This window comes from Sceloporus occidentalis, unplaced genomic scaffold (genome assembly GCF_023333645.1).
Source record: "Sceloporus occidentalis isolate IW3139 unplaced genomic scaffold, rSceOcc1.0.p SCAF_9, whole genome shotgun sequence".
Classification (NCBI taxonomy): domain Eukaryota; kingdom Metazoa; phylum Chordata; class Lepidosauria; order Squamata; family Phrynosomatidae; genus Sceloporus; species Sceloporus occidentalis.
In genome coordinates, this window is record NW_028316989.1 from 49471987 (window position 1) to 49729249 (window position 257263).

General features: G+C 56.8%; 29 protein-coding genes across 57 annotated transcripts in view; 14 read left to right on the forward strand and 15 right to left on the reverse strand.

Moving 5' to 3' along the window:
- Nucleotides 1–1539: 1539 nt before the first annotated feature.
- LOC149307530 (arpin-like) lies at nt 1540–5248 on the reverse strand. The gene is made up of 6 exons (XM_089539408.1): nt 5075–5248; nt 3915–3990; nt 3528–3660; nt 2503–2703; nt 2222–2385; nt 1540–2032 (listed from the first exon to the last, which is right to left on the reverse strand). The coding sequence occupies exons 1-6, from the start codon at nt 5173–5175 to the stop codon at nt 2024–2026; spliced, it is 684 nt and encodes a 227-aa protein (XP_089395534.1). The 5' UTR covers nt 5176–5248; the 3' UTR covers nt 1540–2023.
- Nucleotides 5249–5511: 263 nt separating this feature from the next.
- On the forward strand, nt 5512–25489 carry LOC149307531 (zinc finger protein 710-like). Of its 4 annotated transcripts, XM_089539404.1 has the most exons (6): nt 5512–5593; nt 6768–6918; nt 21621–23117; nt 23622–23813; nt 24114–24288; nt 24507–25489. In XM_089539404.1, the coding sequence occupies exons 3-6, from the start codon at nt 21651–21653 to the stop codon at nt 24677–24679; spliced, it is 2007 nt and encodes a 668-aa protein (XP_089395530.1). In that variant the 5' UTR covers nt 5512–5593; nt 6768–6918; nt 21621–21650; the 3' UTR covers nt 24680–25489. The 4 variants fall into 4 exon arrangements, with proteins under 4 accessions (XP_089395530.1, XP_089395529.1, XP_089395532.1 ...); XM_089539403.1 differs by lacking the exon at nt 5512–5593 and having other exon boundaries at nt 6585–6918; XM_089539406.1 differs by lacking the exon at nt 5512–5593 and having other exon boundaries at nt 6585–6918; nt 24114–24301; nt 24507–24629.
- A 94-nt stretch (nt 25490–25583) lies between these two features.
- LOC149307532 (isocitrate dehydrogenase [NADP], mitochondrial) lies at nt 25584–30992 on the reverse strand. Its single transcript, XM_089539407.1, has 11 exons — nt 30850–30992; nt 30328–30419; nt 29647–29812; nt 29267–29427; nt 28494–28637; nt 28145–28281; nt 27577–27728; nt 26783–26895; nt 26554–26651; nt 26243–26335; nt 25584–26021 (listed from the first exon to the last, which is right to left on the reverse strand). Exons 1-11 carry the CDS (start codon nt 30947–30949, stop codon nt 25934–25936), a joined length of 1344 nt encoding a protein of 447 aa, XP_089395533.1. The 5' UTR covers nt 30950–30992; the 3' UTR covers nt 25584–25933.
- Nucleotides 30993–33371: 2379 nt separating this feature from the next.
- On the forward strand, nt 33372–51612 carry LOC149307533 (semaphorin-4B-like). Of its 2 annotated transcripts, none has more exons than XM_089539402.1 (14): nt 33372–36134; nt 41932–42092; nt 42736–42798; nt 43093–43191; nt 43762–43873; nt 44090–44206; nt 45060–45235; nt 46285–46463; nt 46587–46737; nt 46977–47187; nt 48751–48866; nt 49309–49475; nt 49590–49669; nt 50069–51612. In XM_089539402.1, exons 2-14 carry the CDS (start codon nt 41994–41996, stop codon nt 50842–50844), a joined length of 2346 nt encoding a protein of 781 aa, XP_089395528.1. In that variant the 5' UTR covers nt 33372–36134; nt 41932–41993; the 3' UTR covers nt 50845–51612. The 2 variants fall into 2 exon arrangements, with proteins under 2 accessions (XP_089395528.1, XP_089395527.1); XM_089539401.1 differs by lacking the exon at nt 33372–36134 and adding an exon at nt 38879–39132.
- Nucleotides 51613–52231: 619 nt separating this feature from the next.
- On the reverse strand, nt 52232–55445 carry CIB1 (calcium and integrin binding 1). Its single transcript, XM_089539430.1, has 7 exons — nt 55346–55445; nt 55220–55254; nt 55022–55124; nt 54636–54789; nt 53527–53645; nt 53339–53427; nt 52232–52899 (listed from the first exon to the last, which is right to left on the reverse strand). Exons 1-7 carry the CDS (start codon nt 55394–55396, stop codon nt 52878–52880), a joined length of 573 nt encoding a protein of 190 aa, XP_089395556.1. The 5' UTR covers nt 55397–55445; the 3' UTR covers nt 52232–52877.
- Nucleotides 55446–55594: 149 nt separating this feature from the next.
- GDPGP1 (GDP-D-glucose phosphorylase 1) lies at nt 55595–56982 on the forward strand. Its single transcript, XM_089539424.1, has one exon. The coding sequence runs from the start codon at nt 55813–55815 to the stop codon at nt 56971–56973; it is 1161 nt and encodes a 386-aa protein (XP_089395550.1). The 5' UTR covers nt 55595–55812; the 3' UTR covers nt 56974–56982.
- A 678-nt stretch (nt 56983–57660) lies between these two features.
- On the forward strand, nt 57661–67051 carry LOC149307536 (tubulin polyglutamylase TTLL13-like). Its single transcript, XM_089539417.1, has 15 exons — nt 57661–57758; nt 58557–58892; nt 59208–59248; nt 59424–59542; nt 60148–60278; nt 60530–60686; nt 60862–61005; nt 61333–61418; nt 62160–62385; nt 63368–63552; nt 64071–64259; nt 64414–64603; nt 64965–65153; nt 65768–66131; nt 66375–67051. Exons 2-15 carry the CDS (start codon nt 58570–58572, stop codon nt 66614–66616), a joined length of 2586 nt encoding a protein of 861 aa, XP_089395543.1. The 5' UTR covers nt 57661–57758; nt 58557–58569; the 3' UTR covers nt 66617–67051.
- A 565-nt stretch (nt 67052–67616) lies between these two features.
- Nucleotides 67617–68673, forward strand: LOC149307537 (neugrin-like). The gene is made up of 3 exons (XM_089539431.1): nt 67617–67874; nt 67986–68090; nt 68191–68673. The coding sequence occupies exons 1-3, from the start codon at nt 67732–67734 to the stop codon at nt 68432–68434; spliced, it is 492 nt and encodes a 163-aa protein (XP_089395557.1). The 5' UTR covers nt 67617–67731; the 3' UTR covers nt 68435–68673.
- Nucleotides 68674–68753: 80 nt separating this feature from the next.
- HDDC3 (HD domain containing 3) lies at nt 68754–70762 on the forward strand. The gene is made up of 4 exons (XM_089539428.1): nt 68754–69105; nt 69206–69261; nt 69359–69599; nt 70090–70762. The coding sequence occupies exons 1-4, from the start codon at nt 68949–68951 to the stop codon at nt 70218–70220; spliced, it is 585 nt and encodes a 194-aa protein (XP_089395554.1). The 5' UTR covers nt 68754–68948; the 3' UTR covers nt 70221–70762.
- Nucleotides 70763–72737: 1975 nt separating this feature from the next.
- Nucleotides 72738–80719, forward strand: VPS33B (VPS33B late endosome and lysosome associated). 2 transcript variants are annotated; one of them, XM_089539422.1, is made up of 23 exons: nt 72738–72890; nt 72981–73061; nt 73189–73250; nt 73425–73474; nt 74103–74170; nt 74476–74521; nt 74720–74814; nt 75231–75335; nt 75501–75597; nt 76302–76379; nt 76515–76588; nt 76769–76855; nt 76951–77041; nt 77514–77588; nt 78126–78190; nt 78280–78334; nt 78438–78484; nt 78704–78836; nt 78960–79033; nt 79128–79229; nt 79346–79421; nt 79953–80063; nt 80308–80716. In XM_089539422.1, exons 1-23 carry the CDS (start codon nt 72795–72797, stop codon nt 80385–80387), a joined length of 1848 nt encoding a protein of 615 aa, XP_089395548.1. In that variant the 5' UTR covers nt 72738–72794; the 3' UTR covers nt 80388–80716. The 2 variants fall into 2 exon arrangements, with proteins under 2 accessions (XP_089395548.1, XP_089395549.1); XM_089539423.1 differs by lacking the exon at nt 79346–79421 and having other exon boundaries at nt 80308–80719.
- A 526-nt stretch (nt 80720–81245) lies between these two features.
- LOC149307540 (protein regulator of cytokinesis 1-like) lies at nt 81246–87572 on the forward strand. Of its 3 annotated transcripts, none has more exons than XM_089539419.1 (14): nt 81252–81419; nt 81534–81666; nt 81762–81884; nt 81970–82206; nt 82292–82462; nt 82553–82702; nt 82887–83034; nt 83115–83251; nt 83362–83457; nt 83598–83744; nt 84393–84503; nt 84764–84865; nt 86183–86362; nt 86596–86683. In XM_089539419.1, the coding sequence occupies exons 1-14, from the start codon at nt 81367–81369 to the stop codon at nt 86671–86673; spliced, it is 1866 nt and encodes a 621-aa protein (XP_089395545.1). In that variant the 5' UTR covers nt 81252–81366; the 3' UTR covers nt 86674–86683. The 3 variants fall into 3 exon arrangements, with proteins under 3 accessions (XP_089395544.1, XP_089395545.1, XP_089395547.1); XM_089539421.1 differs by having other exon boundaries at nt 81254–81419; nt 86183–86285; XM_089539418.1 differs by having other exon boundaries at nt 81246–81419; nt 86183–87572.
- On the reverse strand, nt 84245–90330 carry LOC149307541 (RCC1 domain-containing protein 1-like). Of its 3 annotated transcripts, none has more exons than XM_089539425.1 (8): nt 90041–90327; nt 89718–89945; nt 89031–89190; nt 88814–88935; nt 88640–88735; nt 88407–88547; nt 87994–88023; nt 84245–87899 (listed from the first exon to the last, which is right to left on the reverse strand). In XM_089539425.1, exons 1-8 carry the CDS (start codon nt 90237–90239, stop codon nt 87724–87726), a joined length of 1152 nt encoding a protein of 383 aa, XP_089395551.1. In that variant the 5' UTR covers nt 90240–90327; the 3' UTR covers nt 84245–87723. The 3 variants fall into 3 exon arrangements, with proteins under 3 accessions (XP_089395551.1, XP_089395553.1, XP_089395552.1); XM_089539426.1 differs by having other exon boundaries at nt 87769–87912; nt 90041–90330; XM_089539427.1 differs by lacking the exon at nt 88407–88547 and having other exon boundaries at nt 90041–90330.
- A 252-nt stretch (nt 90331–90582) lies between these two features.
- On the reverse strand, nt 90583–98870 carry LOC149307542 (protein unc-45 homolog A-like). 2 transcript variants are annotated; one of them, XM_089539416.1, is made up of 19 exons: nt 98646–98870; nt 98510–98546; nt 98253–98428; nt 98036–98128; nt 97459–97626; nt 97143–97314; nt 96614–96784; nt 96347–96518; nt 95732–96029; nt 95488–95582; nt 94911–95052; nt 94056–94196; nt 93590–93717; nt 93140–93206; nt 92935–93048; nt 92615–92730; nt 92398–92515; nt 92154–92309; nt 90583–91727 (listed from the first exon to the last, which is right to left on the reverse strand). In XM_089539416.1, the coding sequence occupies exons 1-19, from the start codon at nt 98850–98852 to the stop codon at nt 91464–91466; spliced, it is 2835 nt and encodes a 944-aa protein (XP_089395542.1). In that variant the 5' UTR covers nt 98853–98870; the 3' UTR covers nt 90583–91463. The 2 variants fall into 2 exon arrangements, with proteins under 2 accessions (XP_089395542.1, XP_089395541.1); XM_089539415.1 differs by having other exon boundaries at nt 95732–96032.
- Nucleotides 98871–98901: 31 nt separating this feature from the next.
- Nucleotides 98902–100032, reverse strand: LOC149307543 (uncharacterized). Its single transcript, XM_089539350.1, has 3 exons — nt 99284–100032; nt 98972–99186; nt 98902–98933 (listed from the first exon to the last, which is right to left on the reverse strand). Exons 1-3 carry the CDS (start codon nt 100030–100032, stop codon nt 98902–98904), a joined length of 996 nt encoding a protein of 331 aa, XP_089395476.1.
- Nucleotides 100033–102432: 2400 nt separating this feature from the next.
- Nucleotides 102433–112945, reverse strand: LOC149307544 (alpha-mannosidase 2x-like). Of its 5 annotated transcripts, none has more exons than XM_089539413.1 (23): nt 112778–112945; nt 112375–112630; nt 112287–112298; nt 111997–112185; nt 111431–111602; nt 110845–110972; nt 110404–110577; nt 110030–110216; nt 109571–109748; nt 109007–109209; nt 108716–108898; nt 108483–108597; nt 108197–108264; nt 107164–107329; nt 106464–106700; nt 106223–106345; nt 106005–106119; nt 105761–105894; nt 105512–105653; nt 105215–105348; nt 103638–103832; nt 103272–103382; nt 102433–103172 (listed from the first exon to the last, which is right to left on the reverse strand). In XM_089539413.1, the coding sequence occupies exons 1-23, from the start codon at nt 112907–112909 to the stop codon at nt 103017–103019; spliced, it is 3510 nt and encodes a 1169-aa protein (XP_089395539.1). In that variant the 5' UTR covers nt 112910–112945; the 3' UTR covers nt 102433–103016. The 5 variants fall into 5 exon arrangements, with proteins under 5 accessions (XP_089395539.1, XP_089395538.1, XP_089395540.1 ...); XM_089539412.1 differs by lacking the exon at nt 112287–112298 and adding an exon at nt 104054–104131 and having other exon boundaries at nt 111997–112178; nt 112371–112630; XM_089539414.1 differs by lacking the exon at nt 112287–112298 and adding an exon at nt 112253–112270 and having other exon boundaries at nt 111997–112141; nt 112352–112630.
- Nucleotides 112946–113813: 868 nt separating this feature from the next.
- Nucleotides 113814–124415, reverse strand: LOC149307545 (tyrosine-protein kinase Fes/Fps-like). Its single transcript, XM_089539432.1, has 18 exons — nt 124177–124415; nt 123183–123356; nt 122747–122843; nt 121967–122150; nt 121744–121881; nt 121478–121603; nt 120666–120788; nt 119913–120105; nt 119392–119475; nt 118960–119169; nt 118454–118576; nt 118271–118324; nt 117665–117783; nt 117230–117324; nt 115793–115916; nt 115342–115499; nt 114937–115059; nt 113814–114249 (listed from the first exon to the last, which is right to left on the reverse strand). The coding sequence occupies exons 1-18, from the start codon at nt 124387–124389 to the stop codon at nt 114101–114103; spliced, it is 2487 nt and encodes an 828-aa protein (XP_089395558.1). The 5' UTR covers nt 124390–124415; the 3' UTR covers nt 113814–114100.
- Nucleotides 124416–125771: 1356 nt separating this feature from the next.
- FURIN (furin, paired basic amino acid cleaving enzyme) lies at nt 125772–138150 on the reverse strand. The gene is made up of 16 exons (XM_089539433.1): nt 137965–138150; nt 136644–136935; nt 134987–135085; nt 134175–134270; nt 131794–131922; nt 131377–131453; nt 130995–131083; nt 130699–130871; nt 130361–130573; nt 129340–129440; nt 128993–129096; nt 128734–128851; nt 128396–128575; nt 128147–128271; nt 127857–127973; nt 125772–127451 (listed from the first exon to the last, which is right to left on the reverse strand). The coding sequence occupies exons 2-16, from the start codon at nt 136815–136817 to the stop codon at nt 126901–126903; spliced, it is 2346 nt and encodes a 781-aa protein (XP_089395559.1). The 5' UTR covers nt 136818–136935; nt 137965–138150; the 3' UTR covers nt 125772–126900.
- Nucleotides 138151–143147: 4997 nt separating this feature from the next.
- On the forward strand, nt 143148–146779 carry MFAP1 (microfibril associated protein 1). Its single transcript, XM_089539434.1, has 9 exons — nt 143148–143378; nt 143475–143694; nt 143796–143925; nt 144380–144571; nt 144780–144884; nt 144978–145138; nt 145590–145749; nt 146050–146139; nt 146312–146779. Exons 1-9 carry the CDS (start codon nt 143216–143218, stop codon nt 146492–146494), a joined length of 1404 nt encoding a protein of 467 aa, XP_089395560.1. The 5' UTR covers nt 143148–143215; the 3' UTR covers nt 146495–146779.
- A 557-nt stretch (nt 146780–147336) lies between these two features.
- Nucleotides 147337–148541, reverse strand: LOC149307548 (huntingtin-interacting protein K-like). The gene is made up of 4 exons (XM_089539440.1): nt 148310–148541; nt 147934–147989; nt 147651–147702; nt 147337–147543 (listed from the first exon to the last, which is right to left on the reverse strand). The coding sequence occupies exons 1-4, from the start codon at nt 148502–148504 to the stop codon at nt 147448–147450; spliced, it is 399 nt and encodes a 132-aa protein (XP_089395566.1). The 5' UTR covers nt 148505–148541; the 3' UTR covers nt 147337–147447.
- A 927-nt stretch (nt 148542–149468) lies between these two features.
- Nucleotides 149469–157516, forward strand: SERINC4 (serine incorporator 4). Of its 4 annotated transcripts, none has more exons than XM_089539435.1 (13): nt 149469–149770; nt 149905–150124; nt 152820–152987; nt 153474–153652; nt 153809–153888; nt 154281–154374; nt 154538–154749; nt 154947–155042; nt 155137–155263; nt 155775–155847; nt 155972–156023; nt 156297–156450; nt 156583–157516. In XM_089539435.1, the coding sequence occupies exons 1-13, from the start codon at nt 149616–149618 to the stop codon at nt 156800–156802; spliced, it is 1830 nt and encodes a 609-aa protein (XP_089395561.1). In that variant the 5' UTR covers nt 149469–149615; the 3' UTR covers nt 156803–157516. The 4 variants fall into 4 exon arrangements, with proteins under 4 accessions (XP_089395561.1, XP_089395564.1, XP_089395562.1 ...); XM_089539438.1 differs by having other exon boundaries at nt 149676–149735; XM_089539436.1 differs by lacking the exons at nt 149469–149770; nt 149905–150124 and adding an exon at nt 150217–151468.
- A 1396-nt stretch (nt 157517–158912) lies between these two features.
- LOC149307550 (peptidyl-prolyl cis-trans isomerase FKBP8-like) lies at nt 158913–162307 on the reverse strand. Its single transcript, XM_089539351.1, has 8 exons — nt 161944–162307; nt 161682–161851; nt 161112–161200; nt 160735–160955; nt 160225–160397; nt 159809–159886; nt 159474–159596; nt 158913–159249 (listed from the first exon to the last, which is right to left on the reverse strand). Exons 1-8 carry the CDS (start codon nt 162305–162307, stop codon nt 159211–159213), a joined length of 1257 nt encoding a protein of 418 aa, XP_089395477.1. The 3' UTR covers nt 158913–159210.
- Nucleotides 162308–166412: 4105 nt separating this feature from the next.
- PDIA3 (protein disulfide isomerase family A member 3) lies at nt 166413–173780 on the reverse strand. Its single transcript, XM_089539441.1, has 13 exons — nt 173502–173780; nt 172929–173007; nt 172559–172676; nt 172294–172398; nt 171040–171169; nt 170303–170419; nt 170072–170197; nt 169041–169223; nt 168827–168935; nt 168147–168275; nt 167512–167591; nt 167171–167228; nt 166413–166842 (listed from the first exon to the last, which is right to left on the reverse strand). The coding sequence occupies exons 1-13, from the start codon at nt 173657–173659 to the stop codon at nt 166723–166725; spliced, it is 1512 nt and encodes a 503-aa protein (XP_089395567.1). The 5' UTR covers nt 173660–173780; the 3' UTR covers nt 166413–166722.
- Nucleotides 173781–175788: 2008 nt separating this feature from the next.
- On the reverse strand, nt 175789–177121 carry LOC149307552 (zinc transporter ZIP1-like). Its single transcript, XM_089538667.1, has 3 exons — nt 176995–177121; nt 176732–176874; nt 175789–176526 (listed from the first exon to the last, which is right to left on the reverse strand). The coding sequence occupies exons 1-3, from the start codon at nt 177119–177121 to the stop codon at nt 175864–175866; spliced, it is 933 nt and encodes a 310-aa protein (XP_089394793.1). The 3' UTR covers nt 175789–175863.
- A 2732-nt stretch (nt 177122–179853) lies between these two features.
- On the forward strand, nt 179854–191521 carry LOC149307553 (stereocilin-like). Its single transcript, XM_089539352.1, has 15 exons — nt 179854–180016; nt 180127–180151; nt 180502–181705; nt 181942–182004; nt 182240–182338; nt 186694–186860; nt 187269–187455; nt 187705–187820; nt 189250–189355; nt 189659–189832; nt 189992–190009; nt 190706–190876; nt 190992–191135; nt 191223–191281; nt 191440–191521. Exons 1-15 carry the CDS (start codon nt 179854–179856, stop codon nt 191519–191521), a joined length of 2778 nt encoding a protein of 925 aa, XP_089395478.1.
- Nucleotides 191522–192854: 1333 nt separating this feature from the next.
- LOC149307554 (stereocilin-like) lies at nt 192855–195704 on the forward strand. The gene is made up of 8 exons (XM_089539353.1): nt 192855–193088; nt 193233–193419; nt 193542–193711; nt 193897–194052; nt 194232–194374; nt 194655–194803; nt 194948–195045; nt 195258–195704. The coding sequence occupies exons 1-8, from the start codon at nt 192855–192857 to the stop codon at nt 195702–195704; spliced, it is 1584 nt and encodes a 527-aa protein (XP_089395479.1).
- A 194-nt stretch (nt 195705–195898) lies between these two features.
- Nucleotides 195899–201816, reverse strand: LOC149307555 (creatine kinase U-type, mitochondrial). The gene is made up of 9 exons (XM_089539448.1): nt 201419–201816; nt 199886–200084; nt 199686–199781; nt 198014–198235; nt 197483–197568; nt 196949–197072; nt 196599–196733; nt 196274–196399; nt 195899–196121 (listed from the first exon to the last, which is right to left on the reverse strand). The coding sequence occupies exons 1-9, from the start codon at nt 201625–201627 to the stop codon at nt 196005–196007; spliced, it is 1314 nt and encodes a 437-aa protein (XP_089395574.1). The 5' UTR covers nt 201628–201816; the 3' UTR covers nt 195899–196004.
- A 1797-nt stretch (nt 201817–203613) lies between these two features.
- Nucleotides 203614–222132, forward strand: LOC149307556 (inositol hexakisphosphate and diphosphoinositol-pentakisphosphate kinase 1-like). 6 transcript variants are annotated; one of them, XM_089539442.1, is made up of 29 exons: nt 203614–203977; nt 204229–204424; nt 204942–205032; nt 205601–205686; nt 206246–206400; nt 206772–206873; nt 206967–207128; nt 207558–207679; nt 207926–208027; nt 208590–208676; nt 208997–209072; nt 209349–209461; nt 209776–209861; nt 210486–210614; nt 211674–211795; nt 212029–212211; nt 212827–212968; nt 213461–213684; nt 213847–213974; nt 214994–215108; nt 215939–216046; nt 216138–216254; nt 217006–217173; nt 217382–217469; nt 218052–218174; nt 219437–219499; nt 219764–219901; nt 220596–220721; nt 220956–222132. In XM_089539442.1, the coding sequence occupies exons 1-29, from the start codon at nt 203804–203806 to the stop codon at nt 221432–221434; spliced, it is 4005 nt and encodes a 1334-aa protein (XP_089395568.1). In that variant the 5' UTR covers nt 203614–203803; the 3' UTR covers nt 221435–222132. The 6 variants fall into 6 exon arrangements, with proteins under 6 accessions (XP_089395568.1, XP_089395569.1, XP_089395572.1 ...); XM_089539443.1 differs by having other exon boundaries at nt 203616–203977; nt 207561–207679; XM_089539446.1 differs by lacking the exon at nt 203614–203977 and having other exon boundaries at nt 204334–204424; nt 206227–206400.
- A 1651-nt stretch (nt 222133–223783) lies between these two features.
- Nucleotides 223784–248647, reverse strand: MAP1A (microtubule associated protein 1A). Of its 3 annotated transcripts, XM_089539449.1 has the most exons (7): nt 248540–248647; nt 247210–247311; nt 236629–236711; nt 235728–235868; nt 227295–235182; nt 226292–226527; nt 223784–225892 (listed from the first exon to the last, which is right to left on the reverse strand). In XM_089539449.1, exons 1-7 carry the CDS (start codon nt 248634–248636, stop codon nt 225737–225739), a joined length of 8703 nt encoding a protein of 2900 aa, XP_089395575.1. In that variant the 5' UTR covers nt 248637–248647; the 3' UTR covers nt 223784–225736. The 3 variants fall into 3 exon arrangements, with proteins under 3 accessions (XP_089395575.1, XP_089395578.1, XP_089395576.1); XM_089539452.1 differs by lacking the exons at nt 247210–247311; nt 248540–248647 and adding an exon at nt 244716–244854; XM_089539450.1 differs by lacking the exons at nt 247210–247311; nt 248540–248647 and adding an exon at nt 244189–244334.
- A 329-nt stretch (nt 248648–248976) lies between these two features.
- Nucleotides 248977–257263, forward strand: part of TP53BP1 (tumor protein p53 binding protein 1) — a 14720-nt gene continuing 6433 nt past the window's right edge. For 4 of the 5 annotated variants that reach the window (XM_089539453.1, XM_089539455.1, XM_089539457.1 and 1 more), the window contains exons 1-14: nt 248977–249106; nt 249306–249373; nt 249470–249643; nt 249946–249985; nt 250664–250842; nt 251026–251113; nt 251706–251797; nt 252013–252125; nt 252669–253698; nt 254038–254142; nt 254719–254949; nt 255221–255272; nt 255847–255939; nt 257255–257263. The exon at nt 257255–257263 is cut by the window's right edge and continues 469 nt beyond it. In XM_089539453.1, the coding sequence (XP_089395579.1) occupies nt 249003–249106; nt 249306–249373; nt 249470–249643; nt 249946–249985; nt 250664–250842; nt 251026–251113; nt 251706–251797; nt 252013–252125; nt 252669–253698; nt 254038–254142; nt 254719–254949; nt 255221–255272; nt 255847–255939; nt 257255–257263 (2378 nt within the window). In that variant the 5' untranslated portion in view covers nt 248977–249002. The remainder of the gene's footprint in view (nt 249107–249305; nt 249374–249469; nt 249644–249945; nt 249986–250663; nt 250843–251025; nt 251114–251705; nt 251798–252012; nt 252126–252668; nt 253699–254037; nt 254143–254718; nt 254950–255220; nt 255273–255846; nt 255940–257254) is intronic. The other variant, XM_089539454.1, reaches the window with a different exon arrangement.

Sequence of the window (257263 nt, forward strand, 5' to 3'; positions counted from 1 at the left end):
TATAGAAAATGTTAGCCAAAGGGCTCCAATGCAGACTGAGGGCCCACACCAGTTCCTGCAAACCAAACTTCTCTCCATCACCAGTTATTTGCCCTCAAGGTGCAATTGACTGCAAACAGTATTTCAGTTGGGCAAAACGCAGCTTGCGGTTTGTCATTTCAAAGTGAGAGGGATGACTCAAGGAAGGTGTAGTCTGGCCCTAAAACAAGCTTTTGCAAGAGCAGAGCTTTCTTTTCTAGGACAAAAGCATCTGGCAGGGCGGTTCAAAACCCTCATAAGCAAATTCAAATATGCCTTGTAAGACCTCTGCTGCTAGATGAGCCTAGCCTTTTCTTTTGTAAGCTGAGATGTAAGAGGCCGACCTGAGCTGCCAAATGTGCTCAGTTCTAAAACATTTTGCAGCATGTGACACTACAGCTCAAAACTGACAGAAACAACTATGCTCTCAATGGATCCTCTGCTCTTCAGCCTTTGTGATGGCACATGTGGGTTGCCTGGCAGGGTTGCTTGTTTTGCTGTCTAATACACACTTGGGAATATGTTATCAATACACACATTTTGACCCTCTGGTGAATAAGTTTTCAGGTTAGTGAAAAGATGCAAAGCCAGCATGAGTGCTCATCTTTTCCACTTGTTTGAGGGCTTTTGCTCATGGTCCTGGCATGAAGGCAGAGGCCTCTCCTCCTCCTCCTGGCAGTCCGCCCTGCCTCTCCAGCTGCCCAGACTGGGGCTGCCAGGGAAACCCCCTGCCGGAAAAGAGGAGAAGGAGGGTGGCCTGCAGCACAGCCAGGGGGAAAGAAGGGATTCTCCCTGCTTTCACAACCAGGCCTCTCTCTTTGCTCTAAAGATCTTCCCCTCATTCAAGAAACAGCACTCTGAGGGCTCCCATTCCTGGCATAGCACCAGACCAGTCCCAGCAGTGGTGGTGAACCACTCCATCCCCAGGCATTTGCTTCCAAATCCAACCACAATCAAACTGAAGGCCCAGGACTGGCTGAGAGTTGCCAGAATTGTATGCACAAAGCACCAGCAGAGAAGGGGGGAACGCAGGGCAGACCCCTCATGCCTGTTCCTCTTCCTCGATGCTGTGCCATCCTACTGAGAATTACTGTGGAGAGACACAAGCACCAGGTGAGCAGAGATCCTGATAGCAGTTGAGGCAGAGCATCTAATAGGACTCCTGCCCATTTGCTCTTGAGGCTGCACACAAATACATTCACAGGGAGGGAGGAATGAGGGGGCTGCCCTCTATCCTATTTGCACCCCACTTAACTAGCACTGCTTGAGCCGGCACACTCAGGCACAATGCTGGGCACACTGCTGTCAGAGAAAACCCATCCTTGGCTCTTCCCTCCTGCCCCGCCAACCACCAACCTTGCAAAAGAACTGCCTGTCTCTCGAACATACTGCAACTCCACAGGCTTGCTTCTTGGTCAGGGGCGCCACCATAAGGCAAAGCCAGGAGACACCATCATTTTTTAAAAGTGGTTTTCTCAAAGCCTGTGGACAAAATGCAGGAAGGAGGAGAAGCCACTAGAAATACCTCTCCACCCTCCCACCCATAATTAATTCTAAGGCTTGAGTTCGAAACCTGCCAGCAAAGCCTGGACTTATCAGTACAAACTGCCCCTGAGAATGTGCCCTTAGCTGGCTGAGCAGATTGTTTGTCCTGGGCTCAGGAGAGTCGTCTTTGGTGAGGGAGGAAAAGACAGACGTGAAAAACACTGGGAAAATGGTAAGGTGTTTATTTGTTTAAGTACAGATATCATGGCACTGGGCACAGATAATTCCTCCATAGGCCAGAGAAGCACAGCCGTAGACACTCACTCAGCATGTTTAAGTACAGATATCATGGCACTGGGCACAGATAATTCCTCCATAGGCCAGAGAAGCACAGCCGTAGACAATCACTCAGCATGTTAGGAGATGCAGCAAAGAGAAAAGGCATCCCAAGGGAGACAAATCCAGAGAGAAGCCCAAGTTGTTCAGTGGCTGTGGCGCAGCATCCTTGTGGAAGGCTCACTCAGTCCTCCTGGAGGGGGAAAAAGGGGCCAGTTACTCCACAGATGGCCTCCCACCTTGGGCTCTGGGAACAGGCCCTGAACACACAAGAACACGTGTATGTCTCCATTGCCTGCCTCATCCAGCCCCAAGCACTCTGGATCAGGGACAGCCCAGCCCCCACCAGAGGCCAGGCACTCAGCTTATGGGGCCCACATACCCACTCATCCCCATTGGCACCATCCCCATCCTCTCGTGGTGCGTCAAAGGGCTCCCTGCGATCCTTGCAAGCCAAGATGCTCTCCGTCCAGGATGCCCCAGCCTGCCGGTCACCAGAGAAGTTGCACTTGGTCAGAGTCCCTGCTTCCAGCTTGGCCAGTGAGACTAGAAGGGCAAAAGGAAGCATTTTAAGCCAGTGTGGGATGGGTGAGGATCCCATCAGTCGACCAAAAACAGCCAGTTGGGGGCAGAAGCAGGGCCAGCTCTGCCTGGAGCACTCACAGACAAAGGGTCCATCTCCCAGGGTCCTGAGACGGACAGTTGTCCCTGCTTCCAGCTCCAGCATCTCACTCTCAGGCAGCCAGAAGGCCACAGTCTGGGAAGGAGCATAAGGCCGGGTCATCTTCTCCAGCTCTGGCACAGCCGCCAAGCATTCCAGCTCCTCCAGGGACAGCCGGTCAGTGGGCCCCTTGGCTTCCACTCCTGCCAACCACCGCCACCAAAGAGGCAGAGGGAGAAATGAATTGGAGTGGGAGCAATGAGCACAATGTTCGCGCACGCACACACCAACAGAGATGCACTCCCAACTTTCCTGCAAGACACCAGCAGGGAACTCTGAACCAAGGACTATGGAGCATCTACCAATTGCCTCCCACATTTCAGGATCGAGCCACAATGTCTGCTAGGAAAGTAAATAGGAAAATGGCAATTATGGGGCACGTGAGGGGGCAACTTTGAGGGTTGAATTATACCTCCTCTTTCTCTGGAGTGACTAATGCTTTTTTCCTGTTCCCTTCTTAGAATCTGAGAATTGCCAGAAGAATTGCAGCTTGCAGGAGATGTGCGCTCTCTGTCCTCACACACCTTGCCACCTACTTTATTGGGCTGCAGTACAGACTACTAAGATAAAGCAGACAATGGCTGCATCCACATCACAGCAATAACCCAGTTTGAGATGGTTTTAACTGCCCTGGCTTAGTGTGATGGAACTCTTGGAATGTGAGTTTGTTGTGGCCCCAGGGGAAGGGCAGTTAAAGCGGTCTTAAACTGGGTTATTGCTGCAGTGTGGATGCTGCCAAAGTGCTCTGAACACACTAGTGGATGCTTACAAATGCTCTTGGTGGTTACAGAGCCTCAAAAAAGGGGCGGTGGTGGAGGTCACGCTCATCCTCAAGAAGGCCAGCCCCTAAGTTGAGGTACCCCAGTGGGATCCCCAAGACACAGGGCAACTCCCTGTCCCTGTTTGGGGGCACAGGATTGGCACCAGGCCAAGGAGAGTCTGATGGGGGACAGAGAATAAGACTCACGGTAGGAGGCCGGGAGGAAGCCTGTGCTCACTTTCTGGGTTTCACTGAAGTTGGGCTCCACCTCATTCCCTTTGGGGTCAAACCTGCGGCGGTGGATCGTCCGTGGCTTGACATACAGCACAAAGTAACGTTCCTGGAGGAGGAAAGCGAGGAAGGAAACCTACTCACTCTCAGAGGCACCAAAGAGGCTGAAGAGGGTGCAAGATGCCACCTCCCATTGCGCAAGTAACTCTGCTGGGAACACGCATGTGGATGTAAAGCACCTGAGGATCCTGCCGTCCACCCGCCCCTCCTGTTGCCCCCTGCCCTTGTGACCCTGGAGGAGGGAGGGAGAGGCCAGCCCTCACCTGCCCTGAGCCCTGGAGTCCTTCTTTTGGGGAATCTCACCTTCCTGCCGGAGGCATCCCAGATGAAGTGCCGGGAGACGTCCAGGAGCTCTCCCTCCACAATCACGCCATTCCCCCTGCAGAGGGGAAAAGCCAGAGACAGGGATGGGGTCACCACAGGGACTGGGCATTCCTGCACGGCAGAAGGAGGGGCTTTGAGGCTGATGGCCCTTCCTGGGGACCCTTCCAACGCTAGGATTTGATGACGCTGTGAAAACTGATGTGGAAATAGATTGGCCAGCCTTGAAAGTGCTGTATCCACACTGGAGAAATAAGCTGGTTTAACTATTTCTGGCTCAAGGCTATGGAATTCTGGGAGTTGGAGTATGCTGTGGGGCCCAGAGTGGAGCTCTGCTTTGGGCTGACAATAGATAGCCTTGAGCCAGGATGCTGAAAAGAGGTGCCAAGCCGGGTTCTCTCTCTAGTGTGGCTGCAGCCCTGAGCGAATGTCCTCTGCCCAAAGGCCTGTTTCTCCTGGCTCTGGACCAGTGACCAGTCCCTGCTGGACAAATGGCCTTCGCTTGACCTCTGACTCTGCTCCCTCCTTTTATTTCCCAGGAGAGAGAAAACTCCAGGCACCTGGAGCCCAGTCCTCAGAAAGAAATGGGAATGACTCTCAGAGACCCCAAGAAGGGCCCTGGTCCAGCCAACCCCTTGATTCTTCCATGCAGGAACTCTCAGCCAAAGCCTCTGCTTAAAGGCCTGCAAGGAGGGAGACTCCGCAGCCCCTGCTGCTGGGTGCCTCTGCTTCAGGCAGCCCTGCTGCCAGGGGTTTCCTCGCCATGGCCGTCCTCTGAGCCCAGGGGGTCTACAAGGCCAAACCGGGGCCCGAACCTTGGCCTCCAGAGCCAGCATGGCCCAGGGCTCCAAGCCCTGCCTTGCAGAACAGCAGCCGGGGCCATCGCGTGACCTTCCCTCGGGGCCATGCCATGGCATTTCGTGAGAGACGGAGGGCATGCCACAGAAAGCAGTCTCAGTCTGCATTGATTCTGCGCTGGGATCCCGGGGCTTTCCTTTCATTTCGGGAGGCATTTAGCCTTCTCCTTTGGGGCCTCCAGCGGACTACAGCTCCCAGGATTCCCAAGCGCTGAGGCAGGGCTGCCAAGGCGGGTCCTCACTCTGCACTCTGCACATGCTCAGAGGCCCCCCAGGCGCGCGCACCGCTGCCAGGCTCCCGGTTCCCAGCGCCCTCCTTCCAGGCGCTCGGTGTGGACCTCCGCCTTGGTCCGCCTCAGGCAGCGCGGGTCGTAGAGGCGGCTCATGGCGGCCTGTGCCTGCTTCCTGCTGCCCACTACTGCGCCTGCGCAACAGCTCCCAGTCTGTGTGAGAGAACTAAGGCACTGGCTCCGACCCTCACAGAACTTCGGCCTAGTGCGCAGGCGCAGTAGTGGGCAGGAAGCGCTGAGGGAGCCGCCGAGGAGGCGGGGAGGGGAGGGGAGAGAGCGGCGATTGGCTGGCGCAGAGCCGCCACTCCGCCCGGCGCCGTCGCTGGTTGGCTGAGCCGCTCTGAGAGAGGCCACGCCCAGCTCTTCGTGCCTGAGAGGAAAAAAGGCGGGAGGGCGCAGGACGCTTATTGGCACATGTAGGCGTATGCAAATGAGCCTCCCTCGCGGGGGCGTGTCCTCCTCCTCCTCCTCCTCCACGACGCCCCTGCGAGGGAGGCCGCGGCCTTCTCCTCCTGTCAGAATTATCACTCTTCTTCTTCGTATTATTAATAATTGTTGTTGCTGTTGTTGTTGTTATTATTATTATTATTATTATTATTATAAGAGGTTGAGGTAATGCTTTTTGGGCTGCAGGGCCCACTCAGCTGGGGGATTCTGGGAGCTGCAGCACAAGGAACCGACGCCCAGCGGCTGCTGTGGTTTTGAGGCATTCTGGGAGCTGTAAAAAGTAACTTCTCCCAGATAAATAACCCAGTTTGACACCGCTTTAACTCTTTTCTGGCTCAAAGGCTATGGAATTCTGGGAGTTGGAGTTTGTTGTGGGCCTGGAGCAGAGCAGAGCTCCGCTGTGGGCCCCACAACAAACTCCAACTCCCAGAATTCCATAGCCTTTGAGCCAGGATGCTGAAAAGCCGTACCAAACTGGGTTATTTAAAATCTTTGTTGTTGTTCCTCAATTAAAAGTTTTAAGTGAGTCTTCTTCAGTATACTGATATACCTGTGTATATATATGTGTGTGTGTGTGTGTGTGTATATATATATATATATATGACTATAAGTCGACCTGAGGGCAGGTTTTGGGGCCAGAATTATGGATTTTGATACAACCCTCGGATAAGTCGAGGGTAAAACCTAGGGACCTGCAGCGAAGGATGAAGCAAAGGAAAGCAATGCCAGAGAACCTACAAAATGATGGCAGGCATCATGGCTTTGCGAAGGCCAAGGCTTTCATGGCTGGCATCCCTCGGTTTGGGTGGGGTTTTTGGGGGGTTCTGTGGCCCTGTTCTAGAAGAGCTCATTCCTGGCGTTTTGCCAGCATCAAAGTCTGCAGATGCCAGATGCCACAGACGCTGGCGAAACGTCAGGAAGAAGCTCTGCTAGAACATGGCCACAGAACCCCCCCAAAACCCCACCCAAACCTATGGATGCCGGCCATGAAAGCCTTGGCCTTCACAAAGTGTCATGGTTTTGGCTCACCCCAAAGACTGGATGGAAGAGAGAGCAGCACTGATTGCACTCAGCTGGCCTAGGAGGGGTGTGGTGCCAGTCTTTCGGCTCACGTTTCTAGGCTTATCCATGGGGATACCCAGCAACTGTTCCAAAAAACAAATCTTGGCTTGGGTTGTATCTATCTTGGGACAAATCAGTGGGGATCTTGTTCTCAGTGTTTCCTTCCCTTCTCTGTGCAGAGGCCATCGGAAGCACAGCACCTTCTTTGCACCTCTCCAGCCGGGTCTCTTGGAGGGATCGAGGCTGGTGGCCTTCCGGGGAAGAGACGGCACATCCAGCAACCGGCCAAAGGGCTCCGCCTGAGCGCTCAGGAGTGGACGTCCAGAGACAGTAAGTAAACCACACAGGGACATAAAATGCTTCAGGCTCCCCTGGGCCTTGCTTCGTTCTGGTTTGCAGCTGTGCAGGAAAGTTCTCAAAGGGGTTCTGGTAGGTGGAAGGCTCACTTAGGGCCAGGACACACTGCAGAAATAATCCAGTTTCAGGCTGCTTTAACTGACCTGGCTCAATGCTAGAGAATCCTGGGGGTTGTAGTTTATTGTGGCGCCAGAGCTCTCTGACAGAGAAGGCTAAACGTCTCACAAAACTACAGTTCCCAGGATTCCCTAGCATTGAGGCAGGGCAGTTAAAGCAGTCTCAAACCAGATTATTTCTGCACTGTGTTTTTGACCTTAAAAACATTTCACCGTAGCTATTAGAAAAGTCAGTTTGGGAGTTAGAAAGTTCTGGAAACACAAAAGAGGACTCAGGGATGCTGGAGATGGGAAAGGCCTGGAAATGCTAAAGGAAGCATAATGCCGCAATGTTTGTGGTGCAAGTGCCCTCCCAATCCAAGAACTACTTAATTCCCTCTTCTGTTATTACAGACACTTTGCTAACATCCTCCCAAACCAGGGCTTGGACTCCAGGGGCAGCACTGGAACCCACTCATTGAATCTTCAGTGACAGCCCCCCTAGCATTGCTTTTAGAGGCTGCGCTCAGGACAATGCATTGGTTGTTTATTAAGGTGGTGGTGGTGGTTGGCATGTGTTTTTCTGGCCTGTCACTCTGCTAGGGCCTTAGAGACTAAAACTGACAAGATCTGAGGGTGGGGCTTAGAGAAGGCACTAAGCTTTCCCCCATTTTTCCCCTTATTGGAGTGGCAATAAAGTCCCTTTCCAGGATTATTCTGACCAACATCAGTTTAACCCCCCCCCATCCCATTGCCCTGGCAGAGCCCAACACAAAACCATATTATGATACCAGACTCAAAAGTGGCATGTGTGTCATAGGTGACTGCCCATCTCCCTGTGTCCACTTTTGGCCACAGCAGAGGCCTCTTTCCCTCTCCTCTGCAGTTGCCCTGAGGCAGCTTCACTGGTGAAATAAGGCAAGGAAGGATAACCAACACAGTAGAAGCCAGTACCAAGATCATTGGGGATTGTGACAGTCGTAACCCTAAGCCAAAGCTAACATGATGAGAGGGTCCTCAGAGAGAAATGGGGAGTCTTGCATTTAGGGTACAAAAAGCACTAATGCAGCATGGGCCTGGCTTGGCAGAAAGGCAAGTGAAAAGGACTAAAGGGTCTTAGGAGGTTGTGGTCTTAATGAGCTGGGAGTGTCTGGACCTGTGAGGAATGGCTGAGAGGCTGCTTGGGGATGTTCAACCTGGAGAAGAATGAGGCGTGATGGCAGCTTTCAGGTATGGGAATTCCTCTGACCAAGTCTTTTTATTCTTGACAGCCCTCCTTTTCTTCCTTGCTTCTGTCTAGCTAGGAGGGTTTTTTAGCAGCATTGGCATCAGGGGGATGGTTAAGGAAGGCTGGAAGGAGACAGACTTTTATCAGGTTGCCTTAAAAAAATGCAGTAAAGCTTCAATTGACCATCAGCCGCTTCATCATGGCACACTCGGGAGGGCTGTGATGTTGGCTTCCCAGTGGAAGAAGGATGCAAGCCTGTATGGGTGCAAGCGGTTTGCTAAATTATGAGTGGGAAAAGAAGAGGCTTATTCCACATTTCATAGTCAGGCTTGGACATGTCCAATGGCAGCAGGTTCAGCCAGAGCAGGAGAGCTCTATGTGATGAGGGACACTGCCTGCCCTGGCCTAGATGAGCCTGGGTCTGCTCCACAGTGGCCCGCCATGTGGGCCCCCTTGAGCCAGGAGGAGGCTGCCGGTCAGAGCTGGCCTGGCCTGACCATTGCTCTTCTTGCCCTCTGCATGTCCAGGAGGCAGCGGCATTGAGGCCCGGCTTGATTCACTTGAGAGCTTGGTTCACTCTCCATTCAAGGCAGAGCAAGGAGGGTGAGGGGGGCAAGCAGTTCTTGGGTTTTTTACAGGGAATGGGGGAAGGAGCATGCAAAGAAAACTTGGCCAGGGCTGGAGAGAGAGAGGAAGCAAGGGAACAAAAGCAAGATAAAAGCGCTTGCCACTGCCATTCTCCCTCCTCTGCGCCTGCTTTCCTTCCTTCCTTCCTTCCTTCCTTCCTTCCTTCCTTCCTTCCTCCCTCCCCCCCTCCCTTCCTTCCTTTCTTTCTCTCTCTCTCCCCCTTTTCTCAGAGCTGAGTTAGGAGGGGCTGTTTTGCATCCCTTCACGTCAGCCCTGCCTCATTCCCTTCTTCCTTCCTGCTAGAGAGAGAAAAAAGAGAAAGGGAACTGCGAAGGGGGGGGGGGGGTGGAGAGAGAGAAAGAAAGAAAGAGAAGGAGAGGGAGAGAGAGAGAGAGAAGCAGCCAGCGAAGAGCAGCAGCGGCTGGATGGGCAGCAGGAGCAGAACCCAGACCACCAGCAGCAGCAGCAGCCTTGGGAGGAGAGGAGGAGAGAGCCGACCCGGCTCTGACTGCCTGCCCACTTGCATGCTTCCTCCTCCTCCTCTGGCGAAGTAGGGTTGCCCGCCCCCGTTGCCAAGCCTCCTTCCTCGGGACTCCCAGGGTGAGTTCGCCTGCGCCCCAGCCGGCTGAGCTTGGTGGAACTGAACCAAGCCCCTCCGTGCACCTCTGCCCCGCTACTTCTTGAGCGAGAGAAGGGTGCTGGGGTCAGGGCCAGAGAAGAGGGGTTGCAAGAAGCCCCCAAGATCTTGCCCGGGTGGTGGGCTACTTGCCTCTCCACTGGCACTGCCTCTCCTCCATCCCAGCTCCTGTTGCCAGGGGGAGAAAGGGAGTGAGAGAAAAGAGTGATGGCGTCTGCAGAAGAAGGGGAAGAGAGAAGGAAAGAGGGAGGGGGGAGGGAAGGGAGAGAGAAGGAGGGAAGGGAGGAAGGAAGGAAGAAGGCAGGCAGGGAGGGAGGTGCACATAGCCTGACTCCTGCTGCAGCTCTGTCTTGCAGCACGTGAGAGCGCACACTCGAGGACACTGTTCCTGCCTTGCTGCCTCAGCTTTTGGGCTGCAACTTTCCCTTCCACCCTCCTATCTGCTTGCCTGTCTTGGTGTGCAAAGTTTGGCTTTGGCAGGGGATAAGGCAAGGAGGGAACATGGTATGGAACTGACCCCCATTGGACTGGCTGCTTGGAGTCATCTGGTGGGTTACCTGTTGCTGCCTCTCTCCGCGACTGTGCTCTCACACTGCCCTGGCCAAGCAATGTGCCTGGTGGGTTTGGTTTCCCTCCTGCTTTTCCTCCTCCTCCTCACCCTCACCATCACGGCTGTAATGAACTTTTCTTATAGCAATTATTGGCCAGAGGGGATTGGGATGGAAGGGAGGGAGGGCAGGCAGGCAGACAGGCAGGCAAGCTAGTCTCTTGCAGCCTGATCCAGGACTTGTTGGTTGATGGGAGAGTAAGCCCTGAAAAGCCCAGCATGCTGGTGCTTCTTGCAAGGATGCCACTGATATCTGTGGCACCAGCCTTGCAGAGACCCACAGCGCTGGTGTGTTGCTGCCCTCTTTCAGCTATCTCTGGCAATGTGGAGCTCTTCTCTCTATCACTGAAGGAGCTGGGAAAGCCTGGTTGGGCCACTTTGGACAGAGCACTTTGCTCTTTGGAACATCAAAAGCTGATGCCCGCTTCTCCAGTGTTATCAAAAATGTAACCCTTTTTGTTGTTTTGGTTGGTTTGCTTTCCATCCTTTCTCACTTAATGTCAACAGAAGAAAAGAAATAATGGGAAGAGAGGAAAAGCCTAGGAGAAACTGGGCTCGTTAGCTGAGTTGTGGCATCTTGGCTGCCTGGTGTTGCTCCCTCCTGCTGTCTTGATGTCTGAGGCCTCATTCCATCTTGGCTTACTTTCTAGGTCTTGAAATGCTTTGACTTATTGCCCCCAGGATCTGCTCTTGCAGAGTGGGTTGGTCTCTACTATTACTATACATCTTGGCTATCTTCCCTTCCTGCCCATTGTCCACCTTCCCCCCCCCCCCCCACCTGCCCAAAGTACCTGGAAAAAGGTAGCCCTCATCTGTACCCAGGGAGGCCGATTTGCAAAAAGTAACAGATGATGGAGATTTTGCGGGGTAACCTGTCCAGTGATAATGGCATTTAAAAATCTGGTGTGGTAGACAATGGAGGCTTCTTAAAGAAAGACATCAGTTGTTCATGTGCCTTCCTTGGCTGAAGTGGTGGGTTTTCCTCTGTTGTATTTGACTGAGTGGACACTGCAAATTCATCTTCCCGTGAATGTTGTTGCACATAAGCCTTCGACTTCACGTTGTTGCACTTAATTGTCAAGTGTGCACTGAGAGTGATGATCCTCTGGTCTGCCCCAGATGGATCACAGCAAACAGATGAGGCAGGGAGGACTGCTTGTTCACCTTGACCAAAGGTATAACTCTGCTCTGTCTGGCAATAGATCAGACAGAGATGCACCTTTGAATCAACCTGGCTTTCAAGTTCCCATCTGCTCTTTGGAATAGCATCTGTAACTCTTTAAGCTCCATTTATGCAGCCGTAAAAAGGCTGTCTGAGGAAGATGGAGCATCCTCCTTGGCACAGTTTGAGAGGAAAAATCTGACAAGGGTGGGTGTCTTATTACAGGTGAGAAGTGCCTCCCCCCCCCCCCGAAAAGATTAGTTCTACTAGATAAAGATGGTCCGCTAAGACCAGAATTCCTATTTGCTACAGATGATTTATCAGCTGTTGTGTTTATTTTGATAATATTGGTGATAGTATATAGTCTTTTATCTCAATAATCCTTTGCTCCATAACCAAGGTGAGGCTGAAGGGACATGACAGGTGTCACCCTCAAGAGGCCACTCAGGTGGGGTCTGCCTGTGTGAAATAATCTGCTCTTGCATAGATCGGCAACAGGCTGAAAAGTGACATCCTTAGGAGATGCACCCACAGTGGCAAAAAGTAGTGCACGGTTCACCCAAAAGCATACACTCACAAGCAACTTTTCCTCTTCTTTCCTCTAAAGTACACCCTCCTTCTGTAGAGCCTTATAACTGAAGAGTGTTTGCAATGTTTTTGCATATGGGAAAGAACAGAGGATATTGCAAATTCACCGGAGACTTGAAATGTTTTATCTTTGCCTCTAAGGGCTGCAAACTATCTTGGCTTAAGAAATGACTTGAAGGCATGCAACAATAACAATAACCAGGTTAATCAGAAAGAGGGGCAAGGGGATGTTTAGGCTCCAGGCACTAGAATGGATTGACATGGGAGGAGGGGATCGGAGGTGACACTTGAAGGTCCAAGAGGAGGGAAGCTGCCAAGTAGCAAGAAATATAGAAGCAGTATGGAGAGGTGTGTGTTCTTGCTTGCCTAAAACAGTATGGCTGTTGGGCAGCTATGGGAGCCTGAGAGAAAGGATATGTTTAGAAGGGAGCTCCCAATCAAAAACATTGAGAAACTGCCTGCTGGAGAAGGGAAAGATGGCATTCAGTTGTAAAGTGGGTCCACAAAGAGTAGACCTGGTTTCCTCCAGCTTTTCTCTTGTAGCAAAACAGTGGGTAAAAGAGATGGTTGGTGGTTATAGAGATGGCATGCGGTGGTCCCAGTTTAGAGAAAGGGGTTGCTTTACTGAAAGGCTTAAGAAGAATGCCTTACCTTAATATCCTTATGCCGAGTTCGCTCAAGGGGGTATTACACTTTTTGTTAATCTTTGAAGCATTTGTACCCTTAGGTCCATGCTTTGGACAAAGGTGAAAACTTTATTAACTAGCATGTGAGACTTGTAGCAGAAATTATCTGGGATTTAATAATAATAATAATAATAATAATAATAATAATAATACAAGTTAAATCTCTAATAACTAGAAAACAGTGTCATAGGTTGCTTTCCCGGTAAATGATCTAGAGTTCTTTCTGTCCATCTGAGCATGGAAGTGGAGCAGCAGCAACAGCCGCTGCTCTTCCGTTCCTTGTGACCCTCCCCAGGTGATCCAAGGCAGGAACAGAGCAGGAAGGAAGGAGGGCTGGAATTACAGAAGGAAGAGGGTTGGCTTGTTCTAATTTTATCTTTCCTGTTTCGGTCTGCCTGTAACATCATTAGGGGGAGGGGGTGCACATAGACACATACACACAGGTGTGTGTGTGTGTACTGCTCAGCATGTGTTCTCTAATATTTGGAAGTATTGCTGTATATACTCATGTATAAGTCTAGAAATTTAGGTTAAAAATTGACCCCCAAAAAACTGAGTCAACTTATCCACGGGTCAATGTAAGTACTGTACTTTAAATCACACACACACACATACACACACACACACACACATACACACCAGCTCCTGGTGAAAGACAAGAGTTTAATCTGCCTTGGAAGTACTGACACCCTTCTACTCTCTCATCCATCCAGCCTTTAGTATGAGCACAAATAGTTATGCCTGATGGAATTTTGTAAGTTTGTTGGCATTGTTTTCCTTTGCTTTTTCATTTACATCCTTCATTTACATCCTTCATGCCCCTAAGTTTTACCGCTGACTTATCTATGGATCATATCAAAATCCATAATTTTGGCCCCAAAATCTGCCCTCGACTTATACATGAGGTCAGCTGGTATATACGGTATTTGTCTCTTTACAGATACATTTCCTGTCCCTTTTTATTAGGTATAATTGCCTTTCTGTGGCATAGCCATTACATCTTTTTGCCCTGGGAATATTTGCAGCCATTTTCTTTTAGAGTTTCCTCTAAGGAAGTGTGAAGAGTTCCTCTCTGTGTGTCTGTGTGTGTACCCTGTCCCCATTCCTTGGCAATGTCTGGAGTCAATGTGGAGGGTAGTGGGATCATTCCTCTCCCAGGATCCAGTGTGCCAGCTATTCTATGGTTCCTTTTAAAACTCAGTTATGTAGTTAAGCATAAGAATTGAGATGGCCAGGTGTCCCAACAAAAATCCCCTGTTGTTCAGGCTATGAGAATGAACATTAAAATGACAAATAGGATATGGTATAAACACCTGTAAAGAGATGCATATTGGGATGGACGGACAGGCACACACAAAAGCCAAGTTTCACATTTATAGTAATGGGATTCTAAGCTGGCAGCAACTGGCCAAGAAAGGGAACATAGGGGTATAGCAGAGTTGGATGAAAATGTTGTCAACACAATGTGTGACAGTTGTTTTGAAAAAGGCTGATTCTGTGCTGGGCATAAATTGAAAAGGAACTGAAAGTAAAACCGTAACTGTCATATATGCTTCCCTTTTACAATCCCATATTGCTGCCACATCATGAACACTCTGGTGCCTGAAGAAGGAGGCTGCAGGGCTGGAAAAAGGGAAGAGGATGACCAATATGATCGAAGGGCTGGAGCAACTTCCCTGTGAGCAAAGATTACAGACAGCGTTTGGGCTAGTGAAAGGAGATGCTGTGGAAGTGAATAAAATTATGCATGGTGTGAAGAAAGTGAATAGGGAATTCTCTCTCTCACACACACACACATGCACGCGTGTATATAATATTAGAATCCAGGATCGTAAACTGAAAATGACTGATGGAGGTAGGTGGGCAGATAAAAAGGACTTCTTCACACAGCAGATTGTGTGGAACTCACTTCACAAGGTGTAATGATGGAGAGATTAGAAGGAGATTGGACCAGTTCATCAAGGATAGGTCGTCATAAGTACCCCTTCAGTACTGTAGAGAGTGTGCCTCTGGATGTCCATGGCTGGGAACATAAGCAGGAGGATGTGGCAGCCCAACTCCTGGGTTTCTCAGAGGCAACAAGCTGGACAGTGTAGGAACAGAATGCTGGACTCTGTGGGCCTTATTTGTTGGTCACTTGCATTTCGGGGTTCTTTGTGTGGAACAGGGAAGTGATAGTTGCCTTACCTCTCTATTCCTGGAAGCCTCCCATGGCAGGTGGGTGCTAGATGCTTTGCACTGGGTGTGTGCAAAACCCTTTGGCCATGCCATCAGGGGGAGAGGCCACTGGATGCTGAGAACTGTTGACCTCTACCTTAAACGACATAGTAGGTGTCTTTTAACGAATGTCAGAGATGGATTGTTCTGCCCAGATACGCAGCTAGTGTTATGGCTGCTCCCATTGTCCCAGCCCCTGTTATTCCAGGAGTCCTATTTGCCTATCCATTGAAATATTCCCTGAAAAAAGCCAAGTTGACTGCAGAAGGGAGTCCAAAGTGAGGATGTAGTCTCTGCTTCTAACAGACTGTGGACCCAGTGTTGCTTTTCAGTGTTCATGGACATGATCCCAGAGCATCCCATGTGGCTCCATGAAAAGAAGGGCCCCAGTCTGTGCAGAAGCTGCTGGAGTGGAGGAAGGCTTTGCTGCCTTTGTTGACAAAGAGCAGCCATTGACAGCTGTGCTTAGAGGTCCTGGAGAGACCTCATTTTCTCTCTAGTACAAGGAGCATCTCAGTTGTAGTGAGAGAAGAGGTTGCCACAAAATAGCTGAGGAACACTGTACATGCTGGAAATTATGTTGGGTAAATTTACATGATGCTGTTTAACCCAACGAATGGTTTTTGATTTCATTTTAAAATAGGAAAAGAATCTTTGGTTGATGATTGCTCTGCAAGTGTTGCCCCACTTTGACTTACAATAGCCACTGTTGATGTGAAGTCGAAAGCTTTCATGGCCGGCATCCATAGGTTTTTGTGGGGTTTTCGGGCTATGTGGCCGTGTTCTAGAAGAGTTTATTCCTGATGTTTCGCCAGCATCTGTGGCTGGCATCTTCGCTGGTTAAACATCAGGAATAAACTCTTCTAGAACATGGCCACATAGCCTGAAAACCCCACAAAAATGCCACTGTTTATATTTTTTCTGGCCCCTTCGACCACATTCTGACACTGCTGCCCCTACGCTGCCTGAGGCGCTGGTGCTGGGTGTCTCATAAGCTGTTTCCCTTGAAGGAGAGCCCTCCAGCATTGACCATAACCAAAGAACCAACACTCTGCATCCATGATACTAAGCCCAAAGTGTTGGGGAGCGGTCCCAAAGGATTTGAGCTGCTCTGAATGCTTGAGGGTTTGTTAAACTTTTGTTGTTGTTCACAATGTGAGCCCTTTGAGGGGTGGGCAGAGGGCCTTCTGTCCCCTTCTCCTCCTCCTCCACCCCAAAACATAGATGCACCTGCTGCACCATATTCTGTGGGTTGGGGATCCAGCAGGAAGTTGGCAGCTCTCTCGCTCTGTGCTCCTGGGATGGATGTGGCTCACATCATTCTTGGGGTGCTTACTTTTACCTTCCAGCAGTTGCCCAACCATTTGTAAAGAGAAAGTGTTTTCTTTCAATCTGTAGGATGTTTTGTTTGTTAAATCAGAAGCTTCCCTCTTAGAACATGTTTGTTTTCTGTTGGAGGTCTGTGTGATTTTTATTTAGACAGAGGTTTGTTGAAAGTGGCTCCACCAGCTTTGGTCAGATTCATTTTCCACTAGGTTGAGAATTAACTCTCCTTCTTGCCCTCGCTCCTTTCTTCCTCCTCCACTAGAAGAAAGAGGGAGAATATAAAAAAGAAAAAGGGGGTTTTGGTGGGGGTTTTAAAAAATAAAAAGCCGTTGTGGCCATGATTGGCACAGTCTGTGAATCAGGGGTCATTTTGTGTAGCTGTTTCCTTTCAAGCGTTCTCTCTGTCTCTCTTTTCTCCCTTCCGCGCACATTCTATTCAGGCTAGAAGCCATTCTCTCCTTTCAAAGCCTTCCTGCCTTTCTCTCTCTCTTCCCCCCTCCTTTATTCTTCATCTCTTTTCATTCTGTTTCTCTCCACCCCCTTGAGGCTCTTTTTTCCCTTTCCTTCTTCCTCTATTCGGTTCCCTTTTTTGTTGCCTCTTCTTAAATAGTGTTTCTATTTTCAGAGAGGACAGGGAACATGTAGGAAGAGAAGTCATTTCAGCAAGGAGGAACTTGAAAGTCTTTCTCCATTCGCTTCAGCAGAAGTAGTTGTCTTTTTTCTAGCAAGAGAACAGGGGAGTTTTTTGAGGGGGTCCTTGTAGGACAGCAGCTCTGATGTCTTCTTGTTCTTGTTCCTGGGATGCCCACAGACAGCACCATCCATTTGCCCCCTCCTCAAGGCTACTGACCAGGCTCATTTCTGGAAAGACCCCTTTGCTTTGTTGCCTCTGTCTGCACTATGGCTTCAGTTGGAGCAGTTGCTCTATGCCTGGAGAGCAGCTCCCATTAAAGTACTGTGCTGCCTTCAGGATGGATCAGTTTTTCCTGGGGTTCCCAAGAATTTCAAGGGAGAATGGGGGTAACTTCAGCAGGGAGCTCAGGGGCTGTAGGTACTGGGCATCTAAGCAGTCTCTCTTTCAAGCAGGGAATGTTTCCATGCAAACCTTCAGTAAATGCCACACCAATGTCATTCTCACTGCCCTTTGCAATAATAGAATTTCTCTTATTATGGTGATAACATATCGCTTTGGGCAGAGAGTTAGGAGCTTGCATTTCTAATGAAGGAGGGTCTGGCTTGCAGAAGGCAGGTCAGGTGAGTGGTCAGTTGTGCACTGGGCCCTGGCTGCTCTCCTGGTCCCACCGACCTCTCCCCAAGGGTAGCATCGAGCAACCTAAATGCTTGTTCTTCTGGTGGCTGAACTTGGGCACACCTTCGAGGAGGTGCATAGTTCCTCTTCAGAAGTCCATGTCAGTGATGTCTAATAGCAAAAACATTGGCACAGAGAGCTTCACCTGTAGCCAGGTGGGATAGGAATACATCCCACATGGGAATACATGCTTTTATCCCCTTTTGTGTGCATACACACCCATCAGCCACACTTGTTTGGTGTATTCCTAATTTGCCTCCCTGTTAGGGGAAAGAGGAGTGGGAAAAGAGAAAGAGCGCATGCTGGACAAGAAGCACATAGACAGGGCTTGTTGAGTAGGCATGGGTTTTCCACTTTTCAGACAACCCTTGACAATTGCCTACAGTGCTTCAACATGGGACTTACAAGTGGTAGCAGGAGTGGGCAGCTCTGTTACTTGATGCTGGAGGGGCAGCGGTGGAAATGGAAGCACCTGGCTAACTGGTGGCATCATTAGCAGCAGTACTGAGGGGCATCTTTTGGCGATGTGCATCCTTGTTGCTAGGAAGTCACCTGCCGTAGAGATGCAAGTGTTAAATGAACCTGGCCTGTAGGAGGGGAAGATGGTCAACTTTGGAGGAGGAGAGAACTCTATCGGAAGGGAGGCACCTTTCCCCCATCCCATTTAGCTTATGAGACAGTGGGCTGTCGGCACATGTGTGTGTGAGAGGCAGCATAGGTGGCAGGCCCTGAGATTTCACTTGGAGCCAGTTGGGAAAGGCTGCCTGCGTGGAGAATGGCCTGGACCCTTCTAGGCATTTTGGCCCCCCATTCTGGCTGCTACGAAGGCTGGGGGTTTAAGAGGACTCTGCTGTTCTGGCACAGAAGGGCATCCCTAACTCTGATTCACCTGCAAATAGTGATAGGACCTTAGAGGAGATGAAAGGAGGAAAGCAGGAAGGGAGATAAAGATGGGTGGGTGGGGGGCGCTGGAATACAGAAGGAGATCAGGAGATTGATGAAAGAGAAAAGGGAGAGATAAGAGAGGCAGCAGGACCAAACCACCAGGCTGAGAGGAGCGTTGCTAGGGAAACGGAAAGAATGAGGGAGCCAGCCAGAGAAGGAGAGAAGAAGCAAGACTGAGAAATAGAGGGAATGAAAAGGAGGGAGGGAAGGAGGGCAGAGAGACTAGGGGGAGGAAAGGAAAGGCTGAGGGGATGTTCCCCCACAGTAGCTGTGGCCATTCTCCTGGGTAGGCTCCCAGGTGGGGCCCTGGCTCCGTGGGGCTGCTTGGATGGGGCCAGGGTGTTTGGAATACCTGCCTCCTATTGGGGGGACAGGGGGAGGTCCTGGCCCTTTCTTTCAGCTTGGTTTTATGCCCTACCTAACTGTAGCTGCATTTGGTGGGATGTTTTCAGGCCCCGCAGCCCTGGTTCCCCTGCCGGCCTTTGTAGGGTGTGAATGGGAGCAGAGGCCAAAGGAGGCAAGGCTGTTCTCTCCTGCACAGGCAAGAAGGCACCCTTTGCCCTCCCCTCTGCACCAGCTTGGGCATAGAAATGGGTCAAGCACCAGACCTGGCTGCAACTTCTGCTTTTGCCTGGGCGGCCTGGTGGGGCAGAGTCCTGCGCTCCTCCTCTCAGCCTCCAGCACCAGCAGCTACCTCCTTCCTTCTTTCTCCTTCCTCCTTCCCCCCTTCCATTCCCTTCCCCTCCCCACCTCTTTCCTGCCTCTCCCCCTCCTCTTTGTCTTGGCTGCTGCTGCTCCCTCCCCCACCTTGCACTGCTTCTGCTTACCTCCCTTTATCCTCTTCCCCCTCTTTCCTTTTCTTTCTTTCTTTCCCTCCCTCCCTCCCTCCCTCCCTCCCTGACATCCCTCTTGTTGGCACCCACTGTCCTCACCCTGAGCAACTAGGACTCTGTCTTCAGCTCTGGCTCATGGCTTCCTAAAGGGTCAGAAGTAGGAAATTCTGACTTGGTTCTTCTGCTCTGAACCCAAGTAGCCCCCTCCCCTCTCTCTCTCTCTCTCTCTCTCTATCTATCTATCTATCTATCTATCTATCTATCTATCTATCTGTTTCATGTCAGGACTATTGGCCTGGCTGTTTCATGTCAGGACTATTGGCCTGGCTCTCCTGGGAGAGGGAAAGGGGCAGGGGCTGCCTCTGGGTATAAGGTGGGCAGGGGTGAGGAGGGGAGGACTTGGTTGGCAAGCAAGGGCTCTGGGGCAGACACAGCTTCTGTAGGGCATGGCTGTCTGGTTCCTGCCTGGCAATGGATGGAGGCCACTGGCCTTCGGGGTCTCTCTAGTGCTTCTCTCTGGTGTAGATACCAGTGTCCCAGCTTTATTTGGTGCCCCCACTCCTCTCATCTGTCTTGTCACCATCTCCACAAGAAAGGGAGAAGCTTTGTTCCTTTGAGGAGGAGTGGAATCTCACCTGGACAGGGGGCCTCCCCACAGCACCACTGTTTCTCTGTTACAAAGGGGCTCTACGTCAGGGCCATTTTCAGAACAGACATATCCCCAGCACTCTCACCCACAAAACCTCAGTGTCAGCCAGACAAGGTAGAGAAAGTTTGCCTCGTGCCTCTTATGCCCCTGACTTAAATTCAGAGTCCAAAAATGGAGGAAAGGGGGCTCTGCTCTCCCCAGTCTTTCTCACAAGCACCTCTCAAGGGAGAAATCTGGCATGTGCAAAACAGCCCACTTTGTGTACCACCTGCTTTTTGTTCCCTATCAATGGGAAGGAGCTTGGGTCCCATTCCGTGCTCCTTGTTGGATGGGGGGAATCCCTCCCCTGAACCAGGTTGGTTGTTAATAGCTGTTCTAGAAAGGAATTCCCTTCAGGAAAGAAGCAGTCTGTGCTGCTCCCTTGAGAGAGTTCATCTTCCTTGGTTGGCTTTCACACACGTTCCCTGTACTCCTTTCGTTCTCTTTCCTTTCACCTCCAGGATTATTCTGGCCATTTTCTGATCCTCTGCTTCAGTTGCCGATTTGGGGACATGTGACATATTTTTGCATAACTTTCTTCACTTTCATATGGCCTGTCCTCCAGTTTTAAGCTCGTCACACACTGCTAGGTCTACCTTAGTCCTTCGACTTCCCAGTAGAATTGCTCGCCCTGCTTGAAAGCTGCCAATATGTACCCTCTAGTTTTATAATAAACCATATTTCATTAATCCTAATGAGTGGCTCCAGTCTGTATGTGTTACTCCTCCATCTGAAAGAAGCCAGTATCATGGCAACTGTTGGTTTTCAGCTCCAGCCCGTGGCTCTCGCTTTAAACCCCTTGCTATATGTTATCTTGGCCTGTGTGTGCTCTTAGGCCCAGTGGCAATGCTGCACAGAGGCCTTGGCCATCTAGGTGGATGTCCCTGCCATTCTCTGCTCCTGGCCTCAGAGGAGCATCACCTCTTTCACCAAATCTGTGACTGTCAGGCAGGAGCCCTTTTTTCTGTTCCCAGGTAGGAAGTCTTCTGTGTTGTAGGAATGTTGTTTCCCCTTGAGCTGTGGGAGATCCTCCAAACTGAAGATCCTTTTGATCAGGCTGTATGAAAGTACAGGCAGGTTTATCCTGAATAATTCTGCTTTTGTCATGCATGTGAAGTGGTTCAAATCTATGAAGAACACTGATGTCCTGAACTCGCATGCTCCCATGCCTCAGTCTGTCTTAAACACAAACACATACACACCTCAATAGCCACTTCTGAGATTGCACCACATGAGAATGCTCCCATGCATTCAGTTCTGCGGTACTTTTCAAGGACCAAAGTCTCTCTTTAGAACTACACTGAAGCCTCTTTTTCAAATCCTGGTCACTCTAGGGTCCAAAAGACACTGCAAAAATAATCCAGTTTCTGCTTTAACTGCCCTGGCTCAGTTCTAGGGAATCCTAAGGATTGTAGTATATTGTAGCACCAGAGCTCTCTGACGGTAAAGGCTAAATGTTTCACAAAACTACAGTTCCCAGAATTCTCTGGCATTGATCCAGAGCAGTTCAAGTGGTCTCAAATTGGATTATTTCTGCAGTGTGTTTTGGACCTTGGACTGCTTGATGAGATAGAACTCCCTCTTTCTCTTTCTCTTTCCCTTTTTCTCTCACCGCAGCTTTGGTGCTTGCCTATTGGGGATAGTGCAGGTCTTTCAGCTCTCTTGGCTCAAGGCCCCTGCGTGAGAAAAGGAATAATGGCTTCTCTTTCTCTGTCCCTTCCTTGCAGACATTGACACTGCACTTGATGGTGTGAGGCATGGATCGTTTTGCCAGCTCTGGGACACAGACAGAGGCAGTGGTGGTGCTCTCTCTGGCCCAAGCGGCAGTCCTGGGCTTGGTCTCAGAAAATGAGTTCTTTGGGGCCACAGTCAGTCCTGGAGGCTTCTTCTCAAACTTTGCAAGCAAACTTGACAACAAAGCAGCAACAGCAGCAGCTCCACTGAAGCAGCAGCCAGAGAGCAGCCATCCTCTGGAAAATGGAAGCCATGGCCAGGCAGGGACCCCTGAGGAAGAGGAGGGGCTAGAGGCGGAGGCTTCCTTTGGGAGACATGCCCGGAGGAGGAAGCGGCCCCCTGTGAGGCTGGTGCCAAAGGTAAAGCACGAGAAAGGAGAAGCTGAGCAGGAAGAGGAGGGCAGGTACGAGATGTGCGTTCCAAGCGAAGACCATGAAGAACAACTGGATGCCCAGCCCGCAGGCCCAGAGGCACCGGCCTGTGAGCAGATGGTCCAGACCAGCGCCACCAAGATGATTGACCTCAGTACCTTCAGCAGGAAGCCCCGGCGCCTCCGGCACCTGCGGAGGCTCGGGCCAGAAGAGCTATCCTTGGCTGGGTATGAGGAGAGGCTCCCCAGCCCCCAGCAGGCCAGCCGGAACAATGTACAGCTGGATAGGATGGAGGAACCCCCCTTCCCCAGGGACTGTGGCTTCCAGGCTCTTCGTCTGCCGCCCCCGCCCCCTACTCTGAGCCAAGTGGAGCACCAGGTGGCAGGCTCTCACCCACAGCAGGGCAAGCGCGAGGTGGGCTTCATGTGGCAGGAGCCCCTGGACTTCGAGGCTGAGAACCACGGTGAGCAGAGTAAGAAGATGCAACTGGACCGCCTGGATATTAATGTGCAGATTGATGACTCGTACCTGGTGGAGAAGCGGTGGCAGTGCCGCCTCTGCGAGAAGTCCTACACCTCCAAGTACAACCTGGTGACGCACATTCTGGGCCACAATGGCATCAAGCCCCACTCGTGCCCCCACTGCGGGAAGCTCTTTAAACAGCCCAGCCACCTGCAGACCCACCTCCTCACCCACCAGGGCACACGGCCCCACAAGTGCCAGGTGTGCCACAAAGCCTTCACCCAGACCAGCCATCTCAAGCGCCACATGCTCCTCCATTCGGACATCAAGCCTTACAGCTGCCGCTTCTGCGGCCGTGGCTTCGCCTACCCCAGCGAGCTCAAGGCCCATGAGGGGAAGCATGAGAGTGGCCGCTGCCATGTCTGCGTGGAATGTGGCCTGGACTTCTCCACACTTACCCAGCTCAAGCGCCACCTGGGCACCCACCAGGGGCCCACGCTCTACCCATGCCCAGAGTGCAGCAAGTCGTTCCACTACCGCAGCCAGCTCCAGAACCACCTGCTCAAGCACCAGAACGTGCGCCCCTTCGTCTGCACCGAGTGCGGGATGGAGTTCAGCCAGATCCACCACCTCAAGCAGCATGCCCTGACCCACAAGGTAGGCCCCACTGGGACACAGGGGGTTCAGCCCACCCGTGGGGCCCTGTGGTGGCAGGCAACCTCCCCACCTCCAGCAGTGTTTGTGAACATGCCAAAAGGGGGGCTGTGTGTTTGTGTGGACCCTGTGACCTACAGCCCAAGTGGGGTGGGTGAGCCTTCAGAGGTCCTTGGACTGAACCCCACATCTGCCCTCCAGCCTGTATAGCCAGGTGTGAGAGATGGTGGGAGTTGCAGTCCACTCACCTCTGCCTTTGCCCAAGGACTACCTCCTTGTGGGCTCACTGATGTTTCCAGAAGTGCCACTCTTCCCCGTCACTAGGCAGCCTGGCCTCTGCCTATTCCTTTGGGCCATGAGTGACCAATGGCTTTTCAAGGGAGGTGCCAGGCAGGCAGGCATGATGCTTCTCTTTCCAATACTCTGAAGCGCCCCAATGCTCCAGAGGTGGAATTGCCAAGGACATTCAGGGACTGACCTCCACTGTTCACCTGCTGCTCCTTTCAGGGTGTGAAAGAGTTCAAGTGTGAAGTTTGTGGGCGGGAGTTTACACTGCAGGCAAACATGAAGCGGCACATGCTGATCCACACCAGCGTCCGCCCCTACCAGTGCCACATCTGCTTCAAGACCTTTGTGCAGAAGCAGACACTGAAGACCCACATGATTGTCCACTCACCAGTCAAGCCCTTCAAGTGCAAGGTACAGCTGGGCAGGTGATGCTGGGTGGGCAGGGGCTGCAGGTAGCCCCCGGGAACTGGCATGGCAGGGGGAGCAAAGGGGTCAAAAGATGGGGTCTGGGGCATGTTTGGATATGTTGTACTGAGGCCCTGCGTTATCCATCCCCTGAAGTCTCCCTTGATTGTTCCAGCTACATAGGCTGGTGCAGAGCCCGAGAGTGGCTTTGTCAAGGCTCGAGCAGAGCTGGGACCAGAGCAACTGCCACCCTTGGCAGATTTAAGCAGGCCAGTCTGTCCGCTGACCAGCCTCCTTCCCTCCCAGGTGTGTGGGAAGTCCTTCAACCGCATGTACAACCTGCTGGGCCACATGCATCTCCACGCGGGCAGCAAGCCCTTCAAATGCCCTTATTGTTCCAGCAAGTTCAACCTGAAGGGCAACCTCAGTAGGCACATGAAGGTCAAGCATGGTGTGATGGACATCAACTTGGACAGCCAAGGTAGGCAGCCAAGGTAGGCGGGAGAAAGATGCAAGTCTGACCCCCATCCAGGAGCCTTCAGGAAAGGCCTGCGGCCTCCTCTTGCCCAAAGGCGAGACGGCAGCGCCCTCTGCAGGCCGCCTGGAGCCTTGTTGAGGGATTGGGGTGCTGGGGCTGAAAACTCCTGGCTTTTATTACCAAGCGGCTGGCTGCTCAGTTTCTCCTATCTTGTCCCCTAGATCCCATGCTGGAACTGGCAGGCAGTGATCATGCAGAGCTGGACGGACAGCAGGAGATGGAGGACTATGAGGAGGACAATTCGTACAACTACAGGGTGGTGGGTAGTGCCACGGATGCCTCTGCCTTGGCAGAGCAAGCCATGAAGGAAATGGCCTATTACAACATGTTGTAGCGAGAAGGAGGAAAAAAAGACAGGTATCTTCCCTGCCCTTCCACAAAGGTCTAGTGTGGCAGAAGAAACCAAGAGCAGTCCTTGAGCTTCAGAAGGTGCGGCTTGAATGGGTTGCTCTGGCCCGTTTAGCCCTGCGAGACACCTGTGGAAGTTTCGTCCCATCACTGCCTCTCTCAGCTCCACTCCACTGGGCTGGTCCCACTTTCCCCACCAGCCTTGAAGGGCCAGAAGCTCCCCTTGCCTTACTCTACCTCCTGCAGAACCTGGCAAAGGAGACAGTGGTGACAACTGACCAGGAGCAACCTCTCCAGAGCAGGAGTCCTCAGGGCGGCTCTGCCACTGGTCCTGGGCTGTCCTTATTGCAGGGTCTGACTGGAGCAGCTCCTGACACAAGCTACCTCTGCCCTTTACCAAAAGAAGAAAGGTCCAGGGCAGGGGCGGCTGTGGAACCACAGCAGGGAAGGGCAAAGCATGCCCTTCCAGGTGTTGCTGGACTGCCCCTCCCATCATCCCTCGCCACCATCAGGGCAAAGTTGGGTCCAACAACATCAGGAGGGCCACCGCTGTGCCCAGACCTGCCCTAGAGAGCCCCTTGCCAACCTTCCTGGCAGAGAGGTAGAGAGCAGCCCTGTTAAATTATTCTGTGACTTCTTTCACAAAGTGGATTGTACCACTTGTGCATAGATCTACTGTGTTTATTTTCATGTTCTGACGATGTTCAGCAATAAATAAATATCCTTTGACAGAAGAAGGACCGCTTGGCTGGTTGCTCCTGGAGCAAAAGGACAGGGCGGATTGAGGAGGTGGAAGGCATCCTGATGCCAGCTGGGCTCTTTTTCTCTGGGAATTAGAGCTGCTCCGCTTAGAACCAGCTGCTGCCACACCAGTCACAGAGCAGGCAGGGTGTGGAAGCTACATTTTAATTGTCATATTTGGCACCATAAGGCTCAAACCACAGTACACAAATTACAGCACAAAACCACTTCTGCTGCCCAGCATGGCACCGCTGCCACCTAGTCCTGGGCTTCTCCCCACCCAGCCTTAGCAGCAGCAGGTGTACTGTGTCTTGGGCCGCCATGTGCCAGCGAAAAGGGTTTTAAAAAAAGACAACCATTAGAAAAACAGCTTGCAAAAAGTCATTTTCCTGGCTCAAGGTGTGACCAGCCAGCACTTGTTCTGTCTGAATGAGGTAAGCTGCCTTTGTGCGGTGCCTCCCCAGGCTAGCCCATCTGCCCACCTGAGGCCTCCCCACCCTTACTGCTTGCCCAGTGCTTTGTCCAGATTGTTCTTGATGGCATCCAGGAAGTCAGTTGTGTTCACAAAGTGCTCATTCAGTTTCACACTGGAAACAAACAAAACAAGGAGAAATCATCTTGTGAAGGATGTTGGGCCAGTGAAGTGTGGAGGGGGACTGCATTCAAGTCCCCTGTGATTGGTGGCAACTGCGGGGCAATGCTCTAAACCCCAGCGCAGGCACCTCTCCTGGCCGCTGCAGAAAAAGGGGCTGTTTCCTCCACCCCATCCCACCATGGCCAGAGGAGGTGTCCCCAGAGGGAGGCTTACTTGCTCAGTCCGTGGATGCAGCCGGCCAGGTCCTTTGTCATCGTCCCACTTTCTACTGTCTCCACACAGACCTTCTCCAGGGTTTGAGCAAACCTGGAATGGGAGAGGAGTGGAGATAGAAGGCCTGGGATCTAGCCACCCCATACTTCTTTGTAGTGCCACTAGCTACCTCAGCCCTGTCCTTGGCATCCTGAGGAATTGCACACCCTCACCCGGTACAGAAAGCCCCAGATGCCCTCACTGCCCCCCAAATCCTTGCCCCTCGGCAGCAATGCTGGATGGATTCCTGCTCTACCAGACCCCTTCCTTACTTGATGAGTTCTTGGTTGCTGTCCAGTTTGCCTCGGTGCTCCAGGCCTCGTGTCCAGGCAAAGATGCTGGCAATGGGGTTGGTGCTGGTCGGCCGGCCCTGCAGGGAAGGCAAGGACAGAGAAGGCCAATGAGCAAGCCAGCTAGGCCTCCTGTCAGAAGCAGCAGCTCTTGGTGCAATCAGCAGAAGGAGGGAGGGAGTGTATGCACCCACAGCCCAAGCTCGCCCACCTTCTGGTGCTCCCGGTAGTGGCGAGTGACAGTGCCGTGGGCAGCCTCGGCTTCAATGGTCTTCCCATCCGGGCAGACAAGGACGGAAGTCATGAGGCCCAATGAACCAAACCCTGGAAGCAAAACAAATCCGCTCTAGAAAGCCCCTGCCAGTCCATCCTGCCTGTGGAACACATAGTTGGCCAAGCACACCCAAAAAGAGAGGGGAGCCTCCCTTGGATGGACGGACAGACAAGCATACATGGCTGGTTGACCCCATCCCATACTAGTAATGGCTCCCTTGTTTAATCCCCCTCAAAGTCTCTAGTCTATATCTTCCCCAGGAGGACAGCAAAATGGATCTCCTCTCACCGCCCATCTGCAACCCATTTAGCAGAACTGCCATAGCTGCCCAGGATGAGGAGTTTGTCCCTGTTGTGGCACAGCAAAGGGGATACTGCCCAGGAGAGGCTAGAAGGGCAGTCGGGGGCACAGAGAGGTTTCTGGCTTTGCTTCCTGCAGTCCCTTTATCTGAACATCACTGCTGTTAGTTTCTTAAAAGGTTTCCAGTGGAAACTGGAAAGCCTGAGCACATGTGTTAAAGTACCAAGGAGTCTTGGAAAGACCCTAAGATGTCGGCTGGTACAGGTCAGCGGAGGACATGCTTCTGAGCCCACTGGGCCAGTGGGAGCCTGAGTGGGCTTCTTGTTTGAGAGGCCCTGGCCTCTTATGGGCCCTGAGGTCGCACATAGCTCCTGCTACAGGCCAAGGTGGGCTGGGTTCCTCCTAAAGCCCCAACAACAACAACATGGTACCTTGGGCCAGGATGTCGGACTGGACATCTCCATCGTAGTTCTTGCAGGCCCAGACAAAGCCTCCTGCCGATTTCAACACCTGTGCCACCATGTCATCAATGAGGCGATGCTCGTACCAAATCTTGAGTTTGTCAAAATCAGTCTTGTAATGCCTGGCAGGAGAGGGCATAGCAGGGGATGACCGACAGACAAATGTAAAATTCCTTGTTTAGACCACGAAAACAAAACGCGCAATTATAGGAGGGGAGATACTTGGCTCAGCATCAGTACCAGTGAAAAGGGCCTTGGGATTACAGTTGTTCATAAGTTGGACATGAGCCAAAGTGATGCTGTAGTGTAGATGCCAAGGGCCACCCAACTCTATGATTGTGAGTTTGTTATTCTATGAGAGGCAGGCCAAGGGCAGGAGGCCCAGAATCCATGCCTGGCAATGGCAACCATCTCAAAGAACTCCCACCCGATGGAGAGACTGAAAAACTGTTTGAAGGGGGAGAGAGGCAGAGCGATGGATTATGTGGTTAAATCTCAGCTAACCACCCTCCTCCCACCATCCCACCCCGTGGCTCACTTTTCAAAGATCTCCTGAAAGATATCCTTGAAGCGCCCATCGTAGGCCTTGAGGATGGTGTTTTTAGTGCTCAGGTAGAGGGGCCACTTCTTCTGGATGGCATACTGGAAGCAGCTATGGGCAAAGCCTGAGATGGACTGCAAGAGGCAGGAAGACATGGGGGTTTGGGCACTCAGTGGAAAGGAGAGGGAAAGAGGAGAGGGCCCTGAGTAGTGAGCATGGTGGCCAGAGGTCCTCAAACACCCCCTCCCCACCCAGCGCTGAGGACACAGCATTCATCTAAGCAGGACAGCAGCAAAGACCCCCTTCAGGGCAGGACCCCTAGCACCGCCAAAGGCCGAGCCCTCACCTCGTCTGTGTTGTACATGCCCATGCCGACCCCTCCGCTGGGAAAGTTGTAGACTTCCCACTCCTTGACTCCGCTGCCATCCTTGGGAGTGAAAACCATCTTGAACGTCCCAGACTTGTCCACAACGAAATCGGTAGCTTTGTACTGAAAAGCAAATCCCAAAGGTTCTCAGACCCTGCCAGCACCTCAGTGCCCCAAGCACCTACCCCTAATTTGCCCCACGCTTGTGTTCCTGGCATTCCTTCCCACTGCCTCCCTGGCTGCCAGCCAGCCAGCCAGCCACCCCACTTTGTCATTTCCTCACAGCTAGCATCTATAACTTGGTTCACTGGCTCCATCCTCCATTTGGATCCAGCTTCCCAAAACTTGGTATCTGGCCCTTGAGATTTGTCACCAGCTCAGAGGTTGCTCAAAGCTCCTTCATTGTTCTGAAGGAGCCACTTTTTGGCCCTTCTTGCACAGTTCCTCACTTCACATGTTGCTCACGGTCTTGCTTGCAACTGGCAGGTCCTACAAACCTTGGGCTGTTGTGTTCTGAGCAAAGTGTGCAAAGCTCCCCAGAGTTAGTATGAAAGAAGCAAACACACCAATGTTCTGGGAGATGTGGAGAGGAGCAGACCCCTCACTTAAGGTCCAATCCCATGGGCATCTTGCGGCCAAAGTGGCCATCCTCTGCTGACCCACCAATTCTGAGTGGCTTGCAACTGTGTGCCTGCTCCTCTGCTCCCTGCAATGCTGCCAGGAGACCCACCTTGGCCTTGCTTTGGACTCACCTGATCTCCGTGGGCATGCCTGCCAATGGTGATGGGTTTTGTCCACCCAGGGACCAAGCGAGGAATGTTCTTGCAGAGGATTGGCTCTCGGAAGACTGTCCCGCCCAGGATGTTCCTGATGGTGCCATTGGGGCTCTTCCACATCTTCTTCAGCTTGAATTCTAGGGGAGAGGAACATCATAGATAAGAAGGAAGCCCTTCTGTTGCTCCGGATGCAGCCCCTCTGGTGAGCTCCCAGGAATGAAAGCAGGGGCCTTCCTTCCAGAAACAGGGAATCTGCCTGTCCGTCCCTCTGGCCATTGAGCATCTTGCCTTGGGAAGGACTGTGACCTTTGGGGCCCAGAAAGATCCCCCCGAGCCCTGAAGCCCTCCCTGCCTACCTTCCACTCTGGCCTCATCCGGGGTGATGGTGGCACACTTGACGGCCACACTGTACTTCTGGGTGGCCAGGGCTGAGTCAATGGTGACCTGGTCATCTGTCTGGTCCCGGTGGGGCAGCCCCAAGTCAAAGTACTTCAGCTGGACATCTGCGTTGGGCAGAATGAGCTGCAGGCAGAGGAGAGGGGTCCACAGGAGAGGAAACGTGTGGGAATGCCAGCGAGGAGAAGAGACGCGTGCGCCCCCTCCGCCTGGCAACCCTGTGCCAATGCCCCCCACGGAGCCACACTCCCAGCTACCTCTTCCCCATTTCGCTCTAAATGGGTGAAAGAGAGGCATATTGGTTTGTGTTGTCAAAAGAAATTCCTCTCTCTTGTCCTCTGCCTGGTCCCTCTCTCTCTGGGTCTCTCAGGGGTTACATTTGGGGTACTCCTCCTGGCCATGGTGGTTCCCCATAGGGAAGGTCCATCTCTGCGCACGCGCGATGTCTCCCTGCTGGGCCTTCCTTGGGCACTGCCACCCAGGCCAACCTCAAGACCCAAAGCCTTTCTTGATAGGAGCCTCAGGCTGCCTGCCTTCCCAAAGTGCCACAGAGTAGTCCTAGGCCAGGGCCATGCCAGCCCTTTGCTCCTGGCCCTGCCTTGCCCTCTTCCTGGCAGCCCCTGAGCCTTGGGCCAAGGTACCTTCTCCTTGATGAAGGCCCAGATGATGCGGGTCATCTCGTCGCCATCCATCTCCACCACCGGGTTGGCCACCTTGATCCTGCGGTCGGCATCTGGGGAGAAGGGCCGAGGGTGAAGGAAGGCCTCCTGGCTGGACCCCGTGGGGCTGAGGGCCGGTGCCAGGCTGCCCTGGGCGCCAGGGGCCTTGCTCTGCCTGCCTCCGGCCTGGGCTGGGGCCTAGTCCCTCCTTCCCTTTGGCCGCGGCTGGCCAGGAGCCAAAGCTCGGCCAAGGGACAAGGTCACCCCCAGCCAGAGGACGCCAGCGGCAGGCCGGCCCTCCTCGCCCTCCGGCTGCCAGAGAGGGCTGGGCTCTCCGGGGCCTCCTCCAGGCCCCCTCCCAGGCCCCTCCGGCTGCCCTTCTGCGGGGAAGGGTCCCCGAGGAGAGAGAGCCAGGCAGGCTAAAGAGAGCGGCCTGGTTCCCGGGGGCTGCTTCTCCCGGGGAGAAGGAAGGAAGGAAGGGAGGAAGGAAGGCCGGCTGCTCACAGTGTCTCCGCGGAGGAGAGAGCCCCGAGGAGGCGGCGGCGGCGAAGGCGGCGGGGAGGCGGCCCAGGGCCCCGGGGGAGCCGAGGTAGCGGAGGGCCATGGCCGACGACCGACGAGGAGCAGCCGGGAAAGCAGCAGCAGCAGCGGCGGCGGCGGCAGCCGAGGGAGGGAAAGGCGGCGCCGGAGGGTGTCGTCGTCAGGCGCAGGGTCCGCCCCTGGTCGGCCTGGGCGGGAGCCCCTTCCTCCTCCTCCTCCTCGGCTCCTGCCTTGGCTTCTTGGCTCTGGGCGCCTGGGGCGAGGCAGCCCCTGGGCGCGGCCTCCTGCTCCTGCTCCTGCTCCCAGCTGGGAGCCCCAGAAGGAGGCAGGCCCCAGGGCCCCCCAGGGAGAAGGGCTCCTGGGGCAGGCCCTCCCGGCCGGTCACTCTCTGATCTCCTTTGGAAGGAAGGCTCCAGGGGCCCAGAGGGCCTTCCTTCAGAGGAGCAGCAAAGCAAGACAAGTCCCAATCAGCCGAAAGCGCCAGAGGCCCAGAGGCCCAGTCCAGCCCCGCTCGGGAGCTCCAGGGCTGCCGCTCTTGACCGGGACAAGGAAACCACAAAGCCCAGGATGCCAGAAGGCGGCACCAAGGACAGAGGGCCAAACCTGGGCCCAGGGCCATCATCATCAGCATCATCATCATCATCATCATCATGATTAAGCTTTCTTTCTAAAGCGCTGTCCATAGAGCCTTTGTAACGGGAGGCTCCCCTTCCCTGAGGCTTACAATCTCGAAAGACCGGAGGCAGAAGGAGAAGCCAGTGGCGGAGGGCAAGGGCCTCTCTACTAGCAGAATACATAGAAAGTCCATGGCAATACAGCACATGATGCATCAAAGAGCAAGTGACCATTAGGCATGCTCTTGGCCTGGCCCCCAAAAGGAGAAGCCAGGCCAGCCTGGAATCCCAAGGGCCCCATGGCTTCCTGGGGGGACATTCCTTGGGGAACCCAGGCAAAGGCCTGCTTAGGGCCCTGTTTGGGGCCACCAAGGAAGCCAAAGCACCCCTGCAGAGAACGGACCCCTGGAGCCCTTTCATATGGCCAAGGCCCCACAGCAGCCCTCTGTGAACAGCTTGCCATTGACCCATTGAAATGGCTCCCATCCGCTGGGACTCGGACGCAGTTGATACAGATCCTGTGGATGCCACTTTGGCCCCTGCCTGTCTCTCCAGTGGAGCCCTTTCCGTTTGTCCAGCCTGAGGATCTGGACAGGACCCTTGGAGGGGTCAGGGCCCCCAAGTGCGTCCCCCCCGTCCCTCCTGGGTGACCAAAAGTGACCGGCCCAGTGGGAAGAGAGAGCCATCGGAGTTCCTTTGCGCCCAAAGGAGGCCATTGTTAAAGGATTGCCAAAAAAGTCCTCTCCGAGTCCAGCCTTCCTTTTTGGGGCAAGGGACTGGCAGCCTCTCGGCTCCAGGGATTCCTGGAGGAGACGGACCATCCAGATCCATTGCAAGCTGCCTTCCTTCAGGCCTGGCTTTGGTCACCTTGGTGGACGGCGGAAGCCAGGACCTGGACAGGGGGAGTGCATCCCTCTATGGCAGGCCCTTCTGCCATCCGTTGCCCTGGCAAGGCCGGTTGGTGGGACGCGGGGAAGAGGGCCTTTTCGGTGGCTGACCCTCGGCTGTGGGGCTCCCTGCCCCTTCCTGGCCATCCTTCTGCCGGCCGGGCTTTTAAAACAACATTGCGAAGGCATGGCACGGCGTTGTGTGGTTTTAAGTATTTTTCACATTTTAATCTTTTTTCTTTTAAAAAGCAACTTGCTTTAATACAGTATTGCGCTAATTTAATTCTAGTTTGGTATTCTTTTAATTGGACTGTTTTTTTAACGTGAGCCATCCTGAGTCCCAGTTTTGGTAAAAGGGCGGGATATAAATGTGTTGTTGTTGTTGTTGTTGTCGTTGTTGTCGTCGTCGTTGTTCTGTGGGACCTCTGAGTGGCTCTTGATGCCGTGGGCCGCCTCTCTGGGACGGGGCTTGGATTCTGCCTGGAGGCGTCCGTCCGGCTGCAGAGTCATCCCTGCCTGGGCTTTGAGCCTTGACCCGTTGACCTATGGTCTCTGGCTTGGGTCCGAGGGACGTCTTGGGGGCTGCTCTCGCATTACTTGGGATAATCTCTTTGGCGTCAGGGGTTGCGCAAGAGACCTGCCTCTTGTTCAATGGCCAGGTACACAGAAAGAGGGCAAATGATGTTTTGCAGGGTTAGGCTGAAAGTCTCACAAGGCAGACAGAAGGTCTTATGACCAGATGGCATAGATGTAAGCATAGATGGAAAGACAGTCATCTGGCCTCAGTAACAAGTTTTCTTGTTGTTGTTGTTGTTGTGAGCCTTCAAGTCCTTTCAGGGGGTTTCTCTGCAAGATTGCCTTTGCTTTCCTCTGAGGCTGAGAGAGTGGGACTTGCCCAAGGTGTCACCCAGTGAGTTTCCATGGCTGAGCAGGGATTCGAACCCAGGTCTCCCAGGTTTGTCCTTGCATTCCTGTGAGGCTGAGAGAGTGTGCTTGCCCAAGGTTTAGTCTACCACTTTTGTTATTTTTGAGTAATTGATTCTGGTTCCCTCCATCAACATCTAACTCCAGCCAAATATCAGAGAGACTAAAGGTCAATTCATTCCCTGCTGCCATTAGCTTCTCCCGGTAAAGCTGCATCCTGGCCCTGTCTTTGAACTGCTTTCCTCCTCCTCCTCCTCATGCTCCAGCAGCGATGGTCTTCTCTTTTGGGGTTTAAAGTGAAGGTGTTAAAGCCTGCGAAGGGTGGGTTCTTTTGGTTTTCTCTGTTTTGCCTGGATACCTACGGCTGTCTCCCAGAGAGAAAACCTCCCGGGGAGGAAAAGAGCCCTTTGCCCATCAGGAAAAGTGGGGGGACAGAAGAGAAGCTGGGGCCTGGGTCAAGGGGGGGGTCAGTCTGGACCGGCCATCTTCTGTGGACGTTCCCTTTGTCCTACATCTGGGCAGAACGGTCCTCCTGGGGCTCACCTTGACCACACAACAGAGGAAGGGGGGCCTTCTTGTTGAGCAAAGCTCACTGTCTCCAGCACCATGGGTTTTTAAACTGGTTCTGATCCCTTTCTTCAGAGGTTCTAGCTATCTGTCCAGTTCTTTCTCTCTCCGCAGGTCATATGCTGCCCAGTTGACCTTCTGCCTGGACAGGTGCCCCTGCTGGGTGCCCCCTGACCACTAGAGGGCCCTGCCTCCTAGCCTTCCCAGGGCTGAGGGCCACTCTCCCTTTGAGCTGGATTATGAGACATCGGCATTATTTCTATGAGGCCCAGTTGGCATGTAAGGACTTTCATGACCTGTAAATGGACAAAGCTCTGCTGGAGGTTACCATCTGCACCATTCCTGTGGAAGAAGGCAAAGGAGGGAGGGATGCCAAGGAAGGGCCTGAGCTCACAGAAATACTGAGAGCTCAGCTGCTGGCTCCATGTCGGTGGGATGGTGAGTCCACTCCAGGTTTTGGACTACAATTTAAAGTTGTTATCCAAGGGGCTGAATGCAGTTCAGGGCCTTGAACAGATTTCTGTAACGTTTGGACTAAAAGTCCTAAAGCAGTGATGCCCAAACCCTGGCCCTCCCAGAATCCCAAACCATTGGCCAAGGTAGCTGAGGCTTCTGGGAGCTGAAGTCCAAAACAACTGGAGGGCCAGGGTTTGGACATTGCTGCCCTAAAGGAGTCATACTGTAGTCCCACTGACAAGGAGGCCAACAATAACAACAGCAAAGAACCCAGTTTGCTAATCAAAACACCAAACGCTTTGCTGAAATACAAATAAATGACATCCGCAGCGTTCCTACATCTAGTGACCCAATAATAATAATAATAATAATAATAATAATAATAATAATAGATATAAGGTGAGTTTGACAGGATTTGCTGGCTCCTCCTAACTGTCATCTTGATACCCCCAAAGAGACTCCTGTATACTTTGTCCTGATGTTTTTCCTGGAATTGATGTTCTCTAGCTCTTCTTATTTTGGAAGAGAAGGACCATGTTTGCCCTTCTCCAGTCCTCTGATGCCTTCCTTGTCTGCCAAGATTTCTTTCTCAGGGATGATGGCAAGTGGTTCAGGGTACGTCAGCGAGTCCTTTCCATGCGCTGGGATGTCATTCATCTCCTCCTGGAAATGTGAACTCATTTAGGTTAATTAAGCAATTCCTGACTATCTCTTGTCAATCTTGAATTGCCGTCTGGATTCCTTGCCAAGCCTTTTAGTTGTGATCTGTTAGCATTTTGCCATCCTTGCTGAACAGACTTCGCACCATTCCCTTCCTCTTTCTCTGCCTTCAAAGATATCTGAAAACTCATTTTTGTTGCCTCCTGCTTCCCTAACTTTAGTGCTTCTCACATTGTTCACGATGTCTAGGCATCTGTCCTCTTCATTCCTTTCATTCCTTGTGGGTGCTCCTTTTTTGCTTTTCTCTTCCTCCTCCATCATGCTCTTTGTACAAGTTTCCCATGTTTCTTCTTCCGAGGGATTGTTTGTGTTTCTAGCGGCTCCTTCTTCACGAAATCCAAGCCATGCTGGGCTGCTTGCAGACTTGCCATAGGATTAAGCCCTGAGCTTGATTAAATCAGCTTTCCCATAATCCTGGGTATCCATTTGATTGTACTCCTCTTTGTCTTGTCCAATAGTTGTGAACGGTAGCAGCACAACGGTCACTTCACCATAAACTAGCAGCTGTTTTGATTCCAGGGACCAACTCCTCCTTGTTGGTTAGGATCAAGTCAAAGCCTAGCAGCCCCTTCCTTCCTTCCTCTACCTTTTGAAAGAGGAAATTGTCTGCAGGTGCATCAGACATTCCTTGGAAAGCTGAGGGTAAGTGGTCAGTCTGATGGAGACCAGAGACGGAGGGGAAGAAGAACTTGGATTCCGAGTGACTGAGCGGAATATAAAGGAATATCATTATTATTATTATTATTATTAGCTTCATCCTATCCAGCCGGCCGCATTGCAGCCCTTCTCCCCATCATGGCCTTGTGAGATTTCATTTCATAACTAGAAGAACAACTGTTGCACATGAAACACATGGGATTCTCTGAACACTTTGGGCACAGTGGCAGCAGAAAGCAAAAAAGGGCACATGATGTGGCTCTGCCTGTGTTTGCTGCTTCCGGCTAAAAGGACTGAGCTGAAAGCAAAACGGCTTTGGAAACGCTGCTCCTCCAAAGTTAACCACGTTTTAGTATTGAAAGGAGGAGGGAGGAGGAAAAGAGAAGGAAGAGGAGGAGCCTTGTGCCAGATCTATGACCAACAGGTTTGTTTTAGTGAGAGTTTCTGTGGACAATCCTTATTTTATACATCAAATATACAAGTTATTTTATATGTTGGTGAAACGGTATCCTTCCTGAGGAAGCCTTGAAGGGGGCATCGCCTGCTTTGCCAGCAATGGCTGGGGCTGCCCCCCCCTTTCCCAGCAACTGGAGAGTAAGGAGGCCCTTCCTGCTGCTCTGGCCAGGGCTCCCTCTTTCTTTTCCTGGCCAGAGGTCCAGGCCTGGCTCCCTCCTTCCCTCCTGGATGCAAAGCACTGACCCACAGCAGCCCTTCTCAGCAGCCACAAAGGCTAGTTGCCATGGCAGAGGAAGGGGCTGCTGCAAAGGGAGAAGAAGATGGAGGGCAGGGAGGAAGAGCCCCTTCCTCCACCTTTCTCTTCTGCTCCCTGGCGCCTGCAAAGGGGGGAGCCAGCCCCAAGAGTCTCCCCAGAGAGGGTTTGGAGGCTCCCAGCAGTGAGAGCCATTGGGGAGCATTGCCGCTGGGGGGAAGAGATGCTGAGAAAGAGAGAGGCTTCTGGCAAAGGGCAGCTCCCAATGTGGGTCCTCAGGACCCCTGTGGTCATCATGGCATGGGGCATCGCCTCAGGGTGGGCAATGGTGGCAACGGTGAGGCTGAAGGACTCCTGCCCCCCCATCACTAGTCCTGGAGGAATAGTGGGGCAGTAGAGGAGTGGGTGCCATTCCTTGGCTCATGGAGGTCCCATGCGCCTGTGTGTCCCACAGGCTTCTGTGACCTCTCCAGAAGTGCTCTCCAGAGCCCTGGGCATTGCCAGGAAGGGCCTCCAGGAATTGCCAGCAGCAATGAAGCCACTTTCTGTTGCTGACAGAGGAGCCGATATACGCTCCCACCAGAAGTGGGTGGATGTGATTATTTACTATGGCATGTCTAACCAGAGTAGCCTTTGCAACACACGGCCGAGGAGGAGGAGGAGGAGGAGGGATGGCTTCCGCTCACAGGGACATCCAGCTAAACTGAGAACAACCACAGCGCCATCTTGGCAAAATGGAGGCCTGTGACCCCCAACATTGACCTTTTCCCTTTCTCTTTCTCCTGCTTGATTTTTAAGCACCTATGTCTCATGAAGAAACCAGTGGAGCTTCCAAAGCTTGCAACGTGTGTTTTGGGCCTTTTGCTTTTCCCAGCCAAGGGATCACTCTATTTTTGTGGCTTCTGTTCTGGATGCTATTGTCCTTTGCTGAAAACAGACGCAGTTGTCCAAGAGGAGACTGGAGCCATGTGTCCAAAGGAGGGGAACCAAAATGGTGAAGGGTCTGGAAACCATGAAGCCCTATGAGAAGAGACTTAGGGAACTGCTGGGGATGTTCAGCCTGGAGAAGAGAAGGTTAAGAGGGGATATGAGGAGAGTCCTGTTTGAATACTTGAAGGGAGGCCATATTCAGGAGGGAGCAAGCTTGTTTTCTGCTGCTCCAGAGAATAGGACCCAATGGAGCAATGGATGCAAGCTCCAGGAAAAGAGATTCCAGCTTAACATTCGGAGGAACCTCCTGAGAGTCAGGGCTGTTTGACAGAGGAAGATGCTGCCTTGGAGCCTCCTTCTTTGGAGGCCTCTAAGCAGAGGCTGGATGGCCATCTGTCAATGGGGTGCTTTGAGAGTTCCTGCACGGCAGAATGGGGCTGGGCTGGGCGGCCCTTATGGTCTCTTCCAACTCTAGGATTCTGGATGTTCTTGTTCTTTGCTGAAAACCGATGCCGTTGTCCAAGAGAAGAGGCCCAAGCTCAGCCTCTGCAGGACAGCTAGGAAGCCTCAGGCCCCCCGCAACTTAGGCCCCCTTGGCTCACCCTCCGCAGCCACATTTGAGGTGGAAGAAGAAGCCCAAAGAGGAGAAAGCCGCCTCCACATTTTGGGCGGAGGAGGTGGCTGTGCCGTTTGGGGCAAGTTCTGGGTGTTGCAGCTGAAGAGGCTCCGCAGAGTCCTCCCAACCGGCTCTGAGCCTGTGGAGGCCTGTCCAGACTTGCCAAAGGGATGCTCTGCTTCTGCTCTTGCTCTCAGCCTCCCAGTCAGCCCTGGCTTGGCAGCCCTAAAAGGGGCACCTCTCATGGGGAGGAGGCTTTCTCCAGAGGAGGCGTGCCAGCCTGGCCTTCCTCTGAGGCTGAGAGAGTGTGGCCGGCCAAGCGCCCTCAATGGGTTGCCATGCCTCAACCCAAGGCTCAGGCTGTGGGCTTGGATTATGGTCTGGTTTCAGTTTGCTCTGCTCTGCTCCAACTCCTTTCAGCTGCACCTGAGATTTTGTAACATGGAGCAGGAGGCCAATGTTGGCAGAGGTCTCTTTCTGGGATACAAAGGGGAGCAACTGGGGGGGCAAGGCCTCTTCGGAGGAGGGCTCTGGGGAGAAGAAGGGGGCCCTAAAGGCTGGCTGGTCTTGGGACCTAAGCAGGGTCGGCCCTGGTCAGCCCTTGGATGGGAGACCGCCCATGAACCCCGTAGGCTTTGTTTCAGAGGAAGGAGAAGCGGGCAAAGGAAGCGCACGAAGGAAAGGCCTGGGGAGGCCCCTCGGTGCTCAGATGGAGAGCGGGAGAATAGCATTGGGGTCCCTGCTGCTGCCCCCGAAAGGCCCCCAAAGAGGGAGGGAGGGAGGGAGGGAGGAGGAGGGCCCCGGGAGACCTCCCTCCTCCTCCTCCTCCTCCTCCTCCTCCTCCTCCTCCTCCTCCCTCCGGCAGGTCAGAACCTGTCGCTCCCCATCGAGCAGGAAAGAAAGAAAGAAAGAAAGAAAGAGGAGGAGGAGGAGGAGGAGGCTGGGCGCCCCGCCCGCCCCGTCGAGAGAAGCGGGAGGAGGGAGGCAGGGAGGCAGGCGAGAAGGAGGGAGGCAGCCATCCCTGCCCCGCTTCCAATCCCCGCCGGCTGCCTTCTTCCTTCCCTGCGGCGGCCATGGCTCCGGCGGCGCTGCTGCTGCTGCTGCTGGTGCTGCTGCTGGAGGGAGCCTGGCGGGGGGCGGCCCTGCCCCGGATCAGCCTCCCCTTCGGTGGGTCCCCTCCCTTCCCCCGGGAACCACAGAGCCGCCGGGGGAAGGGTCCCTCTTGGGGGGTGGGTGGCTGGGGGCTGCCCCTTGGCCCCTTCTCCCCCAAAGGGAGGGTACCCTCGCCCCTGGACCCAGCCCCCTGGGCCTCCCTTCTTCGCCCTGGAAGCAAGAGGCAGGCGCCCCCCGTCCCCCCCTCTCTCTCTGGGCAGAGGCTCCTCCTTTCCCTCCTCTCCCTCCAGGCTCCGGGGGCCAGGGACCCTCCCCAGCCCCTGCCCCTGCCCCTGCCCTGGGGCTGCCTTTCTCCTGGGGCCGGGGGTCTCGTGCCCCCCCCCAAGGAGGCTGTCCAGGGCTCCGGCAGCAATGGAGGGGGGCAGGAATTGCCCAGAGCAGGGAGAAGGGGGCCCTTTGCCCCCCGCGTCGTGCCCCATCGCTGCCAGCAGTCCTTAGGGGCTTCCGTGCCCCCCCCCCCCTGCATTGCCTGTGGGTCCCTTGTCCTGGAGGAGCTTGGAGGGGCCCAGGGCAGAGGTCCAGGGCCTTCGGGGGAGGCACTCCAGAAACAGAGAGAGAGAGGGGGGGGGGGGTCTTCCCCAGAGCCTCCGCTTCCCTGGGGCTCCCCAAAGACATCGCTGCTGAGCTCCAAGAGACAGGACCCACTTGGCAGGACTCAGGGGGCGCCAGGGGACCCCAGAGAGCCAGGCTGCGTCCCAGAAACTGGGCAGAGCCAAGCAAGAAGGCTCCCAGCAAGGCAGCCACTCCTCGGCTCTTGCTCCATGTTTCCAAGGGACCCGACTTGAAGGCTGTCCCAAGAAAGTTTGCAGACAGTTCCAGGGAGGGTCCAGAGTTCTTTGGGTCTCTTCTCTGCCCTCTTTATTCCTGCTCCCCACCCACAACAATGGCATGACTTGCCTTGTTGAGAAGGGGCCCCAGCTGAGCCCCCAGCAAAGCAAACCCTGAGCCTCTCCTATGCTCTTTACTATTAAGAAGAGATCATGTTTACACTGGTGTGGCATGAGGGGTGGGTGGCTCTGGCTCATGCAGCAGTCCTATAATATGGAGGCCACCTGGGCTCCCAGGAGAGGAAGGCCCTTCGGGAGATTTCTGGGCTCCCACAAGACCTCAGGCCTTGCAGGCTTCCTTCATCCTGAAGCTAAGGATCTTGCTGCTCTCTCCACCGGTTTTGTCAGGGTGCCCCAAGTGTTTGGGTTGAGGATTCATCCATTTGCAAAAATTCTTCCCAGTCCTAAAAGAAAGCAACTGGAGGAGAATCAGGTTTCTTCCCTGGAAGCTTTGCGCAGAGTTGCAAGGAGACGGCCATCGCCCGCAGTGGTTAAAGTTGCCTGGCATCCATGTGGTTCTTGGATCCATGCGCAGAGCTGAGGGAGCCGTGGGGTGGCCACAGAGAGGGTCCGAATGGGACCCTGTGGAGGAGGCCGATCTCTGTCCTCTTTGCAGAGCCAGGGAGGGCCTCTCTGCTTGAAGCAGGCCCAGCCATTGGAAACTACCAGAGCAGGAGCAGAGTCCTCGGTGTATGTGTGCGCGCGCACACACATGCCAGTCCCAGCATGCCAGAGCCTTGCTGGAGCAGCAGCAACAACAACAGCAGCACTGGCGGCCTGGAACCAGTCCAGTGGCTGTGATCAGGCACAGGCTTGTCCTGAACAAACAGAACAGGCTCCATGGGAGAACAGGATCAGGCGAGGGGGGAGGTCATCCGGGGTCATTGGGGACGGGCCGCCCAACCCACCACTGTGCCAGCTCCCAAACTCCCAGCAAGTGCCTCTGTGCCAGTGGTGCCACTCTGCTGGGCACATGGGCAAAGGGGTGGGAGCACTGGGGCGAAAAGCTGCCCTGGGTGCCAAGCGGAAGGACACTGCAGCCAAGCCCCTCGTCCAGAGTCTGTTGTGGACACTGCCTGGGGTTCCTTTACCCTCCTCTTCCTCCACCAGAGCTTTTCCCCAGGGCATTAGCTGTGAAAATGGGAGTGTGTGCCCTAGGATTAGCCCAAGAACTAGCCATGGGCCACCTGGAGTAGGGCCACCTCTGACTCCCAGGTTTCCTTCCTTGGTCTCCTGCCAGCAATGTTTGAGTCACCTGGGCACTGAAGGGGCATGGCCTCCTTCTGCGTCAGGCATGGCTCATTTCCTGTGAGCAAGACCAAGAGGGATCAGATTTCCTGGCACAGAGGCATTCCTGGGGCTGCCCCTGAGCCATGTGTGCCCACCTTTTCTTCCTTTACAATGGGGTGGGGTGTTGGGTGAGGGTCTGGGGTCAGGTGTGGTGGCAAGAAGCCCCATTTTAGCACTGGGGAGGCCTTGGGATAGTTTCTTTGCCACTGTGTGCCTTCAAGGCAGCTCCATTGTAGGAAGACCCTCTGCTAAGTTTTCCTTGGCCACATTTATTATTCAGAGAAGGCTCGCCATTGGCATCATCAAAGGCTGAGAGACTGTGATCTGGCCAATGTCTTTCCATGGCTGAGCTGGAATTCGAGCCCTGCTAGCCTGGAGACCATCTCTCAAAAACTATGATGATGTACTTGCTAGGCTAAGGCGCACAGGGAAATGCGTAGGCAGTTTGCAATCTTAAGACAGGAATGGCCCATGCATACCTAATATTTGGAGAAAATATATTTCATGGAATGAGCCTATTTCTGCTCAGGGTTGAAGGGACTGTCCTCTCAGGATGCTTCTGTGAAAGTTCCTGGCCAGCGTTTGCCACCTCCTGACCTAGCCATAGATGGGCCCCAGCACCTGAGATTTCAGAGGGTCCCCTTGGCATTCATGGACCATTTTCTTTGCTCCCCAGACTCCCCGCAGAGACTCCTGAGCCGCTTTGAAGCACCTAGAATCACCAACTACACAACTTTGATGCTGAGTCCGGACGGACGGGTCTTGTATGCGGGCACCCGAGAGACCCTCCTGGCCCTAAACACCAGCGCTTTCTCCCCTGGACCCCAGCACCGGAGGGTAAGTGCAGGGTCCCAAGGGCTCCAGAAGCACCCTGAAAGCATTGAGGAAAAGGGCCCTGCCAGCAAGGCCTGTCCAGCACCCATTCCTGGTCCCTGTGCTGCCTAGAACCAGTTTGGGCAGCAATTTGGGTGGGTGGGTAGGAGGGCAGGTGGGCAGTCCTGTTGCCAGAGAAAATAGCGGCGGCAGCAGCAGTAGGCAGGGAGCTGGTAGGCGGCTGGTGGGTGGCCCATATCTCTTGCCATCTCCTTGTGCAACCAGAGCATCTGGTTTCACACCTGGGAACTGTGGGCTGGGCCATGGCCTGAGGGGAATGGCTGGGACAGACTGGCCAGCAACGGTGGGGCTCTCATTGGCCCAACAGAAGCTGGGCAGTGAAAATATTCAGCTCACGGAGGAAGGGGCTTTTGCCCTTGCTAGGGATGGTAGGAGCTTACAGATCAGTGGGTGGCATTTGTGGTGCCCATGCAGCCCCACAGAGAGCCCAAGATGAGGCAGACCTCCTCCTGGGATGGGACAGGGGGCTCGGGGGGATGATAGGAGGGCCCGGCTGGGCCTGTCTGGCATTTGGGACTCCTAGGGAGTGGCTTCAATGTGGCAAGCAAGGGGATGCCCCCTGAGCATCTCCCCTTGTGTCCTGCAGCTGTCATGGGGGGCCGAGGAGGAGAAGAAACGGCAGTGTGTCTTCAAGGGCAAAGACCCCCAGGTGAGTGCCAGCCCCCCTCACTTTCCCACTGCCCCCATACAAAATAAGCGGTGCTCTCAATCCAGTGCCGGGAGGGTCCATCAACCCCTTGGATTGGGCTGTGGCCCCCAAGGGCAGCCCTTCTCTTCTGCCTCCCCCCCCCCCCGACTGGAGGGTTCCAAAGTGTCTTCCAGAGCACAATTGCAGAGGCAGGGACATACCAAGGGTTCGGGGAGGAGGTGGCCAGTCAGCACCCCATACGCAAGCCCCACCATTGTTGTCTCCTCCTCTTCCTCTCCGCCATTTGCCTTGCAGAGAGACTGCCACAATTACATCAAGATCCTCTTGCAGCTGAACGAGACTCACCTGTACACCTGTGGCACCAGCGCCTTCAGTCCCACCTGCACTTACATTGTGAGGAGCTCCTGGGGACATGGGGGGGGGGGGGTCTCTTGAAGTTGCTCTCACATTTGGCAAGCATTTCTGCATCCTTCGCTGGAGTCTCGCTGCATCTGTGGGGAAGGTGCTTCCACAGCCTCCCTGGACAGCTCAGTCCAGTGCTGAGGAAGTGCCTCTCTCAGGATCGCCCCACAGCCGATGCCTTTCCAGAGGAAGCCTTGAGCCACTGTTGGGGGCAGCAGACCCAAAACGAGTCTGGAAGGTGCCACAGCCTTTTGTCAGCAGCAGTGTGAATGCAGGCTGGGGCTCCCGGGAGGAGATTCCTACCTGGGTCTCTGCTGAGAGACCTTTTGCTAGGCACTGGGCTCCAGCGCAGGACACGGACTGGAAAAGGAGGGGAGGGGAGAGGTGACCAAGGGAGGTGGGATGTTCTGTGCTCAGTCTCAATAAGGGTGACCTTCCAGTTTTATAAATATAGAGGGGAGGCTCTGAGTGCGCGCAGAGTGTATCTTTCTCAACCCATTCGTAGCGGGTTCCTCCTCCTCCTTCCAGGTAAGTTCCTCATTCTCTCCATCTTCCTTGCAGAAAATTCCAGACTTTAGCTTGATCCGAGAGGCATCTGGGAAGCTGCTGCTGGAGGATGGGAAGGGGCGCTGCCCCTTTGATCCGGAGTACAAATCCACTGCCATCATGGTTGGTAAGGATCTCCCTGGTCAAGGTGGCAGTTGGAGGGGCAGCCGGCAGGGGAACTGGGGGCAGAAAGGAGAGAGGTTGGCCTCAGCTGGCCCTCTTCCACTTTGCCTTGAAATGTGGGAGGAAAGTGGGCCCCTCTGTGCCCCATTATTTTTGGAGTGACAGTCATTGCTGCCTGGGCAGTGCCAGGCCAGCCTCCCTGAGTGCCGCTTTCTCGCAGAAGGTGAACTCTACACAGGGACTGTCAGCAACTTTCAAGGCAATGAGCCCACCATCCTCCGAAGCCATGGTAGCCGCCCGGCCATCAAGACGGAAAACTCTCTCAACTGGCTGCAAGGTGTGTGGCATTGGCATTGGGGCTGCCGGTCATGGAGGGGCTGCCTGCAATGGGGAAGATGCCAGGGTCTGGGGGGCTGTCCAAAGAAAAGAGCCTGGCCAGGCTATTGGGGGCTCAGGTGGGGGCAGCACTGGCAATGCCCTGCTTCCTTAGCCTTCGCCACAAGGCCAAAAGATGTTTTGTCCCACAGCTGTGAGGTTTGGCAGGAAATGGTGGCCTGGCCTGGGGGGATAGGGCTCCACATTTGTGGAACTTTAAACCACTTGGGATTCAACAGGCTCCATCTTCAAAAGAACTTGGAGAAATATACTTTTTCGAGTTGCAACATGCAGGATTGAGATTCTGGGAACTGTAGTCCAAAAAACTAACCTTTGCCAGCCCTGACTTTTACTGTCCTTCCTGGGTCCATTGAGAAAGGATTTGTTTCCTTTTGTTCCCTGCTCATGGTTCAAAGGACTTTGAACTAGTGCCCTGAGCCAACGTGGCCCTTTTTGGCTCCCTGGTGTCTGGGCTGCTCTGTTGGCACACAGCAGCCTCCCAGTGGAGCCAAAAAGGGGGTAAGGCCCTGCTCTGCCGCTTGCATCATGGCTCAGAACATGAGATTTCAGGGCAAAGAGGGACTTGACCTAGCCCTTTCCATGGTCTGGGGACCACATAGGTTTATAGGAGCAAGAAAACTGGAAAAACACCTGGGCTGTTCTTATGCCTCTTCCCTTGGCATCATAACTGAGCAGAGCTGGATGGGAGGCTCCAGCCTTGATCCAGGGTGGGATCTTTTTTCCCTGCTTTTGTGGCAGGGAGGGAGGGAGGCTGATGGGTTCCCACCTTCTGATTTTACTGTCGTCCTTTGCAGACCCCTTCTTTGTGGGTTCTGCCTATCTGCGAGAGGGTCTCCCGCCCAGCAACGCCCAGAGGGAGGAAGACAGCAGCGACGACAACGACAAGATCTATTTCTTCTTCAGTGAGAGCGGCAAGGAGTTTGACTTCTTTGACGACACCATTGTGTCACGCATCGCACGCGTCTGCAAGGTGTTGTGTTTTTGGGTGCATGGTGTTTCAACAGCTGTTTGGCGTTTGTGTGTGATCAGGGCCCCCTTTCTACTCAGCATCACCTTCTTGGGGTTGCAGCCTCCTGTCTTTTCTGCATCTCAAGGGCTATTATTGTCCTCTTTGTGGCTATCCCCAGCCTAAGGATTCAGGGTCCCTCGTCTTCCCCAATATTTCAAAATCCCATGACTTATCAGCATTTAGGCAGCAGAAGAGGAGGGCTCAACCCTGGGATCCCCCACAACCCTCTTCTTTCCACCAGATCAACCCAGTTTTGCTGCCATGCTTTCTGGGCAGTTCAGTTGTGGGAATCAAAGGTCCATGTCCCACTTCCAAATTTCTGGGTCCATTCAGATCAGACGTTCCCAAGTGAGCCTTTGACATCAGCACAGAAAGCAATAACACAATCCCTTCACAAACCAACTCAATCCCTGCAGCTTTCTTAATGAGGAAAGAGCAGCTTAATTAAGAAAAAGGGAAAGGCCTTGTAGTGGCTGCTGTTGTGAAACCTGTGGGAGTGAGAAACCCATCAGGTCAGTTACGGATCACCCACAGAGCTGCCAGTCGGTCCAGATCTACCTGTTTAAGGTGGGAAAGAAACTGAGGCTTCTCCTTCCCCATGTGCACCTTCTTCTGAGCTCCTTCGTTCCCTCCCATCCTCTCCTGCCATTCCTGGCAAGCCTCATGTCGCTTTGCATTGGCCACAGAAATCTGGCTTTCAACTAGGGTCAGGGTTGGCTTTGAAGATGAGAAACTAGTGGTGGATGTTGATGGTGGAGAGGATGCCCCATGAGGCCCTTCCAATGGGGTCTGAAAATCCTACCAAACAGGATTGGAGCAGCAGTTGGGTTGAAGGAATAGGTTCTTATTCCCCCCTCCTCAAAGCCCTGAGGCACCTGCCCTTTGATCTCTGCTCTCTCACCAGAAATTGAGGGTTCAGGTTTTAGCAATGAGGAAAGGCGCATCAGACATGCTCTGGCGATGTGGACTGCCACTCAGTGACCCTCTCTGCCCCTTCTTCCTCTTTTCAGGGCGACTTGGGGGGAGAGCGGGTCCTGCAGCGGCGGTGGACAACCTTCCTGAAGGCCCCCTTGCTCTGCTCGCACCCGGAGGATGGCTTCCCTTTCAACATGCTCCAGGACATGTTTGTCTTGACCCCGGGCCAGGACTGGAGAGAGACTGTCTTCTATGGGGTTTTCACCTCCCAGTGGTGAGCATCCAGGGGACTGGCAAGTAAAGCATTTGTGGGCACTCGGTGGGCAGACTCATGATGGCGAGTCCTACCATATCCTCTGGCTTATGCGAACACCAACCGCTTTCATCTCCCTACCAGGGACAGGAAGGGTGCTGGGGGTGCGGCCGTCTGTGCCTTCTCCATGCTGGACGTGAAGGAAGCCTTCAATGGTCTCTACAAGGAGGTCAACCGGGAGACGCAGCAGTGGTATACAGACACCCGCCCTGTGCCAGAGCCCCGGCCTGGAGCAGTACGTACCCCTTACATGGGCACCCAGCCCCTGTGCCTGGGGTCAGGCAGGTCCTCACTGCTTTGGGATGAAACCTAGAGGGTCCGTCTGTCCTGCCTCTGTTTTTGCAGGGCAGGCAGCAGGTCGGGTGAGCTGGTAAGAAGCCTTTCCAGAGGTCCTGGCAAGCAGAGTGGCCTGCTGGGCCGAAGGCTGCTGGCCGGACTCTCTCCAAGTGGCCCTTTCCTTTGGCTTTTCCCCAGTGCATCAGCAGCCAGACGCGCCAGATGAAGATTGCCTCCTCCCTCCAGATGCCTGACCGGGTGCTCAACTACCTCAAGGACCACTTCCTGATGGACAGCGCTGTCCGGAGCCAGCCTCTCCTCCTGCAGGGACGCTCCCGCTACCGGCAGCTCTCTGTGCAGCGGGTCCAGGGTCTGCACCAGGCCTATGACGTCTTGTTTTTGGGCACAGGTAGGTTGGCACCGGGGTGCAGGAGCCTGGCACTTGGATGGTGTACTGGCCAGATGCAAACCCACTCCTAGACAGGCTAGCAGAAGAATTTGGGGGAGGTCTTGTCTTTTCCCCATTCCCAGTTTTGCATGCTCAGGTCTACTATTGAGAAGTTGCTCCAGGCTAATAAGAGTTGGATACTAGAGGTATACATGTGCACAAACACACACTGCACACATGCTGTTTGTGGCTAGCTTTTGGTCTTTGCAATACACAAGTAAGTGTAATTTTTAGGCAGCTGACCATATAAATAATAGAAATAAAAACACAGAATATTGTGGGGGGGTGGGGGTGGTAGTAGAATATAATGAAACAAACAATACAGGAAGAAAATACTGACAATAAAAATAACATTTGATATCCCCTAAATAACCTTAAAACAAAGAAGCATTTAGCTGGGGACCTGTGAGATTTAGCGTTATTCTGACATGTTGTGTTTTGTGATAAAAATCATTTCTTCTATCCAGACAAATAGACAATAAAATATTGGTTCAACGTGGAACAAATTTTAAAATAGAATGATTAATACATTCCTTAATGCTCTGATAAAAAGGTGAAAACAATTCTGAGAGAGACTACATCCAGCATTACTGAAAACCTTTGCAAACCTGCTCTTCAGATGTTTTGAAGGCAGCCAGTTAAAGAGAAAAGGCCTTTTTGTGTCCAGGAATGGGAAGGAACAGGCAGAGGCAGGCAGTAGAAACCAAGTCCCTGCAAATCTTGTCCTCTTCTTCTTTGTTTGACTAGAGAGCTAGGGCAAAATGTACATCTCGGGAGGAAAAAAAGCAACGGCATTTGTCTATTTAAGTGCCTGTTCTTCCATGAAAACACAAAGGAGCTGAGCAGTGCCTGCCAGCAAAGGCCTTGGAATGAATGGCAGGAGTTCAGATCTGGAGCCAGGAGAGAAGAATAAATGTCCCGGACATACCGATTAGCCCTGGGATTTAGGGCAGTGCCAGCCACACACACAGGGCAATGGCAGGGACGGTTCCTGGGCTGGGGGTGGGGGGTGGGGGGAGAGGCCTGGATACTTGCCAGATAAAAGCAAAGGCCCAGCTGGGCTTGGAAACACAGGCGTGGAGGCACAGCTTTTTGTCTAAGAAACCTGCAATGCTCCTGGGAGAAACCAGACACCTTTTGTTTACAACAAAAGTGCCAAAGATTTTGGGCCAGAGCATTGCTTGGCTGTAGCCATCCGTGACCTTCCCTGAGTTTTCCCGGTGAGAGACCCACGAGAGCAGGTTCCAGACGAGAGACTGGGAAGCTCCTACCTTCTCAGGGAGACAGACTGGAGACCAGTCCAGGAACTGGTGGGAGGATTCCTTGCTGGTCAGGCTGTTGGTGTCCAGGGGGTTCCAGGCCACCTCCCCGGACCTACAGACCCTGTTTCCTTTTGGCGGGCAAAGAGGGACGGCGGCTGTGCCGTTTTATGCACAGGGAGCAGGAAAGGGCTACCTGGCAGTTTCAAGGTGAGAGGGAAATGTCCTTAGTCTGAATCACTGGATGCCCACTTCTGCTTTTCAGATGATGGCCAGCTCCACAAGGCTGTGGTCACAGGAGAGAAGGTGCATCTGATTGAAGAGATCCAGCTGTTCCCTCCTGGGCAGCCCATCCTTGAGCTGCTGCTTGACCCCATCCAGGCAAGGCAGAAGGGCATCATGGGAAACTCCTACTCCCAGCATCCAGCCATTCATCCTGGTGGGGAGTCCTTGGCAGCAGACCCCAAGGCTCTGAGCTAAATGACCCTCTGTGGAGAGCCTTGGGTGGTCTGTGGGCACCTGGTCCCTCCATGTCCAGTCTTCACTTCCAGTCTCTGCTCCTTCCCTGAATCCTCAACATAGTCATGGCTCCCTCCTGACTTAACAAGAGGCTGGGAGGACCCTTTGTATCACTGAGCCAGAAGCATTTTAGGCTGAGACCCAACTGGGGCTGGCAGCTGTGCTGAGCCGGTGGTTCTCAGGGCTTGGGAGCACGAGGGCACCTTCTGGCTGGTGGCTGTGGAGATGGAGTGGCCAATCAGGGGACCTTAGCATTCCTCTCAAGGGATAATGAGCCACATGCTGCCTCTTCTGTCCCTCCCAGGGCCTTCTCTATGCTGCCTCCTATGACGCCTTGGTGCAGGTCCCTCTTGCCAACTGCAGCCTGCACCAGACCTGTGGGGAGTGCATCTTGGCTCAGGACCCCTACTGCGCTTGGAGTGGACATGCCTGCCAGCCCCCCATCCTGAACCGCCAGCAGCTCCATGGAGTGTAAGTGCTCCTCCCTTTGGGCAGGGGAAAGTAGGGAAGACACCTTCCCTTTGCATCCCTCCCCGTTTCTGCCCCCTTGGTCTTCACTCTGATGGCCCATCCATCTTCCAACAGGTCTTGGGCCCAGGATATTGAAAATGCAGATGCCGTGGGGCTCTGTCCAGTGAGCACCATGCAGTTTGCCAACTCAGGAGGTGAGTGCTGTGGGAGACGCAGGTCATTTGGGTGCCCAATGCTTTATGTTCCCTACAGAAGCTCCTGGATGTTTCTGTCTGATGCCAAAGGACTGTGTCCAGCCAGGTGTGTTGAGCACAGATTGCACATTGGGCATTGTACAGGGTTGTACTTCTGGATGGTGCATGTGCATACGCTGGCTTGTTTGGCTATGCAGCGTTGGCATTCACTAACAAGGCAGCATTATGGCACCACCACAAACACCCCAACCACAAAGTCACACTCCACATGCTCTCTCCTCAAGGCATCTGGGTGCTAGACAATTTTAGCAGTGGTTCCCAGGCTCAGGGTGGGGGATTCCTGTCCATCCTTCATTTGGTCCCCAGCCTGACCTCTTCCTCTGTTGCCTTTCCTTGCAGCGGAGGAATCCCCGTGCCAGCGGGTGGTGCTGCGCCCCAATGCCGTGAAGCCCCTGCCCTGCCCGCCGCTCTCCAATCTGGCCTCCTGGAAGTGGGAGAAGGACGGGGCCCCCCTCAATGCCTCCTCCCTGGTGCTCCCAGACGGAGGGCTGGTGCTAGTGGGGGGGCCAGGCCAAGCGGGGCGCTACGAGTGCTGGTCCTGGGAGGGGGGCTTCCGGAAGCGGACAGCCAGCTACTGCGTGGAGGTGGAGCCAGCCCTAGGCCCCAGGCTCATGCCCCCTCTCCGCAGCCCCCCGGAGACTGTCAGCACTTCCAGGAGCACCTCAGCGGAGGCGACCGGGGACATCTCTGCGCTGCTGGAGGACAAAACCTACTGGACTGAGTTCCTGGTGATGTGTGCCCTCTTCGGCATAACTGTCACACTGCTCACCCTCTTTGGGCTGCACCGGCACCATGACGCCATAAAAGCCTTCCTCAAGCAGGGCACCTGCACCCATGCCAAGGCGCCCCGGAAGGCTGGGGCGCCCCCAGAGAGCCTGCCCCTCAATAGCGCCAATGCGCCCAGCAGCCTGCCAGAACACAAGGGCTACCAGGCGCTCAACGACAGCCACGTGGCCAACACTCCTGCACATGTTGGGCCAGGCCACCTGGACGTGGCCTTCCTGGAGTCCAGCCGGCGCCCACTGAGCATCCATGGCAGCTTCGTGGAAGTGTCAGCTGCCTCCCAGCGACCCCGTGTGCGCCTGGGCTCCGAGATCCGGGACTCAGTGGTATGAGGCTGGCATTGCCCACAGTAACAACGGACTAGACAGACATATCTTGCTGTGCTGAGCCTTCCACAGAACCAGGCCTAGGGCCACATTAGGAACTGGCTCTTGGCATGAGAATTAAACAGTGCTGGGCCATAGGGCTGCTGGGACCTTTTGGGGTGGCCAGCCCTGTGTGATAGAGGGCACCGTAGAGCTTCCAAGAGGAAGAGAAACCTCCAGCCTTTGCCACTGTGCCCACTTGAGAAGGTGGCACCATGGAATGAGACGCACACCTCAGCTGACTTTGAGGGTCCTAAACCTGCAGAGAGCCAGTGGGGCAGGGGAGCATGTGAGGTCTGGGCAGGGGCACTCCTTTGCCAAATCTGTGGGACCTGTGCCCCCTTTCCCTTGGCTGGTCCAACAAACATGGCTCCACCATGCTTTCCCTCAAGAACTGCTTCCTCTGCCAAGTACATGGATGGCGTGGATGGGAGGCCACCATTTGGGCGTCTGGGGTGCAGGGAGGGGGACCGGCTTGCATGGGTGTCTAAGGATAAAGGCAGGCATTTCAGTGCTCAGGTTGTGTGCATGGCCCAGGGACATCCAAGCTAGTGGGGCGCATGACTGTTCTGCCAGGACCAAATGCCAAAGGAGGAAGCCCTTCCAAGGTCTGGCCCGACTTCACCAGCACTGAGCGCCCCCTTGCCCTTGCCCCACATCCGGCAGCACTCCTGCACAAGAGGTGGCTGAGTTTATTTGTGTGGATTTTTACATAAATTTGACCTGTTTCCTGTGGTTTCCTTCTGCTCCTGTGCTGATTCAGGGCTCCCTTCTTCCTTCCAAGGCCCCAGTCCAGATCCGTGACACTCCTCTAGTTGGAAGAGATGCTGGGATGTTCAGTAGCGAACTCGCCCTGCAGCCTCCGACGGTCCTTCCCTGCTTTCCTCTGTGCTGATCTACAAAAAAGGTGCTTGGAGGACATTCTCCATGGGGCTGCTGAAAACAGGGGGCTGGAATTAGCCTGGCAGAGTGGCGAGGGGCTATGCTCAGTTTGTGGCTAATTCTCCTCTCTGCTGTGGTTCCATGGAGCAGCCTCTGTTGTGGCCAGCCCTGCTGCAACCAGGGAGAAGGAGGCACTCTCCCGGAGGCCAAAATGGCATGAGCCGCCCAGCCTGCCTCAGGTGTGGTAACAAGGGTTTGCCTGCGTTTGAGGAAGTGCCACCTGCTGACCCTGGGTTGGGGAGGCGTGGATGCTGCCTTTCCTTTGCCTCGGGCAATGGAAACAGCTCAGACCAGCCCTGCTCCTTATCACAAGAGGACAAACACATGCATGCACTGTCTTCGCTCCATTGCCAGCAGTTGGGCCAGGCAAGGCAGTGTTGTTCCACAGAGAGAAGCACAACACAACAGTGGGCAATGTCCAGCTTCTGAACTTTATTAGGACAGATGTAGAAAGTGTAGGCAAGATTGTGTAAAAAGAAATTTCACGATTAAGGCATTAAGAAGTAGCAGCAGCACAGACACCACAGCCCAGTCACCCCTGTTTATTCCTGCCCAGCCACAGAAGTAGCCCAGGCTCCTGCAGATCTGCAAAGGCAGAGTTGCCTCCTGCAAAAGTACAGACCCACTTGACGCTTCCCCTGGCTGGCTCCCAGAGCGGCAGGGAAAAAGCCCATCTTGCAATTCAGCTTCCCACAGCAAAGGACTAAAGTGCTCAGACCAATCCCCAATTTCGGGGGGGGGGGGGCAAGGGGCAGCTAATCTGCTGTGAAGGTAGAGGAAGTTTAAAATTATAGCCCCCCCCCCCAGCATCCCTTGCTTCTCTCCTTCTTCACAGTATCGGGGTGGAAAGAACATTGAAGGCCACAGTATAAGATCCTGGCTGTGCAGAGCTTGGCTGGCACAGGCTGCCCAATGCCCAGGCTCATGCTGGGCACGCATAACACTGGTTCTCCTCAAGGTAACGCTAGTTATTAATGCTGTCTAGAAAGACAGAAGTTGGTCATCTGGCCGGGGTGCCACAGCATCTTCCAGGAGGCAGTGGTGGTTGTGGTGAAGAATCAGAGTACAATTTTGAAGGAACTGGAGGTGAGAAGAGCAGAAGACATACCAGTGGGTTCAAATGATAAAGAGATTTTATCTGAACATCAGGAAGAACAATTTGGCTATAAGAGCTGTTCAGCACATGAACTGACTGCTTCAGAGGGTGGTGGACTCTCCCAATTTGGATGTCTTTTAAAAAAGCATAGATGGCCATCTTTTGGAGTGCTGCAGTTGTGTCTTCCTGCATGACACTAAAGGACTGGACTAGGTGGCCCTTAGGGCCCCTTCCAGCTCTAAGATTCAATGTTTCTAAGAACAGTATTGGAAAATGTTAGCAAGAGCTGTAGTGGGGTGTGTGTCAATGCTGGAAGGGACCCTTTAAGAACATGCCCTGCTCAAATGACATACCCAAAATGGGAGAGCAATCAATCAGCTACATCCAACCCAGGGTGAAACCTAGAAAAGGGCCCAGGTGTACCTAGTGAAGTCTGGGGACCTGGAAATGATGTGCTGGAACTCAGAGATGTTGATGGTCCCGTCTTTGTCTATGTCGGACTCCTCTAAGATCTGTGGGAAATGACAAGGTCTCAGAAGGGGAAAGAACCGGGGCCATGCTTCCGAGCCCCAGGGCCAACGTGAGGGGATTCCCGCTCTGCCCGCACTCACGTTCTGGATGAGCTGCTCCATTTCCATGGGGCTCAGGCGACTGTCCTCTCCTTCCCCCGTCAGGCAGTTGACCAGGTGCTCCAAATCCTTCTTGTCTAGAGTCCCGTCATCATCAAAATCTGTGGAGAGCGGCAGGAAGGGAACCCACCATTAATGGGGAGGAGGCGCAAGGGGGCCAACAGTGCAATGGGGTCTCAGCTGCAGTCGAGGGGCAGAAGCAATGCAAGCTCCAGGAAAAGAGATTCCAGCTCAACACTAGGAGGAACATCCTGACAGTAAGGGCTGTTCAACAGTGGAACAAACAGCCTTGGAGTGTGGTGGAGTCTCCTTCCTCAGAGGTCTTTAAACAGAGGCTGGATGGCCAACTATCAATAGGGATGCTTTGACTGAGATTTCCTGCATGGCAGAAGAATGGGGTTGGACTGGATCAGGGCCCTTGTGGTCTCTTCCAACTCTACCATTCTATGATTCCTTCATGTCTGTACTGTCACACACCTTTCCCCATCGCTAGGTCCTGGGTGGGTTTGGGGTCTTTTTGAAAGGTGCTATACGTTTCCCTGCTCTTCCCAGTGGAGGTGGGGAACAGAGCACTTGTTGTCTGGAAGGAAGCAAGGTGGGTCTTCTCTGGTTAATGTTCACCTGCACAAGGAGCTCAAGGTGCAAAGGTGAGGAGTGCGCAAGGCCGGTCCTCCTCTTAAGCCTACTTTCAGTTTCATCCAGCAGACAAACACAGAGAGAGTTTCCTCCACTTGCTTACCTGCATATACTCCACTAGAAGTCGAACTCATGGATAAGTCAAGGGCGGGTTTTATGGACTTTGATGTGACCCATGGATAAGTCGAGGGTAAAACCCAGGGCCATGCACCAAAGGATCTAAAGCAGGGGCGAGGAACCTACGTCCCTCCAGGTTCTGACAAACTACCATTGCCATCATGCCTCACCACCAGCCAAAATGAAGGAAGCTTTAGCCAGGTCCATGAGGGCCTCCTTGCAGCCTCTCTCCTTACGGCGATGCTGCTTGTCAAAAGCCTTACCGAAATAAGCTAAACCACATCCAGGGCCCTCCCTTGATCCACCAAGCCTTAGCCAGAGCCTCAGCCAGGACTCACCAAAGATGCGGAAGGCGTAGTGCGCCTTGACCTCCAGCGTCGCCGCGTCACTGAAGGCGCTCAGCATGTCCAGGAAATCCTCGAAGGACATGGCGCCCTCGCCGTCCTCCGCGGTGGAGAAGACGCGGCAGATCCGGTGCCGGAAGGGGTTGGCCTGCGGGAGAGAAAGGGGTCGGTCCAAACGGCCCCACGGCTGACCCCTGACCCCCCCCCCCCCGGGGCAGAGAGAGGCAGGGGCCGCTTCTAAGGCCAGGGAGCCCTGAGTTGGGGTCCTCTGCAGGAACGCCCTGGGCCCCTCAGCAAACTACACCTCCCGGGGCTCCAAGTCCAAGTGGCGGGGCCCAAGGGAGGGTCCTGGCCGGGGGCAGGAGGAAGAGGAGGCCTACCCTGAGCTCCGGCAGCGCCAGCACCTTGCTCTTGGGCACCCGGCTGGCGAAGGCCTGCTCCCGCTCCTCCCGGGGGAGCAGCTCGCAGAAGCGACGGTGGGCCCTGGAAAGAAGGAAGGAAGGCAGTGAGCGGGGGCCCATCTGCCTGCCTGCTTCCCTGGGAAGGGGCTGCTCTGCCTGCGCTGGGGCTCTACTCACAGCAGGATCTCCTGCTTGGTCAGGAAGGTCAGCTCCTGCGGGAAAAGGGAGGAAGGGGAAGAAGGGTCAGTGCCCCATCGCCATTGCCTTGGCCCCAGGCCCCGCCTGGCCAGCCGCCTGCCTTGCCTGGTACTCGCCCAGAAGGTCCCGCGGGAGCCGGCTGCCCGAGGCCCCCATGGCCACCTCCAGCCACAGGGACACTTCCGCTCGCCCTGCTACGTCATCGCCGGCGCCAGGCAACCGCTCCCCTGGCAACGCAGCCCCGCCCCTTAAAGGACCAGAGGAGGAAGAGCAGGAGCAGGGAGGGGCCAGGCAGCCAGGCTTCCCTCCTGCTCTGAGCAGGAACTGGCATCGGCATCAACTGTCCTGAGCCTCCGTGACCCCCGGGCTTCGTGGCTGAGAATTCAGAGGCGAGGAGGGGAGCCTCAGCCAAGAGGGCCACTTGGCCCCCAAGACTCCCAGAGAAGCCCCCAGGGAAGCGTGCAGGCAGGGGCCATGGAAGGGCAGGAGCCATCCGAGCTGCTGCTGCCCAAGTGACCCCTTGCCAGCAGGTGAGGACCTCTGACCACCTCTTCCTCTTCCAGGGCTCCATCATGGCTGCAGGGGGGCTGACCCCCACCCTCCAGGAGCCAGAGGGACCCCCATCGCCCCAAGAAGGGCCAGGGCCGCCCGCCACAGAGGACTTTGCCTACCAGGTGGAGGACCTGGTGCTCCCGGGGGTGGAGTGGCCCTCCGTCCGCAATGGGCTCCTCCGCAGTCCGGCCGGCTGGGGCCCGTCCCCCTTTGACCGCCTCCTGCAGCGGAGCTGGAGGGACCGGCTGGAGCGGGGGCTCTTCCGGTACCCCCTTCGGGAACTGCGGACCCGGGTCCTGGCGGGGCCCGTGGGATTTGTGGCCCAGCTGAACGTGGAGCGGGGGCTGGAGAGGAGGGCCCCCCAGGAGATCCAGAGCGTCCGGCAGAGCTTCGACCCCCAGCAGTTCAACTTCACCAAGATCCGGCAGGAGGAGGTGCTCTTCTGCCTGGCCAGGGGCTGCCGCCCGGGGGCCCCGGGTCGCAGGGTCCTGGTGGTGATCAACGTCAGCCCCCTGGAGTTTGGGCACGTGCTCCTCCTCCCCGATCCCGCCTTGGCGTTGCCCCAGATCCTCACCCCGGAGGCCCTGCGCTTCGGCCTGGAGGCTGTCCTGCTCAGCGCCCATCCTGGCTTCCGCGTGGGCTTCAACAGCCTCGGGGCTTTTGCCTCCGTCAACCATTTGCACCTGCATGGCTACTACCTGAACTGGGAGCTGCTGGTCGAATCTGCCCCTTGCAAGCCACTGCTGCCTGAATCCGGCCTCTTCCTGCTGCAGGACAACTTCCCGGCCCCCGGCTTCCTGTTCTACAGCAAAGAGGGCCGGCAGGTAGAGCGCCTGGCGGGCCAAGTTGCCCGGGTCACCGACTACCTGGTGAAGAAGGAGGTTGCCCACAACCTGTTTGTCACCCGCGGCGCTGCTCCCGAGGGACCCATTCACGCTCGAGCCAGGCCAGGGATCCGGGTCGTCGTCTGGCCGAGAAGAGCCTGCTTCGGAGCCAAAGACAAGTCTGCATTTAACGTGGCGCTCTGCGAACTGGCAGGGCACCTGCCCATCAAAACCGCCCAGGACTTTGAGGGCCTGACAGAGGCCTCAGCCATCCAGACAGTCCAGAGGCATCTCCTCTCAGGCGCTGAGTTTGCCCAGCTCCAGACTGAGCTGGTGGCTCTCCTCAGGGAGCAGTAGCTGCGGAGCCTGCCTTGCGCGAGTCCCCATCATGTCTCTCTGCTGCCGCTCCCTTTGAAAGGAGCATTGGGTTAGGACTCTGGAGACCACGCAAACCCACCGAGCCCCACTCCCTCAGCTTCAGAGGAGGGCAATGGCAAACCCTCTCTGGAGACGCTTGCCAAGAAGCCCCCCAATAGGTTCTCCTTAGGGCCACCATAAGTTGCGAGTGATCGGATCACACTCAGACACAAAAAGGAGGAGGAAGGGCTGGTCAATCAAGCACAGATTGAGCTGGATCCTGGCCGGCTGCTCCTTCTCTGAGGAGGGGAGCGAGGCCTGAGAAGCAGCAGAGCAGGGCCAGGGTTGGAGGGCCAGCCTTGGACTAGGGATCTGGAGAGCAGGGTTCGAATCCGCTGCCATAGTTTGAGTCTCTGTGTGTTGGGTTTTTATTTCAACTTTTCAAAGGTATCAATAAACATTAATTGATTGGAAAGCGCGCTCCCTTTGCTGAGCCAGTCGCACTCTCTGGCCAAGAAACGGGAGCATTTCCAAGATCAACTTCCGCCGACGTCACTTCCGCTCCCCGCCCGGAAGGAGCCACTTCAGCTGGAAAGGCCCGCCGCGTCACAAGGGCTGGTCGCGCGCCGATGACGCGTTCGACGTGCGCGCGGGCGGAAGGCGTGGCTCCGTCCGTTGGGTGATGCCCTCGAGGGGCGGGGCCTCCGTCGTCGGCATGGTGACGGCGTCGGGCCCGGCGCGGGAGGCCGAGGAGGCCCAGGCGGCGCGGGGAAGCCTCGGGCCCGGTGAGCCAGGGGCGCGCGGCGCGGGGGGTTCTGGGAGCACCTGGCTGAGGGCCACTCCCTTCCCTTCCCTGGCCTCACAGCCATGAAACCCACTGGGGCTGCGTCCACATTGGAGAAATAACCCGGTTTGGCACCGCTTTAACTCTTTTCTGTCTCAAGGCTATGGAATTCTGGGAGCTGGAGTATGCTGTGAGATCCAGAGCTCCAACTCCCAGAATTCCATAGCCTTGAGCCAGACAAAGCGGTGGCAAACCGGGTTATTTCTCCAGTGTGGACGCAGCCCCAGCGGCCTTGTGCCAGTCACACTCTCTCAGCCTCAGGGGAAGGCGATAGCAAGCTTCCTCTGAACAAACGCCATGACAGGAAGAGTCCACATGGCCGCCCAGTCCAACCCCATTCTGCCATGCAGGAACTCCCAATCCAGGCATCAAGTCAGAAGGCACACAGCGACCAGAAGCATCTCCCGTGAGGTGGGAAGAGGTGGCTGGTGTGCCAAGGGGAAGGGGTCCCGCCAGCCTCAGGACGGGCCCATCATCCCTGGTCACTGCAGCCCCATGGCCCTTTGGGCAGATGCTGCCTCCTCACAGGGAGCACAGGTGGCTCAGGAGGCTGAAGAACACAGAGCACACGAAAACCCATCAGTGATGCCTTCATCAGGCAACTGAAATGCGCAATATACCTGTGCATTTGAAGAAGCTTTATGAAGCTCCATGGGCTTCTTCAGATGACCCTAGTTACTTAGCACGGTTTTGTTGGTCTGTGGCTGACCCCTTCTTTCTTCCCTTTGCTCTTCGCAAGAGCGCCTGAGAGGATGAAGATCAACGGAGACGCAAGCAGTGAGTCTGAGAACGAGACAGACGAAGACGAAGATGACGAGGAGGAGGAGGAGGAAGGAGGGGCTCTGTCGGATGAGTCTGCAAACATGTGCCTTAAGAATCTAGAGGCAGAAAAGAAAGCATCTCAGCAGAACAACTCTCAGGGCAAGGCAGAGGCCCTGGGCCAAAGACACAAAGGCCAGGGGCAAGCGGGCGCAAAGGGTGGCCAGCCAGAGCGCCTCCTGATAGATCTGGAGGAACAAACGGCAGAAGAGTGCGAGACGGAAGAGACAAGGCGGAACAAGAAGAAGAAACACAGGTGTGTCACCTTTCCAAGCTTTGGCCACAGCGCCCACATTGAGAGGTGCCTTTCCATGTGGGCATGCAAAAGCATGCTTCACCCGTCAGGATCCACTCTGACCAAACGCTTGGCCACTGACCCCGCTGGGCTGAGGGACTCAGGGAAGTGACCTCCCCAAAACCCAAGACTCTGCCCTTCCCCCCATCCCACCCCCGCCATTGATCTGGTCCCAAGACCACTCAGGTCTCTTGGTTGGCCCCATTTTCCACCCAGGAGCCTCCACCTTCTGGGCACAGGTACCTCTCCTCAACCTTTCTTTCATCTTGATTGCAGGCTGCTCTCTATCAACCTGGCCAGCTGCAAATATGAGAGTGGTAAGTTAGGGTTGCTCCCAGGGCCTTCCTCCTGTAGCTGGAGAACATAGGCCAGGGCCTGGGGGCCAGGGGAGGTTCTGGGGTGCTCCTGGTCCCTCTGGGAGAATATCTGTGTCCACTGGCCATATTGGAGCTCCTCTGAGACCCATCCATGGGCCTCCTTCTTTTGCTGCAGTCAGGCGTGCTGCTCGGCGGTGTGGCCTCAAAGAAGTTGGGGAGGAGGAGGAGTGGACAGTTTACTGGACCGATTGCTCAGTCTCCCTGGAGCGTGTCATGGAAATGAAAAGGTTTCAGGTACCTCCAGTGGAAGTGGGGAGAGGGAGCTGAAGCTGGGGAGAAAGGCAGGATGACACCAGGCAATTTCTGGAAGCCAGCAAAATTCCACAGTTCCCTCCTCTGGTTTTTCTGTGAAGGCACTCAGCAGCACTTTGCCACTTCAAACAATTCCTACATTTCAGTGACAACTGTCCCTTTTTATAAGGAGAGTCCCCCGAGGCTGTAAGAGCCGTGTGCTGTAATGGTTTGATTCTGGAGACCAAGGTTCAGTTCCCCGCTTAGCCATGGGAGCCAACTGGGTGACCTTGGGCAAGTCACAGTCTCTCAGCCTCAGAGGAAGGCAGTGGTGGCAAAACCCCTCTGAAGAAATATTGCCAAAAAAGCCAAGTGTTCACCTCAAGGTAATCATAAGTCAGAAACAGTTTAAAGGAAACTACTGGCACTGATCAGAGGCAGTGCTGGTAAGCCAGCTCTAGCGTTGCCCTCTGCCAAGTAGCACTGCCTCCAGATGTCTGCTGCTTTGCACTGATCCAGGGATCACAGGGCTCAGGCTAGCTGTTCTTGCCTCTGGATGAATACTTTCAACAACACAGACATCTCATCTTGCTCTTCCATTTTCCCAGAAAATCAACCATTTCCCAGGCATGGCGGAGATCTGCCGCAAGGACCTGCTTGCCCGCAACCTCAACCGCATGCTCAAGCTCTTCCCCAAGGAGTACAGCATCTTCCCCCGCACCTGGTGCTTGCCGGCAGAGTGAGTGCGGGGAGCAGCTTTGGAGCCCTGGTGGGGTACCCTGAAAGCAGACAACTGGCCCCTCTTCAGGGAATTGGCCCAGGCAGTGGTGATGGGTGGGACAGACCATGGACTCCTGACATTGGCCAGGGACTCCTCTTTCCACTAATTTCAGATCAGTTGCCATGAAGAAGAGACACTGGGCAACAGAGGGTGAGGGGAGAGGGCATGTGGCGCATTTGCCCACCGACCACTCTCCACTCCCTGCACAGCTATGGGGATTTCCAAGCCTATGGGCGCATGCGGAAAAACAGAACGTACATCTGCAAGCCAGACAGCGGCTGCCAAGGACGAGGCATCTTCATTACACGCAATCCGAAGGAGATCAAGCATGGCGAGCACATGATCTGTCAGCAGTACATCGCCAAGGTAGGACTGGTAAAGATGAAGGACGAGGGAAACCTCCCCTTGTTCCATCTTAATCTCCAACTGCAGCAATGTCTTGAGCTGATGAAAGCTCAGCCTGAGCTGTGAAGGTTCAGGGCCAAACTCCTGAGCCAGCCACCCCTTGCATGGCTGGCTCACTCTGCCCATGTTCTTGCAGCCCTTCCTCATTGACGGCTTTAAGTTCGATATGCGCATCTATGTTCTGGTCACTTCCTGCGACCCACTGAGGATCTTTATCTATGAGGAGGGGCTGGCCCGCTTTGCGACCATGAGGTACATCGAGCCCAGCAGCAGCAACCTGGTAAAGAAGGGACGTTTGCCAGGAACTGGTATATGCTTTATAGGATAATACTCTCCTCCTAGTTGCCTGACGGGACTTCTGGGAATCTTGCTGCCAGGTGGGCAGAGTGCCTGTGTTTTGCCTGTGAACAGTCAGCTCAGGTTCCCTCCTGGACACTGCAAACCTGGGGCTGGGAAAGGCTTGGACTTGAGAGATACTGGCTCAGGGTCCTCAGGGTCCTTGCATATTCAAGCATCCTCTTGAATATTCACAGTGCAGCTGAGAGGGAGGGAGGGAGGGAGGGATTCGCTGGGTCGGTGGGAAGTGACCCTGCTTTCTCTCACCCAGGAAGACATCTGCATGCACCTGACCAACTATGCCATCAATAAGCACAATGAGAACTTTGTGCGTGATGACAACACAGGAAGCAAGAGGTATTTTCACCAACCCACCCTGCCCCAGAGCAGAGCTCTGCCTTCTGCATGGGGGCATCTGCAGTCACTTAACAGGGGTTCTGGGACACAGGCTTGGCCACTGGCTGGCTAAGGCAAGGACTTGGCCAGGATCACTGAATCACCCAGTAAAATGAGCTTGTTTTTTACGTATGTGCTCCCTTTGAATGATTGAAAGCCTTGTGAAGGAACATCTTGGACACATGCAGGGTTGCTCTTGGAGGGAGTAAGAGCAGCACTCAGTGGCAGAGTGTAGGTTTCATGTGCAGAAGGTCCCTCCCAGTATCCCCTCAGCTAAAGAGAGAGATGGACAATAAGACCAGGGACTCAGCTTCCTCTCTCTTTCTCTTTGCACATCGATCATGTCACGCTACTTTGTGTCTGAAGGAGTGGGGGACTTTGAGGGGGACTGAGTCTTTCCCTGAGGGCTGAGCAAACCGAGGTCCTACTGGTGTTGTTTGGCCTGCAACTCCCAGCATTCCTCACTATTGGTTTTGCCAGCTGGGGTGATGGGAATTGGAATCCTATGGAGAGTACAATTTGGAAATTGCTGCTTGAATCCCAAGGGTTCCTGCTTGAAATGGAACCCCCGTTGTGGAATGGGCCGTGTTGGCTCTCCTGCTTTCCACCAGGCTCATGGGGGAAGGCTGTCCTTTGCCCTTTCTTCAAGGCCTTGCCATCACCCCAGCCAACCCTCCTCTTCTCCCTTGTCTGGCCCAACAGGAAACTGTCCACCCTGAATGCCTGGATGCGGGAGCACAGCTATGATACTGCAGAGCTGTGGCGGGACATTGAGGACATCATCATCAAGACCCTCATTGCTGCTCACCCAGTGCTGAAGCATAACTATCGCACCTGCTTCCCCAACCATATCTCTGGCTGTGCCTGCTTTGAGATCCTGGGATTTGACATCCTTCTCGACAGGAAGCTCAAACCTTGGCTCTTGGAGGCAAGTGGGATTGCTCAGTCTCTTTCTTCCTTCCTTCCTTCTGTGCTCTGTCTGAAGCGGGATCCCCACTAGCAGCCACCGAGGAAGAAGCAGGTTCCAGAAGATGCACCATCAGACATCCCATCAGGCATTGCTTCCCTTCTGGACCCTGGGACTTTTCCCCAGACTCCCCATCTTGCCTTTAGCGTGGGGCTGAGCATAGTGTGTTCCCAAATAATGTTTTTGTAGAACTTGATCTTTAAAAAATAATAATTAAAATGTGAATTGTCTCTTTTAGAAGCTCCCTGGAGTGACTACTGAATTTTTAGATAGGTTATAGAACCAGCCTACATTCTAGCATCCTAGAACCAGTTGGACCTTTGTTGATTTCTACTTTGGTTCAGGGCATTTTCGGCAGTCCATTCAACCCTGGAGGGTCCTGGGGCAGACTTGCTGCAGTTGTTCTCTCCTTTAGTAAAAACACCCTGGTCCATGTCTTTGAATCTGGGAAGAAGCAGGAATGGTCCCTTCAAGGATTTTGGAAGTCAAGGATAGGACAGGATGAGCTGGAAGGCTATCTGTTTTCCTGCAAGCAGTCACTTTATACTGGCTCGGGATACTAGCCAATCTTAGTCAGTATGGTCAACCCAGATGGTTTGCAGATTTCAATACCCCCCACAACCACCAACACCACCCTTCTCTCTTTTTGTCACTTGCTAAGATCCCAAACACACATTTTGTGAGTTTGGCCACTTAAAAGCCTGTGGGAAAGACATACCTCCCCCCGGCTTGGGGCACCCACTTTGAGTCTAACTATTCAGTGTCTCATTTCTACTACCGAGTTGTTAGTCTTACTGTATTTTTAAAAACAATGTTCAACTCAGACCAGATTTCATTTAGTCTCCTACAGGTGAAGAAGCCTTCTGCTCAAAGGGTCACCAAGAAGCATTCCTTCCCTTTGCAGGAAGGTCCCTGCTGGACTGAGGTGTCCTTGTCCCCTCAGGTCAACCACTCCCCGAGCTTCACCACGGACTCCCGGCTGGACCGTGAAGTGAAGGATGCCCTGCTGTGTGACGCCATCAATCTCATCAACCTACGTGCCTGTGACAAAAAGAAGGTGCTGGAGGAAGACAAGAGGCGGGTGAAGGAGCGCCTTCTCCAGACCCACCAGACCCCTCGGGAGACCAGGTACCCCCAGGACACTGGGAAGGAGAGGGGGCACTTGGTCAGGAACTGCAGCCACTGGCAAGTGCCCCAGTCTCTTGGGTTCAGCATGTCTGTGGCCCCAGGAAGCGCCTCACTGAGCCTTGGGGCTGCCTTCTGCTGCTGGAAACTTTATCCTTCAGGGGCCCCCTCCCCTGACCCAAGGTCTCAACTTCTCCCTTATTGCATTAGTGGCATTTTTCCTCTCCATGCACCACAAGAGAGAAGAGACAGTGAGCAGAAAATAAGTCTTCCCCTAAACCTTCTTTTCCCCTCTGGCAGGGTTAAATGGCATGTGTGTGGCATGAGGCCAGGTTGCACAGACTTTTGGCTTACTGCACCAAATCCGTTTGAGGTGCTGTAATGGAGGGCAGCGGCTGTCCCCAGGAAAATCAGAAGAGGTGTGGGTGGGGCTGTGCCCCCAGATCTCCCTCTCCATCCCCATCAGAGCCTTTGGGATTTCCTCCCTGCTGGTTCCTCACTGGACCTCTCTTGCTTTGCAGGCGGGAGCAGATGGAGAGCAGCCAGGCCGCCTGGCTGGTGCAAGCAGAGAAGTATGAGAACAGCCACCTGGGTGGCTACCGGCGCATCTTCCCCTCCCACGATACTGAAAAGTACGCATCCTTCTTCAAGCACAGCGGATCCCTCTTCCAAGAGACGGTTGCCTCCAAGGCCAGGGAAGAGTGTGCCAGGTACCAACTCTAGAAGCGAGAGGGCCAGGCAAACTGCTTTCTCACCACAGAGGGTGGGTCCCCTCATCGCTTCCCTGTCTTCATGCCCTTCTGGGTCTGGGGAGCCCTGGGACACCTCTTCCAGGCACAGCAACTCCTCCTCTTCCTCTGCCAGGCAGCAGCTGGAGGAGATCCGCCAAAAGCAGGAGCAGCGGGAGAACACAGCTGGGAAGAAGAAGAAGGAGGTGAAGGAGAATCTGCAGGGAGAATCAGCTGGGGAGAAGGCCCAGGAGAAGGGCAAGGCAAAGCCCACCCTCACCCGCATCACATACAGCCACAGCAGGACCTGGAGCCCAAAAGTGCCGGTGCGTTCTTACCCTCCTGTACCCCCACCCCTCTCCAGTTGGGCTTTGGGGCCCAGCACCACCCTAAGCCACCTTTGCTTCTGCCCTAAAAGACACTTCTGTTGATTGAAACCTAAGGGCTACTTCCTACAGTTCTTCAGTTACCTCATCTGGCCCCTGCAGCATGTGCTTGTCTGCCCTGGTTTCGAGGGGGGGGTGTCTTGGGAGAGCCTAGGACCACCTTCCTCTGCCAGGAACAGGCTGAAGGTCTCTGTGAACGTGAAATGGGGCCGGGAGGCAGAGCCCACTCTTGAGGGTTGGAAGACGCTCCTCTCCCAGCACTTGACCTCCATCCCACTTCTCTCCCATCCCTCCCCATCAGGTGTCTTCCTTCACATATGACAGCATGACCCCTCAGGACATTGTGGAAGAAGAAGAGGTAGAGAGGGTCAAAGCCCTTCTGAGACGGGAGACACTCATCCGAGGGCTGGGCATCGTGGACCAGCTGAGCCGCCTGCTGCCAAAGTCCACAGAGATCCAGAGGACCCACATCAACATCTCCGAAAGCCAGGTGGGGTATAGAATCATAGAATCGTAGAGTTGGAAGAGACCACAGGGGCCATCCAATCCAACCCCATTCTGCCATGCAGGAAATCTAAATCAAAGCATCCCCATTGAAAGATGGCCCTCCAGCCTCTGTTTAAAGACCTCTTAGGAAGGAGGCTCCACTGCACTCCGAGGGAAGAGTGTGCTCCGCTGTCGAACAGCCCTTACTGTCAAAAGGTTCCTCCTAATGTTGAGGTGGAGAGTATTTGCAGGTCAAATCCCACCATGGCTGCTTCTCCCTCTCAAGCAGTAATCTGGGTGCCTAACGCTCCAGGGCCAATAGTGGAACATGAACACTGTTTAGGGAACACAGCCCTCTCCTTGGTTGGGGGACACCCCCCTTTTAGGTGAAGAACCCTGGAACACACACTTTGCAGAGCCTGGGAAATGGGCCCAGGGAGCCCATGGGCTCTTGCTGTGAGAGGGTTGTGTGTGTGTTGTGTGTTCCAGGGAGAGCAGCCAGGGAGTCCTTGCAGAGAGGCAATGGCTGGAGGGCAGGTGGACCTCTCGGAGCCCGTCTGCCAGGGTAGTTTGGGGGGGAGCCTTTTCCTGCCCTCAACCTGCTGTTTTCTCCTCAAGCCCCAACTCATCCAGGACATCTTGAATAGCCGAGGATCCCAGAATGTGATGACCCTCGTCCCCGTCCCTCTCCTAGGGAGCTCCATCTCTGAACTTGGGCAACAGGCCACACCGCAACCCTCCACACGCATCCACTTGCTGGGCAACCAAGGCTTCATCCCCACCATCTTGGGCGCCCTGTCGGGCCTGGGCACCTCCCACGAGGACACGGTTGTGCTGCCGTTCAAGCCACATCTTCACATGCAGCCCCCCAGGAACATGAGCTGGCTGGGCACTGCCATGGTGAGCCAGCCCTACACAGTAGCTCAGATGCTGAAGGCCAGAGGGCGGCGATTTGGCAGCGCCAAGAACAAGATGGATGCCAGTGAGTATATGGCAGTTGAGAGTTGGGTAAGGTGGGCTGCTCTCTGGCCTGGGCACCCTGATGGTCAGAGCGGGGTCTGGGGAGGGGAGAGTCCTGGCAAGGTTGCTCAGCCCTGGAGGGGCACAGACAGAAGCCAGCCCCCTCCCCTTGCCTGCCACGACCAGAGATTCTCCGCAGGCTCCAGCGTCCACTGCAGGAGCTTGGGCCCTGCTATCCTCATGGCCTCCTCTTCTTCTCTTCCAGGCAGTCCTGTCAACAGGAGGCCCCTGTACATGAGCTCTGGCTCCTTGAGTTGCCTCTCTCGTGTCGGGAAGGCATCCGGCAGCATGTGTGGCAGCTTCCCCTTCCCCTCTGCGCCCGGCCCCCTCACCCGTAGTGAGGTGCATGGACTGGCCATCAACTCTGCGTCAGCCCCCCTCATCCGCCGCGTCAGCCCCCACCGCTCCAGCAATATGGCCACACTCCACCTCCACCAGCCCAGGTAGCACCCTCGCTCCCCCCCAGAGTTGGCTGCGGGGAGAGTTGATGAGGTGCCATCCTTGCCAATGCTTCCTTGGCCTTTTCCCACCCCAGGGAAGGGACTTGCTTTGGGTTCTCAGCGGCTCTGAAAGCCAGACGAAGGAGGGGGGAGATGGGGAAGGAGTTGAGGGGGGCTCCTTCCTTGTGCCAAGAGGGGCCACGAGTCCCTGCTCTGCTGCTGCCATGGCTCTAGGCCCCATGGCCCATCTCCCCCTTTTGGGCATGAGCTCATCTCCTGCCAGGCAGCAGCCAGCACCCATTTGCCTGTGCCCACTGTCCCTCTGCCCTTTCTGTGTGCCAACGTCCCTGCCATGGATGCTCCTTATCCTGCCAGAGGAGGACCACAGGTGGGGAAGGGGCTTCTTTTGTAGTCAACTTTCTATTAAAGCTTTATACCACTATTCACCCCGAAGTCTGCCTCTCCCTCAGATTCCCAGGGACAGGCGGTGGGCTTTTCTGTGGACGGAGGAAGGGCCCAGAGGCCTTGTGTTTCCTGCGCTGGCCTTTGGCCGTGGTCCTCAGACGGGAGGGAGGCTGGTGAGATGGAAGTGCTCTTCCCTGGAGGCTGGTAGGAAGGCTCCTCTTTGGCCCGGAGGACTCGCAGGAGCCCAGTGGGGGCCCCTGACCACCCAGTTTAAAACTGACCGGCAAAAGTCCAGAGAAGCCCCCCGCGTGGAAGCGGATGTGAACCCTTCAGGCCTGGCCTGGCGAGAGAAAGCCCCTTCCTGGCCTTAACGAGGGCGAGGGGCTAAAGGGCTTCCCAGGGCCACGTTGCCCAGCCCCAGCCAGCAAACCCAGGCCTTGTTTTCCACCAACAGAACTGGTTTTAAAGGCAGGGTGCCAGGAAACAAAGGTCTGGGCAGAGTTTGGGGAGGGAGGGAGGGAAGGCAGGCAGGAGGGGCTGCAAAGGGCACTTCCAGCCCCGGAAGACCCAGCAGCCTCCAGCCTCGGCGGGGATCCTTGGGTGGCCGCTTCCAGGCTGTAATTCAGGAGTCGTCATCCTGAGCCAGGACCCCACTCGCCTTGCCTGGCCCTCCGTCCGGGGCCTCCCGCCAGACTGACAGGGGCGCTGGGCCTGTGAATGCCTGGAGGAGGAAGAGGCGGGACCGGAAGTGCGGCCTCCTGGGAGATGTGGTCTCCGGGCGCCTGGCGGTGGCCGGTGCTACGGAAAGCCGGGGCCCGGTTGGCGTCCGGAGGGTCCCCGCGGGAGCCGGACCCGGAGAGGTAGGCAGGCCGGCCGGCCTTGCGGAGCGGAGGGGAGGGGAAGGGCGAGGGGCCCGGCCTGCCCTGAGGGCCTCTCTCTCTCTCTCTCTCTCTCCGTGTGTCTCGGTGCAGGGCGCTGCGGAGCCGGAGGCGCCTCCAGAAGGCGATGGAAGCGGAGTGCGGGGCTCCCCTGCAGCGGCCTCGGACCCTGAGCCGCCAAGCCATGGAGCAGATGCGGTAAGAAGGCCGAGGAGGAGGAGGAGGAGGTCGGGTGGGTCGGCGGAGGCTGCTGGGAATGCGCTCCTTCTCTCTCTCTCTCTCTCTCTCTGTCTCTCAGGTTCCTGGGCCGGGAAGGGCCCTCCGCGGAAGAGTGGCCGCTGTGGCGCCTGGCCCGGGGCTTCGGCGTCTCCCGCCAGGACGCCCTCCGCGTCCTCCGCAGCCGCTTCGTGCCTTCCCCGGAGAGGGCCGCCAAGCAGGACGCCAGCGCCGCACGGGCCCAGCCCCCCAGGCGCCTCGGATTCAGCGGAGGAAGAGGCACGGCCCTCCCTGCGGCCTCGGACTCTGGCTCCTCGCAGAACTAGATCCGCTGCGGAAACACACGGGAGGAACAACCCGGTTTGGCACCGCTTTAAGGCTTTCCTGGCTCAAGGCTCTGGGACTCTGGAGCTGGAGTTTGCTGTGGAAGGAAGGCCCCGCAACAGACTCCAACTCCCACTCTTAAAGCGGTGCCAAACCGGGTTATCTCTCCAGTGCGGATGCAGCCGCAGACAAAACAGTATGAAGGCATTGTAGAATAAAGGATGCTCTTCCGAGGCCTTAATCGTGACGTCACTGCTTTTCTCTGCCGAGGCTTTTTGGGTCTTAAACCGAGGGATACTTATTTAAGCTCAAAGAGAGCCTCCGAGCAGAACGGAAAAGGGGACTCGCATTTCGCTTCCCAGCGCGTCTCTCTGCTCTTTTCCCAGCTCTGTGGCCCTTGCGCATGCGCGGCGACAAGACGCTGCTTAAGAAAGGGGCGGGGGCGGGACTTCCTGTCCCTCGGCGGAAGCGAGTACCCGGAAGCAGCGCGAGTGCAATGCTGTAGAGAAGGCGAGGATGGCCGGGGCGCGGGGGGGCCTTTCTTCCTCGGCCGAGAGCGCTGCGGCGGAGGCGGCGCGGCTGGTGCTGGACGCCGCCGACTTCTCGGCCCGGAAGCACTCGGCCCAGCGGCGGAAGGACCCGGAGGGCACCCCTTACATCAATCACCCCATCGGTGAGCCTCTGGGCGCGTGCAGAGTGCCCTCCCTCCTTCCCCCGCTGGCTGGCTTCTCCCTTCTGTCACTGAAGCCCTGCCTCTGTCTCCCTCCCTCCAGGAGTGGCCCAGATCCTGGTCCAGGAAGGCGGCATCACGGACCTGGCGGTGCTGCAGGTGAGAAATGGAGGGCCCTCGCAGCCCTAAGCGGCCCCTGAGCTGGAGCCTGGGAGGGAGCTGGCTTGCCGACGGCTCTCTCCCTCCCTCCCTCCAGGCGGCTCTGCTGCACGACACGGTGGAGGACACAGCGACCACCTTCGCGGAGATCGAGGGCCGCTTTGGGCCGGAGGTCAGGCGCATCGTGGAGGAAGTGACCGACGACAAGGACTTGCCAAGGACGGAGCGCAAGCGCCTGCAGGTCGAATGCGCCGCCGGCAGCAGCCGGGCCGCCAAGCTGGTCAAGCTGGCCGACAAGCTCTACAACCTGCGGGACCTGAACCGCTGCACCCCCCAAGGTCCGGACGCGGCAGGGTCCCTGGCACACATTTCCCCCTGACAGGGGCAGGAAACTGGAAGCAGAGGCTGCAGCCACACTGGGGAAATAGCCCAGTTTGGCACCGCTTTAACTCTTTCTGGCTCAAGGCTATGGAATTCTGGGAGTTGGAGTTTAGAGCTCCGCTCTGGACCCCACAACTTACTCCAACTCCCAGAATTCCATAGTCTTGAGCCAGAAAGAGTTAAAGCGGTGCCAGACTGGGTTATTTCTCCAGTGTGGATGCAGCCTGAGAAGGGAGATCTTGGGGTCAGTTTAGCCAGTGGCCAGCTGCACAATAAGGACTCCGTCCCTTAGATGGTTGCTAACAGAGCTGGGCTTAGCATCTTGCCCTCTTTCTTTTTGGCGAGGCCAAGTAGCACCTATAGGACGCCTGGCATAAAACCGTGGCTGCCATGTTTTTGTGTGTGTGTCCTTGTCACTCCCTGACTTCAAAGTCTCTCTTTGCATAGGTTGGTCTGAACAGCGAGTGCAGGATTACTTCCTTTGGGCCTCAGAGGTGGTGAAGGGCTTGCAGGGGACAAATCCAGCGCTGGAGGAGAAGCTGCGGCTGCTCTTCAGAGAACGTGGGATATATGAGTGATGCTGCGGAGCGCCAGCCCTGCTAATTTACAAGGACCATCCAGATGAAGGAGCAGAGATGAAGAGAACTGGCCCATGGCTCTTCAGTTTTCCCACTGTTCAGCGCCCTCCTCCATCTCAACCCCTCCCCATGGTTCCCCTTGTTTGAATTGGCATGAAGACTGTTCTGCTTGATTGCCAAAAGAAGGTCGCCTTGGCTGAAGATGTTTCCATGTTTTGCAAGCGCAGAGCTGAGAGTGTGCAAGAGGAGAGCCTGCAACGTGTCCCTCGCTCTTTCCCCCGAGGCGAGTGTTGTGGCGGAGGGCGCTCTATCTAACACCAATGCTTTGCTGACTCTTCCCCTTCCTGACCTCTGCGATAGCGCATACTCCCAGAGAATGGCCACAGACATTTCTTCTGCTGCTGAGAAGGGGAACAGGACTTTCCTCAGCTCAAAAACCACATCTGCAGTAGAGGGTTCTTGGGGATTTGTATGGGGGATAAGGTTATGAAAACAGCCTGTAATGAGAGTGGACCTTAATAAAAGCTCTGAGTGGTATGTGACTGGCTGTGCTGGCCATTGTGCTTCCCGCTCTCACTTAGGCCAAGGCCCAGTGGCTTAGCAAGGCCCCTCCAGCTACCTTTTCAGGTCAGAATACAGTCCACCCTCCCCATCTGTGCGGGATCTGTTCCAGACACCCACACCAATTCATATGGAGAAAACCGCTTATGCTGAAGTCCCATTAGCCGTTATGGTGGTGCGCATGCCATTTATTTATCTTATCCCCCCGCTCTCCTCCCCGGAGGGACCCAAGCGATTCCCAGATAAAACCTATAAAATTCTTTAAAAATCCAAACAATACAAACTGTATATAAAGTCACACACAGTATACACAAGTTAAAAAACAGACTAGGCCCTATGGACCACATATGCTCAAAGCAGCGCATGCCAAGTCCATGTAAGGCAAGGGCGGACTGTATTTTATTTCTTCAGGCCAGACAAACAGCTGTCCAGTTGCTTCCTTCATGCCTCCTTATGAGAACAACTGCAGATACGAAAGGGGGGGAAAGCACCCTGTTTGCAGCAGGAGAGGTGCCCAGACAGGGCTGTCCTCTGAGGGATGGTCAGATGCAGCTGGTCTTGAGCCCTTGTGGGTTCCTTCCCCTCCAGGATAGAAATTGAGGAGTTCTTTATTTGGAGCAAAGGACCTCTTTCTTGACATGGTTTGGGAATATATAAAGATGGCTGAAGGTTTGCATGTAGGGTTGCCATGTCCCCCTTTCCCCCGGGACTTGCACGGTTTTGGGGCTTCGGGAATGTCCCTGCCCGGTTTTCAAGAGAAGTCCTGGGAGCTGGTCATCTGGAGCCCGTCTCTGTCCGTCTGTCGCTCATTGGCCAGGCTCCTCTGAAGAAGAAGGTGCAGCAGGGAAGTAGAGAGAAAGAGAGAGAGGCCAGCCTTCCTCCGCAGGATGCAGTCCGCTTCCCCTTCGACTGCCCCAAGTTCTTCTTCATCCCCTTCTTCTAGATGAAGGGAAGGAGGCTGAGCAGAGGCAGAGTGTGCGTGTTTTATAACTTTGTTGTTGTGTTGTATACACACACACACACACAAGAGCCAGCGAGAGTCCTCAGACTACAATTCCCATCACCCCCAACCAACCCACATGCCCATGGCCCTGGAGGGCTCAAGGATTCTGGGAATTTCCAGAAAGGGGCTTGAGGGGCCACAGGCGCAGATAGGCTGCAGGGAGACCTCCCCCAACCTCTGCATGGTCTGGGGATGATGGGAAGTGTCCTCCAACCCCCCCCCCCCATGCTGTGCCTTGTGAGGATGATGGGAAGTTAAATGCCCAAATGTGTGTCGTGTGTGTTTTGGAATGGGGGGGGGGGGCGTTTGGCCAGAAGCACATTTCTGCCATTTGTCTAGGAATAATGCTAAAATGTCCTCCATTTTGAGCATGCCTAAGAAACATGCGTTTACATTAATGCTTTTTTTAATTCATTAATTTTTTTTAGTTGTTCACATGTCTTCCGTTTAAAAAATTATCCTACATTTGTCCTACATTTTTAACATTTGTCCCGGTTAGGAGGTTGACAGTTATGGCAACCCTATTCGCATGCGCCGTGCAGGGGTTCATCCGTCTGGTCCCCTACCCTGTTGTGTAAAGCGGGACACTTTTGATCCCTTGGGTTTCTCTGGCTGCATCCACACTGGAGAAATAACGTGGTTTGATGCCGCCTGGCTCAAGGCTATGGAATTCTGGGAGTTGGAGTTTGTTGTGGGCCAAACTCCAACTCCCAGAATTCCATAGCCTTGAGCCAGGGAGGCAGTTAAAGCGGTGCCAAACTGGGCTATTTCTCTGTTTCTGATTTCCGGGGACCCACTTCCGGGTTCTGCCTAGAGCGGCCCCCATTGAGTACGCCGCCCTTCAAGGCCCGGCCGGAAACAGGCGCGCTCCGTCGGCAGAGCAGCAGCGCTCCACTTCCGGGTGTTCCGGGGAAGGTGCTCCGCCGTCTCCCTCTGCCTCCGCCGCTCTTGGTTCCGGGCAGGAAGGGGCCCGGCGGCGCCTCTCTTCCTCGGTCCCTCCGTCGGTCGCCATGTCCTCCCCGGGGCACCGCGACGCGCCGGAGCTGCCGGATTTCGGCCTCCTGAAGCGCCTGGCCCGGGACCAGCTGGTCTATCTGCTGGAGCAGGTGCGAGGAGGGCCGAGGGAGGCAGGGGTGGCGGCAGGGGCCTTCTTGGCTGGGGCCCTGACCGGCTTCCCCTCCCTTTCTCCTGGGCAGCTCCCCGGGAAGAAGGACCTGTTCATCGAGGCCGACCTGATGAGCCCCCTCGACCGCATCGCCAACGTCTCCATCCTCAAGGTGCCCCAGGCCCCCTTCAGGCAGAGGCTCCAGCTGGAAGTGGCCCCGGGAGGAAGAGGAAGAGGAAGAGGGAGGCCCCAGCTAAGGCCCCTGGGCTGACCCTGTCCCCTCTCCTTCCTCTGCGCAGCAACACGAAGTGGACAAGCTCTACAAGGTGGAGAGCAAGCCGGCCCACAGCAGCAGCGACCAGTGAGTCCGTGGCGCCCCTTGGGGTTAAACCCTGGCCGCCCTGCAAGGAGCATGGGCTTCCCAGGCCACAGAGACAACCCGGGGGCTTGGTAGGGTCCAGCATTGGAGCCTGCCCTGGGATGGGACCATCGCTTTCCTCATCGCCGCTTACTGTCTCTGCTTCCTTCCCGAAAGGCTGTGCTTTTTGCTCCGGCCACGAATCAGGAACGTGAAATATGTGGCAGGTGAGCTGGTGGCCAAGGAGAGGACCCGCTTTATTTGGTGCGCCTGAAAAGCTGGTGCCTGGCCATACTGGGTGGGTGGGGGGCACATGCCTCTGCCCAGGAGCGCAGCCCCAGCTGCCAGGGCCCAGAGGGAGGGGAAGCACAGTCCATCTGGCTGCCATCAGGCGGCTGTGCCCTTGGCTTCCTGGGAAGAACCTCAGGGCTAGGGCTGGAGGGTTGGGATCAGCCAGGCCCCACACTTTAGCCAACGGAAGAGGTCCTGCAGCAAGCTCACTGCTCCCTCTCTGCCACAAAGAGCACTTTGCTACTACTGACAGTTGCAAGAGGATTGCAAAGTAGAAAGAAGCACTCTGCTTTGGGAACAGGATCAAGAATTGCTGGGTTTGTGTGTGAGTCTGCGCACATTGAGAAAGAGATCACCGTTGTTGTTGTCTTAGTTCTTGGAGCTCTGCCACAAGACTCCTTGAGAATAATTAGACTAGAAAGAGAAGTGTACATCTTCAAATTAAATAGCAAGCATTTCATTTGAGGTCCACACAACCATGTTTTTGAGCTGCCTAGAAAGGGGGCTGGGGCCAGGCAGGGGACATCTGGGCTCAGCTGCTCTCTGACCAGAGTCTTTCTCCAGACATAGTCAATGCTGACAAGGCTGCTGGTCGGACTCGCAAGTACAAGATCATCTTCAGCCCTCAGAAGGTAAGTATCCAGAAGAAGACATTGGGACCCTGCTTTCCGCTCTTCCCTCATCCAAGAGGAGCTTAGCAATTGTATGCTCCCATCCAGCAGTGATGCCCATTTGTCGGACCCTTTTGTCTTGGGGCACATCCTATTTCAGATGTTGTGGTTGTCCCCATTGCTGTCATGTCTTGAGCTGGTCAGAATTTCTTTGTCCTGTTCATGCTGGTTGTAGCCTGGTGTGAAGGTCTAGGGAAGTGAGGAAGGGCTGGGAGTTAGGAGAGCCCCAACTACAGAGAGCTGACTGACTCTCCCTTTCCTTGCAGTTCTATACCTGTGAGATGGTGCTGGAGGACGAGGGAATCTATGGAGGTGAGGGTTTGGGGGGTTGTGGGGATAAAGGGTGTTATTTTTCCAGGCAAGGCCTTGTTCTTCATGCCCAAAAGCCCCTGGGCAATTGCTTTGCTCATGATGAACATCTGGTGGGGGGGGGGGGCAACAGAGACGGCAGGAGGATGGGATGATGTCAAAGACAAGACAGGCTTGTTTTCTCTTGGGATTTTCACCCAGATGTGACCTGGGATGAGTGGAACTTCTACCTTCTCCCTCTGGATGATGACATCCTCAGCATGGAATTGCCCGAATTCTTCCGTGACTACTTCCTGGTCAGTATGAAGCTGCACGATGCCTCTTCATTCACCAGCCAGCTTAGGAGCCTACATGACAACTGTGGGGCTTGGATGAATTGCACTGGCAGCTTTTAGTTGCCCCAGTTCCTCAGTCTGGATTGTCTTTGTCCTCATAGTTTTGTTGACATGCAGCAAAATGAAAGTGTTAGGGCTTGGCCATGCCAGCCTGCAAGACTTGAACAATACTTCCTTCAGCACACAGCTTTGGAGGGTGGTCAATCTGGCCCATGCCAGAAGCTCCCAGTTTCATTTTTGTCATGGAAGAGGGTTGGTAGTTGCTTCCCAGCTTCTTCCCAAGATGAAGGCTGAGGCCCTCGTGATGACAGCAACCATGTACTGCTAACCTCCCGTGTGAGTTACACCTTCTTGTTGTTGTTGTTTCACTTGCACAGGAAGGGGATCAGCGCTGGATCAGCACTGTGGCGCAGGCGTTGCAGCTGCTGGGCTCCCTCTTCGGCCCCTTCACTAGGACCTACGGAATTGGCCGGTGTGCCAAGGTGTGGTGAGGTCTTTTACAGCACCGAGAAAGCCTCTTGAGGGAATGGGGGTGGTCCACAGGGGGACAAATGAGGGAGTCAACCTGGGGAGATGCTCTGGGACACTCTGTTTCTGTGTTGGAGAGCAGTGGGATGGGTGAGCAAACCGGTCTCCTGTCCTCCCAGATGGCCCATGAACTCTTGCGTGAGATAGTGGAAGAGAGCGAGGTGGACAACATGGGTCGGAAGCCAGAGATGGGCTCCATTTTCCTCATGGACAGAGGTAGGGACCCTTGGGGGGGGGAGCTGCATTGACTTGGAGGGTGGGTCGTGCAGATGAGATCCATCCTGTCTCTCTCCCCTCATTTCCTTGCAAGTGCCTGCTCCCAAACACTTTTTTTTTTTGGGGGGGGAATCAACGGGGCGAGGAAACTAAACTAATAATAATAATAATAATAATAATAATAATAACAGGTTTTATTTATATACCGCCCAATCACTGGGAATCCGAGCGGTTTACAATAGAGGGGATAACAGACAGTTATACTAGAAGTATTTCTGTGTCAGTTTAGCCTCCTAGTTCTCTGTGTGGGACATTGCCTGCAGGAATCCCAGCAGAACCACAAAGACAGTTTAGATGGGAGGAGCAAGAGCAGAATGGGCAGACGGGGCGAGTGATGAGCCCAAAGGAAACACTTGGGCTCTGGCTGAGACAGGGTCCCTCACGCTCTGAGTTGTTGCGTTGGCAAGCTGCTGTACCTCTCCAAAGTCTTTGGGCCCAGGAGGGTCTTTCCCGCTTTGGCCTGGAGAGGCTGCTGGGAAGTGGGCAGGGGCTTTGTGCAGGTGCTGTGGACTGAGCTCCAGACCCTCCCTTGGCAGAGTAGGGGAGACCGCCCAAGCCAATGAGCGCCTATGGCTATGGCTCTTCAGCACCCAGCTGTGGGGTGGCTTGTGGCAGGCCTCACTCAACTCCCACCTCCTTTTCAGATGTGGATTACGTTACAGCCCTTTGCTCTCAGGTGGTATACGAGGGCTTGGTGGACGATACCTTCCGCATCAAGTGCGGTGAGTCCTCCTTCCCTGGCTGTGAGGCCTTGGTGGTGCCTGCCCCCTGCCTCAGAAGGGCTCCCTTCCCCACACGGTTGCCCCTGAGCAGTCCTTAGTCTTTGGGACAAATCTCCTGCTGCACCCTTTCTGCAGGAAGTGTGGACTTTGGCCCAGAGGTCACCTCCTCTGACCGGAGCATCAAGGTTCTGCTGAATGCCCAGGACAAGGTAAACCTGGACCCCTTTGGGTCTCGACAGTTTGGTCAGCAAAGGGAGGGCTCTTAAGTGTGGAGGGGGGGCATCCTGAATTTGTGGCGGCAGCAGCTGCTTCTGCTTCCTCATGAACCAAAGGATGGCCTGGCTCCAGCTAGCTATCCTGTGCCTCCCTTTCCTGGCCTTTCCCTACAGGTGTTTAACCAGATCCGGAACGAGCACTTTTCCAGCGTCTTTGGCTTCCTGAGTCAGAAGGCCCGTAACCTGCAGGCCCAGTATGATGTGAGTGGGATTGGTCAGAGGAGAGCAGTGGGGACAGGGCCCGGGGGAGCCCCAGGTCACTCAGCCTGCAAACACACCTTCTCTTGTTTTTCCAGCGACGGCGTGGGATGGACATAAAGCAGATGAAGGACTTTGTCTCCCAGGAGCTGAAAGGCTTGAAGCAAGAGCACCGCCTGCTCAGCCTCCGTAGGTCCCTTTTAAACTATGTCCTGGTTTGTGCAAGAGGGGTGTGTGTGTGTGTGAAGGTGGAGAAATGGGGCACTGTTGTTTCTAGCCTTCAGAAGCTTCACTAACTTCTTTGCACTAATTCATGGTACATGTAGTGAGTGGGCTTGGAAAGAGAAATGCGTGTCTGTGGTTGTGAATGAGGAGGGGGTTGTGTGGATCTCCTGTGATGTGAATGGGAATTAGCCCTGGCCCTTGCTGGCATCCAACAAAGGATGCTTTGTGGGTACCCACAAAGGAATGTGATCCTCAGAGAGACAGACACCAGCCCCTTCTCCTCTCTCCACCTTATTTTCCTTCAGGGGAAACACCAGCCCCTTTACCCTCTCCCAAACCTGCTTCCTAGTTGGTCTTTGGGGGACAGGGGTGGAATTGGGCCCAGGTCCCACCCCTGCTGCAGTCTCCCTTCAGAAGCCTTTGTTGTGTCCTCCAGATATTGGGGCCTGCGAGTCCATCATGAAGAAGAAAACCAGGCAGGATTTCCAGGAACTCCTGAAGACTGAGCATGGTGTGTGTAACAGAGACAGCTGCCTCCTTGCCTCCTCTTGCTCCTTGAGCTCATGCCTTGTCTGGTGCCTGATTCCTCCATATGTGTCCCTGGCCCTGGGGAAGAAAGCAGGCAGAGAAGCCCTGGGGGAGAAATCAGGAAGCCACCACCAACTCTTTTGGGGCTGCTTGAAAATCCTGCTGCCGCTTGCACTTTGAAATCCCAACACACATCATCGTTTTCCCCCAGATGTTTTCATGAGGCTTTTTCCTGAAAGGTCTTGCTTTGCTTGCTCTACCTAAGAAATGTTGGCCCGTGGCACAGGGGAAGCTTCCTTGGTTGTGAGCAGCTTTACACTGACACAGCCAGAGATCGTAAGGGGCTGGCAGGATCTGAGGGCAGTGGCTGCCTCTTCTTTGGCAGGCAGGGAGAATGGCCCTGCAGCTTGCTAATCCACTCTTGAGGTAGGGCTGCCCCACCTTTCAGGTCCAGGCACTGGTGCCTCCTGAAGCTAAGGCAGGCTCTGGTTGCCATCATGGTTTCCCGCTTGCCCTGCAGCGCTCCTGGAGGGTTTCGACATTCGAGAGAGCATCAGCTTCATTGAAGAGCACATTGACCGGCAGGTGAGGGAGAGGTTGGCCTGGGGGCTGTGTTGGCTGGCAGAGGGGGGGCTCATATTATCTGCTGATGTGTTTCTTTCTTATTGCGACAGGTCTCCCCCATTGAGAGTCTGCGGATGCTGTGCCTCTTGTCGATCACGGAGAATGGTGGGTGTGCCCTGCTTCCAGGAGGGAGAGAGGGGGAGAGCAGGGCTTTTTTTGAGGGGGCTACCCCTGTGCTACTGATCCTTCCTCTTTCTGGCCTCTCTAGGGCTACCCCCCAAGGACTACCGCTCCCTGAAAACCCAGTATCTGCAGGTGAGGAATGACGCCAGCCCCCTCTGACCCATGGTGATGAGTGTGGCTCTTGTGCACCTGCTCTGGACAACCCCCTTTCTCTAGGGTCCCTGGGAGCTGTGCAGTCCTCCCCCCTGCAAGGGCCACTTTCTCACATCTCACAGTGTATTCCTAAGCCCAGTCTCTCTTGAGGTGCTTCTGCCTTGACACACAGTCTGTTGCCACAATCTCCCCCTTCAGAGTTATGGACCAGAACACCTGCTGACCTTCCACAACCTGAGGCAGCTGGGCCTCCTGACTGAGCAGGTGCCGGGGGAGACCTTGACGGCCGTGGAGAACAAAGTCAGCAAGCTGGTGACGGACCGAGCTGCAGGTAGCCGGGGGTGGCTCTCACACGTCTCTGGGTCGGAGGCGGGGTGTTCCTTGCACCTGGGAAGGTACCTGAGCACCTCCCAATTGGCTCTCCTTTTTCTCTTCCTCCCTCCCCCCCAACCAGGGAAGCTCTCAGATGCCTTCAGTTCCATCGCCAGGAAGAGCCATTTCAGGGCCATAAGCAAGAAGCTGGGCCTGGTGAGACCTTCAGAGGATGCCGGGGCAGGGGAGGGGGCTGGGAGAATAGCAGGCGTCCTGGACTGACTCCTCTGTTCTCTGCCACCCGCACCAGATTCCGCGTGTGGATGGGGAGTACGACCTGAAAGTGCCCCGGGACATGGCCTATGTCTTCAGTGGAGCTTACATCCCTCTGAGCTGCAAGATCATTGAGCAGGTGCCCCAGAGCGCTCAGGCCTTCCCTTGGCCTTCCCTTGGCCCTGGCCAGGCAGACCCCTGGCTTGCCCCAAAGGCTGCTGGCACCCCACCCTGACCGCCCTCTGCCTTGCGCAGGTGCTGGAGCGCAAAAGCTGGCTGGGCCTGGAGGAGGCAGTGAGGCTCCTCGGGGGAAATGAATTTATGGTCCCAAGTAAGTGGGCAAGAGGAGCGGGAGGGGGGGAGTGGGAGGCCCAGTGGGTTCCAGTTGCTCCCCTCAAAACTAGCCAAGGCTCCTCTCGCCTCACGGAGGTTTCACCCGCCTGCCCTGGTTGAGAGGGAGAAGAGCACAGGGGTGGCGCAGGGGGACCCCCAGAGTCAGAGACGAGCAGCGCACAGCCACTGTGAAGGCAGCCTATGAGGCGCACTCCAGGCTTTGCTGTCTGTGAAAATACTTGCCTCTTACTTTCTTGCTTTTCAAAAGTTTATGAGCAGAGAATGATGAGGAAATCACAATAAAACATTTGAACCATGAAAGCCATCAGAGCGACAGGATCAGATAAAGGTCTGCCCAGCTGCTTCGTGATGCTGTGGCCTTACTGGCCCCCTTCCAGTTTAAGCTAGCAAAAGGCAGGGTTCCTTAGCAGTGGCAATGCCTGCCCCAGTCCTGCCCCTTCCTTTTGCCCCTCGGATGGCAAGTGTTAACGTTCCAGACTGAGAAACCCCAACCGCCTTCTCCTTGCAGCTGGAGAGGAGAATCCTGCCTGGGACTCCCAGCGGGTCATTCTGGTTGTCTTCCTGGGGGGCTGCACCTTCTCCGAAATCTCAGCTCTTCGCTTCCTTGGCAGAGAAAGAGGTACCAAAGCGCTTCCGGAGGGGAGGGTTGATGCCCAGCTGGCCTGGCTGGTGATGCCGCAGCAGGTGTCCCTGGGAGCAGAGGCCTTCCTGGGGCTTGGGCCAGGGCTTCTGCTGGCCATTCCTTTCCTGAGGGGCATTGCTTCAGGCCCAGCCACCAGCTGAGGTTCAGAGGCCCTTCCTAGTGCAGCCTGCCTCTTCTGCCTGGCCCTTGCCATCCCCTCACGCCCTTCTCCTTCTCCTAGGGCTCAGATTCGTGTTCCTGACCACGGCCGTCACCAACAGCGTCCGGCTGCTGGAGTCCATGATGGAGGCAAAGGCATGACACGCTCCGAGGATGGGACGGGCGCTGTGTGTGCTCTGCCTCCCCAGGAGCATCACCCCGCCTTCCCTGGCCCTGTCCTTCTCCCAGCAAGGAAGGGTGGCCCGCTGTCCTCCTGGGCACTTGGCTCCAGCTGGACCAGGCTGCGCTTGGGGGCACCCTAACCCTAACCCTGGGGCTGAGGGCCTGGGGCTTGCCTCCCTCTTGCGTAGCCCTGGCTGGGCTTTCACGCCGGATTCATCAGCCTGTCTGTCTCTCTGTCTGTCTGTCTGCCTGTCTCTCTGAGGCAAGTTGGATCCCACCAATCTTGTAATAAAAGTTTTTCCCAGCCCACTGAGCTGTGTGTCCTGGAGCCCCTTCTTCCCTCCTTGCAGGGGAGGCTTGGGATGTGGGGAATGGCTGCTGTTGGGATGGAAGACCCTGACTCCTCTTCCTCCTTGGCAGCGGCAGCAGGAGAGCCTCCTCCTCCTGCGCCCAGACTCACAGTGACCCCTGGGGACAGGGTTTGGGGGGGCAGGATTTGTGCCTTCCTCCGAGGCTGAGAGAGCGTGACTTGCCCAAGGTCTCCCAGCGGGGATTTCATCGCTCCCTCCTTTGCCCTGGGAAAGCAGGGACGTCTCTCGCTATTGGGCCCCTTGGGAACCCTGGCAGGACACTCCCAGAGGGCTTTATGTACAGTTTAAAGGCTGCGAGTTCGAGTGCTGCGCTGTCAGGCCCAGCAGGGAGGAGAGAGCTCCCGGCCCCGCCCCCTCCCGCCGCAGGCTCCACCCACAGTCAGGGGCGGGGCGGCACCAGCAGCGGCCTCCTCTGATTGGCCGGCGCCTGGCCCTTTCGCTCAGCGCGGGGCGTGGCTTCCTCTTGCAAGTCAGGGGAGCCAATCAGGGGGCGGCGCGGAGCGTTTGAATCTGGGGCGGAGCCAGCGGCAAACGGTTTCCTGAGAGAGAGCGAGAGGGAAGCAGGCAGCGAGAGCAGCGTCGTTCGGATGGAGAGCGAAGGAGCCCGGCCCAGGCCTCGCCCGGGAGCCATGCGGAAGAGGTTTGGGCTGGGACTAGGGCAAGGGAAGGGGAGGGAGGCGGCGGCGGCGGAGGGCCCCCTCGGTCCCCCGGCCCTTCTCCCGCTGAGGCGCCTCTCTCCCTTCCTTCCTTCCAGCGAGGCCTTGGCGAACGAGTCGGTGGCCTGCCTGACCCTGGCGCTGGGGCACCTCCGCGACATCTGGGAGGAGATCGGCATCCCCGAGGACCAGCGCCTCCAGCGCACAGACGTCGTCCGGAAGCACGTCAAGGTCCGGAGGGACGGAGGGGGCTCCTTTGGGAAGGAAGGCCCGGCGGGAGGGGGTCCCCCGTCAGCCCCTATAGCTTGGCCTTGTCTCCCTTCCAGGGCCTGCTGGACCTGATGGTGGCCGAGGAGGAGCGCCTGAGGGAGCGGCTCCTGCAGAGCATCGCCCTCTGCCGCAAGGAGCTGGCCTCTCTCTGCAGGGAGCTCCAGCTGCCCGCCTTCCAGGTCAGGAGCGCGGGAGGAGGAGGAGGAGGAGGAGGAGGAGGGAGGCCAGGGCCCTTCACCCCTGACCCCTGCCTTCCTTCCTCAGGAGGACGAGGGGGCCACCATCCTGCAGCTGGAGAAGGACCTGCGCACCCGCGTGGAAGTCATGCTGAAGCAGAAGCGCGAGCGCAAGCAGGAGCTCAAGGCGCTGCAGGAGCGCGACCAGGACCTCTGCGAAATCCTCTGCGCAGAACCCTTTGACGCCGGTGACGCGGAGGCTGTCCCCAGCCTGGCCCAGCTGGACGCCTTCCGCCGCCACCTGGCTGCCCTGGCGGCTGAAAAGGTCGGTCTGCCCCCTGCGGTGCCCTGGGGCGGTGGGGGGGCGGTGGCCGCAGGGCGGCTAAAACCTTGCCTTGCTTTGCCCCCAGGAGCGCCGCAGGACAGAGTTCCTGGAGACGAAGCGTCAGATCGTGCGCCGCATGGAGGAGCTGGAGCAGAGCCCCGAGAGCAGCTTTGAGCAGGACGTCGTGTGCGAGGACGAGGAGGCCTTCTGTCTCTCCCTGGAGAACATCGCGGCCCTCAAGGCCCTGCTGCAACAGGTGGGCTGGCGGAAGGGACGCAAGGCAAGGCTGGCCTGCTCCTGCTGGCCCTGGGCCCCGGTGCTGAGGCTGCTCTTCTGTGTCTTTTAGCTAGAGATCAGGAAGGCCCAAAAGGAAGCGCTCTGCGAGGAACTGCGCTCCAGGATCCTGGCGCTCTGGGACCGCCTGAAGATCCCCACGGAGGAAAGGGACACCTTTGCCCCTTACTTGGTGGGCTCCGGATCCAAGATCATGAACGCCGTAAGCAAAGTGGGACGATTCCCTTCCTCTGGCTGCTTCCAATCTCCGGATGGTCCAAGTCCCCCCTCTCTCCCTCCTGCCCCTATTCCTTGACCCACGGAGGGGGAGCAATGGGGAGGGCCTAGGCTGGAAGGCCTGCCATCCCCTGACCTGGGACCCATCCTCCTCCTGTGCCCATTGATAGCTGCAGCTGGAGGTGGATCGCCTGGAGCAGCTGAAGATCCACAACCTCCGGAACGTGGTGGAGACCATCCGGGTGGAGCTAGCCAGCTACTGGGACAAGTGCTTCTACAGCGAGGAGCAGAGGCACGGCTTCAGTCCCTATTACCAGGGTGAGTGACTCTCCCAGACTGGGATGCGGACGGACCTGGTTGTAACAGTTCTGTTTGTGAACCCGTTTCCTCCTTCCCAGATGACTTCACCGAAGAGCTGCTGCAACAGCATGATGACGAAGTTATGCGGCTGAAGCGTTATTACGAGGTCCACCAGGAAATGTTTGAAGGCATCCACAAGTGGGAAGAGAACTGGCACCTCTTTCAGGAGCTTGAGGTACTTGTGAGCCCAGTGGGGAATGCTGGAGCTGGGCATGTCCGCACCAGTGAGAAGATCTGGGCATCAACTTCCCCAGAGCCCTCTCTGACCCCCTTTCCCCTCCTCAGAGAAAGGCCATGGATCCGAGCCGCTTCACCAACCGCGGGGGCAACCTTCTGAAAGAAGAGAAGCTGCGGGTGAAGCTCCAGAAGACCCTTCCTAAGGCATGTGGTGCTCCAGCCCCGGCGGGTCCCTCCCTGCCAGATGCGACTGGGAGGTGGGTGTGGAAGCCAGTCTGTGAGCCCCTGAGGAGGCAGCCTGACTAATTGTGGCACACATGCTCTTTCCCTCTTGCGTGTTGCAGCTTGAAGAGGAGCTCCAGGGCCGGGTGGAGCGCTGGGAGCAGGAGCACGGGGCACCCTTCTTGGTGAATGGGCAGCCCTTCCTAGAGTACGTGGCTGAGCAGTGGCGCCTCCACCACCTGGAGAAGGAGAAGGAGCGCCAGGAGCGTGTGAGTGGGACCCTCAAGCTCATGCAAGGGGAGCAGCTCCTGCAAACCAGCTCATGGCACCTGGGCACATGCCAGGGGCATTTGCTTGGTCCATGCAGGGAGTGGACAGGTGCCTTCTGTTCCTCATCCACAGCTGGAACTGCTTGCCCAAGGGCTCACTGTAGGCTGCTGGCCATGATGGGAGTGGGATCACCGGGCTCTTGCTAGTGGCGTTTGGGGCCCTCTTTGTGTACCTGGTTTGACAATGGGGAGACATCTTGAGTTCTGTTCAGAATCAGAAGCACGAACAGCTGCAAAGTGGAAAACATGCCTTTGGGGCTACTGTGAGCTGAGCTGAGCTGCCCTTTTGCCTTGGGTGGCACCTGTGCCCTCTCCTTTTGGTCTGCTGTGAGGGATCCCAAGAGGAAGGCTGCTTCCTTCCCCATTCCAAGTGCAATGCCACCCTCTTATTTCTCTTTCCAGCCCAAGTGTGCCGCATGTAGAAGCTTTATAATAAGAAATAATAAAATTTTTATCTTTATCCTGCTTTTTGCCAAGCAACCAAAGCTACGTACAACAGACTAAAATACATTCATATATATATATATATATATACACAGTTCCCCCCCTTAAAAGCGTCAGCCCTTAAGTTGTCTCTCTCTCTTTCAGCAACTCAAAAAATCACGCCAGATAGAGGAAGAGATGATGTATGGCAGCAGCCCCCGGACCCCCAACAAGCGGCGTGTATTGGCCTTCACCACACCGGGCAAAATGCGGAAGGTGAGCATAAGAGGTGTGGCCTGCCTAACCCCAAGTCAGAAGCATTCTGGGTGCCTCCAGCTGCTCTGCAGATGTGCCTACCCTTCTGAGACAGATGTCACACCTGGAGGCAGTCTCCCAAAAACTGAAATAAAAGGACCAGGGAAGGGTCTGGGGAGCATAAGCAAAGAACCACTGTCTCCTGTGCTGGAGTGCAAGAGGAAACCCTGTTGCCCCGAGTGGGATCCCTGGCAGGCATAACCTGTGGCTTTTTCTTTCAGCTGAACACCACAGCTTGCACACCCAACAGCACCATGCGCTCAGCCCTGGGAGGATCAGTCTTCAGTGCCCCAGGATCTCATCCCCCTCTTTCTGGAAGGAAGGTAAGCAACAGAAAAAAGTATCCTGCCGTTCTGTACAAAGGCAGCAGCACTTACTCAAGAACACCTGAGATTCACACAAGTGCAACAGTAAAGAGCATGTGTCTGTGTGTGTAGGAAACTCTAAAGGTTGGAGGCCAAAACCAAGCCGAATGAAGGCTGAACATGCTCAATGACTGAGATGGAGATGTGGAAAACTTAGGAAGTAGATATCTGCACTGGTCAGGGCTACCCTAGATGACCCCTGGACCTCTTTCCAGACGTGTGACTTGTAGGGGTCTCTGTTTGTACATGGTTTTAGGAGCCCTAGCAACATGAGAAGCAAATAAGTATTTTAATACATAAATGAGCATTCTCTGCCCCTGTCCTGACAGGCCGTGGTACAAAGAGAATCTCTCAGGCGTGTCCTGCTATGTAATCCAGTCTAGTTTACAAGACCTCTGCAGTATTATGCAAAAATATTAGGTCCTTCCTGCAGATTACGCTGAAGCTTTGCTGTTGCTTTTGTCCACTAATGGTTTTATCCGTTATCTATATTGCTTTTGTCTCAAAAGTGCAGGCTGGACTAAGATAAAGGTACAACCGCCTGGCAGCACAGTTTTGTATTCACGTTGCAGTCAAATTTCCCCTTGCGCACAGTCACATTTGTGGCTCCAGCCTGTTTGGAGTGGCTTAGAAGTCCCAAAGGAAGAAATAGGCATCATCTGGAGTCCTGCATAGAGTGCTTCATTTTAAGAAGGATATAGACAAGTTGGAGCTGGTTCAGAAACGGGCAACAGGGATGATGAGAGAAATGGAGAACAAAACCTATGAAGATAGGTTGAGGAACTGGGCATGTTCAGCCTGAAACTGAGGGGTGGCATGACAACACTCTTTAAATACCTCCAGGGCTGCCACAGATAGAAGGGGGAAGGCTTAGAATCATAGAAGGGCCATCCATTCCAACCCCATTCTGCCATGCAGGACCTCTCAATCAAACCATACCCAACAGATGGCCATCCAGCCTCTGTTTCTCTGCTGCACCAGATAATAGGATCAGGTCTATTGGTATGACATTACAGGAGAGTAGATTTCAGCTGAAGACCTTCTTGACCATAAGAATGGTCCAGCAATGGAACCAAATGCCTAGAGAGGTGGTGGGGCCTCCTTTGCTGGACATTCTCCAAAAGAGGCTGAGATGCTCTGGCTGGAGATGCAGCATGGAGAAGCAGGGGGCTGGACTCCCAGGCCCAGTTCCACTTTAATCTCCTGTCAGTTGTGGCACAGCCGCATGCCCTCTTCCTCACCCACCATGTGCCACTCCTCCCTCTGTCCTTGCAGCCGGCCCGCACTCCAAGCCAGACAGCCAGCAAGCCCTCTCGCCACGGACGCCTGGAGCACAACAAGGAGAACATCTCCCAGCTCAACGGAACTGCTCTGAGCGGTGGGTGCTTCCCCACAGCCCCTCTCCAGCGCACCAGCAGAATTAATTCTGTTGCCAGCACCTATTCAGAGTTTGCGGTAATTCCCCTCTTCTCTGCACATGCCTATCCCTCTCCTTCTGCAGCCGCTGCTCTAGGGCTGGGGTCAGAGAGCAGTACCTGCACGACAGGGGACCCCTTTCTGACCCACCCCATGGCAATAGTGCAAGAGGCCTCCATGCTCTGGCCTAGGCAGCGCACAGCCCCAAGCAGGGGAAGGCTGCTGCCTTGTCCAGCTCCAACACCCCAGGGTTTTTCCTCCTTTTTCCACAGCGCGAACTTTCAAAGGCTTCCAAGTCTGAGCTGGGCTCTTGCATCCTCAACTCAACGGCTTCGAACCTCCAGGGCTGAAAGGGAGCACCATGTGGGCAGCCTCGGCTCCCCTGCCCACCTGCTGCTTGGCCCTTTTTGCCCCAGAGGCAGGGCAGAGGTTCAACACTGCCTGCCTGCCCCCTTCCAACTGCTGCTGCTTGGCGGTGGGGCTGGGGCCACTTTTAACTGTTGCTTTTGATGGAATGAAATGACTTTTTGCAAGAATTATATTTTAAAGAAAATTAAAATGGGACAGCCTACTCCTCTGCATAGCAAGCTATCTTCTAAAGGGTGCCAGCAACAGGCATTTTGGGGGAGCATGCAGGTGTCCCTCAGTCCCACTGGCAAAATGCTGGTGGAGAGAGCTTATTGCTTCTGCAGAAGAGATTCTGTGCTTGGGTGGGAGGAGGCCAGCAAAGCCATAGCAAGCAGGATGGAGTTCAAAGTCCTCCATGGCCCTGCTGGGACCCACCTGAAGCCAAAAGAGTGGAGAGGCGAGTGCGACTTTGCCCTCTTGTCCCCCCAGCTGAGCTGGGCTTTGTCGCCCTTGCCTTCAATGCCTCTGCCCACACTCCAGTCCTGCCTGCTTTTGCATAAGGATGGAAGGTGAGGGGGCTTCTGCCATCCAGACTCCATGGTCATAGCTACATTTGCACCTTGGTTTCACTACAAGACTGTTATTTATTTTGCAAGTATACGTTTCTCTTTTGTTTATCCGCTGTTGATCTAGCTACTGAAATGTCTGCTGTATATACTTTTAATTTGGGCCTTTGGCCACCGCCTCTGCATGTCCTGCTGCCCTGACAGTTTGACTGTCTCCTGGCCAAAGAAATGGCCACCCAGCGCCCTTTTGGCTTGCCTCGTTCAGTTTAGCTCTTCGTTAAAATATGCTAAGGTGACTATTATTATTAATCAAAATAAAAATATATTACGATTTCTGTACTTGTGTTGCGTCGCCTGTGCACCAAGACCTGTCTTCTGTAAGAACCTCGGAAGTGTGCAGCTAGGAAAAGTTTGTGTGGATCCCGTTCTTCCTGGGCTTGACCTCCAGTGTCCCTTGAACCCAGCGGCCTTCTGGCTGGGTGCTGCTCAGGCCTCCGGTCGGTCCAGGCTCGGGTCTGTTGTCCTCCTATCAGCCTGGACATAGGTGGCCCACGGCCCGCAGGTGACGTCGACCACACAAAGGTCCCAGTCTGCAAAGCAGCCAACTTTCCTGGGCCGGTCTGAGCTAGCTGTATCGCCGTGGCCCAGCTGGCCGTATTGACCTACAGAGAAGAGCTGCTCTTAGGCCTCCGAAGGACTGTTCCCTGGCTGCTCTCTGAAGGAAGGCAGGCAGGATGGTGCCTCTTTCTTACTTACCCCAGCCCCAGGTGTAGAGATCCCCGGTGCCTGGAAGGGAAGGGGAGAGGTGAGGCTGTACCCCTCCAGCTGCAAACAAGCATGGCTGCCCCCCGAAGAGCTGGCTGTCTCAACGGGTAGTGATGGGTTTCTGGTCTGGGTAACAAATCCCAGGCAGACTGGCCACAGCATCCAGAACTACAGACAGCCCATACTGGAAGCCTCTGGGCTGCAGAGTTTAAACACTTCCACCCAATGAAGACTGCCTGCCTCCCAAGAGGTCTGCTCCTTCTCCCAAAGAGGAAGAAACCTTGCATTTGGCCTGGACTCAGTTGCCAATGATCCCCACCAGATGCACCACAAAAGCCCAGTGGAGCAGGACTTGGTGACATGCTTTCCTGGCTGAGGGCCTGGGGCGACCTGGGGCCACTTACGGGTCAAGGCGGCCGTGTGCCTGGATCCACAGCTGACCTTGAGGACTTCTGCTTCATCTGGTAGGTCCAGCAGAGCCGGAAAGGCCTGGATCGAGACGAAGGTGGCGTCCAGGGGGTCCGGTGGCCCCTTCTCAGCACCCCCTAGAAAAGACACGGTTCCCCTTGTCCTTTGGCTAGAGGAAGCGCCAGGTGTGTGTGTGTTTGGGGGGGCATGTGTGGGGCCTCTTCCTTACCTGCACCATCCTGGTCCTCCGCCTTGGCCAGGGCCTTGGAGGGCAGGGCCAGCTGTCCAGCCTCATTCCAGCCCCAGAGATAGAGGTCCCCTGCGTCTGGAGGGGAGAGGAGAGGGGTCAGAGGGGCAAAGGGGGCCCTGGAAGACCCCTGGTTCAGCCCCACGGGAGGCTTACCTGTCAGGGCTGCCGAGTGCCACCCTCCTGCGGCCACTGCTTCCACCGGCAGCCCCTGCAAGGCCTCCACGGGCTCCGGCTCAGACAGGCTCTCCAGGCCCCCGTGGCCCAGCTGACCGTGCCTGAGAAGGAGGGAAGGAAGGAAAAGGAGGAAAGGGAGGTAAAGGAAGGAAGGAAGGGCCCAGGGCCAAGGATGGAGGCCTGGCTTGGGACTCACCTTCCACCTCCCCAGGAGAAGAGGCCCCCTCCGTCGGCCAGGAGGAGCAGGGCGTGTTCCAGGCCCAGGGCCAGCCTTTCCGCCCGGAGGAAGGAGCCCTGCAGCGGCCAGAAGAAGGGCGGGCGAGGCGCCACGAAGCCTCCGGGGAACAGAGGCAGCCCTGCGGAGGAGAACATTGTGTCCAGTTCCGGGCAAAACAATTCAAGAAGGACATTGAGAAACTGGAGCCATGTGTCCAAAGGAGGGCAACCAAAATGGCGAAGGGCCTGGAAACCATGAAGCCCTATGAGGAAGGACTCAGGGAATTGCTGGGGATGTTTAGCCTGGAGAAGAGAAGGTTAAGAGGGGATATGAGGAGAGTCCTGTTTGAATACTTGAAGGGAGGCCATATTCAGGAGGGAGCAAGCTTGTTTTCTGCTGCTCCAGAGAATAGGACCCAATGGAGCAATGGATGCAAGCTCCAGGAAAAGAGGTTCCAGCTCAACATTAGGAGGAACCTCCTGACAGAAAGGGCTTTTCGACAGAGGAACACTCTCCTTCCTCAATGGAGATTTTGGTGGAGTCTCCTTCCTTGGAGGTCTTTAAACAGAGGCTGGATGGCCATCTCTCAATGGGGCGGCTTTGATGGAGAGTTCCTGCATGTCAGAAGGAGGGGGTTGGACTGGATCGGGGCCCTTCCCCGCCTACCTCGGGCGATGGCTGCGGGGTCCTGGGCCTCCCTCCGCCAGAGGGGCTCCTCGGCCAGGGAGAGGCCTCCTTCCCCGGGAGCCAGCGGCCAGGCCTCCAGGGCGTCCTCCCGCAGCAGCAGCAGGTGGCTCTCGGAGGGCAGCGCCCCGCGGGCCTCTCCCGGGAGCCTCCTCCGCCGCCGCCCCGCGCCGCCTCCGCGGAGCTCCACCCAGGAAGACGAGCCCGGACCTGCGAGGAAGGAAGGAAGGAAGGCGGGAGGCAGGGCAGCATGGAAGGAAGGCCATGGAAGCCTGGGAGGGAGGCGGCAGGGAAGGCAGGCTCACCGGCGTCGAGGAGCAGCGCCAGGAAGCTCCAGCTGGGCCGCACCGCCAGCACCCGGCCCTGGGCCTCTCCCTCTCCCTCTTCGGGCAGCAGCCGCTCCGGGCCCAGCGCCACCGACGGAAGCCCCGACGCCGCCTCCAGCAGGAAGCCCCAGCGGAACCAGCCCCCGCCCCCGCCCCCGCCCCGCCCGGGGCCCGCCATCCTCCTCGCCCCCGAGGAAGGCAGGAAGGAAGGAAGGCAGGAAGGAAGGCCCTCCTCCTCGGCCTGTGACCCGGGGAGGAGGAGGAGCAGGAGGAGGAGGCGGCCTCTCTCCGGCCCCCAAAGGAAGGCCGAGGGGCCCAGGCCCAGCCTCCCTCCGAGGGCTCAAGGAAGGCGAAGGCGGCAGGCCCCTCCAGGACTGGGGCGCGGAGCGGGGCGGCAGGGGCTCCCCACCGGCCTCCATCCTCTGCCTCCCTGGATCAGGAGGGGCCCCCGGCCAGAGGCCTAGCCCCGAGCCCCAAATGCAGAGCCTCCCCCCCCCCAGATCAAAACAGGCAGAGCCACCTCATGCGAAGAGAGAAAGGAGAGCGCCTCTTTATTTGTGCCCAAGGACAGCATTTTGGGGGAGCGGGGCCTCCGAGTTCCAGACAAAGCTGACCAAGGCCTCAATGTCCTTTGCGTTGCATAGTGCCTTCGCCTGTGAGAGAGTGCGCTTTGCATCTGGAGTGCCTTCGCCCAAGGCCGAGCGCACTTGTCTGTCTTCTGGGCGGCCCCAAGGCAGCACTCGACTCCCCAACAGTTCTGCACCCAAAGGAACAGGCACTTGGTTTCTGCTGCCCCGCGCGGCTCCCTCCCTCACAGCGTCAGAGGAGAACCATGAGCTCAATCCCTTTCCCAAAAACCCTTCTTCTTCTTCTTCTTCTTCTAGACACCTTTCCCACTCAGACTATTTCCTATGTAAACCAGCATCATCCTGGAGGCCTGATCTGCCGCAGGGAATGCTGAACAGCAGGGGTTTTACCATGGAATGCAAGGAGCAGGAAATGAGGCAGAAAGAGGGGCAGCAAAGGGGTGCCCCTCTACAGAAAGGCCAGAGTGCGAGCATGAAGGGGGAGAAGGCTGCCATGCGCCACAGCAGCAGCCAGCAGCAGCAAAGGGCCGTGCCAGCAGCACAGGGGCCCTCCCAGACCCTTCCCCACCTCGGTGTGCCCAAAGAGTGCCGCCCTGGGGCTGCCGCACGCAGCACCCACCACGCAAGCCTCGTGTGAACAGAAAACAGTGGTCCCTGGCAGAATACAATGCTGGGGGTGGTCCCCTACCGGCCCACCCATGTTCCCAGCTGCCAAGTGTGCAAAAAGCCCCAATGACCTCCCCCCGTCCCAGTGCCGCCCAAGAGCAGCAGCACTGCCACCACATGCCCAAGCAAGACTGGAAGCAGGCAGGTTCTCATTCCCCAGTGTCCACTCCTGGCTTGATCAAGCCATAACCCACAGCCTGTGCCAGGCACTCCTTGGCCACCTCAGCCACCTGGGGCTTCTCCTTCACACCAGCGAGGACAGACAGGATCTCCAGCGTCTCCGTCTCCATCAGCTTTGCCGCCAGCTCCTTGTCAGCTGCCACCATGTTCCTCACTACCACTACGCCACGATGCTGGAGGGAGGTGTTGGGGCTGAGCAGGAGGGCCTGCAGGATCTCCAGCCAAGCTTTTGTCTGGGGAAGAGAATGGAGATGGGCAGAGGATGGCCAGTCAGTCTCTGCCCCTGCACAAGAGTACACCAGGCCCAAGGCAGCAGCCTTAAACAAACTAACCGTACGCTTTCTTTGTGCAGACAGCAGCTGGAGAGAAGGGGGTTTGCTTCCCTGAGAGAGAATGCAGGCCAGGTGGGGTGACACAGAAAGGGGAGTAGGTAATGAGAAGGCTGCCAGTGGCTACTTATCATAATACAGCATGACAAGGATGGTTGTCCATTCCCTGGCAAACACAGGGTCAAGGGCACCCATCCAGTCCTGAGCCAGGAAGGTCTGAGGCCCTTTGTATCTAGGCCCAGCTGACCTTAGGGGAGAAGGCAGGGCAGGTGGTATGGCAAAGAGCTCCCCCATGCTACAGACAACTGTGTCTGGGAAAAGACCACTCACCACTAGAGGAATGCGGGTGCAGATCTGGGGTAGCAGCGACGTTAAGACAGCCAGCGTCCCCGAAGCAGCCTGCCGGAGCCGATCCTCCTCCTCTCCACTGTAGAGAACCAGCAGCTTAAGCCGGTCGCTGCCTTCAGCCAGGAACAGTTCAGCCACCTGGACGGCAGATAGGCCTGAGTGAAGGGGTGAAGCCATGCCTTCTTGATGCCCCCACCTCTCCATACACATCACCTCCAGCACTCACCTCTGGGCTCAGGGCCAAGTTGCACATGCACTCAGTAGCTGCCAGGCGTATCATCTCATGCTCCTCAAACATGTAGCCCTCAATCATGGGCATGGCCTTCTCCTTTGCAATCTTCTGCCTGCAACCAAGGCAGACTTCCAGCAGTGACCCCAAGCCCCACAGCAACCTCACCCCACCCAGGTGACACAGCAGGGCCCCCTTTCAGCCATAGCCTTACCTGAGCCGCTCACTGGTCCCAGCCAGGTTGGTGAGTGCCATCAGACCTTCAAAATTCTGCAGGCCAGTGCGGTTCAGGTGCAAGAGGCTCACCAGGGGCCTGACCACCTCATACACCTGCAGAATGAAAGCGCCAGATGAAAGCTACTGCAAAGGTGACCCTGCTCCTCTAGGGACTCTCAGGACCACATCCACCCACCCATCCAGTCTGGTGCCTGGATGCTGAGCCAGTTTCTTTCAAGGAAACACCCTCCTACACACAGTGCACTCTCTGCAACGTCACCCCCCTCCACAGGAGGCATGCCACTCATCCACACTGACCCGTTCGCCTGGGAAGGCCATATCTGGGGCAGTGGTGATGGTGATCTTGGCCAAAGCCTGGGCCGCCTTGGTCTGCCCAGCTTCGGTGCCCTCCAGGGCCAAGGGGATAAGAGCCTAGACATCATGGAGAAAGCAAGAGAGTTAGCAAGGCAGCACTGGCACGGAAGGGGTGCTAGCAAAAGGAGCAATGGGGTCTGATGCTCACCTTGCCCCCTCCAGCCGCTACTATGGCACCTCTATCCTCTGGATCTTCCACAACAGCCAGGAAAACCCTAAGAGAGCAAGCATAATGAAGCCCCTCATTCCCCCAAAGGCTGGCAGATGGAAATCCAGTTCCATGGCACTCATAGATATCATGCTCTGGGTCCAGGACAACTAGAGCATCAATGCCCCTTGTAGCTGCCCCAGGCCACCCAACAATTCCTCCCGGCAAGTTGGAAAGCAGGAGGTGACTAAGGTGGTTAAAAGGGCATGGAAAACAAGCCCTATGGTTTGACTGTGGAGTGGATTCCCTTGCTCATTCCTTTTAAAATAGGGACAGTTGAAAATGCCTCAGGGATACGTTAGTCCTATACCTCCTTGATCAGGTGCAGGACTAGATGCCCCTGGCGTCCCTTCCAGCTCCATAATTCCAAGGGAGCGAAACCCTTCTCACCTGGAGATCAGCTCCCGGCAGGCTGGGCTCAAGGCTGGGCTCTCCTTCTTCACCATGCAAGTGAGTGCTGACACCACGCCAGCACTCAGCAGCTTTTTCACACGCCGGCGCACAAACTCTGGCTTGTCCTATGCAAAGAGAGGGACCAGGGATGAGGAGAAACCTAGGAGGTACCTTCTCCCCTTGTTCCAGGTTTCATTATCCATCACCAGCACTCACCACAAGATCTCAGGCTCCAGGGACACGTCCACAGGCACACACATACACAAAGAAAGACAACCCCCTCCTAGAGCCCAGCCCTTGAAGGAGCCTTGTTCTGACCAAAGCCTCAGCAGCCCAGGACCCATGAAGAGAGTCAGTAAAGAGGCACCGGGGAGGCAGCTGGTTGTGGCAAAGAAGAGACAAGCCTGGCCTCCCACATGCAACCTGCTTTGCACCCTCCTGCATGCTCCCTCAGCTCTCTCACCTTTGGGTGCTTCTCAGGGATGTGCTGCTTAGCATACTTTGCCAGCTCCACCATTTGGGGGTCCGGCTCCTCATGGTCGTAGCTGTTGGTACAGTTCACCAGCGTGGAGGCCACAGCAAACAGGGAGCTCTGGTTTTCTGACTGGGGTAAGGCAAAAATGGGGTGGGGAAGAGAGAGGGAAGTGGATCAGATTCATTACTTTGTTACACCTAGGAAGCATCATGCTCATCTCTTGTAATCTCAAGACTAGACTACTGTCATATTCTATGTGGATTAGCCCTTGAGCACCATTCAGAAACGATACATGTGTGCACACTGCTGACAGACACAGGGATTGCTTGGAGAGCAAGAATTGCTCAGCAATTGCTCTTCTTGTGGGTTTACAAGAGAAGATTTTGAGTCCAGAGGCCCACCATTTGGCAGCTTTGGTCTCCCTTCCTATCTATTCTCATTCCTGGGCTGTACCTGTTTGGATTGCAAGCTGAGACTAAAATGTTTCTCCCAGAGGTGGGGGGAAAAGAGTCTTTGCACAAAGCAAGAACAGTTCTGAGAAGCTAAATACTCTATTACCACCCCACTAATGCAACCAGGGCAGGAAGGGACCTCTCTCCTGCAACAGCGGATCTCTCTCAGGGCATGTTGTCTGGTGAATGGGGACAAGTTGAGTAACTTCAACATCTGTTGAGTGTTGTGTCACATCTCTGTGTCCACATAAAAGATCCATCATTTCACAGCAGAGAGCTGTTCCCAGCCATGTTATGGGGCGGGGGGAGAGAGGGTGCAGAAACCAAGAACGCAAGCAAGAGCTGCCTCTGGGCCCATGTGGCGGAGCAGCCAGCCTGACTCAAGACTCACCCTGGTCAGCTGGAAGAGAGCCTGCAGTGCTGCCTTGTCCTCCAGAAGCTCTTCCTTGACGTCAGCATCCAAGCTGAGGAAGGCCAGGCCTTCTGCTGCCCAGTGCCGTGTGCCAACATCCATGGTCTCATTGCACAGCCACCTGGAAACCGGGCAGGGAACGGCCAAAATACCATCAGCCTCAACCCCCACCACAGGCCCACTTCATTCTCGAGCAGGTATCTCTCCCTCCCCCCCCAACGTCTCATGAGCAGCAGCTACAGAAAAACCCACAGGGAAGGGAAGATGTTATAGGCTGGGCCTTTACCACCAGACCTATAGATGTTGGCATTCTTGTTGATATCACAGTTAAAACATCAACACCTATCCAGTCTCCCATCCATATCTGCCCCCAAAATCAGATGACCATTCCCACTCCAACATATCAGGACACATGTCATACTTGTTGCCCAGTCAGGTCCCAGGAGCCCTCAGGATGCTTCAAGGAGAGGGCTTTAAGAAACTAAAGGCAGCCTGAAGAAGGAAGCCAGGCCCCCACAGCTCATGCTCCATCACAACCTGGGCGACACACACTCACTTGCGGCACTGGTGGGCCAGCTTCAGGGTTGAGCCCTCAGCAAACTGCTTCATGCTGAAGTCCGAGCCTCCCGCCGATCCCAGCTTGCAGAGGCCCTGCAAACAGAGAGTGTGACAGGCACACAGCAGCAGGAGCCGATCACCCCATGGGTGGCTTCCCATTTTTTCCAAGGCTTTTGTCAGGGAACCCAAGGAAGATCCAGAGCAAGCCCTCCTCCCTTCTTCCCTCCCTCCTTCCTTCTCACCACCAAGGCGCGAATCCGGATGCTGTCACGCTGGCTGTGCTTGTAGATTTCCTTCAGGAGTGTAACCCCATTGGCAGTGATGAAGGTGGCGCGCTTGGCCTTGTCTGCTGCATAGATCAGGGCCTCCACAGCCACCAACTGGTCGGCCTCTTGTGAGGAAGCACACAAGGCCAGGATGCCCTCCATAATGCCACTCAGCTCCAGCACCCGATTCCCAGCCTCAGCCGGGCCTTGCAGGAGGCAGGACACTGTCTGGATGGCCCGGAGCTTCCCTGGCACCCCAGGGTCTTGGAACCAGCTTCTGGAAGGGAAAGGGGAGCAGCAGAACCTGCCTCAGAAGTAGCCACTCAAGGTCTGGAAAACCCCAGCAATTTGAGGGTCATCACACCAGCCCCTGTCTCCGATTATGGGCAGAGTATTGCTAAGACCATTATTCAGGAACGGATGGCTGAAAGCTGCTGTCTGGCCTCTACAGCTTAAAGGGCACCAGTGAAGTCACCATGCTGTTGCCTCTGCCCTGGCGCCCTCCCATTTCTCCAGCAGCACCCAGCCTCTTGTGAACGAGGCAGAATTGGGTCCCACAGTTCATGCCCCACTTCCTTCTCCCAGACCCACCTGACGTAATCCTCGCAGAGCCGGTGGAAGTTCTCCCGCTCCCCATCACACTTCAGATCTCCATAGAGCTTGCTCAGAAGGACAGCGGCACTCATGTGAGTGTTCTCTGTCACAGGCAGGCTCCCAGGACTGTGACTGACCGTGCCCCCAACCTCCAGGATTTCTTTGAGTCCTGCAATGACAAACATGCTCACTGGGAGGTTCAGGAGAAAGGACCCCAGACAGGGAAGGGACAAGGAGACCCCCCCCTCAATATGATGTGCCTACCCTGGTCAATGACCCAGAGGGTCAGGCAGTTGTTGGGGTCCTGCAGTGATTTCCGGGGTACCTTGTTGATCAGCAGGTTGAGGATGCTGTCCCGGCCATAGGCAGAGATACCATCCCGGGTCAGTGCCTCCAGAAGTTGCTGGAGCAGCAATTTCACTTCTTTGCTTGTATCTGTAAAAGCAACAGCAGAGAAAGATGTCAGTGCAAGAATCTCCCTGTCACTGGAAGGGGACTGCGGCCACAACAACTTTATAACACAAGACAATCACCAAAGGAGATACTTGGTAATGATCAGAACAAAGAAAGCAAAAAATCTGAAAAGCCCTGTTATCTTTGCTGGACAAGAAACAAGGCAAGGTGGCAGACGCAACTGATACAAAGAGGTTTTTTAATAGACAAGAAATCTGGATATTTATTTATCTATTATGGTATTTACACCCCCCTCTTCAGTCCTAAAGGCTAGACAAAACGTCACCCACAACATGCAGAGCAAACCTGTCACTATGAAAGCGGATGGCCAGACCCTCACCTGGCACCAAGGCGTTGTCCTTCTTGCCAAGACCCTCCTTCTGCAGCCCCTCCTTCAGTGCCTCGAACACGACCTGCAGCAGGTTGTAGGCAGCCAGCGAGACCTGCTCAGCCTCCATCTCCAGGACGGCAAAGAGGCGGTGAGGCCCCAGCTCAGACAGGATGGCCACAGTCTGCAAGAAGTTCAGCTTGCGGTTTGCGAAGACCCTTGGACCCTTTACGGAGGCGCTCTGCTAATTTGATGCAACCTGAAAACTGTTAAGTATGCCTCCTATGCCTTCAGCCAAATCGAAACACCTTGCCCTGTCGACACTTACCCGGGAACGATGCCCGTGGCAAAGGCCGGTGAGGGTCCGGAGGGCCGCCAGCACCATGTCCAACCGGCCCGTGTCCAAGAGTTGCAGCAACAGGCGCACGCCATCGCTCTGGAAAATCTTCTCAGCCCCAGGCTCCTCGCGAGCCAAAACAATCAGATTCTGAGCTGCCTGTTCAGGAGAAGAAGGGCTGCTCAGCCTGGCAAGTGGCTCTAAGTCAAGCGCTTCCACTCTGGAGAGAGTTTCCCCACCAGACTTCACCCAAAGGAGAGGGCAGAGAGCGGCATGCCTCCCACAACCATGGTCCAACTCTCATACCTCTGTAATTGAATGCAACCATCTTCCCATCCACACAAAGAGGCGGAGGAGGAGAGCGGTGCCGCTCCTGTCATGCAGCGCATCACGCTTGTGTGCAACCAGCCACCCGCCCAAAGCAGACTGGGCTGTGGCTGCACAGCTGACGAAAACGCAAGCTAAAGCATTTGCGCAATGCGCCCAATCCCATGAGCCGCCCACTAAAAGGGCTGCCAGTCTCACAGGTTTGTACAGGCGCAGCAGAGCCCCTCGCGCCCCAAATCACCTTTTGCTTCTTGTCCAGATCTTTCTCTTCGCTGTCAAGCAACAGCTTGAACATCTCTTCCACTTTGGAGTCGGTGCAAGACATGGTCCTCATCTGAGCGGAAGAAGCGCTTGGTGAGAGGCCAAGGCCCTCCGCGCCGGGAGAGAGCGCCCCTTGGCTCCATCTGCCAGGGGACCCCGGTGGCCCTGGCAGGGGAGGGCCCCTTGCCGCTGCCTACCTTCTCCTGGACGCTGCTGCCAAGGCTGCGCAGAGCCTCCTGGAAGGCCTTGTTCTTGGGCTCCAGGGCCAGGCAGCGCTGGAGGTCGGAGGCGGCCTGGTCGAGGCGGCCCAGCTTCTGGAGGGCCTGGCTGCGGCGGAAGAGGCTCTTGAGGTCGCGCCCGTCGGCCCTGAGGGCTGCGGGGAGGAAGGGAGCGGCGTCAGGGAAGGGCGCGAGAGAAGCCCCCCCACCCCCTCCGGGGCTTACCTTCTGCTTACCTTCGGAGGCGTCCTCTTCTGCCCGGACGTAGTCCTCCTGCCGGGGGAGACAGAGACAGAGGGAGGCGGTGAGGCTGGGGGCCCCGGGGGAGAGGGGAGAGGGGAGAGGGGAGGGTGCCCTGGGCCCCGGCCTCACCAGCTTCAGGTGGCAGGCGGCGCGGTTGCGGAGGAGGAGGGCGCGCTCTTCGCCGCCTCCCTCGCCGCCCTTCGGGGCCCGGAGGAGGGCGCGGGAGTAGGCGGCCAGGGCCTCCTCGTAGCGCCCCGCCTGGAAGAGCGCGTTCCCCTCCCGGCGCAGATCCGGCAGCGGAGCCCCGGAGACGCCCTTCGCCTCCGACTCCGCCATGGCGCCCGCCCACAACACTTCCGGCTTCCGGCGTCGCGCGGCGATGACGTCAGGGCCGGCACCGGAAGCCCCGCCCCCTACCTTCCGGCGCCGTGGGCGGATCGGCGCCCTCCCGAGGCTGGAAGCGGCCTCTTCCTCCTCTTCGGCGTCCCGGCTTCGTCCTGGCTCCGGGCTCCGGGCGAGGCAGCAGGGGAAGGAGCAGGGCGCCCTCCTCCTCCTCCTCCTTCTCCGGTGGCAGAAGTGCGCCCCGTCGAGGGCCAGCAGGGCCAGCAGCAGGCAGCCGAAGAGCCCCACCGCCAGCACCGGGGCGGAAGGAGGGGCAGGGAACAGCCGCCTAGGAAGCAAGCGAGCGAGCGAGGGAGGGAGTCCCGGGAAAGGCCGCTCCGGAGGCGCCCCGGCCCCTTGCCCCGCGCGGCCCCGCCCCGACTCACCGGAGGGTCCCCGATCGGTTGGCGGCGCCCTCTCCCTCCTCCTCCTCCTGGTCCTCGTCCTCGGGGTCCGGTCGCGGGCAGCAGTCCTTGAGTCCTCCTTCCGAGGAGGCCCTTCCTGGGCGGCAGCAGAAGGCGTGGTCCGGGGGGTCCGTGAGGCGCGGGCAGAAGAAGCCCGGATGGGGGCGCCCCTCGGGACCCAGGTAGCCCTCGCACAGGCCCCGGCTCTGGGCCCCCGCTGCCCCGGGAGAGAAAGGAAGAAGGAGGCCCCTGACCCTCGGGCTCCTCGGAAAGAGAGGGGCCCCTCGGTCATTGTGGGGCAGCAGCCCCCCAGGAGCAGGGCCACAGGGAGAGCTGCTGCGAGGGAAAGGGCCCATGTGCCCATGGCCTTCTGGACAGCCAGGACACTCTGACAGCCTGCGCACAGAGAGGGGCAGTGGATGCACCCCATGGATGCCCATTGGCACATCTGCCAGGACCACTGGCAGCCCGTACCACCGAGGGCCTCGGTTGCCCCCTTTGGACCCACGCTGGGGGAGAGCTCCATGTTGGAGGAAGGGGGCAAAGGGGTGCCAAGGGCCCCGTACCTGTCCAGAGGAAGGCCAGCGGCAGGAGGGCGAAGGAAAGCCTTGGCGGCGGTGGCGGCACCATCTTCCCAGCAGAGAGGCAGCGCTGTCTGGGGAAGGCAGTGCAGAAACCACACGGACCGACCTCCAGCTGCCCAGCTCTCCCGCCTCCATCCCAAGGACCATCAGGCGCCTCCCCAAAGCCATTAGGCCTTGCCGGTGGTGCTGCTGATGCCGGGGCTGCACTTAGCGCTCCTCTCCACGGGGACCTTGCCAGGCTGGGGGCCAGGAAGCCAAGGATCCATTACGGAAGGGAGGCAGCTAATGCAGGAGCAGGAGGCAGCGGCAGCAGCCCAAACCAGGCCTGGCACACGAAGCATTGCAGCAGCAAACCACAGCGGGGGCGGGGGCAGGTCCTCCACTTCCAGTCTCTTCTGCACTTCTGGAAGGAACCCACTGCCCCCCCAACCTGCCAAAGCTTCTGAAAGGCCAGCACAAGCCTTATCCGGTGGAAAACTCAAGCACCATCTGGCTAGGCATTGTTGAGTGGCAGCCCTTGGCTGTGATGGGAACTGCAGTCCAACATCTGGAGGGGGCCACGCCATCCCAGCATCTAGCCTAGGGCCTGGCAGCCCCTTCCGGGAGGCTTGGCCTCTCAGCCCCAGAGGAAAAGGCAGGATCCCAGAGCAGCAGCACATTCTGCAAGACGAAAAGGGAGAGCCATGAAAGAAGAAGCACTTTTCTTCCTCTGCTCTTCTTGAGTTCTTCTCTGCGATCATTAAAAAGATGCCACAAGACTCTTGGCAGCTGCTTTTGTCACAACAAGATGTGGCTCTGACTCTCATTCTCTTGTTTAGGTTTCCCTGGATCTGGGGCAGGGAAAGTCTGGCAGACTATGCCTGCTACAAGCCTTGGGCCTGAGGGGTGTCTCCCCCCAGGTTCAGGAAGGAGCCTCCTGCCTGCCTTTCCACAACACAGGTGAACACCACCTGTCCCGCAGTTGTGGCTCTGGAGCGGAGAGACTGCCATGGAGCAACCCAGAGAGTCGGGAGCATAGCTGCGGCATAGACAGCTCTGACCTGGGTGCTGGCGTCACTGGGCACTGGTCTTCTTTTTGGCAGGACATGCCAGAACTGGGCCTGGGACCCAGATGCTTAGGGTGTCTGGATGCAGACCATTGTGCCCAAGCCTCTGTCGTGCCCCATGGAGCTCCCAGTGCCCAGTTTTCCAGAGGTGACTTTCCAGTATTGCTGGGAGCTGGCGGCTTCTCCAAGAGAAGTTAAGCACTAGTCCTGTCACATCCCCCCCCCCCCCCCGTTTCCTAGAAGCTGCCTTGATCCTATGAGAAGAGGCAGGATATAAATAAAAATTTATTATTATTATGATTGTTATTATTATTAGAGTGTTTGCTGACTGGGCAACAGGAGATGAACTCTGTCCCTGACCTGGCTTGCCTGCGGTGGCCACAAGCCACTGGCCCTCATGAGGGGGCAACATAACATGCCTTCCTCTCCCTCCGCCGCCTCCTGCTGCCCAGGACCATTGTGGCTGCAGTCCCTTCTGGGAGTAGCCATAAGCCCCAACCCAGGAATCGCCAGAGCCTCCAATGCTTGTCTTGTCTGCAAGTTCTTGCTTATGTGCCAAGGAGGCTGCTGGCAGCCAGGATGCATCCTAGCAAAAGAAGCAGCTCCGTGGGATAAGGAATGGTCCCCCAGTCTGGCACCATGCACCCTGACTGCCCCCATGGGAACCTGAGGCACCCCAGGGCCTTCATTTGGCAGTGGTGGTCTCTATGGCAGCCCTGGGTCCTAGAGGCAGGTGGTGCCCAAAAGGCCCCATTAGGCGCTTCTGTTTGTAAGATGAGTGGTGTGCGGAACTCTTGCGTTTCCTCCAGTTACATACATACAGGTGCATGAGGTTTTTATGTTAGATGAGTGCAATGATCCCAAAGGTTAGCGGCTGTGGAGGGGGAGGAGAGGATGCAGAGGCCCACGTTGGGCAGGGTTTAGTCTCAGCTTCTGTTTGCCCAGGACAGGCATGTGACGCATCACATTCAACCCACCTGGGCTTCCTCATAGCAACATTGCTGCAGCCTCCTGGTTCTGTGCTTCCCTTGGAACCGAAAATCCTGAAACGGGGCAGAAGAGCCCAACCCTTCAGTGAAATAGCACATGGCTGAGAATCCCACTGCTGTCATCCATCCACTGCTTTACCATGTCCCCCAAACTCAGAATTGAGGTCAAGCTTCCAGCTGAGGCAGCCCTGACTCCATGTGCAGGAAGACGCGGCTGCCAGGCAAAGTAGTCCTGATCACTCCCCTGGTACCCTCCTGGACTGAACGGCGAGGCTCCTTAACCACCTCCGTGTTGGGCTAAATAAACTGGAGGATCCTGGATAGGTTGCGGGGAGGGGCTAGTGCTGCTGCTCAGCTTGTGGCTCAAGACGTAAAACGGCACTGAAAGGGACCTGACAGTTATCTAGTCCAAGTCCCATTTGCAGGAAACCAGTGCTCCTGAAAAGTGCCATGGAACCTCTGCTTAAAGCCCTCCACATCTTTGGGAATCTACATGGCTTTGGCTTCTCCAGTCGAGTTTAGAAGAATACCACTCTCTCGCCGCAATTCAGCAAGACGCAAAGGACAACTCCAGAGCCAAATGCTTTTCAAATGTTTTCTCAAAGCTTCTTCCTAGCTCTAGGAAGCTCACACACTTCATTACCTTCCAGTGTTTGCTACATCATCAAGTCTGCCATCCCTCAGTGGGCAGCCGAGGGGAGAACATCCAGCCTCCCTCCCTGAGAGTGGGCAGGGCAGGGGCTGAGGCTGGGCTGGGCTTTCTCCAGTGTGCCCCTGCCGCCCCCAACACTCCTCCGGTCGCACATCACCCTGAGCAGCTGGGATCACAATGCCCAGGCCTTTGTGTCCAAGGACTTCACATGTTGGCAGCAATGCGGCGGCTGCCACTGGGTTTTGCCACAGCATCTTTGAGAAAAAATAAATAAAAACACAGCAGTTTGGCCTTTGCAGCGCCCTGGCTGTGCTCCCCAACCTTCAAGGCAACACTTGGCAGGCCCTGAGGCAGGGAGCGGAAGAAAGATGCATCCACAGCCAGACCCTTCTGCTATACCTGGCTGGCCGTTATCTCCAGTTTGACTCAGTCTGGCCAGGGGTGCTACCCGAGGCGAAGGCGGAAGGTGGCAATTTCCATGGGATCTAAGTGGACAACAGTGCTGTTGAGCGGCGAAGGGGCCAGTGGATACATCAGTGTCAAGGAGTAGGGCTGCAAGGAGGCCACTTCCAGGCCTTGGAACAGCCCCCCCAGGGCCACCTGAGGGGCGAAAAGGTCTTGGTTAGGAGGGCAGAGGCAGCACCTAAGCCAGACAAGGAGGCCCAGACCCACCCCACCCACCTATTTCCCCTGACCCACCATGCCCTGGGTGGTGGTGCAGTTGAAGCCCAGGTTCCTGGCCTCCAGGCCGCAGTCAAAGCCCTTCCGGTGCAGGATCAGAGCCATCTCAGTGGAGGGCAAGGAGTCATCCTGGGAAAATACAGTCAGGCATCAGCATGGCAAGCTGAGAACCAGCCAGACTGGAGGAGGGAAGTGGGGAGGCCTCCATATGGTGGAGCACATGGGAGTCCCCCAAACGCCTCCTGTTCGGATGAGCTCTTTGCTTAAAAAGGCGCCACAAGAGTCCCTCTGCTTACCTCTGCCTCCACCCTTTCTGTAACTGAATGAAACTAAGATTGGTCTCTCTCTCTCAGTGATGGGTTGGGGGGCGCACCCAGAGCTCACCTCTCCTTGCAGGCTGCGCAGGTTGAGGAGGTGGAAGTCGCAGGGGAGGGTGGCTGTCAAAGGCACAAAGGACCGCAGGGCCGGAGGTAAGGGCTTCTCCGGGGCGAGCGGCATGGCCAGCACCTCAGTGTTCAGTTGCATGGAGCTCATGTGGCTCAGCAGTGATGGGAAGCTGACTGGCTGGCCATCCAGGACCTGTGGCCACAAGAACTGGTGGGTGAGCACGCAAGGACAGGGCACCATCCCTGGGGCAGGGCTGCTGGAGAAGGTTGCTCGCAGGTGCAACTCCCACTCGACCCCACAAAATCTCTATGCTATGGCCACTGAGCTATGAGCTGGGCTAACACACACGTGCACACACAGGGCTGCCGGCTACGTCACCACCAGCGAGCGCACAACACAGGGCTGGGTTTTACCTCTGGGCCGCCGGCCTTGCTGCCGGGGAAGACCAAGTCTCTAAGCACGGAAGCCAGTTTGGAAAAGAGGCTGGAGCGCTGGGGAGGGGGTGACGAGAACAGCAGCCGCGTTATCAGGGCAAAATGGTTACCCAGCCCTTGCGAGAGGAAGGCTGGGCCAGGTGGGTGGTGGGTGTGCTCCCCCAGGGCATCCCACTTGTTCGCATCTCCCACTTTGACCTTGTTTATCACTCCCTCAGAATGGATCCCAGGGCATTTCTGCTTTCAGAGAGGGGCACTGAGCTGCCCTGTCCTCAGTTTTCCTAAGGAATCCTGGCCTGTAAATTAGGACGAATTTCTGCCCCCAGGCCCCTCAGTGGGTTGCTTGGATAGCTACAGATGGCAAGGAAAAAGCACCATCCCCTGGAAGCCCACTTCTGGCTTTGAAAGCCACATATTTTGGGAGGTTAAATAGTGCAGGCGGGGCTCCCACATATTTAAAGGGGGAATACTGACTCCAGCAGGAGCAGATCAGGCAGCCAAGGGCTGCAACACAACCCCAAAGGTTGCGCTTTGCCCAGCCTTGGATTACATAGGTATTTGGCACTTACCCTTCTCACACTCAACATATAAAGAGTGAAGCTGTTTTGGGTTTTGTCTCCAATATACTTGAACAGGCAGAAAAGCAGCTGGAATTAGCTGCCTGGGGATTGGGGCCAAGAAACAGGTAGGAGGGGGAGGGAGAGGCCACCTTGCAGACTCATCACAGGTGAATAACTAATGGGAAGGTGCATAACAAATGGCAGCCCTGAGCACCTCGGGGCTTTCCTCAGCAAGGGATGCCCAGTGATGGCCAAGTCTTTCCATCACCCGCCGGAGGCAGCCCCACTTTGGGATCAGTGTGCAGGCAATGGCTTCCCTCCCAGGAAGAGCAACATGGGCTAGACTCACCGCAAGGTTGTTTGTGGCAGGAGGAGCTGCCAGACATCACCTGCAGCAAGTGGATTGCGAGCAGAACCCATGTCTTGTTCCCTGCAGGGCCTTCCCATAAAACTCTGGCATGGGTCCCTCGCCCCTGACACCCATGCACTTGTGCAAAGGCTAAAAACCCCAAGGCAAGGGGCAATTGAGGGAGAGAGAGAGGGGAGGAGATCCCAACAGCCCCCAGCCTGCACTCGGCACCTTGTTGGCTTGGCTGTGTCGCTCCAGGAGCAGACGGAAACGGTTGCAGGTCCGCTTGTTGTCTTTCAGCCCTTGTCCGAGGCCCCGGTTGTCGTCCTGCATGAGGCGCCGGTCGAGGATCACCTCCAGCTGGCCTGCAAATCAGGAGAAGGGAGGAAAAGTGGGGAGTCAGGGAACCCCCCAACACAGGCCTCTCTCGCACAGCTGCGAATCAGCCAAGGAAGCGCCTTTTTTCCCCAGGGGGCAGCTCAAGCATCTGGGGCTGAGCTCTGTTTGCCCCACACACCCTCCGCTCACCATTATTGAGGCTGGAGACACCCAGGGCCTGGGCTGTGTGTAAGGTCAGGCGAGTCTGCATGTCCTGGATGTAGGCCATAACTGGCATGGGGTAGAAGTTGGCCTGGAGGGGCAGCTTCTTCAGGTACTGCCGAGGCTGGATCTGCCAGGAAAGAGGATGGGAAGGAAGTCTCCCGGGGTGTGCGCACGCATGGCAACCACTCCAGCCACACCACTGTCTTGCCTCTCATCCATCTTCCTCCCAAATACCTGGAAGCCATTGAGGTCAGTGAAAAACGTCCCCTGGCTCTCAATGTCTGTACTGAACCGCAATGCCAGCTCCTTGTTGACGTGGTCTCGGATGTCCACCAGGCAAGAGATCTCCAAGGAGAGCCCATCCACCCCTGCGAATGAAGGCAGCATTGAGGGCAGCAAGAAAGGGCCCACCGCTACCGCTACTCCCCACAACCCAAAGAGCAGCAAATCCACCCATGCTGACCCCGCAAGCCCTCACCTGGCACATTGTAGAGGCGAACTAGTTCCTGGACATGCTGGTAGTACACAGCCACCTCTGAGAAGAATGGTCCCTCGGACACTCGAATCAGGGGAGGGTCCTTGGGGACATAAGGCTGCCAGGAAGAGGCAGGTAAGAGGACAGAGGGAGCAAAGGGGCCATCTTTGGGGGCCCAGATTGCCCCATCCCACCCACCCCCAGGTCAGCCCCATCCAGACCTTGGCTTCTCCGTCAGGCAGGAAGAGGTAGGCGCCACTTTTGTCCTTGGTGCTCCTGGTCCCATAGATGAGGAACTGGCTGGTCAGCCTCCGCTCCTCTTCACCTCCAGGTTGTGCCACACTCTGGCCAAGGAACAAGTGGAGCCTCCGTGAGCCCCATCGCCTCCGCCTTCCTCCTCCTCCTCTGCCGCCTCCCCCCAAGTTCCCTGTGGGGCTCCCAGGCCCCAGCCCAGCTGGTCACCTTGAGTGCTCCACTGGGCCCCGAGAAACAAGCCCTCATGTGCTGGTTCTCCAGGCAGAAGTCATCCGGGGCTGCAGGGATGACTTTCACCGGGAAGGCCTCGTACTTGCGCACGGGAAGATCGCGGCCGTTCAGGAAGAGGCGCATGGAGGACTTGAACGTGTTGTGGCTGTCATAGGACTTGATCAGCTGCAGGACGGTGAGGCCCAGCGCTGGAAGCCGAAGGATGACAGAGACCTGGTGGCAAGAGCACAGGGTGGGAGAGGGAAATTGCCATCCTTCCCTGACACACCACACAGGCATCAGGTACCCCCATACGTCTGGGGAATGTGGTACTGTGTAGGTATGCACAGACACATGGGGCTTCTCAAAGGAAGTAGACTACACTACCCTCCAGGAGCGAAGGAGCAGCTGGGTTCATCCCCACCCAGCCCAGAGAAAGACAGAGTACTCATCTCATCAGAAAGGTTCTGTCACGAATCTTAGTCCAGGGGTGAATGCTGCCTATGTGTCCCCAAAATAATATTTTGAAACAGTGGTGCAGTGGGGGGTGTAGCCCTTGGTGTCATGGAAGGCCATTGCAGCCCCACAGCCCTGGCACTGGCTCACTGTTGCACTACTCATTTGGGGCTCTGAGTCAGCTTCACCCTTCCACCAGCTCCATGCTCTCCCTCCACAGCTGACCAGGCCCCCAAACTACCTGGAAGATGTCGGGGGCCATGTCCGTGGCAGAATTCCACTGAGCGCTGAGCTGGACAGCCAGGGGCTGACCCTCCTCATTCAGGACCCGGACGCGCGGCGTGTTCACCAGGAGGGACACCACGCTCAGGCGCTCTTGTTCCAAGGAGTTGAACACGACCACAAACCTGTATGGATGGGCAGGGAGACTGGTCAGCTCCATCCCATCAAGAGACAGGAAAGCCCAGAATTATTAAACATACATACACATAAAAATGGGGGGGGGGGGTTTCCCCATGGATGAACTTGGAAATCATAGCAACGAAACATTTTTTCTTTAAGGCAGACATGAGACAGAATGAGTGAATTGCTTTTTAAGACAAAGTTTCACTCACACCCCTGTACCCAAGTCAGACTCACAGAATTAGAGACGGGTAATTGCTGTGCAAATGCTGGAATGGCCTTCTCAGTCCCAAATATAAGGGCCCTAAATAGCCTCAAGGCACCAGATTCCATCTGATCTTGGGAGCCAAGCAATGTCAGCCACAGTTAGTACTTAGATGGGAGATCACCAGGGACTACCAGGTGTTACAGGCTATATTTCAGAGGCTGGAACTGGCAAAACTACTACTACTACTACTATTATTATTATGCTTTATTTATATAGTGCTTAGATTTACACAGCGCTGTACATACAAACAATAAAATAGATAAAGTAAACCTCTCTCTCTCTTCAAAACGTAAGGCTCTGTAGTTTTAAAAGCTACCTAAGTTATGAATCATGCATTTCTTGTTTCTAAAACAGTAAAATATATATATATATATATATAGACTTGCTCTGGAAGTATTTTATCCAAAACCTGACTCTCCCAGTCTACCACCAACAAAAAGAAACCAAAAGATTTCACAGTTTCGGGGAGTTCTGTGTCCCAAACCCGACTCTAGCCCTGGCTCTTTGTGGCCATGTTCCTCCCAGGCAACCAACCACGCGCCGCCAGTTTTTGGACTCACGGCTCTGGCAGCATCCCCTGCCCCCCGAGTCCACCCACACCCACCTTGGGGCAGCCTCCAGCTTGATCACAGTTTTCTCCGGCAGGGAGTCCTGATTGAGACGCGTCTCGTCCTGCAAGGGAGAATCAGGGCACACCCAGGGTGCCCCAAAGCCCTGTGAAGGAGACACTGGCCCAACCCGCCCAAGGGCCACTTGGGCCTCCCTCCTGGGACACAGCCCTCGCCACGTGCAGCACAGCTACTGACACTGGCCCACTGCCCCACATCCTGCCCCAATCTTTTCCCGTGGGATTCGCCTCAGGTGCAGAGAAAGTGGGCACTGCCACTCACTGCACTGAGGAAGGGCTCTGCCAGGCCATAGTGGTAGGTCTCCTTATCTGCCAGGACCAGGTAATGGGCAGCATTGATGATCACACGCTTGACATTCATCAGGGAGTGGAGCAGCCTGCAGACATGTTTTATGGAGCATGGGGGGGGAAAGGGGGAGACCCATGAGCCACAGGAGCCCCTGGAGGCCTTTGTTGCCCTGCTTTCCCCTTCAAGCCATAAATTATGGCACTTACCTGACACCGTAGTCCACAACTACAGCCTCCTTGGCTGTGCCAGTGATAGCATCATGGTGCTGGAAGAGGCCCAGGTTTCGCCGGGCGTCCGTAAGCAGGGCATAGTCTGAGAGTGGATATTTGCTGTCCATCCCAGCATGGCGAGCATGACTCACAGCCAAGCTGTACAAGATCTCAGCGCCACTGGGGTGAAAAGGACTAATTTAACAGGGGCCTCCCCTCAACATGGGCCCTGCCCTGCCCTGATCACCATTCCAGACCTCCCCTCCAAACACTCCAGGGCCTGCTCACCGGAGATGGGCCTCCAGCACACGGCCCATGCTCTTGTAGAAGGGCCGGGAGGTGTAGTAGCCGGTCCAGTAGTGGTCCTCTCGGTCTGCGTAGGAGAAGAAATCCCCGCTGACCACTGGAAAGCCAGGTGGCTGCATGCCTGGGACGATGCCCGTCTCTTTGTACAGGGCATCAAAATAATCCGAGAGCGTCCCAAACTGAGCCTGCAGGAGAGCAAGATGCAAGGCATTCTGGGCTACAGAAGGAATTGCCATGCCAAAAGGATGACCAACTGTCTGAGACACCCCTGGGCTCCAGGGAGGGGCTATGTGCCCATACAGTGCCCTACAATGAAGAAAAGAGGGGCTGCTCCATGGAACAGGGATAGGCACCCTAAAGCCCTCCAGATCTTTTGAATTCCCATTGGCTGCAGGCAAGGAATTCTGGGTGCTGGTCCAGTGTACCTGGAGGGCACCAGGCAACCCAGCTTTGAATGCAACAGAGCCAACTTTTGCTTCCCCAGGGGCAGGTGGCACCAGTCAAGCGCCCCCTCCATCTCCTTTACCCCCCTGGCAGTGGGGGTACCTGCACATGGAGGTCAGGATGGGCATTGAAGAAGTCAAAGAGACGCTGGTAGTTGAGGAACTGGGCGTCCCACTCCTGGGGCTTGTCGTAGCGGAAGTCGTCTCCCAGTGGCACCAGCAGCACCTTGCTCCGATAGAGCTTAGACTTCTTCCGGTACTGGTCCAGCAGGAGCTGGGCCCTGGTGAGAGTGGGAGGATGGTGGGATCAGCATCCTTGCCAACATAGCTCCAAAGGGGGCTCTTTGCCAGCACCCCAGTGTCATTGCCAGAAACATGGGGGCCCCACAGGTACATGTGAGGGGGCAGGTGTGCCAGGGCAGAGTGCCCAGAGCCAGGGAAGCAGGAGATCGGTTGGTGCTGGGGAAGGAGGCAATCCAGGGGGATGGGCTGCAGGAAATAAGGGGTGCCCCCTTCCTCTCTTCCCTGACCCCACCAGGAGTGGGTGCCAGAGGTGACTCACCGCTCAGCCACATTGGCGCTGGTGATGGCTTTGGGTGGCACTTTCCAGGGGCAGTTGATACGCCCCCCTGGCAGGCGCTTGAAGTCAAACTGGCAGCAGATCTTGGGGTCAGGACCACAAGTGTGTGGCACATCGTAGCTGTAGAAGGGCATCATGTGGCAAAGGATGTCTGTGCTGGAGTCTGGATCTGAGGAGGCCCAAAACAGAGATGTGAGAATCTCGGTTTGGGCCGGGGGGAGCTGTAAGGAGTCTGGGGCTTCTTGGGTTGGGGGATAACTTATTGCCCTCTGAGAGGACGCTAGGAGACCATTTGCAGAGCAAGCGGCCACCTGCCATCTTCCCAAAGGGGCCAGAGAACACAGAGTAAGCCTCACCCCAGCTTTGCCTCCACATGAACTCCAGATTCTTGGTAGCTGCAAAGTGCTTCTTGATGGCGTAGTGGACCCGCTGGATGAGCATACTGGTCAGGTTGGCACGGCGCAGGATGTATGGCATGGTGGCGCTGTGGCCAAAGGGATCTACGGCCCAACCAGACCGTGGCATCACCCCTGGAGAACAAGGAGCAGAGGAGGCCTTGGAAGGGAGGGAGGGAGGGAGGGACGAACCTGGGCTCTCCTGGTTTACTCACGATTAAAAAAAAAGCTCTGTGAAACTGAAAAGCCAAATTCCAATTGCCCCGAAGGTTCAATAGAAGCTATACCTCAGCTTCTCTCCTGTCCTTTGGAGCCAATGTAGGCTCAGAATGCGCCTCTGTTGCTCCCACCTGCCCACAGACCTCAATGGAGCATGCGCAGCACATGTGGAGGCTTGCTCACCAATATTCTTCTCCAGCCACTGGTGTCCTTCGATGAGCTGGTCGATCATGGCAAAGTAGTGGGAGTTGGCTTCGTCCGGCATCACCCAGCCTCCGGTCGCCATCTCCAGCTGCCCATTGCCCACAAGCCTGTGGGGGAGGAGGGCAAGTCAGAGTCAGGAGTGCCTGGGAGACATCCACTGCCATTAGTCAGTATTTTGATGCCTTTTTAAAATAAATAAAGACATAAAATTCTCCAGGAACCCATAAAGGATACATTTGGTTAAAACGTCATGATAAAACAACAACAACAACAACAACAACAACAACAGAGCATGCACATCTTCATTTTAAAAGTCCTAAGGCACAAATGTCAAAGATGGTGATCCTGCAGCTAGAAACCGGATCCAGCGAGGAGGAGGACGGAAGCCACTCTCCCCTGCCTTCCTCAGGAAGAGGGCCTTTTCACGGCTGGCACGTTAAAGCAGGAAGGACTGGATGTGCCAACGCAGGAGACCCATATGGGCAGAGGTGCTGCTCCTCTGAAAACAGTCTCCCCCCAAATTTCAATGGACAATGCCCCCCACTGCGTGCCCCCCAGCCTCTACCTGCGGACGGCAGCCCGTTTCTGGGCACTGATGTTGTCCCACCATTTGGAGAAGAAGGAGACCTCGGACCAAATGAAGCGCCGCCGCGGGTCCTCCTGCAGCTTGGTCACCATGCTGTTCAAGATGTGCTGCGTCTGGTCGAAGTAATACTTGTCAAAGGTCTTGATCCAGCCTTGGTGGGGCAGGAAAGAAGAGCATCACTACGGACCCCCAATGGCACCTCAGGTGGTCTCCCCACTGCCCTCCCGTTAGCTCCTGGCGGCGGAGGAGGAGTCTCTTGGGCCAGCGGCTCCAGCCAGCCACTCCGGGGTTACGGGCAGCTGGCTGAGGAAGGCCTTCCTGAGGGAGTCTGTGTCTGCAGAAGGATTGGGCTTGGCCAGGGCCCCCTGGCCTTTGCCCTTCAGCGGCCTCCTCAGCACATGTGCAGGGGACCGTTCCCAGGGGGGCCGGGGCTCCGGGTGTGAGGTTTCGGAGGCTGAAGGCAGCGGGTGAGGCCAGGGCTGTGGCTGGTGGTGGTGCCAGGAGAGGCCTCCCGGCCAGGGCAGCTAGCCTGGCCCAAGGCCTACCTGGGTCGTTGTGGGAGTGGGGCACCACGAAGACCCGCAGGCTGCCCTCGTCCCACTCGTGGGGTTCGTAGCTGATGTCGAAGCCCTGCTTCCAGACCCCGCCGTCCTGGTTGTCGAAGGGCAGCGAGGCGGAGACGGCCATCATCTGCGGAAGGAGGCCAGGGCTAGCCAGGGAGGGTCCCCACCGCCCTCTCCCCCCGCCCCTCTCCCGAGCCTCAGGCCCAAGGGCTGGGGCCACGCTCCCCGGGCGGCTGACCTGCAGGGCCGCCTGATGCTGGTGCTGGTGCTGCTGGGCCCGGGGCCTGCTGCTGCTGCTGCTGCTGCTGCTGCTGCTGCTGCTGGCGGTGCTGGTGGCGGTGCTGCTGCGGAGGGCGAAGCGGCAGTCCTGGGGGGCCAGGGCCAGGAAGGTGGGGCGGCCCTCGGGGGGCAGGAGCCAGGAGCCGTTGGGGAGGCGGAGGGGCAGGGCCGGGCCGGGGAGCCCCGAGCGGCCCTCCCGGGGCCCCCCCTGGGCCTGGGCCTCGGCGTTGGCGGTGAGCTCCAGCACCGAGTCCTTGATGTGGCTGATGATCTCGTGGTTCTCCTCCAGGAGCTGCTCCAGCTGCTCGATGCGGTTCTGCAGCACCGAGATCTGGCTCTGGAGAGGAAGCGGGAGAGAGGGGGGCTTCAGCGGCCGGGGCCGGCCCTTGCTCGCTCGCCTGACTGCCTGCCCCGGCGGCCGGAGGGAGGGAGGAGGGGCCCCGCTGCTGCTGCTTCTGCTACCGCTGCTGCTGCTGCTACTGACCCGGGGGAAGCTGGCGGCGCCGGGGCTCCTGGCCGGATCGGGCTGGACGCGGTCGAGCATCAGGTAGAGCGAGAAGACGGCCACGCAGAAGATGGCCGCCCCGCACACCGTCACCTGCTTCTTCAGCTTCATCCCGGAGCCCGAGCCAAGGGCCTGCAGCTGCGGGAGAGGGAGAGGGAGCCGGAGCCTCCCAGGGAAGAGCTGGAGCGGCGGCGGCGTCAGGGGCCCCGGGGAGGGGAGCCGGGGGCCGGCCGGAGCCCAAGGCAGGCAGGCAGGCAGGCAGGCAGGCAGGCAGGCAGGCAGGCGGAGCTCCTCCTCGGGCCGAGGGAGGGAGGGAGGGAGGGGTGGAGCGGGGCCTTCTTCTGGGCAGGGCTCAGCCCCAAGGAGGCCTTCCCGATCCCGAGCCAGGCCCCGGAGGCCCAGCCGAGCGTCCGAGGCAGCCCTGCCAGGGAGAGCCGGAGCAGGAAGAGGAGGAGGAGGAGGAAGAGAGAGGCCCCGCCGGCCGCGGATCCGGAGATGCTGATGGCGAACCTGAACGGAAGGGAGGCGGCCTGGAAAGACCGGGCGGAGGGCTCCAAGGGCCCCCCAGCCCCAGGAAGGAGCCCTCCCTCTGCGTCCCCTGCAAGGGCGGCGGCGGGGCCCGGGGCCTCCCTTCTCCCTCCTCCGGGGCCCTTCAGGGGCGCCTGGGCGGCGTGTCTCTACCCGGAGGGACTGGGGGGGGGGGTCTGGGCTCTGCTCCGGGGAAAGGCCCGCTGCTCTGGGGGCCTTCTTTGGGCCTCTGGGGAGGAGGGAGGGAGGGAGGGCTGCCCTTGCTGCCTTCAGGCTTCTTGCTGCAGATGCTGCTTGGGATCCTGTTATTGGTCATTACTTTTCTTTTGCCTGCCATCCTTCTTCTTCCATTCTACAGTTAGAATCACCGGGTAAACAGGACCTAGGCGTTTTCGGGGGGCCCTGTGCCCACCTTCCAGAAGGGCTTCTTGCTGACCTTTGGCCAGCAGCCTCTGGGGCTGGCATCTTCAGAGACAGATGCTGGCGAAACGTCAGGAAGAGACTCTTCTGGAAGGTGGCCACAGAGCCCCCAGAAACCCCCCCAGAAACCTAGGATGCAGGCCAGGAAAGCCTCCGACTCCAGTGTTTAGAAGGTAAATGAAACCGTTTAATTGCGATGCCAGGGAGGAAGGGCAGAAGAAGAGACTGTGCGTTGCCTAAGGATGCCCCACAAAGCAGGTGGGTCTCCCAATAGGATTCGCGTGGGGCTCCTTGAAAGTCTTTCCATGGAGTCTGTCCCCAAAAGAGCCCCTCTTCTCCCAGGCGCTGGGCCTGTCACCACCGCTGCTGCCTGGTCTGGAGGGCCACCAGCTCTTGGAGGATGGCACTGAAGGTGGGACGGCTCCGTGGCTCGTATTCCCAGCAGCGCAGCATGAGCTGGTAGACCTCCTGCGGACACTGGTCTGGCGCGCTCAGCCGGAGCCCTTTGGGCCAAAGGAGAAGAGACAGACAGTGGTCAGCCAAAGAATCGAGGGGCAAGAGGGTGCCTCCGGCCTAAATCCAGGGAGAGGAGGTGTGCTTGGCTGCCTGGCACATTTCTAGACAGCGGGTCCTCAGATAAGAGCACATGTCAGAGACAAATCTTAGCACAGGGAGGGAATTGGGCAGCCTCTCCCAGATGTTCTTGGACTCCAACTGTGGGAGCCAAAGGCTGAGGGCACCGCCGCCACCAGGAAAGGCCTCCCTCCAGGCTGCTCTGGAGCCCTCCTCATGCCACCTGGAAGAGCCTCCAGAGAGCATGAATGGCCTGGTCCAGGGGCCAAAGGGCCATTGCCTTTGTCTGGCCTCCTGAGGCAGTGGTCCAACTGCCCTTGCCTCCAGGCGCCTCCTTCTCTGGGGCGATGGAGGGTCTCTGTCAGGGGCCAGAGTTACCAAGGGCCAGGGCACCCCAGCCTCCCTTCAAAGTGCCTTGGATCCCATTTGGGAGATAGAAATGTACTAAATAAATCAATATCTTACATTGGAAGCCACGTTGGCTCCCATGGAGAGAGAAGGCAGAGTATGGATTAATGAAATGAAGAAACAAGCGGGATTTGTCTCATGGGAGCCAGGGGCGGAGAAGGGGCCCTTCCTCCCCCGGAGACCCCTCTGGCCCTCCCACAGGGGCTCACCTCTCTCCACAGCCTCACGGGTTTGTTGGTTGCTCATGTTGGGGTACGGCGTGGCCCCAAGACTGAAGGCTTCCCAGAGCAGGATCCCAAAGCTCCAGACGTCACTTTGGGAGGAGTACCGTCCTGAGGGGGAAAAGAGGGCCGTGAGCGACCCAGGCCCACCCCCAGCTCATGCCCCAAGGAGCCCAAGGCTGTATGGAGGGATGGGGGCCTCTCTGACTGCCATGGCCTCCTGAACCTCCCAACCTCCTGAACCTCCCAATGCCCTTGGACTTCAGCTCCCATCAGTCCTCTAGCCACTGTAGCTGAGGCTGAAAAGGCGTCCTGGGAGATGCAGTCCAACAACATCCAGAAGGCCACATGGGTCCGTTCCCAGCCAAGAGCCACACCCAGAGCCATTGGTACCATAAGTGAGTGCCTCTGGAGCTGTCCACTTCACGGGGATCTGCTTCATGCCGCCGGTGGAGGCATACACGCCATCTTCCTGCTCCCGCGACATCCCAAAGTCACTGATCTTCAGCATGTACTTCTCTGTCACCAGGCAGTTCCGGGCTGCCAGGTCGCTGAGGGCAGGAGACCAAGAAGACCCACAACTGGTGAACACCTGGCACTGAAACCCCCTCCACAAGCTCTCCTTTCTTCACATGACATGGTTGCCATGGGCCAACTGTTGCTGAGGGTTTGCCCCCAGCTGGCCAGAGGCAAAGAAAACTGGGTGCCCAGATGGGTGGGTGGCTGTTGGTGCTGCCTTTTCTCCATGGGACAAGCATGGCCAAAGTAGCCAGCTGGCAAGAGAGCCCCCCTGATGGTGAGAGGTCCCAGTAGGTGACCCAAGGAAGGTTGCCTGGGCACTCACCGGTGGATGCAGCGCTTCCCTGCCAGGTACTCCATCCCTGCAGCTGCGTCCTCCATCATCCTCAGCAGGCCCTGGGAAGTGAGGTGAGCCCCCTCGTTCCGCAGAAGGCTCAAGAAGTCCCCCCCTGTGGATGCAAGGGAGGCGGGAGAGAGGTCTGGAGCCCAGTCTGGGAAGGGTGCCTGAAAGTGGTGGCATCACCCTTGGGGGCACCAGGAGCCAGGGAAGGCCCTAGCAAGCAACCAAGGCAGCATGCACGAAATCCCAAATGCATAGAGTGTTGGGATATAGCAACTTCGCATGCTGAGACCTACTAGAAAAGCATGTCTATGGTATTTGATTGCTTACTAACAACCCCTCCTCATTTCCTGTTTACCCATGAGCACCTAACCTTTTGTTCCCAAGAAGGAGAAGAGGATGAGTCGCCATTACCACTTAACTAACTAATCTGCTTGCCTGTGTCCGGAGCTGATGAAAGGATGCTGAGGCAGCATCCTTCCTGAGATGCATGCAAACTACCTTTCTACCTCCTTTTTTTCTTGCAACACAATTTTGTAAGTAAGTAAACTTATTTCTTTTCTCACTTTTAACCAAGTGACTGTGTTTTTATTGGGGACATGTGGCTGGGAGAGGAGTGGAGCTAGTCAGTTTTCCTGCTTGCCTTATATTCCGCTGTGTGAACTCTGCTAGTAAGATTAAACAATCTTGCTTACTTTCCTGAGTTTCTAACGATCATCAAGAAAGAAGTACATTTCCCAGCATAGAGCAGCAATACCTTTATCGTACCAACCAGAAGGCGCAAGATCCATCACACTTGCTTTTGCAGGAGCCCACTGCCTTCTTCATCAGGCAAAGAGGGCACATGGAGGGGAAGAGGTTTGAAAGGGGATGAGATGAAGGCTGTGCCTTCTGGAGCACCCCAGAGGGTAGTTTGGGTCTTGTTTGGTGTTCACCATGGCCATCCCGGCACTTCCTAACAGCCTTCCAGTGTTTGTGGGGGGTGAGTAAAGGAGGAACTCTGTGCTGGCCTCTTGCCAGAGCAAAAGTGAGGACAAGACAGATAGCAAGGCAACATGAGATGCAATATTGTGAAAACATAACGGACATCCTGTCTGATCAAAAGCAATGTCAGCCCTGGTTAAAATGTGGATGGAAGACCTCCAAAGCACACTAGGCTCTGTAGGCGCTATTTCAGAGGAAGGAACTGGCAAAACCACCTCTGAGGATTCCTGGCCTAAGAAAAACCTGTGAAATCCATGGAGTCACCTCCAGTCAACAGGTGACTTGAAGGAACACACACAACTGTTAAGGGCCAAACCTTGTCGCTTCTCTCCAGAACAAGGACCACTCCTGGCCCCCAGTTGCCCACCTGCAACTTCCCACTAGCAAGCCATGCGCCTCCTGTTCTCAGCAGAAGGGGGTCGGGGGGGCTTGGCTCACCCTGAACGAGCTCCATGACGATGTAAATGGGGTGCTTCTGGGTGCAGATGCCAATCAAGCGGACAATGTTCGGGTGGCTGTACTGCTTGAGGATCCTGCAAAGGGAGGAAGAGCGGGCGCTGGAGGAGGGCAGCTGGTGCAAAAGAGGCCAGGGACTGACCCAGGGAAGTGGTGGTGGTGAGGGGGAAGCCTCTGTGTCTGCATAGCAATGGGAGAGCTGTTTTTGGGGTCTCCAAAGAGCTGTCCTTTTGGGGCTGGGAATCCATAGGAAAGGATGAGGCGTGTGCCAGCTGACTCCCATTCCCTGTGGCACTCTGGTGCCTCAGCTGCTCCTGGAGGTTACTGAGGCCTGTCTTTCAAATGGGAGTGAGACCACTTGCCCCCCCTCCGCCAACTGTGCCACCTTAGCTAGTGGTGGGGTGTCTCCTTGCCCACCTGGCCTCCTGCAGGAACTTGGCTTTGAGCTCCAGAGGGAGAGTTTCGCGGCAGGATTTCACGGCCACTGGGGTGTTGTCGTAACGTAAGCGGCCACTGAACACCTCTCCAAAGTTGCCCTGGAGAAGGAAGAAGATAGCCAAGGGCACTGCCTGCTCTCCACCTCCCCATCCCCCAGAAGAAGGGTGACCACAAACAGGGCCTACCCCATCACTTCCTGAGAGCAACTGGACAGCTGCCACTTTGCCGCACACCTGGAGGCATCTGGGAACCTCCAGGAAAAGAGTGGCACAGAGGGTGGCTAGCCAAGGGACATGCCACTTGCCTAGGATAGGGCTCTCAGAAGGAGACAGAGGGCATCTGCCCCCTCTTTGGGATGGTAGCTGTGGAGCGCCAGCCTTCCTTCTACCAGCAGACAGAATCTGACACCTGCCCTGCCTGTCCTACTTGGACTGCCCCCTTTTACCAGCTGGACCACCTTGGGTGAGGCCTGCACAGCACAGCTGCACCACACATGGGCCGTGTCACACCTCCAGTGTGGGTCCCCTAGAAGCACTGACCCACCAGGACAAGCCCTTCCTGGCATCCTCACCAGGAGTCACTCACCTGCCCTATGCGCTCTCCAAGCAGCACATCCTCATGATCCAGCACCCATTTGTCCTGGAGGGAGAGTGGCCAGTCAATCAGTCGGTCAGTCAGTGTGTCTTGGGTCAGGACACCAGGCCATCTGACCCTCCCTCTAGCAGCCCAGAACCAGGAAGCAAGGTAGGATTGGGCCCAGAGCGGTACCTTAACAACGGGCGTGCCCAGGACGATGCCACTCTTCTTGGTGATGGGCTGCTTGGTCTTCAGGAAGTGGTCAATCAGCAGAGGGATGCTGGGGAAAGCGTTCCCTTCCAGGCGGTACATGTTCTGCAGTGGGGATCCCGCCAGAGGCGTCAAGAGGTGGGCGCTGCAAACAAACCTTTTGCTTCCCTTCCAAATGCCTAAATCCAGACCAGCGCTCGCAGAACTTGCAGTGCTCACAATGGCTGTGAGACACTGGGACTTGTAGTCCAAGAAAGGGAGTTTCACAAATGCTGACAGCCCCACTTGAGGGCCACTGACGGGAAGCCACAGGGGCAGTTTCAGGGACCTCAGGGAAAGGAGGGCATGGCAGGAGGCCTGGTGGCCACCTCCATGCCAAGCAGGCTGGAGAGATGCAGCAGTTGAGGGGCTGCTTGAGGGGTCCTCAGCTTCTCCCCCCACCCTCTCGCCCCCTGGCTTTTGCTGCCCCCTCAGGAGTGGTCACTCACATCAGCTGCCTGGAGGATGAAGTGCTTGGGCTGCCCGTCCCAAAGCACGGAGAGGACAAACTCCTGCTTGCCTTGGCTCTCTCGCACCAAGAAGTCCCCACTGGCCCTCAGGAGGTTCTGGACCTCTGCCCGGGGGATGGCACCATGGTACCAGGCTTGCTGGCTCAGGGGCTTCTGCGCCTCAGGCAGGATGGGCAAGGGAGGTGGCAGCTGAGAAGAGAGAAAGGGCCCTTCAGGCTACCAACCCAGCTGGCAAGCCCCACTCACCCCATGGCCATTGGGGGCCTGTCAGGAAGGGGGAAGACGCCTCTCAGCACCCCCTGCTCCTTCCAGTTGCTCCTCCAGCATGTACTGGGAGGAAGAGAAATGCAGGGGGGAGTTTACTGGGCATTGCCTGATCAAATGGGGATGAAGGTGGGGGAGTTCACATACCAAGAGCCGTGGGCGGAAGATACCCGCAAAGTGGTGCTTCAGGACCTCCAAGGCCGGCAACCGCCCCCCCTCACGTCCGGCCTCCTGACAGAGATGGAAGGGGCCGAATGAAAGAGAGCAGCAGCCACAGCAGCCCCCAGACATCTGGGGGGGGGGGGGGACACAGGGAGCTATAGGCCTGAGGGTTTGGACCCAATGCACTTCCCCAAGCTCCCTCCTCCATAGGAAGCCAGCCCTTGGGAGACCACCTAGACCCATATTGCACCACAGTTTCTTTCTGGCAGGCTGCTCTTCACCTGGAAACCTCTGGCATGACCAGGGGCATCAATAGTAGGGTGTGGGGGTGAACCCACCGGGTGACACCCTCAAAGGGGGCATTCATATGATGCTGGACAAGTGAGAAATAGTGTCACCTCCCTTTCTCACTTGCTTAGCAGCCACAGGAGACCCTGAACAGGCTGTTTCCTCTGCCCTCTGCCCAGCCCCTTGGTCCGTGCCCTCCATGCCCCTCGCCCACCCACCTCTGGAGGAGAGGAAGGGGGTTGGCTTTCATCTTGTAGGGCCGGAGCAGGCGGGGGGTCTCTCTCTCCCAGTGCATCCAGCTTCTGCCTCAGTAAGTCCCTCTGGGCCTGCAGCCTGGCTTGGGTGCCCTGCGCCAGCTGGTGGAGGTGCTGGGCTTCGTGGAGGGCCTGGCGCCTGTCCAGCAGGAGGAACCTGTGGGGAGACAGTGGAGCAGCCATGCCATGCAGAGGAGGCCCCAGGGTGGCAAGGTGCCCTGCCAGGCCACAGCCATCTCCAAAGGCTCCCCAGCCTACAGCTCCCTAGAAGCTCCATGGCTGCTTTTTTGGAGGATTCTGGGCAATTCAGAAAAAGAGTAACTTCCCCAAGATCATCCCATCCTGGGTAATTGAGATGATGCAGCTGCTGAATGCGGACAGACAATCGGATTAGCAACGTAGCACAAAGGATTGCTTAAGAAAGGCTACGCCAGGAGTGCAAGAGTCTCAAAGCGCCTTCTGCTCTGGTGGCCTGCAGCCTCTTTGGATTGCCCCCCGCACAATTCAGCCATGGGGGAGGGACTCCCTTTTGTATGAAGGGGACCTCTTTTATGCAACCCACTTGCTGTGGAGGAGTTTGGAGAGGAGGAAAGGCAAACGGTCAGCTCCCCACACTCCAGGGTCCTCCTCACCTCTCACTTTTGGGAAGGGAAGCCACCCCACCCCACAGTTGATGCATTCACATCCCTCTCTCCCAGCCTCAGCCCACAGCCTCACCGCTCCTCCTGGCTTCCCGATGCCTCTTCACTCTGAATTTCAGCCCTCAGGGCCTGGGCACGCTGGTGGTGGGCACGGGCGCACTCTGTGGCACTAGCCAGCTCTTCTTCCAGGGAAGTCAGGCTGCCAGATAGAGACGGAAAGCGAGCCAGTGAGAGCCAGACCTTCTCACAGACGCAGATGGGCCGGGAAGAGTTAAACCAGGGGCCATGCTCAACATGATTGTTGAAAAGGCGCTCCTTCAAGGAACTAAGATACGAGTATCATAGCATGTGATTTTCATAACCTCCACATTTTGCATTTAGCATGTTCAGTCAATTTTGTGATTGGTCATTGAAAGGCAAACTTGGGCTTAATTTGAAGTTGATTGCTGGGGAAATCCTCTTGTGGAAAGGGAAGCATGTTTACTCACAGGGCATCTACACTCCCCTTAGGATGTAGCTTGATCCAGTGGGATCCCTGAAAGTTGCAAATGGCCTCCACATCTCAGCTCTACCCTTCTGTTGCCTAGGCTTCCAGCAACACAGACCCCAAGGGAGAAGACACCGTGGCCCCATGGCAGGTGGGCTGAGTCAGCCCCACTTCCACCTCTTCTCCTCCACCCAAAGCCCTTGATGGATTCTGTAGGTTTGGGAATATGGATCATCCCTGGTGGACTCCCCCTGACAATCTCTTCATCCGGAAGGATCTTAGCATAGGCAGTGTGCTTCTCCACTCGGCACAGCACTGATGGCAGAAGCAAACCTGGCTCCCTTGAGGTGGGATGAGGTGAGCCCCCCATACGGCCCCTTCCCCTGCCCCCATCTCCCCACCTGTGCTGCATGCTCTCCAGGGTCAGTTCGTTCAGCTGCAACTCCCCAGCTCCCAGGCCTTCCGCCTCAGTCTCCTCCAGCAGACTCTCATCAAAGCTCACCATAACCGGGAATTCGCTCCCACACCTGAAGAGAGCAAGAAGGGCCTAGAGCTCCATGGAGAAAAGGGGCTGCCGAGTGGGGTGCAGGTTACAGTTGGCCTCCCTAATGCCCTTCCAGACCCCAGGGAGAGACAGCAAAGGGGAAAAGGCCAGCCAGGGGAGTACCTGCAAGGTGGGAGGAATCCTTGGTATTCAATGGCCGGCTGGATGCGGTCGATGGCCCGGCCCATGGCTTGGTGCACAGTCACCATCTCCTCTTGCACCAGGCTGGTGATGCTGGCATACTCCTGCAAGGTCACCTTTCTGTTGGGAGAGAAAAGGAAGGTTGAGGGGGCTCCATCTGTGCTCCCAGGGGAGGCAGGCACCCCCGGCTCCAGCTGCTCCTTACGTGAGGTGGGCCATCTCCTGGTGCAGGGCATGCAAGGACTGGAGCATTTCTGGCAGGGTCTGCTGGTAGTAGGTGAAATGCTGCACCTCTGCCGCCTTCAGGGCCAGAACGTACTGGTTGTGGAGGGAGTAGAGCTTCCACAGGCTCCGGACATACCTGTCTTTGGCCTTCTCACGGTCCTTCTCTGATGGGAAAGCAACACAAGCCAAGGACGAGGGTAGGGAAAACCACATCGCTTGCAATCCTTTTGGGCAAACGGATGCTGCAGCACAGCACTGTGCAGCATCTCAGGTTGCCTGAGGCAGCAGAAGTCCCGGAGTGGCCCTTTTTTGGCCACGGGGGCTATGAGGGCTCTTTCCCTACAGGACGAATGGGAGTAAAGATGGCCCAGTGCAGCTAAGTGGGAAGTGAGTCTCAGGTGAGCAAGAAAACAAAATCCTAAAGTTCCATTTCAACATGAAGGGCAATGAGCAAGAAAGGTTACTCTACAGTGCGCTGCAATTAAAGCCGCTCAATTTAAAAAGACATCATCCCAGGTTGAGGCTGTTGGGGAAAAGGCAAACTGCATTGCTGGGGTCACCGAGAAAGGATTCAGGGCTGCCAGCCAGCACTGTATGCAGTCTTAATGCAGGGCTGAAGTGCAATTGCGTCTGGAGTACTCACCCTCACCACTCCTCAAAGGGGCCATTGTGGAGCAGGAGGAGTTGCGTTTATTTAGAAAGTGCTGCAAGGAGCAAACAAAATGATCCAAACACAACCTCATCCAAAAGACAGACCCACCTTTGCTGGCCTCCTGGTATTTGCGCCTGGCCTGGACGCTCTCCCGCACCTGGGTGCGATATTGGGCCCTCAGGCGCTCGGGCTCCTGCTGAGTGGCCTAGGAAGAAAAGAGCAGCCCTTTTGAAGTATGGCATGCCAGCATTGGGAGACTGACCAGCCTGGGCCACTGGCACAAGGGTTAGGGTTAGGTAAGGACAAGGCACCTCATTGGAGCCAGGCCCCAGAGGGGCAGGAGTGGCCTCCCCACCCTCTCCCATCCTGCCCCATTTCTCTGCCCGCAGCCTTCTCAGCCCCAAATGTGGCAGACTGTGGATCCCAAAATCCCTAGTCACTAGCAATGAGGCCCCAAACACCTGGAGGACCAAAGACAGAGCTACAGAGCTGGGGAGACCCTGCCCTGCCATAAGAGCAGGAGCAGGGAGACCAAGGGCTGTACCCGGGTGAAATCCTGGCTCATTTGCTGCCACTGTTCGCTGTAGGTTCGGCGCAGCTGTTGCTTGTTCTGGATGAGGAGGCTCAGTCTGTGGAGGGGCCCAGCGAGCACAGCCTCCGCGTGGCGCTGCAGGGTTTGGCTCAGGGCCTCCGTCAGAGTCACCAGCGACCACCAACACTGCAAGGAGAAAGTGGAGGGTGGGGGAGAGAATAGGTCTGGAGAGAAAGCAGGGGGCAAGGCACTGACTGGCAGCAGCCTCTAGGGATTGGTGCAATGGGCAGCCACAGGGGTAAGAGGGATGGAGGACAAATCCTATGAAGAGAAGCTGAAGGAGATGGGCATGTTCAGTCTGGTGAAGAGAAGGCTGAGGGGTGACACAGATGCAATCTTTAAGTATCTCAAGGGCTGTCCCAGAATAGAAGGGACATGTTTGTTCTCTACCAGGTCTAATAATCTGAGATTACAGGAGAGCAGATTTCAACTGAACATTAGAAGCAGTGGGGCCAACTGCCTAAAGTGGTGGTGGAATCTCCTCCAAACATCTTCAGAAAGACTGCTTCTGGAGATGCTCCAGTATTGGAGATTCTGCATTGAGGAGGAGGTTGGACTCCATGAACCACAAGGCTCCTTCCAGCTCTAGGATGCCATGAGTCTGTAACAGGCAACATCAGCAGGCATTGTCAAGTAAACAGTTAACAAACAACACTAGCTGAAACTTCCTCTTCTACACAACCACTGAAAATAGAGGATCCCTCTCCAGTTTTAACTCTTGTTGTGGGGTGTCTGTTTTTGAAGGAACCCCTGGCTCTCAGAAGTACTTTCCCAGGGAAAGTGGACCGGGGGGAACTGGGGGCAGCAGCTTACTGGGAGAGCGGAGACCAGCAGCAGGCAACTCTATGCCAGAGGAAAGACGTGAAGTGCAGGCCCAGGCTGAGATCCTGAAAGAGGCTAGGCTGCCTCCTTACTAGGGCTTCCAAGTGGACCCACCGGCACCTACCTGGCCGACCTGGCTGCTACCCAGCATCCCACCGCTCTCCTGCTTCCCAGCCAGGCTGTGCATCTGGTGGAGAAGAGCTGCATACTCCCGGTCACTCTTGGCCCGCTGTCCCATCCACTTGCGCAGCCCCTCCAGGAGACGTAGCTCAGCTTCTTGCAGCTGCAGGAGGGCTGCGTGACCCTCAGGGCAGCCCAGCTGCAGCCCAAAGCCCATGGCAGCAAAGGCTCCCACCACAGAAGAGCGTGATCCCTTCCCTAAGGGGAGTCAAGGAAAGTGGGCTCAGGGCAATGCCAGCCCACCCACCCTGGGCAGACCCTTTTCCCAGCAGGCCCAGGCAGGGAGAAGAGGCTGCCTTTCCAGACCCCACCTCACTCTGGCCACTCCTAGGCCCTCTCCTGCTTTAGACACCACCATCTCTTGCGCTTCTTCCTCACTTCCCCCTCTGTGTTTCACAGTCTCCAGCGGCTGCAACAGCTGCTGCCCCTGCAAGGCTGAAGCAGTTCCCTAACGCTTCAGCCAGGAATCAGCCCCCCAACCTAAGAAGTGGGCTCAAGCATGAGATGGCGCGTTTTGGGGGTCATCAAGGGCCTCAGCAGTTGGGTGGTCTGCTCACTGCTTCTGTGCCCACTGCTGCTCCCGCCAGATCTACCTGGCAGAAAAGGTGTGCAACAAAGAGTGGCCTCAGCACCCATCTTGCTCTGGGCATAGCGGCACGTAGCCAGATTCCCTCTCACTGCCCTAGAAAGAGGGATCCCAGACCTGGCTGGCTGTGGGGCCACCTTCTTCCCTCCCCACAGGCTTCCTGCTGAGAGGCTTCGTTCAGCACGCTGGGTGGTGGGCTCCACCTGCTCACCCCAGAGACAGACGGACACTCCTTCTCCTGTCCCCTGCTACCTCCTTGCATAGGCCAACCTTGCTGCCCGCTTTCTGGGTGCTTCCTGAGGCTGTGTTGGTTGTCTCTGTGTGGCCTGAGTTCTAAAGAGGAACAGGAAACCCTCCCGCATTGCAAGATTCCCCTTCCTGCACTTGGTGTTGCTGCTACTCCTGAAAGTTGCAGGGAGAGGCAGGGAGGATGCCCAGGAGGAGAAAAGGCCTCTTCAAGAGCAGAAGCGCCTGAAGCCTCTGCACCCACACTAACCTCCAGGTTGGCTTCTGGGAGACCAAGGCCCACCACAGCATACCCTCAATGGTCCCTGTCTGGATGGTTTGGGGCAGGAGACCTGAAAGACTGCTGCTGCCACTTCCTCTGGCATGAACCTGTGTTCATGCCAGAGGAAATGGCAGCCCCACCGTCTGACAATGCACCCCTCCATAGGGGCCCGGTGCCAGGGAAGCAGCAGCTGTGCCCATTACGGGATTCTCCTTGCCCCTGCCAAGAGTAGAGACTGTCACTTCCTTTATTTAGATTTACATGGGCTGTTAAAACCAAAAGGTGTTGCAGAAGTAACATATGAAGTTGCCTTTCCATCACAATTCTCCAGTGACCAATCTAGTGGCTACTGGTCAGGCCAAAGAAAGAGGGCAAAGCGGAAGTGTGCCTGTGTGCCCATGTGTGGACCCCCCCTGGCCCCACCTAAAAGCTCTATCCAGAACACACGGCAAGAGGAAGCACGTTTTGCATAGTTCCAACATTTAATAAACTTTAATCTCTCTAGCGTTATATCCACATCCATTAAATTAAAAAACACTGGCCACAGGAATTGGCTCCTTGTTTAAATTACAATAATTTGTGCACCAAAAAGTTATCATAGAAAAGAGTCCCGAACAGACCACTCTGCCCCAACTGCACCGCCTCCCTCCCTCCGGCAGCCCCCCAACCGGCCAGGGACTAGGGCTACGGAGGAAAGGGCACCTGGCGGGCTGAGGCAGGGCGGGCAGCCAGGACCAGCGTCCGATTGTCATCCGAGAGGAAGGGGGGCAAGAAGGCACATGAGGAAAGGTGGAAGCTCCAGTGACTTTGGGCAGACTCAGGGAGGCGCGAGCGAGTGGCCAGTCGTCAGCCTGTCCCTTGTCACCCTCGGCCGGGGCAGCAACGTTGGAGGAGGGCTGTAGCAGCAGCAGCAAGAGGCACCCCAGCCCCCCTGCCAACCCCCTGCACAGTTGTGCCCAAGGGGCCCCATGCTCCCCATCTTTCCTCCCAAGCCCACTGGAAGAGGAGTCCAGCTCACTTGCCCTGACAAGGGGCAGCGGGGTTTGAGGGGAGGAGGCATGTCTGGACCAAGGGCATCTGTGGCAAGGGGGAGGCTGGGGGCATTGGAACCAGCCTGAGAGGGAAGAGACCTCAGGCAGTTGCTGCAGGTAGGTGGGTGGCTGGCCGGCCGGCTGGGCAAGTGAGGTTGGCACAGTCCCCCAGGTGTGGGGGGGGAGCATGCCCTTTGTCAAGTGGCAAAGGGACCGTAGAAGGGAGGAGGGTCTTATTCTGCCCCCAGCTCTGCAAAGCTGCTGCCCTCACCCCAAGCAGGGAGGGAGAAGGGATCTCCCAGATGACCCTCCAGCCCCCATCACTACCACCAGCAGTGGGGCAAACTGGCTCAGTGTAGAAAAATCACTTTGGTGAGTTTAAACAAGAGCAAGGGAGGGAGAGAGCCACTCCTTCCCCAGCAACAAGCCCAAGGCCTCTTCTCGCCCACCTGACTGGCCTGGCCCAGAAAGGGGCAAAGGGTCCCAGGGCAGAGGCTCCAGCGGCCCAGTTCCTTCCCTGTTGTGCCAGGGGCCTCTGACTCATCAAAGGGCACTTTGGTCTCTGATGAAGGCAGTCCGCTCTCCACCGCCCTCCTCCTCTTCCTCCTCCAGTCCCTCCGGCCAGGCATCCGAAGGCAGCCCCTTGTAGGCGATGATGCCACCGTTCTCCAGCGAGTAGACCTTGACACCACGCAGGCGCAGGCCAGAGCGCAGCTGCAGCACCAGGAAGACCGTGACGAAGACCAGGACGATGAAGAAGCAGCTGAGGCTGGCCACCAGGACGGGCAGGCTGGAGGGCCTGCTGGCAGGGGCTACGCCGTCCCCCAGTGCTGGGGAGGCCCGGCTGCTCTGGGTCTGGTGGGAGCAGGTCTGCTCCTGGCTGTTGTAGTGGGCATGTGCCAGGCAGGAGAGACACTGGGCAGCCCCCGGCCCCAGGCAAGTAGCACAGGAGGGGTGGCAGGGCACACAGAGAAGTGGGCTCAGGTGGGGGTCCAGGCTGTTCTCCAGAGGGACAGGGGAAGGGCCCGGGGCAAAGCCAGGTGGACAGGTCTTGAGGCAGCTCTTTTGGTGGAGGTAGAAGCCCTCTTCACACACTGCCAGGAGGAGAGACAGAAGGAGGATCAAGCCTCTGCCCACCACCAGTAGGACACGAGGGGGACTGGGGACCAGAGAAAAGGAGCAAGAGGGGCAGCCCCAGTCCTGGTCATTTGCTGGTGAAGGAATGGATCTAGAACCAAAGTGGGCAACACATGCTTCTTCTCCGCATGCTGCTGGACTGCAACTCCAATCAGCCGATGGATGCAGCAGCACCCAGATGCCAGAGAGAAGCCCCCATGCACCCTGACCTCCTTCACCAACAGGGACCCCCCCCCCAGCTCTCTGGAGAAAGAGGTGGCAGCTGGAGGCCAGCAGGAAAAGAGGACCTTTGTGCCAAACAGAGGCCACCACATCTAAGACCAAGCGGCCGGTGCTGTTTCCCCCTCCCCGCCAAAACTCACCCACACAGGCCTGGCTGGTAGCAAGCGTCTTGCAACCGCTACTCTCAAACTGGTTGGAGAGGCCAGGAGGATCTGTGGCCGTCCCATACAGGACCAGTGTGAACTTGGTGAGCGTTCCTGCAAGCCAAAGGGTGAAGTGAAATTATTAGAGCACCGTCCCCACCCCCCTTACAGCCTTCCCTCCCCCTCTCCATAGCTGCTCAAGAAGAAACCCCCGGCATCTTCCATAAGGCACTGAGAGCCCCGAGCTGAATGGCGGGGGGGGGGGGATGACACACACGCCACATTACCATAATTATTGGCTTCGCTGGTGTTCTCTATTTCCAGCACCCATTCTCCTGCGGGGGCCTCATCCCATGAGTGGGTGGTCATGAAAGCCCAGTCGTTGAAGCCGTCAGCAGAGTAGTCATGGGGCCTGGGGAGTAGACAGAGAGCAATGTGGACCAAGGCATGGTAAGGGCCAAAGGGTCCCTATGGAGTGGGGCGAGGGGAGTGGGAGTACCAAGGAGGAGGAAAAGGAACAACAGCAGCAGCCTTACCTGGCAGCCAGCAGGGTGGACCGGGTGCCCATGGGGCTCACAAGGTGGATGGCCAGGTCTCCTCGGCGGTTGTAGGAGAGGGTCAGGCGGGCCTGGACATGTTCCAACTGACCAATGTAGCTGGCCTTTCCCTGGCAGGCATCCACCTTCTGGCGCACCTCCAGCCGCTTCCCAATGTCTCTGGTGGGGGAGGACAAGGGGTTTTCAAGAGCAAAGAGGGGGGAGCCATCTCCTTCCACTCCCCAAGAGGAGACCCCCCCTTCCCACCTCCTGACCAAGCAGGCCTAGACCCTCCCCAGCCCTGCCCACATCCCTCCCTTGCCCCACTATGGGCACACCTTGGCTCTGTGAGGATGTCAACGATGCACTTCCGTTGAGGCCCCACTGAGGTCCAGTTCTTGGCTAGCGCCACCATGGCTCCGGCATCCAGGAGTCCATAGCCATAGGAGTGGCTGACTACAAGGAGGCAAGGAGGACAGACCTGTGTGCACATGTGGGCTTTTGCACACTCTCCAACCCCACCTTCTCTTGCATCTGTGTAGATGCACACAGGTGTCCTTGTTTCCACAGCACCAGCCACTTGGCCACAGTGTTTACCTTTTCGCCCCACCCCATTGGTGGCCCAGTCATTGGTGTTCAGGTGGGCTGGCTTGGAAGTACGCACCACCAGGTGCTGCATGTCACGCCAGGTCAAGTTCTTGCTGCAGAGAAGGATCAGAGAAGGAGGTCATTAAACAGAGGCTGGATGGCCACCTGTTGGGGATGCTTTGATTGAGAGTTCCTGCATAGCAGGGGGTTGGACTGGATGGCTCTTCTAGTCTCTTCCAACTCTACGATTCTATGATTCTATCAGCTGGGTCATCACTGAGGGCAGCCTTCTCCCTCCCTCCCTCTCACAGGGATGGATCTAGCCCCACAAGCCGCTCCCCATCCTCCCCACTTACTTGGCCTCCAGAGCAAGGGCAATGATGCCAGCAGCTAGCGGGGCAGAAGCCGAGGTACCCGTGTGTGATTCGGTGCACTTCTGTCGCAGGTCAGTGGTCACCTGTGGGGGAGAGGGAAAAGCCCAGCATGAATGATCGCAATGCCAGGGTACCCATTCCCTGGAGACCTAGCTTCCCTACCATTCTGAAAGCCTGGTTCTTGACTCCCGTTGGCTCTGGGAAGGGAACCCAGGCCGGGAGGAGCAGGGTGCTTCCACTATCATTTTTCACTCAGCCCTCCCCAAGACGCCCCACAGGACACGCCTGGGCTCCCTGTTCCTAATCCACACAGGAGTGACCACAGCCATTCTTCTGTGGTGTGCAGATGGTATACTGCCATAAGGGAGCATAATTCACTTGTAAAGACACATGTCACCACAACTGATGGAGTGTAGGGTTTCTCTTGATGGCCAACACAGCTGAGCCCCCATTCCAAATTTTGTAGTGAATGAGATGCAGCTGGGGCTGGAAAAGCCCCAACACTCTGGTGCCAACATCTCAGCAAATCCCAAAGGAAGAGCCCCCACTCGAATGTCATCCTTGCCCATCCTTTGCTTCCTCAATATTCATCTCCTCCCTCGCTCCACTTCCCACACTGTAGGACTGGCCATGTTCCCCAGGCCCCACAGTCTCTGACCTGACCATCATTCTCTCTGGCCTCTTGCTATCATTCCACCTGCCGCCCCACCTGGCCTGCGCTCTCTCTGGGTCTTTTCCTATCACCCAAACAACCTCCCCTGCTACCGGTTGCTTCATTCCATGGGACCAGCCCCATAAGAGTAGTCCCTCCCTATTCAACAATCCCCATCTCTCTCTTGGCGGCTTCACCTGTCTGGAGGGAGACAGAGTTCTTTGAATGTAGGGTGCGCTGCTGAGGGGCTTTCCTTGAGGTTCAAGGGGCAAGAGTACTTGCCAGGTTCCACTGTGGCAACTCTAACACAGATGGACAGGTAGACGAATGGATCTAGAGGGGGGCACTCACAATCTGCTTCTCGTTCTGGCTGCCGCTGCTGTAGGTAGTGGCCAGGGTCGAGGAGCAGGCCTCGCTGTACCAGGGCACGTTGCCGTACTGGGTGGTACTGCTGATGGAGAGGGTGTAGATGCTGTTGGTGTAGCCGTCACAGTTGCAGCTGTCATGCTCCCGGCCACCATTCCCCGAGGCCCAAACAAAGATGGAGCCCAGGCCGTTGCGCCCCTGCATGAGGGAGAAGGGTCTGGTCAGGCAGGCCGGGGAGAGGGGTGACCATAAGGGGCCAGCAAGCACGTCTCACCACACACATGGCCTGCTTCTCTGCCCACAGTCCCGCCCGGTTTACTTGCCTGGCTGACGCCCCGGTAAAAGGCCTCTTCAGCCAGGCGGGCTGGGCCGTCCACCGTCTTCCCGTCATCTTCGGGGCCCCAGCTGGCACTGTATATGTGGATGTGGTTGGGGTTGAGCCCCAAGGACCGGGCCTCCACGGCGTCCGTCACTTCTCCGTCCAGCATGCGGACACCTAGGGCGAAAGACCGCAGTTGCTTTGGCCAGCTGAAGCGCAAGGAGCCCCAGCACCCGCTGCTCCAGACAGGCCAAGCAGAGGCTGGACAGAGCTGCCTCCTCCACCGGTGGGCCAATCTACCTCCGATCTTGGCATTGTATGCTACGCCCACGCCACAGATGCCATTGTTTGCCACGGCGGCTACCTCCCCTGCACACCGAGTGCCATGCCTGAAACAGAGGAGGGGAGGGTCATCTGAGTGGGCCTCAGGTGGAGTGGAGAACCTCCTGGGTTGCCCACCCCAAGCATCTCCCCTGCCTCCCCACCCAGCTGGATTTCCAGCAAGGGCTGGGCTGCTGACAAAGTGGCACAGACCTATGGGGCCGAGGGAGAATTTGGGATTTCAGCACACTGCCAGAGGCTGAGAATGTCCCCCAGATGCACATACACACATGTGCCAAGGTGCAGTTCAAAGTTTTGGTACCTCCACAGCCCCTCACCACCCTTGCTACAAGTCTCCCACCTGTTATCATTCATTTGGGTGTAGCGTGGCTGAGGGTCGGAGTCCTGGTCATTTACGTCATAGCTGGCAGCCGGATCCTGGAAGAACAGCGGAGTCCAATCTCTCTCCCTCCTCAACCCACCCAGAAATTGTCCTGCCCCAAGTTTTTGAGGAGTGCCAGGAGGAAAAGGCAGAGCCAAAGCCTCCTGCTCCAATGATCTGGGGCCTCCACTTGATTTCTACCAGGACAGACAGCACAAATCTGTGCCACTGAGGCCCCCTTGTGCCCTCCTTTGGGTTCCCTGCTCAGGGCTCTTGTTCTGGACAGATGCCCTCAGTGTGGGGCAAACAGGACCAAGGGGCAAGAGGGGGGCTATCCTGGGCTTGAAGGAAGTGGCTAGGCAGAGGGTGCCCTGCCTCATCTTCCCTCCAACTCACATAATTGGCTTCTAGGTCTGGGTGGTTCTTCTCAATGCCATCATCCAAGATGGAGACCACAATGCCGCGGCCGGTGTAACCCTGTTGCCAGGCTTCCTGCACGTTCAGGTCTCTCTGGTTGCCGTTCGACTGGAGGGGAGAGAGGGGGCAAGGGAGCCTCATTGGTGAATGAATTTCAGCTGAATGGGGATTGCTGGGAGGGCTGTGAAACTGACAACTCATCTCCCCACTTTCAAGGAAGGCTGGGATAAAGACTCTGAAAATGTAAGCACCAAGTAGGAATTGTGCCAAAGAAATAACACACAAACATACAAATAGACGTGCAAGAAATCCTGGTACTGAAGACCAAATTGGCAAAAGGACCCAGATGGTGCCCAAAGAAAGCCAAATTAAAGCTCTTAAACTTGGGGCAAAGAGATATTTGAGTCTTGAGGAAGAGTAGAACCATATCTTCCATTGTGAAAAGTTTATTTAAAAATCCACAGTTTTCAGTGATCAAGAAAAAAAGTTTGCATAAGGTCAACCATGTTTGCAAAGAGTAACACACTTAAGGTTTGACAGGTACATTTTATCAGCTCAAAGATATAAGCCCACATTTTCCTCATCTAGTCTGAAAGGTGTGTTTAAGCCCCCCCCCCTCTCAAAGTATGTGTTAACTTTTTAGGAACGTTTAGTAAAACTGAGATAATTGAGAGTGTGAGCCCAGACTCATGGCGAGGCAATTAGAATTAACCGTGAGGTAATCTCTGCCCAGAAATGATATAAATAGGATTGGAATCTCAAAGGGAAGGGAGCTTCCGCAGCAGGTAGAGGCTTGCCAGCCCTGGGTACCTGTCAGGTAAGCAGCCCATCCTCAGGGCTGGATGAGGCTTCTACGGTTTAGACAGAAAGTGCTCAGACAGTCTTGGTTTTTGCTAATTCAGCAACATTTTAAAATTCTTAACCATGCTCTTTATAAAACCAAAAAGATTTCCACCTTATATGGCAGTTTTTTCATATACTGTAACATTTTAAGAAAAGTATTTCTAGCAAAAAAACCCATATGGATCAAACTTCTTTCTTCCACCTGAGTCCTGTTAGTACAAACCACATGTAGAACCTACTGAAACACAATCCCTGGGGGTCCTAAGAGGCAATGTGGTGTAGTGGTTTGAGTGCTTGGACTAGGGCACCAGGAGGCCAGGATGCTGAATCCCACTCAGCCATGGAAGCCCACTGGATAACCTTGGGCAAGTCACTCTCTCTCAGTCTCAGAGGAAGGCCATGGTGGCAAACCTCCAATGAATACATCTTGCCAAGAAAACTCCATGATAGGGTCACCACACTCAGTAGGAAATGACTTGGAGGCATACAACAACTGAGAGTCAGCACATAAAGGGTATAGAAATGGCTCGCCCCCAGCATGGGCACTCCAGCTTGGCAGCACCCAGTCCAAGCCCAACCCAGAGCAAGGAGGAGCTCTCTTCAACTGCACAGCCATTGCCGAATCTGCCTGCCAGGACACCATCAGCTCACCCAGAGGGCTGGAGGAGGAGGAGCCATGCCATGCCATGCGCCCCCTAACCAGGGCACAGAGGCCAAGCCAGCTGCAGCCACAGTTTGGGGAATGCTACACCACCAGTTCCACTAGATCACACTCCACATATACATCTGGGGAGAACTATCTGAAGGTTAGCCCTCTTGGCCCACCCTCAGACCCACAGTTCCGGCGCCTTGCCCTGCCTTGGTTTCCTCAGCTCACCCTCATGCCACGTAACCAGAGCAGCACCCTGTACTTTCTTTCATCTTGAAGAACTCTTAAGTGTTCATCTGAAAGTCTGCCAATATACCTGCTGCTGGGACAGCTTGTAACACTTTTGAGATAGTTCAGAAGCAGGCAGTATTTTGTTTTTTCCCCCTTAGAATGGCCTATATCAGCGACAATGATCCCGAAATGTAACAGCTTTGGGCTTTCTGCTCACTCCAAGTAACATACACACACACTGGCCCCTCCTTAGGGTAGGGCCAACAGGGAGGCACTGGACTGGCCACCCACCAAACCAGTCTGTTTGGAGGCAGGCGGTCTCCTTTTCCAGGGCAGCAGCTTCTGCCTGCCTGAGCAAGGCAGCAGCAAGGCTCTGCTCACCAGCTCACCCTAATCCCCATGGCAGGAGTGATTAATATTGCTGGAATGGATCAGCCACTCGCAGTCACATCAGGGCACCCGCCCGGCCCTTGCTCTCTCACTCTGCTTTCTATGTGGGCGGAATGCTACCCGCCCACCAGGCAAGGACTAAGTGTGCGGGGGCCTCATCTCTGGTGCAAGGCAGAGCCCGTTATCCTCCTCCTCCTCATGTGGGGCCTTCCATGTGAGATATAGCCCCCCCACTGCCCCCCCTTACCAGGTACCACTGCTGTGGGAACTTGGGGTCTGTTGGTTCCAGGAAGGTGTCCCGTTTGCTCCGGCGCTTGGCCACCTGCTGCTCCAGCCAATGCACCTGAGGAGGAGGAGGAGGAGGGAGACACAGAACATACAGATTGGCTGCCAGACATCCTCAGGGACAGGGGGCCAAATGCACAGGGGCCCCAGAACCCTAGCAAAGATGATACCACCTCAGAGCAGCCCTGCAGAGCCAAGCCAGGGACACCCATATCAGGTGCTGCCAGGGCCTAGAGGAGTGCACATAGAATCCCCACTGCATCCCATCTCCCGCCTGCCCCATTGGTGTGTTTTCTTGAGTTGACATCCCACCTCCCACCCCAGGCTGGAGCCCTTGGCAGCTCATGACAAGATGAAGCAGACCACAGCCAAAACACACACCACACACTGATAGCATTAAAATGCAGCCAGGTGAAACTACACTGATGCTCCTGCTGGAAGAAGGACTTGTAACTGGATGAGGTTCCTCCCCGCAGCCGCTACTGGAATTGGGCACCCGGGGTGGGCCAGCCAGACCCTGATGGAGGCCCACGCCGGGTATTTCCACTCCCTTTAACTGGGGCATTCTGGCCAGGGACACGGTCTAAGCATCAGGCAAAGCATGGAGGGAGCAGCCTGAGATGCCCAACTCAAGTTGGACATGGGAAGCCCCACCCCAGGCAGATATGGCCCAGGAATACCACTCCCAAAGTGCCACCTTATGCACCCCTCAGTCCACAGGGAGGTTTTGGGCTTTCCCTATGTGCCCACCCCACCCCTCTCCCATGGACTCACCTGTGGCTCTCTGGCCAATGAGCTGTACCAGGACCGGTGGGGGGAGAGGGAGCGTTTAGCCACAGCCCGGTGAGAGAAGTGGTAGTAGTCTCCAATGATCTAAGAGATGGGGGGGGGGAGGAGAGGGGGGGAGACATGGAAACCCGCCCAACAACCCCCAGACTGAGTCCAGAAGATCTCCCCACCCACCCCCAAACCTGCAGTCCCCTGAAGGCCAGCTGCAGCCACAGCCCAGATCCAGTGTGCAGGGGATCCATGCCACCAGAGCCAGACTCCCTGGCAAATCTACCAGCTGGCCCCTCTTCCCCCCCCCCCCCCGTTTCCCTCCCCATCCAGCTGCAGGTCTTGGCACAGATGCTAAGGAGATTCTGATGTAAATCCTTAATCTTCAAACAAAACCCCAAAAGAAGCCAAATGAGAAGAGGAGGAGGAGGCCCTTAAGTGACCTTGGGGCAGCCCAAGACCTGAGCTGCCAACAACAACAACGATGACAACAACAACGGTGGAGAAGGAAGAGGAGAAGCACAGCAGCCTCAGTTCAGCAGGCCCAGAAAGGCCTTCCTCACCCTCCACGCTGACAATGAAGGGTGTGTTGGTGCGATTGTGTCCATGCCCACGACACCCACACTCCAGACAGAATTCCCTTGGGCCAAGGGACAGAAATGTGGCATTCTCTTGGAAGAATATCTATGAAAAATCTGTGGGGCTGTGGTGATTCTAGGGTCCCCCCATAAACTGACAGATGACTTCACAGCATACAATATTTGTGGGGTATGGGAAGGGGCAATGGGCTTCTTGCTTTCTCCCTCTCTTTCCATCAGATCCGCTTTGGCAGGGCTGTGGGGCAGGGGTGCCCTTTTCAGTGGGGAAAGCCCACAGGAAATCTGTGGGATGTGAGAGCAAGTGCCCCACAACTGCCCAAGAGCACAAAGCCAAACCAGTCTGATGCCAACAAGTTAGAGTTTCTGTCTAAGGCTTAATACATTTCAAGTAACTGGAAGGATTGTACCTTTGGGATGGTAAATAGTAATGGCATCTAAATGGACCTGGGGGTTATTTTTCTTTTTTTACTACGGTGACAGAACAAATTCAGTACTATTTCTCAAAACAAAACTAAGCTGATGAAGAGGAGGGCTTCCGGAGCTACTCTAGTTAACACTCAAAAATGTAATGGAAATTCCAAAAATCAAAAGTGAACCTTCCTGCCCTGGAAATGCCCCAGGCAGAAAGAGCCCCTTTTAATGGGGGCATCCCTCTGGGGATCTCCTCCCAAGCCAAGTGGCCACCAATCCTGCATCAACACATGGCCCACAACCTGCCACTGCCAAGAGCTCACTGGCCTCAAAAAGATATCTGCCCCCACCCCTAAAAAAGCACATCCTGGAGTCCTGGGAACAGACTTGGTCTGGCTAAGTGGGACCCTCGGCTAGAACCAAACCCAAGCCCGGCCTGGCAGCATCAACTGCAGCTGGTGGCAGGAAGAACAGGGGCCTCTGGGTCCCATTGCCAGCCTGGCCTGCTGCCTCCCATGCTGAAGGAGACGGGGGACCCAAGGGCCCCCACAGGCAGGTCTCTCTTTCTCTTCCAATGGGACTCATGGGCAACACCCCCCCCTGGCATGCCCCTTACCCTCCCCTGCCAGGCAGGCACCACTCACCGGCCCCAGGTTGAGAAAGCCGTGCTTCCTGGCCACCCGCTCAGCCTCCTGGGGCCCAGCCGGGACCCGCACGGCCCAGGTGTTGGTGTAGACGTGGTGGTGGCCGAGGACCTCTCTGCCCAGGGCGGCCATCAGGGTGCACCACCAAAGCAGCCGGGGGGGCTGCAGATCCATGAAAAAAGCCAGGGGGCAGCACCTTAAAGGAGGCGCCCGCTCTGCCCAGACCGGCCCCAGACAGTCCGAGGGAGCATGGGGAAGGGGAGGGCCGGGGACGGAAGATCTTGCGCAGCACCTGAGGACAAGAGGGGAGAGGGTCAGGCCACGGACAGGGTCCTCTCACGCAGACACAGCTACCCCAGAGCCCAAGGGCGCTCGGCTGGGCAAGGAGAAAGGTGCCCGCCCTGCCCTACAGTCCATGGGAAAGGGACCCGGGAGCCTTAGCCGTTCGGCCACAAGAGTGAACGTGATCCTAGGCTGCCTCAACAGGAGTGCAGTGTCCGGCTGCAGCTCCTCCCGCGGCCATTCCCAGGTCGCCCTTGCCCTTTGCTCCCTTGCCCTCCGCTGCCAGCCTCTTTGGCCCAGAAGGAAGCCTGCTGGACAGCCAGCCAGGCCAAGCGCTTGCCCTCCGCCTCCAGCACCAAGCCCCCTGGGCCCTGCCTGCCTGCCAAGAAGGCAGCATCCAGAGCAGGCCCACGGCAAGGCTAGGCCCTTTGGGCCCCAGCCCTTGGCCTCAGCCCTCCAGCCGCCACAGGCCCCCAAGGCCCGCCGGCTGGGCCTGCTCCGTCCCGGGGCTGCAAGGGGCCCAGCGCCTTTTCACGCTCGCAGGCCAATCAAGAGGCTCCAAGGCGAGCCAAGCGGCCCTCTCCTCCCAGGCCAGAGCCCACTTCCAGGGCGAGGCTCCCCTGGGTCTCCCTCGGGCGCCGGAGCTGACTGCCCGGCCTTCCTCTGCCTGCTCTGGGGCCCAAGGAGAGGCAGGGGCTGCTCCAGCGACCTCTCCCGCTTCTGAGGGCCTCCTGGAGCCCCTGCCGGGCGGAAGGGGCAACGGAGGACGTGCCTGGTCGGAGCCCCGGCGGGGAGAAGGGAGGGAGGGAGGGAGGGTGGCCTTTTCCCGGGCGGCAGGAAGCGGCAGGGCGGGCGGGCGGGCAGCCTCCCTCCAGGGGGAGCCCGGCGGCGGGGCTCTCGAGGCCCTGGAGGCCCCAGCGGGGGTCCCTTCCGCTGCCAAGGGCGCCCGACGGGGACGGAGGCAGGGAGGGAAGGGCCTGAGCACCGACAGAGCCGCCTGCCTGCCTGCCTGCCTTGCCTCGCTTCCCCCGAGGCTCACCGGGCTTCCCCTTCTCCCTTCTCGAGGGGCTGGCTCCCTTTAAGGCCTCCTTCGTCTTCGCCGTCGCCGCCGCGGGAGAGGCGTCATCCCTGCCGGGGGCGGCGGCGGCGGCGGCGGCGGCGGCAAAGGCAAACGGGGCGGACCGAGAGGACGGGCCTCTCCCTCCGGCTCTGGCTCTGGCTCTGGCTCTTCGGGACGCAGAGGGCGCAGGCGCCTCCCGATGACGTCACGGCGCCTGCGTCGGCTGTGGGCGGGGCCTCGGGAGACCAGGAAGAAGCGGGGGAGGCCTGGCTGCGCCCCGCGGAGCCCCTGAGTTGCCTGGCTCCGAGGGAGAGGGCCTTTGCCCGCGAGAGAAGGCCCTCCGGAGGCACTCTCCCGCACAGACCCCTCAGGCCTCCCTCGAGGGCTTGACCTTCCGCCTCGAGAGAGGGGCCCAGGCGCTGCCCCTGGGGCTCCTGCCTCCAGCCAAGGCCCGCGCCCCTCGCCCCGTTGCAAGGCTCCGCATGCGCTCCCTGGCAAAGGCGGGAAGCCTGTCCCCAAAGTGGGCTCCGACATCCTGGGTTGACTTACACGGATCAAGGCAGTAATATGCGGCCCTAAATAAGCGACCCTTGAAGGAGCTGGTGATCCGGGCGTGGTTCCCCTTCAGCTCTTTCTCTGGAGAGAAGGGTGAGGTTCTGGCCCAGAGCCTCCCCTCCGCTCCCCAGGAGGCTGGCTTGCAGGCCAGTGGGGCAGCCAGGCCAGGGCTCTAGGGCCTGCCAGGGACTCGGAAGCCCAGCCTTCGATGTCAGTCAGGAAACCATCAGCCATAAGTCAGTTCCATAGGAAAACCAGGGCTGGGTCACGCTTTGCTCTTCCTGCTTCAAGGTGGTTTGTGGGGGAAGAGAGCTTCAGCTTCCCAGACTTCCCTCCTGCTGCCAAGGCCCCCGAAAGGCAAGCATCCCCCCAAAGACACACACGAACACCCAGGGGCAGCGCTCCCCTGGGGGCCCTGCGCAGTCCCACCGGCAGGGGCCCTGTGGCTCTCCCCACGCAGGCCCTTTGCGCACTCAAAGTGCCGCAGGAGCACCTGGGGATTCCTGGGTCGGCCACAGATTTCTAGGTCAGACCAGGCTGACAGAGAGAAGATGACATTCTGAGAAATGAGGCCACAGTTTTGACCACATCCGGGAAATGGCCCTGTGCTGCATTGCGTCGCACCCTTGAGCATCAATCCTCTGCCTTCGCCTGCGCTTGGGCTACTGTAACACACTCTTATGTGGGGCTGCCTTTGGAAACTTCAGTCGTAGGGAGCATATCACTCCTCTGTTGAAACAACTCCACTGGCTACTGGTTTGCGTCTGGGCACAATTCAAAGTGCTGGTCACGACCTATAAAGCCCTACACAGCTTAGGTCTCTCCCCATATGACCCTGCAAGCGTGCTAAGATCTATGGGGGAAGGCTTTCTCTCAGCCCTGCCACCATCCCAGGCGCACTTGGGGAGGACGCGAAAGACAGGGCCTTCTCGGTGGCTGCTCCCAACCTCTTCTAGGCCCTTCCATGGCTGGCCCCTTCCTTCCTTTCCTTTTGTCGGCAGGTGAAGACATATTTATTCAACAGACTTTTAGCATCTCATCATTTCAGGGAGACTTGAATACGGAGTGTCTTTCTTCAGGGGTTTAGAGACTGTGACTTGCCCAGTGGGTTTCCATGGCCAAGCGGAGATTTGAACTCTGGTCTTGAGTCCTAGTCCCATGCTCCAGCCATTGCACCACACTGACTCTGGGTCCAGTGGGATCTTCTGAGACAGCTCCTCTCCAGCTCATGGGCCTGCCTTGCTAATCTTGTTGACTTTTCCCCCAGGGCAGGGCATGACATGCCTGCAGACAATGTGTCCACCTCTGGGCCATTGTCTCCACTATCATTATGACTCCTCAGCCAACAGACTTCAAGGAGGGATGTTCTCAGTCTTCTTATCAGTACAGCTCTGCCTCCCTCCCTGTCCAGGCTCCTCACCAACATCTGAGCATGTGCTCAAGGTAGCGCTGCTCTCCTTCCCTCTTGTCAGCAAGCATCAAACTGTTTCAACTGACCTTTCTTGTTCTTTCTGTAAACTTTCAGCGAGCAAACATCAAAGCTGATAAGCTGATCCATGTTCTTTTCAGTTGCAAGCTCTGATCCAGCTCTTTGTAGCCTTTACTTCACAGATGCCTAAAGGCCACCAGGGACTAGAAATTGAAACTCAAGCTCCTTCTTGATCTGGAGCCTGTGCACTCCTCACCCAGGACTCCTAAGTCTGGGGTCTCCTTAACAGCCTTCTGGTGAGACTCAGCTGCCTTCACTCCTTCCTAGCCTCTCTGGCAACACTGGTGCTAATGCTGCTGGCACATAGAATCATAGAGTTGGAAGAGACCGCAAGGGCCCTGATCCAGTCCAACCCCATTCTGCCATGCAGGAAATCTAAACCAAAGCATCTCCATTGACAGATGGCCATCCAGCCTCTGTTTAAAGACCTCTAAGGAAGGAGACTCTACTCTAGGCACCTCTAGGAACCAGCTGCAAAGGCTTTTTCCCCTTCCCATCTGCCGCTCCCCTTCTGCTGGGGCTCCAAGGAACCTCCACCTGAGGCACCGGCTAAGTCTGAGTCCCCTGCCACTCTTCAACCCTGACTGGGGATGGCCAGCAGCGGGCAAACCCCTCAATGCACAGGCAAAAGCGAGACTCTTGTTTACATATCAGCCTCTCCTGGCTGCTGCTGACCTGTGAGGATGGGAGGACAGCAATACTGGGGCCACGGTTGGGTCTCTCCTACTGCTGGCGTGTGTGCCCTGGACAGACATGTGAGAGACAAAAAAGAGCTGGAAGGTTCTCAAGGCCTTGCCACAGCAAGGCCCTTATGCCATGGATGGTACCCTGAGAGATCTAGGGTGGGTGCAGTGTGGCCACGTGGAGATGGAGCATGAAGCAGGCCTCTGTGCTGTGCTCTGTGCTGCTTCAGGAAAAGTCTGGCAGGGCTTTGGGGAAGGGGATCAGGCACAAGCTGAGCTGCTTCTTGCAGGCAGCCGCTAGCTGGAACCCACACCTGTTGAGCATCAGTCTGCAGAGAGGAGTGCGGTGGGCACAAAAGCCTCTGGCCTATCACAATGGTCCTTCCAGGACTGGGTAGCATATGGCTGATGGGAGCACCCAGATGTAGCAGTGGCATCCCATGCACAGATGATGGTGATGATGATAATAAAAACAATAACTTTATTTATATTTTCCTGCCTCTCCCAAGATGGATCGAGGCAGGATTACAAACCAATAAAATACACACAGAACACGTCAGTAAGTGCAATGACAATAATTATTCCATTAAAAGCTAACAGGAATTATATCATGGTCCAGGTGTCCTCTGTCCCGTGGGGAGAGAACAGCACATGGAACCCCTCAAAGTCCTTGGGTTTACGGGGGGCTTCTTAGAGGGGGAGAGAAAGAGGAGCGCTCATGGGCCAAAGTCCTCTCCCATCCAAGGAAACAAATAAGTTCTACCTTTATTGGCACCAATGTTCCCAAAGCAGCCGGGTTCAACAGAAGGAGAGACAGTGCTTTCTAAGAAGCCCCCTTTCCTGCTCCAGCTGCCAGACCCACCTGGAAGGATGGAGGGAGAGCCTGCAGCCAGCCTTCCCCAGGTGGCCACTCTGGCCCATGCCAAGCCCCCTGGGCACCTGGGGAACCCAATGGGGCATTGCACTTGGCACTGGGCAGGGGAGTGCTCAGGATGCCACATGACAGGCTGTGCGCTGCCAACGCCCCCCTCCCCCCCCCGCCAAGGACAAGCGCAGATCAGCACCCTCAATGCAAACAGCCAAGGACAACAGCACCTGCCCCTGCCCTGGCAATGTGCGTTGCAACAACAACAACCAGTGTTGAAGTTGGCTCCTCTCAGCCAGTTCCTTGTTTGCATAAAACTTGAGAGATTAGCTGAACAAGGGCCCAAAGTTCCATGCCTCACTAAGCTTTGAACTTTTCCATATCAAAAGCTAAACAAGAACCCCTTCCAGTCAGTTTTGCACAATGCGCCACCAACTTCTCATCTGGTGAAAGGAAACACACCAACAACGGAAGGACCGAGGCAGAGATGAGAGGAGTGTGTGTGTGTTTGTGTTGAGCGTATTCCTTCTCCCTCTGGAGCTCAGTGGGTCAGACTGGGCTGGCTCTGCGGCCCAAGGGGTCCTGTCCCTTTAGGGCCTGGTCTTCACTGGACTGCTGCCGGTGTCCGGCGAGTTCCCAAGCGGTGGCTCTGGCGACCCAATAAAAGCTGCTTGTCCTTTTGAGAGAGAGAGAGCTTTCCCCATACAGCTCTTAGATGCTCTTTGAGGAGAGGAGGAGGCCCTTAGGGGTCCTGCTTACTCAGGGCTTTCCTATCCCTCTCCAGACCTTAACATGCTGCTGGCCATGAAATGCATAGGTGTCGCTGGTGATATTCTGTGGTGGTGGTGGTGGTGGTGCCTCATACACACAAACCCTTGTCCTGTAAGTTTTCAAGCACCAGGCAGCAATGCGCCGGCCCTGGCGGCAGCGGCAGCCTTCCGCATTCCCCCGTCTGAGGTCCGGGAGAATGGCCTGAGTGTTGGGCTGGGCCCTTGGGAGTGGGTTCAAGTCTCTACTGGGTCACAGAGACCCAGAGGGAGACCTTGCGCAAGTCACTCTCTCTCAGCCTCAGGAGGCAGCCTTGGCGGCGAAGCTCCTTCCGTCTTGTCAAGGAAGCCCTACGGGAGGCTGGCCATTAACTGGGAGTGGACCTGAAGGTGCGGTGCAGAGGGCTGGGCGCCAGGAGAGCAGCCACGAGGCCCAAGGCGCGCTCTCTCAGCCTCAGAGGAGGCCATGGAAGGAGGAGTCCTGGCAAGAAAGGCCTAGGAGAGGCAGCGCGGCCTAGTGCTCTGGGAGAGCGAGGCTCAAGCCAAGCCAGGGCCCTCCTGCTCCTGCTCCACCTTAGGCAGGCCTTCCTGAGAGCGAGAGGAGAGGCGTCCGACGGAGGGAGGAAGGCCGGGGCTCCCTTCAGACTCCTGCTGGCCCTGAGACTAGGGCTGCCTGCAGCAGGGCTGGGGCCTCCGCGCCGACAGAGGGCGCTGTGCGGGGCGCTCTAGCCCACTCCGCTCGCTCGCTCGCTCGCTCACCACTTCCGCCCGCGGCGCTCCTGCGGCCTCTTGTTTGCCGCCGCGCCTTCCGCTTCTGGGTTATCCGAGGGAGAAGCAGCCGTCGTTGTCGTCGTCCATCCGCATCGCCATCATGTCGGGCTCCGGAGGCGGCGGCGGCGGCGGAGGAGGCGGCGGAGGAGGCGGCGGCGCCGTCGCCCTCAGCAGCAGCCTCAGCAGCAGCAGCAGCAGCGCCCTGATGAAGCAGCCGCCCATCCAGTCCACGGCGGGGGCCGTCCCCGTCCGCAACGAGAAAGGTGAGGGGCCTCCGAGGGTCCCAGGGGGCGAAGCGGGGGCCCGAGGGAGAGGCCCCGGCGGGCGCTGACCCTCTCCTCCTCCTCCTCCTCCTCCAGGGGAGATCTCCATGGAGAAGGTGAAGGTGAAGCGCTACGTCTCGGGGAAGCGCCCGGACTACGCGCCGATGGAGTCCTCGGAGGAGGAGGAGGAGGAGTTCCAGTTCATCAAGAAGGCCAAGGAGCAGGAGCTGGAGCCCGAGGAGCAGGAGGAGGACCTGGCCAGCGACCCCCGCCTCCGGCGCCTCCAGAACCGCATCTCTGAGGACGTGGAGGAGAGGTCAGCCGGGCAGAGGGGCAGGCGGAGGGACGGGGGGGCTGGAGGGGTGCCCCCTGGGCAAGAGCACCCTAAGGATCACGGCGGGGGTCTCTGCCTTCCAGGCTGGCAAGGCACCGCAAGATCGTGGAGCCCGAGGTGATGGGGGAGAGCGACTCCGAAGCGGAGGGAGAGGCCTGGCGCATGGAGAGAGAGGACTCCAGCGAGGAGGAGGAGGAGGAGGTGGACGACGAGGTACGGGGCAGAGCCCCCTTCCCTTGAGGGACGCAGGCAAGAGGGGAAAGAAGCGGGGCGCCTGGAAGTATGGGGGCCTGGAGGCTTCCCAGGTCGGGCATTTGGCCAGCCTTGGGGCAGAGGAGCCACGACTGAGGGCCCTGCGTCTGGGGCCAGCCATCGCAGGAGGTTCCTTGTGGTCGGTGGGGCCATTGGTTCCTCTGCCATCGCAGCATGAGTTCCCATCGCCTAGGCAGGGTCTCTCACACCATCCCTGCCCTACCTATGTCTGCCAGCAGCTGAACCAGGGCCTTCAGCAAGGAACGCTGTGGCTGTGCTGGCTAATAAGCAGAAGCTGTCCGCTTGCTGTCTGGCCGCTCAGGCCTCCTAGAGAATGGCTTTATGTTTTTGCCGCAGGCATTTCTGCTTGATGCAGCCATAGGAATGGTTTTGTACATTTCTTTTTTCTCCATAGGAAATTGAGCGCCGCCGCAGCATGATGCGCCAGCGGGCTCAGGAACGCAAAAACGAGGAAATGGAAGTCATGGAAGTGGAAGACGAGGGTCGTTCTGGGGAGGAGTCTGAGTCAGAGTCTGAATACGAGGAGTACACAGACAGCGAGGATGAAACCGAACCCCGTCTCAAGCCAGTCTTCATCCGCAAGCAAGTGCTGTCGCTGATAGGCAGAGGGGGGGGGAGTGGGGAGTGGGCTGAAGAGCCAGGGGCAAGTGGTGTTTGGAGGCACCGTTTCTGTGTCCATTGGGCTTGGGCTTCCTACTTAGGAGTGGGTCCCTCCAGGGGCAGTGCCAGAACCTTTTTGGAGAAGACCACGTTTGGAGTGTTCATAACTCTCCATAAATGTCTCCTGCAGGAAGGACAGGGTCACAGTTCAGGAGCGAGAGGCAGAAGCCGTGAAGCAGAAGGAGCTGGAGCAGGAGGCCAGGCGGCTGGCTGAGGAGAGGCGCAAGTACACGCTTAAGGTACTGAGAAAGACGTGTGTGCGTGTGCACATGCTGGAGCATGAAGAAGGAGGCTGCATATTGGGAGACTTACTGTCTGTTAATTTGTTACAGATTGTAGAAGAAGAAACCAAGAAAGAGCTGGAGGAGAACCGGCGCTCTTTGGCCGCCCTTGATGCTCTAGACACCGACGATGAAAACGATGAGGAGGAGTATGAGGCTTGGAAAGTACGGGAGTTGAAACGCATCAAACGGGACCGTGAGGAGCGTGAAGCGTAAGTAAACCCAGGCCTGACACATATCTGGAGGCTACTGTCCCCTGGCTGCTCCAGTCAAAGGCAGGAGGGAGGTTATGGGGGCTGAGGTGAGGAGCTGGTCCTTTTGTAGCAGATCTTTTTCCTGTTCTCTGGGGTTGAGTAAGAAGAGAGAGTCGGGGTAGGTGCAGCAGGGAAGCAACAATCTAGGCTGCTTTATTTGTACATCTGCACACGCATACACTCTTCTCCCCAAAGATCATTCTTCTAGTACTCTCCTAGCATCCACAAGCTCAGTGGCAAATGAGGCAGGCTAGCCAAACTGAAATCCTTATGTGGCTCCCGCTGCACTGATTTCAGTGTGCTGTTCATATCCGCTCTGCTGAAAAGGACAGATGACTTATCCTGTCCAGAATGTGATGTTATGGGTGGAGAATGGAGGCCTCCAACTGAAATGGGTTGTTTCTTGCAGGCTGGAGAAGGAGAAAGCCGAGATCGAGCGAGTGAGGAATCTGACTGAGGAGGAGCGGCGTGCTGAACTCCGCGCCAATGGCAAGGTCATCACAAACAAGGCCGTGAAGGGCAAATACAAATTCCTGCAGAAGTACTACCACCGGGGAGCCTTCTTCATGGTGAGTAACTGCCTGGGAATCTGCATGCCCTCAAAGCCTTTTCTGCCTGCATCTCTGTGGGCCAGATCCAAGCTCAGGGTGAGGGCATCTCCTGCCACCCCCCTCACCCCACACTGCAACACTCATGCACCTTCCCCAAAGTGCACCAAAGCCACCATAAAGGCTAACAAACCTGTTAGTGTCCTGACTGTCAGTCTTCCCTGTGGTGTGGGTAGCCCTCACTTCTCAGGCAGGCTCTGTGGACGGAAAGGCTCCGACCATCGGGTCTGTTTACCCTCTGCTCTGCTCTCCCCTTTGCAGGATGAAGACGAAGATGTGTACAAGAGGGACTTCAGTGCCCCAACTCTGGAAGACCACTTCAACAAGACAATCTTGCCTAAAGTCATGCAGGTATGTTGGAAGGCGGCCTACTGTTGAGGTGCACTGTGAGTTGCCAGATTTGGTGCTGTAGATAGCTTTGTTTCTCCACATGCGGACAGGTGTACTCTCACCCTGAATTGACTAGAGGGCAAGAAACAACATGGCAGAGTGGCCCTTAGGTGATGCTCTTTTCTTTCTCCAGGTCAAGAACTTTGGGCGCTCTGGGCGAACTAAGTACACGCATTTGGTAGACCAGGATACAACTTCTTTTGACTCTGCCTGGGGCCAGGAAAGTGCGCAGAATACCAAGTTCTTCAAGCAGAAAGCAGCTGGTGTGCGGGACGTCTTTGAGAGGCCCTCTGCCAAGAAGCGGAAGGTGACCTGAGTGGAAGCATAGCACTATCTGCTGAGGTAAAACTTGTAGCAGTTTGCCATTACTGTGGCCTAGGACTGCCGAGGTGGACCCCACTTATTCCCCGTCTTGCTTGTCACCTTACTCCTGTTTGTACTCTTTGAAATACCTCCCTTGTAATATAACTTCCTGTGTATTATACCATTTCCCCCCTCTGGCAACCACAAGGATTCCCTCTTTTTATAGAAGCACCGCTAAGGGTAGGGTGGCATGGAAGAAAATTAAAATTCCGTCTGTATTAAAGGTATTTCTTACCAAGGTACTGCTGTGGTACTTGAGACTGGGAAGTGTTCTCAACCAGAACTGGAGTAAACCCATTGAATGAGGGTCCCTGGGGAGGCAGGAGAGACAAATGTTTCTCTTCCCTCACGAAGCCACACCTTCCTTACTTGGGAAGAGAAGTTAGTGGAATCTGACAGTCCCTCCTTCAGAGGACATACTGTTTACACAGGGCCTGCCTGCTGGAGGGAGCAGTCAGTCAGCTAAGGACACTGGTCTTTGCTCTAAGGAGCTGTTTCAGCAGTCATGGAGACATGCTTTGGAAGCAGCTTGACAGCCTCCTGAAAAGGGTAAGCAACCAGCCAGAGGTTTGGCCTTTTGTGCTTCACAGAGCTGTATAAATGAGAAAGCGTTGCCTGAAAGTTCAGAACCTTACACTGGTTTAGGCAGCAGGATCCAGTCTCTGTGATGCCACAGAACACAAAACACTTCACTAGCAAAACATGCAATGGGTGCAGAACTGGTCATGTTTCATAAAAGGGAAGACTGAAGAAAATCTGGTTCAGTCAATCGTATGAACCCCACAAACAGCAACATGAAGGACAGCATCTTTATTGCAGTAGCTTCAAGAACATCATGCCTGCTTTGTCCATGCAAAGGAGCCCCTGAGATTGCTTCCTTCTCCTTCTCCGCAGAGGGACATCCTCTCAGTTGGTGAGGGTGATGAGCGCTTCCACCACGTTCCCCATGTGTTCCCGCAGACTGCGCTCTGCTGCCGCCCTGGAAATCTCCATCTCATTCATCTGTATGGGAAAGACAGCAAGGGGAACCAATGCTTACCCAACAGGGACTGCATGGAAAGCAGCGGGTGAGAGCCACCCAAGTGGAGCCATGGCTCTGCTGTACTCACAATCAGTTCCAAGTCCTCCTTCTTGATAGTGACTTTAGCCAGCTCTTTCTCTCTAAAATTGAAGGGAGAAGAGAGGGTTTGAGAAGCCTTGTTGCGCCTCAATGACGGCGGCAGGATGTTTCCAGGCCCTGCGTCAGACCATTTCCCAAAACACAAGAACCTATGTAAGGTCTTTAGTTTAAAGCACAGGAAAGCAACTGAGTTAACAAAGAGCTCTCTTGTTCCTTGGAAGTGGCACTCCAAGGCGACCCACTCCTTCAGTTGCGGAGCCTGGCATGCTCACCGTTCCTGCTTGGCCTTCTGCTCCCGGGACCTCCGGTCTCCTATCACCGACATGGCCTGGCAGAGAAAGGGAGGGGGTTAAACACGGATGGCAGAGGCTGCAGGCGGCCGGACCCTCAGGGCGCTTGCCCACCTCAGAGAGCCCTATGGAAAGCCAGGCCGGTGGGAGACCCTCCGAGGGTTCACAGACGGCAGGGCTGCATCCACTCCGGACAAATAACCCGGTTTGGCACCGCTTTAACTGCCCTGGCTCAAGGCTATGGCATTCTGGGAGTTGGAGTTTGTTGTGGGGTCCTCCAGAATGCCATAGCCTTGAGCCAGGATGGCTACTGCGCACATGCTCCGCCAAGGAAGGCAGGCAGGCAGGGCCGGCTCACCGTCTCCAGGTTGGAGCTCTGGATCTCCTTCTCCTCGGCGTAGTCCGTCACGCGCTCCAGGTCGGCGGCGCCGCTGTCGTGCTTCCGGGGCTTCTCGGCCGCCCGCCCGCCGCCTCCTCCGCCGCCATCCCCGCCGCCCGCCGAACCGTTCGGCTCCGCTTCCAGCTCCAGCTCCACGTCTCCCTCCGCCGCCATCGCGCCGGCACCGACTGCCGCCAGCTTCCGGTATCACTTTCGCTTCCGGTGGCGCATGCGCAGCAGGGGAGCAGCTAGACGCGTGGCTAGAGCGGCGCCCCCTGGCGGCCAGGAGGCGCAGAGTCCCGGGGTCAAGGCACATGATCTGGGAGCCTGGGTTTCCTCCTACTCAGCCCCAAGGGCCCTGGAAGGAAGGGGCTGAGTGGCCCTGGCGCAAGGAGCCCCTCAATCAGTGGCAGATCTGGCCTGGCCTTGCCTGGCCTGGCAGGGCCCCTCTGAGGGAAAGGGATGCACCGCATACAACAGCCCTGCCAGGTGGGCCACTGAGGCCCTGGCCCTCCTTCAGCCAGATCCCCGCCTGAGAGTCGACTGTCCTGGCCTCCAGGGCCCAGGCTCCCAGCTGCAGGGAGCAACTGCCTCCTCGCCCCAAAACAACCCCCGAAAAAGGCCTTGGAGGGCGGCTAGGGCCCCTTGTGGCCTGCCTTGAGTCCCGCCTGCAGGCCCTGGGATCCAGGGAGAGGGGCAATGGCCAGGAGGGACTGGGATGCCACTTGGGTCATCTCCAGCCCTTTGACTCGGCTCCAGGGCAGAAGAAGGAGGAGAGGCCTCAGCTGTTTGGGGTCAGGGCTGCCCCAAATCTCTTGGGGGGTCTTTGGCTGGAGCAGATCTGGAGTGGAGGAAAAGGATGACCTGGAGGAGAGGGTCAGAGGCGGGAGGGATAAGGGTCCAAAGAGGCTTTGGGGTGGACCCCTGGACCAAGGAGCCACCGTGGCCCACGGAAAGGTCAGGCGGCTAAGGCAGGAAGCCAGTGGAGGAGGGCTGTGATGTGGAGCAGGCAGGGCCCTTTGGCAGGTCAATGAGAAGAATGCAGGCGGATGTGGGCCTGGGCAGAGATGTAGGTCAGGACAGTATCTTGTCAGAGGTCAAGGGTCAAGACAGAGTTCTAAGGGCAAACACCCCCCGCCTCCCCTGCTCTGGCCTTTCCAGTCCTCCCTGAGGGGAGACATCCATCAAAAGTCCCAAAACAATCAGCCCAGTGAGTCTGGAGCAGCCAAGGTAAAGGTGCAAAGGCACAGGGTCCTTTCCCAAGCCAGGCCCTGCCTTGCCCTCCATGTCTTCTTTTGCACCTGTTGGTTCCCCAGGTGGCTGTGGGCACAGGAGGCACTGGTCCCTTTTAGACGCCCAAGTTCCACCTGGCCCAGAGGAAGGGCTCAAGGTCTATTTCTGCTGGGTAAGAAGGTTAGCAAGGCGGATTTGGCCCCAGAGGTATTGGACAGAAGGGCTCCTTCTGGGGGGGGCATCCCCTGGCCATGCTGCTGTGGCCAATCGGGATCAAAGGTGGAGGGGGGGCTGCTTGTCCCTGGCCAATCCTGGCCTCTTGGCTAATTGGCTTTCTCTAGGCACCAACTTTGGTGGCAGCCGCAGACGCCAGGCCGGAGCAGAGAGATGGTCTCAGCGCTGGGTGGGCAGGCGCCTCCGGGTCCCTGGGATGGGTCGCGGCTGCTGAGCCCCGTGGGGCGGATGAGTGGGGGCCTGGCGCCTCAGCCCCAGCCGCTCTCTTGGGGAGCTGGGCGCCTCCCAGACTCAGCAGGGATGCTGCCGGTCTCCTGCAAAGCCCAGGTGAGCAGCAGCAGCAGGGGTGGGCAGGCTTGGCCTAGGCTGGACTCTGGCCAAGGCCCTGCCTGAAAGGCCTCCCCTCCCTGCGCAGAGTGGAGAGGAGAGCCCAGGTTGGGTGGGGTGATTGCCCAGGTGCCAGTGGCATCCCTTGGGCCAGCTATCCTGGAAAGAGGCTCTCCTGTAGCCCAGGTTGGGCCAGGATTGTTCAGCGGGGGGGGGGGGGGGAGTTTAGGAAGTCACCCTCCCTCCCTCGCAGCCACCCACCTCTCTTTCCACTTGTTGCCCCCCAACTGCTGGGGGACTCATCTCTCTGGGCATTGGGTTGGAATGGGACTTTCCACTGAGCCATGCCTTGGCATCTCAGGGCCAAGAGGGCAGTGGCCTGGCGGATCTTTGCCAAAGGACAATTTCGGGTCCTGAGTGCTGCCTTCCTGGCTCAGACTGGGCCAAGGAGGCCTTTCCCTACAATTGGTTGGCTGTCCTGCTGACTACCAAGCGCCATATGAGCAGAGGGCACGCATGGATCTCCCAGGAAGAAGAATCAGTGCCATAAGCAGCTCTTCAGAGGGACGCTGCAAAGCCCCTGGGGCTTTCCAAAGGCCGAGTAGAGGCTGCCCAGAGAGTCCCTGCAGGAGGGACTGTGGAGGAGGACTGGGTGGTGATGGGAAGAGAAAGGTTTGTGCAGGTCATCTGGGGTTGTGTGGCCTACGCTTGCTCCCAGACCCCAGGGCAGTGCTCCGCCACAGACTGCCTGTTGTGCCTCAGTTGATTTTCAAGTAGTCTTTTGATACCTTGGAGACTTGCTCAGAAGGACCCAGTTGCTGGATTCTCTTCCAGTGTAGATATTTGGGCAAATACATGCAAACACCGCTGCTGACATTGGTGCTGCTTGGTTGCTTCTTTGACCCTGTCTGGTCAAGAGGTTTGGATTTCCAGGCATCATCACCCACTTCTGATCTTCTCAATCCTTAGGCAGCTCTTTCAGCAAAGTGGTCTTACTGGGAAGGGAAGGTGGGTGGGTTGGGGTGAGTCTCACCCCATTGGGACCGTTGACATCGCTTTCCCTGCTGCCCCCCTTTGCCCAAAACTAGCACCCCAGCAGAGGGCATTCTCACTCCTTGGGCTAGCAAGGCTCTTGGGATACAATCCCCATTATCCTGACCTTAGATGGGAGTTACAGTACAGCCTGATCTGGGGCCCCTGCTTGAGACAGGCCACCTCTACCTCCAGAGCCAGAGTTATCTCCTGCCTTCCCTCCAAAGAGCTGAAGGCCCCCTTCAATCTTCACAACAGGCCTGCGCGGGAGACTACCGCTCGGCACAGGAGCCATTAACCCAGCTTTCCCAGGTGCCTCTCGGATCCAAGGGAGGGGGCTGAGAGGGGGTTGTGTGTTTGTGTGTGTGAGGTGCGTGCCTGAGTCAATTAGCAGGGAGGCTAATCCTCTTCTAGAATCTTGCTGGCCAGATGGACTGGGCACCTGGGAGTAATCCTGGCCGGTTGGCTGGGCGGTCAATGTGGGGGTGGCCAGGAGGCCTTGCCTGCAGCCTCTCTCTGGGTGGATTCTGCTTTGGAGTGGCTGAGCCCAGAAGGATGGGGATGTTACAGAAAGGCAGAAGGGAGGACAGACCAGACCCCAGAAGGTGGTGGGGCTGGAAAAGAGAGCTCCCCCAGGCAGCAGCTGTGGCTATCCAGAGAACAGAGGGGGGCGCATTGCCAGCAAGAGGATGGTCAGCCTGCCAGTTGAGTAGGACTGGCTTGAGCCTAGGGCTTGGCACCTTGGGCAGTGGCCATGAAGTTCAGAGTAGAGCACTGAGTGGACATGGGAGCTACTAGCCGCCCCTGCCAGGTAGGCCCCCTGCGTCCTGCTCCTGGCTCTGGGCTGCTCAGCCCCACTGGATGGGCCAAGAGGAGACCCTCTGCACATGCATCCCTCTGCTAACAAAGCCTCTAACCAAGAAGCTGCATTTTACAAGGTGTTTTTATGCTCTCCCAGACCTCTTTTTCTTCTTGTCCTCTGTCTTGCTGGAGGTTTTGAGCAGCATTGTCACACAGAGGACGGTGAGGGAGGGCTGGAAGAACATAACTTTCAGTGCTTGGTTGCAGCAGAACATCTGCAGTAAACAATGCAAAAAAGTTTGACTTGGGAGAGAATGGGATTGTTTTTAGTCTGACCAATCTGAGCGTGGTTGTATCTGCTGGCCTGCAATAGGGAAGGTAAACAGCTGCTGCCTCAATAGTCCCTTAATTGAGCACATGTGAACAGCACCGCAGACACAACAGCTTGCTTGTAAAAGGGTAGCTGTTTTGGTTTGACCACTAAAATGGAAATACTGAGGAGTGTGGTGGCTGGTGAAAGAGAAATCATAATCCCTGGATGCATTTTCAAAGACGCCTCCAAGTGGTCTCTAGATGGTTCAAAATGTTTTTGTTCACATTAAGGAAGGCCTGCCTGACCTGGCTGTTTCATTTCACATGAGTATGTTGATGGTACTGAATGCAAAGTTTGCTGAAATCTGTTGGGCTGCTCTTACTCTTTTTTTGTTTGTGGTGTAGGAAACCTTTCCTATTCCTATGTCCCTATTTCTCTCTCCAAATCTTCTGTTAAAGATGAAGTCATGTCCCAGGACGCTCTGGCTTTGTTAAGTGGGTTTTGCCTGTAACCTGCCCCTCTCCTCCTCTCCTGTCTCCGACTGCCCAGATCTGCTGCTGCTGCGGCCCGGCTCCCTGTGGGCTCTGCTGCCCGGCTTGCCCCAGCATCAGGGTCTCCACAGGCACCCGTCTCCTCTACATGCTCTTTCACATCTTGGCCTGCACCAGCTGCTGCTTCATGCTCTCCCACACGGTGGCTGAAGCCATCAAGGAGAATGTGAGTGAAGAAGGAAAGCCCTCTGCCCAAGTCAGGGGGCGGGCGGTGGGGCGGGGGGCTGTGCTGGACCCCAGCTGCCTCTGCAGGGAGACCCCACCTGCTTTGGCCCAGAAGCCGTTGAGCAGCCCATGAATGCAAGCAGGTAGAAACCCAGGTAGAAGGTCCCCTGCTCTGTGTTGGGGCAGAGAGGAGCCTTCAAGTCAGGCCCAGGGTTGATCCCTGGCTCAGGGCAGTGGGGCAGCTCTGGTCAGTGTGGTCCGGTCTCTACTCACAGAGATGCAGACTAAGGAAGACACCACAAGGGCAACACAGTCTCACCCCATTCTGCCATCCAGATGGCCCCAGACCCTTCTTTTCTTAAATGGGCAGCTAGAGCCAGCAAGGGCAAAGTGGTGGAGTGAAAAAGGGAAGGAGCAAATGTTTCTCCAGTTGCTGTTGCTGCTCATGCGCTGGGTGTGTGCGTGCCCTCTTCCCTCTGCTCCCCAGGTGCCTTTTTATGCAGTGCTGTGTGAACACCTCCCAGGGGGCTCTGACTGTGACATCCTGGTGGGCTACTCAGCCGTCTACCGGGTCTGCTTCGGCACTGCCTGCTTCTATCTGGCCCAGGCCCTCTGCCTCCTCAACATCAAGTCCAGCAACACCTTCCGGGCCCTTCTGCACAACGGGTGAGAAGGCAGGAAGAGCCCCAGCCCAGTCTGGGTGAGGATGTCCCCCCAGCCCCCCACTTGCACATGGGGGCAGGGAGGTTATGGGCTCCAGTCTTGTCACTTCTATGGCCTCAAAGTGGGTGGTTGGGGTGCCATGGGGCTGGTCTCTTGCAGGTTCTGGTTCCTGAAGTTCCTCATCCTGGTTGGACTGTGTTCAGCTGCCTTTTTCATCCCAGACCAGCGCTTCATCCAAGGTGAAAAGCCCTTCCTGGCCCCTTCCCATTTCCAGCAGAAGCACATGATGTGTCATGTTGGGGCGGGGGGGGGGGGGGGAGAGAGATCCCTTTTCCTAAAAAGGGCTGTGGAGATGACCCATGTGAAGAGGCAGCAGGAGGGCCAGAGGTAGAGTGCCCAAGGGGTTTCAGTACTGCAAGGCTGCCATGCCCAGGGCACAATTCCTGGGAGAGGTTTGAGGAGAGCAAGATGGGAAGGAAGAGCACCCATGGGCTGGGCTGGGCTGGACAGAGCAGGGCAGGGGCTCCCACCCCTTGGAGCAGCTTCTGTGTCCCACCAGATGCAGGGAAAGGAAATCCCACAGGGCTGCCCCCTGCCTCTTGCCTGACCTCGCTCTGCTCTCCTCTGGCAGCCTGGCACTTGGTTGGCGTCTGTGGAGGGTTTGCCTTCATTTTGGTGCAGCTGGTGCTGATCACAGCATTTGCCCACACTTGGAACAAGAACTGGTGAGCCTTCCTTCCTGCAGCCTAAAGTGTCAGAGGATGGGTGGGGCCCCCTCCCGGACCCTGAAAGGCTTGCTCCCTCTGGGAGAGTCCCAAAGCGTGTGTCGTGGGGAGGCCTTATCATCGCTCTGCAGACGGGCCAGTCCTGATGCTCCTTCCCCCACAGGCTCACCGGTGCCTCCCAGGACAAGCGCTGGTACCTGGCTGTGTTCTTTGCTACGCTGGGCTTCTACACCGTGGCCTCCACAGCCTACACCTTCCTGTACAAGTTCTACACTCATCCGGGCGGCTGCTTCCTCAACAAGGGGCTGCTGGCCTTCAACGGCGGCCTCTGCCTCCTCATGTCCTTCACCTCCATCACCCCCTGCGTCCGCCTCCGTGAGTGGGTGGGCACAAGCGTAGGCTGGGGGCTGGCGGTGGTGGTCTCCTGGCCAGGCTCAGTCTGCAGCCTGCCATGAGCAAAACCTAGGGCTGCATTTCCAAGCGGTGTGGGGCTGGAGCCGGGACAGAGCAAAGGGCTTCCTCATGGCACTGGCCCTGACCACCCCCTCACCTTCTACTTGCTCCTCCTGCAGGACAGCCACGCTCTAGCCCCTTGCAGGCCTCCATCATCTGCTGCTATGTCATGTACCTGACTTTCTCAGCCCTCTCTAGCCGGCCACCAGAAAAAGGTGAGTGGGTTGCTGTCATCCAGCTGGCTTGGGGCCTCTCCAGGATGCTCGCTGTGGGCCCTGCTCCATGACCAGCCCCCTCTTTCTCCCCCAGTGCAGTACAAGGGCCAGAACCTCACCATCTGCTTCCCCAGCGTGAGCAATGATGGGATGCAGACTGAAGACACAACAGTGGCTGTCCTGGGGGCTGCTGTCATGTATGCCTGCGTCCTCTTTGCCTGGTGGGTATCAGCCCCTGGAAGGAGGTGGCCTGGCTCTTGATCCCACTTGGGAATGTGGGGAGGAGCACATGGAGGAGCATGCATGCCTCCCTTGACACCTCTCACCTCCCTGTAAGCAGAGGAGCTCTGAGAAGGGCCACAGATGGGGTCCCCTCCACCTCACTGGGTGCATCATGGGTTTGCCTCTGCAGCTGCCTCTTTCTGCTGCCTCGCTCTGCCCACCCTTCTTGGGGTTCCACACTGAGCTGTTCTGGAAGGAGGATCCTCCTCTCCCTCTGGACCTCCCCCCCCCCAAGAATGAGAGGCCCTCCTTGTAGGACAGCAGCTGGACCATGTAGTGACTCAGCTTTGGCCTCCATGGGGCTGGAGGGATGAGGTTTGGGGGGATACTTCTACATAGAGGGGTGGATCTTGTCTGGTAGAAGCATGGCATCCCCTGGCCACTAGCAGCCAGTCTTCGGTGGCCCCGCAGCAGAGGGTGCCTTCAGCTTTGCCCTTTTCCCTGCCCTAGCAACGAAGCCTCCCTGCTTGCTGGGATGTTTGGGCCCCTGTGGATGATCAAGGTCTACAGTTTTGAATTTAAGGTGAGTCAGAGATGGAGTGGTCTGGAGCACATGCTGGGCCTGGGTGGGCTTTGGCCTTTCAAACTGGGGGGGGGGGGGGGCAGAGGTAACTCACTAGGTGACTTTGGGCTCTCCCTCCCCACAGAATCCTTCCTGCTGCTTCTGTTGCCCAGAGAAGATGGAGGAGGAGCTGGCAGGTGAGTAGGGTAGCTGAGGGAGGCCATTCTTCTCCTACCTCACTGTGGGCCCCTTGTAGCCTGAACCATGGCAGCATTGTGGGGCTGTCTGAGGAAGGGGCTCTCTGAAGCCTTTCTCCACATGCTAAAATGAAGGAAAGCCCAAGAGGTGCATCTGCCCACAGTGTAGCATCCTATAAAAGCCAGAGTCCTAGCTGGGCCTGGCATTGCCCACCCTCCTGCCCACCCACCTCCCCTCTGTGACTGAGCCCCCCTCTTCTTTACCTGGAACAGGGCAGAGGTATAACCAGGAGGCTGTGTCCCCCCCTGTGGGGCAGAGGATCGTCCACAATGAGCATGACCAGGTGGTCTACAGCTACTCCACCTTCCACTTTGTCTTCTTCCTGGCCTCGCTCTACGTCATGATGACCCTCACCAACTGGTTCAGGTAGGAGAGGAGTGGCTCAGACCCCCTGGGGGGCACATTGTGCCAGTCCTACAGCAGCAGCCCCTGTCCTAAGGAACGCAGAGGCTGCCCAAAGCATTGCCATATGATCCACCCACCCCACTCTCTTTGCAGCTATGAGAACGCTGAGCTGGAGACCACCTTCACACACGGCAGCTGGTCCACCTTCTGGGTTAAAGTGGCTTCTAGCTGGGCTTGTGTCTTCCTCTACTTCTGTCTCCTTCTGGGGCCCCTCTGCCTCCCGAACTCACGCCAGCAGCAGGGAAGCCAGCCCTTCCTGCGCGTTATACGACGGAAACGGCGTGCCCTTCACCGTGTTGGCGTCGCAACGTAGTCTCGGCTCACAAGCTCCATCACTTTCACTTGCCTTAGGCCTAGCTGCCTGCTGAGGTTGTTGAGGGCCGTCTCCAAGGAAGGAGGGAGTGCAGGATCAGGGCCTGACCCCAAGAGGTCCTGCCGAGGGACCGGTGTCGCCTATGGGCACTGGTCTTGCAATGGATGCCAGTCCTGGTCACAGTGTGCCCTGCATCTGCCTTGATAATTCATCAGGGAACGGAGAGGTTGGATGCAGGTTGGTGAGAAGGAGATGCCAGGTGTTCTCCTAATACGCCCTTCCCCAGCACCACTGCTGTGTGCTACAAGGCCCCCCAAAATGGGGGACGGGAGCAGAGCTGGGCTGGGCTGCCATTTCCAGGGCAGCATGGGCTGCGCCCTCCCCCCCCAGGAAAGTGCAAGGAGTGGGTCCCCAGCTGCAGTGGCGAGCTGGACTAGATGATCCCAGAGACCCTTTCCAGCTCCATGAATCTTTGGTCACAGCCTAACCCCAAGTGGAACCAGTGGTGGGCTTAAGGGCCATGGCAAAGAGGGGTGGCTACATAGGGGAAGGAGGTTGGCACTGTCTGGCCACCTGATTGCAGGAGAAAGGAGGTGGAACTTTGTCTGGTGGGGGCCCATGGGAGGAGGAGAAGCCAATGTGTGGGGGGAAGACCGCAAAGGGGACTGGTGGCCATCAAAGTCACGGTGCTTCTGCTAATAAAATCTTGCTCCACTACAAGGCTCCCTGGCTGTGTATATGGCTCCCCCTGAGAGCCCTGGCTTGGGCTTTGGGTTATGGGTGTGTAGACACATCCTCCATGGCAGGGAGGAATTGCTGAAGGAGGAGGACTTTGGGGATGGCAGGGGTCGGTTGGTTCAGGGTGCCTGCTGCTATCTTAGTGCTCCAGGTCTTTAGGGCAGTCTCCCTCCACTGATCCCTGAAGGACCAGGTTTTGTATAATACCCTGACTCATTTTGGAGGGTGATTAGGGTGTTTTAAGAACGCCTGGCCCTTCCTTCCCAGCCCTACTCAGTCCCTGGAGCCAACCTTTGCTGAGCGCTGTGGGGAAGCCTCACCAGCTCCCTCTCCTGCCATGGCTTCATTCCTGGGTTCAGGGCCCAGGGGGACCTCCTGCCGCACATCCTGAGCAGATCCCTCTGGCCAGGCAGAAGACAAGGCTAGCCACTGAATGGCTTTCCATGCCCAGGCTAAGGTGGTGAGGATTTCCCATCAGCGGGTGTGGAACTTGGCTGCATTTGGCTCAGGAGCTCAGAATGTGGCTGCTTCACCTGATTTCCTCCACTTTCCTCATCCAGGTCTCCCAGTGAGTGTATCTGGGCAGAAAAGTCTGTGAACGGTGTCACGAGGCATTGACTATTGCAGGGTGGGGGCTGGACTAGCTGGCCCTTGGGGGACCCTCCAACCCTAGCATTCTATTTCTATGTGAGTGATGCCCTTCAGCACCCCAAGAGAAACCAGACATTGGCTGTTGCTCGCTCCTGTCATCACAGAGCCTTCCCTCTCAGAGTTCGTCTGCTGCTTCTTTACATTGCAGCTCTGTGCCAGTTCCAGCTGGTTCCCACTTTGCAGCCAGGAGAAGACCATGGGATGCAGAAGGGCCTCCATGTGGGTGTCCCTTCCCTCCCCTGCCACTGCCAGGAAGGTGAGCGGGGCTCACTGTTCTCTCTCCCTGGCACCATTCAGATGTCAGGACCAGGATGCTGCCTTCCTCCCAGGAAGACTCCCCAGTGCATTATTTGGCAAAGGTTAACAAATATATACCATACTGTATGTAACCCCCCTCCACTGGCCAGAGATGCAGCCATGCCCTGGAGCAGCTATGCCACTGGCCTGTGGGCTCCCAGCAGAAAGAAGGGGGGAAAGGTCGGGATAAATAACCAAGGCAAATCACCACACTGCTTTTGGGCACCATCATCATTGTTATTGCTATTATGATGATGTTGAGGAAACATTTAGCGGTCCCTGAGATCTGCCCAGATTAGCCCGGGCTGCAGAGCCAGTTCTGTGTGTCCTTCCAAGTGCAAAGGTGGAGGTGTGGGGAGCCTGCTTCTACTGGAGGGCCCCGTGGACTCACCCCAGACGCTCTCCTCCACTCTCCAGGCTGAACAGGAAGAGGCCCAGGATGCTTTGGCTGCAGAGGGACACCCTTTCCTGGGCTTTGCTGACGAACTGAGCATCCTTGGCTTGGAAGAAAAATTGTCCACTTCAGAATGAGTAACAGCCCAGAATGGAGTCAGTCATGCCTAAAAAAGGTGCCCACGGTGGTTGGGCAACTCCTCCTCGGCCTTGGGAAAGGAAGGGCCCACCAGTCCTTCTGACTTTGGAAGCTGGGCTCCACCGAAGGGGGGCAGAGAGTCCCTGGTGGGCCCTTTGCTCAGCAGTGGTGGGCTTCGCCTCAGGAGCTCCTAGATCGTCCAGCTTGCCTGTGGGGCAGGGACCTCTGGCTGCAGAGGGGAGAGCAAGAGAGAAAGCAAGTGGGCTGCACAGCCACCCAAAGGCCCATCTGGGCCATGCCCACAACATTGGCAGCAGCATGGAATTGGGACCCCCACATCCAGGCACAGATGGGTGAGGGGACAGCCCAGCAGAATGAGGAAGCGGCTGGGCTGAGGGAGGGAGGAAGCTATGCCATGGGGCCACCCCCCACCCCTTTGCCCAGTTGACCGACCTGAGGGCTGTGAACCTCAGGAGCAGTTGGGGGGTCCTTTTGGAGAGCCTGTCTGGGGCTAGTGGGGGACTCCTTCTGTCCTCTTTGCCTCCTGGTCAGCTTAGAGAGCTCCACGTGGATGGCCTGGAAGTCAGCCAAAGGGGAGACCTGTTAGCCCTCCTGGCACATCTTGTTCTGACTGTGGGTAGTGGCAGCTGCTCCCTCTGGGCACAGTTCTTCCATTCTATGAACATGGTGCCCCAAAAGGAAGCGTGCCAGTCACAGGGGTGCTGCCAGGGAGAGGGGGGCTGGGAAGGGGGCGGCTCTGTCTCGCTCTGCTATTGCTGCCGCCTCACCTTTGTGGTTGGCGCCAGGTGAAGGGCTCGCTTCAGAATAGCCATGGCGACCTGATCCTCTCCCTGCTCAGACAGCAGCTGCAGGGCAGAGAGGGTGGTTACAGGGGAAGGTATACCCTGGCTTGCTCCATCTCCTCTGTCTGTTCTTCCCCATTTTTCCTTTCCTGCTCCTTCTCCTGTTTCTCCTCCAGTCTTCAGGATTTGCACGCATGCCCCCCCCCCCCGCCCTGCATGTGCCCAGCCCTAGCTCTGACTACAAGGAAAGCATGTCTTTCTATCCAGGCTCAGTCTGACTGATATTAAGGGATGGAGTGATGATCCCTGAGGGTCTTCCATCTCAGCTGACCCGGCATCCCACCCACGGCGGTGGTCAACCCCTCTGGGCAGAGTCCTGCCACCTCCCATCCCAGCCCTACCTTGCCTTTCCTGAAGAGTGCCTTGACGTTGTCTGGGTCCAGCTGCAGCACCTGGTTGCAGGACGCCAGGGCCTCCTCTGGCCACTGCAGTTTCAGTTGGGTGGCAGCACAGTTATTGAGGCACTTGATCTGAAGGTCTTGCTGCTCTTCTTCCTCCTCCGGACTCAGGCAGCCTGTGGGGTGAAGAGGCCTCACTTCCAGGCAGCCCCCAGCCTCACTTTCAGGGGCCAAGAGGCCTCAGGATATGTTGAGGAGGGGCTGGCAGGGCTTTGGCAACTGAGCTGGATGCCCCTCCTTTACCAGGAAGGGTGCCAACCCACAATGCCCTCCTATGGGCCCAGATTTGGGGGCACTGCTCTACATCTAGACAGGCTGGGATCCAGTGCACTCCCTTGCTCACTGGATTCATTTTAGCCACTGCCAAAACTTGCTCAGGTGGGCCTCCTTCACTGGGCATATCCCTCCTCCACAACATGGCACCACTCACACCCAGGGCCCAGCATGGCTCACCTTTTCCTGCTGGCAACAGCAGCAGGTGCAGAACTTGCTGGTAGCAGTGCAGAGCCCGCTGGTAGTCCTCCCGTTCAAAGTGGAAGTTGCCCCACTCCCGCTTATGATTGCCCAGGCTGAGGCGCTCCAGGGCTGGCAAGAGTGTGGGGTCAGGGCCGTCCTGCACCTGCAGCACCGTCACCTCATAGAGCAAAATGGCATTCATGGGGATGTCAGGCTCCCTGAAGAGTCAGCCAGGAGGAGGAGGAGGAGGAGGAGGAGAAAGGTGGGAAGAAGAGAAAGAAAGGCTTATTCCATCATCCCCAGCCCTGTTGTCCTAGCTTTTGCCCTCCCAGCCCCAGTGCCAGCCCAGGACTGGAGGACCCTGAAGGCCTTACCTGCCCAGGCGACCGTAGGCACAGGACGGGCCGGCCAGGAAGAGGGCTACTTCTCCCAGTTGCATGGAGGGAACACCAAGCTCCAAGGCCTGTGATGGTGGTGGTGATGGGGAGCAGAAAGTGGTCATGGGTGCAGCCCCAAGGGACCCCCGCTCACTCTGCGCTCACACCCCACACCAAAGGCCACACAAATATTTTGGTACAAGGCTGCTCCAGAGAGGCCACCTCTGATCTGCGCTGGCTTCCAGAGTGGAGCTCAAACACAAAGATGGAGGCTTCTGTGGGGAGGAAAGGCTGGGCAAGAGGCATGGGTGAAAGTGGGGGGCTTCAGTGCACCCACTTGTGGTCTCCTGACAATGCCATGGGCACAAGTTGCTTGGCCAGGGAAAATGCAGTTCTTTGGTGCAAAAACAGCAACAGAGGACTCCCTCACACAGGAAAAGGGGACCCCACATGAATCTGAGAAGGAATTTCGGATCCCCAGAGACCTGCCAGCCACTACCTCCCCCCCAAACAAAGGCCCCACAGCCTCACCCACTCACCTGCCCCACCGTTCTCCCCACAACTTACCTGAATGGCCTCCCCTTGGCCCAGGACAAAGGTCAGCTTGGGGTCCTTCTCCACCAGGCTCCAGTCCTCCAAGACTCCGAGCAGCTTCACGGTCACTGCCTGGCCTGGCTGCGGCCTGATGCCCTCTCCATGCCCGCCTCTCACTAGGCACTTCCGCAGGCACTTTCCCTCTGGAGGGCAAAGGGGGAGGCCCAGTGAAGCCATGCTCGGGAGGGGGCACAGAAGAGCCCCCTGGTTCCCCCTTCTCCAACTGTCCACTCACCACCAAGGTCCTCCCAGCCATCGGTGGCCAAGAGCTCCTGGAAGCCTCCTTGGCCGGCCGGCCCCAGCAAGCACTCCAGCCGTTGGTAGAAGGCCTTCTCCTCCTGCCGGGGGGGAGGCACTGGGATGGCCGTGTGGGGCAGCTGGAACTGGACCTTCCTGGGCAGGCTGCCCCTGGCCTCCTGGACCCGTGGTGGCCCCTCGCCAGCCTCTCCTGCTTCTGCTGGGCCTGGCAGCATCTCCAGCCTCAGTGAGCACCTGGGGGACTGGTCCTCTTCCATCTCTCCCAGTAGTGACCATCGGGGGCCCTTAGCGGCTTGCGTTTGGGGCCAGGCAGGCCAAGCTGTCAGCAGCGGAGGAAGCATGCTGGCGGGGAGCGGCTGCTAATGCAATTATGGCCTCAGCCTTATGGGCGATTAGAGTAAGTCCTCCCTACGCCCCAGCTGCTCTCACACTCGCCTCCAAGCCTCTGGCAGGCAGACAGTGCCTCCACTCCAGCCCTACTGTTTCCAGCAAGGACCCTTGGGAGCTCCCAGTCCAGGCCTAGGGCTCTGGACATGCTTTTAAGAGATTCAGGCCTTACTGCAAGAGGGAGGTTGCAAGCCCCCCCCCCATGGATGTCCTTCCCTCCTGCTTGAAAAAGTGGCAGCAGGGGCTCCCCAAGAACAGGCCAGCATGGTCCAGAGGCTCTTGCCCTTCCTGTGGCTCCTAAGAGTCTGATCTCAAGGAGGATGAAGAGGGCCTGGCCCCAGCTCCAGCCTGGCTTGCAGAAGCAACGCACTCAAAGGAGCCTCTGCTGGCCCTCGCCCTGGAAGAGCCCCATGTCTGCTTTGTGGGGGGACACAAGTGTGGTATGCTGCCCTCGTAAGCAGGGGCAGAACTGAGATATTGAGTCCTACTTCGGCCACCCCAAGTGTATGCAAACTGTGGGTTAAATCCTGAACCCATGTAGAAAAATAATTATCTTTGGCCAAAGTGGTTCCTTCCCCTCCAGAACAGAACATTTGGAGTTCTGTATTTGGAGCAAGGAACCTCTTTATTGACATGATTGAGAGTTCCTGAATGGCAGAAGGGGGTTGGACTGGATGGCCCTTGGAGTCTCTTCTAACGCTAGGATTCTATGATTCCGGGATTTATAAGGTTGCATGGCTAAAGATTCACGTTGGCATTGCAGGGGTTCTCAGGACTTCTTTAGGTCTGTGTGTCTATTAAGTGTTTGTTCTTAACCATCTACAGTTGAGCATTCTGCAGTTTCCCTTTGTCAGCCCATGTTATTCAAACAAATACAATGAATACATCTGCATATTAAATACTTGCTGGCATACGGTTTATGTTGCAAAAAGAGAGACTTTTATACTGGGAACTGCAGCGGCTGCAATGCATCTCTGCCAGTGACAGTGTCCAAGGTTGATTCCTGGCACTCGGGCCTTTGCAATGTGGCTGTGCTTTGGTTCACTTTAGTAGTTTCAGGTTTGGAAGCAGAGCAAAGCAAGTTTGGGGTCTTGGGAGAGCCTGGTCTGCCTAAACCAACCTCAGAGGAACCTGGTCTGAATCTCTGAAACTGCGCTGTTCAAGTGCAGAGGTTAATGCTTCTCTTAGGGGCAAGTTTTCACTTGGGCTTACTTGCGATTGGGGTGGCTCTCTGGCTTCTGCATTGGTCTGGTGGGCTTCCCAGAGGCACCCATCTGGCCCACAGAAGGGTGGGCATAGGAGCCTTGGGTATGGCCTTGGCCCTTCCCTTTTAATAGGAGATGCGTGAGAGGGGAGCTTGGCATGTACAGCACTGTGTAAATTTACAGCACTTTGTAAATAAAGGTTGATAATAATGACACGCACACAAAGACACACATCCCTGGGGGCAGGAAGGGCCCTCTCTTGCCAATAGCCCAGGAAGGGCTTAACTTGTCAGGGCTCTTATGGAGGAATGCTGCTGCTTCTCCTTCCTTCTTTCTGCCACAGATTAGGGCCTAATGCCCTGGGCCCTAATAGGCTTAGTGTGGGGAGGCACATGGCCAGTTGACCTGGGCTGGCATGGGGAGGGCAGGCGGAGATGGGGCTTCAAGGGCAGAGTTACCACCCTTTGCTCCAAAGTGGCCACAGCAGAGACAGAGAAGGTCATGGGGGGCAGGCAAACCCCTTTTGGAAAAGGAGAGCTGCTGATCCTGCAGCCCTCCCAGGGAGGCTTCCAGACATAAGGGCTTTGGAGAGCCCTCCTGGCCAATGGAGGCTGGACAGAGCAGCATGTTGTTGGACTAGGCCTCTGGGAGACAAGCGTTCAAATTTTGTTCACTCACGCAAACCCACCAGGCAGGCCCCACTCTCTCGGCCTCCTCAGAGGGAGGCAGTGGCAAACCGCCGTGGAATAAATATCGTCAAGAAAACCTCACCATACATCTGAGTTGACTTGAAGGACTTTGGGGGACTAGGGCTTGAATCCGCACTCAGCCTTGGAAACCTCCTGGGCAAGGCACACTCTCTCGTATCACCTCTGAAAACCTCTTGCCAGGAAAGCCTCGTCACAGGTTCACCTTAGGATCTCCGTAAGTCATCAACAAGGCACACAAGAGCAAAACAGTTAGAATCATAGGGTCTTAGAGTGGGAAAAGACCAAGGGGTCCATCTAGGAATACAAGCCTAAACAACTTTGGAAAGAGGCTCATTCAACCTCTGCTTAAAGACCTCCAAAGATGGAGCGTTTGCCACCATCCAAGGCAATGTATTCCACAAGTTTCTACAGTAAAAAATGTTCTTCCTAATGTGTTGGTGGAATCTCTTTTCTCATAACTGAACTATTTAGGGACCATCTAATAGAACAGCCTGCTCCAATGACTCCTTCCTCACTCTCCCTTTGCCAAACTGACTAGCGGAATTACCAAGAGATCTGCTGAGCAAGATCATCTTGTGGAGATCTTCGTAAGATGGTCAAGCCTTCCCTCGCCCTAGATATGCACCAGGAAGGGAACGTGGTGCCTGCTTGAATGGCGGCGGCAGAGGAAAAAGATATTCCTATTCAATAATTTGCCACTGAACTACTCAAGTTCAAGGATGCAGTGATGCCAGCAAAGAAAGTCTGGCTTGTTTTAAAGCAGACCTATACTTCCCAGAAGATGCTTTGTGACGTAGAACAAGATGTGCCCTCCATACACCTTATTTGAGGAAAGAACATTCTTCTGATGCTGGAGCAACCTTTCAGCAGTGGAGCCCTTGGTGCACGGAAGGGGTTTCAATGTGTCCTCCCTTCCTGCGGACCTCTCCATCCACAAGGCGACCCATTATGGCCTGACAGGCACAAAGAGGCAGCCAAGCATTCTTTCTTCTTCCTCAGTGGGGGATCTTGTATGTGTAATGGTGATTCTCCCACCCACTCCCACATTTCAATACTGTCATTGGCTTCTAAAGTTGTTGTTGTATCTTGGAGGTGTACACCTTCTTTCATATTTCTAAATGAAAATAAAATCCAAAAATATCCGAAAGCTGTGAAAGCCAGTTTCTGCCTCCTTCTCACTTAGGCTGCCCTGCATCTCCTGCAGGACATCTTCAGACTGAGCAACAAGGAGGAAGCCCCTGCCGCATTTATTCTCTGCAGCTGCATGTGTGTGCATGCATGAACATGTGGTGGTAGTTTCTCTGTGTTGTGACATTTGCCCCAAGTCCTCCTGCACTTGCAGGTATGTCCAGAGACAAAGGCCCCTGCCTCCTGTCTGGCTCATGTGGGAGGACAGCCCTGATCCTCCCACTCCAGGCGACAGTCAGGATGGAACTCACCTTGTGTGCCATGGTGCAAGGGCACTGCGCACCATGTCTGCCTGAGATGAGAAGGGCTGAGGGTGCGCAGGGAGGGAACAGTTCTCTCGTCCATTATCTAGAGCTCATCTGATGAGCTGAGAAAACCCACATCTCTCAAATGGATCCAAACCATTTTTGCTCCTTTTATCCTCACTTTCCCAAGGAAAGCAGCCAAGGATCCTCTTGCTTACTCTGCAGTGCCCCCCCCCCCACCTTTCAGGACGGAAAAACAGTACCTGCCCAGTGGGTCCCATTAGAAACCAGCACTTTTGGAAGGGCAACTGTGAGGCCTCCCTCCTGCAAGGGCCATAGTCAAGCCCCAGGAATCAAGATTCCAGCTTGAAGCAGAGGGAGGGCCACCGCACAGATGCCACAGCAGAGGCCTCGACCCTGGTACAAGCAGTGCAATGTACTGTTTCCGCAACCCTCCCCATCTCTGGCTCCCAAATCCCACCCCCCAAGCTGACCCTAGGCCAACTGGGGTGATGAATCCCCTCTCCCTGGAACAGAGCTGGAGAAAATGCAAGGGACTGGACAGAGCAGCAACATTTAACACCACCGCAAGGCCACAACTGCCTCCTTCCACAGAACCTCCACAGCTAGAGGATGGGGTTGTCCTCTGAGGGATGTGTGCGCACACAGATGGGTGTGTGAGACTGTTCCCCATCACCACACAAGAGCAAGTGGGGGCCTAAGGGGCAATTTATTGATTCACTCCTCAAAATGTACAAAAAATTAGAAAACAAGCCCTCCCACCCACAAACATTAACCAGTCCAGGGCACCCACAGCAAGTGCAGCTAAGAGGCGTGGAGGCCAAAACTTGAGCAGCGGTGGCAGCGGCATTGGCACCTATGGCTCTCCTGCGCCCACCTCCCAGCTGCTGCTTTGCTTTCCAAGGACGGAAGAGGCTGCGCGCAAGGGCCCCAGCCTCCGCGCTCAGTGGCCGCTGGGCTCCGCTGCGGACAAGGTGGTCACCATAGCAAGGCCCCCAGCTCACAGGTCTTCCTTGGGTGCCTTCTTCTTCTTCTTCGGCTTCTCATCCTCTTGCAGGATGGGCGGATAGGTGGCCTCCCGCTTCAAGTAACTGACAAAGTCACTCACCTCACGGCCCCCCTGCCAAGGCAAGAGAGGGGCTCACACATACCCCTAACCAGGCTTCCAGAACACAACAGCTACCCTCCCCTGCCTTTGCCCTTCCAACTGGTGAAACCCTTACCACAGTTTAGGCTAATAAGGGGGAGAGTGATCCCACCACACTAGAGTCTACCACTCAGCAAGTGAGGCCCTCTGGGACCACACCGCCCAGCAGCCAGCATAACCAACAATGAGGGAAGCTGGGAGTTGCCACCCAGCTGCAGACCCAGAGGCTTACATTCCCCATTAGACAAAGAGGCACCTTGTAATCCAGCTTTAGCAAACCAAGACGAGCACAAAGACTCACCTCATATTTCTTTGGATTCTGCTTGCTACCCGCAGGAGCAAAATAAATAGTGGGGAACCTAATGAAAAAGACAGATGTGTCAGCCAGATACATTCGTTTGGCACAGAGGCTGATCCTTTATTCCACAGGAAGACAGGAGGGCCCCTGTTCATGGGGCTGAGGAGCAGTTCTTCAAGGTGAAAGCGTACAAGCAGAGAACCTAAAAGTCAGTCCCCAGAAACTCATATAAATCCCAACACAACCCCTCCCCAGAGCCATAGACACACAGACAGGGTTCTACTGGTGATGGCTATTGAGAGATGGCAGGCCAGCAGCCAAGGGGCAGCTGGGCCTTGTCTTACCCTCGGACTTCATAGGGAGAAGGCACATCATTGGCTGTGGCATCCATCTTGGCTATGATGATGTTAGGGTCTTGACTGAGCTGTTGAGAGACAAACCAGTCAACAGTTACCCTGGGCAACAACATGAAATCACTGTCATCATCGTCGTTGTCGTCGTCATCATCATCATCATCATCCCACCCTTCTCCCAAGACTGGGATTCAAGGCAGCTTACAACATTAAAAAACAAGACAATTAAAAACATACAAAAATAGTACATTAAAACAAAATTAAGTTACTACAATAATTAAAACGAATTACATGTTAAAATACCAAACACTTTAAAAAACAACACAGCACCCCAGGCTGTTCTTTAAAAGCTTTGTTTTGAATGCCTGTTTGAAGAGGAAGGTCTTCACCTGTCGGCGGAGGGCCACCAAGGAAGGGGCCATTCTGATCTCCCTTGACAGGGAGTTCCAAAGTGAAAGGCGTTTCAAGTGCCCATGGTGCCACTCCATACCCAGGAAGGAGCACGCCTTCCGACAGGCAGCCTCACTGCAGGCAAGAGCTGTTCTGCCCACTTGCTCCCATCTTCACCAGCCAAACTCTGCTAAGTACCTTCCTCCAGGATCCAGACAACCCCTGACCAGGCCTACCTTCTCCCCCAGTTCCTTGTACTTGGGTTCCAGGTTCTTGCAGTGTCCACACCAAGGTGCATAGAACTCCACAAGGACGTCCTTGTCTTCTGCATTGACAATTTCATCAAAGTTCTCAGCTACAACCACCTGGAAAGAGAACACACAGGCTAAAAAAACCAAAACAAACAGTCAGGACCAAGGGCTGTCTGTCATCTAGAAAGAAGTGGGAATTGTGTGGCTGCTGGGAGATGAAGTCCAATAATCCTTGGACTTCAGCTCCTAGCAACTGTAAGGCGACTAGCAAGAAACATTAGGAGTTGCAGTTCAGCGACACCATCACCACCAATTATAATCATGGCTATCACTTTTCCACATGGCACTTTTCTGCATGTCCGTCCTCTCCTTAAGATCTGCACACAGGTGTTGCTGTAGATCTCTCTATTCTTATTGACTTGCCAAGCAATACCATTCCATGTCATGCTTTAGATGCCTATTTCTTGTAAGCCTGGCCACGAATGTTTTACATGCCACACATAACACCTGACACTAGACTAATCATAACAGCAGGATGCTCAGCAGGAACAAGGGAATAATATCTGATTGAGGGTTTTTGAATGTTACACCTCGCCCTGCCTAGAGGTCCTGCCTAGCTGTGGGCCCTCATTTTGGGAAAGGCCTAAGAAGGGGGAATCTCTTACCTTCACGGGCCCCTCGTTGTTCTCTGGGATGGGCTCAGATTTCAGGTATCTTTTCAGGTTCCCATCAAAATAATCCTGAAGAAATCTTTCCAAGGCTTTCCCATCACGGCTACACACAGAACAAGAGAACACTTTTAACCAGAGCGTTCCTGCAACCCGGCTGATGTGCCCCACTGCTGAACTCAGGGGGGGAAGGCGAGCACAGGGCACTTACGAAAACTCCTCTTGCATGACATATTTCTGCCCTTTGGCAGTCCTGATGGCAACAACAGGGACATCACCAGTGGAGCCATCCAAGCCAAACTCGGAGAGCTCATGGCCAAAGGTCTTCCGACTAGCAACGGCAAAGCTGAGTTTGTGTCCAGCATCCAGGAAACTCCGTGCCACCTTCATCACTCTGCAGAAAACAACACCATCAGATAACCCAAGCAAGTATGCCAGGAAGCCAGTGACATTCCCTCTCAGCTGAAGGGGTCATCTTCCCAAGTAAACTAAGTCCCCCAGGCTGGAAATTCAGCCACCCTCAATGTTAGGGAACTCAGGGTCATGAACTCAAAACACTCAAGAGCTAGCACTTTATGGGAGCCATGGCAACCTCAATGTACCACTAAGGGGCCAAACAGCTCCTGGAATGAAAACACATAGGACAGCGTGAAGTCAAAGGCTTTCATGGTCAGCATCCATAGTCTTTTGTGGGTTTTTCGGGCTACGTCAGGAATAAACTCTTCTAGAACATGGCCACATAGCCCGAAACACCCACAAAAACCTTGGATAGCATTCGACACTGCCACCAACAATCAGGAAGACAGGGCTGGGTAGCAACACCCCTCCCTCTCATGTCAAGCAACGGCTGGAGAATCCCAGGAGGAGGCATCCACTCTGGGAAAAGGAGGCAGGCTAGTTCATGTTGGACCAAATGCTACTGGACTCTGACTCTAGGATTAGGCAGCTCAGACACTAACTGGGAACCCCAAAAACAGCGGTCTTGGGGAGATCTCGCCTTTCTACAGACGATTTTTAATCTGCTACTTGAAATTTTATTATAAATAACTTTTAGTGTTTCACACTGTTTTAATCACACTTCCCAAATAATATCGTTGTTCTATTCAAAACACTTTCACAATCTAATTGTTTTAAATTACTGTATGGTGCCCTGAATAGAAGCCCAATAAATAACCACCACAACAAATATGTTTCCTCCACTTGTTTCATGCCTTATGTTCTGGGCACCAAAAAGTAACCCACCTGTTGCGCCAGTAGTTTGAACCTTTGGGATTCTTTTCATAGTCCACGTCATAATAAGCCACCAGGAGGTCCTTCCCTTGGATCAGCTCCTTGTTGTCTTCAGTCATATGGGGGCAGAGACCAAATCTAAAGGACAAAAGGAGGGCCATTTCTGGCATGCAGACCCCACCTCACAGGAGCTTGCATGTGAATAAGTTTATGGGAGAGAAAGGAGACAGCTGCAGCACTCACATGTTCTCCTGAAGGAACTTCTTGATCTTGCCAGTGGTAATCTTGTCTTCTGTGTATCGCACCGAGTTGTCCTCAAATTTGTTTGCCAGATGTAGGGGGCGGAATAGGAAGATCCCCCTGGAAAAAGTGTGCCATGGCAGCTGAGAAGGGGGCAAGGCAAGGCATCCACTCCACCCTGACTTCCAAGGCTGTGGCATGCCTTTAAGTCACAACCCAAAGGCAAGCTCAGTGTCTCCTTCCATGTCACCTTCCCCTCCTATAAGCCAGCAGGTGTCTTAGTAGCTTAACTAATTCTCTCAGGAGAAGCTGACAGTCAGCAGGTGCCTCAAGCTCTGACTTGCCCGCTCCCTTCAGGCAGCCAAATAAATAAGACAAAGCCAGTTCCCAAAAGATTTGACAGCTGGCATTGAGCTTGCCCACACTGATCTTGTTACCTATCCTCTTGCAAAGCCAGCTGCCAACATTAAGTCCTGGAAGTTCTGGGGAGTCCTTGACTGCAAGTGGCCCAAACATGGCTAAAGCTCAAGCCCTGAAGTCTAAGCTAACAACATCAGCATATTCCTCTTTTCAATGGAGATTAGTGTGAGTGTTGTCACGTTTGCTTTGTGAGGAAAGATTTTGTCACACAGGCAGGAGAAATGGTCACAAAACCACAGAAGATTTGGTGGCGGTGGGGGGAACAATATCCAGAAAAGAGGCTGTGAAGCATAAATGTTTCTGTCATGCTGGACACTTACTCGCCATCTGGCTCATACTGCTTGATTAGCTCTTCGTCACTGGTGTGTCCAAAGCGGTAATGGTCCCTCAGGTTGCTTGCAGCTTTCATGAACTCTGAGTGAGCCTCACCAAAGAGCTCCTTAAAGAAGCCTGCAAAACATCACAGCAGAATGGGGTTGGACTGGATGCCCTTGCGGTTTCTTCCAAATCTATGATTCTACGAGAGAAAACTGGGGCCAAATGACAAAGGAGCAGGAGATGCCACCAGCTATTACAGCTAGGCTCACAGAAGAGTTCTAGCTTCCATGGCCAGGAAGCCACTGCCAAGAAACGCACTTGTCTCCAAACCTACCAAAGAATGCACCCAGAAACTTCTGAGTTCCAGAATGTGAGCTGGCTTAAATACACCAACTGGTGCAGTGTCAGACCAAGTTAACGTATGATGATGAGAGCCCACCAAGGACCACCACTGGAAAACTCTCAGGGAGGACTACAAATGAACCCTGACTTAACCCTGGGAGAGTCATGGCCGCTAGTTAGAAGCTGACAAGACTGGGAGAGTTGGACCTCTGGCAATCAGGCTCAAGGAAGGAAGCCTCCTCCTACAACGGAGCGTGTCCCAAGGAGGGCAACTAAAATGGTGAAAGGTCTGGAAACCATGAAGCCCTATCAGGAACGACTCAGGAAGCTGGGGATATTTAGCCCGGAGAAGGTTAAGAAGTGATATGAGAGTCCTGTTTAAATACTTGAAGGGATGTCATATAGAGGAGGGAACAAATTTGTTTTCTGCTGCTCCAGAGAATAGGACCCAATGGAGCAATGGATGCAAGCTCCAGGAATAGATTCTACCTCAACGTTAGGAGGAACATCTTGAGAGTAAGGGCTGTTCAACAGAGGAACACACTCCTCCATCAGAGTGCAATGGAGTCTCCTTCCTTAGAGGTCTTTAAGCAGAGGCTAGGTGGCCATCTGTCAATGGGGATGCTTTGATTTAGATTTCCTGCATGGCAGAATGGGGCTGGACTGGATCAGGGCCCTTGTGGTCTCTTCCAACTCTACGATGCATGAATGGCCAGGAGTCGCCAGAGAAGCCCATGTCCACCGTGCTGATCATTCGCTTCAGCAAGCTGCATCAGGCCAAAGCACCTCAGGCTGGAAGAGGATCACAGCTGCCTTGCACAGCCATGCGTACCACTGGGCCACAGCGCTCAGCGCCAGAAGACAAGGCCAGCTGGGGCCTCTTTGTAGGGAGAGATCTCCTGCCTGCGACTTACCCACAACGGCAGCATCCTTCTCGCTGATGAACTTCTCAAAGGTGTCGGAGCGCAGAGCAACCGAGGCCGGACCAGCCTGCTTCTTGAGGTGGCTCACAATTCCATCTGGGGAGAAAGAAGTTGCCGGATTAGAGCCAGAGCTGATGCAAAGCCCATCTGCCTTTGGGCTCCCTCCCTCCTTGTCCAAGGGCCCTGCGCATCCAGCGTCCTTTCAGATGGCACCCCACTGCAGCCGGCTCCAGCTCTCAAGCCCAGGCAGCCTCACCCGCCGTCCGCGGCCCGTCGTACGTCCCGGACTCCTCCCCGTTCCTGAAGATCTTGAGGGTCGGGTAGCCGCTCACGCCGTACTTGTTGCAAGTGTTGGAATTTGCGGTGCAGTCCACCTGGGAAAAGACGCAGAGGAGCCTTCACCAGACAAGTGCCGGAAGCGCTTGGTTTCAGCAACAAGCCTCAGGTGTGACAGAGCGTCCCACCGCAGACGCACAACGCCTCCGATGCTGGCTTCAATGCGCATGAATACACCTCTCCCCCCCCCCCCCCGGCTACGTAGTTCCACAGACAGAGCCCCTTCCAGCCGCCTCCCCTGCCAGGGACTCAGGGGACCCGCTGGCTCCGGGGCACAGGGCCAGACCCACCTTCACAAGCGGGACGATGCCCTTCAGCCGGGTGGCAGCCGACTCGTACTCGGGGGCCAGGCGCTTGCAGTGGCCGCACCTGCGGGAGAAACCGGGCATCTGTGGCTCCTGCTCCAAGCGCCCTTCGGGGACTAAGCAGGGCCCAGACTGGTTAAGGCCTGGGTGGGAGGCCAAGCCACAGAGAGGGCCGTTCTGAGGCAAGAGCGGGCGGACGGACGGAGGGAGGAGGGCTTGGCCCAGGGCGCCTCCCGGCCCAGATGGAGGACTGCTGCTCTCTCGCCCAAAGGCCCCGCCCCCTGAGCCTCGCTGGCCAATCCCGGCCGCCGCCCCTCCGCCAAGCAGCCACTCAGGGGCAGCCACGGCAACGAGGCCCCGCCCAGCCAGCCGCCCCGATGCATGGCGGGAGCTGGAGTCCCGAAGGGCGCTCTCTTCCCCCGGGGCGCTTCCGAGGCCCCTCCGACCCAGGAGAGCGGCAGAGGCCCTGAGAGAGAGAGAAGGAGAGAGCGGCGCCTCTCCCTGCCTGCCTCCCTCAGCGGCCCCGAGGCTCCCTCGCCCGCCGGCCCTCTCACCCACCACGGGGCGTAGAACTCGACGAGGGCGACGCTGCGGTCGGCCAGGCCGCTGTCGAAGTCGTCGTCGCTGAGCTCGAGGACGTCGGAGGCGCGGCCCAGTCGAGGCGCCAACCCCACCAGGAGCAGGAGCAGCAGCTGGAGCGGCAGAGAAGCCTCCATGGGACCCCGAGGAAGGAGGAGAGCGAGGCCGAGCAGTGGAGGACCAGGCGGCGGCGGCGGCGGCTCCTCTAGGTTTCTCTCGCGGCGGCCGCAGCGGGAAGTTAAGAGCGCCCGGAAGTCCCGCCTCCTCCGGGAGAGAGGCCGGATCTGTAGTGTGGCAGACACTCATTGGCTGGCGCCCAGAGCTTCCCGGCCAATAGGGCAACCGCGCCGAGGGCAAAGGGCGGAGGGGCGGGGCTGGCATGTCGCCATGGCGACGTCTCGAGGGCGGTGGCGGCGAGAGGGACTCTGGGAGTTGTAGGCATTGGCTTCATTAAAACGCGGAACTCTGAGCAAAGGAATGGTTTAGAGCGGTGTTTTTCCAGCAACGGCTGGAATTAAGGAGGAAACGCCCCGCCAGCCGCCTTTGCGTCGCGTCCTGAGCAGCTCATGGCCCTGGGTGCGAGTCCTACCTCCTCCTCTTGCTGCTCCGAGGGAAATAACCCGGTTTGGCAGCGCTTTAACTGCCCTGGCTCAAAGGCTATGGAATTCTGGGAGTTGGAGTTTGTGGTGGGCCCAAACCCCAACCCCAGAATTCCATAGCCTTTGAGCCAGGGTCTGCTCTGGACCCCCCACAACAACAGAATCGCATAGCCTTGAGCCAGGGCAGTCAAAGCGCTGCCAAACCGGGTTATTTCTCCAGTGTGGATGCAGCCTTAGAAGAGTCCATTGACAGGCAGGGCATGTGCTGGTCCGCGTTGACCAGGGCCCTCCTCCTCCTGGTATGGGCCGGGCGTTGCTGGACTGCAGCTCCCAGCATCCCCCCCCACTGGCCGGGCCGGGCTCCTGGGGCGCCCTCGGGGCCACTTCTGTGAACTTTGGCTGCCCAGTCTCCCTCTGAGCATCACCTTCCCTGCTCTGCGCCCAAAGAGAGCCAAACTGCCTGGGCCTTCCTTCCCTCTGAAGGCAGGCTCTGTGGCAGCCATCCTCATGGGAACACACAGCCCCTAAAAACCTGCCACGTTGAGCTTCCCTCTGGCCAAGAAATAGGGGTGCGTGAGAGTCCTGCCAGAGAAAATTCCCAGCACAGAGCTGCCAACCCACTGCACCCGCCTTTGTTTGCCAGCCTTGCCAGGCCTCCTGCTTCCCGGCCCGCGGAGCCCGCGGCATGGAGGCCGAGAACAAGCACAAAAGGGGCCTCTTTGCCGCCGTTCTGCCAGCCCTTGGGCCATTTGCCCTGGCAGCACTCCAATGCGGAAGGGGCAACCTGCTGTAGAGGAGGCCCTGGCCCCCTCTGAGGGCTCCTTGAGACCAAAGCAACAGCAAGTACGTTCCTATACCGCTTATACTGAACTAGCACTCCCTACGCGGTTTACAATGCGCCAGCCAATCAGAGAACCTTCTGTGCACCTCCACTTCTCTAATATTCCTTTGAAAAGGGATTAATAGTAAATGAAGCTGCCCTTGCAAATATCCTCCAACAACTCAGGGGTCCCAGGAAGAGATCTCAGTGGTAGAGGAGCTGCATTGCGCATCAAGAGATCCAAACCCAGGAAGGAAGACAGAGGGGCCCTAGAGCTGCTAGGGCATCAGGCTCACATGTGATGGCGGTAGCTGGGTGCTTTAAAGCCATTTCCGACTCATGGCGACCCTTTTATGGGCTTACCATGGCAAGACTTGTTGCAAGGGGGGTTGCCTTTGCTTTAGTCTTAATGTAGGAATTGCCCAAGGACTTGCCCAAGGTCACCTGGGGAACTTCCATGGCTGAGCAAAGGGGATTTGAACCCTGCTCTCCAGAGTCCTAGTCCAATGCTCAGACCAAGAGACCATGCTGGCTCCTGTATCCCTGCCCTTCTCACCAGGAGGGGTCACTGGGCCCAGGCAAGGAGCGGCTTTTGCAAGGCAACCCGCCCCAGGCCCCTTGGCTGACTGGACAGTGGTTGGACGAACTTCTGTGTGGATTCGGATAGAGGGAAGAAAAGTCAAGGCTCCTTATCCCCTGACCAAGGTCCAAGGGAGGCCTCTTGTCTGCACCACATGACCAAGCGGTGGAAGAGCAAATGAGAGCCAGAAAAGAAGGGAAACAAATCAAAAGGACCAGTGCCAAACCACTGTAACAAAGTCAGATTTTTAATAAAAACATCCATAGGCGCAGGGGACCAGCCCACCCTCCCCAAGCCAGGCAAGCCCTGTCCCGGCTCATAATCTCCAAGGCCCAGGCGCCCTCAGCCCAGGAAGCGCAGGGCGGTCATCCCCGAGAAGCCCAGCAGCACCGCCAGGACCCTGGGCAGGCGGCTGCCGGGGGCGGGAGAGCTCAGCTCGTGGGGCAGAATCTCCAGGAAGGTGATGTACATGAAGGTCCCGGCGGCCACTCCTTCCAGCGCGCTCCGGACCGTGTCACTGCCACCGCTGCCGCCGCCTTCGGAGGATGTGTGGGTCACCAGGATGCCCAGCCCCAGGCCCAGCGGGGACATGAGCGCAAAAGTGGCCAGGGAGAGCAAGAGCCAGCGCAGGGGCAGGCGGCTCTGGAGCAGCAGGAGGGCCAGGCTGACCGCAATGACCGCCTTGTGGAGCAGGATGGCCACCGCCAGCTGCAGGACCTTGGCCTGCGTCTCCTGCAGTCCGACCGCCAGCCCCTCAAAGACCGAGTGGAAGGAGAGCGAGAGGGTCAGCATCAGGGCCCGGAAGGCAGGGGCCGAGGAGGAGGAGGCTTGGGCCCCTGGCCCCAGGACGGCCGCCTCCTCCGGGTGCTGCCCTTCGGGGCTGGGCAGCAGGGGCAGGGAGGCCTCGCCGCTCCGTTGGGCGCTGCAGTCCAAGACGACGTGCTCCAGGACCAGGACCAGCAGGAAGCCCAGCGCCAGGACCAGCTCCGGCACCGGGAAGTCCAGCTGTGGGGCAGCAAAGGGGGACCAGTCAGAGAAGACCCCCCTCCCTGCAGCTCATGCCCCCTCCCAAGACAACCAGAGGCCCCGGGGGAAAGGCCAGAAGGGAAGGGTGCTCGTTCTGGTCTCGGAGGAGGCAGCCGGGCTCCAGCCTGGCCGAGTCACGGGCCGCTGGGCGAGGGGCCACAAGGCGAAGGGAAGGGAAGGCTACCGAGAGGCTCCTCCGCTGCATCTCCTCGCGCAGGTCGGCCAGCGAGTCCGGGACGATGTCCAGCAGGCAGGCGGCCAGGAAGACGCCTCCGGCCGCGCAGCTCAAGATGTTCTGTCCGCCGCCGCCGCCGCCGCGAGAGAGGCCTGAGGGGAGGAGGCAAAGGCAGAGAGGAAGAAGCGAGCGAGGGAGGGAGGGAGGGAGGAGGGCCCCCTCCGGCCGCCCCGACCCTTCCCTTCCCTCGGGGTCCCCGGGAGATCACTCACCGGCGGCGGAGGCGAGGTCGGCGGCCCCGCGGAGGCGGAGGAGGGCGGCCGGGAGGAGGCCGCAGAGGAGCGGCAGGAAGGCCAGCGCCGCCAGGCAGCCCAGCTTGACCGCCAGCAGGGAGCCCATGGCGGGGGCGGGGGCGGGGGCGGGGGCCAGGGAGGGAAGGCAGGAAGCAGAGCCCCCCGGAGCCCCCGGCGGACATTTAAACCTTCGCGCCACGTGACCGTCCGGCCGCGCCCGGCCTCCCATTGGTCAGCTGGGCTGGGGGCGGTCCCAGCCGCAGGGAGGGAGGGGCTGGGGGCGGGGTCCGAAAGAGAGCAGCCCCTCCTCCTTGCTGCCTTCTGCTGGGGAAGGGGCCCCTGGGGGCGGGGCTAAGAGAGAGAGAGACCCCGCCCGCTGCCGCCTCCTGTCCCTGGGTCCCCCTGAGGCTGAGAGAGCGTGACTGGACCCTTGGGCTTCATGGCTGAGCAGGGGACTCCGGAGCCAAGCCCTGCTGTGGCTCTGCCCCCCTCCTCCTCCCCTGCAGCCCCAGCCCCACTGCCAGCATTGGCAGGCAGGCCCTGCCAGGAGACTCCTTGCCCCTGGTGGCAGAAGGGCCCTCCTCCCTCTTGGGGAGGCAGCCTGGGCCTGGAGCTGCGGAGGAGGAGGAGGGGGCTCTGCCGGGGGCCGGGGCCTTGGCTGGCCGGTCGCTCAGGAGGCTGCTCCATCGGCCATCTTCCACACAAAGCCTGGCCATTGGTCCTTCTCAAAGCAGGCAGTGCTCGACTGGATGGCCCTCGGGGCTCCTCCGACTCTGTGGCTGCGGAGCTGCTCAGACTGATGGGGCGAAACTCGCAGGGCGCTCATGAGAGCAAGCAGAGAAGACGACCAAGTGCCCCGCGTTCCTTGGGGGCCTCCTGGCATCCCAGGGACTGAGGCCTTCCTCTGCCATCCGGGGGGGGGGGGGGCGTTCTTTCTTCTCCTCTGACCCGGGGGGGGGGCTGAGGGAGATCTGCCCTGCTGCGGAGGGTCCAACTGCGGCTTCACTAAGCAACGCTGCAGGGGAAGGGAGAGGCAGACGAGGCTCGGAGGTCATCTGAGTGGAGGCAGTGGGGCTCCCGCTGAGACTGGCCTCCTGGGCAGAAGGGGCCCCTCGGGGTCAGACGACAAGGACAGGTCCTTGCCCTCCCCCTTTTCCTGGGAGAGCATCATGGTCTGAGGCTCCTCCTCACCTGAACGCTGCTGGAAGGAGGGAAGGCGAAAGCGTAGCCCCCAAGGCTGGCCCTGCAGCCCGTCTCCCCAGAGAGAACCATGTTTATGGCCAAACACCCCGAGAGAGTTTCCCATCATGGAAGCCCCCAGGACCCAGGGCCTGCCTTTCCAACAGCCGCAAGTGCCTCTCCCTCCAACTGTTTCATGTACAGGTAAAACCCCTCAGGCTGCTTCTCCTTTTGGCAAAGGACTGGGCCGCTGCCGCAGCCACCCTCCCCCCCCCCCGAGCAGAGGCAGAGGAAACAGGGCTGCTTTAGGGCAGTCTTCCTCCGTCTGCCACCTTCTGGGGCTCCACTGCTCACTTGGCCCCCAAAGGAAGCAGGAGGGGCCCAGTGGCCGAGCTGGAGGGCCTGCCCTGCCTGGATGTAACTAATGCTCCGTCTGCAGAAATGGATCAGATAGGCAGGGCCTGAGAGGGCTCCAGTTTCAGGCGCACAGAGCCTGCCTGCCTCCCTCCCTCCCTCCTCCAGGCCTGGGTTGTTCTCCTGCCCATGGAAGCCATGCCACGATGGGCCCCCTCCTCTGTGGCCTCTGGGGGCTGCTCCTGTTGGCAGAGCCAAGGGGTCTGGGGGCAGGTAAGACAGGGGCTGGGGGCAGGCCGGGAAGGTCAGGTGAGCAGAAGGCTTGGCACTGCTCCTGCCAGGCAGGCAGGAATGGGCCCCGCCGCGGCCCCTCCAAGCAGTTCCTCTTCCTTCGGAGGCTCCGATGACCAGGCTTCTCCCGATCACGAGCCAAAGTTCCATGGCTTTGTGGAAGTGAGTCACGCCTGGCTAGTGCTCCGCGGCATAAAGATCTTCTTTCCAGGACCTTCTCCTCTTCCGTCCTGGGCCCCAGCAAGCAGGCAGTCTCCCCCAGTGTCTGTGTGAATCTGTGTGGGTCTGTGGCATCTCAGGGAGCCCTCCCAGTCAGTTGGCTCTGCTGATGTTGGTCTGACCCTCTTCCTCCCTGCAGGGCCTGCCGCTGATCGTGCCCAGACCCAGTTGCAGCACCTGGCCCCACGGCAGCAGGCACCAGGTGGGCATCTGGGCACCCCAGCATCCTGCCCTGGCTCCATTTGGGCACAGTGCAGCGGGGGCAGTACCACCCCCAGCCCTGCTAGGCCTGAGCCACTCTGGGCCCCATCAGAGGGATGAGAGCTGGCCTCCTCCACAACGTTTCTTAGTCCCTGCAGGGACAGGGGACCACGGTGGGACCAAGGCTGGAGAGCCCATCCTGGGAGGAGAGCCTCCAGCTGCTGCTGCTGCCATCAAAGCTGCTGTGGCCTCAGCTCATGGAGGGCTTCCTCCCACCAGCCCCACACCTCTCCCTCTCCCCCCAGGGACTGGCGTGGCTTCAATTTGCCCAGGAGCTGTCGGCCCTCCTTGGCACAGACCAGGCACCTGTGGGCTTACTCAGGAGACAGGAGTGGGAGCTTCTCCACAACCTGATGGAAGCCCTGGCCCAGGCCCTTCTCTCTGGGTTGCTGGGCCCACGGGAGGCCTCCTTCCTCCCACTGAAACCAAAAGGGTGCCGGTCGGCCACTGTTTGTCCAAAATGCTCTCAGTGGCTTTCCAGGAGCCCTCCACAGGCAACCAGGGCCTCCTGAAGTGAGGGGCTGGACCCAAATCATGTGGAGGAGCCAAGGCACTTGTGGCAGAGCTGTGGGGCCGCAGGGGGGCCCTGCGCTCCTCACTGGCTTCCGAAGGAAGGTTTTGCTTGCAACAGGCCTCCTGGTGGCCTCCAAGTCCCTTGGTATTCCCCATACTGACCCGAATGGGATCTTCCCCATAGGTGGGTCCAGGACAAATGGCTGCAGACCTTCCTGTGGGGGTGGTGATGTGGTGATGCCCCAAAATGAAGAAGGGGGCACAGAGCTAACTCCCTGCTCCTTTTCCCACCAGGAAGCCTGCAGCAGCTGATCCTCTGGTAAGTGGCAGGAGATAGCCACAAGCCAAGAGCCTGTGTCTGTCTCTGTGTATGTTTGTGTGCCTGTGTTGACTGCAGTGGTTTCCCCCAACTCCTGGGTGCCCAGAGGGGCAGACGGCACAAGCCATCTTGGTTCTGCCTCCTCATCCACATGGCAAAGGTCAGTGGGTGGCAAGTGCCCAGAGAGTCATCCTTCAGCATGGTGTGATGTGGCATTGGGAGTACTAGGTTGGGATGGATCCATCAGGGTCCAGTGGGCAGCAGGACCAGCTTCCATTTTGCACGTTATCTGGCCAAGGGAACTCTTGAACCATGACATCGCCAACTATGGTCTTTTCTGCTGGTCGCAGGGGCATCAAGCACAACATCAGCTGGAGCTTTGGCATGCTGGGCATTGCCAGCACCAGGGCCTTCCCACAATGGCTTCTTCCTGTGCCTGGCTGCCCAAGCCCTGATGGGGGACCAGCGCCCAGAAGACATGAGAGAACTTCGAGAGCCACCCAGGGGCCCTCCCTGGACCGGCGCTCTCCAGCTGAGGTCCTCCTGGAGGCAGCCTGCAATGGGAGCGCCCCTCCTTTGCCAGGGGTCTCCAACTTCACCCTCTATCTCTACTGCCACCTCTTCAACAGCTCAAAGGAGCCCGGCCAGTCCCCTCTGGACCTGGAAGCCATGTGCTCAGACGCTGCCTGGTACCTTTCTTCCATGGAGGGGGACTCAGTCTGGGCACAGGCCTGCAAGGAGACCTTTCCTCTCCATTTCAACAAGACTGCCAGTGGCCATGCCCCTCTGCTCTGGTATTGCTTTCTGGAGAAGGGAGAGGGGGAGGAGGAGTGGTGGACCTTCTGGACCCAGAACCTCTCGAGCAGGCCTGGCCAGGGGGAGTTCCTCAAGGACCTGAGGCAGTGGCTGTCTGTCCTCTGCCACCACCCTGGGCCAAATGCCACAGTCCACCAGAGCAGCCATTGGTGTGATCCTTCTTCCACGGGGATCCCGCAAGCCCCCTGCCATGCCAGCTTCCTGGGCAAGCGTAGAGGAGGCCACAGGTGCAGGTTCTGGGCACTAGTGTGTATCTGTGGGTCCCTCATGGAGGGCCTGCAAGGGATCCACCCGTGGGTGAAGCTTCATTGCCTGGCCAAGGAGGAGGAAGGAAGGGCCTGCTGTTGCTGCTTCTGGTGGATGCCAGGGATGCCACCTGTTCCGACCTGGCTCTGTCAGCACGCTTCATCCTTCTTGGTGAGGCAGCTGTCCCAGCTTGTCTGGTGCCCAGACCTCCCACCCTCCTCCTCCTCCTCCTCCTCCTGCCCCCAGTGGGTCCCCAGTGCCGCTGGCTTCCTGCTGTGGCTGCTGGACTTCCTGCTTGCCTTGCCAGCCCTGGAGGAGGTGGGCCAGGGGGTCAGGCAGCCGCTCGGGCAGGACCTACTGCTGGCAGGCCTCCTGGGCAATTATTCCTCCTGGGCCTCTTTCCAAGCCCACGTTGCCCTGCAGGACGTGAGCTGGTTCCTTCGGGAAGGACAGGATGCTGCTGCCAAGGATGAGCTGCTGCAGTGTTTCAGTGTGAGTTGCTGGGATTGCACAGGAGGTGGCAGGTGGGCGAGGGGGGCACCTCACAGAGAATGAAGGATGAGGTGGGCCACCTCCTCCATCTGCTCCCTTTTGCAGCAAGGGAAAGGGCAAAGAGGCTGGGAGGACCAGTTAGGTGACTCCTGGGCAGATTTGGCCAAGTCCCCCCTCCCCAGTAGCCATTCTGTTTGGGACCCCTGACTGGTTCTCCCTGTGCTCCCCTCCTACAGCCTCTGATCTGGGATCTGCTACAGAGTGGAGAGAAGGCCACGGCCCTGGGGTTCTTCATGCAGGTAAACTCTTTCTCGGCCTGCGGGCCTGTCCTCAGATCCTTCATCGCTTTCCCCCTTCCTTGGATCCAATGCAGAGCTAAATACCTGCTGTGGCCAGGCATAGTCCCCCTTCTGCTCCTTCCCAGCTGAGGTGCCATGGCTCCACGAGGAGCTCCCCACTTTCCCCTCTAGCTGCGATTGTGCGAGGGGGTGGGTGGGCCTCCATCCTCATGTTAGCCCCCCTTGCTGCTTGCAGTTGCCCCCAAGGGTGGTCCAGACATTGCTGCAGTCAGCTGAAAGTGAGGCTGCCCAGTGGTTTCTGGCTCTCTTGCACCACTCCTGGCCTCAGTTACAGGTGGGTTAGGAAATGGCAAGAATGCAGTAGGTATCATTGATCTGGATTTCACCAAAGCATTTGATAAAGTCCCCTATCAATATTTTTATCATGACGATGTGCCAGAGAGGATCCTTATTAAGTTTGCGATACAAAGCTGGGAGAGGTGGCTAACGCATTGGGAGATAGGGAAAGACTTCCAAAGGACCTTGATAAATTAGAAAATTGGCCTAAAATAAATGTAATGAAATGTCTCAATGCAGACAAATGCAAAATTAAACTTTTAGGCCACAAAAACCAAATGCACAGGTATAGGTTGGGGGATACTTGGCTCAGTAGTACTGCATGTATTAAAAGAACTGGCAAAAGTAATATCGGAGCCATTGGCAATCATATTTGAAAACTCCTGGAGAACAGGAGAGATCCCAGCAGACTGGCGAAGGGCAAACGTTGTCCCCATCTTCAAAAAGGGGGAAAAAGAGGATCCCAACAATTATCGTCCAGTTAGTCTGAGATCAATCCCAGGAAAGATTCTGGAGCAGATCATTAAAAAGAGAGTCTGTGAACATCTAGAAGGCAATGCCATAATCACAAAAAGTCAACATGGGTTTCAGAGAAAGAAGTCATGCCAGACAAATCTAATCTCTTTCTTTGATAAAATTACCAGCTTGGTAGATGAAGGGAATGCTGTGGATGTAGTAGATCTTGATTTCAATAAGGCCTTTGACAAGGTTTCCCATGGCATTCTTGCAAACAAGCTTGTAAAATGTGGGCTAGACAAGGCAACTGTTACATGGATCTGTAATTGGTTGACCGGCCGAACCCAAAGGGTGCTCAACAATGGCTCCTTTTCATCCTGGAGAGAAGTGACCAGTGGGGTGTCCAGTGGGGCTCTGTCCTGGGCCCAGTGCTATTCAACATCTTTATCAATGACCTGGATGACAGAATTGGGAACATACTTATCAAATTTGCAGATGACACCAAATGAGGAGGAATAGCTAATACCCCAGAGGACAGGATCAAGATTCAAAATGACCTGAATAGACTAGAAAGCTGGGCCAAAGCTAACAAAATGAAATTCAACACGGAGAAATGTAAGGTATTGCACTTAGGGCGGAAAAATAAAATGCACAGATATAGGATTATGGGGGACACCTGGCTGAATGAAACTACGTGTGAAAGGGATCTAGGAGTCCAAGTGGACCACAAGTTGAACATGAGTCAACAGTGTGATGCGGCAGCTAAAAAGGCCAATGCTATTTTAGGCTGCATCAATAGAAGTATAGTGTCTAGATCAAGAGAAGTAATAGTGCCACTGTATTCTGCTCTGGTCAGGCCCCACCTAGAATATTGTGTCCAGTTCTGGGCACCACAATTCAGAAAGGACATTGAGAAACTGGAGCCCTGTGTCCAAAGGAGGGCGACAAAAATGGTGAAGGGTCTGGAGACCATGCCCTATGAGGAACGACTGAGGGAACTGCTGGGGATGTTTAGCCTGGAGAAAAGAAGGTTAAGAGGTGATATGATAGCCCTGTTTAAATATTTGAAAGGATGTCATATTGAGGAGGGAGCAAGCTTGTTTTCTGCTGCTCCAGAGAACAGGACCCAGAACTATGGATGCAAGCTCCAGGAAAAGAGATTCCAGCTCAACATTAGGAAGAACTTCCTGACAGTGAGGGGGCTGTTCGACAGTGGAATGCACTCCCTCGGAGGGTGATAGAGTCTCCTTCCTTGGAGGTCTTTAAACAGAGGCTGGATGGCCATCTGTCAGGGATGCTTTGATTTGGATTTCCTGCATGGCAGAATGGGGTTGGACTGGATGGCCCTAGTGGTCTCTTCCAACTCTACGATTCTATGATTCTATGTGAAAAGGATCTTGAGATTATTGTTGATCATAAGCTGAACATGGTGCAGCAGTGTGATGCAGCAGCAAAGAAGGCAAATGCTGCTCTTTCCTGCAGTAACAGCACCATAGAAATAGTCCCACTATATTCTGCACTAGTCAGGCTTCATCTGTGTTCAGTTCTGAACACTTCATGATAAAAAGGATACAGAAAAGTTGGAGGAGGTTCAGAGAAGGGCAACATGGGTGATAAGAGGTATGGAGAACAAAACATATGAGGGAAGGTTGAGGAGCTGGGCATTTTCAGTTTGGTGACATGATTGCAGACTTTAAATACCTCAAGGGCCGTCACAGAGAGGAGGGGGCAGGCTTGTTTTCTGCTGCCTCAAAGGGTAGAACTAGGTCTAAAGGTTTTAGATTACAGGAGGATAGATTTCAGCTGAACGTTAGAAGGAACGTTTTGAGGGTGAGAACAGTTCGGAGATGGAACCAACTGCTTAGAGAGGTGGAGGCCTCCTTCTCAGGACATCTTCCAAAAGTGGCTGGACAGCTCCCTGCTTCTGGGATGCTCTAGCTGGAGGTCCTGCATGGAGCAGGGGATGGAACCACTGGCCCTTAAAGCCCCTTCCAGCTCTAGGATGCTAGGTAGGGAGGAGGGAGAGAGGTGGGTCTAGGTGCCCAAGGGCTGCAGAGTTTTCTTAGCAGGGCTTCTGTGCTTTAAACAGCTGCCCTGGTAAAACCTCAACTGAATGTAGCCTTTGGAGAGACTCGCATTGTATGAATGTATGTCTCTGTCTGGCCAAGAAGGTCACCTTGTACATGACGCATCTTACCCTGATCCTTCTAATAATAATAATAATAATAACAACAAAGATTTATTTATAGCCCGCCCAATCACGAAGAATCTGGGCGGGTTACAACAATAAAATACATCAATGACAATAGAGTTAAAAATCAAACCCTAGACCTACCGCCCCCCCTCAAAGGGCTGCTGGTGGCCACTCTGGCTGGCCAGGCCCAGGAGACAGCACCTGAAGGGGGCAGAGGAGTGGGACAGGCAGCGCTCTGAGGCCTATAGTGCCCTGGGGGCATTTCTGCCATAGAGCTTCCCAGAGCCAGAGACCGCTTAGCAGGAAGAGAGCCTTTCCAGGAGGCGGTGAGGTGAAGAAAGATTCGGCCATGCGCAGATTCCTCCCTCTGGACTAACTCAGGCAGATTATACTGTTCCCCGTGCTATTTAACATTCTGTCCCCCATGCTATTTAACATTTACATGAAGCTGCTGGGAGAGATCATCCGGAGACACGGGGCGCGGTGTTATCAGTACGCTGATGACACCCAAATAGTTTTCTCTGTGTCTCCGACTGATGCAGTGACCAGGGATGGCATCTCTCCTCTAGATGCTTGTCTGGACTTGGTAATGGGCAGGATGAGGGTAAACAGACTCAGCTTGAATCCAGAGAAAACGGAAGTGCTTGTGATAGGTTCCCCCGGTCCGGGATTGGAGGTTTGTCCACCTGTCCTGAACGGGGTCACGCTCTCCTTGAAGGACTCTGTTCACAGTCTGGGGGTGCTCCTGGACTCGTCGCTCCACTTCACATCTCAGGTGGATGCGACGGTCAGGAGCACCTGTTTTCAACTTCAGTTGATACGCCAGCTACGACCCTTCCTGGGCCGGAGGGACCTTGAAATGGTGGTACATGCTCTGGTAACCTCTCGTTTGGATTTCTGTAATGCGCTCTACATGGGGCAACCCTTGTACCATTCCCGGAAGCTACAGTTGGTTCAAAACATGGCAGCTAGAGTGGTCACTGGATCTTCCAGGACCACCCATATAACACCAGTATTAAAAGATCTCCGTTGGCTGCCCATTCGCTTCCGAGCGCAATACAAGGTGTTGGTTATTACCTATAAAGCCCTAAATGGCTTGGGCCCAGGGTACTTGGAGAACCGCCTCTCCCCATATAATCCGCCCCGCACACTCAGATCGGCTGGGAAGCATTTGTTGACTGTCCCAGATTCTAAATACGCCACAACATCGCGTAGAGCCTATTCCATCTCGGCTCCTTTGCTCTGGAACGCGCTTCCCTGTGAGCTCCACTCGGCCACCTCCCTTGACCGGTTCAGGAAGGAACTAAAAACCTTCCTGTTCCAAAAAGCTTTCCTCTAATTCCTTTCCTTTGTAGCCTCCTTCCTCCCCCCCACTGTTATTATTTTTGTTGTTGAACATCCTATGCTAGCTGGATATTGTTATATTGTGATATTGTGAATTGTACTGTGATTTTAATGTATATTTGCTGTTTATCGTGTTTTATCCTGTAACTGATATTGTTGTAACCTGCCTTGATCTACGGAAAGGCGGGCTATAAATAAATATTTTATTATTTATTTATTTATACTAGCCCTGCAGTGTCGCTGACTTGCTCCAGCTCTCCAGTGGGGTTTTTGTCTCCTGTTTTGGGGCCCGCTCCTTAGACTGGGCATCAGTGGGAAACCCCTGTTCATCGGCTGCCTTCCCTCTTCCTCTTCTGCAGGTGTCTCCCTGGGAGGACCCAGTGCTCCGGCTGCTGATTGTGCAGCTCTTGAGCACGCTTCCAAGGCTGAGTCCCCAGCTCGCCCTCCAGCTCTCCCACTTTGTTCCTGCCATGACCGTGCCAGACATCCTGCACTTGCCGCCTGCCCTGCTGGCCAACAACAGTGTGTGAGTGACCAGCCAGGCTGGACTAGACTGGCCATGCCAATAACATGCTTCGCCTCCTCTGACCGCCTCCTCAGAACTTTGGTCCTGGGCCTCAGGTTGACCCTGGCCTGGTTCTGAAACCCATATCTAGCTTTGGCCTATCCCTGGGGCCTTCAGGAAAGAGAGCTTCTGTACACATGCAGAGTGCCCTACTTCCCTCCCCAGAGGGCCCCTTTGTCTTTTCTTTTCCCACCTGAGGTGCTTCTGGGGCCACCTTAGCTGGGCCTCCTAGGGATCTTGGGTGAGGGAGCCTTACACTCCCCAAGGGTCCATAGGGACCACTGGGCACCTACCTCATGGTCTTCTGCAGGTGGGCAAGGGGAGCTGGCATTGCTGATGGTTGCCTTCTGTTTCCTGCCCCTCTCCCAGGCTGGCCATAATCAGCAGCCAGAGCGCAAGAATGACGCCAGCACAGAAGCGGGCCCTTGTGCGGCGGCTCCTGCAGACCAGGCAGCTGGGGGACATTCCTTCCTGGCCCCCTGAGTTCCTGCACACCGTCGGGCCTCTCCTCCCTCACCTGCCCCTCCATCACTTCCTTCAGCTCACACCTCAGCAGGTGCGTTGGGCTATGGGAACTCTGGGGAAGGGGAGGCATAGGTGCCCCTGGCCCTGGAGAGAGCCCCCTTTGCCGTGTCCTGCTCTGCAGTCTTCTAGGAGAGAGCTGGGGCCCAGATACAGGCTCTCCAAGGACAGAGGGCCAAGGCCCATGCAAGGGGCCAGGGCTGTCCCAGGCTGCCTCTCCTTGCCTGCCTTCTGCCAAGGGAGGTGCCCACAGAGAGAGACCCCATCCTTCTGCTCTTTCCAGATCCAAGCACTGGCGTATGGCTGGCAGGAAGTAGACCTGGGTGTGGTCCAGGGGCGTCACGTGGCTCGCGGTGTGGCCATTGGGAGCCACAGGAGCACAGAGGAACTGGTGCACAGGTGAGGCTGCAAGGGAGGTGATCGGGTGGTGGGGAGAGACAGGGTTGCCACGGTTGTGGCACATTCCCTTAGCAGCTGCCACAGCAGGTGTTCAGAGGCAGAGACAAAACCTGAAGACCCCCAAGGCAATCTATCTCCCTCACACCTGCCTCCTTTATCGAAGTATAGGAGGGGAGATGTGTTTTTCGTGCACCTTGATGTTCCAAAGAAAAGGAGCCCAAGGCTACTCTAGTTGCAGCTTGGTGGCCTTGGTCATGAGGCCAGTTGTGCTGCCTTAGAGTTATTTCTCCAAAGTTACTACTGCTTGGTAGAGGTGCTCTGTGAGCCCTGGAGCAGTTCCTGGGGGCTGGGGGCTTGTAGCAATTGCAAAGTTGTATCAAAGCTGTGGGTGCTTCCCGGTGGAAATGTTGATGTGCCCTCTCTGTGCAGTTTTATGAGGTGCCCATTGCAAGGCAGCAGTGGCCCTGCGGTGTTTCCCCACCTCTCTCCTTTCTCTTTGCACAAAGGAGGGCTTTGGGAGGCAAAGAGTTGCAGGGCAGGGCCCTCGTCCTGAAGGCGGATGGAGAGGGGCGTCCCTGTGGCCCAGCCTCTCTGACCTTGCACTTCTCAGGAGGAGCCAGTGTGCGCACTGCACCTCTGAAAGGCCTTCTCTCCTTCCCCCACCAGCCTCTTACCCTTAATGACTATAATTGCTGTTGGGAATGAGGTTTCCTCAGCCCAGGCACTTCAATTAGCCATTTAATTAGTGCCTGATATTGGAAACCGTTTAGCCGGCGGCCTGCTAAGGGCTTCTTCTTCGATGGGATGGAACTGGGCTGCCATCATTGATCATTGCTCCTCTTCCCCCACATATTTTAACCACCTCCTCAACCAGGCTGTAGAGGTCGGCTCCTTGGCCCTTGGAGGAGCTGAGGACAATCAAACAGCAGAGTCAAAAGTCAGAGTGCAGTCAGGCCAGGCTCTGCAAATGCAACCCAACACAGGCAGAAATCAACGTCTGTAATCTCCCTCGGTGGTAGCAGTGGCAGTGGCAGTGGCAGGAAAGACAGGGTCTTTCAGTGTTGCGTCCGCACAGCACCATCCAGCCTAGGGTTTGTAGGGGTGGGGGCTGCAGTGAAGAGTCCTCTTGGTGTTGGCTCTGGACTGGAAGGACTGGGAACCTCAAGCCCTCCCAGGTTTGCAGACAAAGCCACTTGCCTCTGCTGCCCCTGAGAGGCTGTGATGTCTACAGGATGTGATTTAGATGGAGCTGGAGGAGCATCTGGCCCTGTTGAGGTGGGCATTCTCTGGCAGGCAGGGCCTGGGAGGATGTGGGTGAGCAGCTGGAAGGCCTGGGGCTGGCAGGACAGAGCAAGGTGGGTGGGAGGTTTAGGGCCTCTGAAGGACAGCGCTGTCTTGGCAGGCTTGGCTCCCTCATCTGCTTTCTCAGCCTGGAGGAGCTGCACAAGATCTCCGCCTTGCACGATCTCTGGGGACCGGTGGAGAAACGTCTCCTAGAATGTGTGGCCAATGGGCTGCTGGACCCTCAGGGACAGGTGGGTGGCACCTGAAATCAGTCTCAGGCTCCTCAGAGGGTGCCAGGGTGCACCAGGTCCTTCTGTCCAGGAGGGCTCAGTGGTCTTCTCTCACCTGGAGCCTGGGCTCAAATGTCCTTCTGGGGTTCATCTGCAAGAAAGAGGAAACTTCTGCTGAAGGAGGTGACCAGCAGAAGCTCCTTCCTCTCTGGGTTTGCACCCTTGGGCTTTACACCCCTCCCTCCCAAAGCAAAGCCCCCATTGTCATCCCATGGCAGGAGATGACCATCCTGTCTCTGATCTGCCCTTTCCTCACCCTCATAGCTGGCACACATCCTGGTGGGGCTGCTGCATCCAGTTGCTCCGGGTTCCCAAGAGCTGCATGCCTGGCAAAGCCTCATGCCTGCAGTGCGGGTGGATCTCCTACAGAACTTGTCTGATGCCCAGGTGGTGGCAATTCTCCCTGACCTGCAAATGGCACAACTGAGCCATGCCCAGGTGAGTCCTTCAGTGCCCACACTGCTGGTGCCACCTCCCCCCACCCCGCAGATGGGTTCATGGCCCTGAGGTCTGGCATGGGGGTGGCAGCAGGACCCCCTCCAGCTCCTGGCACTGAGGCTGCTTCTCTCCTTTCAGGCTTTCCTCTTGCTCTCCCAGGCTGTACAACTGGAAAATGTGAGTGCCAGGAGAGGAGTCTGGGTGGAGTCCTCACTCTGCTTGAGGGGCTCAGGAGAAGCACCACAGCTCCATCTTCCAAGCCCACTCTTCTGCTGCCCACCAGCTCCCTTTTGGGTGGGCTCAAAGTACTCAGACTAAGTTGGCCTAGACAGACTTGCCCCACTTTGCCCAGTTCCCCAATCTAGGTGACTGGGGCTGTTTGGCCATCTGAGGAAAGAAGGGCCAGACTGGGGTGTGGGGTGGGAGGAGACCCCTGGGAATCAGGGGAGCCCCACCACAGCCCAGCTGCTCTCAGTTTCACTTTTAACTGATACAGTCTGTTATCTTATTCCCTTTGTAATGGAGGAAATGACAAGCCAGTGTGGTGTATTGGTGTGAGCATTGGACTGTGGCTCTGGAAACTAGAGCTCCATGGCTCAGTCTCTTGGGCAAGTCACACTCTCTCAGCCTCATAAGAAGACAATACTGGCAAACCCTCTGTGAAGAAATCTTGCCAAGGTTTGCCGTTGAGTTGCCCTATGTCAGAAATGACTTGAGGGCACTCAAGAACCACAACAAATGACCAGTGTGCTTGCTTGCTCCAAAGGCACCTCCTCGCATGCCATGTTCCTGAGGAGGTAGAAGTCCAAGTGCTTCTGTGAACTCCCACCTGTTCGGCCGCCCACCCACCACATGCGCTTGTCTTCTCCGCAGGTGACGTGGGGTGGGGCTGGGCCCCTGTGCTCCCTGCTGCCAGGGCTGGGCCCCCAGAGCCTAGCGGTGGCTGTGCTTGCTCTGCTGGCTGAGGGCTGTGCCTGTGTGGGGCCCACCGTCCCTCAGCTCTCGGGCCCCCAGAAAGCAGCCCTGCTCCAGGCATCCCTGCAGGTATCAGAGAAGAGCCCCTGGGGTGACTGACTGCTGGGGTGGGGACCCAGGGGAGGGGGTTGGCCAGGGAAGCCTCAGCTGTACCCTCCTCACTCCCCCATTGCATTTGTCGCAGAGGCACAGCCCACAGTTATCTGTGCTCAGCACCCACCTGGATTGCCTTCTGCCCATCCTCCCTCTCCAGCTTCTGCAGGTGGACACTCAGGCCCTGCTGGGAAGGGGTGGCTGGTACCCAGAGGCTCCCTGGGCCCCACAACAGGTAGGGGCCAGAGGGGAGTGAGGCCCAGGGGAAGGAATGCCAAGGTGGACTCATCACCAAGCTGGCCTTTCCATCCTTCTCTTTCAGGCCCAGTTCCTTTGGCAGAAAATGGAAGCCAGGATCAATGTGACTCAGGATGTGATCAGGTAAGGGGGGATCCTGCCCCTCAAGGCAGATCACTCTTTGTCCCTTGCTGGGGATCCTTCCTCCTGTCCACTTAGTCAAAGTGCCTAAGGTGCCTTCTCTCCCTTGGCACAGGGCAATGGGATGCCTGGCAGTGGGCATGTCCTGCACCTCCCTCCAGGCCCTACGGGAAAGGGCCGACTTCCCTGCTGTCTTGGAAGCGCTCTACAGCCAAGGCTGCTGCCTCCCCTGGACGCTGGTGAGGAAGGAGGGAAAGCAGGGAGGAGGTGGGGTGGGGTGGCGGCCCTCCCTGCATGCTGCTAGCCCTTTCTGGCTCCTTCTGCAGCCGTGGGGTGAGTGGGATGGGGTTGCTGCACATGGGCATGCAACATGTTTAGCTTCCGAGAGGCTGGCATGGTGTTCTTCTGTCTCCAGAGAGGGTGCATCTGGGAAGAGATACAGAAGGAGCCGGGACTCACTGTCAGAGAGATGACACAACTGGGGCCCCAGTTCCTCCTGGATTTGCCGTAGGTGACCTCCTGGCTCCATCCCAGAAGCCAGACCCCCAACACCCTCCCTTCATCCTTTTTTGCCCCCTTCCAATGTCCTTGATTGGCTCCATGGGAGCTTAGCCTAGCACTCCTCCTGGAGAAGTCTGGGCTGGATCTAGGGCAGGGCCCCTGCCTCCAAGCACACCTGCCCAAACGGACTTCTCTTCCCCTCCTGCTGCCTGGCCTCTGATTCCTTCCCTCCCTTGATGGCTCAGGGCTCCTCTTCTGGACAAACTTCCTGCGGCGCCCATCCTGCTAATTCTGGACTATGTGAGGAGAAATCCCCGCAGCCTGCTGGCCATGCCACCCACTCGGCGGGCAACACTTGCCCAGCGCAGTCTGCAGGCTCTGGTAAAGGGAAGGAGGGAGGTCGTGAGCAGCCATTTGGGGAGCAGATGGGACTGGTGGGTGGCCTTGGGTGTGTGGGTCTCTCTTGTCCCCTCAGCGCGCAAGGCACATATGTTTGCCCTCCAAGGAGATGGGGTCCCTGCTATTCCTGCACACACACCCCATGCAGTGGCTTGGCCCCAGGGGCTCTCATCCTGATCACAGAGCCCCCAGTGGCTGCACGTCATCTGAAGACCAGGCTTGCCCCATGGTTTCTCAGTAAAGTGAAGGGTGAATCTCAGCCACGTGGCCCCTCTCTCTTTCATCAGATGCCCCAACCGGAGGAGGGCATCTCTGCCACTGTCCTGCACCTCCTTGGCCCCCTTGTGGGTTTTCTTGACCCCCAAACAGTGGCTCATATTGACCCTGCAATGCTGTTGTATCACCTGGATGAGCTGCGTGAGGCCTGCCTGGAGGAAGAGATGACCAAGGCACTTGGGCAACGGCTGGTTGATGCGCTGGGGTGAGTGGAGGAGGGCCCCTTCTCCCCTCCCCTACCTCCCTGAGCCCCCCATGGTCTGAGCACCCCCACCCCCTTGTCTGACCCTACTACAGGGATCCTGCGCACTGGAGCTGGGTGGAGCTGGAGCAGCTGGGCCATTTGGTTTTCCTGCTTCCTTTGGTGAGCGTCCAGCAAATTGCCCAGGTGAGGGAGACCATGTGTTTGGGGCCTGTGGCTGGAAGGGTGAAGAAGGGACTGGCCCTGCACATCTGTGGCTGGACGAGGGTCCTAGGGGAGTCCCTCAATCCCTCCATCCCTCCCACTGGCCATGGTGCATGTCCTTTCTGGCATCAGAACATAAAGCTGCCCAGGGAGCCCACCATCAACACCACCACCACCACCTTTGGATCCAGTTGTGGGGAGGGGGGTCCCCCAGATCCTCCAATGAGAGTTTCCTGCGCAGGACCATTGGGGCCATTGGAGAGAGATGGGAGTGAGAGTTGGAGAGGGAGGGAACCCTCAAATGGTGCTCTACCAGTGCACTCTCCCCCCCCCAGACCCTTCCTTCCCTCACTGGCTGCCCCATCCATCCAGGCAGCGCTGCGCAGGGACGTTGTGGAGCAGCTGCTGCAGAGCCAGAGGGCCTGGGAGGCGAGTGAAGGTGGGCGCCTGTGCAGCAGCCTCCCAGGAGCAGACTGGAGGCAGCAGCAGAGGCGGCAAAGGCGAGTGCAGGCCCAGAAAGAGGCGCTGGTGAGGAGGAGCTTGGAGGGAGACCCAGAAGGTGAGCTTCTGAGCCTGATGTGTGGCAGGCCTCCTCTGCAGCCACACAACACAGCATGATGGGACAGGGTCCCCTCTGTGCCCCCTGTCCTTTCCCCCCACTGGCCATCTCTGTGCCCACAGGGTCTATTCCCACTTGCTCTGACCTCCGGGCCACGTTTCCCTCTGCCTGGAGCGCGGTCCAGATCCACACCATGGACCAGGGCCAGTTCCACGACTGCCTCAGTGTCATTAGCCAGGATCCCACACTCAGCCCAGATCAGGGTCAAGCTGCCCTCCACAAAGCCAAGCAGGTGGGTTTCCAACCAAGTACCTGTCTCCTCAAGCAGAAGTGTAACATGGCCCATCCCTGCTCCTAAAGGCCCATCGCATCCGCTCCTGGTCTGGGATGCTTTGGGCCCTTCTAGGCAAGAGGGAGGTGGGCAGGGAGACTCAGTAGGGGTTTTTGCACTGGCTGAGGGCCCCTCTGTGTCTGCAGGTCCTGGGGCCTGTGAGGGCAATGGGGCAGTTGGAGCTGCTGGAGCTGGGCTGGCTGGCCCTCCACCTGACAGAAGAGGAGCTACATGGGCTGGAGATCCCTGACTGGGGGGTCCTGGCTGTCCTGGGGGGGCTGGAAGGCTGGACAGAGAGACAGGTGAGTGAGGCTCCTCCTCTTCCTCCATGAGATAGGGCCAAGGATGCCCATGTCCTCCTTCTCTCCCCTCAACCAGCCGCAAAGGGACTTCCTGGCCCTCTTTTTCCAGGGGGGCATCTGGATCTGGCTGCCATCAGGATTCCTGCTTCTCTCCATGCATCTTTTTCCTCCTTTGCCAGATGCGAGCTGTGAGTAGCCGCTTCCTGCGCCAGAGGCAACAGAGTGGGCAGAGCCTGGGGATGCTGGACTTGGTAGCCCTGGGCCACCTCCTGTGTGGACTGCAGGTGGGCGAGATCCAGGAGTTGAGCGGCCATGAGTTCAGGTGCGGAAGCAAAGGCTGCAATGAATGGGGGTGGCCAGGACAGGAAGGGGTTGCTGGGCGAGCTGCTGAGGGGGATCCTGGTCTCAATTGGCCCACAGAGAGTGGTCTTTAGAGAGACAGTTCAGCTGGGGTGGTCTTGTCTTCACTTTGGGTGCAAAGCCCATCTCTGCCCTGCTCCACCAGCTCCTCTGATCCTGACCTCCTGCCTTTTTATGCTTTTCTCTGGCTAGTGGCCTGGCCCATGACTCCCTGACCTGCTTTTTTCCTCCCATGTTTGCAGCAAAGCAGCCCCCTTTGTGGGCTCTCTCATGCTCCATTGCTCAGAAGAGAAGCTGGAGGCCCTGGCTGGGCAGCTGGAGGGGCCCCTTGCCTTTGGTCCTGCAGCCTTCTGGGGCCCCGGCATTTTCACTGAGATTGGGACCCTGGCAGGTAATGCAGGGGGAGGGCTGCCTTTTCCATCTGGGCTGCAGGGAGTATGTGGGGAGGGGGACAAGGGGCAGGCGACAGGCATCTCTTTTCTGGACCAGTCCTCCCTGCTTCCCTCTCTCTGCCTCTTCTCTTTTCCCTTCCCAGCAGGGCTGCCAGACCTCACCCTCTCCTCCCTGGTGCCAGAGCAGCTTCGGGCTCTGACCCCATGTGCTGTGGCCTTGATCCCTGCGCCTAAATTCACCGTGAGTGTCATGCTGACCTTGGGAGTGGGGCTGGAGGCCAAGGGTCTGGAAGGGAGGCACCTGTGGCTGTAGAGTGGGGACTGGGGGTTCAGAGAGGCCTTTGAGGCAGGAAGAGGCACTGCCCACCCCTGGCACGATGCCCAGCTAGCCAGGATGGTGGGGAGCCCCCTGCCCGGTTGAGGTGGGTCTCCTCACCCCCACCCCATCCACAGGCGGTGTTCAGCCCAGGCCAGATCCGCAGCCTGACCAGCCTCCAGGCCTCAGCAGTGACGCCTCAGCAGTCCCGGCTGCTCAGCCCGGAGCAGAGAGAAGCCCTGGCGCTGGCCCACTGCGAGGGGCAGGCCTGCCAGGACCAGAGGGGTAAGCCACCCTCCCTCCTGACTCTTAGAAGGCCTTGGGAAGGAGCCCTGTGCGTTGCTGACCCCCCTCCATCTCCTTCTCCCTCCCATAACAGGCTGGAACAGATCGGAGCGCTGCCACCCAGCTGTTTCCCTGCTGCTTCTCCCTTGCCTTCTGCTGTGTCTGTGGGGGGATTGGGGCCTGCAATAAAGCCTATGGCTTGTGCCACAGCCCTCCATGCCCAGCTTCTTCATCAGGCCATGGTGCATGTCTGTCCCCAGCGTGTGTCCCTAGCTGGTTTGCATTCTCTAGACCCCTAGGCTCCTTCCCATCAGAGGCACACCATCTGTTGAATCAGGGCCTTCTGGCTGCAGAGTGGACACTTAGCTACTGTGCGGTCATCTCTTCATGCTGGCCATTCCCTGTGGGTTTGCTGAGCTAGGTCAGGCTGGACCCCCTTTTCCTCCCCCTCCCCACACACTCCAAGGGGAAGAAACAGGCAGAGGCACAAAGATGTTGCAGCAGTGGCTGGAGACTTTATGGGGAGCAGTTAGTGGGTGAAGCCACAAGAGTGGGCATCCGCACCCTCTAGCCCAGGCCCCAGACCAGGCTCACTGGTCTCAGGTCCGGAACTGTGGGACGGGGGATGGGATCCGGATGTCTTGGCCACGCTCCAGGCGGCGCTCACAGTCGATCAGGTAGTTCACCCCATCGATCACCAGTTGCACCAGCTCTACCTGGTGGAGGAGACACGAGGTAGGCTGACATGGAACAACTTGTACCTCCCTCCCAGCCCCTTTGCACTCCTCCCCGTCCCCGCTGCCCCACATCCCTCTGCCCCTTCGCCCAGTGGCACTTGACCCCAAGAGAGCCGATTCTCTGTAGGTACCTCTGATTTGCCCAGACGATCCAGGTTGGAGATGTCAAAGGTGCTCCCTGTGGCTGCCGTGTCCACTCCTCCCGTGCCACGTTTCTGCAGCCTCAGGTTCTCCAGGATCTTGGAGAAGCGGCTGTCCTGCAGAAGGTGGCAAGGCATGGGTTGGGACTGGGGCAGGATAGAGTTCAGTCCCCTGAGAAACCCTGACCCAGGCTAGTGGGAGGGGGCAGAGCTTTCTTTTGGCAGTGCCCCTTCCTCTCTTGGGCTTATGATCAGCTCAGGAAGGGATGTGGGGCATTGGCAAAGGTCCTTCCCATTCTGGCCTTGGTAGTCTTACTTTGCTGAGGAGGGGCAGCTTGATGTGGACGCCGGCACGCAGCCCTGTGCCCAGGTTGGATGGGCAGGTCAGGATGTAGCCCAGCCGCTCATTCCACATGAACTCCCAGCCTCGTTCCTGGATCAGACGCTCCACCTGTGGGCATGGCAGGAGCAGCTCTGATCTCCTACACAAGGTCCCCCCCCGCCATGCTGTGCTGGTCTCCAGAAGATGCTGGTCACTCACTTGTTCACTCACATAGCCCCCCTCCCCAAAAACACACACAGACCACCCCTGCAGGCCAGGAGCAGCTCCCCGGATGCACAAGGACCCCGGGGGTCCCAGAGCAAGGAGGATGCAGCAGCACCCACCTCCTTCAGGCCCCGACAGAACCTCTCAAAGACCCTCTTCATGTTGCCCCCCTTTTCCATGGAGATGATGCGGGTGTGGTCCTCCTCGTTGATCCAGAGCAGGAAGGTTTTCTCATGGTTGTGCCTGAATAATGGAGATATGGGCACAGGTGTGTGAGGAACTGGACTCACAAGGAGGGAAGGGCAGATGCCCTACCAGGCACCGGGTGGCCATGGCAAGGCTCTGTTTGTAGGGCATGGGGCCAGTTTCCCAGTGCAAACCTCCTCCTGCCCTCGAAAGGCTGGTCCCACCCTTTCTTCTGCTAACGGGCCCCACACAGATGCACTATGGGAGCCCTCCACCATGCCACTTGGGCCTCAGCCAGGCTTCCTAGGCACTGTTCCTTGGTTGTTCAGCCATTGCAGAAGTCCAGTCCCGCTCTCCGTCCCTCTGCCTGGCAAGAAGTAGTTTGGCTTGCAAATGAGCAAGGGCATTTTTCATGCCCCCATGCCAAGCAGAGAAAGCAGCCAAAAAAGCAGCCACCGCAGCCGTACCAGATTCCTCGGGCGTCTGGCCAATCCCTCGCCATTCCTGCAGCCGTCAGCAGTGGGGAGACGGGCTTGTCGAAGAGGAAGTGGTCCTGAAGGGGAGGAAAAGGAGAGGTGGCGCTTGGCATGAAGCCAGGATGCCATGCTTCTGGGACTCTCCAGTTGGCCAACAGGTGGGCCTAAGTACCAGGGTGTGTGTCTTCCTGGGGTGCTCCCAGAGTCCCTGGCCATTGAGGGGGACAAGGCAAGTGAGGTGGGCAGCTAAGCCAGGGAACAGGCTGCAGCCAGACCCAGTAGAGGTGGCTCGGCCAAATCCTGCCCTCCCTAATAGCCAATCTGCCTCCTTGCTCTGTACCAGGTGAGGTGGGGAAGGTGGACCCTGGGCCTTCTGTCCACTTGCTCAGCCACTATGAGGGCAGGTGGCTGCCCACTGGGTGACCCTGGCCTCCTGACCTCTGCCTTGGCTTTAGCGCACCCGCCTCTCTCCACCTGCCTGAGGGCCAGCGCATGCCTCTGCTTGTGAAAGGCAACACTCACATCGATGAGCTGCTGCTGCTCCTTCTCAGTCATCTCGCTCAGACGGTAGTACTTGCCAGCCAGGTCACCCGTCAGGCCTGCCAGGGCTTCCGCAGCAACCTTCTCCACCTCCCGACGCTCTGCCCGGCTGCAAGCTGGAGGCAAGCTGAGGCCACGGATGCTGCGGCCAGTCCGGACCCGGGAAGAGAGGACATAGCGCTCATCAAAGTGCCCGGCCTTGATCTGTGGGGGCAGGTGGGCAAGGGGCAAGACACAAGAAGGGGTGACTGGGCAAGATCTGAGCAGCAGGAACTGAATGGAGGGGAGCCAGGGACCCACCCTCCCACCCCATGCGCCAAGGGGCCTCCTCCTGTGCTGGCAACTCTTTTGGAGGGATGGTGGGGCGAGGCAAGGTGACCTCCAGGTGCCATCAAGAAGAGGAGGGCTGCTTTCTCTGTGCTTCTGCTGCTGATTCTGCCCCTCTGAGGTGGGCCAATGCTGACCACCTGAAGATCTCCTGCCTCCCACCGTCCATTAGCAGGCTGCTGCCTCCTGAGGGCCTTCCAGGGCACCCACTCTGGAGACAGTGGCCAGCGATCAGCCCCTTGGACTGCCAGCCAGGCCAGTGGGCCGCTCTGTCCGCATTCAGAGTGGTGTTCCCCACAGACATTACCCTAAACGGTGCCTGACGCCTGCAGGATCCACTTGCCCTCTGGGCCCCGAAGGAGACAGGCTGCGTCTCTGGCCCCAGAACTGCCCCCCAAGGCCTTCAAAAGGGGCATCTGGAGCGCAGTCGGCAACCTACAAAGGAGCCCCAGGACAGACGGTGGCAGTTCTGGTTCTAAACATGCCGGCATTAATATTAATGGGCCTATTTCTGCAGTGCCTGCAATACCGCCTTTAGGCGCTCAGTGGCAGCGTATAAATAATGCTTTCCAACTCACAGATGTGCGCCTGTCAAGAGTGAGAGAGAGATGTACTATGTAAAAGCTGCATTCTAACGTTCTGCATGTAAAGCACTAGTAGCTCTGCTTTGGTTATGCAGGGGCTGGCACAGACTTTGCTATCCCTGAAACAACAGGAACACTTTCCCCATTCCCTTTGTGATGAAGTTGGTTCCCGGTTCCTTGTCTGCACCAGTTTTGGAACAGAGGAAACTAAAGCTCACTTGACCTTCACCTCAAAACCTGTTTTGACTCTCTTTTATCCTCCAGATAAATGAATCTGACCGAGAGCAAATCAAACCTGGACTCTTCCAGAAGCCAAAATCACTAATCGGAGGCCGCCATACTTTGGGCGTATCATGAGCAGACAGGGCAGATCATAAAGTAAGAGAAGCTTGGGAAAGTGAAAGGCAGAAGGGAAGTCCACATTTGTCTTTGCACAGTGATTCCTGTACTGAAGTGGAATCAGACGGTGCCAGGCACCAAAGCCCCCCAAATGCCAGGTTGGGTGCCATCTATGCCACTCTCCTTGGCCTTTGAGAGCTTAAGGTGGGAGGGCCCAAAGGCTTAGCTCAGATGCCTGCCCCCAATTCCTTTTCTGGGAGGAGGAGCCACCCATTGAGAAAGGTTGCCCTCCCCCCCCAAGGCCTTGGCCTGAAGGGCTAATCTGGGACGAGAGCAGTCTGCCCAGTGGCTGGCAGAACCGGGAACGGAGGGGCCCTTGTGCCCTGACCAGCTCCGGGGCCCACCTTGCTGGCGTCCAGGTCAGTGGGGTGCTTCATGGTCCGAGGGTCGTAGCCATTGTGCCGTTCCTCAATCACCGGGTCGAAGATGGAGGCAAACACCTGGAGCCAGGACAGGGCCGAAGGGGGGGGTCAATGGGGATAATGGCCATTTAGGGCTGGATAATGTGTGTGGGGGGGGTTTCGCATGCACATGCGCGGTTCACCTGGTAGGACTCCTCGTCCCCGGCCACCATGCCCACAGTCTTGATGAAGGGGTGGCCCGGGTTGTCCACGCCGGTCTGGATGCACTGGTCCAGGGTCCAGCCGTTGGGGGTGGCCTTGTCGCAGAGCTGGGCGTAGAGGGACGGCGTCAGGTTGCTGGCCATGCAGTTGTTGTGCTTCCGGAGGTCCGGGTACTCCGCGCTGGATGGGAGGGAGGGAGGGAGGGAGACGGTGGCAGGGCATCAGTGCCAGGGTCAGGAGGGGCAGAAGGAAGGAAGGAGGGAAGGAGAGAGAGAGTGGGGCAGAAGGAAGGAAGGAGGGAAAAGAGGGAAGGAAGGAAGAAAGGAGGGAGGGAGGGAGGGCGGGAGGGCCTGGGCCACGCTCTGCATTAGGACCTTGGCTGGGGAAAGGGGCTCTGTGCAGCTGCTGGAGGGGCTGGCATTTGGGGGGCAGAAAGCGTGTCTTCCGCAGAGAAGCAGCCCTTGTCTAGGGGAAACGAATGCCCCTTTCCTGTGAAATGCACCCGTTCCTCTGTTGCCCAAAGGACTCCTGGGGAAGCGCCAAGCATCGTGTGTCTGCTCCCTGTTTCCTTTGGGGGGGTCTCTCGATGGCCCAGACCCCTCCCTTGTGCTCCGAGGATCAGAGAAAGCGTGAAAGGGAGCGTTACATCCGTCTCTCAAGGACTCCTTAGAAGCTACTGCCGAGGGGAAAGCGAGCCATTCAAACACGGGGATGCCTATGGGCCCCCCCGACACACACACACACGGCTGAGCCCCCCACATTTATCCTTCCGCGGGAGGGAGGTCTGCTCATGCCCAGGGGCTCCCGGGCTCCCCCCTCCCTGCCTTCCCTGGGGCTCCGGGGGAGGCTGCTCTCCCTCGGGACTGCTGTGGGTCCGCCGCGGCTCTCTTGCCCCGTGGAGACCCACCGCGGCCCCTTCCCTGCCCCCGGAGGAGGAGGAGGCCGAGGGGCCTTTCCCTCCGGAGAGTGGCCGCGTCCAGGAGCCGCCGGGGGGGAGGGGAGGAGGTGATGGCCTCCAGGAGGCGCTTTCCTTAAGCGGCTTAGAGCGAGATCCGCGGCCGTCTCCTGACCTCCTTCCCGGCTTAGAGGGGCTTTGAGCCTCGCCTGACCTCCCTTCGGAGGGGGGCGCCGGAGTCCCCTTCTGCCCCGGAGGCCCCTTCACTGCCTCCATAGGAGGAGGGCCCAGCCCTGATGTCGAGGGGGCTCTCCCTTTCTGCCCCCTCTGCCTCCCCCCTGAGTCCCCCGGGGCTCTCCCGCCGGAGCTGCGGCCATTCCCGAGGGGGAGAAGGGGAGGCCTGCGGGGGAAAGGCAGAGCTCCTCCGTTCGGGGACCGAGGCCCCGCGGCCCCTCCAGACCCCAGATTCTCCGGAGGGGCTTCGATCCTTCTCCGTCTCGCCCGTCCCTTTGGGGAGACCCCTTCCTTCCTTGCTTGCTTGCTCCTCAAGGGCGCCGCAGGGCCTCTGCAGTGCGGGGATCCCCGGGTGGCTCCGGGCTGCCTGCCGGGGGCTGCCTACCTGGGCGGGTAGAGGCGGCGCTTGGCGGCGGAGGCGCCGACCGGGTCCCGGGAGAGGAGGAAGCCCGCGGCGGCCAGGGACCCGGCGGCGCCCGCCAGAGCCAGGAGGCCGGCCGAGCGGCGGCTGCGGGAGGCGAGGAGCCGGGCGGCGAAGAAGGCGCCCCCGCCGGCACTGCTGCCCTTGCTGCTGCTGCTGCTGCTGCTGGCCATGGCGCCGGTGCTGCTCCCGCGGAGGACGGAGAGGGCGAGCGGAGACGAATGCGGCGAGGAGAGGCGAGGCAGGCGGAGGACGGAGGGAAGGAAGGAAGGAGGGACCGCGGAGATGACGCCGCCCCGCCTGGCCCCCCGCCAGCGGAAAGGAGGAGGGCTGGGCAGGCGCTTCAGCACCACCGGCCCCGCGGACAGCGCAGGCGGAGGCCGGGAAGGAGGGAGGGAAGGGGCGCTGGTGCTGCAGCCCCCCGGGGAAAGCTGCAGCCCCGGCACTCTGCACGCCCTCAGAGGCACCCCTCCGCCTCCGCCTCGCCCCGCCTCGGCTCCTGCCAGCCCAGGGGCAAAGTCCAGCCTCCGCGGGACACGCCCGAGCCGCCCAGGCAGCAGCAGCGGCGCCCACCGATCCCTTCCCCGGCCTCCGCCCGGCCCTTCAGCCCGGTCCAGGTGACCCTCCGCAGCGCCCGGCCTGAGCCGCTTCCCGAGCCGCAGCAGGGGCCCAGAGCCCAGGACCCCGGCGCCGGCGCCGCCCGAGGGGGGCTGGGGAGGCTGGGCGCTGAAGGGCGGGAGCGGGCCTTGGCGGGTGGGGCGGCTGGGAGCGGTCCCTGCGGAGGAGGACTTTGCCCCGGAAGGAGGAGGCAGAAGGCCGGGCGGGGCAGGGGCCGGTCGGGCCGGTTTCTCTGGGGAGGGGCGCCTGCCTGGGAATGATGCCAGCCTTGCGCCGCCACTTCCCCGGGAAGCAGAGGAGGAGGAGGAGGAGGAGGAGGAGGACGCGGGGCTGCCTCCTCCTCGCACGGGGCTCCGGCCAGAGAGCGAGAGCAGGCAGCCCCTTTTGCCCCCGCCCAGGGCCGCATCCGGAGGAGGGCGCGAAGGGGCCGGGGACCCATGGCAGCCGAGGCCGAGAGAGAGCCCGAAGGCCGGGGGGCGAGGAAGGGGAAGAAGAGCAGCCCCCAGAGGCTCCCCAGTCCCCGGGGCCTCCCTCTTCGGCAGCAGTCAAGGAAACCTTGGCTCCACCTGCCCCGCTCTTCTGCAGAAGTCCCTCCGAGCGGCTGACGCAGATGCCTCTCTGGAGCCCCCGGAGCCAAGGCGGGGAGGCCGCCAGCGAGAGCGGGAGAGGCCCGGCGTCGGCCCCGCCGACTCCCCCGGAGACCCTCCACTCCCGACCCACCGCCAAAGGAACGCACAAGCGTCCTTGACCCGCCGCTTCCTGCCGCCTGAGCAGTGTCTCAGCGGTTTCAAGCGTAAGCTCATTGCCCCATCATCACCCCGGACTCCTTTCAGCCTCCTCCCCGGAAGGATGCCGCCGGAGTGGCGCCGGAGCCCTTTCGCCGGCCCTGAACTCGCAGCAGCCTTGTGCCTTTGAGCAGCACTGAGCCCCTGCGCCACCCACCGGGGCTCCTCCCTCAGGGCGCCTGCCGCCGGGGGCCAGGAGGAGCCCGGAGCCCCTGGAAGGGCCCTTGGCCTCGGCGGGGCAGCGGATGCCCGGGGGCGAGGGGCTGCTGCTGCCTGGGGCCGGGGCTGGGCGGAGGGGAGCCCCGGCCCAGTTCGGACTGCAGGCCCGAGCGGGCGCAGAGCCCGAGGCTCTCCCTGGGAGGCAAGGAGCCACGAAGGGACGGGGCAGAGGCTGAGCCACGGTCCGCCAAGCTCTCCCAGAATCCTCCGGGCCGCTGCCGCCCGGGGGATGCTGGGAGCTCGGCGGCAGAGAGGGCGCCCTCTAGCGCCCAGAGAGCGGAGCGGAGCGGAGCAGCCGCACTTCTCTCCTCGGCCGCACGGGGTCGCTGTGGGCGGCGCCGCGCAAGAGCCGCCTGCCCTCGGCGCGCCCCGCCCATTGGCCCGCGCCCCGAGTAAGCACGCCGCCATTGGCCAGAGCCTTCCACGTGCCTCCGCCGGAGGGAAGCAGGTGGGCGGGGCCTCCCCAGGTCCCTGTCTCGTCTCTTTCCCGGGAACCGGAAGCGGCGGCGGCGGCGGCGGCGGCGGAAGTCGTGTGTGGCCTCGGCCCTCCCTCCCTCCCTCCTTTCGGGGCAGGGAGCCCTCTTCCCGTCCGCCTCCGGCCCCCTTCGCTTCCGGGTCTCCCGGCGGCCCCTGCCTGCCTTCGCCCCCGGAAGCCCCGTAGCGGGAGGCGGCCCTCTCCGCCAACGGGGCCCCTTCCAGGGCGGGATGGTCGGGGCCCCGGCCGGGCATGTCCTCCTGGGCGGGCGGCTGCCCTGAGGGCCACGGCGGGGGCGAGGCGAAGGCGGCTGCCCGGTTCTTCGTGGGCGCCCGAGATGAGGAGGCGCAGCGCCGGGGAGCAGCGATGAAGATGGAGGATGAGCTCGACTTCTTCGAGGACGACGAGGCCGAGGACGAGGAGTCGGTGAGGAGGAGCCCCGGGGGAGGGACTCTGGTGGGGACTCTGCTGGGAAGGGCAGCCCAGGGACCTAGCCAGGGTTTCGGGGAGGGCTTCTCCTGGGTCTGGGGCGGCAACAGCATTCCTGGTCTCTAACGGAGCCCCCGGAGCCCCCCGGGAGGCCCCTGTGTCTCTTGGCGGGAAGGCGGGGGCAGGGAGGGCCGGGGCAGGCCTGGCCCTTGCCCTAGATGGACGCCGGCTGGCCTCTCCCTCCTCAGCCTCCGGAGCGGCAGATCGTGGTGGGCATCTGTGCCATGACCAAAAAGTCCAAGTCCAAGCCCATGACGCAGATCCTGGAGCGGCTCTGCAGGTTCGACTTCATCGCGGTGGTCATCATGGGGGAAGACGTCATCCTGAACGAACCGGTGGAGAACTGGCCGCCCTGCGACTGCCTCATCTCCTTCCATTCCAAAGGTGGGTGAGGGTGGCATGGGGCTCCCCTGCCTGCCTTGCCCTGCCATGGCCTCATCTCCTTCCATTCCAAAGGTGGGTGAGGGTGGCATGGGACTCCCCTGCCTGCCTTGCCCTGCCATGGCCTCATCTCCTTCCATTCCAAAGGTGGGTGAGGGTGGCACGGGGCTCCCCTGCCTGCCTTGCCCTGCCATGGCCTCATCTCCTTCCATTCCAAAGGTGGGTGAGGGTGGCACGGGGCTCCCCTGCCTGCCTTGCCCTGCCATGGCCTCATCTCCTTCCATTCCAAAGGTGGGTGAGGGTGGCACGGGGCTCCCCTGCCTGCCTTGCCCTGCCATGGCCTCATCTCCTTCCATTCCAAAGGTGGGTGAGGGTGGCACAGGGCTCCCCTGCCTGCCTTGCCCTGCCATGGCCTCATCTCTTTCCATCCCAAAGGTGGGTGAGGGTGGCACGGGGCTCCCCTGCCTGCCTTCTGCCTCCTCTCCTTGCTGGCTTGCGCCTGAGGGCATCTCCTTTTCAGGGTTCCCGCTGGACAAGGCCGTGGCTTATGCCAAGTTGCGGAGCCCTTTCCTTATCAACGACCTCGACATGCAGTACTTCATCCAGGACAGGTGAGGCTGAGGCAGAGGCCAGGGATGGGGCGCGGGGAGATTGCCTGGTGGGCAGCGTGGCTGGACCCACGGAAGAGGAGGAGAGAGAGGCCTCTCAGACCAGGTGTCTTGGTTTGCGGGGAGGCCGCATTCAAAAACTGAGGCATATTTGGCCTTCTAGTCCTCATGGCCATAGAGCTTTTGGCTTCTGAGAAGAAACCTAGACGCTGGAGATGTGAGGGAGGGCAGGGCAGACACACAGTGGGCCTGTTGGCTTAAAGACCAATCTCAGGGTTGGGTTGCTGCAACTCCTGACTACGACTCAGTGAGCTTCTCTTGAACCTCAGATGCTCCTTCACAGGATGTCAGGTGTGATGCTTGTGGACGGTTCCTCCAGAGACCAGGCTGGCCATTGGCATGGGGCGGCTGCGGTCACCCTGCTGGCCTCTCCTGGCAATCATTTGCTGGAGGGTTTCAATGCAGGGTTTCAGAGAAGCCCAATGTGCTATGGGGGGGGGGGGGGGAGGGTGCTTCTGTTTAGGCCCAGAGGAAAGGCAGTACTTTGCTCTTTGCTCCATGTCCCCTGCAGGCGGGAGGTCTATCGGATCCTGCAGGAAGAGGGGATTGACCTGCCCTGCTACGCGGTGCTCAACCGGGACCCTGATAAGCCAGAGGGTGAGTCGCCTGTGGGTAGGGCCTGAGCAGCCGCTTTGGACCCTATGGCTTGGCTCCACTGTGGCAGCAGTCCCCTTCTTTGCTAGAGAGGCAGCTGCTTTTGGGGCCCTTGAGTTCCACCTAGCAGATGGCCCCTGCCCACTGGCGAAACACACTGGAAGGACTCCCCAAGGACCAGAGTTGCTGGGACATTGGCAAGGCAACTGAAGGAGGTTCTTGCCTCTGGAAGGGAGCCTGTGGGCACATGCCAAGTGGCTGATTCCTCCTCCCAGTCCAGTAGCCTGTCTCTCTTGGTCATATCCGTTTTACCTTTTAGCCTAGCTTTTCTCCCAGAGCTGCAAGGCAGCATCCTCACATCACTCCGGCCCAACCCAGTTTGGGCTGAGCTTGTGCAGTGAATCTTAGCTGGGTGGCACTCTGAACCTGGCTCTCCCCAGTGCTGTAGCCCAGCAGCTAGAGGTGGAATCCCAGCGAAGGGCCCTGTGGGGCGCAAACCAAGGAAGCGGGGCGGCTGTCTGTCTCCTCCTCTCCAACGGACAGAACTGTGCCTTGGCTGCAGAATGCAACCTGGTGGAGGGGGAGGATCATGTGGAGGTGAACGGGGCTGTTTTCCCCAAGCCCTTCGTGGAGAAGCCTGTCAGTGCCGAGGATCACAACGTCTACATCTACTATCCTACCTCGGCGGGTGGGGGCAGCCAGCGCCTTTTCCGCAAGGTGAGGGGGGAAGGCGGGGAGAGTCACGTTTTTTAAGATGGCCGGGAAGTGTAGAATGGGATCCCTTGATGGCGGAGGTGGCTGTGGGAGCTGGAACTGAACATGCATGGACAAGTTTGCCAGCAGCTCTGGGCTCTTTCCACTTGTTAGCATGTGCACCTGCTTCTATGAGCTCTCTGGTGTCTTCATCCCATATTTCTGTGTAATTTGACTGCCTGGGTTTTGAGGACTTATGGAGCTCAGGATGCCTTATTATGGAGTTCTCCTCATTCAGGGAACTGCTTCTTGGTCCTGTTTCTGGGCCACAATGCCATCCTGCTGGCATCCCAGCCTGGCGTCCTCTCCCTGAGGTCCTTCTCCACTTCTTCCAGATTGGGAGTCGGAGCAGCGTTTACTCCCCAGAGAGCAGTGTGCGGAAAACAGGCTCCTACATTTATGAGGAATTCATGCCAACAGATGGGACAGATGTCAAGGTGAGGCAGGGGGCTGGTGTGTGCGGCTGGTGGGGCTGAAGCCCTTTGGGCAGCTCTGGGAGGGGGTCAGTACTTGGGATTTTTGTGCCGTAGGTATACACGGTGGGGCCTGACTATGCACATGCGGAAGCCCGGAAGTCCCCTGCGCTGGACGGGAAGGTGGAGCGGGATAGTGAAGGAAAAGAGATTCGCTACCCAGTGATGCTGACGGCCATTGAGAAGCTGGTGGCCCGAAAGGTCTGTGTGGCTTTCAAGGTATGTGCTCCCGGTCTCTCTCTTAGTCCTACAGTCTCCTGGATTTCTTCCTGAGTTCAGCTGCTCATGTCACTGAGGCCTGGGAAAGCTTGCTGTGGCACAGACTGGGCTGCTGGGGAGGAATGGGATGCCGAACTGACCTCCCTGCAAAGAGGGTGTGAGGGTTTCCTCACCCAAGTCTGAAGTGCTGCCTGACAGCCTTTCTTCCTCCTGCTTGTTGTTGCTGCTGCCAGCGCCAGGGCCCTCTGGGGCTCTCCCTGTGTGAGAGAGAAGTCTTTGCTTTCACCATCCTTTCCTTCCCATGCATTCTCGTTCCTTTTTGGAGCCATCCAGACAGGGTCAGGGTCTTGGGGAGCACAGCAGGCATAGAGGAACCAATTCTGCCCCTGATCGGTTGCTGCTTGACTCTCCTTTGCCTCCCCCCAACAGCAGACGGTGTGTGGCTTCGACCTCCTGAGGGCTAATGGCCACTCCTTTGTTTGTGATGTCAACGGCTTCAGTTTTGTGAAGAACTCCATGAAGTATTATGATGACTGCGCCAAGATCCTGGGGTACATCTGTGTATCCCTTTTTTCAGTCCTAGCATACTGAAGGATGTCATCCCCTCATGCCAGGAAACTGCCTGGCCAGTGTGAAGCCTTACTGCTGGAAGGGGAGAGGGGCCTTGGCTGGCCAGTCAGCCCTCAACTCCCCGGTACCCTACAGACTGGCCGCTGCTCTGCTGAGCTTCCCTTGGCTGCAGATGTGGGAGAGGGGCTTCTCACACAGTCATGGGGTCTTTCCTCTTTCATGGCCAGGAACATCATCATGCGTGAGATGGCCCCCCAGTTCCAGATTCCTTGGTCTATCCCCACGGAGGCTGAAGACATCCCCATTGTTCCCACTACATCAGGGACCATGTGAGTGGCAGCAGCCGCCTCCCCCTGCCCCTGCATGCCTTAGGAGCTGCCCTCTCCCTCCGCTTGAGGAAGACATGGCTGCAAGAGTGTCCATTGGGAAGGTATGGAGAGCATCTTCTTTGGTTGGACTCCATGCAGACCATGCTTCCTTTTGACTCTGCTAGAGAAGGGAGAGAAGGAACTTTGCTGATCAGCCGATTGTTTGACTCACAGGCCTCCATTTTAATGGGGGGGAACACCTCTTGCAGTGTAAGAGATGGTGGTTTGGGGGGTGGCCCAGTCACCAGGCTCTGCCTTGCCACCCACATTGGGGACTCTGGGTTCCAGGCCTCATCCAGGACGGTATAGCCATGCATCAAACCTGTGCAGCCTTCAGGGTGTGAAAAATCCCACCTTGCACAGGCTGGTCCCCTTCGCTGGCCTACCTTCCTCCTGATTGGTCCTGTCTGGATTCAACTTTGGTTTAGCTGCCTTGGGCCCATGCTCTGTGGACCAAGATGCCCTCCTAGCCAGAGAGAATTTCTCAGGTGTGGATGGGATCCCTTCTTCCTCCCCTCCTCAGGATGGAGCTGCGGTGTGTGATTGCGGTGATACGACATGGGGATCGCACTCCCAAGCAGAAAATGAAGATGGAGGTCAAACACCCAAGGTAAAGGAAGGTCAGGACGGGTAGTGGGGCATCCCTCTTTGTTCAAAGAAGGTCTTGGATTCCTTTCCCTCGGGCCTAAACTCCCATCCACTGAGCCACACAGATATATTTTTGCCCCACACCCACTCAATGGCACCAGATTCAGCAGCATTTCCCCAACTTCTCCTGGCCAAGGGCGCACAGAGGAGATAGTAGTGCCCTAGTGGTGCCCTAATGGTGCGAGCCTCTGCTTAAGCTTTGACAGCAGGGTTCAGCAGGGTGTGTGTGTGTGTAAACTAATCTGGGCTAGTCCCTGTTCATGTGGGTCTTACTGCTTCCAGGTTCTTTACGTTATTTGAAAAGTATGAGGGCTACAAGACTGGAAAGCTGAAACTGAAGAAGCCAGAGCAGCTCCAGGTGAGGGAGAGCAGGGGACCCAGGTCCAGATGAGGCCACCTTCCCCTGGCTCTGCACTCAGGAAGGGTGTGTGTGTGTGTGTGTGTGTGTGTGTGTAAAAGAGAGAGAGAGAGTCAGAGTTTCTTGTCTATGGGAATTCAAGGGAAGCCTGTGATGGCAAAAAAAGCCCCTTGCTCACAAGAGGAACTGGAGGGAGGACAATGTTGCTTCCCAGTGGATGTCCAGGGAACCCAGGGCCAAGCTGCTTGCCACCATGTAGCCCTTTCTCCCTGCCAGGAGGTGCTGGACATTGCCCGCTTGCTGGTGTTGGAGCAGGGAGCACCTGGTGGCTTCGAGGTGGTGGATCAGCAGAAGACCAAGCTGGAGCAGCTGAAGACTGTTCTGGAGATGTGAGGGAAGAGGGGAACCAGGAAGCTGGACTCATTCCCCAACCCTACTAGCCATTTCCCCAGGAAAACTCTGTGATGGCGGGGTGATCTAGAAGTGGAAAGCTCCTTTCCTTTGCCTGGCAGACCTGGGCTTTCCCAAGGGCCAGGCCCTCCACAGTGCAGAAGCCTGGCATGTCAGCATGTGCCCTGGCTCTCAGGAGGGAGGCGAGAGCAGAATTGGCTTTCTCCACTTTGGGAGAAAGTGGTTTGGCTGCTGTGAGGGTGGGGATGTTCTTCCAGACAGAGAGTGATGCCAGGTTCCCCCCGCCCGACAGGTACGGACACTTCTCTGGCATCAACCGCAAGGTGCAGCTGACTTACTTGCCTAGCGGCCAGCTCAAGGCATCCAGTGAAGAGGAAGGCAGGTATCTGGCTCCCCTTGTGAGGGCTGGAAAGTGGGTGAAGGGACTGGGGGAGACCGGGAGCCTCTGCAGGAAGCTCTGGGCTGGCAGCTCTGTAGACAGTAGTGGTGCAAATCATGAGCTGGGGATTCCCCAGTTAAAATTGCAGGTCCACAGCAGCACGTTGGCAAAATTGAGATGGCTGCCCCTGTTCCTCTCATTTACCTGAAGAGTAATCAGACCATGGCTGGGGAAGTACTTGGAGTCAGCAGGCAGCGTAGTTTTATGGTTTGGGCATGGGACTACGGCTCTGGAGATCAGGTTTTGATCCCCTCTCAGCCATGGTAGCCACTGGGCAATCTTGGGCAAGTCACACATTCTCAGACCAGACTACTCTGTGATAGGTTTGCCTTAGGGTTGCCATAAGTCAGAAATGATTTGAAGGTGCATAACAAAACAGCAACAAATTATGGGCAAAGGTGGTTGTTGGTTGTGGCTTTGCTTCCCTCTGGCCTGTTTTGCAGTAACTGAGGCTGGTGTGTCCACCCTTCTGCCCCATTCCCTGCCTCACCCTGGGGGCGGCCAAATTGAGCAGTTCCCTGCTTGGCACGGAGGTGACGCTGCCTCCTTTCTGTCCACTCCAGATGCCCACAAAGACCCCTCCCCATCGCTGCTGCTGGTGCTGAAGTGGGGGGGTGAGCTGACTCCGGCCGGGAGAGTCCAAGCGGAGGAGCTGGGGCGGGCCTTCCGCTGCATGTACCCAGGGGGCCAAGGTGAGAATGGGGCGGAGGGAGGGACCAGGGGACCCTTTGGCCCCAGGGGTGACAGGACTTCTCTTCCCTGCAGTCCACTCACCCTCCCAGCACAAGTGTTCACCCCACTCCGCATGCCATGGGGGTGCTTGTGTGTTGGAGAGAAGGCAAAATGCAACCAAATATCCAGCAATCTTTCTGGGCCTGTCGAAGGCATTTACTTGGCTTGGTCCAGTTGGGGGCCGCCTGATTTTATTATTTATGTATGGTATTTATACCCTGCCTTTCAGCCCTAAAGGCTATCACAGCGGCTTACAATGATTATTTTTAATTAGACGGTTCCCTGCCCTCAAAAGACATGACACGAAAGGAGAAAGGAATGATAGTGGGAAAGTGGTTCTTCCCTCCCTCTGAGGCCTGGACCAAGGCAGATTGACTGGAGGGAGGGCTCTTCTTCTTCAGGCTAGCCCTGGTGGAGCTGGACCTGCCTGTTCACTCCTTCACAAGCCGTCTTTGTTGGCGTCTGTGTCACTCTTTTTGGAGCCCCCCCATCAAAGTATTTCCAAGTGAAAGGAGAAGCGAGGCACCCCCAGGGCTGAGAGGAGCGCCTGGTGGTGTGCAGGGATTTACCCAGGACCCGGGTCTTAATTTCCTCATGCCATTTGGGCCGAAAAGTTCCAGAGTGGCGACTGCCCATGGAACAGAGCAGAAGAAGAGGAAAGCCTCACAGAATGCCCTACAGGCCTCCTGTCCCCCTGCATGGCTTGGGCAGGGAGGGCAGTAGGGCATTCTGTGAGGCTTTCCTCTTCTTCTGCTCTGTCCCATGGGCAGTCGCCACTCTGGAACTTCTTGGCCCAAATGGTATGAGGAAATTTAGACTATCTCATGAAAATAGTTGGGTTGCCTAGAGGCGTTGGCCAAATACTGAGAGTTGTGGTAGCATTTCTAACCCAAGATAGACTCAGGATTGGGCCCTCCCCCAGCGTGCTTCTCTTTTCTCCAGCCTGAAGTCTCTGTTTGGGTGGGAAACTGGCAGGGGACCATGGGCACTGAGGTCCTCTCCTCCTGTTCTGGGCCCAGGGGACTATGCTGGCTTCCCTGGGTGTGGCCTCCTTCGCCTGCACAGCACATACCGCCACGACCTTAAGATCTATGCATCCGATGAGGGCCGAGTCCAGATGACGGCTGCCGCCTTTGCAAAGGTGCCTCCTTGGTCCCCTTTTCCCTTTGGGGTGTATTTTGGGAGGGAGGGGCAGGAGCTTCTTGCCAGAGGGGCTGCAGAGTCCTCTTGGGCCACTCTGGTGTGGAGGTCCATTGTGCCCGGAACCTCCTATGCGCTGCCAGGGTGCCTGTGTGTGTGTGGCCCCCGTCCCTCTCCTCTCCACAGGTCCAGATCCAGGCCAGCCATTGTAAAGCCAGGCTGCTTTTCCTGCAGGGTCTCCTAGCGCTAGAGGGGGAGTTGACCCCCATTCTGGTGCAAATGGTGAAGAGCGCCAACATGAATGGCCTCCTAGACAGCGACAGCGACTCCCTCAGCAGCTGCCAACACCGGGTGAAGGCCAGGCTCCGGGAGATTATGCAGAAGGATGCTGCCTTCAGTGAGGAGGACTATGAGAAGGTGATGGTTCAGGGATTGGGGCTATCTTGCCTATATTTTGTTAGAACACATGGCAAAACAAAAATCTTTCTCAAGGCGGTTGGAAATCCAGTGAGAAAACTAGGAATATGTGTTGCAAGCTACCATTAAATAAATAGGTAGCATAGATCAGTGTGGGCCAGCGCAAAAGTAATGATAAATGGCCCCTGAAGCGAGAGCCTGGAGAAGACTACTAGCTTCAGTCTCTGCCTAGTAAAGACTGAGGTTTGCAGATCCTTCACTCCCATTCAAAATTTGTCACTGAGCGAGAACGTGTCCAGAGGTAGCTGTGTTGGCCATTCAGCAAAATACAACAAAATCCACAGAACAGTGATGCCTGTGTTGACCACCTAAAATGCATAATGCAAGCTTTCAAAGACCACCCAAACAGACAACAGAAATAACATCCAAGATAAAATGTAGGTATGTGACTTAACATTGTGACTTTTCCACTCCAGTATGACTTTTAACATTTTTGCCTGATGAAGAAGCAAATAAAGTTTCAAAAGTCTGCATGATACATTTTGTGCATGAATTTTGGAGCTGCACATGGGGCACACAAGCATGAATTGACTCTTTCCTCTGGTCTCTTTTCAGTTGGCACCAACGGGTAGCACTTCACTCATCAAATCTATGGGCATCATCCAGAATCCTGTGGCAATCTGTGACCGGGTCTTTGAGTTGATTGAGAGCCTCACGTCCCAGATCCAGAAGCGAATGGAGGACCCCAAGTCTGCAGGTGGGGAGAAGAATCTCTCCACTGAGCCGGACGGTGGGCATGAGAAGGGAGGGATTGAGGGAGGAAGGGAGGGGACGGGTGGCCTTCTTGTGTTGGTGCCCTCCAGTAGTAGTGGGGGCAGGTCTCCCATTGGCAGGGTTGGCTTTGTCTTCTACTAGAACCCCATGGCCCACCAACTGATGCTGATGACAAATCGGCAGTAATGGTGCCTAGGCATACCCACAGCTGGAGAACTGTGTGCCAGAGGGCATGCTCAGCCCAGGCAACTCTTTTTGAGTCAGTGCCACTCTGTGCCTTCCTTTGCCTCTTTCAAGCTTTCTTCTTTGCAGAAGCCTAACTAGAAGGGGGTGGGGAGCTGTAGGCAAAGGGCTTGCTGGCTGCTGCGAACTGCCAACTAAAGCCCAGTGGCATTTGTGGCATGGGTTCCTCTGCTTGTGCAGCAAGTCTGATGGGCGGGGAGAATGGCTGTGGGTCTCACTGCTGCTCCTGTAGATCTGCAGCTTTACCACAGCGAGACACTGGAGCTGATGCTTCAGCGCTGGAGGAAGCTGGAGCAGGACTTCCGCCTGAAGAACCGGCGCTATGACATCAGCAAGATCCCTGACATCTACGACTGCGTCAAATATGATGTGCAGCACAACACGGCCCTGCAGCTGGAGGGCACCACGGAGCTTCTCCACCTCTCCAAGGCCCTGGCCGACGTTGTCATCCCACAGGTATATGTGGGCTGGGCCTTCGAGGCTTTTGTGTCCAGCACTTTCTGGGTGGCAGAGGAGGTGGTGGGATGGACCGGCGTCAGGGCCCCAGGCTTGGCACCACAGTGCCCTCCACACTTCGTGTCTTCCTCTACCACTCCCCCCCCCCTTTCTCCTTGGCAGGAATATGGCATTAGCAAGCAAGAGAAGTTAGAGATTGCCATTGGCTTCTGCCTGCCGCTCATCCGGAAGATCCAGCTGGACCTACAAAGAACCCATGAGGATGAATCAGTCAACAAACTGCATCCCCTGTAAGGACCACACAGAAAGCGACTCAGGTTGGGGTTGGTAATGTCTTGCAGGCAGGGCTGGCTTCACGATGGGGGACAGATGCTGTGCCTCCTTGTCCTACTCCTCTTCCACTGTGGCAGTTATCCACCAGGATCACTCCCTGTGTGGAACCTGAGAAACCTTCATTTGTGTTCCATCCCTTCCTCGTGTGACCCTCTTGCTCTGTCCTAAGAGAAGCCAGAGGACCAGACTGGATCGGCCTCTTCTCTGAGCCAGCATCCTGCTTGCTCCCATAGTGGCAAATCAGTTGCTCCCTGCGGGTAGGATTAAGATGGACTACTGCGCCCCAGGCTGACAGACAGGCACCGTGTTTCTCATCCCAGAGACGGACGTGTGTCCATCCTGACCAGCAGCCTTTGGTGGAGCTGATGGCCACGAATTGTCCTGCTTGTCTTCCAAGGAATGTCCCAAGGGATCCCCTCCCTCCTCTTCTGAGTGAGGCCTCCTTTCCCTGAGACCCAGCTGGCATCCTGGGGTGGGGCTGAAGTTATCACTGTCTCAAAGGTCTTGCCCACAGTCCCCTTGCTTCTCTCAGTGTTTCTGGGTTAAATTTCCCTTGGCTTCATGGAGACAGACATGTTCCTTGAGGGCTGGGAGATCACTGCACTGATCACACACTCCCCCGCCACATTCTACACATCCCACATGGGACCCTGCCCTGCCTTGTGCCTGAAAATGTCACTTCTTGTGCCTTTCCTGCCTGGAAGGTCCCCTTGCTACTTCATCCCAGTCTCAGGCTGTAGGTACCTTGGCTGGGGTATCCACCTTCCCACTTTGAATCTGGACTGGCTACTAAGGAGCCCTTTTTGGTTGCCAATGGAGCTAGAACTCTTGGCTCAGTGATAAAACCTGGTAGGAGAGTGACTGTTGGCTGGCTGGGCTGCTGGGTCACTGTTCTCCTCAACTGGATTAGCATCCTTTCCAGCCACCCAAACCCAGGGCTCAGTGGCTGCCATGAGTTTGACCTATCTGATTCCAGGTATTCCAGGGGCGTCCTATCTCCTGGGCGCCACGTCCGGACACGGTTGTACTTCACCAGTGAGAGTCACGTACATTCCCTGCTCAGCCTCTTCCGCTACGGGGGCCTCCTGGATGTAAGTGAGGCTGGTGGAGGACAGGGAGTGGGGTGGGCTTGAGCTGTGATGTGCACGCGCACCAAGGCATGGTCCCCCTGGCTCCACCCAGAGCCATTCTAGGATGCCTGGTGGCCTGTCTGCATTTGGCCCACTTCTGCTGGCGGCAGGGAGCATATGAAGCTCTTGGGAAAGCCTCCTGGCTGACTGGCTCCTCTGCTGGCTGCAGGCAAGCTTGGCTCTGCATTTTCCATCTCAGGGCAAGAGAGGGAGAGGAAGGAAGGAAGGTGTGTATGTGTGGTGGAGGCTTTTCTCATGGCCAGGGAAGAGGAGGCCCCATTTTGTTTGCTCCATGGCTGAGCTGTGTGGGCTCCTTTCCCACACAGTGCTTGCTTTTCCCACAGATGTGCCCTGGCAGGTTGTGAGGGGCTCAAATGGAGCCAAGATGGTTCTCCAAGGGAACCCCTGGGCCCAGGTGGGCTCTTCAGCCAAAGCTCAAAGAAGGGGTGGAAGAGTTTGCAGTCTGTTGATGAGCCACGATGTGGGGACTGCCCCTTGTGTGGGCTGGGTGATGCCAAGGGCATCCTGCAAATGGCAGGAGTGTTGGCCGAGGTGCACCTGTAGCCAGAGTGATCAGAGGCGTGTGGCCTTCTCAATCAGTGCTGGCCCTGAGGGAGGATGGCCCTGTCTGGCCAGTATTTCCCATCCCTGCCTTGGGCAAATGAGGAGCGATTGGAAAAATCCCTATGCATGGGGGCATTCTAGAACTAGAGTCCTGCACATGTGTGGTTCCTGGTGTTAGTTCTGTGCCCGTTTCACCCCCTTGCCAACGCCGCTCTTTTGTCTGCCAGGAGTCTAAAGATTCACAGTGGAAGAGGGCCATGGATTATCTCAGTGCCATTTCGGAGCTGAACTATATGACCCAGATTGTGGTGATGCTCTACGAGGACAATAACAAGGTGAGGCAGGGAGGGTGGGCACATGCAGAGTGCCCAGTGCCCAGTGCCCATGCCGGCCTTTGGGCTAGCAGGACCTTTGCTGTCTTGGCAGGACCCTTCGTCTGAGGAGAGGTTCCATGTGGAGCTGCACTTCAGCCCAGGGGTGAAGGGCTGTGAGGGGGACAGTAGCACTCCAGCCGGGTCCGGCTTCCGTCCAGCGTCAGCAGAGGTGAGTCCCATGACCGTGTGGGGAGGTGCCTCCTGATGCTCTCCCTCATGTCCTTCCCCATAGACACCCCTTGGAGCTGGGCATGAATGAGGAACAGCTGCTTTACCTTCTTCTTCCTTTGTGGGCACCACATGAATGTTCATCAATTGGGCCACTCTGACGTGGCGTTGAAAGTGTCACTGTTTTGTCCCAAGAGCAATGCTATGGACTTTGGGTGTAGTCATGCCTCTGGCTCCTAGGAACACAGACTGAACAAAAGACTTGTCCACAGCTTTCTTAAGTTTTCAAAAGCTTTACTGGTTATAAACACAAAAGTATGAAACTGATCTCCTTTTTCTCAATAGTGCTTCTTAAATACTTTGCTCTTTCTTCTTGGTGGGTTTTACCTTTCTTCTTCTGTGGACTTATCTTTGTCAAAGGAAAATACTCTCTCCAGATCTGACTTGGCTGAAATCTTACTACACAACAGAAACTAGCTAGAGGGAGACAGTATAAGACCCTGGGATTTCCCACAATCCTTTTCTTTCTTAAAGCTGTAGATCTCTATTTCCCCTCCTAAACTGATATATAGAAAGTCTAATATCAATCATCTCAACTAAATATATGTCTCAAGAGCATCAAAGATGCTCTGGAGGCATGACAGTCACCAAGCCTGTTTTGTGGCTTGTGGGTCCTCCTGCCCTCCTCCATCCTTAACCCCTTTGATGATCCTCCCCACCCCTGAATCTCCTTCCCTTCTACTTCGTTGCAGAAGGAGGTAAAGAAGCTGGAGCATGGGAATGGCCAGGAGGATGGGGCCGAGGCGAAGGGCACTGATGAGACAGACCATGTGCACCAGCTGGCCTCCCAGTCCCTGGAGCCTGTCTGCCTCCAACGAAGGTCCCCACTGATCCGCAACCGCAAGACTGGCTCCATGGAGGTACTGGAAAGGGCTGGAAGTTTGTTGGGGGTTGGGGGGGGGGGCAGGAGGCAGCTGTGAGTTGTGGCCCAGCAGTGGCTCCCAGCCTCCTTCAAGCATCCTGGGCCCTGGCTTGTCTGAGGAGGCTGCTGAGCCTCTCTGCTGGGCTAGGGCTGGGAGCAGAGTTTGCCAGGGTGGGTGATAGACTCCCAGGTGCTTCTCCTCCCAGGTGCTCTCAGAGTCGTCCTCCAAGGCTGGTGGATATCGCCTCTTCTCCTACTCCAGGCATTCCTCGGAAGTCAAGCAGAGGGGCTTGGGTAGGAGCCTTTTTCTCCTCAGCTTATCTGTGCCTCTGTCTGTCTGTCTGTCTGTCCGTCTGTCTGTCTGTCTGTCTGTCTGTCTCTGGGAGATTCTCCCGGGAGCTCCACTTTGTGGGGGTAGTGGGGGTTTTGAAGCTCAGTTTTCATCTGCCTGAGACCCCTTCCCTGAGCAGCAGTGAAGCCTTTCCAATCCATTTCTTCTCTCTCACTTTACCACCGATGGCTACCTAACTTGCTGTTGCCCAGAGGGATACTTTTAGCCTCCCAGGGGCTTCCAGCTTCCTTTGCAGACTCTGTGCTCCTGCATCCAGGCCTGGCAGCTCCTGACATTTGCCCAGCCCTGCCTCTTTCCCCCCACCTTGCCTGGTCAGAACACGCCTCGCCCTTTTTCCTGCCTGGAGCTGCCCAGGAGTCCTTCCTGGCTTCTTCCTTTGCCCCGTCTGGGGGAGGAGGAAGAGGTGCTTGCCTGTGCTCCTCTATCCATGCCACAGCCTTTTCTGCTAGCCCAGATGGCAAGAGCCATGAGGAACGGGGGTGCGTGGGAATGCTCAATACCGATGGCCTACCGGGTCTTTGCAGGGTCACAGTGCACGGGCCTCTTCAGCACTACTGTTCTCGGAGGCTCTTCCAGTGCCCCAAACCTGCAGGACTATGCCCGCAGCCATGGGAAGAAGTTTGGTTCCAGCTTCCTGTACAAAGACGGTAGGTGGGCATCCTAGGACTGAGCCATGGATCCACTTGCTCTGCTCCCACCTGCTTTAGCGCCCTGTGTACAGATGTGACAGATAGGAGGGAGCATGTCTTCACCAGAGTTTAGCATTGTTTTTCTTGTCCAGAGGTGGCTGTGCCCTCCAATCTTGAGGAGGGGAGGGAGGGAATCTGCTCAGGGAAGGTCAGGCAGAGCCTCAGGAGGCCACTCGCTGGCAAATGGCTCCTTCCCCTTTGCTCCTAATGCCTTGCGGTCCCCCATTGCCCTGGGAGCATGCGACTAATGGGCAGGGCATTGGCTGCCAAGCCCTGTCTCTCACCAGGAGGACAAAGCTGCCTGGCTTGAGTATCTGCCAAAGGACTTTGAGGGCTGAGATTGTGCCTCCTCCCGCATGTCACTCACACATGATGGAGTCTGGCTGTGTGCGTGCGCGGTTTCAGAGTTCATTTAACATTTATCCTGGTTGTTATTAAACTTCTTCATGAACATAAGGCAAAGACCAGGCTGTCAGAGAGGTGTCACAGTGATTGAAAAACTGAGACCATCTCAGGGATTTAAGGGTGAGAGAAGAGGGAAAGGGGAGTGAGGTGAGACAGCGACTGAGCTCTTGGGGGTCTTCTGCCCTTGGTGGGATGCAAAGGCTGGCAGCCCTCAGCGGACAGAAAAGGGGCAGAACTTGAAAAACTATAGTTTCCCAACAGCTTTATGTGCCTTACCCCTTTTCTGGGGTGTTTTGGGGCAGAAGGAGAGGAAGAATCTCCCCAGCACTGCTCTGCTGGCACCCTTAAGCCTTCAAGGGGCGTCTCAGCTCTGCCCTTGCCCCCCCCCATTGAAGGCTATGGGGTGCTAGCAGAGCAGTGCTGGGGAGATTCCCCCCCCCCCCCCCGGTTACACACAGAGACAGACACACACGGAGCACCTTGTCTATCCTCAGGAGGGAGTATGGAGAAGCAGACCAGCCCCACACCTCCTGTTTCCCTGACCTAGTATGAATTGTTTGGGAGTATTTGGCCAGGGGGTTATGTGAGGTGGGGGTTGCTGTTTCCATGTGGTATTATTTGATCCATCCTGGGAGAGAGAAATTCCTTCTGGAAATGAACCAAGGTGGTGGTGGTGGGGCTGGGCCCCTGCATGTGGCTGCCAGCACCTTGTGCCCACGGCTTCCCTTTCTTGGCAGCCTTTGGCGCATGGGGCAGGGAGCCTCTAGGGAGGGCCGGGGCCCCACTGAACCAGTGCTCTCTTCTTGTCTTCCCAGAGCTCTTGTCTATGCCAGCTGTAAAGCGGTTTTCTGTGTCATTTGCAAAGCATCCAACTAATGGTATGTTCGCTTCTTAATTTGACCTTCCCTGCCCCCTCTCCTTTGCCGTGTCTCTTTCCGTCCCTCGACCTTGTGTTTGCCTTCCCTGATTGTGAGGTGTGGGTCTTCCCATCGGGGCCTAGATGGCTTCTTTGGGATCTTATCGAGTTGGGCAACTGGTGCTTCTGCATGGCCTCTCTTGCAGAGTTGAGGGCCAGCTTTGGGGTTCCTGGCAGAGACATGGGGGGGTTGGACTCATATTGGGGGGCTGCTTTTTTCTTGCAGGCTTTGAAGGCTGCTCCATGGTGCCCAGCATCCATCCCTTGGAGACACTGCACAACTCGCTCTCCTTGCGCCAGGTGAATGATTTCTTGACCGCTCTTCTCCAGAGCTGCAGCAGTCACCACCAAGGAGCCCCCGCAGGTACCAGTGATGGGGAGGGCAGAGTTGTACTAAGATACGTTTTAATAAATGAAATAAAATGATTACCTGATGGTTTGGGCGGTTCCATGCAGAACTTTGCAGGCTGGAAAGGCACCTTGAACTTCATTTTGCCTTCTGACGTGGGCAAAACACATCCACCGGTGGATCCACCTCACAGTATGGCAGCCACTCCCTCCTTTCCCAAATGCAGCCCTCCCCCCATGGATGCCCCATCAGCCTGTTGCCAGCAGATGAGTGCTGGCGTCTAGGAGCCACTGGGCAATGCACCATCCCAAGGATTAGCATAGGCTTGGCCGGGGTGTGTCATAGATCAGGGCCTGGTATACCAAACAGCTGTGAGGAGATGCCATGGGTACAAGAAAGAAAGACTGGATGGCGGGCAGAGACTGTTGTGCTCTACAGCAGAGAGTGCACACTTTCATGTGCCACCACAACAACACCCCTCAAGGGACAGCTGGGAGCACCCAAGAACCCCCCCCCCCCCAATCCCAAAGCATATACTGTATGTGTGCCCTTCTCTCTGCCCAACGTTGGGTAAAATCCCCAAAACGTGCCCTCAGCTGATCAGAAGGATGGGAGGGGGGGTTACTAGCCCCTTCCTTTGTGTCTGTGGGCATCAGCGGATGCAGCCCCTGTGAGCCAACAGAGTAGCCTCTTTTCCTGTGTTCCACAGGTCTTTTTCATCCACTGGTGGAGGGCCAGGTGCACAGCGGCAGCAGCGGTGGCGATCATGGCTTCGTGCCGCAGCAAGTCTTGTCATCTCTGCCACTGCAACCCCACTCCGACAAGCCCCCGTGGTGTAAGTGGGCTTTAGGGCTTGGCTGGGGGTTTAAGGGCACAGGAGACGTGGGGCAGAAAAGAGTCTGGCATGCTTAGAAGGCTGCAGTCCTTGGCAGGCTCTGGTGTTGTCTCCTTGGCCACAGGAGAGGAAGTGGGTCTCTGCTAGCTGGCCGAGGGGAGGGGGCACAAGGCAAGACCCGGCCGGCTGGGACCCTTGTGCCTGGGGCCCTGACTTTTCGTGTTCTCCCTGCAGGCAGCAGTGGCCCTTCCAGCACCGTCTCCAGTGCTGGCCCCTCGTCACCCACCTTGCTGGACAGCTGCCCTCGCTTCGGCCTCCCAGAGAAGACACCTCTGGGCCTCCAGACCACCAGGGAGAGGCCCTGCAAGCCACTGCCCAGCCAGGAGGAGCTGGCAGCCGAAGAACCAGCCCCATCATCAGGCAGCAGTGGGGCTGAGAGGGAGGGAGGACTGGGGGAGCAGTGCATAGGAGCAATGGCTGGGGAGGAGCCTGTTGAGGGACCTCCATTGGCAGTGCCACAGGGGGAGGAAGGGGAGAGCATCCCGTTGTGTTTGGGCCAGGGCCAGGGGGAGGCATCACTGGTGGTTGACATGGCGGGCACCAATTGTGATGGAGCATGGCTGCCAGCAGGGCCGGGGCTGGAAGAGCCAGGGGCCTCTGGGGAGGAGGCTGGGACAGGGCCTCACTTGCCTCCCGGCAGTGCCAGCCCATAGGAGGGGTGTTGGCTGAGGTGGGCGGGGGGGGGGGGCGACAGCAGTGCCAAGCCCCAACTGGCGATGCAGAGGACTCTGCCACCAGTCCCCTGGCTCTGCCCTGCTCCAGCTCTTAGGTGTTGCCCATCAGGGATGTGCTGTGCACCCCCCAAGCAGCCAGCCAAAGGCTGTGAGACAGAGTTGCCCCCCCATGCCCTTGGCCACTCAGGCAGTACCTGCTGCGGCTTCTGCCTGAGCCCCACGGGCAATGCCCAGCCCCAAACCACGTTCCCCATACCTGTCCCCCAGCAGTTCCTGCTGCTCTGGATAGGAGAGGGCCTTGAAGCAACACTCCATGATGGTGGGCCAGGTGGGAGTGCGCCCCTCGGCTTGGGTGTGTGCGTGCGCGCGGGCGGGAGACTGAGTGTGGCAGAGGGGCTCCACTGGCACTGAGCTGCTGTGAGGAATCAGGGTTTCTTAGACATGGGGATACAAAATGCCAAATGGTGTACAGTACAGAGCAAATATTTAATATATTGTGAAGTGTTCTCAGAGTCTGAGGGCCAGGGCTTCCTCTTCCCTCTTTTGGAGGGGTGGGCCTGAGGATGTGTCTGTCTGCCTGTCTGTCCTTATGAATTGTGAAACCCCTTCCTTGAGTCTTCCTCCTCTTCCTTGTGTTGCGTATTCTTCTTTGTGCAGTAAAATGCTGAGACACTGGAGGCCTGGCTGCACCTTTGCTCCTCATGGGGCGGTGGGGGGCGGAACTCGGGGGCACAGGGGAGGGGATCTTTTTGCTTTGCTCAGGGAGAGGCAGCAGATGAGCCCGCCCAGTTCTTCTGGCTAGGTAGTCTCCTCTGGGCCTTTAGTCCCTCTCCAGAGGTGAGCCAAGGATCCAAGCCAGGAGCCCTCTTGTGACTCTGGGCAGTGGAGTGGCTGCCTCAGCTGCCCTGCGCCTCTGCCAGGCATGTGGGGAATGGAGGGGGCAGGATATGTGGGAGGCCAGTGCTTCTAAATATGTCCATGCGTGACCTGGGGTCTGGGGCAGCCAATTCAGCGCCAAACTGGTCAAGGTGCTCCAATGCACTCTCCCCACTTGTGCATACGGACAACAACATGGCATGTGGGTGGCCGAGGGTGAAGCTGTGGACATTGGTGTGGTTCCTGGGTGAGGGGCAGGCTAGGGAACAGAAGCTTCTTCCCCTCAGGAGTGCCAGGGTGCCTCTGGCCATTGGTCAGTGATGTGGTAGGAGATCCCTCCCTACGGGAACATGTCTCCTCTTGCAGGATGGCCGGGACGGGGTCAGCTTCCAACCAATCTTCTCTTTACAGACCCGGGGGGGGGGGGGGAGGCGTCCGAGTGAGCAAGCGAACGAGAGGCAAGTGGTCACAGATCTCCCCAGCAGGCCTGGCCTGGCATCTTTGGAAGGTGGCAGGGATGTGGCACCTTTTTGTGTGGCCATTGGGAGTGTTGCCCATGGGCTGCTGTCCCTCTTGGCTGATGGTGGGCAACTCTGACCTGTTGCAGCAGAATCTGGAGGATTGATGTGGCCAATTTGGTGACTTGCCCAAAGCCTCATTGTGGAGGTGGAAAAGAAACCAGCTTCTCTCCAAGGTCCCGCATGTGATGTATGCATTTGTGCTGAGTCTCGGCTGCATCTGAGGCTGAGGCACCAAGTGGTCCTCTTGGCCCAGGTGGGTCAGATGGACACTGTGGAAGGGCAAACCCCAGTGCCAGACCTACAGCATTGAAACGCTGGGCTACACCTACTGGGATCTCCCAGCCACTTTGACCACTACCTGCACTGGCCAGGGGATTGTGGGTGTTGGAATCAAAAATGTAATTTCCCCAAACATTACTGCAGCTCTTCAACAGGTAACTGGCCCAGGGAGTGCTGTGTCCACTGCCTTGGGAAGTGGCATCGCAGGTGGCAGGAGAGCCGCAAGAACAGAAGGGAAACCATGGTGCACCATGGGCATTGGCGTGGCTCTCTGTATGCCCCAGATGCCAGTGGATTCTCGACAGGGAGGGGCTGTACCTTATCTACAGTGTTTCTCTATTTTGTGTGTGTGAGAGCAGTTGGCTCTGCCCCCCCCCCCCATCTGACGCACATGCATCCAGGCCCTTCCTCTGGCTTTCCCTTGGTTATCCTGGCTGTTGGGCTCTGGGCCCCTGCCAGTCCAGGGGGCTTGGGTGGCCACTGTGGAGACAAGGAAGACCCAGCTCTTCCGACAGAAGAACCCTCTCCTCTGCCGAGGAGCCAGAACAGCGGGAGATCATGGTGGGTATCTGTGGGGCGGGGTGGGGGCTGGTCAGGCTCCCAGGGCAGAGCGACCTGGACCTTGGCATGGGGAGGTGAGCCGCCACACACCTTGCAGTTCATGTGGGTTTATTGGTTAGTGCAGCCTCTCCCTTTACAATCATTAGAGTTACAGAGCATTGCACACAGAAAGAAGGGCGAGGAGGAGGAGGAACAGAAGTCAATTGTACATAATAATGGCAAAGGGGTGGAGGAGGCTCCATTTTTATACAACATTCAGCCAAGAAGAGCAGATGCCATTTGGGGACCACAAAGAGGATGGCAGTGACAAAGAAGCCATTGTCATGGTCACTCCAAATGAGTCCTATGTACACGGAGGAAGCACCACATGGGGCGGCCGCACACATGCAGGAGGCGCAAGCACAAGCAGACTCTCAGCCTCTCCCACTCTGGGTCGTGAGCACGAGGGACCCAGACCCCCTCCCCATCGCAGCCAGTGGGGCTGAGTGCATTGAGAAAGGGGTTCACAAGCTCTGTCATCAAAGACCCAAGCAGGCCGTGCTCAAGACTGCTTCCAAAGGACAAAATGTGGGAAGGATGCTCAGACTGATTGGGGGGGGGGGGGTCTGGCTGTGTTGTGGGGCAGCAAGGAAACAAGGAGGCTGGGTTGGAAGAAGACCCTCCCATATACTTTCATGGGGAGGGGGAAGGGAGTGGAGGGCATCAGCCCCATTGCTCCCAGCTTCAAGTTTTGAGGCAGAGACATTCATAGGTGGGTGAGGGCACCTGTGCGTGCCCATCCTTGTGCGGGTCAGAGGAGGGTGCTTGGCCACAGCTGGAGGGGCCATCTGACTGGCCGGCGAGCCAGTGGGCACTTGGCCTTCTCTCTGCACCCACGGCTGGCTCCTCCAATGGGGCCCCATTCAGATCCCTGGCCAGCCATTGGCAGAGGAGAGGAGGTGGCTGGGGGCACCAACATCCTACAGGTTGCGGCCTTTAGAAGCAAAGGTGCCGCCCTCTGCCCTGCAGGGTCAGGGCAGATCCGAAACTGTCTAAAACATACACACACAAAAACACCACCAACCACAACACGCAAAGTAGGTTGGAACTGCATGAAAATGAGAACCAAATAAATAAATAAATTATGGCCATGAAAATCTTTAACGTCCATAGAGCATTCCTCTCACATGCGCCCACATTCACATGCATCACCTCTGCTAGAGAGCAGCCCCAAAATGACCATGCCCAGGGCCACCTATCGGGGACGGAGCACCCGCTCAGCCTGCCATGTGCTGCTTGCTCTTCTCACCTGGCACACAAGCAACATGGGATGCTGGCGTCTCCGACCCCCCCTGACCTCTGGATCTTCCTGTTGGGGGGGGGGGCAGCCAAGTGCATGGCCCAGCCTTGGGTCCTCGGACATGAGGCCCCTCTCTCACTATTCCGTCCTCTTTGTGAGACTTTATTCTTGGGGATGGGGTGCGGAAAGAGAGGTATTTTTCTGGGGTTCCTCTGAAGAACCCAGCTGCCTCTGCCTCTTGCAATGCTGACCCAGCTGTTGCCAAGGCAAAAGCCCCATTGCTCAAGCCCCTTGCCCACCCTCCCTCTGGAACCAAGGGTACAGTTACAGTGCCCTGGGAGCAGCTGTGCTTGCAGAGGGCCAGGCTAACATTGCCAGTATTTAGCGGCTGCCACCTTGCAAGTTGGGGGTAACGTTTTGCCGTTCTCAAGCACACACACGCAGAGTGCTCTTGTTTCTACTGCTAATTTTGCCTCTAGCACTGCTACCAACCCAGACAGTTTTGGGGTGGGGTGGGGGTTTAAGGGAAGGGCACACGCAAGCAGAACCAAGGGAACCAAGTCATCTAATGGTAATGGCAGTAGTGGCGGCGGCAGCGGCAGCAGCAAAATAAACCTGGGAAAGCGAAATGGGCCCGGGATCCCTCCAAGCTGCCCTCCCCCATGTCCTGACCTATTCCTGGGCCCCATGTTCAGGAGGGCAGAGGAAGGGGGCAGAGCTGTGCAGGAGGAGTGGAGGTGGAGGAGCACCGGCCAGAGCAGGGCCTCAGAACTCGATCTTGCAGGCCGGGAAGGACTCGTCCTGCATGACCACTGTGCTGCTGCTGGCCAGCACCATGATGCTCAGCTCCTGCTGCTTCTCATGGGTCTGCTGGTACCATTCCCGCATCACCTCCGTGTCGTGTGTCGGGATGAGGGTCACCTGAGGAAGCAGGAAAAGGCATGGTGGTTCCAAAAGGCAGCTGGTATATCGCCCCCCAACCCAGCACGACCTGGTCACTCTGGCTACTGCCCTCCTCCTCCCCACAAAGGAGTCAGGAGTGAAGCACCAGTCCCACTCAGCCCTGGAGAAGGTCCCTCAGGCCTAACATCCCCAGTTGGATTGGTTCCTGACAGAAGAACGCCTCCACGTCTTACCCAATATCCCAGCTTCTACAAGGGCTAGAATCTCACTTCTTTAAAACGAAAGAAAGACAGAATCTGGACCAGGTGGTGGTCCAAACCAGAGCTGTGTCATGCCCAGAATGTGGGCACAAACGAGCCACCGGAAAGGCCTCCTGAGACCCCCACCCCAAGGCCAAGGTGGCTGAGCAGCACCTACCGGCAGGTTCTCTCCCCACTGGGCCTTCCCCTCCAACAGCGCTTCCAGGACGGCCCGGCTGGGCTCCCCGCTTCCGGGGTCGTTCCCGCTCACGACATAGTAGGAGGCCCGGACCCGCCTGAAGAACTCCTGGTCGGTGTTCTTGCCGCTGCAGTGGTTGGGGATGTAGGCCAGGTCCACGTAGATGGGGGGCCCGGCCGGCATCGGGGCGCTGCTGCTTTTGGGGCTGCTGGAAACTGAGCGAGAGGAAAAGGATGTCAGACTCTGGGCAGGACTGCCAACCCTCCCCTTGTCCCTGTCTCTTGGTGGGGGGCACACAGCCATTGAGGTCTTGATCCCTCTCCCAACAAACATGCCCCCAGCCTCCCATGCGCTGACTGAAGTCAACAGGCGCTTCTTTGCCTCCTGTACCGTTTGAGAAGCAGCCTGGCCAGGGAGAGGGCTGGGGTCAGTGGTCTGCACTTTATGAACTAAGTTTCTGGCTGCCTCTCCTGCTGTATGGGGTGCTGGCTCAATGCCCCCTCCCCTTTCTTCTTCATGTTGTAAACATGTTGTGTTTTTTGCATTTCTATTGCTGCTTTGCTATTGCATGCCGATACTCTGAACTACAGCTCCTGTGTTTCGATTTCTAGTTTGTCCAGGGCCTTCGCTCCTATTTGTGGCCTTTTTATTGTGGCCTTGGGTGCCTGAGACCCTTCTTTTGTGACACTGTAGGCGGATAGTTTGTGCCTCCTTTCTGGGACGGATGAGCAAGACCTTCTGTGGCTTGTCTCCTCCGCTCACACTGGACACACAGAAGGCCCAGAGGACAGGAACTGTCTGGACCTTTGGATGCTGTTGCACTGCAACACCCAGTATTCCTCACCATGCCCTATATGATGAGTAAGGGGCTGCCGGGAGCTGTAGTTCCACGTCATCCATAGGGCAGCACCATCAAGGCCCCTGTTTCTAGCCCTGATCCCCCAGCCCCCTCTTGCCCACCCAGGTGCTGTCTCCATCTTACCCAGGTTGCTTTTCATGCTATTGAGGAGGTTCTTTGTGCCACTCGGGCCACTGGGGTGGGAGCTCCGGACACTGCTGCTCTCCTTCTCCTCCGCATGGGGCTTGAGAGCCTTATCCCTCTTGGTCCAGGCTGGCTTGGCAGGCTGGTCCAGCCTCCGGGCTGGGGATGGGGATGGGGAGGACTTGCCCTTACCAGACGCTGGCTTCCGCCCCAACCTGTGCTTCGGCTCCTTCTGGGAGTGCATCTTCTCTGGAGGCTGACTCAGGATCTGATTGTGCAGGAGCACCTCAGGGTCCATCATGCAGACATCTGGGTGGGGAGGGTGGGGGTGGGGGTCCACCAGAGACACCGGCTGTGGGTCGTAGCCGAGCCAGGCACTGCTCCCACTGCCAGAGCTGCCATGATGTGAGCTACCAGTGGCTTTGTCCACCGGTAGGAAATCGGCATCTTCATCTGAGTCCATGGCCGCGTCGGCCGTGATGGAAGGGCACTCCTCCGTTTCCGGGGGGACGTCTGAATCTGACTGGGATGTTCCGGAGTCACTGACAGACGTAGGGGGTGTTTCTTCCCCTGTGGGGGCAGCTGCTTGCCTGTGGCCACTGGGAAGGGTGTGTGGCCGCCCCCTGGCTCTGGGCTGCCCCTCTGCCTGGGAGAGCTTGCTGTCGTCTTCTTCATCGTCGTCCGAAGAGTCGTGGGGACTGGGGTTGATGAAGGAGGGGGAGAGTTCTCCCCTCCTCTGCTGCTGGTATTCACAGGAGAACCTCTGCCCACGCTCTGAGGGGCTTCGCATGCACGGCTCCTGCTCATGGGAGACGCTGCCTTGGTCCTCTGCTTGGCTGCCCCACCGAGCCGCCTCTGGGAAGTAGGCCTGGAAGGTGCTTTCTTCTGGGGTCTCGAGGGAAGAGGGGCGTGCGTGCCTCCCCTCCACTGCCACCATTGCTTCCTCCTCCTCCTCCTCCTCCTCCTCATCCCTGGTCCCAGTTGCTGTGCCCGTGTCTGGGGGCACTCTGTGGAAGGCCAGGGGACTGGAGCTCACCTCGGTGGGGCCGTTGGCTGAAGTAAAGGCCTCCTGCTGGCACTGGGGAACCAGTTCTGGACCCTCAGGAAAGCTGGCACCGGCTGTCCACTCTGCGGGGCTCAGTGGCTGCGGGGGGCAACTCACAGTGCATGGTGGGGAGGGTGGGGGCCAGAGGTTGCTGGCAGGGAAGGCCCCTCTGGTTTCCTCTGGAGGGTCTGATGGAAGCTCTGCAGGGGCGATGTGGGTCCCAGGCTTGGCTGCTGCCACTTCTGGGCAGGAGCCCCCCTGCCTGGGTGCTGTCACGGCCTGGAGGGGGCCCTTTGTGGGTGCCACTCTTGGAGAGGGGCTGGCCTGCTCCCAGGAAGGCCCACAGGACAGCTGCCCTCCCTCCCTACACAGATCAGTTTGGGGGGACCCCATGTTAGGGTCCGCTTGCAGCCAGGCCTTTCCTGAGACCTCCAGGTACTCGTCAGCCTGGCATTCTCTGCCCGGCTTCTCCCACAGGTGGGCAGAGGAGAGGTGGGCCTCATGCCGGAAGAGAATGGAGGGCTGGTGGGTCTGCAGGGAGGAGAGCTCAAAGCCGGCTCCAGAGACAGTGGAAGAGTCTCGTCCCTTGGACAGGAGGGATGGGCCTTTGGCCGGCTCCTTCTGCTTCGTCCCCAAGATGGCAGAGGGCAGCCATGGAGGGTCTGTGATGGTAGGGGCTCCTTCTCTGGGGGGGCTGCTAGGGTAGTCGTTGGGGCCACACTGAGCAGCGCCGAGGTCCTCTACTTCCAAGGAGGCTCTGGAGGCTTCCGTCCCTGAGATGTCTGTGTAGGGGGGGTCCCTCTCCATCCCAGCCACAGAGGGCCTTGTGAGATTGGACTCCTTCTCCGACGGCTCCGTGGCTCCCTTCTCCAGCTCAGTGTCACTGGTGCTTTCCTCCCCGCCAGACTTCTCATAGTAAGTGTCCTTGTGGGGGGAATGTGGTCTTGGCTTCTGGCTGGCCTCCGCCTCCGAAGGCCACACATGCTCCCTCTTGAAGGCTGGGCTCTCCTCCTGCCCAAGGGATGCCATGGAAAACGCTGGGCGTCCGCTGAAGCCTCTATGTCCTGGAGAGGTCATGGACAGGGGAGGTGGAGATGCGGCCCCCTCCTCTTCCTTGGGGTCCTGGCCACAGCAATGGGAGCTCTCCTGCTTGGCCTTGAGATGGTAGTGCTCTTGGACGCTGGCATAGCTGAAGGCGGGTTGGACCTTCTCCTTGGGGGAGGTGGGAGAGGAAAGCTCCTTCTCAGTCGGAGTGTAGAGGCAGGACTCTTCCTCCTTGGAGGAGATGGGGGAAAGGGATTCTGCTGGCAGCCGTGGGGGCGCCTTCCCCTTCCCAAGGGGGCCCAGACCCAGCAGCCCCCCATCCCCGTAGACGTCAGCATAGTGGAAGCTCTTCTGGTGAGGGTAGGGAGTGGGCTCCCTTTCCTCCTTCTCCCCAGCCCCTCCATGGGGCTCCCAGGGTTCAAATGGGTCGGCGGAGGACTCAGGGGTGCTGGGGCAAGCCTGGCTCTCGACCTGGCTGAGAGCGATGGAGGGGGTTGGGAGGCCGTGGCCCTGGTGTGCCTCAGGGTATGTGGGGCCCGGACTCCTGCTCCTCTGCTCCTGGCTTCCCTCCATGGTAGCAGTACTACCGCCTGGGGGCTTCTCTCTGGCCCCTGGCTTTCCATTTTCCCCTTGTTCCTCTCTGGAGCCCAGTGCATCCTTATGGAGAAAGACACCTTCCACTGCCAGCCTCTCCCGCATGGTGCTCCTCTGGGCCAGGAAGGGGGCTTCTTCCTCCTCTTCAGGAGCCAGTGACCCACACGGTGAGGAAGACATGAGAGGCTCCTCTCTTTCTTCTGCAGCCATCCATCCAGGCATGGATCCGGGGACCCTTCCATGCTGTGGGGAGGTCCCACTGTCCACAGGGGCCAACATCTCATGCTCCGTCCAACTCTGCTGCTCGCTTGTTTGTGGTGCTGCTGCCGCCGCCACCTGTGTTTGTCCAGGGGGGCACTCTTCCTCCCACTGAGCCCCTTCCTTCTCTGGGGCAGCCTCGTCGGGGAAGCGCCCATGCACCATGCCCCACGTCTCCCTCGCTGAGTGCCCAGCAATACTGTCCCTATAATCTTCTTCCTTGTGAGTTGTGGAAGGCAGCAACTTAGTCTCAGATCCCTCTGTCTCATCATCCAGAAAAGTACATTCCCCCTTTTCTTTGTCATATTTAGGCTGCCACTCTCTGCTTGGGAGTTCTTTCTCCTCCTCCGGAAACCACACTTTCTTTTCACAGTTTGCATCTTTCAGATAAATGTCTTCCATTTCTGGAGACTGTTCTCCCTCTTCCTCTTCTGGATCTGGCCGCTCTTCCTGGAAGTGGTGTGGCTCCGTCTCCCCTGAGCCTGGGGCCTCTGCTGAGGACCCCCTGCCTAGAATTGGGCCTGGACTCCCTTCCCTGGAGGATGGACCTGGGAAAGGCTCCTCCATGACTGGGTCTGATCCAGCCAAGGAAACTGACTTGGTGGCTTCCAGAAAGATCTCCGTGCCAGGCGTGACTAGGGAGGCATGTTGGTCTTGAAACAGGCCCTTCTCAGGGGAAGAAAGGAGACCCGGAGAGGTGCCTTGGAAAGAAAGCTCTGGCCCCTTGTCTTCGACCTGCTCTGCTGCAGGAGAAAAGCTGCCTCCGGGCTCCTCTGGTGGAGATTTCTCAGCAGGGGTCTCTTTCGCCAGCACAGATCTTGTGTCTGTTTGGGCAACCTCTTCTGGGGACAAGGCTGGAGGGGTTTCTCCACCGAGACTCACAGGACCCCTGCTCCCTTCTGGAGCAGCAGCAGATGACTTCTCGTGGGCTAAGAAGCCCCCCATGAGATGTATGGCATCTCTGTCTTCTGAGAATGGTTCTTCGGTGGACTTGTCTGAGGAGTGTGCCTCTCCAGAAATCTGCCCAATGAAAGGAGACTCTCTTGCTTCCCCGGGTGGAATCTCTTTGGTGGGCAGATGTGAAGGCTCCTCACCTTCCAGTCCATCTGGGGATTCTCCCCAGCCTTTCGGAGGGGGGATTTCTGAAGCAGAGAACAGCTCGCTCCCCGAACACCTCCAGTCCCCCTGGACATCCTTCTCAGAGGAAGAGCCCTCTGCTGGCTCTGGAAGCACCTCTTGGCCGGGAGGGAACCAGTCGGAGAGTTCCACCGTTTCCTGCGTGTGGTAGAAGCTCATGGCCAGCTCCTTGCTTTCTTGAGCCTGGCGCCAGTTTCCATTGGGGGAAGAGACAGACTCCGTGGGTGTCTGGAGGGAGCTGCCTCCCAGGCTGGGCAAGTCCTGCAGGGGTGCAGGGGGCTCTTTGTCCCTTTGAAAGACCCCCAGCTCGGTGGCCTCCTCGCCTTCTGGGGCTCCGGAGAGCTTCATGGCTGTGCTGGGGCTCTCTGGCCCATCCAGGCTGGCAGGAACCTCGGCTGACTTCTCAAAGCCCTCTGCCTCCACCGTCTCTGACTTTTCCTCCACAGGGGACTGGTGGAAGGGTGTGTGCCCAGCGCTGGTGGGGCCCGAGGGGGTCGGGGAGGCCATCTTGACAGTGCTGTCATCGGGGCTGGTGCATCGTTCCTCCCCCTCCACAGGGACCAGCTCTGTCTGCAGCAGTGGGGTGATGTCTCCTCCCTCCAGGAGCAAGAGGGCCTCCGGGGCCCCTTCTGTGAAAACTTCAGGCAAATGGGCCCTTGGGGGCCCTGGCCCAGGAAAAACTGGTGCAACGCAGTGCCCTTGGGCTCGCCAAGGCCTCTCCAGGTTTGGAGTCTCATCCTCCTTCTCCTGCTCTTGCTCTTCCTCCTCCTCCTCCTCCTCCTCCTGGTCCTGCTGCAAGTCCTTCTTGCCAGCCAGGTACTTCCTCGCGCCTTCTGCTGTTTGTGTGTGGAAGTCTTCCAGAGGGGGAGACTTGAAGCCCTTGTCCTCCTCCAGTGACGAGGTCGGGGAGATGGTCCCAGCAGAGGGCACATAGTCCAGGCCCTGGGTGGCCTCCGTCCGAGAGGAAGGGATGCTGTTGACTGTGTCCAGCAGCAAGGAGCTCTTGCCAGTCTCCTCTGTCTGTGGGGCTGTTATGGAGGCCACCGACTGGTCTTCCGCCACCGAAGTGGCAAAAGAGGAGAGCTTGTCACACTCCGTGATGGAGGTGGCTGACGAGACATGCTCTTCTTCCGCCAGGGGAGCAGCCACCATGTTCGCAGGGTAGGCGAGAAGCTCTGTCTCCTGGCCAGGAAAGCCCTTGCTCCCCTCGGCCACGGCCACGGCTTGGCTCTCATGGGAGGCTCCGAAGGGGACCGGCCGGCTGGGAAGGGCAATCTCTTCAGAGCCGAGGTCAGCCTTCAGGTGCAGGGCCCTCTCTTCCTGTTCATCGTGAATTTCCTCGTCAGAGATGGTCTGCTCCGTCTCCGAGTAGCCGGGGATGGTCTCGTCCTGGATGTAGGAGACGTGCTCGGTGCCCAGTGGAGCTGGTAGAGCAACCTGGCAGGGCTCCCCCTCCTCTTCCTCCTCCTTCAACATTACGGCTACCCTCTTACTTTGCTCTTTGCTTTGATCCGTCCTCCCTTCCTTGGGCTCTTTCCCCTTTTCCTCCAAGGATAAACCTGGGCCTTGAGGGGTCTGGAACATGGAGAAATCTCCCTGCTCTCTCTCTCCTCTGTCTTCTGCCTCCCTTGGGAGCTCTTCCAAAACCCCCAGCTCTGCCTTCTCCAGCCCTGGGGGGCATCTCCTTCCTGCCTGCCTCTCCTCCTTGGTCTCCACCCATGTCCTCTCAGAAGCCATGGTCTCTTCCTTGTCCTCCGCAGGCCTCGCAGTGGGGGAGTCCCCAGAGGCCAGTGCCCAGTCCCTGGCACCTCCAGCCTCCTCCACAGGATGATCCGCTACCGTTGCTGCTGCTGCCACTCCTGTCTTCTCCCCAAACTCTTTTCCATCTGGGGGCTGCGCCATGGCCACTCTCTCATCTCGACCTCCAGGGGCTTCCCAGGCCCCAGTTTTGGGGGGTGTTATTTCCTCCCCCAGGGCAGCCAGGGATGGGGGCATTGGGCTGACCCCTCCTTGGGGCATGCCGCTCTCTTGCCCTTCTGTGGAGGGAAGAGGAGTGCCTGGTGGCGTTCCTTGCTCTTTGGCCTTTAGCTCCTCAAAGTCCTTGGTCAGGTCCTCCGGGGAAGAGAGGACAGGCCTCTGGCCATCTGTGCTGGGCAGCTCTTGTGGCCGGCCGGGCTTCTTTGGCTCCGAGACCAGGCTCTCCTTCTCGGCCTTGCTGCGGACCTTCTCTGCCTTCATCCGTCCAGGAGCCTTGGCCTTGGACAAGGTTTTCCTCACTTCAGGAGTGAAGGGCTTCAGGTCAGGCTTGGGTGTTTTTTTCAGGTCAGGCTTGGCTTCTTTCTTTTTCTCCTCTTTCTTGGACTCTTTCCTTTCGTCTTTCCTTCCATCGTCTTTCTTGAGCTCCTTCCTCTCTTTCTTCAGCTCTTTCTTCTCCTTGTCCCTTTTCTCCTCCAGTTTGGAAATTTTCTCCTTGAGGTGCTTCTTCCCAGTTTTGTCTTTGGCGAGTTTTCTTTTCTCGGCCTTCAGGGCATTGCTGGAGTCTGTTTTTATCTTCTCTGCTTTCGGGGGTTTCTCTGGGGCTTTTTCGAAGAGCTCTTTCGCCCTTCTCTCCACCTTGGCCTCTTTTGCAACCTCCGCTTTTGTCTCCTCGGCTCTTGCCTCCTTGCCAGCAGGCGGCCTAGAAGAGGACCTGAGGCTCTCCTTGCTGTCTGTCCTTTGCCTCATCTTGCCCTGCTTCACAGCTGGCGAGGGCATGCCAGAGACCATCTCCTTCTGCGTAGCCACGGGGTACTTCAGGAAGTCCAGGTGCCTGAGCCTCTCAAGACCTTCCAAAATCTTGTTTTGTGGGGCGTTTCCTGGAAACAGGACCCGCACAATCTTCTCCGCTGGGCTTGCTGGCAGCCATACCACCAAGGCTGTGATGGAGGTCAGGTAGGGCACAGAGATCTCCCCCTCTTTCCCATTGGCCAGGATGATGCCTGTCTTTGCTTTGCTGTTCCCAGCCCATTTCTGCATGAGAAACTGCATCTCCTTGCTCTCCTTCACTGGGTTCAAGATATACATGTCTAACCTCCCAACACCCATTTTGTGGAACAAGGTGATGGGCTCAATGGTGTTGCTGACCACCCGGTAGAGGGGCTCCGGCTTGATGCCCAGCTTGGTGAGGTACTGCAGGGCCAGGCTGGCTTCCTCGATGCTCCGCTTGACCTTCATGGAGGACTCTGGCATTCGGAGCTTCTCGGGAACATTGAAGAACACGACGCCCAGCTCAGGGGAGATGAGGTTCTTCATCCAGTCACTGTAGTTGGTGGAGCCCTGTGACTGCTCCTCCTCCTGCTCCGCTATCTTCCTCTGCAGCAGCCCATTAATCCCTGGGAGGTTGTCCGCCCCAATGTGGGTGAGGAGGATCGAGTCAATCCTGTCCAGGTGCCGGACCAGCTTCCAGAAACAGGATCTCCTCTCTGAGCCACCGTCCACCAGGATGTTGAAGCCATTGACGGCAAAAAGAGCCGAATCCCCCCGTCCGCCAGGGAAGATGTAGCAGCAGGGCTTGGAGAGCTTGAGGAAGCCCCCAGAGGTGGGGGGCTCCAGGAGATCAAAGGGCGAAGGGACGTCCACCGTCTCCGAGACATACTCGGCAAATTCGGAGACCCCGTCCATCTCTGGCAGGACCAGGTCTGGGTTCAGTCTCAGGTTCAGAAGGCCCTGGCACTGAGGGAGGCCAAGGTTGCTCCAGTCTCCCTCCCCAAAGCACGACACGGTGAGGGAGGCTTTGCTGGCAGGATCCCTCTCGCCGAGAAGCTGGGCAACCTACAAGAATCAAGGGCAGGTCCTGGTCAGAGGGGGGCAAAATCCAAAACATCTGCTCAATGAAACTACAGACAGTCAAGGGCTATCTTGGCGCTAATGTGTTGGGTTCCACTTTGTGAGCAGAAATGTTCACTAGGCTCACAGGTGGCATGCAAAGAGTTGTGTTCTGGAAACAAGCTGTGCTGTGGGCAGTGAGGCTGTTTGTCCAGAAGGGAGCCCCAGAGGACACAGAGTCTCGATACACTTCCAAGAAAGCCACTCACATCTTCCACAAACTCTGGGAAGCCCAGATGAGAAAGCCCCAATGATGAGATTAGTCCCGCCCAGGATGTCCGTGAAGATCTCCGAATCTTCACAGCTACCATCCTCATTTAAGGTCCCCTCCCTTCCATTCAGCACCTGCTAGAGGATATCTAGGCAAAGTATATCCCGAGTCATAAAGCCAGATTCAGGTGAGGACTAGAAGAAGGGAATGACCCTCTGGGAGGTCCCAAATCTCACCTACTGAACGTCCCAGTCCCAGGGGAGTCACCCATCAGGCTTACCTCTGGATCAGCAAGTATTTCAGCAAATTTGTGGTAAGAGAAGCTTCCCTTCTGGAGGATCAGGTCCCCTTCTTGGTCCGATCTTTGCCCGCACAGCACCAGCAACTTGTGGGCCGAAGGGTCACATAACAAGGAACGGACCTGTCCAGAGACAAGAGGCCACTTTGGAGCACGGAGCATGGCAGGGAGGCAGAGGCACCAGCACCATGTTTACCTGGACACTGCTTCACTCAGAGCAGAGCTTGGGAAAATGGCTGGGTGGCCGTCTGTCAGGGATGCTTTGACTGAGAGTTCCTGCATGGCAGATTGGGGTTGGACTGGATGGCCCTTGTTGGTCTCTTCCAACTCTATGATTCTATGTCTTTTGTGGAAACAAAGCACTGCATCCTCCAACCTCAGCTGTGGGAGTTGTGGCCTAAAAAAATTAACTTTCCCAGTTACTGAATTTCTTCCTCATTATGCCCTTATCAGGTGGCCAATAAGGCTTAGGCACTGACCCATGCAGCAGGGCTAACGGTTACCAACAACGACCGGATCATAGAATCATAGAGTTGGAAGAGACCGCAAGGGCCCTGATCCAGTCCAGCCCCATTCTGCCATGCAGGAAATCTAAACCAAAGCATCTCCATTGACAGATGGCCATCTAGCCTCTGCTTAAAGACCTTTAAGGAAGGAGACTCCATTGCACTCTGAGGAAGGAGCATGTTCCACTGTCAAACAGCCCTTACTGTCAGGGAGGGTAAAGCCCAGCCCAGGAAGGCCGAAGCTGGCATCCGCACAGCCAGGAACTGCCCCAGCCCAGGGCCAGTCCTGGCAAGGCAAGGCAAGGCCAGGCGGCTCTGAGCCCGGCCAAGGCCAGGCACCCCCCAACCCCACTGTTCCTTCCCAGCCATGGACCCACCTCGGCCACAGCACTCTCCTCGTCTGGGTTCACAAGGATGGTGGAATCCAGGTCATGGCTCTGGTGGCGAAGGATCCTCTGACCTGGAAAGAGACAGAGAGAGGGGCGAAAAGGTGCCTCCCAGCCGATGGAAAGGGAGAGAAGAGCCGCCAAGCCCCCGCCTCGAACAGGGACAGAAAGGATGTCCTACAATATTCAAGGGATGGCTGAAAAACACAGTTCTGAAAGTTGGGAAGCATGGGCAACAGGAATCCTGAACCGATGAGGAGCATCTTCACACAACAGGGACTGGTTTTATGTAAAATGTCACAGGGCTGTTTTTCTGCACAACAAATAGCTTATTTTTCTGCAACAAAAGAAAACAAAAGAGCCCTGTGCATTGGCAAAAAATTCTCACATGGTTGTTTGGTACAGAGAGTAGCCTCTTTTGCACATAAAGCAGCATTTTTGTGCAGAAAATAACATTCCTCCATAAAAACAGTATTCCCTCTGCAGAAAATGTTGCTTCCTGCACAGAAAAAGCTGTTTCATATGTTTAAAAGCCATGCATACATTCCATACAGAATAAGCCTCAAAATGCAAGAAGTTTTTGAAAACATTCTGGCAGCAGGAAGAAGATTTGTAGAAATTAATGATTACTTCCTTCTAGAATACAACAGAATTCCTCTCCTGGGAGTTGCTCCTTGGAGGCGGAAAGTGCCCTCCTCCCAGAAGAGCAGCCAGGGCCCCTGGCATTCGTTCCCAGCCCACCGCCCCTTTGTCTTGGGGTGCCCTCTGTGTCTCATCATTCAGGCTGGACGCCTGAGGGCAGCTGGCTTGGAGGGCAAGGTTGACTGGCCCGACCCAAAGGGGGCTCAGCAATGGCTCCTTTTCATCCAGGAGAGAAGTGACCAGTGGGGCGTCCAGTGGGGCTCTGTCCTGGGCCCAAGGCTATTCAACATCTTTATCAATTAATTGGATGACACAATTAGAGGCATACTTATCAAATTTGCAGATGACACCAAATTAGGAGGAATAGCTAATACTGCAGAGGACAGGATCAACATTCAAAATGACCTGAATAGACTAGAAAGCTGGGCCAAAGCTAACAAAATGAAATTCAACACAGAGAAATGTAAGGCACTGCACTTACGGCAAAAAAATGAAATGCAGAGATATAGGATTATGGGAGACACCTGGCTGAACGAGAGACTTATCCATGTGAAAGGGATCTGGGAGTCCAAGTAGACCACAAATTGAACCTTAGTTAACATTGTGATGCGGCAGCTAAAAAGACCAACGCAATTCTAGGCTTCATCAATAGAAGTATAGTGTCTAAATCAAGAGGAGTAATAGTGCCACTCGATTCTGCTCTGGTCAGGCCTCACCTGGAATAATGCTGTGTCCATTTCTGGGCAAAACAATTCAAGAAGGACATTGAGAAACTGGAGCCATGTGTCCAAAGGAGGGGAACCAAAATGGCGAAGGGCCTGGAAACCATGAAGCCCTATGAGGAAGGACTCAGGGAATTGCTGGGGATGTTTAGCCTGGAGAAGAGAAGGTTAAGAGGGGATATGAGGAGAGTCCTGTTTGAATACTTGAAGGGAGGCCATATTCAGGAGGGAGCAAGCTTGTTTTCTGCTGCTCCAGAGAATAGGACCCAATGGAGCAATGGATGCAAGCTCCAGGAAAAGAGGTTCCAGCTCAACATTAGGAGGAACCTCCTGACAGAAAGGGCTTTTCGACAGAGGAACACTCTCCTTCCTCAATGGAGATTTTGGTGGAGTCTCCTTCCTTGGAGGTCTTTAAACAGAGGCTGGATGGCCATCTCTCAATGGGGCGGCTTTGATGGAGAGTTCCTGCATGGCAGAAGGAGGTTGGACTGGAGGGCCCTTGTGGTCTCTTCCAACTCTATGATTCTATGATTCTAAGGGGCTGTGGGAGAGAGCTGTGGCACCACAAACCAGCCAGGCCTGTGTGGCGATGATCAGGCTGGAGGAAGGGCCAGCCTGAGCCCTTCCAGAATTTGGTCTGATGCAATTACCCTCCTTTTGTGTTACGTATGAAGAGGATGAAACTGGGTCAGGCTTCCTGCTCCCAAAAGGAAGCCCACCTGGCAGGAGCACTAGGCTGGCAGAAGAAAGCAGCCATGCTTTCTTACAGGTTGTGCAAGTGAGGCTACAAAGGCAGCCAGTTTTAACATAAGCCCCCCACTGCCCTTCTTTGCCTTGGTGGTTGCAGAGCTAATGAGTCCTTGCACAACTTACAGCCTGGGCATGCACCGTGCAATCGGTTGCACTATGGCAGGATCCAGTGTATCTGTGCCAGCCTGCGTTTGCACCATGTTTTAACCAAATCTTTGCTACGTATATGTAAATACACTTAGGGTTGTGCATATGATATTGTAATTTTAAGGTATACTTTTAATTTTGCTAGTTATTTGTGTCACAACTATTAGCATTGCATTCAGTGGTATATGGGAACTGTGACTGAGGAGGAACCTTAGTGCAAATTATTATTATTAAAAAGCATCACTAAGGATTCTTTATGGGGTGAAATGTGAGGAGGAGAAGGAGGTCAGTGGCTTGGGGGTGACCCCAACCCTAGAGATGCCACTGTTTGGAAGGAAGGGATTGCAGAAACAAGGCAGGTGATGGTACCTGGCCTCATTTTATTCAGGATAGGTGAGATCTTTGCAAAATGCACACCATTCCCTTGCCAGCCTGATGCAGAGATGGCTCTGAAAACTGGAGCAGGAGGAGGTCGTGGTTGTGTGCCTTATCCACGGACATACTGTTGGTTGCTGATAGACCAGAGAGCCTCCATAGGCAGGGGCAGCCTACCTCTCAATCGTAGTTACTGGAAATAAACAGAAGTGGGAGGCCATTGGACCTCATGACCCACTTAGGAGCTTTCTGGAAACTGGGTGGCATCCTTCTTATAAAACCCTTGTTACCATTACAGTATTTTATTTATTTTGCAATAAATAAAGGCAACTTTATCTAAATATTCAACTTCAGTAAATAAATACATTTCAGTACAACACCCAGGAAGCTTCCTCAGCCAGTGGGGCCCCCGAATGAGGGATTCTGGGAGCTGTAGTCCAAATGAACCTCATTTTACCAACCTTCCCCCAGCCCTCCATAGGTTTGCGTTGTTGTTGTTGTTGTTGTTGTTGTTGTTGTTGTGTGCCTTTAAGTCACTTCCAACTTAGTACAGGGTTCGAATCCTGACTCAAGCATTTAAACCTGCCACTTGGAGACCCTGACCAAGTCACACTCTCTCAGCTCCAGAGGAAGGCAAAGGCAAAAATCTTGCCAAGATGGAGACCTCAAGGCTTACAGATCTGTTAATATTTCTGACAGACTATACAGTGCCCAGAGATCTTCATGTTAATAGCCAATTTAAACAGGTTATAAACAAAATAATAATTTGTTTGCTACTGTAAGGACACTCATGCACCAGAAACTCTTAACTGGCTACATTACTCCCTTTACCTCAGAATTTAAGATGTTGGATAGTGGCCAAAATTTTCCGAATTTGACTTAAATTTGAAGTTAGGGTTCCTTAATTCTGGCTTCCTTCTTTATTATTCTTTACTTATCTTGCCTTTGTCACCTCTTTGGCTTACTTTCTGCTCCATTCCCTCTTTTATTCTTTATATATTTCATTTGTGGGCTTGAACCTTGGCTTTGTTTATTTCCTGTGGGGAAACCTTAAAAATCCTGAGGTAAAAGTTACCGGAAAAATGATATAAAATGTATAAAAAACTGTGTTGTGGAAGCCAGGCCTTGCTGCAATGATGAAAATTGCCTCAGAGAGAGAAGTGAAAAGTTTCCCTCAGACTGAGGCCAAACTAGTCTGAATAAATAAGGGCTACTCTTAAGGCAGACTTTTAATGGGTTTCTTGGCAAGATATGTCCAGAGAAGGCTAAGATGTCGGCCAGCGGCCAATATTTTCCTGGCTTGACTTAAATTTGAAGCCAGGTGTTTTTCTTGCCTTGCCTTTTGTCACCACTTCAGCTTTCTTTCTTTCTGCCCCTATTCCCTCTTTTATCCTTTATATAATTGCTTATATTTCATTTGTGGGTTTGAACTTGGCTTTGATTATTTCCTGTGGAGAACCTAAAAATCCTGAGGTAAAAGTTGCCTGAAACACTATATAAAATGTATAAATACATGCGCTGTGAAAGCTAGGCCTTGCTATAGTGATAAAAATTGCCTCAGGCCCAGGAGGTGAAAGCCTTCCCTCAGACTGAGACTAACATACACCAGAAGCTCTCAGCTGGGTGGATTAATCCCGGCTTTACCTCAGCATGGAAGGTGCTGGATAGTGGCCAAGACTTCCCCAATTTGACTTAAATTGGAAGTCAGGTTTTGCTAACTCTGCCTCTGCCTCCCTTCCTTATTATTCTTCACTTGTTTTGCCTTTTTATTCTTTAAATCAGCAATAGCAAGTACATTGGATTTGTTTATTTCTGTCACATTGCAGCCTGTGGAGAACTTAAAAATCCTGAGGTAAACGTTGTCTGAAATATGATATAAAATGCATAAAGAAGTGTGTTGTGAAAGGTAGGCCTTGCAGCTTAGGGTTGCCATAATTGTCCACTAAACCCCGGGACAAAATGTAGGGCAAAATCTAGACCAAACTGTAGGCCAAAACGTAGGACATTTAGGGTCCTCCATTTTTCTTACATGTCCTACATTTTGTCCCGGGTTTTAGTGGACAATTATGGAAACCCTAGCCTTGCTACAATGACAAAAATGGCTTCAGAGAGGTTTAAAGTTTTCCTCAGACTGAGGCTAAGTTACTCATAGGCCAGAAGCTCTTATTAGCTGGACAGATGAATCCCTTTGCCTCAGCATTTAAGACGTAAGCACTGTTTAAGCCTCACAGAGGACTAATGGGTGACAGAGTTGAGTGGGCTTCCTTCTGGGAGCCACTCTGGGAAAAGGAGTCCTACAAAATGGCCGCTTTGAGGCCCTAGAGAAATCGGCCAGAGGCGCATTCTCCATTCGACGTTCCCTTCTTCTTCTTCTCCTCCTCCTCCTCAAGGAGCGGATCTACTAAGAAGGCCAGGCCCCGGATGCTGCATCAGTCACACAAAAGCCACCTGACAGTCCATCATCCACTGCCCTGAAACGGCGGCGATAGGCAGCCAGGCCCCATCCCTGTCCATTGAGCTTGGTACTGAGTGACCAGACTGACCGCCGGCAGCGGCAGCGCCTCCCTGTGGTCAGTCTGGGCTTGAAAGTGGGGCCTCTCTGCAGAGGCCAATCTTGGGGAGAGGGAAGCCAAAAGGGCTGGTTCCTGAACGGCAGATCTGCCTGCCCTCAGCCCATTGCAAGAAATCCGGCCAAGGAACCTCTGCAATAGGGCCGCCATAAGCCACACAACAACAACAACAACAACTGGGTGTCTCTGCTGGAGTTGCACTCTCTCAGCCTCAGAGGATGGCAGTGGAGACCCCCCCCCCCAAATAAACCTTGCCAAGGTCCCTGCGGTCTCTGCCCTGCTTCCATTCATTGGGGGGGGGGGCTGTGGGGGCCATGCTTCTAAGTTCTCTTTCCAAACATCACATTTTCACCAGAGGCTCACTCTTTATATGTCAATATATTTAGGCTGTGCCTATGGAAGAGACCGTTGTCACAAAGCATGACTGGGGATTCTGTATGGGGTGAAATGGCAAGAGGAGGAGGTCAGGGGCTTGGGCTGACCCCGGCCATGACTGACCGCACCGGGTGACCCCAGTGGCCCTAGGGACGCTGCTGGCCCTTGTGTGTCATGTGTCCCACACGGACCCCCTCCTCTGCTGAATCCTGCCTCTGTCTCTTTGCAGCCTCTGCCAGGGAGCTGCCCCTCCGCCGGTCGCGCAACCCTATCCCCCGGGCGCGGCTGCGCATGCTGGGCCTGAGCGTGGCCATCGTGGGCTCCTTCGTGGTCTGCTGGACCCCCTACTACCTGTTGGGCTTCTGGTACTGGTTCTGGCCGGAGGCCATGGAGGGGTCCGTCTCCCCCTCGCTGGCCCACCTCCTCTTCGCCTTCGGCCTCCTCAACGCCTGCCTGGACCCCATCACCTACGGCCTCTTTGTCGGGGGCTGCTGTGGGGCTGCAGGGGGGCCCAGGGCGCAGGCCCCCTCCCCGGCCACTGGCTCCTTCCGCTGCTCTGCTTCTTCCCTTCGCCTCAGGCAGGGGCCGGCCCCACAACCGGATGTGGCCCCTGCTCCGAGCCTTGCATCTGGAGGACAACTCCTGGCCTCCAGTGTCAAACTCAATGGAAAGGGAGTCTCTCCAGGAGGCAGCAGAAGGTGGCCATGGACATGGGGCCTCCCCAAGAATTCCCACCAGCATGACCCCCCCCCCTTTGCACAACTGCACCATTCAAACTAAGGGTGGTCAGCCCTCCAAGGGAAGGCTCCCTTCCTCTAGGGCAGTGGTTCCCAACCTTCCTAATGCCGCAACCCTTGAATACTGTTCCTCATGTTGTGGTGACCCAAACCCATGAAATTATTGTCATTGCTACTTCATAACTGTAATTAAATAGGTGTTTTCCAAGGGTCTTAGGCGACCCCCATGAAAGGGTCATTTGACCCCCAAAGGGGTCCTGACCCACAGGTTGGGAACCACTACTCTAGGGCCCCCTTCCTCTTTTGGGGGTGCAGGGCGCTTGCTCCTGCCATCTCTCCTTCACACTGTCCTGCTCCTGTTCCTGCTGCAAAGGAATCCTTGCCACAGTGCCACACAGCCATCTGGAGGAGGAGGAAGGGGGTGCCATGGCAAAGAGGCGCAGGGCTGGCAGCGGTTGCCTCAGCCCCCTCGCCCCCAGCCCAGGCTTTGTGGCGCTGGTCAATCCCGCGCTCCCTGCCAGGGAACAATAGCTGGCTCCTGACTCGTCTCCTTCCTCTCCTCTTTGAGAGGCAGCAGCTGGCCTTTGGGCCAGGATGGGAGGAGGAGGAGGAGGAGGAGGAGGAGGAGGCAACTGGGGCCAGGGGGGCCGGGAGGGCCACAGGCTCCGCAGGGGCGCCTGGGCAGGGCTCTCTTCTGGAAAGAGAGGAGGGCCAGGGCCTTGGCCAAACTGGCCTTGACCTCGCCTATTGGAGGCTTGCCTTTGCTTGGGTCCCCTGCTTCTGTGGGCTTAGAGCCACCCCCCGAATCCCTGAGGGTTTTCTTGGGCAAGGACTCCTGGCCTGTCATTGCTGAGGGCCCTGAGTGGGGCTGGGGGGACCCATAGCTGGCGCCAGCTGAGCCCCTCTCCAGAGGCCTCGGTTGCAGAACCTGGGAGGGGGCATGGAGGAAGGCCTGCTGCCTCTCGAGGAGGAGGAGGAGGAGGAGGAGGCGGCGGCCTTGGAGCTGCCCCTCCCGAGAGGGAGGGGGGGCAGGGAAAGCCCTGTGGGACCCAACCTCTCCCTCCCTCCTCTTTCTGGCCGAAGGGACAAAGGCAGGGTCTGTTGGGGGGGCGGTCCGGAGCCTGGCGGTGACAGTGGCCGCCTCTTCCTCCTTCATTGGGGGGCGCCGCTGGGCCCTGAGTGGCCGGGGGCCTTCCGTGGGCAGTCAGTAGGGCCCCAGGGCTCCTTCCTCACCTGCTGCCTCCCTCCTCGGGGGACCCTGGGCAGCACTACCGCCATCCGCGCCAAGGGAGGACTGCCTGGCCGGCAGTGGCCGCGAAGGGCGCCAGGGGAGAGGCCCGAAGAAGAGCCTGCCAAGGGCGGCAGGGCAGGGCAGGGGGCGGCCGGAGGCCAGGAGAGGCCTGGCCGGAGGGGAGGGGAGGGGGGCTGGAGAAGGGCCGGCCGGGCCCTGCGGAGCCCCTCCCTCCTGTGCCGGGGGGGCGCCTCTTGGGCCGAAGGGGCTCTGCCTGGGCCTCCCCGCCCCTCCCTCGCGGCGGCTCCAGCTGCAGAATTTGCCGCAGTGCGCGCGCCTCGGGGACGCGCCTTGCCTCTGAGGAGGATGCCTCCTGCTGCCCCTTCCTCCTCGCTCCCCCCCGAGAAGGAAGGGGCCGAGGGAGGGAGGGAGGGAGGGAGGGAGGCAGGCCCCTCCGGGAACAGCGGGGGGGAGGCGACGAGGGAGACACACGCAGACAGACAGACGGAGGCTGCTCCCGGGCTCCTACCTGGGCCCCCGCCGGACACCAGACGGAGGGACGGAGCGAGGTAGGGAGGGCTCCCTCGGAGGAGGAAGGCCAGGAGGGCTCCGGTGCCGGTGCTGCTTTCGCGGACGCCGCCGCCGCCGCCGCTCCTCCTCCGCCTGGTGCCCTGCCTCCCTGCCTCCCTCCCTCCCTGCCTGGCTCCGTCCGTCCGTCCGTCCGAGGGGGAGGAGCCGCCCTTTGCCCCGCCCCCCGCCCTTCCTGGGCCCAAAGAAAGGGACCCTCGGGAGGAGGAGGATGAGGAGGACGGGCTCCATGGAGGCAAGGCCAGGGAAGGAAGCAAGGACAGGCCCAGGCTCCGGCCAAAGGCCTGGGGAGGAGGCCTTCCTTCCTGCCTTCCATCCCTGAGCCTCGCCTGCAGCCAGGGCCAGAGCCGCCCTTGGGAGCCCTGGCTCAGCGGAGGAGGGCCCTGGGGCAGAGAAGCCCCTTCGGAGCAAGCCCTGCTGCCCAGGGAGAACGGAGAGGGGCTGGGAGACGAAGGCCTATGGCTACGGAGAGGGAGCCGGCCCTGGGCCTGGCAGCCCCTTCGCCTTCCGCCCTGGCCTTTGGCCTGCGCCCCCACCCCCCCCAAGGACGCTGGGAACCAGGATGCCTGGCACCAAGACGGAGGAGCTTCATGGCGCCTGGCTTGAAGGATGATGCCCCTCTGCAGCAGAACAGGACCCTTCGGACTGGGCCCAAGCCATGGAGAGAAGGGCTGCCATGAGCAGGACGAGGGAAACCGCCCCCCTTGCTATGGGCAGACCTCAGGGAAGCCATGTTGAGGGAGAAGGGCTCCCAGGCTGGCGGGGAGGATTCTGGCAGTCACCCAAGGCAACTTTTCTCAGTTCTGCAGGGGAGCCAAGTGGCCCTTTTCTTGAGGGAGGATAGTCGGGGGGGGGGCATGTTCAACATGCCAGCCTTGTGCTTCCGCAGAGAGACAGCATGGGAGCCCAAGGGCCCCTTTGCTTTGGGTGGCCTTGGAGCAGAGGCAGGCTGAGGGAGCCCAAAGTCTGGGGCTGGACACAGGAGCCCTCCCCGCCCCAGTACTGCCCCACAGAAGTCCCTGCCTCGCTGCCCCATCCCTCCCCACTTCCCCCCAAAGTGGTACAAGAGGGAAGCATCCTGGATGGAGGTAGAAAAAGTCCGGCTTGCTGGCGCTGGCGATGGCAGAAGGAGGCTGGTGTGGCCCAATGCCTGCTCCGGAGCAGGGTTTAGGGAGGCAGCACCCTGGACAGAGACTTCCACAAACGCAATGAACTATGGCCTGTTACAGACTGCCAAAATAAAGCTGCTTTGGGTCTCTTTGGAGGTATGCTGTTTAAATGATGCACACATCCTAAGAATCCGGAAGCTGCACCAAAGCTGCACTCCAGTGCTTAGGAATGGAGTGTGGCTTTGGCGCGACCTCCGGACTCTTAGGACCCATGCATCGTTTAAATAGCATACCTCCAAAGAGACCCGAAGCAGCTTTATTTTGGCAGTCTGTAACAGGCCTGTGTTTCCAATTGTTCACGACTTACGTAGGCCATAATTAGGTTTTCATTGACCAAGTGTAGGCCAGTCGGCCAAAGCAGACAAAGCCTTGATGATGGCATGGATTCCAACAGCAGTCAAGAGTGCCAGCCAGCCAGTGCCCCACCAAGAGCTGGGTCAGGTGGGGGCAGAGAGGGAAGAGCCTCCCCCTCTGCCACCCTCCCAGCACTGTGGAGAGAAGGGCTTGTGCCACCCTCCCCAAGACCCCTTCCCCGCGGCCCTTGGAGAGACCCTGGGTGGCTGTGAGTCCCTTCCTTGGGCTGCTGGCCAGGAGGCATGGGCAGAGGCCCTACTCACAATGGGGTCCTCTGGGCACAGGGTCCCCTCCAGGCAGGAAGAGGGGTGGGCTAGCAGTGGGACCTTGGCCCTCCCGCCAGACCACTGGCTTTGGAGGCTCCTGAGCGGCAGCGACCAGAAGGTCCCCCGCTCCTCAGGTCTGGTCCCAGAATGGAGCCAGCCAAGTCAGGACCCCACAGGGAGGGCATGCTCTGAGGCTCCCGACAGGGCTTTACGCTGGACCAGGGCAAGAAAGGAATGGGTCCACTCATCTTCATGGGCGGCCAGAGACCTTCTGCCCAGGACACTGGGAGGTGCATGCGGACCTCCCTCCGGCTCTCAGCATTGGGAAGGACGGACTCTCCCCAGGCTGCCTTCAGGCTAAATGTTTTGGGCCGGAGGCTGCTGGAAATCCCTGTGAAAACAGCTGAAACTGGGGCAGAAGTGGGGAGGCAAAAGGAAGGCTGGCACAGCAGCCCAGTTGCTGCAGAGACCAGGTTCATGGTGGAGAAGGACAGAGAGAGAAGGGAGGGGTCGCCAGGAACTGCTGAGGGCCAAAGCCACAGAACCATGTCACACTTGGAGCCTCCCTGCCACCTTCAGCAACATCACTGTCACAAGCAGCAAACTAGAGTCACCGCAATTAAGCCATTGATGAGAAGACACTGACCTCTGACCTCCGAGGAAAAGTGTGCAAGATGGCGGGTGATAAAGAGTCTCAGCTGCTGATCCAGATCCGAGGGAGGAAGGTCAGTGTCCCAGGAGCGAAGGCCTGGAGAGAGAAAGAGCAGAGGGAGGGAGGGGATGGGTTAAGCCACCGCCCGCTGCTGGATGTGCCCCTGGCCCTCAGCCTTGCCTCCCTCTCCGCCCCGAAGCCCCTTCCTCCTCCCAAAGCTCCCGAGGATCCCGGGAGGTGGCTCTTTCATCCAGCTGCCCTCCTCTCTTGGCAAAGGGGAGCCAGCAGCTCATCCCCGCCGCCTGCCCTGCGGCTGAAGCGGCCAAGAGGAAGGGCCAGGGCCCTTGCAGCGCATGGAGCTCCAATGGCTGCAGTCTGCCTCATTCCCCACAAAGCCTGAGAAGGCCGTGGTCATACATGGCCAGGCCTCAGGAGACAGGCCTCAGGCGGCTTGCAAGGGGCTTCCAGGGGTGGCAAGAACAGTGCCTTGCAGAGGTGGAGCGGAGGGCAGCTCTCAGGCGCCTCTGGTTCTCAGCAAAGGGCCTGGGCCACCGCCAGCCACAGAGCCACAGCCCATGATCTGGCCCCAGGGTGCCCTGGGCACCGAAGCCCCTTCAGCCATGGGCCCCGAGGCTGCAGAAGGAAGGAGGGCCCTTTGGCTGCCCCACTCTTGCTCGGCCCGAGGAGAGGGCCAGGCGCCAGGGATGCCTTAAGGCAGCCTCCTCCTCCTCCTCTTGCTCCTGGGGGCGGAAGACCCTCTCCAGACCCTCCGCAGAGAGCTCTGGGCGGGAGAGGCTCTGGGCGGCTGCCAGGAAGCAGCTGCAGGGATTCTGCCAAGTCACTGCTCCCGAGGAGAAGCGCCTCACGGAGGGCTCCCGGGGCTAAGGGCTCTGCTGCTGCTGCTGCTGCCTCTGCGGAGGCCCCGGGGAAAGGCCTCCAAGGAGGGGAGGGGCTGGAAGGGGTGGAGGAAGGAGGGTCCCAGCGCTGGCTCTTGGGGCAGAGCCAAGGCCGCGCCCTGGCCACCGCCGCTTGGCCAGGAAGGCCAGGGCCTGGCCCAGGAGCCGGGCGGGGAGCCCTTCTTCCCTCCAGGTCCCCCCAGAGGCCTTCCCTCGGACGCCGCAGTTCCCGGCCTCCTGCCTCGGCCCGTGTCCGCCAGGCCTTTGCCCCGAACGAGGGCCTCCCTGGCCGGGGCTGCCTCGCCTCCCCTCTCCTTTCCCACCGGGCCTCCTTCCCGCACTGCAGCGCCGGCCGGCCGGCCTGCCTTCCCTCCCGCTCTCCAGGGTGCTGAAGCCCTCCTCCTCCTCCTCCTCCTCCTCCTCCTCACCGCGCTCCAGGCCCCTCCGCACCGCCTGCCTCTCCGCCTCCGCCGCCACTTCGCCGATCACCGCCAGCACCGACCTGCGCCGCCCCTCCGTCTCCATGGCAACCGCCGCCGCCGCCGCAGCCACTCCGCGCCGAAGACGACCAGCAGCGGCAGAGGATGCGGGGCTCTCGCTGCCGCCTCCCGATTGGCTCCCGGCAGGAGGGGGCGTGGCGCCAAGGCCCGCCCTCTCGAAGCCTGTTCTCCGGCGGAGAGACTGTGGTCTGGCGCAGAGGGGCGGGGTCTTCGCGCTAGGTCCGCCCCTTGCTCCTCCTTCCTTCCGGGGCGGGCCTAGACCTATCCGTCGCCATGGCGACCCCGCAGCGCAGGCTCCCCGAGGGGCGGGGCGCGGCTCCTCCCGGCGTCCCTTGCGCGCCCCCTCCCTCCCTCCCTCCCTCCTTTCTCTGCTTCGGCGGCGAAAGCGAAGATGGAGTCCGCGGAGGCGGAGGCCGGAGCAGGGGGCCTGAGCCCGGCCCTGGAGCCGCTCCCGCCGCCGGAGAAGGGCCGCCTGCAGCAGGGCAGGGCCGCCAGGTCCGAGGGAGCGAGGGAGGGAGGGAGGGAGGGAGGGAGGGAGGAAGGGGTGCCTCGCTGCCCGAGGGCGCCTGGCCGCCGGAGCCCTGGCCTTCGCCTTTGTTCGCTCTCTGCCTGGCGTGGGATCCCAGGGAGGGAGCGAGGGCTCCGGCCTCGGCGTCGTTGGCGCTGCGCTCCAGGCCCGCCTTTCTCCCCGCAGGGAGCCCCAGGAGGACGAGGGAGAAGACCAGGCGGCGGCGGCGGCAGAGGGCCTGGTCCCGGGGGAAGGTGAGCCAAGGCCCGCGGCGGAAGGGGGCGGCGGCGGCGGCTGCGATGATCTCGCTGGGAGCTGACCGGGCCTGGCGCCCTGCTCTCGCCCCGCAGGCCCTGCTTCCTGCTCCTCGCAGCTGCCCCCGGGCGCCCTGGCCCTCTCCCAGAGCCAGGACCTGCTGCCCGGAGGAAGCCAAGATGGAGGCCGGGAGAGGTCCCGCAGGATGGGCCCCGCCGAGGGAGAGCCAGGAGGAGGAGAAGGCCAGGAGGAGGGCGGCGGAGAGCGCGGTGAGAAGGGGAAGGCAGGCGGTGGGCCCCGGCCTTTGGGGGCGGACTGGGCTGGGGCTGCCCACCTTCGCCTGGCGCTTCGCAGAGCGCAAAGCGCAAAGCGCATGGTGCCTCGCTTGGCTTGAAAGACAACCGCTGCCCCAAATGCTCAAAGCACCCTTTAGGCAAAGGGCGATCCCAGGAACCATCCCTCCGTCTCCCCAGAGAGCCTGCTGCTCCGTAACCCAGCTGCCCCTGGAGCTCAGCGGGGCTCTTCTGGCCAGGCCCTGATGCTGGCCTTTGTGTTCTTGTCCTTCTGGCAGATGGAGAAGCCGCAGAGGCAGAGCTGGCAGGACCTGAGAGGTAGGCAAGGCTCCCGTCCTCCCTCTGGGCAGCAGCCCTTGTCAGCCCTTTCCCTGGAGAGAGAGGGAGGGTCGCCTGCGCTCTGCCCTTGGACCTCTGGGAAGGGCCCAGGTGGCCTCAGTGGGTTGATAGCTGCTGGCTAATGCTGGCTGGCCTGTGGCCTTGCTTCTCCATCCTTCTGGGAGAGCAGCCCTGGCTCTTTCCTTCCTTCGTCTTCCTCCTTGCGCTTGGAGCAGGCCTTTTGCTCCTTCAGCCTCTCACCAGAAGGAAGCAGGGGGCTCCTCTCCTCGCCGGGCGCCATAGAGGGCAAGGGCCCTCCTCTGGGGCTTGTGGGCAGGAGGCAAAGGCAGCCCAGAAGGGCAGAGCTGCCTCTCCTGCCTCTCTTTTCCTCAGAGGACAGCGGAGGAAGCGCCTTGCTCTCTCCAGTGGATTTGGCCAGAAGGAGAAGCCCAAATAATAGCAACAGCAGCCATAAACCATGCTTCCCAGCTCCTGTGACTGAGCTCTAGGAACCGTGGGACAGAGGGTGGGCCTCTGGGGCCAAACCCCCGTGGCCTCCTTTCTCCAGAGGCCGCCTCCTGCTCACGGAGCCAGTGCATGGCCTGTATTTTTACTTACTTTGTTAAACCCCTGCTTATCTGGGCTCTGGAGATGGCTTGAATATGCTTTTGCTCTTAGGTCTGGCATCTTGATGAGTGGCACTGCCAACTTTCTGCAGCACTGTAGAGAAGAAACCCGCTCTCTGACTTCTCCCAAAGTGCCAGGAGCGAGCGATCCCTCTGCCTGGGAGTCGCAGGACGCCCCGCTTCTGTCTACACAGGAGGATCTCTTTGGCCAGAGCCAGAGTGGAACAACAGGTGACCCCCGGCATTTGGAAACACACCTGAGAGGGCATGTTGATGGGCTGGGATCCGGAGAAGAGACAGTTGCAGCTGGGAGACAGGTCTCAAAGGCTGCCAGGGGGGCCCTTGGGGTTATTACCAAAACTACACTGCAGTTGGCCACGAAATTTGATCCTGTCCTCTTTGGAATAATTCCAGGTGGCAGCTGTGCCATGTCCAGTGCAGAAGAAACCAGCGCTTCCACTTCTACTCCTGCTGATTCACTGCAGGTCCTTCATCTTTCTGGGTAAGCAATGACTCCATCTGGGCTGCCCATTTGCTTTTACTCCCATGAATAGAATCATAGGTTCCTAGAGTTGGAAGAGACCCCAAAGAGGCCATCCAATCCAACCCCTTTTGCCATGCAGGAAGACACAATCCAGGCACTCCCTGTGACATATGGCCAACCAGCCTCTGTTTAAAAACCTCCTAAGAAGGAGACTCCATCACATCCTGAGGCAGCAGAGTATTCCACTATTGAGCAGCTCTTACTGTCAGGATTTCCCCCAAACTTTTGGGTGGAATCTCTTTTCCTGGAGCTCGAATCCATTGCTCCATTGGGTCCCAGTCTCTGGAGCAACAAAAAACAAGCTTGCTCCCTCCTCAATATGACATCCCTTCAAATATTTAGACAGGGCTATCAAGTTACCTCTTCATCTTTTCTTCTCCAGGCTAAACATACTGAGCTCCACAAACTACTCCCCATAGAACATGGTTTCCAGACCTTTCACCAATCGGGTTGCCCTTTTCCAGACATGCTCCAGAGTAACAGAGTGCCTTCTTCCTGTGATTTGGTGATCAAAGGAGGAGTATAGTTCACCTGTGTGCTTTCTATGTAGTTGTGTTTCAGGCCCTGCCTTGCCATCTTGTGGTGCCTTGGGACCTGTGCCTCTTATTACCCCAAGAAGCCCAACGAATTTGGATACAGAAGGTATTTCATCCCTTTCTGCTGTGGGTTGTTGGAGCTTTAGGTTGGCCAAGTTGGGGGTTTAATTCTGAGACCCAGAACCCAGGATTCTTTCCTTTCCTGTCGAAGCACAGAAGTGGAGCAGGCCTCCACTTCTCCAAGACAAGTAGCTGTTTTGCCCTAGCGGCATGAAAGGAGTTCGGCGGAGGGTGTTCTTCCCCCATTCTTCCTTGTTGCAGATGGAAAGCAGGAAGAGGAGTCACTAAAGGCCCAAGGTCTGGGGCTCCCTCAAGCATCTGCTCCTCCGTCTCCCACGTCTATTCCCATCCCATCCCAGCCAGACTTCTCCCACGTGAGTGCTCTGTGTGCGAGTGCCTGGCACTGAGACTGGCGTCTTCTTCCTTCCTCTTTGGGGCTCACTTTGGAAGACAGGCAGAAGGCAGAGTGATCACAGACTAAGTGTTTCCTTGGGGTGCAGTGTGCCTTTCCTTTGCATATGTGGGCTTGTCACGGGATAATTTTTGAGACATATACTGGGCAGACGGCCATGTTGGCCCGGGTGGGTGGGAGGATTCCTGACTTGGTATCTTTGTCATGTAAAGTGTGTTGCCCTCAGGGGGATCAAGCTCCCAGGTGGACAGAGCAGGAACTGAGATGGCTGGTTGTCTTCTTGCCCTGACTCTGGTGATGTTAGGAAGGCAGTCAATCTAAGGGAGGCGTGTGTGTGTGTGTGCCAGGCATTCCAGTTAAGTCATAGCCTTTTTCTTGAGTTGCAGGAGGATCCCTGGCTGGAATGAGTTTTGTGCCGTGAAAGGTGATGGGCAGCAGCAGGGTCTGGTTCTTGCCCCGGGTGTGGAACTGTTGCATCCTGAACCCACCTTGTTTTATCTTTCAGGACACCTTTCTCCCCACTCCCAGCTTGGAGGACGGGCCTAAGGCACGAACAGAGAAAGATAGATCTGGTGTGGCTGGCTTGGCAGCAGTTGAGAGCTCAGAAGAGTTAGTGATGGGAGCCAAACTGGTGGGAGACCGAGAGCCCTCCCTGACAGAAGGCCCACTGTTGCCACTTCCAGGGGAGGTCTGCGCTTTGGCCCTGTCTGGGAGCGAGGATACCCAGCCCACTGAGCTGACGGGCAGCATGGTGCCACCTGAGGTAGTGGCTGGAGCAGTTCCTGGCACTTCAGCCGGAAAGCCTGGCTCTACTAGCAGCCCCAACAAACACCCGTTGGGTGCGGACAGCCAGGCCTTGCTTGGGAGTCCTAGTGAAGGCACTTCCCCTGTTCCAGCTGGAGGCCGAGAAGAGGCCCCTGGGAATCAGGACAGCCTGGAGGATGGAGCTGTGCCAAAGCTCTCTTGGGAGGAACCAAGCAAGAGGAGGCCTTCCCAAGAGGAAGAGGGGACAGGACAAGCAGTTGCATCCACTGCAGCGAGGGCAGAACCCCAGAGTGTGTCCTCAGCGACTGGAGAGTCAGCCCGGGCAGAGACCCTGGAAGAGTCTGCTGCCTGCCAGGCTGCTTTGCGAGAGACATGCCCTGGGACTATGCAGCAGCCACTTGGTTCTCAGAGCCCCCAGCCTGAGGGGCCAGAGGGAACTGGGTCCCAGGGCAGCAGGAGCACCAGCCTTAGTGTGAACTCACTTGCAGGTCAGCTTAAGCCCGAGAGGGAACAGGCCAAGATGGAGAAGGATGCCCTACCTGTCAGGGCTCTCCCCCAGCAGGATGGTGTGCCAGTGAGATTAGCGGCATGTTTAGCGCAGGGTAGTGAGGAGCTGGCAGTGGATGGAAGTGAAGAGGCCCTCCTGGGCAACTTGCCTGGGAAGGAGGAGGAGGAAGAGCTGGCAGCAGCCACGGCCCCCATCACCAAGGGAGCTGAAGAGGGGCCATGGAGCCACGAAGCCCTCAACCCATTGGCTAGCCTGCCTGTTGGTGAGTGTCATGTGGGGTACCTGGGGTGGATGTATGGGCATGCCTGCCAATGGGGAAGAATATAAATGTTCCCTGTGCCAGAGGTTGGAGTTCTTGCGACAGTTCCCAGGAAAAGTAACAGTAACAGATGTGGCCCCCTGCGCTCCCTCTCCCTCCAGGTGCCATCTTGCTGTTGGCACATGGGCAAGGAAGCGATGCCTTGGTGCACTGTGGCACTGGTTCCCAGCCCTGCAGGAAGGACCCCTTCTGCCTCCCTGTCTTGGTCTTTGGGTCTCCACATGGCCAAGTGCTGCCAGCCTGTGAGCTGAGCTCCCACCCGCATCATGGCTCTTGTTCCAGGAAACCCCGTCCTGAAGGAGAGAGGAGCCCTTCTGCCCCTGGCTAGCAACACTCCGCCCCTCATCGGCCAGCTGAAAACAAGGCTCCGGCACAGCACACCCATCGGTGAGTGGGAGGACGCTTGCACTGCCGAGAGGAGGGAGCATAGGGCTGCAGATGGGCGTGGAGATGTGAGGCGTGAGCAGGATGTGTGCAGAGGGCTGGAGGGTGGATGAAGGCAGCCGCACGCCTTTGTGGGTGATGGGTGTCAGAAGTGGCTAGGAAGAAGCCTCCCTTCTTTTCCATGGCCTTCCTGCAATGGTGTGACTTGGGCTCCCCGCAAAACAGCACCAAGGCTGGGGTGAGGTGGGGGAAGGATCCAGGCAGTTGCTTCTGCAGCCTTCAACCCATCCAGAATGTTCCTTTTCTGGCCCACAAAAAGGTGTGTGCACCTCTGTCTATGTGTGCATGTGTAGTGAATGGCCAGGAAGGTAGAGACAGAGTTGCTAGGCCTTTAGCCTTGGTAATTTCCTTGCAGAAGGACAATTCTACCCTGAATTTGGATGGGGAGCCCAGTCAACCTGGCCTCTCCTGGATATTGGCCACAATGAAAGGTGCCCCTGTGATTGGCAGGTGGGGAGAAGGGCCTTTGCTATTTTCTCAATATAAGAAGCCAATATAAGAACACCGATTTCGTTCCAGAGTTTGGGGGCTGCCCAGAGAGCACCATCACCACCAGTAACATCACAGCAGAAAGCAGCCATGCCGAGACCATGGAGAGCCCTCTGGCCTCAGCTGAGATGGAAGACAGCTGCCAAGGGAGTGTTGGGCGGATCGGCCGGGATGCTGAGGAGGGGAAGCTATCATTGCGGATGAGCCTGGTGACTCCTGTGACTGAGGAGAGCGAGGGGTCTCTGCCCTTCACTTTGGAGAGTAAGAGATGCGGGCAGAAGCATCCTGGATGAGTGCCCTCCCCTTCCTGGGCAGGTGATCCTGCAGTTGTGGGGCTCTTCCTCTGAAGCAGAGGAGAGGCTGCTGGGGAGGGGAGGGGAGGGGGCTGGGCCTGGTAGAAAGCTCAGGAGGCAGCAGCTAGAGACAGTGGCAGGGAGACTGGGGCAAGGAGGGCATGGTCAGGCGGCATGACAGGTCCAAGGACCATGGTGGGTTCTTCTCATCCCCTTCTTTGTGTCTCTTTCCCCCTCAGAACCCACAGTTGGCAGAGAGAAGAATGGGTCTCTCCCAGGAACTGTTTCTAGGTAACACGATCCCATTTACTGGGGTCTAAAACAAGGAAAAGTCTTGTGACACCCTGAAGGGTAGTGTGTTTAATTTGGCATAGGCTTTTGTGGGCTGTAGCAGCTGTAGTCCATTGCTGCCCTGGACTAACACTCCTCCCCACCGCTTACCCCACTGGATGATTGCTATTTCCTCAGTGATCCAGATGGCAGAGTAAGTCTGGTGGGAAAGGGGTGCTTCCACTTGCCCCCCTTCCATCAGCTACATAGCCATGCCAGATTCGGGGGCTCTGGTGATGCCTTGTTTGAAAGGAGTGGGAAGAGCAGCACTGCAGCCTTCTGGGGCTTCTCCAAGGAGTCAGGCTTAGTGGGGTGGCATTGGCTGGTCCTTTGCCCCTGGGCTTGCCAGGCATAAGCATGATATGTGGTCCAGGCATGCCAAGCCAATTCTATGGAGCAGTGGGCTGGTGTGAAGTAAACGTTAGTGGCTTGGCTTAGCCTCTGGCATCATGTTCTGCTGGTGCCACTGAAACTTAGTGAGTAAAATGCACCTGGTTGGCTTCCTCCTGAGCCTCTTCCTCTCCTTTGCGCGCAGCCCTCAGAAGATTCCGCCTGTGTTTGCCCGTATCTGTGAAGCCCAGCACACCGGCCAGACTCAGGGCCCCCAGCGCCCTTCTTTACCCTTCAGGCAAGTCTCCATCCACTAGTGGTTTTTCTGCTGGGTCTTGTAGTGTCTTGGGGGTTCTGGTGGCCGCTTCCCTGTCATACAGACTCACCTTCCACCCCAGGAGATGCAGGGCTTCTGTTTCCCAGGCATTTCCCCAGCAATCCTGCCTGGCTGGCAGTTGCATCATTGGTTGCTCCTGCTCCTTTGTCCCGCTGAATGTTCCTCTTTGTGGGTTTTGAGAGAGGAGATCTGGAAAGGAACACCATGAAACCTGGAAGTTCCCCAGTGACCTCCTCTGTGTGGGAAGCAAGTGGCATGGCGGCGTGGGCCTGCGGGGTCAGGCCAGGGCTATGGAAGAGTTGCTCTAGCAAGAGCCTTTTGTCCCTGGGAATTATCTCACAGGTGAATCACAAGCTGTAGCAGTGTGAGAGGTTCTATTTGTTAAATTATTATTACTATTATTATTATTATTATTATTATTATTATTATTATTATTTCTGAAAGGCTAAGATTGTCATACAAAGGTAGCTATGTTGTGGCTGTAACAAAATCTCCAAAATCTGTAGTAGAGATTGGAAAAATCTGCATGCAAAATAAAGATGGAGCTTTGCACACTTGATCACGTCTATGCAGGTAGTCATGGAGCAAAGCCCTAACTCAAGACTTTGTCCTGAATATTTTGTGGGAGAGGCTACTGTCAAATGTGCAAAATGAGTTTAATAACAGAAGATGAAGCCAGTCACTTTCTTAAGGCAAAATTAATTTTTTAGGATGTATCAAAACAATATTTCCAAAATGGGTGCTTTGCTGCCCAGTTGAAGGGGAATATTTTGGTCAAAGCTCAATAGCATTTGCTGAATGTGATTTCTTTTTTAAATGGGCTGCTCTTTCATAGGTGGGCAGCAGAACACTTTCACTGAAGGAGGGAAGGATGATGAACGGTTAGCTGGAAACAGTCAGTTTCTTTGGGGTGTGGTTCAGCTAGTGCCAGGGGGTAACATTGGAAGCCATGGGGAAGCTGACCCTTGGAAGCCATGGGGGGAGGCCGAGGGAGGAGTGTCTGTGGGGCCAGAGAGGGGGAGGCTTGGTCTTGTTGCTGGGATGATGAGAAGCCAACTATAGTGATGAGGAGAGGCCCAAGACATGATGGCCATGTGGCTGGTGGGCAGCCTGGGTTCATTCAGATGGTGGTTTCAGAAGGAAATGAGGAAACGTGGACTTCTAGTGTGCATTTGGGTGCTACCTACTGCTTGGAATGGGAGGATTGCTGGGAGGGGAGGCTGCCTGGCCTGCTGTAGCATCAGGGCTACTCTGAAGGTGTTGCAATTGGTTTCAGGGGTGGCCT

Coding starts and splice junctions, on each gene's coding strand:
- LOC149307533 (XM_089539401.1), top strand. CDS start 39,039: ATGGCTCCGGCGGCGCTGCTGCTGCTGCTGCTGGTGCTGCTGCTGGAG. Junction 42,799..43,092: donor TCAAGGGCAAAGACCCCCAG/GTGAGTGCCAGC, acceptor TTTGCCTTGCAG/AGAGACTGCCACAATTACAT. Junction 44,207..45,059: donor CTCTCTCAACTGGCTGCAAG/GTGTGTGGCATT, acceptor CGTCCTTTGCAG/ACCCCTTCTTTGTGGGTTCT.
- LOC149307548 (XM_089539440.1), bottom strand. CDS start 148,504: ATGGCGGCGGAGGGAGACGTGGAGCTGGAGCTGGAAGCGGAGCCGAAC. Junction 147,990..148,309: donor AGAGCTCCAACCTGGAGACG/GTGAGCCGGCCC, acceptor TTTCTCTGCCAG/GCCATGTCGGTGATAGGAGA. Junction 147,544..147,650: donor AGGAGGACTTGGAACTGATT/GTGAGTACAGCA, acceptor TTTCCCATACAG/ATGAATGAGATGGAGATTTC.
- LOC149307545 (XM_089539432.1), bottom strand. CDS start 124,389: ATGGGCTTTGGGCTGCAGCTGGGCTGCCCTGAGGGTCACGCAGCCCTC. Junction 122,844..123,182: donor TGAGCCAGGATTTCACCCGG/GTACAGCCCTTG, acceptor TTTTCTTCCTAG/GCCACTCAGCAGGAGCCCGA. Junction 114,250..114,936: donor CCGTGAGGCTGTGGAGAGAG/GTGAGCCCCTGT, acceptor TTTGGCCCAAAG/GGCTCCGGCTGAGCGCGCCA.
- LOC149307530 (XM_089539408.1), bottom strand. CDS start 5,175: ATGAGCCGCCTCTACGACCCGCGCTGCCTGAGGCGGACCAAGGCGGAG. Junction 3,991..5,074: donor GAACCGGGAGCCTGGCAGCG/GTGCGCGCGCCT, acceptor TCCCCTCTGCAG/GGGGAATGGCGTGATTGTGG. Junction 2,386..2,502: donor GGGAGATGGACCCTTTGTCT/GTGAGTGCTCCA, acceptor TTGCCCTTCTAG/TCTCACTGGCCAAGCTGGAA.
- LOC149307536 (XM_089539417.1), top strand. CDS start 58,570: ATGAAGATCAACGGAGACGCAAGCAGTGAGTCTGAGAACGAGACAGAC. Junction 60,279..60,529: donor ACCTGGTGCTTGCCGGCAGA/GTGAGTGCGGGG, acceptor CTCCCTGCACAG/CTATGGGGATTTCCAAGCCT. Junction 64,604..64,964: donor CCTGGAGCCCAAAAGTGCCG/GTGCGTTCTTAC, acceptor CCTCCCCATCAG/GTGTCTTCCTTCACATATGA.
- LOC149307552 (XM_089538667.1), bottom strand. CDS start 177,121: ATGGGCTCCCTGCTGGCGGTCAAGCTGGGCTGCCTGGCGGCGCTGGCC. Junction 176,875..176,994: donor CGACCTCGCCTCCGCCGCCG/GTGAGTGATCTC, acceptor TCCTCCCCTCAG/GCCTCTCTCGCGGCGGCGGC. Junction 176,527..176,731: donor TGCAGCGGAGGAGCCTCTCG/GTAGCCTTCCCT, acceptor GCTGCCCCACAG/CTGGACTTCCCGGTGCCGGA.
- LOC149307532 (XM_089539407.1), bottom strand. CDS start 30,949: ATGGCCCTCCGCTACCTCGGCTCCCCCGGGGCCCTGGGCCGCCTCCCC. Junction 28,282..28,493: donor GCATGTACAACACAGACGAG/GTGAGGGCTCGG, acceptor TGCCTCTTGCAG/TCCATCTCAGGCTTTGCCCA. Junction 26,896..27,576: donor GTCCGACATCCTGGCCCAAG/GTACCATGTTGT, acceptor TTTTGCTTCCAG/GGTTTGGTTCATTGGGCCTC.
- LOC149307543 (XM_089539350.1), bottom strand. CDS start 100,032: ATGGTCCTTGGGATGGAGGCGGGAGAGCTGGGCAGCTGGAGGTCGGTC. Junction 99,187..99,283: donor AACCGATCGGGGACCCTCCG/GTGAGTCGGGGC, acceptor CTTGCTTCCTAG/GCGGCTGTTCCCTGCCCCTC. Junction 98,934..98,971: donor GGAGGAAGAGGCCGCTTCCA/GCCTCGGGAGGG, acceptor CGGCGCCGGAAG/GTAGGGGGCGGGGCTTCCGG.
- LOC149307531 (XM_089539404.1), top strand. CDS start 21,651: ATGGATCGTTTTGCCAGCTCTGGGACACAGACAGAGGCAGTGGTGGTG. Junction 23,118..23,621: donor AGCATGCCCTGACCCACAAG/GTAGGCCCCACT, acceptor TGCTCCTTTCAG/GGTGTGAAAGAGTTCAAGTG. Junction 23,814..24,113: donor TCAAGCCCTTCAAGTGCAAG/GTACAGCTGGGC, acceptor CTTCCCTCCCAG/GTGTGTGGGAAGTCCTTCAA.
- LOC149307556 (XM_089539442.1), top strand. CDS start 203,804: ATGTCCTCCTGGGCGGGCGGCTGCCCTGAGGGCCACGGCGGGGGCGAG. Junction 203,978..204,228: donor AGGCCGAGGACGAGGAGTCG/GTGAGGAGGAGC, acceptor CTCCCTCCTCAG/CCTCCGGAGCGGCAGATCGT. Junction 206,401..206,771: donor GCCAGCGCCTTTTCCGCAAG/GTGAGGGGGGAA, acceptor CACTTCTTCCAG/ATTGGGAGTCGGAGCAGCGT.
- HDDC3 (XM_089539428.1), top strand. CDS start 68,949: ATGGCCGGGGCGCGGGGGGGCCTTTCTTCCTCGGCCGAGAGCGCTGCG. Junction 69,262..69,358: donor CGGACCTGGCGGTGCTGCAG/GTGAGAAATGGA, acceptor CCCTCCCTCCAG/GCGGCTCTGCTGCACGACAC. Junction 69,600..70,089: donor GAACCGCTGCACCCCCCAAG/GTCCGGACGCGG, acceptor CTCTTTGCATAG/GTTGGTCTGAACAGCGAGTG.
- LOC149307537 (XM_089539431.1), top strand. CDS start 67,732: ATGCCTGGAGGAGGAAGAGGCGGGACCGGAAGTGCGGCCTCCTGGGAG. Junction 67,875..67,985: donor CGGGAGCCGGACCCGGAGAG/GTAGGCAGGCCG, acceptor GTCTCGGTGCAG/GGCGCTGCGGAGCCGGAGGC. Junction 68,091..68,190: donor CAAGCCATGGAGCAGATGCG/GTAAGAAGGCCG, acceptor TCTGTCTCTCAG/GTTCCTGGGCCGGGAAGGGC.
- LOC149307544 (XM_089539412.1), bottom strand. CDS start 112,909: ATGAAGCTGAAGAAGCAGGTGACGGTGTGCGGGGCGGCCATCTTCTGC. Junction 103,833..104,053: donor GCAAGGCCGGCGGCCCAGAG/GTAAAACCCAGC, acceptor TTGTGGCCACAG/GTCCTGGATGGCCAGCCAGT. Junction 103,383..103,637: donor TGCGCAGCCTGCAAGGAGAG/GTGAGCTCTGGG, acceptor GTATTTTCCCAG/GATGACTCCTTGCCCTCCAC.
- LOC149307550 (XM_089539351.1), bottom strand. CDS start 162,307: ATGCTTCCTCCGCTGCTGACAGCTTGGCCTGCCTGGCCCCAAACGCAA. Junction 161,201..161,681: donor GCCAAGGGGAGGCCATTCAG/GTAAGTTGTGGG, acceptor CCACCATCACAG/GCCTTGGAGCTTGGTGTTCC. Junction 159,887..160,224: donor CACTCTTCAGGAAAGGCAAG/GTAGGGCTGGGA, acceptor TCTGCCCTGCAG/CTGCTGTCTGAGCAGGGAGA.
- SERINC4 (XM_089539435.1), top strand. CDS start 149,616: ATGTCTTCTTTTGCACCTGTTGGTTCCCCAGGTGGCTGTGGGCACAGG. Junction 153,653..153,808: donor CGGGCCCTTCTGCACAACGG/GTGAGAAGGCAG, acceptor GGTCTCTTGCAG/GTTCTGGTTCCTGAAGTTCC. Junction 154,375..154,537: donor CACACTTGGAACAAGAACTG/GTGAGCCTTCCT, acceptor CTTCCCCCACAG/GCTCACCGGTGCCTCCCAGG.
- LOC149307541 (XM_089539425.1), bottom strand. CDS start 90,239: ATGGCGGGCCCCGGGCGGGGCGGGGGCGGGGGCGGGGGCTGGTTCCGC. Junction 88,936..89,030: donor TTCTCCTGGGGAGGTGGAAG/GTGAGTCCCAAG, acceptor CCTCCTTCTCAG/GCACGGTCAGCTGGGCCACG. Junction 87,900..87,993: donor TCTCTACACCTGGGGCTGGG/GTAAGTAAGAAA, acceptor TCTTCTCTGTAG/GTCAATACGGCCAGCTGGGC.
- MFAP1 (XM_089539434.1), top strand. CDS start 143,216: ATGTCGGGCTCCGGAGGCGGCGGCGGCGGCGGAGGAGGCGGCGGAGGA. Junction 144,572..144,779: donor CAGTCTTCATCCGCAAGCAA/GTGCTGTCGCTG, acceptor TCCTGCAGGAAG/GACAGGGTCACAGTTCAGGA. Junction 144,885..144,977: donor GGCGCAAGTACACGCTTAAG/GTACTGAGAAAG, acceptor AATTTGTTACAG/ATTGTAGAAGAAGAAACCAA.
- LOC149307553 (XM_089539352.1), top strand. CDS start 179,854: ATGTGGAGGAGCCAAGGCACTTGTGGCAGAGCTGTGGGGCCGCAGGGG. Junction 182,339..186,693: donor ACTCCTGGCCTCAGTTACAG/GTGGGTTAGGAA, acceptor CCTCTTCTGCAG/GTGTCTCCCTGGGAGGACCC. Junction 186,861..187,268: donor CTGCTGGCCAACAACAGTGT/GTGAGTGACCAG, acceptor CCCCTCTCCCAG/GCTGGCCATAATCAGCAGCC.
- FURIN (XM_089539433.1), bottom strand. CDS start 136,817: ATGGATCTGCAGCCCCCCCGGCTGCTTTGGTGGTGCACCCTGATGGCC. Junction 130,574..130,698: donor TTTACCGGGGCGTCAGCCAG/GCAAGTAAACCG, acceptor TCCCTCATGCAG/GGGCGCAACGGCCTGGGCTC. Junction 129,441..130,360: donor GCCAGAACGAGAAGCAGATT/GTGAGTGCCCCC, acceptor TCTCCCCCACAG/GTGACCACTGACCTGCGACA.
- GDPGP1 (XM_089539424.1), top strand. CDS start 55,813: ATGGCTGCAGGGGGGCTGACCCCCACCCTCCAGGAGCCAGAGGGACCC.
- PDIA3 (XM_089539441.1), bottom strand. CDS start 173,659: ATGGAGGCTTCTCTGCCGCTCCAGCTGCTGCTCCTGCTCCTGGTGGGG. Junction 173,008..173,501: donor GTCGAGTTCTACGCCCCGTG/GTGGGTGAGAGG, acceptor TTTCTCCCGCAG/GTGCGGCCACTGCAAGCGCC. Junction 172,677..172,928: donor GCATCGTCCCGCTTGTGAAG/GTGGGTCTGGCC, acceptor GTCTTTTCCCAG/GTGGACTGCACCGCAAATTC.
- CIB1 (XM_089539430.1), bottom strand. CDS start 55,396: ATGGGGGCCTCGGGCAGCCGGCTCCCGCGGGACCTTCTGGGCGAGTAC. Junction 55,255..55,345: donor ACCTTCTGGGCGAGTACCAG/GCAAGGCAGGCG, acceptor CTTTTCCCGCAG/GAGCTGACCTTCCTGACCAA. Junction 55,125..55,219: donor ACCAAGCAGGAGATCCTGCT/GTGAGTAGAGCC, acceptor CCTTCTTTCCAG/GGCCCACCGTCGCTTCTGCG.
- LOC149307555 (XM_089539448.1), bottom strand. CDS start 201,627: ATGGCCAGCAGCAGCAGCAGCAGCAGCAAGGGCAGCAGTGCCGGCGGG. Junction 200,085..201,418: donor CGCCGCCTCTACCCGCCCAG/GTAGGCAGCCCC, acceptor CCTCCCATCCAG/CGCGGAGTACCCGGACCTCC. Junction 197,073..197,482: donor CCAGACGCCCGAGGAATCTG/GTACGGCTGCGG, acceptor TCCATTATTCAG/GCACAACCATGAGAAAACCT.
- VPS33B (XM_089539422.1), top strand. CDS start 72,795: ATGTCCTCCCCGGGGCACCGCGACGCGCCGGAGCTGCCGGATTTCGGC. Junction 74,522..74,719: donor GGACGAGGGAATCTATGGAG/GTGAGGGTTTGG, acceptor ATTTTCACCCAG/ATGTGACCTGGGATGAGTGG. Junction 74,815..75,230: donor TCTTCCGTGACTACTTCCTG/GTCAGTATGAAG, acceptor TCACTTGCACAG/GAAGGGGATCAGCGCTGGAT.
- MAP1A (XM_089539449.1), bottom strand. CDS start 248,636: ATGGAGACGGAGGGGCGGCGCAGGTCGGTGCTGGCGGTGATCGGCGAA. Junction 247,312..248,539: donor GCGGAGGGGCCTGGAGCGCG/GTGAGGAGGAGG, acceptor TTCTCTCTCCAG/GCCTTCGCTCCTGGGACACT. Junction 236,712..247,209: donor CTTTTCCTCGGAGGTCAGAG/GTCAGTGTCTTC, acceptor GTCTCTTTCCAG/GTCAGAGGATCCTTCGCCAC.
- LOC149307540 (XM_089539418.1), top strand. CDS start 81,367: ATGGAGAGCGAAGGAGCCCGGCCCAGGCCTCGCCCGGGAGCCATGCGG. Junction 81,420..81,533: donor CCGGGAGCCATGCGGAAGAG/GTTTGGGCTGGG, acceptor CCTTCCTTCCAG/CGAGGCCTTGGCGAACGAGT. Junction 82,207..82,291: donor CTGCCCTGGCGGCTGAAAAG/GTCGGTCTGCCC, acceptor CTTTGCCCCCAG/GAGCGCCGCAGGACAGAGTT.
- LOC149307542 (XM_089539415.1), bottom strand. CDS start 98,852: ATGGCGGAGTCGGAGGCGAAGGGCGTCTCCGGGGCTCCGCTGCCGGAT. Junction 97,627..98,035: donor ATCTGGACAAGAAGCAAAAG/GTGATTTGGGGC, acceptor TCTCCTGAACAG/GCAGCTCAGAATCTGATTGT. Junction 93,049..93,139: donor TAGCGGCTGGAGGGGGCAAG/GTGAGCATCAGA, acceptor CATGATGTCTAG/GCTCTTATCCCCTTGGCCCT.
- LOC149307554 (XM_089539353.1), top strand. CDS start 192,855: ATGTGTTTGGGGCCTGTGGCTGGAAGGGTGAAGAAGGGACTGGCCCTG. Junction 194,053..194,231: donor AAGGCTGGACAGAGAGACAG/GTGAGTGAGGCT, acceptor CTCCTTTGCCAG/ATGCGAGCTGTGAGTAGCCG. Junction 195,046..195,257: donor TCCCTGCGCCTAAATTCACC/GTGAGTGTCATG, acceptor CCCCATCCACAG/GCGGTGTTCAGCCCAGGCCA.